The following is a 235,421-nucleotide window of genomic DNA, read 5'->3' as shown; positions in this document are numbered from 1 at the left end:
GTTGCTTTAATCACGTACATGCTGCTTCCCATGCATTTTGCAATGCTCACTTAATCACAGCAACCCACCCTATGTTGAATGGTGCTGGCATTCCTACTTTGCATGTGGGGAAACTGAGGCTAGAAAGGTCAGGTAACTGGCCCAAGGTCATGGAGAAAATAAGAGGGCTGGGACTTGAACCCACAGAGTCTGGGTGCAGAGCCCATTCTGTCTGCTACTGTGCTGTTTCCTCAAGTTCTTTTTTTTTTTTTAATTAATTTATTTATTTTGACAGAGAGAGATCACAAGCAGGCAGAGAGAGAAGGGGAAGCAGGCTCCCTGCTGAGCAGAGAGCCCGATGTGGGGCCCGATCCCAGGACCCTGAGACCATGACCTGAGCCAAAAGCAGAGGCTTTAACCCACTGAGCCACCCAGGCGCCCCTGTTTCCTCAAGTTCTTGTTCCGGGTCGGGTACCCTGCTAAGTGCTTGAAAAAACTCCATATCCTTGAGTTCTCCGAACCATTGCAGGAGCTGGGTGTCCTCTTCATCTCCTGTTCCCAGGAGTGGATGTTAAGATACAGAGTCAATAATAACTTGTCTCAGGTCACAGCCAAGTTCGCACACAGGATCTGGACCTAGGTCTGGGGGACCATCAGGCCGTTCTGGTTGCTGTCACTGTGTAACCAACCATCCCCGAGCATAATGCTGTGAAATGACCATTTTCTTATGCTCTTAGTCTGTAGGTGGGCAATTGAAGGGGGCTTGTCTCTGGTCCCCAATATGTCAAGCTTCCTCTGGGAAGACTTTGTAGCTGGAGGTGACCCTACAGTGGGAGCTGGAACCATCTGCAGGCTCCCTTCTCTCGCACACTTGGCTTTCAGCTGGAGCTTCCGCGGGGTGGAAGACCAGCACGATGTTGACCTTGCCACGCCGTCTCTCCACGTGTGTTGTTTTGGACTTTCTTGCAGTGGGATGACTGGACTCCAGTAGAAGTGCGTGGCGTGGGACACCTGGGTGGCTCAGTGGGTTAAAGCCTCTGCCTTCGGCTTGGGTCATGATCCCGGGGTTCTGGGATCGAGCCCCACGTCGGGCTCTCTGCTCAGCGGGGAGCCTGCTTCCTCCTCTCTCTGCTTGCCTCTCGGCCTACTTGCGATCTCTATCTGTCAAGTAAATAAATAAAATCTTTAAAAAAAATGAAAAAATAAAATGAAGTGCATGGCGTCATGATGTGTTAGGATACCACAACTTCGGGACACCTGGGTGGCTCAGTTGGTTAAGCCTCTGCTTTCAGCTCAGATCAGGATGCAAGGGTCCTGGGATGAGTCCCGCCATCAGGCTCCTTGCTCATCAGGGAGCCTGCTTCTCCCTCTGCCTGCCTCTCCCCCTGCTTGTGCTCTATCTGACAAATAAATAAATAAAATATTTAAAAAAAAAAAAAAGGGATAGCACGACTTCTGCCTGCCTCGATCAGGCCAGGGGCTCCTGAAGGTCCTCCATGTTCCAAAGGAACACAGTCCATGTCCCCCATTTGATGAGAAGGTGGCAAAGCCACGTGGTAAGGAGAGCACAGGGGTTGGGAGCACTTGCCGTACCCATGCTCGGTATATGCAACCCGAGGCAAATGTCCCTGCTCATTAGAATCACTCTCCAAACTCCCAATGCCCAGCCAATGCCCAGGCTCTATCTCAGACCTATGAAATCAGGATCTCTGGGAGGGGAAACCAGGCATCCCTGTCTCCTTTAACTCATCTGTAAGCAAGTGATGACAATGAGGCCTCCTCCCGTGTATGCAAAGCATCTGGCAGACTGGCTGGCTAGTAAACATCCATGTTTCTCCAAGTGTGACCACCCCCCCATCCCCCTCCTTGACTCAGCCCACAAGGTCATCGGCAGTGTGCACAGGTGGCCTGAGAAAAGTTATAGATAGGTGTTTCTTTTTATAATCTATTTATGACAAGTGATTATGGTTTTCCATTTTCAGTGGTTACATAATCTCTCTCTCTCTCTCTCTCTCTCTCTCTCTCTGTGTGTGTGTGTGTGTGTGTTTAAGTAGGCTTCCATGCCCAGCATGGAGCCCAATGCAGAGCTTGAACTCAGGACCCCGAGATCGACCCCTGAGCTGAGATCAAGAGTCAAAACACTTAACCAACTGAGCCACCCACGTGCCCCTAGACTCCCTTTAAAATATACTTGAGTGAAAAAGGAAAGGAGGTCATTTGAAAGGTTCTAAGTAAATGATGGTATAGCCTAAAAGCACATAGGGCAGAAATCACGAAGGTGCTGGGTGAGGTGAGGCCGGGAAAACCCTCCCGCAGAAGATCAATCATGGTAGCCGTCCCTGTTCCTATTATTAGCATTACCTCTAAGGAGTGCCAGTTAAAGATCAACCATGGGGTGATTCTGAAATTAAAAAAAGTACACATCTGAGAGCTGAGTGGGTGGAAGTGGACTAGAGGTCTGGGAAGCCAATGAAGAGCCCCACGGTGAGTGACCTGATTCTCGGCAAGGAGTCGGAATTCTCTGAACTGTGGGAACCCGATGGGGAAGCGTCCATAAGCTCCTGAGGGGAAGTAGAGGTCAGTCGTCCCTCCGTTCTCAGGAGGAACCCTAGAAACCAGGGAGATAGACATTACATGCAATGAGGGGATCAAAAAGAAAGGGGGTAGAAGAGTGGGAGGAACAGAAGAGACCAGCAGGTTCTTGTCCCACTTAGGTCCCCAGTCCTCCTGTGAATTTCAGCCACTCTATGCCACCCCCCCCCCCGCCTCCCCCCATTCCTGCCCCACCAGGCCCTTCTGCAAAGGGTAGAGAATGGGGCTGTCACTCCCATGAGCCTCTCAGATCTGAACGTTCAGTAATTCCAAGAATTACCTGGTTCCGGGAACAGCCTCTTAAAGGCCTTGGAGGCAGAGACTGTGCTGCAGAAGGGCGAGGCCAGGGAAGGCCAATCAGAGGCCAAGAATGAGAGCAGCACGTGGGGCCTTCTGGCAAAGTGTGGAAGGACAGGGAGTGGCCAAGTTCTGCTAGAGACACAGCCTTTGTTTTCTCCGTTAAAGTATCTTTTGACAGGCCTTTTGAGGCTCAAAAGGAGTCATTAACCAGAAATTAACATCTAGGATTCCACAACCATACATGGTTATCTCAGGTATAAAGTAAAAAGGGAGGGACCCAGGCTTCAGGCTTCAAAAATTAGACAGACCTAAATTCAAAATCCCACTGCAGGCTGTGGCTGTGTGACATTGGGCCAGTTACTTAACTTCTCTGAACCTCTGTTTTTCTGGTCTATAAAATAGGGTCAGTAAGAGTCTGCCTGTGTGTTATTGGAAGGATTAAATGGGACAATGCCTATAAAGCACTGGCCACAGAGTAGTAGCCCAATACTTGGGAGCTGTCGCCGTGACCTTCTGAAGCTAACACAAGGGATCTGTGCTGGGCTGAGAGCCCACTGCCCAGAGCTGCTCCTCCCATCTGTCTGCTGAGTTCAAGAGCAGACACTGGCCCTAAGGCCTGGTTCCAATCATACCAGGGTCCCATTTGTCCCTCTTTGCTGTCCATGCCTTCAACAAGGCCCTAGTAACATAACAGGCATCTGATAACCATTAACTAAATGAATAAATAATCTGCCGTGGAAAGAGGGGCTCAAGGGGACGTCTGAAGGAGCTTTAGGCCAAATGCTTATAAGAGCCTGGGCACGGGGTTTGCTGTGTGTGTGATTCCAGGGCAAGTGTCTGGCTGGGAGGAGGTGAGGGGACAGGTGGAGGCGGAGGGCTGGTGCTGGAAGACTTGGAAGAGCTGAGCCTTACAAGGTGGGTGGGATGGAGGGCGTGTCAGACAGAAAGGTCCAGAAGAGCAGAAGCTTGTTCAGGGTCAGGTGGGAGAGTCAGATTTCAGCTCACATGTTTTAAAAAGATTTTACTTATTTATGAGAGAGAGAGAGAGAGCAAGAGAGCACCCAAGCTGGGGAAGGGGAGGGGCAGAAGGAAAGGGAGAAACAGACTCCCTGCTGAGCAGGGACCCCCCCCACCCCCCCACCCCCCCACCCCCCCACCCCCAGGCTCGGAGTGGGGGTGCGGGGGCTCAATCCCAGGACCTTGGGATCCTGACCTGAGCCAAAGTCAGACACTTAACTGAATGAGCACCCGCCCCCCATTAACAAGGTGTTCTGAGAAGGAACCAGGCAACTCAAGGCAGCGAGTTCCCTGTCTGTAGAGGTATTCAAGCAAGCAGAGGCAACCCAGGAATGGAGTGCAGTGGGATTGGACGAGATGTCCTCTAATATTCTACCTAGCCAGAGATTCTGTGACTGTTGGTACGTCTGACTCAGGGGAGGATGATGGACTGAGATTGCCAGAGGTTCGGGCTGGTCTTGGCAGGCTGTGCACCTGCTCCCTCTCCAACAGCAGCCTCATTCCTTTGCTTGTATTCTTAGGTCCCTAAGAACAAGTGTCTCCAAGTTTTGCAGCTGGGGCTTACATGGAAGGGCGGGAGAAAAGGAAAAATGCTTTGCCGGGGGCCTAGGGGTTTTCTCCCTCCTCCCGTTGAGTCTGCCTATGGAAAATGTTTCTTGCTAGTTTTTTTCCAGTAGTCCCCAGTTTTGGCCAACACGTGACTAAGCACCTAAATACCTAAATACCATGTTTTCCAGCCTAGTTAGGCGTGGCCATGTAATTAAATTCTGACCGGATGTAATGGATTCCACTTTAGGTCATGGCCTTAACAATGAATTGGTGTGGCTTCCTCTAGTCCCTTCCCCACTCCCTTTCCACAGGTTGAGATACACATGACAGGTACTGAAGAAGCTAGTTTGGACCGAAAAGTGGAAGCCACGTTGTTGTTGTTTTTTTAAAAGACATATTTATTTATTTGAGAGAGGCAGGGGGAGAGGGAGAGACTCTCAAGCAGACTCCTTGCTGAACGAGAGCCTGACGCAGGGCTTGATCTCACGACCCTGAGATCACAACCTGAGCTGAAACCAAGAGTCCGATGATCAATGGACTGAGCCACCCAAGTGCCCGGAGAGCCATGTTTTGGGGGTGGCAGAACGATGAGCTAAATGTAGCTGGAATTCTGGACGGTGAAGTTGTCATTTTAGCCCAAGAGTACTGACCCTTGGAGTTGTTACACGACAAAGAGAGAACTTTCTATCCCATTTTGAGTCTCCATTACCCCAGCCCAAACCTGAGTCTCAGTCAATAGATCCTCTTACTTGCCCATGTTCTTCTCAAATGATTATGCACAGGAGGTAAGGTTCTTCCTCCCCCAGCTGACCTCCCAGAACCTTGTCCTGACAGCCCCCTTGGCAGAGGGACTCGCCCCATAGATGAGGACTGTGAGAATCCTTGAATTTGAGCCCTCAGTAATCTGGGGCAAATCCCGTAATGTTTTAAATCTTAGTTTTCTCCATTTTGCAGGTGTCACCGATGGATACCCCTCATTTCAAAAGGTGGTTTTTCTATCATTTTAATTGTATTTTATTTGTAAGTAGGCTCCACGCTGGGTGTGGCCCCAGTGCGGGACTTGAACTCACCACCCTGAGATGGAGACCTAAGCTGAGATCAAGAGCCGGAAGCTTAACTGACTGAGCCACCCAGGCGCACCCCCCTCCCCCGCAAAAGGTGATTTTTCATGAAAATGACATGTAGGATCAGTAAGACTGCTTATTCTAGAGATGGAGTGGAGCTGGGGAGGAGGCTTGTTTCCCAGGCAGCATCACAAACAGGAATTTTTCTTGCATATCATAAGAAATCATGGAGACACATTGGCAGAACATTGGGCACCAAAATAAAACAAAAGGAAACACACTGGCCTCTACCCATCCAGGCAAACCAGGGACACCCTCTCCCGGGTGCACAACCAAATACAGACACTGACAAAACTGGCTCTCGTTGGTTCACGCAAACGCAGCCCTGCGCAGGCAGAAACACGGGGACGCACGACACTGGGCTGAGGGGGGACAGATGCCACACGCAAGCTGCAGCTGTACTTTCTTTATTGTCCCTCCCACCCTAAGGGAGGTCCAGTTTCTTCGCTGTCTTTCTTTTTTAGGGACTTTTTTTTTTTTTTTTTTTTTTTTTTTTGCGACTGCTCCTCCATTCCCTGCCTCTTGCTCTCTATCTTGTCCTTTTGCTGGGGCTGGGGGCACTTCCTTGGTGGCCCCTCGGAGCCTCAGTCAGGTAGGGTAAGTCCAGGAATGGGGTGGTGGGGGGACAAGCAGGCCTGGGCCCCACCCCAGATGCCAATTCTCCGATGCTCCGATTCTCCGTGGTCCTGTCTCCATCGCTGTGTGCTCTGGCCTCACCTAGGGCAAGGGAAGAGAGGGACCGTTCTAATCCTGGGTTCTCACCCTGCCTCTCCTGGTCACTTGCTCTGTGTCTCCAGAGAAGGATCCTCCCCTCCCTGGGACTGTGTTTCCCTCCCCGTTAGCCAAATTTCCCTCTAATTGGAAAGATTCTGTGTTTCCCCCTTTGCTCTGGTCCCTAGGACACTCGGAGTTGAATGTGTGTCTTGTTTTATTCTGAGTTGAGACCAGAGTCCCTGGATCCCTTCTTCCCACCCAACCACACATATTCAGACATGTCCTTCCCAGGCAGAGTGCCCTCTGGGTCACCTGACTCCTTACCTCCAGCTCTGTCTCAGGACCGTGCCCCTCGTCTTTTCCTCTCCGTATTCTGGAGCTTGGTCACCAGCTTCCTCTCATGTCCTCCTGGGCTGGGGCGGTTGGTGTTGGCAGCAGCTTCTCTCTTGGTGCGACCTTTCCGGCCTCCTGCTCCTGGGAACCGGGCAAGAGGCTGGGGTGATGTGGACGGAGGCGTGGTACATCCAAGGGGAGGCAGAGGGATACCGGGAGTGCAGGGTGGAAGGAGGGAGACTGGGGAGCGGTGGCCACGTAGCTTTGGGACAGTCAGGATCCCCGTTGCCCTCAACGTGGAGTGAGGGGCCCCCGATGGTCTCTTGTTGCTCCCATATTCTAGGGGTGCGTGAGGTCCCAGGGCTGAACAGGACAGCCCTCAGGGGAAGAGAGGTTGGAAAGGGGTGACTTGAGGGGTCAAGGGAACAGGATAGAGCATGGGTTGGAGGGTGGGGAGAAGGCCAAGGAGGAATCCTAGTTGGGGGTGTGGAGGGAGCAGAAAGGTGATGGAGCCAGACCTTACCCAGGTAGGAATGAGCTAGGCCGTAGAGCTCGTACTCATCCAGGCTGGGGTCTCCGTCCTCTGGGCCTCCGGGCTGTTGGGCCGGGTTGGCTGCTCTCGGGAAATTGGCCTTCATACCGGACTCTCTCTCTCGTTGTCTCTCTCTCTGTCGTCTTCGAAAGCTCTGTTTGTGTCTGGTTTCTCCACACCTCCCTGGTCACCAGCCCGACTTATAAGGCCACGTGTCCTCTTCAGGCTCTGTCTGATGCAATCTGGCCCTTTCCCAGAACCTGACCCAGTAAACAGCAATCACGAGGGGGAAAGAGCCGGTCGTGTGAGTCCCAGCCCCTTTCCCTCATCTCCTCCCTCTGACTGGGGCTCGCCCAGCTGGGTATTTTTCCACAGAGGAGATCCCCGCCCCTGAGGGAGGAGGAGGAAAGAGGCTGAGTGTGAGCATAAACAGCCCTTGGGATCATGGCCAGTGGGGGGATCCGAGGGCCTCACCTGGCCGACCCCTTCCGGTCAGTCCCCTCCCCCTGCCACACAGCTGACCCCCACCCAGTTCTGGCTCAGACACCCAGGTGGCAGATGGTGGAGAGAAGAACACACCCCAAACTAGGTCAGTGGTTCTCACCCCTAATGCACCCAACACCCCTTTTCGGTAGGAAACTTCTGGAAAGCCCCCTTAATATCCCGAGCTGTCGGGGGGAGTGGGTCCCTAGGGAGTTTCCCTCACCCGCGAGGGAGCCCAGCAGAGTGGTTGAGAGTACGGATTCTGGAGCCAGCGGTCCTGGGCTCAATCCTTTCATCTGCTACTTCCTGGGTGACCCCAGACAAGTCACCTTCCCTCTCTGTGCCCCGGTTTTCTCTACTGTAAAAACGAGGACGATGATAGCTGCATTGACCTCCCGGAGTTGGCGAGAGAACTGAGTGAGAGTCCACAGGGAAGGACCCTTGCCAAGGTGCCTGGTACCATGTACACTGCCATGCGGGACTTATCCACAGAATTTCCAAACAGCTCAATCCTGCCGTCCCTAGAAGGTAAAGCAGACGTAAAAGGAAATCAATTTAAAAAAATTTTTCTTTTAAGGGCGCCTGGGTGGCTCAGTGGGTTAAAGCCTCTGCCTTCGGCTCAGGTCATGATCCCAGGGTCCTGGGATCGAGGCCCACATCGGGCTCTCTGCTCGGCAGGGAGTCTGCTTCCCTCCCTCCCTCCCTCTCTCCCTGCCTCTGCCTACTTATAATCTCTGTATGTCAAATAAATAAATAAAATCTTTAAAAATTTTTCTTTTAAGATTTATTTATTCATTTGAGAGAGCATGAGCAAGGGGGAGGGGAGGGGGAGAAGCAGACTCCCCGCCGAGCAGGGAGCCCTATGTGGTAGTGGTGGAGGGGACTCAATCCCAGGACCCCAAGAACGTGAGCTGAGCCGAAGGTAGACACAACCTTCCACCTTTTTTATTTTTTTTAACCTCAGTGGTCTCCAGTACACTAGGACAGGCTGGGGCAAGGCCAAGTGGGTGGTCATTCTTTGCTCTCGTTCTCATTTCGCTGTGAGTCCATTCGAACACTGTTTCCTCTCTGTGTTACCTAATTTCACCTCCCCACCCCAAACCCTGTAATAACCCAGTCCCGTCCTTTGCTTCACAAGAAGAGATACTTCTGCTTGCGTTTCTCCCTGACCTGAGCCAGAATTAAATTTAGTTTTTGTTTTTCAGGTTTGGTTGATTTGTGAATTCTTGAAATATCCAGGAAATGAAAGTGAGGTCACTCGAATAAAACACAGTTTGGGATAATTACATAAGGGCCCTGGGGAAGGCCGCCCCCAAATGTGCCACTTTTGCCTGTTGGTTATTTTAAATAAAAGTTACCTAAGAGACAACCAGTGTGAGGAGGGCTCTCAGACCCTCCTCTGAACCCCGGAAAGCAGGACGTAAATCTCCCAGGTAAAAGGTCCACTCCCTGGACCAGGAGGTAAAGAGATTCTTATCACTAGAAATAAGACATTCAGAGCCGAGAAGTTCTTTTTTTTTTTTTTTAACTAATTTACAAAGTTTTCTCTGTCCTTTCAATTCCTCCCATTTTATAGTCTCTTTGTCTAAAAAAATAAAAACTGGGGCGCCTGGGTGGCTCAGTGGGTTAAAGCCTCTGCCTTCGGCTCAGATCATGATCCCAGGGTCCTGGGATCGAGTGCCACATCGGGCTCTCTGCTCAGTGGGCAGCCTACTTCCTCCTCTCTCTCTGCCTGCCTCTCAGCCTACTTGTGATCTCTATCTGTCAAATAAATAAATAAAATCTTAAAAAAAAATAAAATAAAAACTACCTGCCTCAGTCATTTCCTGAGGTCTCAATTTCATGACACACATAATAAAACTTTGCTTTTCTCTGTTGTTAATCTGTCTCATGTCAATTTAATTCTTTTTTTTTTTTTTTAAGATTTCACCCATTTACCCAACAGACAGAGAGCACAAGTAGGTGGTGGGGTGGGGGTAGCAGGTTCCCTGACGAGCAGAGAGCCTGATGTGGGGCCCCATCCCAGGACCCTGGGATCATGACCTGAGCCGAATGCAGAGGCTTTAACCCACTGAGCCACCCAGGTGCCCCTCAATTTAATTCTTAGTCCAGCTGGAAGATACTGAAGGCTAGGAGGAGAAGTTTTCCTCCCCACTAATAATAAAACACTCCACGGTAAGAGAAAGAGCAAAGTAATCTTAAGCAAAGATAACACACCCAGACAAATTAAGGTGGAAACCACAAGGAGATATGGGTTCTTTTTTTTTTTTTTAAGATTTTATTTATTTATTTGAGAGAGAGAAGGAGCACCGGGGAGGAGCAGAAGGAGAGGGAGAAGCAGACTCCTCACTGAGCAGGGAGCCTGACATGGGGCTTGATCCCAGGACCCCAGGATCATGACCTGAGCCAAAGGCAGACGCTTCACTGACTGAGCCCCCCAGGCACCCAAGATGTGGGGTTCTTACAAGGTGGTTTGCTGGGACACTTGGGTGGCTCAGTGGGTTAAGTCTCTGCCTTTGGCTCGGGTCATGATCTCAGGGCCCTGGGATCGAGCCCCACATCGGGCTTTCTGCTCAGCAGGGAGCCTGTCCCCCCTCCTCCCCATGCCTGCCTCTCTGCCTACTTGTGATCTCTGTCTGTCAAATAAATAAATAAAATCTTAAAAAAAAAAAAAGGTGGTGGGCTTCACCACTACCTGGGATGGGGTAGGTTCTAGGCTCAGGTCAGTGGAGATAAGTGTTTTCGCTTCTTGAGTGTGTAGCCGGACACTCAAATGCCTGCAGGATGTGGGACAATTCTGCATGTGACTGTCCTGCTCGGCCTGCCTGTCTGTCACTGTGGCTACTAAGAACACCCCCACAAATTCCCCATTACTAGCCGCGAGATCTTGGGCTCACTTCTGACTTTCCATCTGCTCATCAGGAAAGGGGAGATGGAGAGAGCACCACTGGGTGGGGGGAAGGGCTTGGTCCTGAGCCAGCATGGTGTGGACTGCTTTTTCCAGCGATCTTCAAAGAAGGGAAACTGAAGCTCAGAGAGACTTGCTCAAGGTCACAAGGCTGGTGAGCGGTGAAGGATTCTCCCCACCACTGAGGTCTACCTGCCCCCAGTTCCAGCCTGGTTCTAAGTCAGCCAAACACTGGCAAAGGTTTGGCAACTGTGTGTGTGTCAAGCGCTTGTCAGGGATTCCTTCTTCCTGCCCTCTCTCCCCCTACTTTGGACCAGGCTGGGTACTAAGAATGCCCGATTTTTACCCCATTACCCTAATTTTTTAAAAAAGATTGTATTTATCTATTTGACAGAGAGAGAGTAAGCACAAGCAGGGGGAACAGCAGAGGCAGAGGGAGAAGCAGACTCTCTGCTGAGCAAGGAGCCCAATGTGGGGCTTGATCCCAGGACCCCGAGATCATGAGCTGAGCCGAAGGCAGACACTTAATGACTGAGCCCCCATATGCCCCCAAATTACCCTCATTTTATTACACTTTCTCCATATTGTATAGTCAGTCAGCATTAATTTTTTGTTTACTTCTCCATGAGTTGGCCCCCCAAGAACGCAGTCCTGGGGGCGCCTGGGTGGTTCAGTGGATTAAGACTCTGCCTTCAGCTCAGGTCATGATCCCAGGGTCCTGGGATCGAGCTCCACATTGGGCTCTCTGTTCAGCGAGGAGCCTGCTTCCCCCTCTCTCTCTCTCTGCCTGCCTCTCTGCCTACTTGTGATCTCTGTCTGTCAAATAAATAAATAAAATCTTAAAAAAAAAAAAAAAGAATGCAGTTCTGGTTTGGTTTAGTTAGTGGTTAAAGGACTAGGCTGTGCAGTCAGACAGCCTGGGTCCAAAGCTGGGTTCTTGCCCTCAGACAAGTTATCCAGCCTCTCTGTGCCTCAGTGTCCTCACTTGTATGATGAGATTGATAATAATACCTACCTGGCGGGATTGTTGTGAGGATTAAAAGGGTCAGTTCTTGTGAAGGCTCAGCCCAGTGCCTGGAACAGAGTGAGTGGTCAACAAATGACCATTATCACCATTCACAAGGGCAGGAATCTTGTCTATCTTACTGTAACCCTCCAGGCCTGGCCCACAGTCAGGGCTCAATAAATGATCAGTTGAGTTCACGAAGCTATTTTAAGATCAGTGAGATCCAGGTCCTCTGCTCTGGGGGAACTGAGAGGCCCAACTCTAGTCCCACCGAAGACCGTGAAGACACTAGGGCCGTCCTCCACGGAGCCAGCAGAGAACATCTCCCTGTCTTTGATCTTGCACTTGATGGAAGAAGAAAGTCTTGATCCTGGGCAGGGCAGGGCAGGCAGAGGGAGGGTGGCCAAGAGAGAAGAGACTTTGGGGAACACATGGCATGGACCTGTAGGGCCCAGAAGGTGACTCAGTGGGAAAAGGTGTGTATGTGTAATCAGCCACAAGGAAGTTTGTTTTCTTTCTGCATGGGATTGTACCTTCACGAGGCTCCAAGAAATCTCTTGCCTAACAGGCATGCCTATTATAAGCCAGCGTGATCAGCCCGAGCTAAACCCAGGGGGCTGGGGAGCTCTCAGAAGGGTGCCCAACCCAATGGGGAGTGGGGAGGGTGGGGAAAGAATCAGGGCAGGCTTCCTAGAGGCAGTGAAGCCTAAACAACAGTGACTGGGAAAGATAGCAAGATACACCCAACTGCCCAAGTTAAACCACCCAAGTCAGGAAAGCCCGGACAGCCTGGTGGATGTGCAGAAATCTTTGGCTCAAAGGATCTGGAGATTCCCAGGTTCGAACGCAGAGTATGTCATCGTGCTTGGGGGCATCACTGTGTACCAAGGAGACCCAAGAAGCCTAAATGCAGTGAAATAAGACGGGTCTGTATTGACTTTAGAGCGGCAGTCCAGAGAAGCCCCGAGCCCAGCAGCTGACGTGCAGTTATCCCTGGCTATGTGATAGACTCACCTTGAATATAAGCGGATGCAATCTTTTTTAAAAAGATTTTTGTTTATTCATTGGAGAGAGAGCCCACGAGAGAGGAGAGAAAGAGCACACAAGTGAAAGGAGAGGCAAAGAAAGAAAGAGAAGAGGCTCCCCACTGAGCAGGGTGCCTGATGTGGGGCTCCATCCCAGGACCCTGAGATCAGGACCTGAACAGAGGGCAGACGCTTAATCGACTGAGCCCCCCCAGGAGACCCTGGATGCAGCCTTTCGATGGGCAGTTTTGCGATACTAGTAATGTTTTGGTTTTTTTTTAATGAAAGGCTTTTTAAATTTTATTTTATTTATTTATTTGTCAGAGAAAGAGTGAGCACAAGCAGGCAGAGAGGCAGGCAGAGGCAGAGGGAGAAGCAGGCTCCCCGCCGAGCAAGGAGCCCAATGTGGGACTGGATCCCAGGACCCTGGGATCATGACCTGAGCCGAAGGCAGCGGCTTAACCAACTGAGCCACCCAGGCGTCCCTACACTGGTAATGTTAAACACTCATCCCCACCCCCCATACCACCCTGCTTGTAATAGTGAAAAACTGGAAACAACCTAAGCGTCCACCAAGAAGTAATCAGGTGATCAAGATCCTTCCGTGAAATACTCCGTAGCCATTAACCAGAATAAGCTGTGTCTCCAGCTGTGAGGAGAAAGTCGTCTGTAATACATTGGTGAATGAAAAAATCACGTTGCAAAACATCATGTACAATCCTCATCAGTCTTTCTCCATTTACTTTTTTTTTTTAAGATGTCATCTATTTATTTGCGAGAGATGGACAGAGATAGCAACAGAGAGCATGAACAGGGAGGACAGGGAGAAACAGCCTCCCAGGCGCCCCAATTATTCTTTTTTAAAAAGTTTTATTGATTTAAGTAATCTCTATTCCCACTGGGGGCTCAAACTCACGACGCCAAGATCAAGACGCATGCTCTTCTGACTGAGCCAGCCAGACACCCCCAGTTTGGTGTTATTTTTAAAATACTATCTGTCTCTCTAGTTCTATTGCCAAGTACGTGATGTTTCAGCACACAGATCATCTGGCATAGAAAAAAAGAAGTGTACATGGCTCCCGCTTACCCAAGTGTAGACGTTAAGATTTTTCCAAACCCTGTAACTTACATTGTCTCTTTAGAGGCGTAATATAGACTTCTTCTTCTTCTTTTTTTAAGATTTGAGAGACAGAGAGCATGAGCAGGATGGGGGTGGGCAGAAGGAGAGGGAGCGGCAGACTCCCTGCGGAGCAGGGAGCCCAATGCAGGACTCCATCCCAGGACCCTGAGATTGTGGCCTGAGCCGAAGGCAGACACTTAACCAACTGAGCCACGCAGTCACCCAGGCACAGTATAGACTTTTAGTTAAGCCAAAATTTTTATATCAACTGAGTCACGTCACAGAGCTCAGGAGGGGGGGACGTCAGGACACCGGGGCACCCAGCATACAGCTACGCTTGTGAAGAACAGAACCAAATGGATTTCAGAAAATCTCAAGCAGCCACATAAGCCGTCTATTCAGCTCATGTTACCATACATTCTCCAATCAATTTCACTTTGTAAACAGCTTGAGTCGTCAAAAATGCAGACATACAAAAAAAGGACATACATAACAACAATGTTCACTTTTGTAAAATGATGATATTTACCTCCAGTGAGGAGTCCTGTCTCTTCAAGTCCCAAATCCATTTCTCGCTGGGGTCATGGTGTCTGATGTCTGATGCTGTCATTTCTGTGTTCACAGGCTCACTTTCTCTGCTGGGCAGTTTGGCATGTTCCTGGTAGAATAAATAGACAGAGGTCCTTAATGTCCTGCTGTCTGTTCAAATAACCAGGTGGACGGGGTACCTGGGTGGCTCAGTGGGTGAAGTGTCTGCCTTCGGCTCAGGTCATGATCTCAGGGTCCTGGGATAGAGCCCCAGGAGGGAGAAACCCACACTCAGGGGGGAGTCTGGTCCTCCCTCTCCCTCTGCCCCTCCCCCGGCCTGTGTTATCTCTCTCTCTCTCAAATAAATAAAAATCTTTTTTTTTAAGATTTATTTATTTATTTGACAGACAGAGATCACAAGTAGGCAGAGAGGCAGGCAGAGAGAGAGGAGGAAGCAGGCTCCCCGCTGAGCAGAAAGCCCGATGTGGGGCTCGATCCCAGGACCCCGGGATCATGACCTGAGCCGAGGGCAGAGGCTTTAACCCACTGAGCTACCCAGGCGCCCCAATAAAAATCTTTAAAAAAAAAAAAACCAAAGTGGACAATATCACCTTAAAATTTCTGGTGAGGGCTTCTTGGATAGGTTCACAATCCTTGACCGTATAAATTCCAATCCAGGTTTTATGCGATCTAGCTGACTTTCTATCCAACCACTCCTGGATGGTGAGGTGCTTCTGGAACCCCTTATAGAAGAAGTACTGGTCTTTGAAGGGGGCATCCTGCCTGAGGAATGTCCAGAGAATCCTGGGGGTCTGTCAAAGCGATCTCTGAGCCTGTTCCATCTGATACAACATTCCATACTAACAGTGGAAAGTCTATTCAAATAATAAAGACCATCATCTTGGAGCTGCTGTCACCCACGGAGCCTCAGGCTAATCTTATTTTTTTTTAGGATTTTATTTGTTTATTTGACAGACAGAGATCACAAGTAGGCAGAGAGGCAGCCAGAGAGAGAGAGGAGGAAGCAGGCTCCCCGCTGAGCAGAAAGCCCGATGTGGGGCTCGATCCCAGGACCCTGGGATCATGACCTGAGCCGAAGGCAGAGGCTTTAACCCACGGAGCCACCCAGGTGCCCCTAATCTTATTTTTGTAAGCAAAATTATTGTAGTTATTGTAAAAAAAACAAAAACAAAAACGAGAGGAGGGGAGATCAGGGGATGGAACACATACACAGTGGTCATACCCTAGACTAGGGTTATGGAAAGTTTATACTTTCTCCATTACAGATTCTAGATTGCTGCCATGTGTAGCTTCCTACAGCGTATACCTATTTTAGAAGTGACGGGGGATTAAAGCAATTTTTAAGAGCTAATGTATTGTAGCCCCTTCCTCCCTCGGGTTCCATGCACACAACGCCACCTTGTGGTCGTGCTGTGCCTTCTTTTGTATGTGTTGGGGACACAAGCAGTGTGAACAGCTTGCCCCACCTGCCTCCCGTGGGAGGTCAGATCCAACTGAACAGCACGTAACCAAACCAAATGAGAGTTCAGTCAGTCTAGGCACTGCAAGCCAATGAACGCTGCTACCAAGCTTTTGCCGTGAAGGAAGATAGGCTATTTATCGGTGTGGTGTCACTGAGGGAGTTAATGCTCCAAAGTGCCAAACTCCCTGATGACTTACAAGTGAGGGTTTTTAGGGGCAAAATTTGGGGGCTAGGCTTGGGGGGGGGAGCTTCTGAGAAGGTGGATGCTTTTGATTGGAGACCCATGAAGTCGCGTTAACGGATGTGACTTAGCTGCTTCTCGTATTGCTCTTTCTGGGCCCCAGGAAGGTCTACACGTGGGTAAGCTCATTTGGTTGAATTCTTTCATGTTTCTTTGAATGGTAAGCAAGCGTTCCTATCTCTTGGGCCTGGAGCTCTATGTTCCCTGGCGAGAACAGCCGTCCCTCGGGGTGACATGACCTCTAGGTAGGTCTGTCATCAGAACTAACAAGATGGATGTGGGCTTCAAGCCTTTTTATGTTTTGTTCAAGTGGGTAATGGGTAGACATGAACAGGGACAAGGTGAGAGAGGGGCAGCTGACTTTCCACAGAAGGAGCCTGAAGCCCCTTGGCAAAAAGCCAGCTCTGAATGGGGAGAAAGCAAAGAGAGGGGAGAGATGTGAGTATTGCCCTCAACAGGGGAACTCTGTGAAGGGAGTGTTAGGAAGTTGTTAAGGGAGAGTTAGGAAGCCATGGTATGTAACTCGTCCGCAGGTCCTCAAGAGACAGACCTTCAGTCAAGATCCCTGTGACTTCAAGGCTTTTTAGAAAGGATTTCAGATGTGATGCTCCAATCCAGTGAGGCTAAAGGGCAGACCAGAAAGGCCCAGCCTTTTTTTGCCATTGTGGCTTTCTTACAGAAAGGGACTCTGCTGTCCAAGCAAAGGGAGTGTTCTGGTCAGCACCACAGTTTTAAATCTCCCCATATAACTCAGTGGGTTCTGGTTTACACATCAGTCTCTTGTGAGTCACATCAGTGTGAGTCTACCCTGAAAGGCTGCTAGCAAAATGGGATTTCTGGGGAAAAAAAGAAGAACGCTCTGGACAAATGGATGAGGGCAGAGGATTTAAGGGGCTGTTAGTCTCACCTGGTAGTTATATTGCCCAGAAAAATCCTCACATTGGCCACAAGTGGGCAGGCTTGAGACTGTTCTTGGTGACGCGGTGGTAGCCAGTAGTTGGGAGGCAATTTAGACATCCATCACGCAATTTAGACACACATCACACGACAATATGAGTGTCCATTATGAAACATTGCACAGTTATTCTAAGTAACAGGCACACGCAGCATCAAGGACAAGTCTTTTTTTTTTAAGATTTTATTTATTTATTCGACAGAGAGAGAGATCACAAGCAGACAGAGAGGTAGGCAGAGAGAGAAAGAGAGAGAGGGGGGAGCAGGCTTCCCACTGAGCAGAGAGCCCGATGCGGGGCTCGATCCCAGGACCCTGAGAACATGACCTGAGCCGAAGGCAGAGGCTTTAACCCACTGAGCCACCCAGGTGCCCCCCAAGGACAAGTCTTGAAAGCATCGTGCTGAGTGGGAAAAATGAGAAACTCAATGAGGTTTCTAGCACAATACCATTTAGGTAAGTTAAAAATCTATGCATACAAGACAACACGCGTGTTTGACAAAGACACTCTCACACACACTGGGGAAGGGAGGAGAAGTAAAACAATAAGGGCCATAAATAGAATAAACAAGCGAGAGGGTATCCAGAGCCCAATGATTACAGTCTGTCAGGAAGCAAGCAAAGAGTAGCCCAACCTCTATATCTGGGAATAAACAATTAAAAGGTCTTACAGTTGTTTAGGCAAGTGTGGCTTAGACCAGGGCACATGTGGTGGAGATGAAAAGTGGATGGAGCGTGTGATACGAATGAAACACATAAACCATATTTACATACACAGTATGTGGCCAACAAATGAGAACTGTTCCTATTTATTATTGAACCAATCAACGTGGAATTTGTTGGTCAGCACTAGGAGATTTAGTGATCCATTCGCCTTAGGAGGGTGACCTTGCCTGAAACAATATTTTCTTGGCTAATAATACCCTTCCCCACCCGCTCCCTCTCTGTCTTCAAAACCTTTCCTTTTCTTCAGCTCGGTGGAACTCCTTTCTATTTGTGAGGTGGGATGCTGCCTGATTCATGAATCATTCCACGAAACCAATTTCACCTCTTAAGTGACTCAGTCGAATTTTTGTTGCTTAACAGTGGAAACACCAGAGATTACAGACAAATTCTGTGACTAAGGTCAATAGTTGACATTCAGGAGAGACAGCTTCTGAGACCTCTACAAACGCGAAATTTGTGAAATCTCGCCAGCATAAGCTTCTTAAAAACTCAGGATATATATATTTTATTTATTTATTTATTTATTTGACAGAGAGAGATCACAAGTAGACAGAGAGGCAGGCAGAGAGAGAGAGAGAGGGAGAGGGAAGCAGGCTCCCTGCCGAGCAGAGAGCCCGATGCGGGACTCGATCCCAGGACCCTGAGATCACGACCTGAGCCGAAGGCAGCGGCTTAACCCACTGAGCCACCCAGGTGCCCCAAAAACGCAGGATATAGAGCTGAGACTGGGTAGGTGGTCGGGCCTTTCACTGAGATAGAGACTTCAAAAAGAAACAAGCTTGATGGCAAAAAATGTTGTGTTAATTTAGGGCTGAAATAGTTTGTGTTGAAGTCTGAGGTTCTTCTAAGTGCGTAGACAATTATTGAGGGGCTGTGATGTGCCCTCATAGGTACTAGGAATGTACTAAATACTGGGAATACAAAGGTGAACAAAACAGATGATTCTAATCTCATTGAGCCGGCAAGTGTAAAAATAAACGAAATAAATGTTAATTTCAAACTTTGGTAGGGGTTATGTAAGAAACTATAAGATACTAGAATGTAAAGTAATGTAGTTTAATATTTATTCATGTCCTTAACACGTTCCTGGGAAATCTCCCCTAAAAGTGCAATTTCTGGGTCTACGGATCTGCTTGTTTTAATTTGTTTAAAATTTTTTTCAAATACACTTCATATTTTGGAGCAGCTTGAGGTTTAAAAAAATTTTTTTTAATTATCTTACAGAGGTTTGGGGGAATGAGAGAGGATGCTGAAAACACTAGTGCCCTAGCGTGTTAAAACGTTCAGCGGGCCAGTCGGGCTTAATGTGATACAAAGTAAAAACTACATATCCCAAGGAGCAGCGCGGCACGTCACAGAGAAAGTACGGCGCGTGCGTGGAAGGGTTCGCGCTGCGACTGGCTCATAAAAGGAAAAAAGCGTGTGCGGTGCTGGACGTGCCGCGAATCTTCGAACGCAAGCGCGTTATGATCTTCAGAATTTGAAAAAGGGTTCGAGGGGCGCGCCCGCGCCGGCCGTAATTGCGAGCGCGACGTGCCCATTCCGCCGGTGGCCTGTCAGGTGGGGATGGGTCGCGGTCTGGGTCCCCGGGGGAATGGGGGGAGCGGAGGGCCGGGGGCCCCCGCCCCCTCCCCCACCCCCCTCCCGGTACGTTCCCATTCCCGAGCCTCCCTGAGGCGGCTCTCGAGGGGCGGTGCGCACGCGCCCTGGGCGGGGAGAGGCGGGGCTGGGGAAGGGAGGGCCCGCGCCGGAGGTGTTTGGGATCTGCGCGTGCGCGGGCCGGCTCGGCGAGGCGGGGAAGCGGGCGTGCGCGGAGCGGGGCGCGCAGGCGGCGGAGGCGGGGTTCTGAGCCCAGGCGCGAGAAGGCGGTGGCTGAGGATGAGCTCCTGTTAATGAGATAACTATTCGCCCTCCAGAGACTTCCAGTGGCCTCCTCGTCTCTCTGCGCCCGTTTGCAGCGTGAGGTCCAGGTCTCTGAACCGCCCCAGTCTAGGCCCCCGCCACTCCACTTGAGATAGCACTTATGTTGAAACTACCAGTGGTCCCTCGGTCGCCAAATCCAGTGTTCTGTTCGTTCTCACTCCTGTAGCAATGGTTGGTGCGGGTCATCACTGCCCTTTCTTGGGGTACGTTTTTCATTTGATTTGTGGAACGTTCTGTTCTTTAGCCTCAGCTCTCTGGTTTCTCCTTTGCTCTCCGGAGCTATCCATTTCAAGACTTTAAGTATAAATACCGTCTCGGGCGCTCTCAGATTTCCGTCTTCAACCCAATGCTCTACCTTGCACCCCAGATTGACATCTCTTAAAATATCAAATCGGCATCTCAAAGATGTCCAGAACTGAAATTTTGAGTCTTACCCCTCACATACCTTTACCTTCTCCAATCTTCCCATTCTTCCACTTGCTCAGGCCAAGCACTGAGTTATTCCTGGTGGGTTTTGCACCTCGCCCCCTTTCCTTTTAGTGCCTATTTGCCCAATCCGGGGCTCGATCCCAGGACCCTGAGATCATGACCTGAGCCGAAGGCAGAGGCATTAACCCACTGAGCCACCCAGGCGCCCCTCAAAGAGATAGATACTCTCTTTGGCACTTGGTCCTTTTTGCCTGAGAATTTGTGTTTTCAGTTCTTCAGTATTCCCTGTCATTGTTTATTCAAATTTATCCATGTACCTGTTGTGTTCTCTGTGTTCCTTTAGGAGTGTTTACTTCACCAACTAATAAGTATATGGAAGTATTTGTTTAAAGTCTGTGTTCCTTTCTGGACTGAATTTCGTAAGCAAGGCAGGGACACTTTTTGTCATTCACTGTTGTCTATTCCTTATGCCTGTCACAGGGTAGGTATTTGACAAATACTACTGAGGGAATGAATTTATAGAGAAGTACCTCTTCTCCATAAGTGGGGAGTAGACTGTCCCCCTTAGAGTCTAATAGCTAATTGGGGCGCCTGGGTGGCTCAGTTGGTTAAGCGTCCAACTCTTGATCTCAGCTCAGGTCTTAATCTTGGGGTCATAAGTTCGGGCCTCACATTTTGGGGTCATGACTTCAGGCCCCACATCTGGCCCACGTTGGACTCCATGCTGCATTGGGCTCCATGCCAGGCATGGAGCTTACTTTAAAAAAAAAAAAAAAAGGCAACTAATTTTTTTTTCTGGGGTTCGAGTGAAGGTATTGAATAGCCCAGCTCCAGAATTGTTGAAAGACTATTTTAAGAGATATTCAGAATTCAGTTTGGTTCCGTGATCTATTCTGAAGACTTAGTAGGTGCCAGGCCCTGTGCTAGTTGCTGGGAATATTAAAGACAAATACAACTGCATGGAGGTCATCTAAGAGCTCATGGTCTCCAGGAGAGACAGGTAAGTGAAACAGTCTCTCGGCGTATGTGTGACAAGTGCAAGAACAGAAGTTTGAGCACTGTGCTTTGGAAGATTTGACTGCCATTGGCATCAGGGCAGATGAGTGGGGCCTGGGGCAGCCAGATCCCCCTGCCATACTTTTCTGGCTGTGAGCAGCTTTGTTCTTTTACGCGAGTCTGCCATTCACATGTGACTGTAAGTATTCTGTTCTGCGCGTGCTGTGGCGTGAAAAAGGCTGGCAAGCGCCACTGTAGAAGTGTTAGCTTTGCTGCTAGTTGATTTGGACCCTGAAAGATGAGCAAATTTGAGACCCAGGGGAGACAGGGGGAAGGATCAGGGAGCATTTCAGGCAGGTGTGACAAGCACAAAAGTGTGTGCTTGTTTGGAATGCAGGCACTGGAATTGCTCACTGTGGTTATCGTGTGCTGTTGCTGTTTGAGAGGGCCGGGCTGTCTGGGATCTGAAGAAGGACCTTGGCAGTGTTTTGTAGAGGCGCCCGGCTGGCTCCGTCACAGGAGCATGCGGCTGGTGATCTTGGGGTCATGAGTTCAAGCCCCATGTTGAATGTAAAGATTGCTTAAATTTAACTTCCAAAAAAAAAAAAAAAAAAAACTTAAAAAAAAAAAAGGTGCTCTGTAAACCACAGTGTTTGTTTCATAATCGCCTGGCCCAACTGTGGGCACCCCATTCTCAGGGGGTAGGTCCATCAGCATCCATCAGCAACAGCTTTAGTGATCCAACCTTCTGGAGCTGGAAATGGGGACATGTAGTAAGTCATAGGTCTTTTGAACCCCAGTTCTAAAATTGTGTACAAAGAGCCTTACAAAGATTTTATTTTATTTTATTTTATTGGCCAACCAGTATACAGCCTTCATTTTTAATGTAATTTCTGTACATCTGGAGTATGAGAGTAATCCTTTTACAAATAGAACTGATTGCTCGGATGAACGACGACAAAACCAAACTGGTATTTCGTGGGAATCCACAGGAGTTTAAGCTTCAGGTCCAGCCAAGAAGTTTGTCATAGTCTCTTTCAGCTCAGCATCTGACTGTTCTGAGATCTTTCCATCTGTCCTTCTATGCCCAACAGGGCTTGGTCCTGGCTGATGACATGAGCCAGGAAAGTGTGCTCAAATTTTGTGATCTTGCCAGGCTCCAATTTATCAAGATACCCTCTTCCACCAGCATAAATAACAGCCACTTGTTCTTTGGTAGCTGTGGAAGAATACTGTCCTTGCTTCAGCAACTCAGTCGGTTGCACGCCATGACTCAAGAGTTGTTAAGTGGCAACATCAAGGTCAGAACTGAACTGGGCAAAGGCAGCAACCTCATGATACTGAGCCAGTTCCAGCTTCGTGGTGCCTGCCACCTGCTTCATGGCCCTGGTTTGGGCAGCAGATCCCACACGGGACACAGACAAGGCAACGATGATGGCAGGGAGGATTCCTCTGTAGAACAACTAACTCTGTTTCCAAGAAGATCTGTCCGTCAGTGGTGGAAATAACGTCTGTTGGAATATAAGCAGACACATCGCCAGCTCGTGTTTCTCTGACTGGGAAAGCAGTCAAGGAGCCACCACCAAAGGAATCATTCATTTTGGCTGCTTTCTCTAGCAGACGGTGGTGTAGGTAGAACACACGGGATCAGCCTCACGAACAGGGGGCCAGTGGAGCAGCAGAGACATCTGATGGTAAGTGACAGCCTGTTTGGTAGATGATCAAAGCATGTTTGCCATTATATCTAAAATATTCTCCCATAGAACCACCAGGATAAGGAGCCAGGTGCTGAAGTGGAGCAGTGTCAGGAGAGTAGCTGAAGCCACAATGGTGTACCTCACGGCCTTTGCATCTGGAGGTCTCGTCGCCAGCTGAGCACCAGTGGGTCCCCTCTGACCAACAGCAGTGTAGATACTGTGTAGCTTCTGCTTTTCATCAGTTCCATTGTTGGAACATTTCTCGTTAATGATTGCATCCAAAGCAGTTGGTGTTTTGCCAGTCTGTCGGTCCCCAGTAACCAGCTCACGCTCACCCCGACCAGTCGGCAACAAGCTCTCCGCAGCCTTCATGCCCGTCTACATTGGTTTGCGCACAGAGATTCAAGGAATGATCCCAGGGCCTTTCAGGCCAACTCCCCTATGGGTCTGGGAAACTGGACCCTTTCCATCAGTGGCATTACCAAGGGCATCTGCAGCACGGCCCAGTAACTCCTCACCAACTGGAACGTCCCCAGTGGCGCCTGTTCTTTTCATGATACCGCCTTTCTCAATTAGTTTATCATTTCCAAACACGACAATACCACCATCGTCAGCTTCCAAGTTCAGAGACATACCCTGTACACCTGAAGAAAACTCTACCATTCCCTGTGCCTGAACATTTCTCAGTGCACGTACATGGGCGCTGCCATCATCAGTGCTCAGGACACGGCCAGCCTCTTCAAGGTCAACAGAGGTATCAGCTCCAAGAATACGCTCTTCAAGGACAGAGGACACTTCAGCAGTGCCAGTCTTTCAAAGACAGGTGTTAGAGGCATGGAGGTTCCTTGCAGCAGTGAAAGGTGATCCCAGAGCATTTTTGGGGAACAGCCCGGCCCACCGAGGGAGGGCCCAGGCCATGGCCGTGGCAATGTGCACAGACAGCATCTTCTCAGCTTCTCCTCCGGGCGGGTGGCGAGGTGGGGGAGGGGGTCACTCTGCAGCCACAGCTTCCAGACTGACTGCCTTACAGAGACTTTCAGTGCATCTCCTATAGAATTTTGCTGTATCGTCTGCACTGAAACAAAATACCCAATTTACATCGCTCCAGGATTTGTGGTCTCTGTATCCATGTAGTAGAAGCCAGTGTGTTGAACGTTGAACCAACGGGGTTTGGATGTTGATCGTACTAAGGGCTGTTTGAGCCTTAAGACTTATTAGGTGGTAGAGTCAGATCTGGATTTGAGTCCCACCTCTACCACTTATGACTTGTGTGACCTGGGTAAAGTCCCTGATTTCTCCAAGACTCTGGTTTCCACAGTGCTAAACGAAGAGTACAGCACTCACTCTGCGGGACCATTAGGAGAGTTAGATGGGGTCATCTACGTAGAAGTGCTTAGTGCATAGTAGGTATTCAGTAAGGAATAACTGTCCTGATCGCCTTTGTTTTTCTACCTCTTTTTATCAGGCACCACCATGAATCACCATTGACAGTTAAATGACAGTTTCCGGTAGACGAAATGGTCCTACTTCTGTCATCTCTTTTGCTATTGAATAAGCTGAGCTTGTTACAAGGCCTGAAATTGGGAGGGAGAGCACAGATTTTAGTTTGCAGTTTTGCGGTTATCTGTATTTCCCAAGTTACCCTGTATAACTTAACCAATCTGAACTTGTTTCCCCAGCTCTAAAGAGGGTGTGCTTATGGGATTACTCTAAGGTTTCAGTGAGAATCCCTTGTGTAGGCTCTGGTCTGGAAGCATGGTAGGTATTAGGGGAAAGAAAAGAGCATCTCCTTAACTTTTTTCAAACCCGTTGATGAATGGAGATTGTTGTGATGGTGGCCAGATTGAGAGTATGGGATCTTAGCGTAGGGTCTTAGAAGCCTGCCTTCCCTTTGATTCAGAACAAAGCGCTTACCGTCTTAAGCTCTGTAGGATTAATGTTAGAGAGGTTTAAGTATAGCCTGTTTGGGTTTGTTTGAATGAGGCCTTGGCTTCTAGAGAAGGGCTAGAGAGCAGGTCTGGACTGGATAGGTAGCAGTTAATACATCCTTTGTCCCTAGGATTACCTATCAGACTTCACAGTTGCAGTTAACAGAAAGTGAGCCCAAACCAGTCCAAGCAGAAGAGGAGTGTCTGTTAGACTCTAACTGAAAAGTCCTGGGCCTAGCAGCTTCAGGCACGGTTATATCCAGAAACCAAACTGACATCCCCAGGATTTTTTATGTCTTTCAGCGCTATTTCTCTCCACATTGGTTTCTCTCTTAGGCAGGCAAAAGCCTCCATCATTTCCAGGCTTCCCTGCTACTCTCTTAGCAACCAACTGAAAGAGGGTATCTCTCTGCAGGTAGATGGCTCCTAGCCAAAGATCTTAAGTTGATTTGGACCAGACTTGGGTCGCATACGTCTTCCTGAGCCAGTCATGTTGGTCAGAAGAATGGAATACTCCCACCTTTGGAGCCAAGGGGAGGGACAGTTTCTCAAAGAGAAATTGGAGTCCTATTACCAAAACAGAGGAAAGGTGATGGGAGAGTGCTCAGAGGTCGCTTCCTTTAGTGGTGGAGTAGCTCGTATTACGCCAAGCCTTCTGCAAATAATGATTATAAACTGCGCACCCACATGCACAAAAACAAATGACAGCCCCCTAACTGGTTAAGTGCAGCAGGAGGGGGTACCCAGAAGACAGGGTGGCCCTGGTGTGTCTCTTGTTTGTTGTTTTTCATGCCTTATCACTAATAAAGACTCACCTTGGAAACGAGATAGCCATGCAGAAGGAATTCCAGATTTTTTTTTAAAGATTTTATTTATTTATTTGACAGAGAGAGACACAACGAAAGAGGGAACAGAAGCAGGGTTAGTGCGAGAGGGAGAAGCAGGCTTCCCACTGAGCAGGGAGCCCAATGTGGGGCTCTATCCCAGGAGCCTGGGATCATGACCTGAGCCTAAGGCAGACGCTTAACGACTGAGCCACCCAGGCGCACCCCAGATTCTTGATATGAAAGTCATTTTACCTAAATGTCCCATCAGCTGATGAATGCAAAAACAAAATGAGGTGTGTCCGTACACGGGATATCAGCCGTAAAAGGAGCGAAATACACACGGACAGTACAGATGAACCTTGAAGATACTGTGCTCAGTGAAGGAAGCCAAGTCTCTGCAGGTCACGTGCTGTGTGATTCTGTTTCCAGGAAGTGTCCAGAAAAGACAGATCTGTGAACAGTTGCCCATGGCTGAGGGGAGGAGGAGCTGGGGGTGGGGGGCAGTGATTGCCGTTGGGTACAGATTTGGGGAGGTCTTGAAGATATCCTAAAATCGGGTGGCGGTGATGGTTGCACAACCTTGTGACTCTACTACAAAGCCACGGACTTGAACATGAAGGAAGCCAAGTAAGGGCGTGGGAAGGCAGCACCTTCAACCTCATTGGTCTCCAGAGATGTCTAGATTGAAACCACAGTGAGAATCTGCTTCCTGCTAGCCAGAATGGCTGAAAATGGTTTTAAATGAAATGAAGATGGCCACACGGCAAGGATGGCGAGCTACTGGAACTTCATACTTGTTGCGGGAATGGGATCTGCTACACCTTCTCAGGGGAAGAGTCTGGTTGGGTACTTTCTTGGAAAATCACACATCCAGCTCAGGCCCAAGGGCTTAAGAAAAACGAATGTATGACTGCTCCTGGTAGTTTTATTCATGGTGGCCCCAAGCTGGGAAGAGCCCAGGTGCCCTCAGAACACGGCTGGCCAAACAAACAGGTTTGTTCAGATGCATGCGCGAGAGAACACCGCTCAGTGATAGAAAAGGACAAACTCCTGATACACACGCCGCACATTCAGAGAGTCCATACGCTAAAGAATGTGGATGGCACGATTACGTTTCCTCATTTTTTAGAAGATTTTAATTAATTTATGTAGAGAGAAGGCATGTGCGAGCAGGGGGAGGGGCAGAGGGAGAGAGGGAATCCCCAGCCGACCCTGTGCGACCCTTTGCGCTGGCAGAGCCCAACTCAGGGCTCAGTCTCACGACCTTGAGATCATGACTTGAGCTGAAATCAGGAGTCAGTTGTTCCACCAACCGAGCACTCAGGGGCCCCATGATTACATTTCTATGAAGTTCCAGAATGGGGGGAAATCATCTGTAGTGAGAAGTGTCAGAATGGTGGTTCCCTCTGTGGGCAGAAATAGATGGCGTGGCTCCTAAATCAGTGCTGAGAAGAGAGGGCCAGGAGCCAAAAAGTTCACAGGTAGGGCCTTGCCTCAAAATTTTTAAGAAAGCCTGAAACCTTTCAGCGTTTGCCCAGCCTCTCGAGGTTGGGAATCCTGATGGGATCAGCTGGGGCCGGAAGCCACTTCCTCCCAGCTCGGAGCTCTGGCCCTTCCATCCTGTATGGTTCCATGCCCGCTGCTTTGTTCCCATAGGCTTGGCATTGGCCGTGTTTTCTGGGGGAAGTCCAAGCTCAGGACGGATCTGGAGATAGTTTGTTGTAAAACTATAAAGTGAGGTGGTTCTCCCAGGCAAGGCTCTGCCCCGTAGGCAGGAGAGCACTCCTCAACGGTGCGAACTCTGTGTGGCCCTTCAGCGTTGCTGCCCTCGGGCTTGGGAGTGCTGCATCTGTGTTTTCCTCTCCCTGGGCGTTTGGCTGCTCCACTTAGCACTTAGCACAGTCGCTGTTTTTTCCTGGCAGTTCCCTGACCCCCACTCCCCGACTAGGAGGGGGTATAGCTCACTCAGCGGGCACGTGGTGGCAGGCCCTGCCTGGGCCTGCCTTATGTTGTTGCTCCTCAGGTGGGCGCTCTGGTTCTTCCTGAGACCCGGAAAGGCTCAGGAGCTCCCCAAGAGTGAGTCTGTGGCCTTGTGAGAACTTAGCAGCTGTTCTGCCCCTGGTCCCCTTCTTGGAGCGCTCCTCAAGTACACACATCAGTTTGTTTGTCTGATGGCTGTTTTGCCAGTGGTGTATTTCATATTTTTATATGACTTCATAATTCTCTGAGTGCTGGACATGCCGTTCGCCCCTTCCTGTGTTTGCCAGAGTGGTTTCTGACAAGCAGCTGCCGAGCCCTCCCTACATTCCAGGCTTCGTTTTGGGTGTCAAGACACGAAGATGAATAAAGCTCTGTTCTTGTACTTCAGGGGCTGGGAGTGTGAGAAGTGGGCTCCCACACAAGCAGAAATCAGCTTGATAAGAGCATATGCACGCTGATGGCCGTTCTGTCGCATGTGCAGAGAGGGTCACGCAGAATGAAAATCATTTCAGGTTGCTGGGACTTGCGTTAATGATTCTTTAATATTGTTATACCATTTTTTTTTTCTGCCAGATTAGGAAAAAGAGGGAAGAGATGTGTGGCCAGAGTGCTCTGGGGAGCCAGGGGAGTTCCTGACTCCTGAGTGGTTTTAAGAGGGCCCCCAGGAAGAGGGGGCCGTTGAGCAGGAAGAACCTGCTGGCATTTATCTGTTCGGTTGTCAGGGAGGGGACATCCAGGTAGTGGAAGAGCTGCACTGTCCACTTGCTGAGTTGGTGACCAGGTCATTCCAGAGAAATCAGTGGTTTTTTGTCAAATCATGAGGTGAGGTTTTCTTAGGCAGGGTGCCACCCAGCAGGCAGGGTGACCCTCCAGATTGCTGTCACCCATGTTCACACTTCTCAGTATTTCACGCTGCATAGAAATGAGGGGAGATGAAAACCTTTTAAAAACCATCGGTAACCATTCATACGTGAGGAGATCCCAATAATTGGTGTAGGGGCCGAGTGTCAGAGGCTGAAGGTCTCCAGAAACGGGGCCCACCTCCCCACTGCTGCCTGCTTTGGTATCTGATCTACTCCCTCCCCTCCAGACCATGTGGGTCCGCTTTTCCAGCCAATGCGCTGCAAGTGTCCACCTCCATCTCTCGCGTCTATGTGTCTGTCTGTGCATCTTCCATTTGCAAAAGGTTTGAGGAGATAACACGCTTTTTTTCCCCCCTGTGTATCCATGGGATACCTCTAGAGAAATACCCAAGAAACATTGCTGGTGGTTTCTAGAGCTGGGAGATTTCATTGTACTTCTGGTATCACTTGAATTTTTTTACTATGTGCATATGTTTTGTATATATGTATATATTAAAAAAAATTTTTAAAGAGAAACAGGCTTTGTGGCCGACCATGATGAGGTGCAGAAATGGGGTGATACTGTGATAATGTGAGGTGAGCCCCAGATGAGAGAGTGACAGGTGTGGTGGAAGGGAAGGGCTGGCTTTGAGAGAAATTTTTGAGGCAAAATCCCTAGAATTTGAAGAGAGTAGATCAGGGAGGTGGGGTTGTGTAGATGGTCAAGGAGGAGGAATGGATAACTCTGGGATTTGCAGCCTGGGAAGCTAGCTGGACAGCAGTAGATGCCATCAGCCCCCATCTGGAAGGCAGGGCAGAGCAGGAAGTAGGAGGTGTCTTGAGGGGCATCTGGGTTGAGCCTCAGGTGGCAGCTGGAAATGTGAGGTGGGAACCTTGGAGAGAGGTCAGGGGTGATGATCTCCATTTGGAAGTTTCGGAAAATAGGGCCTTACAGCCAATGAGATATTCAGGGAGTGGTTAGAGACAGAGAAGGGCTTCCTGGGGTGATGGTCCTTTGGGGTGGAGGAGGGAGCCGCAGAAAGACCATGCAGGGTGTTTGGGAAAACTGGGGGACCGGAGGCCTGGAAATCCAGAGGGCCGTGCTTTGAGAAGCAGCGTGTGGTCAGGTACGTAGTGCAGTGGAAAGGTCCAAGGGGGGCAAGAGATCACTGAGGACTGAGGTAGAGCCACGCTGTGGTGGGTTGAGGTGTGAACAGCAGTAGAAGTGCACATGGTAGAAGGTAGAAGGGGGAGTGAGCCCCACCCTCAGAGACAGACCAGCTGGGGAGGAGACAAAAACACACAAAGAGAATTTTAATAGGATTCGATAGGCACTGTGAGAGGTGCACAGGATGTTACACAGAGAGAGGGGACTTAACTCAGCCTAGGAGCCTGGGGGTGGGGCTGGGGGCATTGGGGTTCTGACCGTGGCTGGTGGAAGGAGATGACTTGGTAAGTAAGCCACGTTTTAGAGACTAAGTAGTTAAATCACGCAGAGATTTAGGAGTGTCCTGCTTGCAGGAAGGGCATCCCAGATAGAGGGAACAGCGTGGGGCTAAGAAATTACATGGTGTGTGGTCAAAAACAGAAGAGTTGGGAATGGCTGGAATATGAAGTATGCGGCAGGCAGTGGTGAGATAAGAAGGGCAGGGTCAGGTGGCCCGTGGGGTGGGGACAGAGGGGGGATGGGACGGAAGCCTCTTCATCCAGTCAGTGTGGTGTGTGAAGGTCTTGACTTCTCTCCAGGCAGGGGTTGAAAGCTTCGAGAGGGGAACGGGAACATGACCAGGCTTGTCTTTTAGATGGGAGGTTCTAAGACCTCGCAGAGGGTGGATTTGATGGAGAGGAGAATGCAGAAGGGGACTGCTTTGTCGGGTGGGGAGGCCAGTGGTGTGATGGGAAACAGGGTGTGAAGGCCAAGAAGGAGGGGAGGGGTTTATGGGGCAGTAAGTCAGCTGGAGTGGTGACTGATGAGACATAGGGAGACAGGCTTTGAAACTCGATGTTTCCAGCACAGGCGGCTGAATGGGTTAAGGACACATGAACAGGGAAGGAGTGTGGGCTGGGCGGGGGTGGGGGGGTGGGGGGAGAGTCTGGTTTTGGACATCCTGTTTTTTTGTTTTTTTTTTTTAAGTTCTATCGAGCTAAAAGTTCATGTACCGTATAATTCACCCATTCAAAGCACACAATTCATTGTTAGGTTTTTGAAAGTACATTGACAGACTTGTACAACCACCCATTATTTAATTTAAGAGTATTTTCTGGACACATTGATTTAAAGTCTTTTTTAAACTATAGACTATTTCCAGCATACAGAAGTAGAGAGGTTCATGTAAGGAGTGTCTCTGTCAAACGGGGATTTGAGGTCTTCTCCAGTAGAGCTGTATAGCTGGCATGAAAATAAGATTCTGAATCTTGGGGGAGTCCTAGGGGGGCTGGTGGTGGATCTGGGAGTTGGTACCTCCTCACAGGAGCCAGGGAAGAGCCTGTATTTAACAACAAAGTTTGGAGTCATTGATGCGGGAAATTCAAAATGGACCTCATGGCAGGAGAGAGATCTTGTGTGAAGAATAAACAATGATAAAGTTCCGGCCAGGTCCTTGACGACCTGTCCGTGGTGCTTATTGATGTCAGGGGATTGTTGATAAAAGCGGAGGCGTGTGCTTGTGCCCAAGGAGCTTCCAGTCTGGCTGGGAAAGAAAAGGCCAGTTTTTAAAGGAAGAGTCCAATAAGAGACAAGTTTGGTTTTGGGGGGACAGTTCAGCAGATTAGAAACCTGGGACTTCAACTAGCTGGACACAGACCCAGGTCTGAGGGCAGTAGCAAATACATTGAGAAGGTTCGAAATGTCCGACAGAATCACTGGGAAGGATAATCAGTTTACGTGACTGCGCTGTGGGCGCGCCTGCTGCCGGTGTTAGTGACGCTGCAAAGTACAGTACCCCACCCCCACCCCGGGGTCCCGCTGGGGACTTGCCTTGGTTTTACTCTGCAGGGGTGTGGGCAGGTAGAAGGCAAGTGGTTCCATCTAGGATTCCTGCTTCAGTTAGCTGGAGAGAGAACAGCCCTCTTCCGTGCTAACCCATCCCTTCTGGGATCTTTCTACTGAGCTCCGGGGTGGTCTTTCCTCCTCCCTGTTTTCTCACTCAACAGATCAGTTCCTAGACTTTAGCAATGACCTTCATGCTGATTATTTCTCAAGTATGTACACTTCTCATCTCTAAACTCAAGATCCATTATTTCATGCAGTTCTAGCTAATGCAACTAGACTCTTTTTTTAAGGGACATGTTCTTCTGTAGACTGAAATGTCTTGCTGTGGTGGTGCAAATAGTGTCGCGTGTATGAGAAAACGGGTCTGCATCCCAAGCAGAGAAAATCAGATAGGTTGGACAGTATAAAAATTTAAAAGTGTGTTTCAGAGGACAAAATTTAATTATAAAAAGATGAATAACTCAATAAAAATTGGCAAAGGACAGTTCTCCAAAGAAGACACACACAAGGAAAACATGTGAAAACATGTTCAGCATCATTAGCCATTGGGGAAATGCAAATCAAAGCCGAGGGTTAACATCTCACAGCCCTAACTAGGGCCGCTGGCGTCAGAAAGACAGTCACACGCATTGGTGCGGACACAGAGCTGCTGGACCCTCGTGTGTTGCTGATGGGAACGTAAGATGGTGCAGCTGCTTCGGAAACAGTCTGCCAGCTCCTTGTAGGGTGAAAGAGTGACCACGTGACCCAGCAATTCCACTTCTAGGTACGGACCCAGAAAACGAAAACATGTCCATGGAAAAACTTGTCCACCAGTGTCCATAATAGCATCCTTCTTCTTCTTTTTAAAATATTTTATTTTAAAGTACTCTTTGGATCCAGTGTGGGACTCGAACCTACAACCCTGAGATCAAGAGTCAGCCAGGCACTCCCTCATAACAGCATTATTCTCAGTAGCCAAAAGGTGAACACACCCAAAGAGCTATTGGTTGACGAATTAATATACAAAATGTGGCATATGCAAACAAAAGAATATTATTCCAGAATGGGCCAATCTATAGAAACAGAAAGTGAATTAGTGTTTGCCTAGGTGGGGGGGGGCATCTGTCTAAAATTAACACGACTTTAGACTTGGGTTCTGGGTATTTCATCTACTATGTAGTCTGTTGTGTGTGGCTTTTACTTAGCATAAGGTCAAGGTTTATCTGTGTCCTAGCACAGATCAGTACTTTACTCCTTTCATTGCTGAGTAATACATTCCTTTGTGTGAATAAAACCAGTCCTTATCCATCTGTGTTTCTGCACACCTTCCTGGACACTTGTTATTATGTCTCTTTTTGGTTTTAGCCATTCTGGTGAGAGTGAAATGATACCTCTTGGTGGTTTTGATTTGTATTTCCTTGAAGGCTAATGATACTAAGTATCTCTTCATGGGCTTCTTGTCCATTTGTATATACCTTCTTTGGAGACCTGTCTGCTCACATAATTTTTGTATATGACCTGAGGTTGGGGCCCAAATTCATTCTTTTACATATGGATATCTAGTTGTCCCAGCACCATTTGTCAAAAAGACGATTCTTTTCCCACTAAGTTTACGTTAGCGCCCTGGTTGGAAGTTAATTGGCTATGAGTGTGAGGGTTTATTTCCGGTCTCTTGATTTGTTTCATGGATCTTTAGGTCTGTCCTTCTGCTGTTACCTTACTGGCTTAATTACTATAGCTTTGTGTAGTGCATTTTGTGGTTGGGAAAACTTCTTTATTTTCCAGATTGTTTTGTCTCTTCTGGATCCCTTGAATTACTATATGAATTTTAGGATGAGCTTGTTAACTTCTGCAAAGAAGCCAGCTGGGATTCCATTGAAAATGATAAGAGATAGGGGTGCCTGGGTGTCTCATTTGGGCATCTGCCTTTTGCTCCATTGTCTGGTTGTGGTGTCAGGATCGTGGGATCGAGCCCACAGCCCCACGTCAGGCTCCCTTGGCCTCTGTCCCTCCCCCTGCTCCTGCATATGCTCTCTCTTTCTCTCCCTCAAACAAATAAAGAAAGAAAGAAAATGATGGGGGATTAAAGCAGGAAAATGGTTACCCTTAGCCGGGAAGGCTGACCTAAAGCCTGCATAGTTTTGATAAGGATCAAATGCCAGCTGGTTGCTGCATTCTTTAACGGCCTCATGACTGCCCGTGTATCTCACCAATAATTAATATCGAACTGAATGATAAATACCAGAGGAATCTTGCAAAAGTAGTTTGAGAAATTCAGAGAAATTCGAAGAAACTTTTGTAATCTGACACTCCCTCCATGCCTCCTTCCCTTTGACTGCTGAGTCCATAACCACCAGCCTCACACAGCCCAAGTGCCGTCCTTGCTGCCCAGGGGTCCTGTCCCTGTGCTACTTAAATAAACTTACTAAGTTGCGCTGCCAACGGTTCTTTCTTGACTGTTGCATTCAACAGCCCCTGCGTAAGTTTTGGTGGCCCATACAGGGACAACGCCAAAAGGAATTTGGGAGATTCAGTACGGCTGGGTAAGTCTTCTTCATCCCCAGTCTTTGTTACCTGTTCTTTTTCGGAGATGTCCTGAATAGTATGACCCTTTGGAATGTGCCTTGTCCGAGTGCTCAGGAGAGAACCTCCCTCCTGTGGCTACACTCCAGGAAGGGACAAATGCCTGCCACCGGGCTGGACACTAGTACCTTGGCTGTAACAGCGCTGGGCTCAGGCTCTCCCTGTTTTACCCATTCTTTCAATACTTGTATTCTTCTCGGGCACAGGATGGCCATACATATCAGGACGGCCGCTGATCTTGACTCTCATGTAAGGTTTCCTCCTAAATAATCCAGTGTGACCCCTCCATGAGCATAAAACCCAACATACCTCTGACCCCATGCTTCCTGGAAGGGACCAGTGGGAGCTGTTACCCAGTTGGGGCATTTGCCCAACAGGGCGCTGCTCAGTCTGAGTGCAGGACCGGGAATGCCAGACAGCCCACGGGTAAGGACAAGTGAGAGACCTGAAGAAACAAAAGTATGGAACTCCTGTCTAAAACGGGCGATTTTCGCAGGAGCCTTATCCGTGATCTCGTCCCATGGGAGTGGGCGCCACCCCAGAGGGCCTGTTCTATATGTGCCCCGCCGCCTTTCCTGTCAACAGGTTGCTGCCAAGATCCTGCCCACACCTCCCTCTTTTTCCCATGTTACTGGCTGCCTCTTTGTTTGCTTCTTATTTTGTGCATTGGATCTGAATTGTGTCTTGAGGGGCCTGGATGAACGTTGTCCAATGCCTTGTATGTGGGGACTTCTCCCTCGTTCCTTCTGGGTTGACAGCTCTCAGCGGCCAGTTTTCTGTGGTCAGTCTGCCTCCAGACATGGACTTTCAGGAGCCTTCCCAAGCAGCTGATGACATGCCTTTTGTTTTGAGGAGGTTCCTTGTATTCTCTGACCACACACAGACTGCCTGTTTTCACTTTCTGTGGGTGGAAAGAAAATGTGCATCTGTTCTTCTATCCGAGCTGATGAGCCTTAAGACCCAGAGTCCTCTTCTGTTTGGGCTTTTATCCACCTCGGTCCTTTTGGCAGCACCTCGGTTCTTCTGCCTCCCCTTCCCTCTCCTATTTCTGCACCACCCTAGGAGGGGCTTACATAACCAGCCCCTCTTAGACCTCCGTGCCTCTGGCGCCATTGGCTCCTGCTGCTTGGGTCCTCACTGTGGAGGAGCAAAGAGCACCCCAAGCCGTTGTGCCAGTCCTCACGGGGCTCCAGTCATAGTGTCTCCCCGATCATCATGAAGGGGCCCAGGGTTCCCTTGGACTTAAGCCACCCCCTTCAGTTCTCCCTACCTCTGCCCCAGGCAAAACTGACAGTGGGGAACACAATGACTGATTTTCAGTGGGCACAGGGGCAATGCACTCTGTATTAAAGCTGATTTAGGTTTGTTGGTTTAATTAAAACGGTCCTGTCTTTGGAGTTATCAGCGTGAAATGTAAAACTTTCACTTTACCCAGGTTTACTAAAGGTCAGATAAGCTCGTGTTATCTTTGCTGCAATTTGTCCACAAAAGATGGGTTAAAATGATGGTAAATTTCACCTATCTCCTAAAGCTTTCATGGGTAATTGTTAAGAACGAGGAGGGTGAGTAAATATAAGATTTTCTAGGTAGGGGCTTCTGGGTGGCTCAGTCAGTTAAGTGTCTGACTGTTGATCTCAGCCCAGATCTTGATCTCATGGTCATGAGTTCTAACCTCATATTGGGCTCCATGCTGGATGTAGAGCCTACTCTAAAAAAAAAAAAAAAAAAGGTTTATAGTTAAACTTTTAAATGGCTTTCAAAATCTTTGGAAACCTGAACCTTTAAAGTTTGCTGAGTTAAACAATCAATTGGATTGAATTCGTTGGTAATCCAGGTCTCCTCTCTAACAAAACAAAATACTAAAGCATTGTTTAGTGAACACAGGTTTGTGCTTCTGGCTTCTTGCGGAGAAACTGACAAGAGTTGTTTTCCTTATCATTTCCATCAGCCTGAAATACATTTAAGAGAATTTTAACTTAGAAGCCTTAGTCTCCAGTGAAAATTAAGTAGTAACCAATTGTGAACTGTCTGCTAAACCAAAAAATTTTTTTAAAGATTTTATTTATTTATTTATTTGTCAGAGAGAGAGCAGGGGGAGCGGCAGGCAGAGGGAGAAGCAGGCTCCCCACTGAGCAAGGAGCCTGATGCGGGACTCGATTCCAGGATCCTAGGATCATGACTTGTGCCGAAGGCAGACGCTTAACTGACTGAGCCACATACACATCCCTACCCCAGAATTCTTTTTTTTTTTTTTTAAAGATTTTATTTATTTATTTGACAGAGATCACAAGTAGGCAGAGAGGCAGGCAGAGAGAGAGAGAGGGAAGCAGGCTCCCCGCTGAGCAGAGAGCCCGATGCGGGACTCAATCCCAGGACCCTGAGATCACGACCTGAGCCGAAGGCAGTTGCTTAACCCACTGAGCCACCCAGGCGCCCAACCCCAGAATTCTTTAGATTGGCAATTTATGAGTACAGTTCATAATTTCTAGAAACATATGTTTTCCCCCTAGCACAGTCTTTCAGTAAAGCAATAAAGCATGTTTACCAACAGACTCAGTTCTGTATTTAGGAAAGTAGGAAATGTGTAAGGAAGGTTTAAGAAATGAGAATATATTTTGTTGAGGGAAAAAGAAAGTAATTTTGTCCCCAAACGGGATTGGTTATTTAGAGAGGAAAGGCTTATGATTAAATCTGAATGGAAAGGAGAGCCTGGGTGGCTCAGTGGGTTAAAGCCTCTGCCTTCGGCTCGGGTCATGATCCCAGGGTCCTGGGATCAAGCCCCATATCGGGCTCTCTGCTCAGCAGGGAGCCTGCTTCCTCCTCTCTCTCTCTGCCTGTCTCTCTGCCTACTTGTGATCTCTATCTGTCAAATAAATAAATAAAATCTTTTTAAAAAAAATCTGAATGAAAAGAAAGTTGTGGAAGGTGTGTGAAGGCAAATCTTTGAAAAGGGCTTTGTGTGGTGTCAGAACTCAGATTGAAGTAATTTTTTTTTTTAAGATTTTATTTATTTGAGGGAGAAGGAGAAACACTCCCCACGGGGCTCAATCCCAGGACCCTGAAATCATGGCCTGAGCCAAAGTCAGACACTTAACTGACTGAGCCATCCAGGCACTCCAAAATAAATGGATTTTAAAAGCACACTAGTATTGGGGCACCTGGGTGGCTCAGTTGTTAAGCGTCTGCCTTCCTCTCAGGTCATGATGCCAAGGTCCTGGGATTGAGCCCCAAATCGGGCTCCCTGCTCAGCGGGAAGCTTCCTTCTGCCTCTCCCACTCCCCCTGCTTGTGTTCCTTCTCTCGCTGTGTCTCTGTCAAACAAATAAAATCTTAAAAAAAAAAAAAGTACACCGGTGCAAGATTGATATTCTGCTTTTCTCTCCATTAAAAAGACCGTTTTCTTAGATTATTGGTCTGCTCATGATAAGAAATTGTAAATAAAGGCTTATTTTTCTTTATGTGCCTGGAAAACCAAAGCTGCTGTGTTTTTGTCTTTATCAGGTCTTTGATGACTTAAGAAAGTTAAAAATTCTCACGAAAAAAAAAAGAAAAGAAAACTCAATATTAAAAGAGCTAAGTTTTGCTAACAACTGTAGAACCATCTATAGACTCTTACTGCCAGCTGAGTTTAGTAAATCCTGAGTTTCACAGTGATCTGTGATCTTACTGAGGCATGTACGTCAAAGTTTCCCAAGATTCAGATTCTAAGTCCTTTTGACTCATTAGGCTGGTTTATGTGGTATGTTAAGTTATTTGGGAAGCACTGTCAAAAAAATGATGATAAACTTTTCTTTTGTTCTTTTGTTTGGGTAAATGCTGTTACAACTGTTGTAGAAATTATGTGAAATTCCTGGTTTTACTGTGTTCTGGTGTGAGGTCATCACTTGACCCTCTGAGCTTTAACACACAGCAGACACTAAAGCGTCCCTTCTGTTCAACACCCCCCCCGCCCTGCCAGGCACCCCAGACACAATGGCCCTGGTGTCTGCTGATTCCCGCATCGCAGAACTTCTCACGGAGCTCCATCAACTGATCAAACAAACCCAGGTAAGGAGCCGCTGGCCGGGGAGGGCGTTTACAGACTTTGGACTTGCAGGGACCCAGGTGACCGATGGACCCAGGAGCGGAGGAGAATGTGGGGTGTGACCGCTGCGTTTTCCTTCAGCGGCAGGACGTCCTGATCCTCTATGTTCCGTAACAGCTGTAATGAGATAGGAGTTACATACCGTACAGCTCACACACGATTCCAGTGGTTTCTAGTATATTCACAGAGTTGGGCCACCATCCCCATGATCGGTTTCCGAACATTTTCACCTTCTGACAAAAATGCCCTGTACCCACCACGGCCCCTCCCCTTCTCCGTCCACCCCTTTGTCCCAGCTGAACAAAGACACCCTTAGCAGGCGGGATATGCCAGGAGTGGAGAGGTCCCATCCCAGGAGCTAGTCAGGGGCCTTGTTTGGAACAAGGTCTGAAAAGATAGGCCTGCTGAGTTTATCTTTCACTGCACAGCTGCCTGGCCCCGGCCTTGGCCTTGGCGGCAGAGTGAGCACAAGTCTGCCTGATGGTGGAGGAGCCAGTGTGGGCCAGGGAGAGATTGCAAGAAACAAGCAGTCGGTCCCGTTGGGCCCGCATACATGTTTTCATAATTTATACTAATCCAATTACCCATTTCCCTGCTTCGTCCAGTACTGTTTGTGCCCTGTAATACATTTGTGTGAAATCATTCAGCATAGAAATTAGCTGATGGCGCGCTGAATCCAGGTCTTCCCGGGCCAGTCAGAGGAGGCTACGGCTCCGGCTCCCAGCACGTTTGCTTGTCAATACCAGTATCAGCAGGTGACTTCTTGACAGGAGGCCGCTGAAGCTTACCCGTGTTGCCGGCATGTTACCGTGCTCAGCTACGGTCATGGCAGAGCTCAGTTTCATTACAGAGCAAGTCGGGAAGAGTTACAGAGCTATTTGTTATGCTCTCCCAACAGAATTGGCCTTGCCCTTTTACCAGATATTGTAATGAACAATATTTTTTCTTCACAGTATTTGCTTTATTCCAGTTGGCCATGATTCAGTTATTTCTGGGTTCTGAGTCAGCGGGGGATAAAGCCGGTCGCCCCTCACAGGCTTATACTGAGACAGCTTTTTGTTGTGTGTTCTCCAGGGCCCTGTTCCTACCTAGGGGGGCCCCCAGTGGTGCTCCAAGTAACAGTCCCGTCTCTGCCAGCTGTAGCTCAGGATGTCCCGTATTGATCTGTTCTTGGGTCAGGGCAGCCACAGCGCATTGATCTAAATTACAAGTGGAGCCCAACACAGGGCTTGAACTCACGATTCTGAGATGAAGACCTGAGCTGAGATCAAGAGTCGGATGATTAACTGACTGAGCCACCCAGGCGCCCCAGCCAGGTTTATAGTTACCCAGTGACCCTCTCGTGGGAGCCGTCCACTGCACAGTCCTGTGGCCCAGAGTGGAGCAGTCCTGGAAATGCCTTCCCAAACGATGTCTTTTGTAGTGGAATGTAACCTGAAAAGCAAGGGCCGGAAGATACTGGCATACATATTTCTGGGGCCTGAGGCCCGAGGTGCCGGGTGACACAGCAAGCAGGACAAGGGGCTTGTCCGCCTGACCTGTTGCGCTTACCCCTGTAGGAGGAGCGTTCGCGGAGTGAGCACAACTTAGTGAACATCCAGAAGACCCATGAGCGGATGCAGACAGAGAACAAGAGTAAGTCACTGGACTCAGAAGAGAAGGGGAGGACAGAGGAGGGTGGGCTGAGACCGGGAATGTGGCTGTCACTAGTTTCAGACAGGCCTTTTCCATGGAGCTACATAATCCAAAACGAACTGCTCCTTAGCCACAGGGACAGTCTCCCTTCGGTTGAGTGACCGAAGGTGTCTCCAGAAACAGGTGACAGACTACCTAGCACTCAGGAACCTTAAAGTCCCCTAGTCTAGGGGCTGGGAAGTCAGTGTTAAGGCTGTATTCAGGGGAACCTCTTTGACTGCACAAGTGCCCCAGTTGGCTGGTGGTCTCTAGAGGGAGAACTTCCCCCTGGCATTCCCCGAGCAATCCCCAGAAGCCCTCCTGCAGGGCTCCTGGGTTGGTGCTCTCCCATTCTGAGCAGCTTTGAGAGCTGTTGTCTGTTTTCCTGTGTGCTGAGAAATACTTTCTGCATGTCACACTATGGCAGAAGTCCTCTGCCAGATGCAGTGATGGTATTTGTGCCGTATGAAACTGTGAACTCGTTAAACATGGGGGAGCGGCCGCGGGGCACTTCCAAGCCACCACAGCTCACGTCCCGGTCCGTGGCCTCTGCACGCCTCTGGAAGTCCGACCCGCGTGCACGGAAGCAGCCCCACAGGACCTCCAGCTGCCCCCCTGCCCACCTCTTCCTCTGCTCGCTTGCAGTCTCTCCCTATTACCGGACAAAGCTACGTGGGCTGTACACGACCGCCAAGGCTGACGCGGAGGCTGAGTGCAAGTGAGTTCCGTCCCCTCCCCTCTTGCCCACCGTGTGCTGGGCTACAGGGGCCTGCAGACCCCAGCGCCTGCCGCTGTTCCTACCACGAAGAAGTAGATTCCTGCTCCCCAAGCTGTCCCTTGGGGCCCCCGCCTTCCCTAGATCTCCTTTTGGGCCTCCCCTTCCCACTAGCCCTGCCATCCCTAGACGGCATTTTACGTGTCCTGTGACCTGGAGCAGGGGCTCCCCCTGAGACCCAGTTGCTCCGTCGTGACAACGGGGATCATAACCGTCTACAGAATGGTCAACATAATGTGAGATAACGTATATAAAGTCCCTAAGACCAGTGATTTTTCAAACCCTTTTGACCATAACCCATGGTAGGACATACATTCTCTGTCGTGGCTTCATCATAATATTAGGACCTGGTCATCATTGCTATAATAACACTAATAAGGACTCCTCCGTGGCCGTGCTGAGTCAGATGCTGTGCCAGGTACGCTCTGTGTGTGTCTCATGCAATGTTCGGAGCGGCCGCAAGGCGGGCGTTACCCCCGTTTTCCAGGTGAGGACACGGGGACACAGGGTTCCATGATGTGCTGAAAGTGACACAACTAGTAAGTTGGGGAGCCTAGTTGTAAACCCAGGGTCCATATTCTTACTACCATGCTAGAATGGTGTCACGATCACCTTTCTGCAGCACACACGTGTGCGTTATATGGACATATGTTACAGAATTGGAACAAGAAGTACATTTGTGCTATTACCATATATATAGTCTGGGGGTTTTTTGTTTTTTGTTTTTAAGTAATCTATACACCCGACACGGGCTTGAACTCCTGACCTGAGATCAAGAGTCACATGCTCTTAGAACTGAGCCGGCCAGGCACCCCTGTTTTTTTGTTTTTTTTTAAGGATTTTATTTATTTATCTGACAGAGAGCGGGAACACAAGTAGGAGGAGTGAGAGAGGGAGAAGCAGACTCCCCACCAAGCAGGAAGCCTGACATGGGGCTCAATCCCAGGACCCTGGGATCATGAGCTGAGCTGAAGGCAGACGCTTAATGACTGAGCCACCCAAGCACCCCTGTTCTGTTTTTTTAAATGCTGGTTATTAGCCCAGAAATTAATCTCACAAGTCCCTAATGAGCCGTGGCCTGCTGTTTAAATACTGCCTTGTGCATGTGATGATCAGCACCCTAAGTGTTGTTGGTGACTCCGGGATCTTCCTCTCCTCCCATCTGGCCCTTCACAGGCCCTGTCTTGTGCTCTGAGACCCTGCCTCGGACTCACGGTCCCAGATTTCTTTGCCTGCCATCATCTTTGCTTTGCAAATCTCTGCTGGTGCTCCCCCTGGGCTTGGTGCAGGGCAGTCCTCACACACAGACCTAGGATAGCGAGGACCTGGCCAATAAGGGCACAGTCTGGAAAGGAGAGACACCCTAGGAAAACAGTGACCGGGACAGCGTAGTTGGTGGGCCACCAGTTGGTGGGCTACCAGTTGGTGGGCTCACTGTGCCTGGGGGCCTGGGACAGCCGCAGGGACGGGGAGAGACTTGAAATAGGGGTCAGTAGGCGGACACGGCAGAGGCAGTGGAGGAGTGCATGCCCGACATGCGCACTGAAGGACTGAGAATCAGTCGTTTGTGGCTGGGGAAGGGCAAGGCAGGACGGGGAGGGCTTCCAGTAACTGGACTTTATCCTGGAGGCCATAGGGAGCCAGCGAAGATGTAAAGCAGGAGAGAAGCCCCTGGCTGCTGCGTGGGTCAGTGAATCTCACAGACCAGGTGAGATTCAAAGCCAGTTAGGAGACCAGGCAAGAGATGGTGATGGAATTGAGCCAAGGCAGTGGCAGTGGGGATGGAGAAGCAAGGGTGGGTTCGAGGGCAGGTTCTGGAATAAAGTTGGGGGAACAGTTGGGAGAGGGGAGGCTGAGGATTCCGGGCTTTGCCGTTTAGACGGAGGGACCTGACGGGCTCCATATGCTGGGCTGGGGCCGGCCTGGGCGGGAGGAGACACCATGCCTTCTGATTGCTGGTGTTGTCCCGCAGTTTCCAGGCCCACCCTTCCTGCCCCCTCTTCCTCTGATGTGCAGATTTGTCATCTGGCTGTCATCCGGCCCTGTCCCGCCCATCTGTGCTGGAGTATGGCTTACATAAGCTTGAGTGACACACTTTGAGAGTAAAAGGCAAAATGGCCCTTCCCAGCTTAAGTGCTGGCAGAGTCACTGCTTCTGAAACCAGTTTGGTACAGGCTCTTCTCCGGCATTGAGCTACCCTGAGTTAAACACTTACAAGCTCCTTTCAGAACTGCAGGGTCCAGCCTTTTTTAGTTCTGCTGCTGTTTCAGTTTTTGACTCTGACAAGTTCATACATTCACCACTCCTGAGTCCCTGTGGGCGCCCGGTGCCATGCTGGGCACACCAGCCCTGCCCAGGGGGGCTCCCGGTCAGGGTGGGGAACGCCCGTCTCTGTTCCTGCAGCACCCTCCTCCACCCATACTGAGTAGATGAACTAAGACCCTTGCAAGCTGAAGAGACACCAAGAGCCAGCCTCAGGAACCAGCCCGAGGCCCCGGACACGTCGCCGTTCTCTCTTCCGCGAGCACCAGGGCTGCCCCCAGACTGGTTTTCATCCTCCTGCTTTGCAGAAAATGGAAAAGAATCCTTGTTCTTTAATTTAACAATTGGTCCCTTTTTTTAAAAAAGGCCTTGAATTGGCACACTGGCAGGAGGGGGTCAAAGGGAAACAAGGTCAAAGTTCCCACATCCATGAACAGGTAGCCGTTAGGGTGGGAACGAATCCTTGTCTAACCTCAGTGCAGAATGCGTTTCTGGACAGCAGAAGGGAGGGTGTGCTCAGTGGTGCTCTGGCCTCAGACAGTGGGTAACTGCATCCCCCAGACCCCTGCTGGGAAAGATAGTTTCGTGACTGGGCCAGCTGGTGGGGGCAGAGGGGCAGTGTAGCTTTCCCAGGGCCCGAGCGACTTGGGCTAGAACGCCAGGTGTCCGGAGGAGAGAGCGAAGGCCACGGTCCAGGCCCCGGACAGCAGATGGCTAGCTAGGGGCACTTGCGGCCGGGTAGTGTCCCAGCTTGCTGAGTGGGGGTGTTGCTCTAGTCTTGACCTGCCCCGTCGGAGGGTGGGCTCTTGCAGTTCCTGCAGGGTTGTTCCCATTTTCCCTTAGGAGATACTGAGATTATATAAATACTCCACGTCCGGTCAGACTCTCAGCTTTAGCATCTCTTTATGATTCTTAGCTAAAACAATTAGGATTTTTCTTAAGCTCTCCAGGGGAGGGGCACTGGGTGATTCCGTCTGTTGAGCGTCCAACTCTTGATCTCAGGGTTGTGAGTTTAAGCCCCACATTGGGCTCCATGTTGGGTGTGGAACCTACTTAAAAAATAAATAAATAGGGGCGCCTGGGTGGCTCAGTTGTTAAGCTGCTGCCTTCAGCTCAGGTCATGATCCCCAGGTCCTGGGATCGAGCCCCACATTGGGCTCCCTGCTCAGCGGGAAGCCTGCTTCCCCCTCTACCTCTCCCCCCTGCTTGTGTTCCCTCTCTCGATGCCTCTCTCTGTCAAATAAATAAAATCTTAAAATTAATTAATTAAATTAATTAGTTAAATGCCAGCTCCCCCGGAGGTTCTGATGTGCGGTGAGGGTTAAGAGCCGCTCCGTCACTGTCTCACAGGGTATGGCTTAGTACCTGCAGCATAAAACTGCTTATTGCAGGCAGGTGCAGCAGCAAAGGTCAGACTCAAAGTTCCCTTTGGTCTCCTGGCTTTTACTCTGCTGCTGTCCTGGTGCCTGACTGCCCCACGTCCCCGGGCTTGCGAGCCTGCGGCAGCTCTAAGCAGCCCCTGCATCCCGTGCCCTCCACGCTGAGCTGTGCTGCAAGGCATCCTGCTCCGGGCTGCCTGGTTCCCTCTGCCAGGGCTGCCCCGCCCCCAGCCCCTGCCCAGGGAGCTCCACAGGAGCCTGGGACACCCCCTGGCCCACCTGCGAGGCGGGGCCTCCCTCCTGCCCAGTGAAGGCCTTCAGAACCTCGGGGGAACTACTAAAGGTGGACCAGAGGAAGAGCCATGGGAGAGGAGAATACATGACCCCAGATGGAGTCTGGGCTGCTTATTCCTATTGAAATATTCCCTGGGAGAAAGTCCTCAACATCTAGGGTAAAAGAAAAAACCTTCCTCCAGTGGGGACCGTGCTCACTTCCGCAGGATTGCCTGGCCCAGCCACCCCAGAAGCCCGGAAAGGAGCTGCAGAGGTTTCCTGGGCTGCAGCCTTTCAGAGACTGGTCCCTTCCACCTCCAGCCTCACTCCGAGCCCAGAGGGCTCCCCCGAGTCGTCTGGAGTCTGGAGCCTAGAGCGTGTTTTTTTCCTTGTCCCAGCCTGGGCGGAGCCCCGGCTTCAGCTTCTACCGTCCAACTCTGCAGGCTGCTGGGGGCCGCCAGCACCGCTCCTTCCCGCTGTCGGGTGCCGCGCTCTGCTGTGCTCTCTGCTCTGGGGTCCTCTGGGGGTCTGGTGGGGCCTCCTCTCACTACCTTGTTAGTTCGTTTATGCTCTTAAAATGTAAACACGGGAGCGCCTGGCGGGCTCAGTCGGTAGAGCATGCAACTCTTGATCTTGGGGTTGTGGGTTCAAGTCCCCCATTGAGTGTAGAGATTACTTAAAAATAAAGTCATAAATATAGTATCCTAAATAAATAAATATCATAAATAAGTAAAATAAAAATAAATAGAAAAACACGTAGGATTTATGGCTTTTGGCAGTTGGGCTGGTCTGAGTTACCCAGCCTGCCGTGGGCGGGGAGGAAGTCTGTGCTTGTGCCCCATCGTCTTCTCTCCGTTCTTCCCTGCCAGCATCCTCCGGAAAGCTCTAGATAAGATAGCGGAAATCAAGTCTCTGTTGGAAGAAAGGCGGATTGGTGAGTTGGAGGGCAGCGTGGTGCTTCTTGGTCAGGCAGAGTGAGGCTTCCTGAGAGCAGGGGTCGTGGCTCCCCGCAGGAGTGGGGGGCGTGTCGTTCCACGGACTTCTGACGGGGGCGCACATCTGGGCAGCCTGGGTCTGGGAAGCAGTGGAGGTAGGAGCCTGCGCTCAGAGGCAGGGGCTCCCAGTGTCCCTGTGCAGACCTGGAAGGTCTCGCTGCGCCCCCTCATGCTTCTCTGCCCCTTGTGCCTGGGTCAGTTGCTTCCTGCTATGCCCCGTTGCTGCGGCGAGCGCCAGCTGCTGTGGGAGAGCCGTCCTTCACTCGGAGCTTACATAGGGTGTTGGCTTCCAAATCCCTTCAAACCCCCATGGCTCTCCCATCTCTTACCCTTTCAGTGACCTCTCTGTGGGCAACAGCTTGCCCGTAGACAGGTCGCACCGCCAGCCGGGTTTGTGCGAGGTTGACTGGGTGTGTTAAACCATACCTGAGGTCAGGAGTCTGTCTGCGTTTGACAGTTCTTTTTAGTTTTTTGTCGGATGACAACACATACTCATAGTAGAAAAGTACACATAAGCATACAGACGGCTCTATGAAATGTTCGCTAACCGAACAAATGGCCGTGCCCAGCACCCCAAAACCCTTCTTCTGCCCTGTAGTTCCGTCACCCCGAGGGGATCCGCTGACCTGACCTCTCACGGGTCTGTGAGAGCAGCCCCGGGCTCTTTCACCCCCGGCATCTGGTGGGAGGGCAGGGAGCACACTGGGCCCTGGGCGGTCACTCGGGAGGGGGGCTCCAGGCCAAGCTCCGCTGACCGCTCCGTGCAGCCGTGCGACGGGGGGTCTGGGGTAGGAGCCCTGTCCCTTGTGCCTCAGGGGCGCGCTTCCTTCCCACAGCGGCCAAGATCGCGGGCCTATACAACGACTCGGAGCCCCCTCGGAAGACCATGCGTCGGGGGGTGCTGATGACCCTGCTGCAGCAGTCGGCCATGACCCTGCCCCTGTGGATCGGGAAGCCTGGTGACAAGTGAGGGCAGGTCTGAGCCGCGGCAGGTGGGAGCTGACCAGAACGGAAGGGCTGGGACTAACGCCTTACTCCAACCCTTAGGCCCCCACCCCTCTGTGGGGCCATTCCAGCCTCTGGGGACTACGTGGCCAAGCCCGGAGACAAGGTGGCTGCCCGGGTAAAGGCTGTGGATGGGGATGAGCAGTGGATCCTGGCCGAGGTGGTCAGTTACAGCCATGCCACCAACAAGTGAGTGGACACCCGGCCCTCAGTCTGCTATCCCGTTACACCTGCACTGGGTTGCCCTCTGCCCCATCTACAGGCTGGGCCCAGAGTGCCTGTGGGGACAGGAGCGGGGCTGTGTATGACTCGGGCTCCCTGGGCTGCTTCCCCTCCCCACGCCCCACGCTCCCCTCCTCGTCGCTCCCCAGTTTGGACCATGTGTCTCCCTGCATCCACCGTTCTGTCTTTGTTCTCCAGATACGAGGTGGATGACATTGACGAAGAAGGCAAAGAGTGAGTTGCTGGTCAGGGAGGGATGTGGAGGCAGCTGGGAAGCAGCCTCCTGCCTGGCCGTGGCTTGACCTGAGCGCCCCCTTCCAGGAGACACACCCTGAGCCGACGGCGTATCATCCCGCTGCCCCAGTGGAAAGCCAACCCGGAGACGGACCCGGAGGCCTTGTTTCAGAAGGAGCAGCTTGTGCTGGCCCTGTACCCCCAGACCACCTGCTTCTACCGTGCCCTGATCCACACGCCCCCACAGCGGGTAAGGTAGCCCCCAAGGGAGGGACAGCCCATGACGCCGGGACTGGCCAGAACAGATGGGTCATGGGGTCACCTGCCACCTCCTTCCTCTCCTGTCCTCATCTTCCAGCCTCTCTGAGCTGGGAGAGTCCTACGTGTTGCCCTGTCTCTCCTGCTTACACTCTGCCTGCAGGCACCCTCCAGTCCTGTCCTCTAGGGCAGTACCAGCCAGCCCCCTTCCAACCTTCAGAGTCCTAGCCGGCCCTGCATGGAATGGGACCGAGGTAGGCAGCACCACACCCAGGGCATGCCCTCCAACCTTGACTGTCGCACCCCAGCCCTTTCTTCGTGTGAGGTTGTGCTTGCTCGTGCTGGTGACCCATTGCCTGATGGCAGGTTCAAGGCTGTTCTCCCCTCCTCCTCCATGTGCCCTGCCTGCTGCCCTCTGGGTTTTCCTTGATCCCTTTAACACAGGGTCCCCCAAAAGCACCAGATTATCCATGTAGAATCCCCCCACATATACAGCAAGTCTCCCCTCTCCGTGCTCTTTGTTCCCTGGCTCTTTGTTGCTGAGAAAAGGGCTGTGTTGTAGCAGGACTAGGTTTGGAGTGAAGATGGGGACAGGAGAGGCAGGGACCCCGTGGATCAGTGGTTCCTGTCAGTCTGGGTCCTGGGGGCCTTGCCTGGGGGTCTCTGACCAGCCCCTCCTGTCTGCCCCCTGCCACAGCCCCAGGATGACTATTCAGTCCTGTTTGAAGACACCTCCTATGCAGACGGTTACTCCCCTCCCCTCAATGTGGCCCAGAGGTACGTGGTGGCTTGTAAGGAGCCCAAGAAGAAGTAAAGCGGGCTGGCAGACTCCCAGTCTCCCGCCACCCTCACAGGGGAATGCAGCAGCAGATTTCATGGCAAATAAATATTGTTCCCCTTTGCCCACGGCTCCTTGGTTTTGTTTTTCCAGGCCCTTCTTCCCTTCCCCATAACAGGGCAGGTTGGGGAATTGGAGGCTGTCGGGGAGATGGATTTGTTTGGTCCCAGTGGGCATTTCTTTTTTGCTCTTGGCTTGCATTAAAGGCTCTCGGTGTAATACACAGGGAATTTTATTTTTGAGGCTGGGGTGGGTCACAGCTGCGGGGCCTTGGGTGTGCCTCCCAGGGACACCACTCATAGCTCTGTGCGGAAGCTGAGGCCACAGCCCTCCATCTTCCTGGCATAGTCAGCGTCAAAGCGCTCGTTCTGGGCCACAGTGAAGGTGGTCTTCCAGTCCCCCGTGATGCCTGCGGACAGAGGGAAGGACGGCTACAGGCCCCACCGCAGAGCAGGCCCTGGGTGGCTCAGGCCAGCCCCAGCCTCCACTTCCACACTGGCCTGCCCAGATGCCCGTCCTGCACGGGCACTCACCTTTCCTCATGAAGGCCGAAATGCTGTGGTCCATGATGTCAGCAGGTATGGTGCTGTAGTTAGCCATCGAGTTGTTCTTCATCTCCTTGAAAGACGTTTGCTGGACAATGAGATCCACGGTCTCCTCTGGCAGGGAACGCCCCAAGAACTTAAGGATCTTCTGAATCTCCCTCTTGGGGTTCTGGAGAGCAGAAGGGCTCTTCAGTGGCGGTTGGGATGGCTCACTGAGCAAATAAAAGGGAGGGTCCCCCCCAACTCCTCCAGGACCTGGCCACCTCCGCCTAGAGACCTCTCAGCCCCGGCTCCTTGACTTGGATCCTCTTTCCCTGGGGCACATTAGCTGCCCCTGCCCTATGACCCTGAACTAAGCTCCCATTTGGGTCCTGATAGGTGAGGGGAGGGACGGTCCTCTTTCATAACTGGCCACAGGGAATGCCGGCAGATGGCTGGCTCTGTGTCGCTTGGGTCTGAGATCAGAGCTATACAGCCTTGCTGCCTGAGTGACACTGCAGCTCCAAGTCCCTGGCAGGAAGGTGGGCTGGAGGACCCGAGGGACTGGTGTGGGGGGTTGCCGCTGGGGGACAGGCAGCTGAAAGGGCCTTGGCAGGTCCTGGGGAGGTCCCTGCCTCTGCACGTGTGACCTGGAGGGAAGCAGCAGCAGGTGGCCTCACCTCTTTCATGTCCTCGTAGAAGAGGTAGAGAACAGGATGAGTGTGACTTAGCTCCCACCACTCCCGCACGTGCTGGTACCAGGACCCGTAGGACACTGGGGGGAGGGGCGAGGACATGGGACACACAGGCTGGTATTAGCTTTGGCTGGCGGCTGCTCAGCTCCACCCCGCTCCTTCCCCCAGACTCAGGCCCACCTTCCCCAGCCATGAACTTCTCCAGGAAGCAGTCCCAGGTGCCAGGGTCTGGGTGCACCTTGGCCATGCGGTAGAAGTGGTAAAACGAGACAGCCACATCCTTTGCGTTGCGGGCCACGTAGACCACCTGGAGGGACAAATGACCCCCCCACATCCAAGCATCATCACCACACAGCGAGCCCGGCTGTTCCACCCTTCACAGCAGCCCAGTAAGGGGAGTTCACTCTCATTGACCTGGAGGCTGACTTGCTTGTGGTCCCTGACACCGTACTTGATGCTAATCTCATCCTCTCAGTGCTGCCACACCCAGACTGGGACCAAGGTATGCTGGGTTCTCACTAGCCCCCTCCTCCACGGGCCCGGGGAGGCCTGCAGAGAAGACTGCCTTTCTCAGCTCTGCACAGGAGTCTCCCTTGCACAGACCCCCACCACAGGAATAAGACCACCACCTGCCCCCTTCAGATGAGACCTTCCCAGCAGAAAAGGCTAAAGCTGGGAAGGCCAGTGACCTCCTTCCCTGGCTTCCTCTGTCACTCACCTTGACCTTCTGATCCAGCAAGGTCTGAGGGAGCAGAGCCAAGGGCAGGTGTGTCTTAATGAGTCGTGGAGCTGGTGTATCATTCAGAACCTCCAAACCTATACCACGAGGAGGGAAAGGTCTGCTGAGCTGGAGCCCAGTCCTGCCCCCTCCCTCTGCTCCCCTGGTCCCCAGAGCCCCCACTGCGAACCTGTGGGAACATCTGGAGCCTTGAACTCAAGGAAGGGTACCCGGATTAAGATGGAGGCCCTGCGACACTTCTGTAGATCACCGCCCTGGTAGATCATGTCGAGGATCTCACTCACCCAGGTGGTGCCTGGAGAGCAGGGGAAGGGGAGGTGAGCCAGGCGAAGGGCAGGTCCTTGCTGGTCCAATGTGGGGGACTGTGGCCCTCACCACCTACCAGATTTGGGGTAGGTGCTGATAAGCAGGTCGTCAGGCCGGGCTTGGAAGTCCTGCAGGGAGCCCAGGGCCTCTGCAAAGTACTTGATGAGAGGGATTCCCTTCACATATGCCAGCGGCGGGCGTGAGGTGTCCTCGATGAGCTCCATTCCACAGCGTCGGGGGCAGAGGGCTGCCGACTTGCCTTAACAACATCATGACACGCCATGTGTTGAAATCCTGCTTCACGAGGAGGGCCTGGGGCTGACTCGGCCCTGCTCACAAAGCTGGTGAGTGGCAGGCGCTGGGGCTCAAACCCACACGGAACACTCACACGGAAGGGCCGGCGCTGGCTTGCACCTTTGCTATCCTGCAGGGCTCGTAAAGATCCCCGTGCCTGAGGCCACCCCCCACACCAACGACATAGCTCTCTGGGGCCCCGTCCCAGTCTTCTGGAAGCTCCAGGGGATTCCAGTGTGCCCTTGAGAGCTACTACTCTAGTGCCTGCCTGTCCTAATTCCTTGCCTGCCAGCTCTCCTCCCACTACTTCTGCAGCGGCCCCTGGCCTGAGGCACTGGCCCCGGTCCCCCTGCCGGTCCCTGGGCCCCTCATGCATCGTCAAAAACATTCCAGAAGCCAAACCACGCCATCTTGGCTCGGGGATAAACACAGCCAGTGAGCAACTGGAGCCTGTTCTGGGGGCCAGAGTCCGGCACGCGGCTGAGCTAAGTGATGGGGCAGCAGAAGTGGGAAGGGGGTTTCGGCCTGGGGTCCTGTCGGCTGACTGAGATGGCCCATCCAGAGGGAAAGGGCCAGGAGCTAGCCCTGCCCAGCCGCCCCACTGGAAGAACTCACCAGACCTCTCTGGATGTCAGTCCTGTGACCACTCTGTGCTGTGGCGTACCAGGTGCCGTGGGGTGGGTGCAGAACGGCTCTCCGAGCTGAAGGGTTTATAAATTCCAAGTGGGAGGGATCTGGAGCCAGCCTCCAGGAAGGAAAGGGTGGAGCTTAGAGTGGGAGGGCCCCCTGTGCTGCCCCCGCCTTTGCACCCCAGCAGGAGCCAAGCTTAGATGGGCCTGAAAACCCAAGATGTGGGTTTAGTGTGTAGAAAATAAAGGGAAGACTGAAACTAGACAAAAGTTTTCACTTGTATTCTGCGGGGTGTTTTGGAGCTAGAATCTTGGCTCTGACCTGCCCTCTGTACTCCACCCCGGTGGGGCGGGCCAACCAACAGCTTGTCCTGATGGCCCCAGCCAGTTTAGAGGGGGCAGACCTGAGAGGAAAGGTGATACCCTTGTGAACAGGGCCACTCACCTTCCTGTTGGCTCCAGGCCAGTCTTGCTGATGCCAGAGGTTCAGGCTAGGAGTGGCCCCCAGGCACCCCCCAGCAGCACAGGCTTTCCAGAACTGCTGGTCTAACCTCTGACCACAAGGCCAGTACAGAGCGGGGGGGCGGGGGGGGGGGGCGGGGATGGGGGCAGGGTGATAGGGGTTGGGGTGGAGCGGAGGCAGGACGGGCTTTCTGAGGCAGCAGGGAGAGACAAGAGCAAGAACAAGAGTCTCATAATCCTGGGACTGAGGCCAGCCGCACACACAGCTCCCAAGGATTTCACAGAGACTCACTCATGGTGGGTGACAGCCATGGGCCCCACAAGGTGCTTTTCTTTCACTGGTTTTAAAGGGGCTCCGCAGGCAGAGACAAGAAGAAACTGGGGCTTGGAGAGCCACAGGGCCCCATGGGGTAGTGTATCCCCCCCCCACCCCACTCTTGGCCTTTGTCCATACTATCTGGATTAAAGTCCAAAGTCAACCTGGACACTGGATTTGGATGGGCTCTGAATCAAGGGTGTGAGTCTCCCAAGCATTCAAAGAATTGTGTGAGGGGGACCTGGGTGGCTTAGTCATTGGGCATCTGCCTTCGACTCAAGTCATGATCCCAGGGTCCTGGGACTGAGCCCCACATCGGGCTCCCTGCTCAGTGGGAGGCCTGCTTCTCCCTCTCCCACTCCCCCTGCTTGTGTTCCTTCTCTCACTGTCTCTGTCAAATAAATGAATAAAATCTTAAAAAAAAAAAAAAAGAATTGTGTGACCTCAGAAGCATGCGAAGGAAAAGCCAAGGCATGTGGGCCTCCAGGAAGGGGAGAAGCTGGTCCTCACAAGCGAGCAGGCCCTCCCCACTCTGCTCTTCTCCTCAGGTCCCAGGGACTGGCAGGGCCTCTGTCTCCTAGCTCCAGCAGCCCCCTTCCCTGGCAAACACCAGAAAGTTCCCTTAACTCAAACTCTTTATTGTACTCAAGTAAAAAGTGCCCAGACAGAGACAAGGAGTGGGCAGAGGGTTAGGGGGTGCCGCGGATCAGATCTCCAGCATGTCTGTCCAGTGTTCCTGTGGAGACAGGAGGACTGGTCAAAGGCAGCCTCGGGTATGGGGTGGGGTAGGGAGGCTGGGGCCAAAGCCACCTCTCACCTCTTCTAATTCCAAGTCCTCCTCTTCCTCCTCGGTGCCCACCTGGCACAGCCAGATCAGGTCTCCCCACAGCAGTGAGTTCTTACAGCTACCAAGGAGTGCAGTTGGCAGGATACAGAGTCAGACTCACAAGCCTCGTCCAAGCTAGGCCCTTGGGGGCCGAGATAAGGACTCAGCTGCCCCGGGGCCTGGACTTGGACAACTGGCGCCATCTTCCCAGAGCTCAACCAGGCTGGGGCAGGGGTGCTGGGACTCACCCAGGGCACTGGCCCTCCAGAGGCAGAAGCTCCTCTGGCTCCTCTCGCAAGAACTCCTCTGCTAGGCAGATCATGTGGGCTCTGAGGCAGCAGCCAGGGTGGGGGCAGCACAGGGGGCCCTCCTCTTCCTGTTGGGGCGGGGGGGGCAGGAAAGTTGAGAGAGAAAACCAGAAGGAATGATGTAGCTAACGCTCAGAATTTCTATGGAAATAAATATGGAAAGACACCGTTCCAGAAGCTTCACGTTAAAAAATGCTACAAGTCACACACTACTATTATTTGCATTTTATAGATGAAACTGAGGCACGGAGAGGTTACAATACTTACCCACAGGGACTAAGCTAGCCAGTTTCCCTGAGCATTAGCAGTGATTACAGAAATGGCATAGGCCACTGTAGCTAGACTTCTAGTTCTTACAGGCTAAGTGATCTCAGGGAGGTCCCTTCAGCTCTGAATGGCAAGTACTCAATCTACATTTCCTGAGAGCTCCGAAGTCAGACCCATCATCTCAGTTCATTTGTTAAATATTTATTGGCCACCTGCTATTTGCCAGACCCTTTTCTTTTCTTTTTTTCTTTCAAAAATTTTATGTATTTATTTGACAGAGACAATGAGAGAACACAAGCAGGGGGAGTGGGAGAGGGAGGAAGCAGGCTTCGGGCTGAGCAGGGAGCCCACCGGATGTGTGCCTCGATCCCAGGACCCCGGGATCATGACCTGAGGTGAAGGCAGACCCTTAACGACTGAGCCACCTAGGCACCCCTGCCAGACCCTTTTCTACAGCAGTGAACAAGAACTGCCTTGTATTGGGGCAGGGGAGAAACTGACAGTAAGATAAATAAAACGCTTACTATGTTAGTAAGTGTTTAGGCTCTAAGAAAAAAAAAGGCAGGGGAGTGTACAGAAAGAACTGCAGTTTTAGATGGCAGCGCCAAGGAAGACCTCCTGGGGAAGGAGAAGGTGGCACTTCAGAAAGACTGAAGTGAAGGTCTAGGGAAGAACCTTCCAGTCAAAGGGTAAAGGGCAAAAGGCCTTGAGCAGAAAGGTACAGGTTTTGAGGAACGGTAGGAAGTACTATCGTCCCCGTTTTAGTGATGAGGGCAAAAGGTGTCTGAGGGGCTGCCCGGTCCTTCAATAAACAGCTGGATCCCGAGTTGCTCGAACCCTGGCCTCCCAGCGTGAAGACCAGGTGGGGCGGCTCACCTGGAAGGAGCGCGCGCACAGGGCGCAGCAGGCCGCGGCGTCCTGGTGGGGCTCTGACTCCAGGTCAGCTAAGGTACCGGAGCGGCTCCTCGGGGCGGAGGCCCGGGGCGGCGGAGGCCCGAAGGCCAGCGGCATGTGCGGCGGCGGCGGCGGGCACAGCTCACGTCGGAAGTCGGCGCGCAGCCAGCGCACGGTGAGCGGCAGGCGCGCCCAGGGCGGCGCGCGCAGCATGTGCGCCAGCACGCGCAGGTGGAAAGCGAAGGCCGCCTCGCTGCGCAGGCGCGGACCCACGTGCGTCAGGCGGCGCGAGGCGTGCGGGTGCTGCCAGGCCCACTCGAACTGCGGGCGGGGAGTTGGGGCTTCAGGGCCTCCCGGGTTAGAACCCAAGCCCCGGCCCGTCTTCCCACCGCCCCCATCTCACTTCTTACCCGAAGGGCGGCCACGGCGGAAGGGAAGCCGTGCACGAGAAGCACCATCTCCCTGGGGACGCGAACGAGGACGCGGCCCGTGACAGTCCGCCCCAACCGGTGTCAGGCCGAATCCCCTCACCATGGTTCATCCCCAGTCCCACCCACCCGAGAGTGGAATTCTCACGCCTGGCTTCAAACCTAGTCCGCGAGGCTCCGCCCCCTTCGTGGAGGTACGTCCCTTCGCACCTGCCAACCTCAGGCCCCGCCTCCAGCACAGGTACTTAACTGGCCTCCTCAGTTCCTCTCCCTTGCAGGCTCTTTTCCAACCCCCGCCTTGCTCTTCAGCCCGCAGTCACCCGACCAAGCCTAGAACAGTGCGCTTCCTACCTAATCCCTTCCTTAGTCCCACGGCTGAGTTTCATAGGGCCCCGCCTTCCCCTATGGGAGGCCCACGCTCCTCCCCTATGATAGGTCCGCCCTCATCGACAGGACCCCGCCCCCCCGGCCCTGTTATCAGCCACCATAGGGCTCTGCCCACTATCCTGGCCCCGCCCCTCTCGGCAGGCCTCTCCTCCCTAAAGCCCTTCTCCAGACAGAAATCCGCTCCCTCTTACCAGGGCCCGCGACCGCTGGTCCGCCAGGCCCCGCCTTTTTTGCGGCCCCCGTTGTGCTGCTGGACCCGACGAGCAGGGTTGACGGTGAAGCCCACGTAGACGCGGCCCCGGTGCCGAGGGTTCAGGCAGTAGAGCAGGTAGACGCCGAAGAAGCGGCCAGGCCTCGCCGTGTCCCCCGCAGGGCCCATCGGGACTTGTGGGTTGATTGCTGTGGCCTGTGACCTCAGGGAGGGCTGAGTTGCCAGGGCCGCAAGATGCTAGTCTCGGAAAAAGCGTCTGGGGGCGATCCCGAGGTACCCTAGAGACCGCAGCAATGCAGGTTCGCTCACCCTCCTGGCTGGAGTAGGGTGTCCAAACCGGCCCACAGAACCCAGGCTGCGGTGCTGGCGGCGGACACCTATTAGCGTCCGAATCCGGCCTTGTGCAGACCCTGGCCCGCTGATGGTAAGCGCGGAAGCCCAGGACTGTTGGAAAGTGGGGCTTGCGTGAGGGCGGAAGTGCTAGGTTTACGGACTCCTTAGTAAGGGCGGAAGTATTGGCCTCAGCGGAAGTGGCGTCTGTAAGGGCGGAAGCAGTGTGGCTGGGGTCGGAGCTGGGGTTCCTTCCCGGCTGGGCTGTCGCCCCTTCTGGGCTGCCGCGATGGAACTCAGCGCCGAATACCTCCGGGAGAAGCTGCAGCGGGACCTGGAGGCGGAGCATGTGGTGAGTTGAGCGGCCTGGATTCGCCCAGCGAGGGGAAAAGCGCCCCTGAGGGGTGGGTTTCACACTCTCCACACCGTTCTGCCTCATAGGAAGTCGAGGACACGACTCCCAACCGTTGCGCGTCCAGCTTCCGAGTCCTGGTGGTGTCGGCCAAGTTCGAGGGGAAGCCACTGCTTCAGAGACACCGGTGAGACCTCGGGAATACCTCACTCAGTGCGATCTCAGCGCCGGGACCCCAACCCTGGCCTCTCCCCTAAATCTAACTCCCTCGCCCCCGCCAGTGCGGCCCTGCACCGTGAACCACAGCCCCAAGGATCCCGCCTTCGTGGCCCCAGTATGGAGACTTATGCCTCTGCTTCTTTGGTTCCCAAGTCCTGGGAACACAATTTGGGGGACACCTCCAGTCTCCTGGATCACCCTGCCTTCGGAGGCCGTGACTCAGGCCCTGTCATTTCCTAACCCCATCTCTCCCCCAGGCTGGTGAACACGTGCCTAGCTGAAGAGCTTCTGCACATTCATGCCTTTGAGCAGAAAACCCTGACCCCAGAGCAGTGGGCCCGCGAGCAGCAGAAATAAGAGACCAAGGCCTGCACAGCCATTAAATTATGAATCAGGGCCAGCTTCTGTGTCAGTGTGTTGTGTGTGGGAGGGTGGAGGGATGCTGAGCTCGAGTCTAGAGCCTGGTTTCTCCCTGCCCTACCACTCTCCATTGTCTATACCTTGAACAAATCCTTCACACACAGGTCTCTGTGTCCCCACTTATAAAAGGAAAGTTCTGTCCTTAAAGTCTCTCCCAGGGCAGGCAGCACTGGCCTTCTCTGTAATCCTTGGTAGAGCCCTAGGGACAGTGCTGCTGTTCCTTGGCCATTACCAGAGGGTCCCGCCCTCTGTCAGTTTTCAAGATGCAGAGATGGAAAAGTACTCGTGGTTTCAGGGCACTGGCCAATTTATCAAACTTCCCCCACTCCCCAGTGTCACCCTAATGTCAGAGGCATAATGGAGGATCCCGTGCTTCCCCGCAGGTTTCCCAGCCCCTCATGGTCTCAGGGGATGTAGTACCCCAGTGGGGACACCACAACTTCTGGAATGCTGCTGTTTCCTGGTCTGCTACAGAAAATACAATGACCCTTTAGCCCAGGGCTTTGGGTGGCCACAGTTGCCCTTGGGGAGACCATGAGAGTTTCAGGAATGGAGCTGTGGGCAGGAGATAGGGATAGGGTTAAAGTAGGAAAATGAGGCCACCTAGGCCATAAAATCGGGGCACATGATACCCTTGTAGCAGTCTTAAACACAGGTGCCAGGATTGGTAAGGCCTGGCACAGATGGGTTCTGTCGGACGCAGGAGGGGCCAGAGCTCTTTGGGGATGAGGGATTACAGTCTTCAACCATCCCACCACTCTGTTCCCCTTCTCAGGGCTAGTTTCTTGGCCCCAAATAACCATCCCACTTCCTATCTCCCTCTTGTTCCTAACAGAGGGAGAAGGGGCTAGTAAAGCTTGAAGTCATGGTGATGACGGGTTAACCCTTCTCCATTCCTAGGAGGCTTTCCTGAACTTTCCTTGGTCCCTTGGACCAGGGGGAGAGCTACTGAGTGTACTCACGTATGACTTCCCTAGGAGGCCGCGTTACCACCACTGTGCGGGAGAGGCTCAGGGAAGGAATGTCGCTTTAAGAAGCCTACGTTCCAGATTTTCTGCTCTATCACACCCCTGATTGGACCCGCCCACTGCGATCACAGAGCTTCGATGCTGTGCTTCCTGATTTTATAGAGCACCTGAGGCCTGGAGAGAAGTGACTGGCCCAGGGTCACATGGCTCGCATAGAGATTGAGACTCAGATGGGCCAACGGGGACGTCCATGCAGCTGCCTCTCTACACAAGTGGTTCTCCCCCATGTCCTGAAGGGGAGTCGGGGGGTGAATGAGGCACTTAGTCCTTGCTGTGGTCCCTCTGTGGTATGAGGGGAGCTGTGCCGCTGTGGCCGGGACCCCCATCCCACTAACCCTGTCTTAGCCCCACTGAGCTGGGCATCAAACACCCCCACCTAACTCCCCACTTGACAGGGCCAAACTGCAGGGAAGACTGGGAACTGGAAGAGGGGGATGGCTCATGACTCAAGGTCTGCCTCCTGGGGGTCCCCCTCCTGCTCTGTGCCTCCCAAGTCCTCACCTGTAAACCAGGGTTTGGTTCTAAGCTTTGGCCTCCCAAAAGATCCCCTGATTTTGCTCCCTTGGGCTTGCAGTTTGAGACGCATCCCGTAAGTGCCGTCTTAAGTGTCATGTGAGTTCTGTTTCCCCACCACCGACAGTGACCCGTATAGTCGGCATACAGCCTGTCGTGGTTGACCAGGAAAGGCAAATTCTGAGTTATTATGTGAATTCTTGAGGCCCCAGGCAAGGGCCTTGTGTAGCCCAGACCCTGCCAGCTCTCAACCCACCCAAGCAAGGAGCGGCTGCCACCCACTGTGGCCTGTTCCCTTGCAGCCTCCGGTGCTCGGAGGCATCCCCCCCGCTCCCGCCATGGGCCAGTCTCATCAAGGCAACCGAGGGGCAGCTCGAGGGCAGGTCAGTTCAGCAGACCCAGCATCCAGGTGACCAGCGGAGTCAGAGATACCAGAAAATAAAGCCATTTTATTATTATTTTTTTATCTGCCATCGTGGCCTGAGGAGAAGGGTGCAAATGGAGGGAGGGCGGGGATGCCGTGGCCCCGGCTGAGGCCGTCGGGTCCTCTACTTGGCCTGGACCGTCTCCTCCAGCCTATCCAAGCGCTGCTGTAGCTCCTGCACTGTGGCCTGGAGCTTCTTCATCTCCTCCTCCAGCCGGGCTACGGTGTCCTGGGGTGTGTCGTGCTGCATCAGTCCCAGCTCTGTCCCAGGCTCCCCTCACCCGGCCATTCCCCCTCCACCCTCCCAAGAGCTCCGGGGCCAGCCTGTCTCTCAGCAGCTGCCTGGACAGCTGCAGGCCAAGAAACCTGAAATCTGTTCTCTGAGGCCTGAGAACTACCCGCTCTTGGCCCCCAGAGGGTCAGCCTCCACCTACTGGGACAATGACCCCATCAGTAGCAGCCCCTGCCTGACGTGTCATCCCATCCCGACTCCCAGATTCGCATCTGCTTCTCACCGAGCTGGGGGTCCCACTGGCCTCTGGAGCTGTCTTCCTGCGCCCAGTGTCCAGGCCCCGGTTGACCCTCAGCTCCCGGCTCTTTGGAGGCACATAGCCGTCCTTGAGGGAAATGAGGAGGGGTCCGGCATCCCGGCCACCCAGCCACTCCTCGGCCGTGAGGGCAGCATCGGGCCCTGCGGTGGGTGGGTAAAGGTCCTCCTGGAACAGGTCCGACTGTGGGCAAGGCCAAGGCTGGTTAAGAGAGTGCGTGGGCCACACCACCACCCTGCAGCTGTGTGAGGTCAGTGCCCGGCCCAGCCCAGGAAGGGACATGGGAGCGTCACCTTTCTAGGCACTGTCATGGCGATGGGCTCACACCTCCGCTCGTGCAGCTTGTAGAATCTGTGGAAATAAGGAGGTGAGCAGCGACCACCGCAGGGCTGGGCTGGAACCGAAGGTCCGCATGGGGTCCGAACAGCCCAGGGTGCGTGCTCAGGTCAGGGTCGGGGTCAGTCACCTGGCAATCTCACACTTGTTCACCTCCAGGCCACGTTTGGGCATGTAGCCCATGCCCCGCTGGGACTCCTTGGAACTGAACATGGAGAGATAGTGCAGGAACGGGGCCTCGGAAGTGATTTCGAAGTACCGGATAGAGCTGTCCCCCTGCAGGAGGTGGGTGCGAAGGCAGGGATCAACACCGTGGAGTCCTCTCGCCTGGCCTTTCCAAGTCCCGCCCCATCCCCCCACCTCCTGCCCATGAGCCCCTGCCTGACGGGGACACCTTGCCACAGAGGTAGACTATGTTGGTGTCGGGGTCGAAGAAGGGCAGCAGGACGCCGCTGCTGGTGTCTAGTTCCTGCAGGGACAGTGGCTCCTCCAGGTGCTTCTGCAGAGATGGGGGGCGGGGTGGAGAAGGGGAGACAGGGAACAATGAGCTGGGCCAAGTCGGGCCTGGAAGGAGCCCTGGGCAGTGACTTGGGGTGGGCCCTCGCAGAACAACTAGTGGAGACCCCATCCCACAGAGGGTAAACCGAGGCCCATGGCTCTGTATGATCAGGCAATGGCAGAGCAGGGACTAAGCCTCCCGCAGAGCCTGATCGCTGCTCCCCCACCCAGCGCTCACCGTGTCCCACAGCGCCACCTGCCGCTCACTCATGCGGCTGAAGCCCGTGGTCAGGATCTTTCCATCGGATACGAAGACTGCGCGCACAGGCCGGGTCCCCTCATGGGGACGGTCCTTCTCCTGCAGGGAAAGGCAGGTGGTGAGTCAGGTGCCCACACACACATCCTAAGCACCAGACTCCAGCTGAGGGCGAGAGAGGGCAGCATCCGGGGACCTGGCTGATGGTGTAGGAGGGTGAAGGTCCTGGGGTCAAGGGTCCCAACTCAGGGCAACTCACAGCAACAACAGTGCCTTTGCGAGGCTCGATGATGCGCACGCGCTTGTCCCGGCAGGAGGTGCAAATGAGGGCGCCGTCTCGGCTCCAGTCCACGCTGTAGATCGTGTCCGGGTGCACGTCGGAGCCAAGCGTCAGCACGGCGGCCCCAGTTCCCACGTCCCACACCAGGATCACGTTGTCACAACCTGGGTGATCACATCCCCAGTGTTGGAAAGCCATGAGCCTCCCTCCCTTGCTGTCAGGCAACCGGCCTGCCCCTCTCCTCCCCGCCAGGCACCTGCACTGAGCAGCACGTTCTGGGCCGTGGGGTGCCAGGCCACGATGCCCACGCGCTTGGTGTGGCCCTCCAGGGTGACGACGGGCTCCCGCAGGGGCAGCGTCAGGCCCCCGTCAGGGATCTCCCACACCTGCAGAGAAGAGGCCAGTGAGACGGCGGCTCCAAACATCAGATCCAGGGCTCGAGCCCCACCCCCCCAGCCCTTGTGTGTCCCCCCCCCCCCCCCACCGCTCACCATGACTGTGCAATCCTCGGAGCCGCTGGCAATGACATTATCATTGTGTGGGCACCAGGCAATGTCCAGCACTGGGGCTGTGTGGCCGCAGACCATGGGTACGTTCTTGTCCACACGTCCAGTCTAGGGAGTACAGCAGGGCCTCTGAGGGAGGGACTTCTGCTCTCCAAACCTGATCCAGCCTCCCCACGCCCCTTCAGAGAGGCCCAGAGATGAAGGCAGTGGGGTCCCTGGGAGGTGGGAACAGGGCCTAGGGCAGGGGGTTTGTCCTCTGCCTCAGTCCCAGAGGTGTCTCAGAAGGGCTGGCCACAAGTAATACAGGATGGGGGTGTGGGGCTGGGTACCAGCGGCCACACTGGGCCCTGGTCCTGCCTTACACCCTGGCCAAGGTCCTGACATCTCTGCCTGCTCCTTTCTCACCAGTGCCCTGAGGGCTGGTCCTCCCGCCCCAGCTTCCCCGAGGGAGGCTTTCCAGGGGGTGATAGGCCAAGGCCCTGGGCCAGGGAGGTTGTATTAAGGTTAGGGTTCCCCAGGGAAATGTGGGGATAGGGAGGGGTGCTTCCAACAGGATAGGGACCGGGGAAGTCTGTCCTAACTGGCCCCAGGCAGGAGCAGAGGTTTGGAAATGGCCGCTTCCGGGGACAGCCGCTGCTGCACGGTTTCCTGTGTGAAGAGCGGGCCCAGCTCTAGCCCCACAACCACTTCCTCTTCTCTTGGCTTCCATCGGCCCTTTTAAGGTAACAACTTGGGGCCCATCTCCCCTTCCTGTCTCACCCCCCAAGAGCACAGGAGTATGCTGTGGGTGGGGGTCAGCAGAGGGGAAGGCAGGGCTGAGCAGGAGCAGAGGGAAGGCGGGTCTGGGGGAGGGGAGAGGGCCTCTCACATCCTCCCTGGCCCCAGCTCAGGGGCCAGAGCTGGCCTGGGCTGGGGTGGGGTGGGGGTGGGGGCTCAGAGAGGCCCAGGCCCAGAGCCCCTCCCACCCTGGGAGCACTACTGGGTCTGCCCTGACCCCATGGAGCCCTCTCTGTGCTCCGGATGGGAGAAGGCCGCGGGTCTGCAGGCCTTGCCGTGTGACCTTTCTGGTGTCACCTGAGCTTCAGTTTCCACGCGACCACTGCACGTAGGAGCTGGAGGAGGCTGAAGGCTCATGTGGCCCAGCTCAGTTTTACAGCCGACAACGCTGCAGCCCAAGAAGGCTTGGTGACAGTCACCCAGTCAGGACCCCCGCGGGGCCACTGGAGGACCAGAGGCCCCCTCAAAGGGAAGACCACTGCCCCAAGGGCTCCAAGGGCTCACCTTGCCCAGGGGCAGCACGAGGAAGGCCCCTCCCCCACTGGCCTCACAGATCAGGGCCACAAACTTGGGGTTGACAGCACAGAAGCCACTGTCCCAGGTGGTCTGTGAGACGCGCACGTCCTCATAGCACTGGTCGGCCTTGGCGGGCTGTCCAAACACGTGGCGGAACTTGCTGGAGCGGACCACCTGCCGGCTCATCCTGGGGGGACGCATGAGTTTGAGGGCTTTTCAGGTTGACTCTGACCTTAGAGGGCCCCCCGTGTCTCCCAGGACACCCCTCAGCTGGTGTTTAAGGTCTCAGTTAACTTCCCCAGCATCAGCTCCCTGGGCTCCCTGCCCCCTTCTCCGCAAACTGCCATCCTGTCTCCCTCTTGCTTGTAGTCCTCACTCCTTCCCGCTCCTGGCTAGCCTGCAAGGCCTGCCTTCTCCGCCCACGCCGGGGCCTCGTGTCTGTACCCTCAGCCGCTCTGGCAGAGCCCGGTGTGGGGGAGCACCAATGGCTGATCTGTGGTCTTCTGCCAGACTTCGCCCCTCCTCTCCAATGGCTCCCACTGCCACACTCTGGGGGCTTGGGTGGGGACAGCCTGGAGGGTGGGTTCTTTCAGTCACAGCAGCCACACTCCATGCCCCCCACACCCACACGGGGAGCTTCCCGAGGGCCTGGGCAGGGCTGGCCTCCCTCCCCTCCTGGCTCAGTGCTGGGCATCCAGAGGAAAGCAGCATGTGGGCCTGTCCAGGAGGCAGGTCTCTGGGCCCCAGAAACAGGCAGATGGCTTGGGTCCCACTTTCTCCTCCTCACACCTCTGCCTCTCGAGTCTGCCGAAGCAGGTGCCCTTGAGTGCCATCTCCCCCTGCTAGGGAACCATGCATGGGAGGGGAGAGGCGGCACTGACTTCTCAGAGGCCCAGCGAAGATGGTTTCCCCAGCCTGGCTGGGGAAGAGCCAGTGAGGTGGGGGGGGGGGGGATTGCCTCTGGCCCCCCAGGCTCCTGGCCCCCATCCTAACACCCAAGAGCATCCCCTTCTTGTGCCATGTAGGGGCCATGCCACCTGCTCAGAGGGCACCCTCCCAGACCCCACCTTCCCAGCTTCAGCCTTTCTCACAGGGCGCCCCGCTGCCCCCGCCTGCCCTGTGAGGCTCCAGGAGGCTCCGCGTCCACCTGCCCAGAAAGCAGGCGAGAAGCATGTGTGAGGAGAAGCGGTCCAGGGGCAAGGGGATCGGTCCCAAGTGAGAAACCTGGGCCTGCAGAGAGGGGAGTCCCAAAGCCGAGGTTGGGGGACAGGAAGCCATCGCCCCACCCTGCCTCCTCCCCCCACCGCAGGTACCAGGCTCAGAAACCACGGAAAGGGGAACTTGGTCTTTTCTTGTTTTGCTCTCAACCCCTTCCTGTCTCCAAGCTCAGGGCAGCTGCGCGGCTCACCCCACCCTGCCCCCTCCCCCACCCCCACCCCCACCCCCGACGCCGTTCTGGCGCAAGCCAGCCCCCCCACCCCGGGGCTCCCCCACCTCCATCTTGGCTGCGGTGGTCCCTCACCCCGGCCTGTGCACGGAGCCCTGGGACACGATAATGGACCCTCCCACGCACACACCCCCGCCCCCCCAGGCGAGTCCCCTGCACGCGCGGCGAGGACGGCTCTGTCCCCTCTCCAGCGGCGCGCTGACAGCCCGTCCGCCCCCACGGCCGGCTTCCGCCGAGCTCACGCCTGCCCCACAGGTGGCCCAGGGCAGCGATGCCCGGTCCCTTGCCCGGGGACCCAGGCTTACCTGCTGCTGAGAGATGGGTGACCCCCCAAATGGTGGAGGGAGCGGAGGAGGAGGAGGAGGAAGGAGGAGGAAGGAGCTGGCGGAGCCAGAGACGGCCCGCTGAGGATGCTCTTGTCAAGACAATGAATGAGAAGCGGCGTCTGCCCGCCTCCTTAGGGGTGGCAGCGCCCCTTTGGGCGGAGCTCTTAAAGGGGCTAGCCCTTCTCCGGGCGGAGGCACCGCCCCCCCCCCCGCCCGCCCAGCCCGCGGCCGCCCCTCCCTCCGCCCAGCTCGGCCGCGCCTGCCAACTCCGAACCCAAGCAGATGCTGCCGGCCAGTCGCTGACAATCTAATCGGCACTTTTGTAATGTCAAAATGCAAAAATACCCTGTTCCTTCTTCCCTCCTTCAGTCCGCCCCCAGCCCACTCACCATCCTGTCCCTGGCATTCACAGAAGCGCCCACCGGGCTCCCACGCCCACCCCCAGCTTAAAGCTGCTCTGCCTCCCGCCCCCACCCCCAGACCAGGGCTGGAGAGTGGAGCCCCCGGGTCTCGCACGGCTCCTCCATTTAGAAGCGGTGGCCTTGGGAGAGTCACTTTTCCTCTCCCATCTCCTGTCTTCATCCAGGAGCACCTCCCACCCCACCTGCCTCACAGGGAAGGAATGAATGACTCCGGCATTATGGAGCCTTCTTCCTGCAGGGGCGGTAGAGGTAGGTCAGGGTCAGGTTCCTGACCCTGAAGAGCTCTCAGCCTCCTGAAAGGAGAGGAGGGAAGGAGGGCCCCAAGGATGCTGAGCAGAGGAGGAAGCCAGACTCCATACTCAACAGGGAGGAGGACTCCATTGTCATCCTTGGATTCGGAGATGGCGTCAGGGGGCGGCAATGCAAAAGCAAGAGAGGCGGACCCCAGAATCAGATTCCTTTCCAGGTTGGGCTCCCGGCGGTCACACCACTGACTGACCCTGGGTGGGCTACTTAACCTCCCTCAGCCTCAGTTTCTCTCTCTGTAAGAGTCATATTTAGCTCAAGAGGTTATGAGGAAAGCAAAGCTTGATGTACCTCGTCTGGAGTGTAGCAAGTGCTTATTGAATATTACTACTGTTACCATTTACCGGGTATTTGGGCTGGACCCGAGAAGGGGAAGGGGGCCAGTGTACACCACCAAAGGAGGCCTTGTGGGCTGAGAGGCAGCTGAGCAAAGGCCCAGTAACCTGATTCTTTGAGGGACTGGTTCACATCCCACTGCCACCACTGATTGGCTGCATGCTCTTGGCCATGACGTCTAAACTCTCTGAACCTCAGGTTCGTCATCTGTAAATGGGGGATAAATATGACCTGTCCTGCCCTCTTCACCAAGTGATGAGGCTCAAATGAGACCACGAGTGTAAAAGCGTCCCGCACGGTTCGATCGCAGCCACCTGCGTGCGGCGGGGTTCCTCACAGCCCACCGCAGGACCGGGCTGGACCGGATGGGGATGGATAGTGCCCACCGGAAGTGGTAAGAATAACAAGTGGCGTTTACTGCGCGCCAGCCGGGTGCAGGGCGCTGTGTCCGCTGTGAATATGCCCTGCTCCTTTAGTCCACGCAACACCTCTAGGGGGCAGATACCCCCTCCATTGTGCAAAGGAAATAGGCACACACTGCCTTCCATCCCCGAGCGCCTCCTTGCCCAGCAGAGGATGAGTACATTGGCAAGAGACCTGAAAACCATGGCCCAGAAACAAGAGCTGGACAGCCGTGCAGAGGGCCAAGCAGGGAAGCACAGAGGCTGCTTTCACATTCCAGTGTGGGGTGGGGCGGATGGGTATGGGGCCGCCACAGAGGCCAGTGGGAGGCCAGTGGTGAAAGTTATGTTTTGGCTTCTCTGCAAGCTGATGTCTGGAGAACACAAGGCTGAGCATCCGTTGGGTGGTGAGGGCCCTGCCCCGAGGCTCCTCTTGTGTCTGAGAAGGGGCTGACTGCTCCCGATGAGGGGTGTTGGGACAGGGTACCTGTTGGGTACTACTGGCCCAGCGTCTTACCAGACCCTCTTTACTGGTGACCGGATCTGGATTTTCCTTGGGGGGACCAATCTTCCCTCACTGGCAGTCCCTGAAGTTCAAGAGGGGATCCAAGGTGGGCACAGGGCCCCAGTTCCCCAGTCAAAGCAATCTTCTTTGCTCGGTTCAGGGACAGGCACTTGACTCAAGGCTATGTAACCGGAAGCTGATTCGTTGGAGCTGCTAGGAAAAAGAGCCCTCTTTCCACTGGGGGTTAGTAAGCTGATAGGCTATAAGGTCGGCACTAGCAGTGACTATTTTGTCACCACATAGGAAAAGTTGGCTGGAATCAGCGCACACAGACAACTGCAGAATCAAGATAGGAAGACTGACGTATTCTTGACATCCTTTGAGTATCTGGATCAAGCCGTGCCTGAACCCTTTAACCTTTCTGTCACACAAGACATAGGTTCCTTTCTCCACATACGCCAATAAGGTTGAGTTGGATTTCTGGTGCTTACAACTGAAAAAGTTGTAATGGATGGGTACATCCGCTATGGGTACATCCGTTATGGGGAGAGACAGGACCACCCTCAAGAGGCTATAGGGCATGATGGAGTCAGAAAAGCCCGGAGAACTACCATGTCCTGTTTCCCCAGCAAAGTGACATTTCCTCACCTGTAAACCATGCACAGCATCGGTCACTCTCTAGAATGTGTACCCATCCCCCAGCTTCATAATTTAAAGATTACGTTCTTTAATATAATCTTATAATTTTCTCTGTAAAGGTCTTATATACCATTAGATCCCCCCCATTGGCATATTATAGTTTTGTGGCTATTTTGAATGGATTTTTCTTATTCTAGTTGTGACCTTGTTTTCTTTCCTTCTAAAATCACCTTTATTTCCAATAAAATACATCTTTCTTTCCATACAATAAAACACACTCACTTTAAGTGCATGGTTCCATTAGTTTGACAACTGTAATAAGCACCATAATCAAGATATGAAATATTTCCAACTTCCCTCAAAGTTACCTCATACCCATCTACAACCTAATCCTTATCCTTAGCCCCAGGCAACCGCTGATCTGCTTTTTGTCAGTATAGAATTTTCCGTACAAATGAAATCATAGAGTATGTGTCTGGCTTTTTTCATGAAGTGTGTTTTGAGATTCATCCATGCTATTGTATGTCAGATAAAGACTTTTATTTTACACAATACCCTTATGTAATACATAATTACACCAAAAAAGTTAGTAATAATTTCTTATGTTTGACTTTACATGATTACCCCCCCAAAAGGAATCAGCAGTCAATCTTAACATCACTAAAATCACTAGGACGACCATTCTGTACCTCCTATAAAATGATGCAATAACCTTGTACTAGCACCTTTCCAGTATCCTTGTCAAAATCATCATTATAATCATCACCAGCATCCTAAATCTAATCAAGCCTCCAGCTAGATTAGTTTGGGTGAGATAAGGGGGATGGAAGAACAGGTTAAACAACACCATGAAGTAGTTATGTAAATCTAGAATGCGAAAATGTGTGAATCTAGAAATGTGGGAAAATTTTATCGGACAAATTACCCAGTTTCAATAAATAAATTGCACTAAAAGAAAAAAAGAGGAAAAATAGTAAGAGTTTGAAAAAATATCAATCAGGGCACCAGGGTGGCTCAGTCAGTTGAGCATCTGCCTTCAGCTCACGTCATGATTCCAGGGTCCCAGGATCAAGCCCCACATGGGGCTCCCTGCTCTGTGGGTAGCCTGCTTTCTCCTCTCCCTCTGCTGCTCCCCTTGCTTATTCTCTCTCCCCCTCCCTCCCTCTCTCCCTCTGTCAAATAAATAAAATAAAAATTTTTTATCAATCAATCAACTGTCATATTTGGGCTTTCCTTGGATCCTGATCCAAACAAATCAACTGTAAAAGTAGATTTCTAAAATTAGTTTCTGTCGCTTACAACCAAGAATTTTTTTTTTAAGATTTTATTTATTTGTCAGAGAGAGAGAGAGAGCACACAAGCGGGGGAGTGGCAGAGAGAGAGAGGAGCAGACTTTCTGCTGAGCAAGGAGCCCAATGCGGGACTCGATCCCAGGACCCCAGGATCATGACCTGAGCGGAAGGCAGAGGCTTAACCTAACTGAGCCCCCCAGGCGTCCCTACAACCAAGAGTCCTGACTGCTCCAGGCAGCACCAGGTCCCCAGTGCAGCATTAATATTCCATCCCTGGGGTCTCAGGAGCCCTGCGAGCTATTTTACTGTCCCTCTTTTCCAGATGATGAAATCGAGGCTTGGAGGACATAAATGACCTACCCAAGGTCACAAAAACTGGGATTCAGATACAAATCTACCTGACTCTGGAACCCAGGAGTCCATTCAACCTGTCCAGGCCACTGCTCAGAGCAGATGGGTTTACAAACTAGAGTGCGGTCGGGGCGGCAGTCTAGGAATGAAACATGGTGGACACGCCACGGGTGGCATAATGGATGAATGACGTCACATTAAAACTGGGTCGTGAATAAAAGTTTGCCAAGCAGAGAATGGGTGGCGGGGGGAACCAATTCCAGTAAAGGCAAGACAGAGATGAGGACATTTTAGGAAACGGTGAACTCTTTGCCATGGCCAGAGCCTCAGGCGCCTGGGGTGAAGGGGAAGGTGGTTAAGTTGGCAGGATCAGCAAGAAGGATCTCTTCTCAAGGAGTTTGCTCCTAAGACAAGGAGAAGGGCACACAAGTCTCCAAGCAAAGAAGTGAGGGGTCTCAGGTGTGAGAAGTGAGGTCCCCCAAGCCTCCTCTCAGCTGGCCCTCTAGCTGCCTGCAGGCTTAGCCCTGACCCACATTCGAGAAGCGGTCCTGGCAGGAAGCGTATAAAGATGCCGTTTCCCATAGGCTCGGGCCTAAGCCAACCTTGCCAGACGCTTCTGGCTGGCCGTCTGCTCAGGCTGCCTTCCTCACATTGGTAAGATGATCATCGCTCCTATTTTATGGAGAAAAGAGGTGAGAACTCTTTCAATCCCTCTGCTCCCACCAGCAACAGCACCTCCAGTCCCTATAAAAAGCCACAGACTGTAATCACAGAGATGTCCTCCTTGGGCCCTGGGCTGACTCCTCCTTCTTGGGACACATCCCATTTCACTCTGTCCCTCACCCCCTTTCCCCTGCACTGCCAAGTTCTACTCGCCACAGACCCCCTCTCTTGGGTGTGTACAAACACGCTTAAATGCCCTGTGTCTTTGGGGGAACCTCTCCCCACTTGGCAGCCTCAAACCACTTCCCTATCTCACTCTTGCCCTTCGCCATCAAGTTTCTTGAAAGAGCTGTTTACGCTCATGGCCCTCACTTCCACATCTCTTACCGACTCCTTCACCTACGTGAGTCTGGCTTCGGCTCCCACCATCAGACACAGACTTGCCCTCACCAAGGCCACCAATAACCTCCTGATCATGAAATCAAACGTGTTGGTGGCCATCTGATGCTCCTGACTTCCCCTTCCTCTGGAATCTTCCCTTGGCATGCCTCTCCTGCTTCTCTGCAGCTTTCTCTCCCCACCCTCTGCAGAGCACCTCTCTTTGGTTAGCTTGCGAGGTGCTCCCAGGACTACCCTTTTTCTCCTGGCTCCCAAACTCCCCCCACACTATCTCATCCATGGCTATAGCTTCAACTACAAACTTGGACAACCCCCCCCTCCACCTGCCTCTGTGGCCCAAGCCTGCCTCCTGGGCTCCCTAGTGCTGACTGCCAGCCGGAGGGCTCAACCTGTGTATCGGGGAGGGACTCCCAGAAGACGTAGTCTTGACCTTAATTCTCTCCCTTTCCCTCTGTGCCCAGACCCCCACCTGAGTTGTGTTGGTCGGACCATCGCACTAGTTCTCTGACGAGAGACCAGCCTCTCATTCCTCTTTAAGGACATTTATGCCGTTCCAGGTCATAATAAGCCTACCTACAAAACCCTACCAACTCCTCAAGCAAAAAAGTTGAAACTCCCCAGGCATGGTGTCCAAAGCCCTTCCTGATCTTCCCCTTCTGGCCTTGTTATTCACCGTTACCCAACTCCACATGCTCCCGCACTCCTCTGGTCCAGAGGCCAGACCCTCAGAGGCCTACATGGGGAGGAGAGGAGGGGGCTGGTCCATTCGCCTGGTGCAGAGTGAACCACTCCAAAACTGGTGTTATGTGTGTGTGTATTAGTGTTAGACTCTAGGGTTTTGAGAGGGAGCGTGCCGAAAGAGAGCACTCCAAGATGGTAAGCCAGGTGATGGACAAGGGTCCTTCTACCACATTCTACTGATTAAGCTGTCATATGCCCAGCCCAGATTCCAGGGGAGGAGAAATTGGCTCTTCCTTTTCATGTGGAAAGTTACAAAGAGTATGCAGCCATCCTAATCAGATGCCGAGGACTGGGCAGGGAATATGAACAGTTGGTGTGGGCCAGGTGAGTTACAAAAGGGAGCAGACGGGCTGTGGCTGCACTAGCCGTTTGTCACCACTCAGAAATGGGGGCTCTGTGAAGTGAAGCCTGATTTTTCAAGACACGTTAGAAATAGGCATTTTTATATGAAAGCTCCAGATCTTTCAATGTTGGCAGCTAATTCAAAACTGTCTAAAAATGTTATATGAGCAAAAACTAAATATGTCTTTGGTTTGGATGTGATTTTTCTGGCCAACAATTTTTGGACTCTATTCTTTGCCCTTGGCATAGGCCTGAAATCTCTTACTCTGTGTTCGTTTCCAAAGCTCTCATGTACCCTATGTATTCATTAAGACTCGGGTCAAGACTCCCTTCTCTGTGACCCCTTCCCTTACACCCCTTCCCCCACACAGCCGCTCCCAGAGTGGTTCCTTTTCTCCCCAGTGCTAGTGACCCCTGGTGCATTCCTCTAATGTGGGAATTCATACATTGGATAACAATTGTTTGCAGGCCCAACTCTTCGACCAGACTGCGTTTTATTTCCCCGGTGCTGGGCCCAACATTCAATAAACAAAAATCCTTCTTTCTTTCCTAACACTGCTAATCAACCACCAACACACATACACTCTTCCTTCACCATGTTCTTTCTTGGCCGGTCCATCCTCCATCCCACTGCCATCACCCCAGTTCACCCCCTCCTCACTTCTGCCCAGAATGATTCCAAGAGTCTGCTAGCAAGTCTCCCCAGTTCTAGTGTCCTCCGTTACCCCCAACCCCTATCCCTTAGCCAGACTCCTTCTCCCTAACCGCATTTCAAGATTCCTCCTTTATTCTTCAGAATAGAATCCACTCCAGGGACTGGTTAGTAGATCTGGGTTTTGTGCCTGTCCATTATGACTGGGCCGGGTGTGGAAGTCGCACCAATCAATGTCAGCCTTGGGTCTTTTTCTGGAATCATTTCTGTCATTAGGTGAGAATGAGGCCACCAAAAGAAAACCAAGTAGGAGTGAGGAGTGGGGAAAGAAAAAGATACAGATTGATGTGATAACCTTGCTGAGCCCCTTGATCACACTGTGCCTGAAGACAAATATATTCCAGGCTTAAGCGGAAGTGATATGCACACCAAACAAAGGATACTCTACAAAGAAGGCTCCATTTTTATTTATTTTCAACGTGCTGCATTTTCAAAGAACCGGACCCACCATGGATCAACTTCCATTTCGAAATTGACAAGTCAAATTCACCACGCGTGAGTTCTAGGGAGAACGTTATCTCAAAGCCTTGTCAGCCCCAGGCAGGGTCTCTCCCAAGTGACACAAATCCCTCCTGCTGCCTTTCTTGGGAGCTCTTCAATAAAATCTTGGGACATTAACACCAGAAGAGACCTTTGTCCAGCTCCCTCTTCTTATGGGTGGTGAAACCAAGACCCAAAGACCAGTGAGGCAGAGTCTGAACAAAATTTTCCACCAAGTAAAATCAGGATGGAAGAAAGAGTAGTGCTTGGCAGGCAAAAACACGCCCTAAACTCCATGATTTAGGTAGATATAGTCACTGAATCACCTACATTTCTGACAATATAGGAGTCTCATAGTACATAAATAATAGGGGAATGCGATTTTGTTTTGTTTTGTTTTTTTAATATTTTATTTATTTATTTATTTGACAGAGAAAGAGAGACAGAGAGGGAGGGAACATAAGCAGGGGGAGTGAGAGAGGGAGAAGCAGGCTCTCCATTGAGCAGGGAGCCCAATGTGGGGCTCAATCCCAGGACCCTGGGATCATGACCTGAGCCGAAGGCAGACGGTTAATGACTGAGCCACCCAGGTGCCCAGGGGTAATGAGATTTTGAATGGTAGTTATAAAAGTTGTTCTTACGTTGTTATCAGAGTTGCAGAAAAGTATGTGTGTATTTTTCATTGCTTTTATATTGCCATACACACACACACACACACACACACACACGCACACACACACATTTGGTACAATGCAAGCTGGTGCAGCCACTCTGGAAAACAGTATGGAGGTTCGTCAAAAAGTTGAAAATAGAGCTACCCTACGACCCAGCAATCACACTACTGGGTATGTACCCTAAAGATACAAATGTAGTGATCCGAAGGGGTACCTGCACCCCAATGTTTATAGCAGCAATGTCCACAATAGCCAAACTATGGAAAGAGCCCAAATGTCCATCAACAGATGAATGGACAAAGAAGATGTGGTCCATATATACAATGGAGTATTATGCAGCCATCAAAAAAACCAAAATCTTGCCATTTGCAATGACATGGATAGAACTAGAGGGTATTGGGGCACCTGGGTGGCTCAGTGGGTTAAAGTCTCTGCCTTCAGCTCGGGTCACGATCCCAGGGTCCTGGGATCGAGCCCTGCATCGGGCTCTCTGCTCAGCGGAGATCCTGCTTCTTCCTCTCTCTGCCTGCCTCTCTGCCTACTTGTGATCTCTGTCTGTCAAATAAATAAAATCTTAAAAAAAAAAAAAGAACTAGAGGGTATCATGCTGAGCGAAACAAGTCAATCAGAAAAAGACAACTGTCATATGATCTATCTGATATGAGGAATTTGAGAAACAAGACAGAGGATCATAGGGGAAGGGATGGGAAAAATGAAACAAGATGAAACCAGAGAGGGAGACAAACCATAAGAGACTCTTACCCTCAGGAAACAGACTGCTGGTTGCTGGAGGGAGAGAGGTGGGAGGGATGGGGTGGCGGGGGAGGAACATTTGGTGGGGTATGTGCTATGGTGAGTGCTGTGAATTATGTAAGACCGATGATTCACAGACCTGTACCCCTGAAACAAATAATACATTATGTGTTAATTTAAAAAATATATATACATACACATAAATACACACACACACACACACACACACACACACACACATACACACACACACACAATCGCAGTACTATTTAAAAGCCAGAAAGAAGCATCTCACTTGAAAATACTGAGGACTAAAGAGTGAAGTAACCTCTTAAATCACCAATAAGTTGTAGCAGAGTCCAGTATCCAAGTTAATGATTTTCTTACCACATCCCAGCTGTTTCTGGTGGGGCAGGAGACAAGTGTTGGTTTTCCCTGACCATCATCTATTCTCAACTCTTGTAATAGGAACCACAATTTCCTTTGGAAGTCTGTAGTGACACAATGATAGTTGCCTACCCAAACCTCCATTTCGCTCCAAATGATTAGTTTAATTCCATCATGGAAATCGTATTCCTTGTGCTAAAGATTGGTTCAGAAATGATCATTTTTTTCTCAAACTGGCCAATGAGACCAGCAGAAGTCATGAGCAGTGGCTTCATGTAAAGGTTTCCTTGCTCACAAGAAGGATACACTGGTGATCCCTTCCTTCCAAAACTTGTTATTATCCTACTCCTTAATTATAGTCACTTTAGTAGGTATGAGATGGGATCTCACTAGGCTTTTCATGTGCATTTCCCTAATGACTAACGGTGTTGAGCACCTTCTCGTGTGTTTATTGGTCATCTGTAGATCTTCTTCGGGGCAATGTCTATTCAGATCCTTTGTCCACTTTCAACTGGGTTGTTTCTTAATACTGAATTGTAAGATTTTTTAAAACATAGTTTGGGGGGCACCTGGGTGGCTCGGTGGGTTGAGCCTCTGCCTTTGGCTCGGGTCATGATCTCAGGGTCCTGGGATCAAGCCCTGCGTCGGGCTCTCTGCTCAGTGGGGAGCCTGCTTCCTCCTCTCTCTCTGCCTGCTTCTTTGTCTACTTTGTGATCTCTCTCTGTCAAATAAATAAAATCTTTAAAAAAAAAAACGTATTTTGGATAGAAGTCCTCATAAGATGCAAGATTTGCAGATATTTTCTATTCCTTGGGTTTTTTTTTTTTCACTTTCTTATTGGTGTCCTTTGAAGAACAGAAGTTTTCAATTTTGCTGAATTCCAATTTATCTATTTTTTTTTCTTTTGTTTCTTGGGCTTTTGGTGACATATCTAAGGAACCACTGCCACATGGAAGCCATGGAGACTTATCCCTATGTGTTTCTCCAAGAGTTTTATAGTTTCAGCTTTTACATGTAGGCTTTTGATCGATTTTGACTTAATTTTTGTATATGGTGTGAGGTAGAAAGTCCAAATTCACTCTTGCATGAGTGTATACAGTTATGCTAGAACCACTACTTTTCCTCCATTGAATTGTCTTGACATCCTTGTGAAAAGCCAACTGACCATAGATAGATGGGTTTATTTCAAGACTCTATACTCTAGGGGTGCCTGGCTGGCTCAGTGGGTTAAAGCCTCTGCTTTTGGCTCAGGTCATGATCCCAGAGTTCTGGGATCAAGCCCCACATCGAGCCCCACATCAGGCTCTCTGCTCGGCACGGAGCCTGCTTCCCCCTCTCTCTCTGCCTGCCTCTCTGCTTACTTGTGATCTCTCTCTGTCAAATAAATAAATAAAATCTTAAAAAAAAAAGAAGAAGAAGCTATATTCTATTCCATTGGCCCATGTGCCTATCCTTATACCAGTACTACACTTGTCTTGATTACTGTAACTTGGTAGTAAGCCTTAAAATTGTGAGTCCTCAAAATTTGTTCTTCTTCAAGATTATTTTGGCTATTCTGGGACCCCTGAGTTCCTATATGAATTTTAGAATACACTTGCCAATCTCTATTTTTAAAAGCCACTGCGGGGGTGAGGGTGGGGTGCACCTGAGTGTCTCAGTCGGTTAAGTGACTGCTTTTGGCTCAGGTCATGATCCCGGAGTCCCAGGTTGGAGTCCCACATTGGAGGGGCAAAGGGTTGTCCCTGCTCAGCAGGGAGTCTGCTTCTCCCCTGACCCTCACCATCGTGTTCTCTCTCTCTCTCTCAAATAAATAAATAAAAATCTTTTTTTAAAAAGCCACTAGGGCTTTTTTAAGTAGGTTAAGGCCTCTGCTTTCGGCTCAGGTCATGATCCCAGCGTCCTGGGATCGAGCCCCGCATCGGGCTCTCTGCTCAGCAGGGAGCCTGCTTCCCCCTCTCTCTCTGCCTACTTGTGATCTCTCTCTGTCAAATAAATAAATAAAATCTTTAAAAATAAAAAAATAAAAAGCCACTAGGGTTCTGGTAGGGTTTTTGTTTAATCTGTATGTCAATTTAACAACATATGTCTTCTGATCCATGAGCACAGAATGTCTTTCCATTTATTTGGATCTTCCTTAATATCTTTTAACAATTATTTGAAGTTTTCAGAGCATATGTTTTATATTTCTTTTGTTAAATTTATTCTCAATTATTATATTCTTTTTGGTGCTATTATAAGTTGATTGTTTCCTTAATTTCCTTTTTGTATTATTCATTGCAAGTGACCATACCACAACTGATTTTTGTCTATTGACCTTCTATCCTACAACTTTGCTGAACTCATTAATGAGTTCCAGTTTTTTTTCTTATTATGGTGAAAAATACATAATGGATCTACTGTCAACAATTTTAAGTATATAGTACAATCTTGTCAACTGTAAGCACAGTGTTGTACAACAATCTCTTTCCATCTTGCACGACTGAAATTCTACACCCATTCAACAGCAACTCCCCATTTTCTTCTCTCCTCAGCCTTTGGCAACCACCATTTTAATTTTCATTTCTATGAATTTGACTACTTTAGATACTGCATTTGGTGGAATCACGTGGTATTTGTCTTTTCGTGACTGGCTTGCTTCACTGGCTGTAATGCCCTCAAGGGCATGTTGTAGCATATGACAGGACTGTCTTTTTATGGCTGCATAATATTCCACTGTATGTACATATCACGTTTTCTTTTTCCTTTCATCCATCAGGGGACACTCAGGTTGCTTCCATATCTTGGCTCTTGCAAATAATACTGCAAATGGACTTGGGTGTGCAAATTTCTCTTCGAGTTCCTGATTTAAATTCTTTTGGGTAAGTATCCAGAAGTTGGAGTGCTAGATCATTTGGCTTTTTTTTTTTTTTAAGTAACTTCCATGCTGTTTTTATAGTGGCTACTCCATTTTACATTCCCCCCAACAGTGCACAAGGGTTCAGTTTCATTTTGTTTTTCATAATGACCATCCTAATAGGTATGAGATGATGCCTCACTATGGTTTTGATTTGCATTTTCCTGATGATTAGCGATGTGGTTCTCATTTTTAATAGATACCTTAGGATTTTTTATATACAAGATAATGTCATCTGCAAACAGAGGTGGTTTTACTTCCTCCTTTCCTATCTGGATGCCTTTAATTCATTTTCTTGCCTAATTTTCCTGGCTAGAATACGCAGTACAATATCAAATAGAAGTGGCAAGAGTTCCTGAACTTTCACCATTAAGTATGATGTTGGCTGTAGGATTTTCATAGACGTTGTTTATCAGCTAGAGGCGGTTCTCTTCTCTTTCTAGTTTGTTACATGTTTTTATTATGAGAAAGTGTTGGATTTTGTCAAAGGCTCTCTCTGCATATACTAAGATGATTATGTGGAGTTTTCTTCTTTATTCTTTTTTTAAATTTTTTTTCTTTATTCTAATAATATAATACGTGACATGAATTTAATTTCAGATGTTAAGCCAACCTTGTGTTCCTGAGCTAAACCTCACTTGGTCATAGTCTGTTATCTTTTTTATAGTTACTGGATTTTGTTTGCTAATATCTGTTGGTATTTTCACCTCTAAATTCATAAACAACATTAATGTATAGTTTCGTTTTTATTGTGATGCCTTTGTCTAGTTTTGGTATCAGGCTGATATTGGCTTTTTAGAGTTGGCAAGTGTTCCCTCTTCTATTTCTTTTTTTTTTTTTAATATTTTATTTATTTATTTTTGACAGAGAGAGATCACAAGTAGGCAGAGAGGCAGGCAGAGAGAGTGAGAGGGAAGCAGGCTCCCCACTGAGCAGAGAGCCCAATGCGGGACTCGATCCCAGGACCCTGAGATCATGACCCGAGCCGAAGGCAGTGGCCTAACCCACTGAGCCACCCAGGCGCCCCTCCCTCTTCTATTTCTTCAAAGAGTTTATAAAGAAATGGTTTTAATTCTTCTTTAAATGTTTGGTCAAATTCACCAGTGAAGCCATTTGGGCCTGGGCTTCTTTTTCTGGAAAGCTCTTTTTTGTTACTAATTCAATTTCTTTACTTGCTATAGATCTATTCAGATTCTCTATTTCTTCTTGAAATTTGGCAGTCTTTATCTTTCTAGGGTTTCGTCCATTCCATCTAAGTTATCTAAATTACAGGCATACAGTCATTCATAGTGTTTACTATGGTTGGTAGAAATGTCCCCAAGGTATCTAATAACGAATTGGCTTTAGTTAAATAGAAGCTGCAGGGGTGCCTGGGTGGCTCAGTGGGTTAAAGCCTCTGCTTTCGGCTCGGGTCACGATCCCAGGGTGCTGGGATCGAGTCCCACATAGGGCTCTCTGCTCAGCAGGGAGCCTGCTTCCTCCTCTCTCTGCCTGCCTCTCTGCCTACTTGTGATCTCTGCCTGCCAAATAAATATATAAAAATCTTAATAAATAAATAAATAAAAGCTGCAATAAATCGGTTGAACCTCAAATAACAAATAACTTTTTGGGGGTCAGGTACTATGTTTTAAATCTCTTTCACTGGGGCACCTGGGTGTCTCAGTGGGCTGGGCGTCTGCCTTCAGCTCAGGTCATGATCCCAGGGACAAGGGATCGAGCCCCGAATCGGGTTCCCTGCTCAGTGGGGGATGGGCTTCTCCCTCTCCCTCTGCCCCTCCTCCCTGCTGTGTTCTCTCTCTCTCAGATAAATAATTTTTTTAAAAAACCTCTTTCATTTTGCTGATAAGAAAAGCCATCTGTAAAAATAGACTCCAGAAATTACTCATCAGGTTTAGCAAAAACTTCACATGTGGCTTGTCCAGAATAGGCAAATCTATGGAGACAAAAATTAGGTTCGTGGTTGCCAGGGATGAGGGGTGTAGGAAGGAGATAGGGAGTTGCTGCTAATGAGTGCAGGGTTTTGTTCTTGGGGTGATAAAAATCTTCTGGAACTAGATAGTGGTGATTGATACACAACTTTGTGAATACAGTGAAGAATGAAACCACTGAACTGTACATTTTAAAAAGGCAAACTTTAGGGTTTGCCTGGGTGATGCCTTTGGCTCAGATCATGATCTCATGGTCTTGGGATCGAGCCCCTTGTCAGGCCCCTTGCTCACCGGGGAGCCTGCTTCTCTCTCTCCCTCTGCCCCCCTACTCATGCTTGCTCTCTTTCTCTCTAGGGCTCTCTTTCTCAAATAAATAAATAAAATCTTTAAGAAGATAAACCTTATATGATATGTATTATATTTTGATAAAACTATTTTTTAAAGATTACATTGTTCTTAAATTTACTGTTCTTAATTTTAAGGAAGTAAATGTTTTGTTTTCCTACCATTCAATGAAAAGACATAAGAGCTCTCTTGCTGCCGATTTATTTTATCATTTTAAAATATAAACCCTTGGGATGCCTGGGTGGCTCAGTGGGTTAAAACCTCTGCCTTCAGCTCAGGTCATGATCCCAGGGTCCTGGGATCAAGCCCCGCATTGGGCTCTCTGCTCGGCAGTGAGCCAGCTTCCCTTCCTCTCGCTCTGCCTGCCTCTCTGCCTACTTGTGATCTCTGTCTGTCAAATAAATAATAAATAAAATCTTTAAAATATATATATATATATAAACCCTTTTTATAAGAATTATGAAATATATTTTGATAACTATGAGAAATGATTAATTATGCCTGGTGTGGGAGTTTAATGATATTTCGTCTATCTTACTCAGCATTTTAAATTAACCTGATTTACAATGAAATTTATGAGATTTCTCATTCAAAATTTATTTTATTCCTTCAAACTGTAAAACGCTGGTACAGCTTTTAGTTTCTAAGACAGCCAACACAACTTTCTATCTTCCTTCCGCAGAAGTTAAAAAAACAAGCTTAAATTCAAACAACAAAAACAGTACTTACAGCAGTTTCTAGACCTAAACATATCTTGGAACTTTGTTAATATTTCACAATTACTCCATTGCAAAATTTTGTATTGGCCTTGCCAACATTCCTAAAACTGGTTTTTCTCTTGAAGCTTCTATTTCAAAGACTCAGCTGAAGAAAGGGAGTATGTCCCCGAAGTCCGGCCTTGACCTTCTGGCGCCATGACGGAGTATGGTGCTAACCTTAGGTACCTCCCCCCTCAGGGTCAGGATGACAGCCCGAGAAGTGTAAGAATGGGGGGTCTTGGCATCTCTCTGAGTTGAGGGACCTTCCACATAACACCCGGTATTCCTGTTTCTTTGCATTTGAAGCATCCCTTTTATTGTCCAGTCACAGAATAGGAAAGAATTAATTTTTCAATGTTTTCACAATGAAGACTTTTTAATCTCAAAAGCAATACCGGGGCGCTTGGGTGGCTCAATTGGTTAAGCATCTGCTTTCAGCTCAGGTCATGATCTTAGGGTCCTGGGATCGAGCCCCACACCCGGCTCCCTGCTTGGCGCGGAGTCTACTTCTCCCTCTCATCCTCCCTCTGTGCTCTCTCTCTCTCTCAAATAAATACATTTTAAAAAATATTTTCAATAAAAGCAACATCTGCTCCTTGTATATTAAATCCTGAAAGATCCATAGAGGAAAAGTCAGTCATTTCACCACCAGTCCTGCCCTCTCATTGCCCTGGGGTAACAAGTGTGAACAATTTTTTTTCTACAACAAAAACAACAACTTTTGTTTGGGGTTTTTTTTGTTTTGTTTTGTTTTTAAATATTTTATTTATTTATTTGACAGAGATCACAAGTAGGCAGAGAGGCAGTCAGAGAGAGGCGGAAGCAGGCCCCAAGCTGAGCAGACAGCCCGATGTGGGGCTCGATCCCAGGACCCTGGGATCATGACCTGAGCTAAAGGCAAAGGCTTTAACCCACTGAGCCACCCAGGCGTCCCTGTTTGTTTGTTTTTAATACAGTGGACACACAATGTTAGTTTCAAGTGAGATGACAGCAGGTTCCCGTGTATTCCTACACACCTGGTAAAAAAATATCCCAAATGTGGGTATTTCCCAGACAGCCAAACAAGCTCCTGGCCAACGTAAGCATTCCCAGGAAGAAAGAGCCTAAACAAGGGAATAAAAAGAGAATGCCAATGGACTGGTAAGGGTGTGGAAAATCTTTCCGAGGAGATGGAAATACTCTAAAAGCAGATGGAGGTAATGGTTGTAGGACTTCATGAAGTGCCCAAAGTCATTATTCAAGCACACAAATGGGTGAATGTAAATTATGCCTCAATGAAGCTGTTTTGGGTTTTGGTTTTTAAAGCAGCCAGGGAGATAGAAGGAAAACCAGTGTGGATGTGAGAGAAGGACTCTGCCCTTTGGAAGCTACAGAATCGTGCCCCTTCAGGGACGTCCACACCCACCCCCTGGAACCAGTGAATATTCGATCTCACAGAGGTAAAAGGGCAGGCAGATGTAACTAAGCCTGCAGACCTTAAAAGACAGAGAGAATCCTGGATTATCCAGGTGAGGCCAATCTAACCACATAAGCCTGGAAGAGCACTTTCCCAGCTGGAAGCCAGAGGAAGTCAGAGATTCAACAGGTTGCTGTTGGCTCTGGGATGGGGAGCTGTGGGCAAGCATAGGAGTGACGCCTCCCGGAGCTGGGGGCGGGAGAGGGGGTGCTGGGCAGCAGACAGCAGCCAGGAAATGGGGCCTCGGTCCTACCTACAAGCACGATGACCTAGATGCCATTGACAACCTGAATAAGTGGGTTCTCCACAGAGCCTCCAGAGTCCAGCCAGCCGCCATCTTGCTTTGAGCCTGGTGAATCCCAGAGCAGGGAGACCGGTTAAGCCAACCTTGACTTCTGAACTACAGAACTTTCGAGACAGTAGATATGTGTGGTTTTAAGTCTCTACGTTTGGAGTGGCCTGTTAGGACAGCAGTAGAAAGCTAGTAGGATACCTAAACTATAAATCTGATGGTATACCCTATTTCAAACCTTTGTTGCCTAAAACTAAACGGAGTCTAATCCCCTTAAGGCAGCACGGTTGGCCCTCTTGACCTGACCCGAGTCACTCATTAGCCAAAAGTTACAGCACCTGCTCTGCTGCTTCTCCTCTCCGTTCTGTTCCCTCCTGCACGCTGTCCTTCTTTTGGACTAGGCTCAAGCCTCACCTCTTCCAGGAAGACTCTCCTGTGTCCCATAGCACCTTCTGGATAGTTCCATCATTATAATACAGTATGATAATAATATAGTGTATAATTACACTTACAAAGTATTCAACGAACTTTTTATGTGCATGTCCTCCCCACTAGGCTGTAATTTCCTTCAGGGCAGGATCAAGTCCTACTCATCTTTGCTTCCCCCAAGGCCCTGTACACGATGCTCGATAAACATTATGTACATGTCCCATTTGTAAGAAGTTTTGGTAACTAATAAAGAAGCTCATTATTCTACAAACAGGTTAGATCCTGAAGTGCTATTCACATGTCCGTTCATTGTAAGGAAGCGAGGGGGTGTTGCGCTTGCATCCCCGAGAAAACATGAAACCCGACTATGAGCTTTTTTAGAACAAGCTCCTCTTATCCTCCCTACAGATGTTTTACAGAACACTGTTGCCGACATCTGTTGCAGAAGCCATCTTGCTTCCTTTCTATCCCGAAGTCAGACGGACCTCCTCGAAGCCACGCCCATCCACGGTTGCCACCTGGTTGTGCATTAGGACGAAGCCACGCCCATCCACAGTCTCCTCCTAGTTATTCAACAGGACGAAGCCACGCCCATCCACAGTCTCCTGGTTGTCCATCTGGGTGCTGTCTGTGTCAGAAAGGCCTTGGCGTATGAACCTACCAGTCGGGGGACTTAAATTTCCACACACAACCTTCACCAAGCCGAACCTGTTAAGTTTTCCTAACTCGTACCAAGCGGATCGTCCTTGGAGGCATCTGGCGATCGTTTTTCCTCTTCTCTCGATGATGAACGTCAATGACTCATTTCTGCAGGTTGCGTCATTGGATCTTTTGTTTTTCAGGATGGACTTCTATTGGGGAGAAATGAATCCTGCACACCCACGACTCTTTACCATTTTCTTATGACTTATGATGACTTATTGCTAGCGGCACACTTTCTCCTTGGTACTTCTAACCCTGATGAGGGATGGCAGGGTTCACAACGTTTGTAAAACACCTCCACACCGAGCACAAACCCAGCAAATACACCAGAGATAACACTGATGCTGAGTAATGCGAAAATGCTCGCACACAACCACTAATTCCATCTGTTGGTTGGAGCAGAGCTGACACGTACCTTTTTCCGGGTACAGCTTGGTTTTTCCCATAAAGGCTTAGAAGCTGAACGAGTGGAGAAAAGTTTGTGCCTCGACTTGAAATTAAAATTGTGTTATCATGTCACAGCACGCACATTTAGAGGCAAACGTTCAAAATGTTCACCACGAGTTTCCACAGATTGTTGAGAAGGATAAATCCCAACCTGACAAGCATTTTGTTTTCTGTGCTTTCTCTCTGAATCTCCCCTCTGCCGTATACGAACACCGGATAACCTCTGTCTCGAATCTGTCCTGTAACCTAGAGGTGGCTGTGTGTTGGTAAATGGGTTTCAGATTTGTGTCACCAGCATTGCTGAGCCCTTGGCAACACCATCCTTCTCCTTCACATCCACTCACAGTGCCCCAACATCGGGTACAATCCTGACATCCCGACGTCTACTTTTTCACCCACACTATACCTGGGGGAAATCATTTGACATCACTAACACCAACCAGGGATGTTATTGGGAAACAGTACAAACAGTCACATTTTATCTATTTTTGTAAATGTCCTCATCAACATCCCGATGTGTAAAGGTTTTCCTGCAACACTCCAAAGCTGAGGAACAGGAGAGAATATTTTTTTCTGGCAGAAAAGTCAATCTTCTTACCCTAGGCCTCCCGATTTCTTAAAAAATCTGCCCCTTGGGCTCCTTTCCACACAACTCTTTTCTTGACCCCTTCACTTCAGGCAAACGCACTGTCTCTGGCTTTTGGGTTTCTCATCACTCCCTTCTACATATTCAAACCCAGCCCATATCCCAGAGGTCCCAATTTTCCCCTAAAGCTATTCCTCTTCTGAACTTCAAAATACCCAGAATCAGACAATTTAGTCACAAACTAGAGGTCTCTCCCTTATACTTCAAGAGATGATTTGCTGTTTGGGGCGCCTGGGTGGCTCAGTCGTTAAGGCTTTCGGCTCAGGTCATGATCCCAGGGTCCTGGGAATCAAGCCCCCCCATCGGGCTCCCTTCTCCATGGGAAGCCTGCTTCTCCCTCTCCCACTCCCCCTGCTTGTGTTCCCTCTCTCATTCTCTCTCTCTGTCAAATAAATAAATAAAATCTTTTAAAAATGAATCAAAATTAAAATGGTATGTTAAATACAGGTATTTACCTCTCTTCCTGCCAGATAATAACATAGCAGTCAGTGAGATTTTTCAAATGCCACAAACTCCAAGCTCGGTAAGAATGGGAGAGAAGATGGTAGAACACCATTTTTAAAGCCTGTTAATACATGGATATGTGTGGGGCACCTGGGTGGCTCAGTGGGTTAAAGCCTCTGCCTTCGGCTCAGGTCATGGTCCTGGGGTCCTGGGATTGAGCCCTGCGTCAGGCTCTCTGCTCCGCGGGGAACCTGCTTCCTCCTCTCTCTCTGCCTGCCTCTCTGTCTACTTGTGATCTCTGTCAAATAAGTAAATAAAATATTTTTTAAAAATGCATGGATATGTGGTAACTGGTTTACCAGGACTGAGAAAAAAGAATCTGGAGCTGGCAGTGGAAAAAATAAGTCAATAGATATCCTTTGCAGAAGCCACAAAGGACACAGAGATCGGCACCTTCGGGCAGGAATTTGGAAGAGCCTTCTGCAGGGAATCCGGCCAAACCAAGAAGAAAGACCTGAAGACAGTGACATCAGGAGCTCCCTCATGGCCAGCTGGGTCCCTGTGGTGAAGGCCCCAGAAGGAGGCTGGCTGCCCACGCATGCAGAGCTTTCATTTGGTTTGTAACTATCCCATACTTATGTATGAACAGACACCCAGGATTCACCAGACATTTGAGGAAAGCACCCAATTGATAAAAAGACAGAGGCCAAATGCTTGAGTGGATAAACAAAATATGAGATGCACACACAAATAATGAAATATTATTCTTCCTCAAGAAAGAAGGAAACTCGGGCACATCCTACAATATGGATGGACCTTGAGGACCTCATACTAAGGAAAACAAACCAGTCACAAAAAGGCAGATGCTACGTGATTCACCTGGAGCGGTCAAATTCAGAGACAGGAAGTAGAAAGGTGGTTTCCAGGAGCTGGGGCGGGGGTGCGGGTGGACAAGGGAATGGAGAGTTGCTGTTTAATGGGTACAGAGTTTGAGTCTGGGAAGATGAAAGGAGTCCTGGAAATGGGCTGCCCGACAACCACAACAGACTTAACAGCACTGAGCTATACACTGGGAGATGTCTGAGATGGGAAATTTTATGTTATGTGTAGTCACTCTATAAAATCCCAAATAGGCAGAACTGAACTGATTGCTTAGACATCTATCTGCGTAAGGAAGAACTACCAAGAGAAGCAAGAAAGTGGTCATCACAACAGTCATGATTTTCACTGAGCCTCCAAGGGAGGGACCCACCTGGAATTTGAACTGCGCTTCTGGGGATGTTGGCAATCTTTTATTTCTTGATCTAGGTGAGAGTACACATTTCTATTGTAAAAGAAGAAAAACTAGGGGTGCCTGGATGGCTCAGTTGGTTGAGTGTCTACCTTTGGCAGGGGTCATGATCCCAGGGTCCAGGAATCAAGTCCCGAATCAGGGTCCCTGCTCAGCGGGGAGTCTGCTTCTCCCTCTGCCCCCTGCTCATGCTCTCACTCTCTCTCTCTCTCTCTGAGATGAATGGATGATGTCTTTAAAAAAAAGAAAAAGAAAAAGAAGAACTAATACATACAGAATGAATTTCCAGACTGATGGGGCGAATGGAAAGAGATCCTTTTTTTTTTTTTTTAATTATAATCTCTAGGCTCTGGGTTTCAAGGCTCTGAGACCAAGAGTCACATGTTCTACCAACTGAGCCAGCCAGGTGCTCTGGACCAAGAAGCTTGGAACCCTGGCACACTGGGGAAGACCCCCACATGCTTCCCGAGAGACAAAACGGTTTTCTAATTGTCACAAACCAGAATGGGACTGGATTTCTCAACACTGACGACAGGAGCCAGAACAGCTGTGCGTTCAAAACACTGAGGACAACTGATTTCCAGTCTTGAATTCTCTACCCAAGCTATTAAATGTGAAAGTAAAATAAAGTCTCCTAAAATGCACCCCGACTTATCAAAGTACTAGAGAATGTACCCACCAAAACAAGGGATAAAGCAAGAAAGAGGAAAATACGGAATCCAATAAAGGAGGGATCCAACTCAAGAAAACCATGACCTTCCAGTAGGTGGTGAAGAGAATTCTCCAGGAGACCACTACACAGCGGGCCTGAAGAATAACCAGCTGGAAGCAGGCCAGAAGGCTACAGACAGGCGTCCTTAAGAAAATAAAACCAATAGCAAATCTAATGTGTTTGAATGTAATGAGATATTTACACCTCAAAGTGGAGTTCAAGATGGAACTAGTGCTGTACACACAAAGCGAACAAACGAAACAAGAACAGAACATAAGTGTTAACTCAGTGGCCGGGAAAGGGGGAACAAAAAGTGCAGGAAAAGAAAAGTAATGGCATGGGGGCGCCTGGGTGGCTCAGTGGGTTAAGCCTCTGCCTTCGGCTCAGGTCATGATCTCAGGTCCTGGGATCGAGCCCCACATCGGGCTCTCTGATCAGCAGGGAGCCTGCTTCCTCCTCTCTCTCTCTCTGCCTGCCTCTCTGCCTACTTGTGATCTCTGTCAAAAAAAATAAATAAAATCTTAAAAAAAAAAAAAAGAAAAAGAAAAGTAACGGCATGGTTCGGAGGTGAAGAGCATTTGCATGTTAACAGTGATGGGAACTGGGAATATCTATGTAACCAATACAGTATGTGATACACTAACATGGTGGGCGGGGGAGGGGGGCAGTGAAGATAGGAAGCGTAGGAAAGATGAAATCGTTAAAGCCTCAGCTTCCAAGATAATCAGAGATAAAGTCTAGAACCAAAAAAATAAAGCAGCAACAATATGAGCATGCTAATTTTTTAAAAAGATTTTATTTATTTATTTGACAGACAGAGATTACAAGTAGGCAGAGAGGCAGGCCGGTGTGGGGCGGGGGAACAGGCTCCCCGCTGAGCAGAGAGCCCGATACGGGGCTTGATCCCAGGACCCCGGGATCATGACCTGAGCCGAAGGCAGAGGCTCAACCCACTGAGCCACCCAGGGGCCCTGAGCATGCTATTTTTAAAAAGATTTTATTTATTTATTTGTTTGTTTGTTTGTTTATGTGTGGGGGAGCGGAGCAGAGGGAAAGAGAGAAGCAGGCTCCCCACTGAGCAGAGAGCCGGACCTGGGACTGGATCCCAGGAGCCTGGGATCATGACCTGAGCCACAGGCAGATATATAACTGACCGAGCCCCCCAGGCGCCCTGAACTTGCTATTTAGATATACCGAGACTACAAAGGATTCGGCTATCGAGGTTGAATGTGGGGGAACTGGAAACAAATGATGGAGGACGCTGGTTTTTCATAATAAGCCACACAGAATTCCTAAACACAATCATATGTAACTTGGAAAAATAAAGAAGTAAAAAACTCCCTTGAGATGGAGGAGAATTTTCCTCCCTTGCCATATGTCTGCATTTTTATAAGAAGCATAGATTTATTTTTTTAAGATTTTTTTAAAGATTTTATTTAAAATCTTGAAAAAAGATAAATCTAGGGGAGCCACTCAGGCGCCCCTAGATTTATTTTTTATACAAAATATACAAAGGTGTTTTAATTGATCAAAAGAAGAAATTTGTTGAAAATAAATATTTACAAGGATGCCCAGGTGGCTCAGTTGGTTAAGTGTCTGCCTTCGGCTCAGGTCATGATCCCAGAGTCCTGGGATGGAGCCCTGCATCGGGCTCCCTGCTCAGCGGGGAGCCTGCTTCCCTTCCTCTCTCTCTGCCTGCCACTGTGCCTACTTGTGATCTCTGTCTGTCAAATAAATAAATAAAATATTTTTTAAAAAAGAACAAAGAAGCAGCAATTTCGGAACATATCAAGGAACAAGAGTGACTGCATAGAGGACTCTATGACAGAGGCTAGAAGAAGAGCCACCTACTCAGGGATAAACACAGACGGGTATTAACCTGTAGGATCTGGTGTCAGTATGTCTATAACTCGGAATGGGCTGAGGTTGAGAAACATACGATAGACAACAAAAAGAGTTTTTATAGCTATATTTGGAGCAAGAAAAAGGAAGAAATGGGTCTATTGCTTAGAGCAGATGGTGTAATATTAACAGATGACCAAGAGAAAGCAGAACCTCTCAACTTTCATTTGGTTTGTCTTCTATAAGAAGAATGATGCTCAAGACTAAAATTGTCAAAGGTTGGGGCGCCTGGATGGCTCACTGGGTTAAAGCCTTTGCCTTTGGCTCAGGTCATGATCCCAGGGTCCTGGGATTGAGCCTCACATCGGGCTCTCTGCTCTGCAGGGAGCCTGCTTCCTCTTCTCTCTCTGCCTACCTCTCTGTCTACTTGTGATCTCTGTCTGTGAAATAAATGAATAAAATCTTTAAAAAATAAAAAAATAAAATAAAATTGCCAAAGTTTGTATTTAGGAAGAAAATGACATCCCAAAGAAGTGAAGAATGAAACAAAAACATTAACTCAATTGAAATGTTCAAGACCTCAGATTTGGAAGTAACCCATCCCCCCAAGATGCTGAAAGATACGGTTTTGGAAACATTGTAGACAAACTCTGAGAAATTTTAGAAAATACGAAAAGGACCAGGGAGAGGCAAATATTCTGACTTCTAAGAAATTTGAAAAAGTAATTCATAAAACCATTGACCAATGACTTTGGTATTAGTCGCACTGGCATGTTTCTAGATACTACGTTCTTCAGATCATTTGTGAACACCAAGTGCTAGAAGCAGTGAGATCTAGCTGGACTAAATAAACCTCATTTCCCTTTTCTATGGTGTTACAATAGGGTTACAACACTGTTAGACAGGGGAACCTGCATGACTTCACTTGCTTTCTGCCTTGATTTCAAGGAAGAAACACAGTCTTTAGGACATCATTACAGATCCTATAAAGAAACCTGAGCACAGGTACAGGAATTTAGTGGATGTATAGTAGTTTAGACATTAATATTAATGAAATGTTGATTTTGGTGATGTCCTCAAAAACAGTAAAGAAAGGACTTATGCAAATCGCTCCTACACGAAAGCAATGAAAACCCCCACAAAAATGGCCAGGATCGGGGTGCCTGGGTGGCTCAGTGGGTTAAAGCCTCGGCCTTCAGCTCAGGTCATGATCTCAGGGTCCTGGGATCGAGCCCCGCATCAGGCTCCCTGCTCACTGGGGACCCTGCTTCCCTTCCTCTCTCTCTGCCTGCCTCTCTGCCTACTTGTGATCTCTGTCAAATAAATAAATAAAATCTTTTTTTAAAAAATGGCCAGGATCGGGGCACCTGGGTGGCTCAGTGGGTTAAGCCTCTTCCTTCAGCTCAGGTCATGATCTCAGGGTGCTGGGATTGAGCCCGACATAGGGTTCTCTGCTCAGCAGGGAGGCTTCTTCCACCTCTCTCTCTCTGTCTGCCTCTCTGCCTCTTTGGTGATCTCTGTCTGTCAAATAAATAAATAAATAAAATCTTTTAAAAAATGGCCAGGATCAACTTTTTTCAAAACTTGGGAAAGTAACCAAAGGCCTGTGGCAACTTGAAGAATGCTCATTCAAGAAAAATGGCTGAATTTTGGTAGAAACAGGCATTTTTATTTTAACTTGCCCTAGTCCTGTCCCCACTTTCCAGCTCTGTTGCAACCGTGAAGAATAGCCCACATCCCAGTGCAACCTGGCAGCCAATGAAGAAAACAGCACAGAGCTGGAGCTCTTTCCAGTTCTTACTCCCAAAGAACTGTCATTACTGGCACTGTCTTGTGGTTCTGTAGAAGACCACACTTATAAGGCTGTCTGTATTTGACTTCAGTTGGAGCTTGCCCAGAGTGAAAAAACTTCTCCCCAGGAATAATTTGCTGAAACCATTTACAGGCAAGTGTCTTAACTTTGCAGGTGCTGGAGGTGGTGGACAACTGGTCGGAAAAAACAATAAACTGACCAAAAAGTTATTGCGGGGGGGGAGACCAAATACTTTGAGATGACAATGTGAGGAGCTCTATATACCCAATCCCTCCAAAAACAAAGCTGGTGAAAATTATTTTTTAAAAAATTGTTTTTTAATATTTTATTTATTTGACAGACAGAGATCACAAGTAGGCAGAGAGGTAGGCAGACAGAGAGGGAGAAACAGGCTCCTTGCTGAGCAGAGAGCCTGATGTGGGGCTCGATCCCAGGACCCTGAGACCATGACCTGAGCCGAAGGCAGAGGCTTAACCCACTGAGCCACCCAGACGCCCCTGGTGATCTAAATTTTTTTGCTGTTCTGCACATACTCACAAATGACCACGAAAGCACCGTGAGTACTCAGTCTGTGATTACAAATAAAATTTAGCAAGTAAGCCAATGTGCAAATATAGAATCTGTGAAAAATCAAGATCAGCTGCCCTGAAAGAAAAAAAAAATCAACCAATAAATCTGATACCCAGCAAAACTACCTTTCACAAATGAAGACAAAATAAAAATGTTCTCAGATAAACAAAACTGAAAAATGTGTTGTCAGCAGACTTGCCTTACAAGAACTACTAAGAAATGTGTCAAGCTGAATGTGAGTAAACCCAGATGGAAATTCAAAATCACACACAGAAAAAGAAAAGTACCAATTAAAGTAACTGTGTTCTTTGGGGCGCCTGGGTGGCTCAGTGGGTTAAGCCTCTGCCTTTGGCTCAGGTCATGATCTCAGGGTCCTGGGATGGAGCCCCGCATCGGGCTCTCTGCTCAGCGGGGAGCCCGCTTCCCTTCCTCTCTCTCTGCCTGCCTCTCTGCCTACTTGTGATCTCTGTCAAATAAATAAATAAAATCTTTAAAAAATAAAAATAAAAAATAAAAAATAAAGTAACTGTTATTAGGTCAGTATGAATGCATATTTTTTTCTTCTCTTAAGTGATTTTAGAAGCAATTGTATAAAACAACACACACACAATTGTATCATTGGGTCTATACCTTATAAGAATCTAATATATTTGACAACAGCTCAGAGGTAGGTGGGACCAAAGTTGTACTGGTGTAAGTAAATTACAGCAGATGGTAACCCATCTGAATCCACGGAAACAAACTAAGAAAACCATGAATGGTGGAATAAGTAAAAGAAACTCTAAGTATACACTTGCCTTCCCTTCTTTTCTCAACTTCCTTAGTGACATAAGATTATATAGACTTATAACAATGTATTGTCGGGTTTGAAACATGTAATAACATGTATAACAATAACAGCACAAAAAAAGGGGCAGGGGGAATAGAGTGACATCGGTGTAACCCTGTATACCTCAATGGAATTAAGGTAGCATAAATTTGATGTAGATTCTGATTAGTTAATACATATATGGTAAGTGCTAGAGCAACCTCTAAGAAAATAAGTGAAAAATACAGTAAAAACATTAATAGAAAAAATGGCACATGAAAATATGTACTCAATGCAAAAGAAAGCAATAAAGGAAATTTAGTTTGAAAGATACAAATAAATTGAAAGTAACTGATGGAAAAAGATGTATCATACAAAAAGCAACCCTAAAGGGATGCCTGGGTGGCTCAGTGGGTTAAGCATCTACCTTCAGCTCAGGTCATGATCTCAGGATCCTGGGATCGAGCCCCGCATCAGGCTCTCTGCTCAGCGGGGAGCCTGCTTCCCCCTCTCTCTCTGGCTGCCTCTCTGACTACTTGTAATCTCTGTCTGTCAAATAAATAAATAAACATCTTAAAAAAAAAGAAAGAAAGAAAGAAATTTGGGGGGCGCCTGGGTGGCTCAGTGGGTTAAAGCCTCTGCCTTCAGCTCCAGTCATGATCCTAGGGTCCTGGGATCGAGCCCCGCATCAGGCTCTCTGCTCGGCAGGGAGCCTGCTTCCCCCTCTCTGTCTCTGCCTGCCTCTCTGCCTACTTGTGATCTCTGTCTGTCAAATAAATAAATAAAATCTTTAAAAAATATATTAAAAAAAAGAAATTTGGGAAATTCACAAATCTGTGGGACTCAAACAATACTCTATTTAAATTATCAATGAGTCAAAAAAGAAATCAAGAGGGAAATCAGAAAACACTTTGAACAAAAAAGAAAAAAAATACTTTGAGATGAATGAAAATGAAGATACAACATATAAAAAATTTACGGTGTGGGGCACCTAGGTGGCTCAGTCGTTAAGCGTCTGCCTTTGGCTCAGGTCATGATGCCAGAGTCCTGGGATCAAGCCCTGCATTCATTTGGCTCCTTGTTCGGTGGGGAGCCTGCTTCCCCCTCTCCCACTCCCCTTGCTTGTGTTCCCTATCTCACTGCCTCTCTCTCTGTGTCAAATAAGCAAATAAAATCTTTTTAAATTTTTTTAAAAATTTACGGTGTGTATCTGAGAGTGCTTAGAGAGGAATAGCTATAAATTTGAGCCTATAAAAGAAATGCCCATACTAGAAAAGAGGAAAGATCTCTAAACAACAACGTAATTATCCACCCTAAGACACTGGAAAAAGAAGCACAAGCTAAGCCCAAAGCAAGCAGAAAGAAACAATGATTAGACTGAGGGAACGGCATATCTCTATGGTGAGCTGGTTTTCAACAAGGGCGCCAAGACAGTTCAATGGGGAAAGAATAGTCTTTTTTTTTTTAAGATTTTATTTATTTATATGACAGACAGAGATCACAAGTAGGCAGAGAGGCAGGCAGAGAGAGAGGAGGAAGCAGGCTCCCAGCTGAGCAGAGAGCCCAATGCAGGGCTCGATCCCAGGACCCTGGGATCATGACCCTGGGATCACTGAGCCACACAGGCGCCCCAGGAAAAAATAGTCTTTTTTTTTTTTTAATATTTTATTTATTTATTTGACAGAGAGAGATCACAGTAGACAGAGAGGCAGAGAGAGAGGGAGAGAGAGAAGCAGGCTCTCTGCTGAGCAGAGAGCCTGATGCGGGACTCGATCCCAGGACTCTGAGATCATGACCTGAGCCGAAGGCAGCGGCTTAACCCACTGAGCCACGCAGGCGCCCGGAAAGAATAGTTTTAATCAACAAATGATGATGGGATAACTGGATATCCACAGGCAAAGGAATAAGCTTGGACCCCTACTTCACACATACACAAAATACCTAAAAATGGATCCAAGATCCAAATGTAAGAACTAAACCCATAAAACTCTTAGAAGAAAACACAGACATAGGGGCGCCTGGGTGGTTCAGTCGGTTAAGTGTCTGCCTTCAGCTCAGGTCCTGATCCCAGAGTCCTGGGATCGAGCCTCACATGGGCTCCTTCCTCAGTGGGGAGCCTGCTTCTCCCTCTCCCTCTGCCTGCTGCTCCATCTGCTTGTGCTCTCTCTCCCCATCTCTGTCAAATAAATAAAAAAGAAAACAGAGGGGCGCCTGGGTGGCTCAGTAGGTTAAGCGTCTGCCTTCGGCTCAGGTCATAATCTCAGGATCCTAGGATTGAGCCCCACATTGGGCTTCTGCTCAACAGAGAACCTGCTTCCCCCCCCCCACTCTTTCTCTGCCTGCCTCTCTGCCTACTTGTGATTTCTGTCAAATAAAAAAATAAAATCTTTTAAAAAAAAGAAAACACAGACATAAATCTTCATGACCTTGGAGTAAGCAACAGTTTCTTAGATATGAAACCTAAGCACAAGCCATAAAAGAAAAAAAGTAAATTTGATTTCATCAAAATCAAAACATTTTGTACTTTTTTTTTTTAAAGATTTTACTTAAATCTTACTTAAACAAGAGAGGGAACACAAGCAGGGGGAGTGGGAGAGGAAGAAGCAGGCTTCCCACAGACCAGGGAGCCTGAAGCGAGCCTCAATCCCAGGACCCTGGCATCATGACCTGAGCTGAAAGCAGCCAGTTAACCAACTGAGCCACCCAGGCGTCCCAAAACACTTTGTACTTTAAGTAAATGAAAAAGGCAATCTACTAAATGGGAGAAAATATTTGAAAATCATATTCTCTCCCCATTGAACTGTCTTGGCGCCCTTGTTGAAAGCCAACTCACCTGATAAAAATCTACCACCAGGGGACACCTGGGTGGCTCAGTTGGTTGAGCTGCTGCCTTCGGTTCAGGTCATGATCCCAGGGTCCTGGGATTGAGTCCCACATCAGGTTCCTGGCTCAGTGGGGAGCCTGCTTTTCTCTCTGCCTCTGCCTGCCGCTCTGCCTGCTTGTGTTCTCTGTCTCTCTCTCTCTCTCTGACAAATAAATAAATAAAATCTTAAGAAAAAAAAAACAAAACGGGATGTAGTCTTCTTGTTGTTGAGTTGTTAAAGTTCTTTATATATTCTTTTTTTTATGTTTTTTTTAATATTTTATTTATTTGTCAGAGAGGGAGAGAGGGAGAGAGAACGAGCGAGCACAGGCAGACAGAGTGGCAGGCAGAGGCAGAGGGAGAAGCAGGCTCCCTGCCGAGCAAGAAGCCCGACGTGGGACTCGATCCCAAGACGCTGGGATCATGACCTGAGCCGAAGGCAGCCGCCTAACCAACTGAGCCACCCAGGCGTCCCTAAAGTTCTTTATATATTCTGGTGGCAGATTTTTTTTTTAAGATTTTACTTATTTATTTGACAGAGAGAGAGCACACACGGGGAGGGGGCGGGCGGCGGGCCAGAGGGAGAAGGAGAAGCAGCCTTCCCGCTGAGCAGGACCCTAACACGGGCTCAATCCCAGGACCCAGAGATCAACCAGAGCCAAAGGCATACCCTTAAACTGACTGAGCCACCCAGGTCGCCTAACCTCCCAATTTTAAAATGGGCAAAGGACTTGAAGAAACATTTCTCCAAAGAAGATGTACAAATGGCCCGTGAGCACACAGCCATTAGGAAAATGCAAATAGAAACCACAAGCCACCACTTCACACCCACCAAGATGGGTATAATAAAAAAGACAAATAATAAGAGGTGAGAAGAGAAACTGAAGTTCCCAGTGTTGATGATAATATAAAAGGGTACAATCCCCACGGAAAACACTGTGGCAGTTCCTCCAAAAATTAAACACATAAAAAAAAAAAAGTTAAACATAAAGTTACCATGTGATCTACCAATTCTCCTGAATATATACTCCAGAGAACTTCTATGTTCACACAAAAACTTGTACAGAAATGTTATAGCAACATTATTCGTAACAGTCAAAAAGTGGAAGGGCGGGGCTCCTGGTTTCTGCTGGGGTGGGGATCTCGTGGGCCGTGGCATGGAGACCCCATCTGGATGAATCTCGATAACATGCTAAGTAAAGCCAAGTCAGGTGGAAAAAGCCACATACTACATTATTCCATGTGTAGGCAATGCCCAAAATAGGCAAGTCCATAGAGACAAAAAGCAGATTAGTGGTTGGCAGGAGCTGGAGGGAGTGGGGGGAACAGGTAGTGACTGCTAATGGGTACGGGGTTTCTTTTTGGGGTGCTGAGAAGGTTCTGGAATTAGATAACATGATGGTGGCACAACCTTGCAAATATACTAAAAATTAGTGAATTGTACATTTTAAAATGTTGAATTTTATGATATATAAATTATAACTGGATAAAAAGCAGGTTTCAAGGAATGAAGTATATTAATATACAGAACACAGATGAATCTCAAAGAAGTCAGACATTCCACAGTGTATGATTCCATTTATAGGAAATCCTAGATAAAGCAAAACGAGAGTGTCAGAGGAGCGCCTGGGTGGCTCAGTCAGTTAAACATCTGCCTTCAGCTCAGGTTATGATCTCAGGGTCCTGGGATCGAGCCCCGTCGGGCTCCCTGCTCAGTGGGGAGCCTGCTTCTCCTCCTCCCTCTGCCTCCTTCCCCCTGCTTGTGCTCTGTCTCTGTCTCTGTCTCTCTCTCAAATAAATAAAATCTTTTAAAAAAAGAACAAAAAACTCAGCACCCCTATGAAGCTAGGACTGTATCCTCTTTTCCAAATGACAAAACCAAGGAAGCACTTAAACCGATAACTGGTGACAGTGTTCAAACTTGGGTAGGCTGATTCCAGAACATATGTTTTTCTTTTTTGTTTTGTTTTGTTTGTTTATTTGACACAGAGAGAGAGAGCGCGTGCACAAGCGGGGAGGGAAAAACTAGCCCTTGGGAGGCACTCCGTTCCCTATCCAATTTGGCCATTGCCTCCCCACCCAGGACAAAGGAACTCAATAAATTCGTGTTGAAATCATATAATCCAAGCGTCTGCAGGTAATAGGAGTACACCTCATCTCCCCACAGTTCTGGGACATGAATTCACAGAAGCAGAAAGAGAAGGGACCCTGACAGCTCCCACCCGGCTCTTCACCACTCTCCATCCCCTCACAATGAAATCTGCAATGAGGAATTGTGGCAAGTTCCCCTCGAGAAAAGAACACCGCTAGGGAGGCCGATGGAGAGCAGATATTTCAGCCTGGTTCGGGGAAAGGCTCTGCATGGAAGAAAATAAAATATTGGCCCAATACAAGGGAAGCAATACTCCCACCACACTCCCACGGGTTAGGCTACATATAGAAAATGGCATATTCTATTTTGGATGCTTCATTTTAACAGGAACACAGTCAACCCTGAGCTCATCTAGAAACGCGCTATCCCAGCTGCTGAAGGCTATGGGCAGCTTGCCATAAATACTCATGCCCCTCGTTCAAAAATTGTCCACCGAGACCAAAACACTACTGGATGCTGGAGAGAGTTGGAAAGTAAAGACGCCCGCACCGTGATGGTCAGGACATTATATGACTTAGTAGGGAGGGAGGAATGGGTACATCAATCAATATAATGCAAATCTGACATTTGGTCGAAGACAGAAGCAGAGATAAGGCACACGCAGCAGCAGCAGCGAGAGGATCCCAGGAAACGCCTCAGGAAAGGGTGGTCTTTGAGCTAATTCTGGAACTGGAAAGGATTCCTTTTACTGAAAAAGCCATGCTGCAGAAGGAGCATCCCTAAGAGTGGAAAACAGCGTGAGCCGCGGTGCCGAAGCGGGAACGAGTATGGTTTTCAGGCCAGGGAGAAATCCAGTTTGGCTAGAGCAAGAGGTTCATCTAGAAAATGAGTCCAGAAAGATAGATTCGGATCAAGCTGAGTAGGGCCTTGGAAGTTGGTCAAGGAATTTGGACTTTATTTGGTACCTAATGGGAGGAATTAAGAAGTTCTAATCAGGGGCGCCTGGGTGGCTCCATCGTGAAGCGTCTGTCTTCGGCTCAGGTCATGATCCTGGGGTCTTGGGATCGAGCCCCGTATGGGGCTCTTGGCTCAGTGGGGAGCCTGCTTCTCCCTCTCTCTCTGCGTGCTTGTGATCTCTCTCTCTGTGAAATAAATAAATAAAAACTTAAAAAAAAAAAAGAATTTCTAATCAATTAGCCAAGGTAGAATACACTGAATCTAAATTTAAAATAAATAAATAAATAATAAGTTTCTAATCAGAAACATTGTAATAGATACCGCTGTTTTGCCCCATCAATGCTTTCTGGGGCTAGCACCCCGATTTTCCATGAAAAACCAGCCCTCTCCCCACCTAGTTCATGTTACACAGGTAGGACTGAACCCCCTACTCAGCACTGATTGGTTTAGGGATTCGTAATAACTAATGGGAGTCAAATCTGGAGTTTTAATGACAAGGAGACAGAGACAGACAGAGGTAAGCTTTTTCCCCTCCTGGAGCCAGCTGGACCTTGATGTATACCCCAAAATTTTTCAGTAAGCCCATGAATTTCCTCTCTGATTTACGTCTGTTTGAGCTGGGTGTTTGACCTCTTGCTTCTGAAAGATTCCTGCTTAATACAAACCCCATAAGGGCGGAAGAAAGGAGAGTAGGCCATACCATGGTATATGGGAGAATACAATAGTGAAGGCAAAATGAAATGAGGAATCCCAAAGAAACATAAGACAAACCCCAAACCCAAACCAAGGGACATTCTACAAAATAACTGGCTTGTAATCCTCCAAAGTGTCAAGGCCATGAAAGACCAAAAAACAAAACAAAACTATAGGTTAACCTTACTGAGGTTATGTCTTGATTTTAATAATTGCACTGTTAGGGCGCCTGGGTGGCTCAGTGGGTTAAGCCTCTGCCTTCAGCTCAGGTCATGATCTCAGGGTCCTGGGATCAAGGCCCGCATCGGGCTCTCTGCTCAGCAGGGAGCTTGCTTCCCCCTCTCTCTCTGCCTGCCTCTCTGCCTACTTGTGATCTCTCTCTCTCTGTCAAATAAATAAATAAAATATTAAAAAAATAAATAATTGCACTATTAATTTAAAACGTTAACATTGGGGCGCCTGGGTGACTCAGTGAGCTAAAGCCTCTGCCTTCGGCTCAGGCCATGATCCCAGGGTGCTGGGATTGAGCCCTGCACCTGGCTCTCTGCTCAGCGGGGAGCCTGCCTCTCCTTCTCTCTGTCTCTGCCTGCCTCTCTGCCTACTTGTGATCTCTCTCTCTGTCAAATAAATAAATAAAATAAAATAAAAAATAAAAAATAAAAAAATAAAACGTTAACATTTAGGGAGCGTTGATGAAGGGATATACAGAAATTCTTTGAAACATCTTTGCAACTTTTTGGTAAATTCTGAAATTATCTAAAAAGTTAAAAAGGAAAAAAATTAAAATACGCAGTTAGGGTTTGCGCCACAGTAGCGATGATGGCCGCAGGAACTATGATGGTAATAAAATGGCAAGGAGTTGGCTGGACAAACGAGACACGACAGGGTCCGATGCTGGGACCAGTGGTGTAAGTGCAGCAAGCAGTCTGGAAGACAAACAGGTTCAAAATAACAAGGACAAATTTCACTGGATGTGAAAGCCTCCGTGAGCCTCCAGGTGAAGCTGTCTGGCAAACGCTGAAACTTTGCAAAGGGAGCTAAAGAGAAAGGCAATAGCTCGGGGCAGAGATTTCCATAAAGGAAACAGCAAGGGGCGCCTGGGTGGCTCAGTGGGTTAAGCCTCTGCCTTCAGCTCAGGTCATGATTTCAGGGTCCTGGGATCGAGCCCCGCATCAGGCTCTCTGCTCAGCGGGGAGCCTGCTTCCCCTCTCTCTCTGCTTGCCTCTCTGCCTACTTGGGATCTCTCTCTCTCTCTCTCTCTCTCTGTCAAATAAATAAATAAATATCTTAAAAAAAAAAAAAGGAAACAGCTGATACCACCAGAGTATGACGTAACCAAGGGTGACGCCCTAGAGAAAGTACTCCAGTGGGGTGGGCCATGCTGACCTCAAAGATTTCCGAGAAGGAGTTGCAGAGCCTGGGTTGGCTCAATCGGTTGAGAGTCTGACTCTTGGTATTGGCTCAGGCCATGATCTCAGGGTGGAGATCTCAGGGTCGTGAGATCGAGCCCCGTGTAGGTTCTTTCCCTTTCCTGCTCCCCCATGCCCTCGCACGTGGGCTCTCTCTCTCTCTAATTAATTAATTAATTAATTAAACAAATTGAATAAAGATTTCAGAGAAGGGGTCATCTGCAGAATGGTTATGCCAGAGGAGAGATGTCTGAGTAGAGCTCATCTCTAAGACAGGAAGAAGTGATGAAAACAATGACGACAAAAAACTACATCAGAGGGTTTTTTGGGGTTTAAAAAATAACAGTCAGTTCTTAAATCTTCATAAATTATTGTTTTTTTTAAAGATTTTATTTATTTATTTGACAGACAGAGATCACAAGTAGGCAGAGAGGCAGGCAGAGAGAGAGGAGGAAGCAGGCTCCCCGCCTAGCAGAGAGCCCGATGTGGGGCTCGATCCTAGGACCCTGGGATCATGACCTGAGCCGAAGGCAGAGGTTTTAACCTACTGAGCCACCCAGGCACCCCCATAAATTATTTTTTAAAAGATTTTATTTATGGGGCGCCTGGGTGGCTCAGTGGTTTAAAGCCTCTGCCTTCAGCTCAGGTCATGATCCCAGGGTCCTGGGATCGAGCCCTGCATCGGGCTCTCTGCTCAGCAGGGAGCCTGCTTCCTCTCTCTCTCTGCTTGCCTCTCCGCCTACTTATAATCTCTGTCTGTCAAATAAATAAATAAAATTTTAAAAAAGATTTTATTTATTTATTTTTGAGAGAGAGAGAAAGAACAGGGGCAGGGGGCTGGTGCCAGAGGGAGAAGCAGACTCCCTGCTGAGTAGGGAACCTGACGAGGGACTCGATCCCAGGATCCCGGGACCACAACGCAAGCCAAAGCAGGCTCCCCATAAATGATTAAAAGCGTTCCGACCCGTATTCCTGCACATTTGCTGCCTTCTCAGGTTGTGTTGACCGGCTGAAGCTGCTGAAACGGGAATGCTCCCTTGTGCTCTTCAGATGTTACGCACTTGTTACCCTGGGCAAACTACCCATTGGCCTCTCTTGTGACCTTGACGTCACAGATAAGAACTGGGTTAAGCCTTAGTCTGGGTAGATCCAGAGGCCAGAACTAAGCCAATGGCAGCCAATTAGAAAAACTCTAGCAGTGCAGTGAGCTGTGAGGAGAAAAGTATTCTGAAAGCTCCTTCCAACTCAGTAGTTCACTAAGCTTCTGGGTGGGTTTTTTTTTTTCTGTTAAATGTTCATAGCATTTACTTCATATGGCTGCTGTGAGGATGACGGGCGACAAAGTACATAAAAGTGCCTGACGCAGAAGAGCTGTTCTGCCTTTTATCTGTCGAATATCAGACCGTGAAATAGACCAAGAAATCCCAAGGAAGTACCACCCTCAGCCACTAGAGGGGGATCCGCATCACACTCCCTTTGAAACAGACAGACGCAGCTTGACTGGGGAGGCACCACTCCTCCCGACGCGCCACCCGCCTTTCCTCTGCCGGGAAACTCGGTCCGCTCAGAAAACCTGGCTCCATGCTGAACTCCACGGTGCTTTCTCTGAGTCAGTATATTCTCCCACAGTTGCAAAATGATCTGGCAAAAGTCCCTCAAAGGCTTTCACTGCTTACTGAGTAATAACATCCAAACTCCCTGGGCCTCCCTCAATCTGGCCCCAAGCTGCCCCTCCTGCCTGAACTCCCTTTAATCCTTTATCCTGGAGCCGCGCGGGGCAAGCATGCTCTGTCTCTATGCCGGGATTCACGCTGCTCTTCCTTCTTGATGCCTTCCCTCTGTGTCGACCTTCCCAAACCCTACTGCTTTCTCCATCATGCAAATGCTATCTCCTCCTTAACTCCCTTCTCACTTCTCTAAGAAAGAGTGATCTCGGGGCACCTGGGTGGCTCAGTGGGTTAAAGCCTCTGCCTTTGGCTCAGGTCATGATCCCAGGGAACTGGAATCAAGCCCCGCATTGCGCTCTCTGTTCAGTGGGGAGCCTGCTTCTCTTCCTCTCCCTCTCTCTGCCTGCCTCTCTGCCTACATGTGATTTCTGTCAAATAAATAAATAAAATCTTAAAAGAAAGAAAGAAAGAAAGAAAGAAAGAGTGATCTCACCAACCCTGAGCTCACCTACCACACAGGGCATTCATTTATCTTGTATTACATTGATTTATTCAATGTACACGTGCATCTTTTCAAATAGATTAGAAACTCCATGGGTAGAGACCAGAGGGTTATCTGTCCAGGGTAAGGGAGCGAGTAAGTGGTAAAGACAGGATTCTAACCCAGGAAATCCAGAGAGCTCTCACTCTTACCCACTAATTCACAACCACATAGTAATCTTTCATCAGCCACAGTGCCTAGCTCAGAGCTTTGCACACAGTTCTACTCGACAGCTTATCAAATTAATAACTAAAAACAAAACAAAAAAACGAAACCAAAAACCTCAAGCATTGATCTAATTAGCATCCTTTAAACCTTCACTGACTTGTAGGCTATTGGGAACCAGCAGCAACTCGGTCTCATTAATCTGCATTAGAGTGCCTGGCTGTAGATCTAATTATGAGTAATTTCAGAATCATAATTACTGTTCCATTTGGTCTCTTGATCTGTAATGCATATAAGGATCCACTCCTAGCTTCTAATGGATTAAAAAAAACAAAAACAAACAAACAAAAAACCCCCAAAAAACAAAACCATAATTACTTACTGAAGCCTGGTAGGTGTGTTTTGTGAAGCTTCCAGTTCACATCTTCTCTGTGAAGTGAGGGGGGTGGACTGGATGGTCTCAGAGGGCCCTTCCTTCAGTGGCTAACAGTCTGTGAATCTGGGAGAGTGAATGGAATTACAAAGAGCCTCTGCCTCTGTGTCAGAAGATATCGTTTTGAGTCTCAACTCCCCAACACAGGTTCCCCATCTGTAAAATTTGATTCCTCTAGTCAAAAGTCTGAATGTCTGAGTGCCAGGTACAGGGGGGATACAGTAATGAGCAAGATAGATGCGGCCCCTGCTTATTCTGCTAAGAAAATCCAATGACACCTATAACGGGTTGTCCTATGTAAAAAAACTCCGTGGGTCCAAGCATGGTGTGAACTACCAGGTCTGGTACCCAACCAAAAGATGATCTTGCCAGGATTCCAGTTTTGCCAAGTCCACGACAACAAAAACGTTACCTACTTTGCTGTTTTTGAGAAAAGCCTGATAGTGAACTTTAGCCAAACCTAGTCAACCCTGCAGGCAGCTTTCCCACCTTTCTGCTGCCGTTCCACGGAAAGGGGGGTGGAGGTTATCTGTCCTCACTTCGGGCACTGTCCAGGTGCTGGGTTGCTGGCGGAGGCCAAGTCCCTAGCCCAGTCTTGCAGGCCTCTGTGAGAAAGCCATGTGGCTGGGGGTCTGGACCTGTGAGTTCTCCAGTTCTAAGTCACCAGCCCCGGGTCAGGCTTCATTCACTGTCCTCATCTGTGAAAGGCAGGCCACATGGATAAAGAAGCCATCTTCCACGCCACGGGGAAATACCGACAGGACCGCTTTATCATCGGGCCGGGCCCGGCTCAGGGCGGCCAAACTCCAGAGGGCTGCTGAGGGTTCCCTTGGGGTTCCACGTGGAGCCCCGGGGCCACAACTCGGGCTGCAGCAGAGCCGTGGGCCCAGCCAGGCGACTCTGTCCTGGTCCCCACTCTCGCACACACTTGCTGGGTGGCTCTGGGGAAGGTCACCGAGCGGCCCTGCCGGCTGTTCTGCATTCGACGGGAGGGCGTGGACCGTCTTCCAACCGCCCTGGAAGCCCCTAGGCTGCCCGGAGCAGACGGAGCGGGCGGGGTACCAGGGACCACGGCTGCAACAGCAGAGGGTGAACCGGGAGCGCGCGGGCGCAGGTCACGTGGCGGGCGCGGGGGCGCGCGGGGGCGGGGCCTGGTGCGCACCGCTCCGCTGGTGGCGGGGCGGGCGGGAAGGGGCGGGGCCTAGGGCGGGGCCGCCGAGGGGGGGTAGGCGGGCGGGCTGGAGGGGAGGAGTGGAGATGGCGGCGGCGGCGGCTCAGGGGGGCGGGGGCGGGGAGCCCCGGGGAGCTGATGGGGTCGGCCCGGGGGTCTCGGGGGAGGTGGAGGTAGTGAAGGGGCAGCCGTTCGACGTGGGCCCGCGCTACACGGAGCTGCATTACATCGGCGAGGGCGCGTACGGCATGGTCAGGTGAGGGGGCGTTCCGGAGGAGGGGGCTCGGGGTGGGGGGGGGTAGCCGGGAGGGATGATGAGTGCCTTCTGGGCCGGGGAGACTTCCAGTGTCCTGAGGAGGCGGGGGCTTCACGGGACTGGGGGGCGTTCCACGGAGGGGGCCTTGGGGTGCTTTCTGGAGGAGTGGCGCCTCGTACGTTCTAAGGGAGGGGGCTTGGAGGCCCGAGAAGCGACCATTCTGTAAAGCGGGGAGGGACATCTAAGTGTCTGCGGGGGAGCTGAGAGGCCCTTAGGGACCTTAGGAACACGGGATGAGGCGGAGACACTGAGTATTCTTACGGAGGTGATACCCTTAGTGAGGACCGAGTGAAGGACCCTACTCTGGGGAGAGGATGCCTTGGATTCTCCCAGTGAGGCCTGCCAAGGAGTTTAGGAGAGAAGAGCAGAGCTCAGGGCTGGGCAGGGTAGGGCAGGGCTTTGGGCCTGGGGCCAGGGGCCCAGTGAGCCATGAGGGGTCCAGGAATGTATACTTGCAACTTTTAGGAGGGGTCTGTGAGCTCTCTCTCATGCCCACTGTGTACTCTGGGCCTTTGTTCATCTGGGAACAGCTCTCTTGCTGAGGTGCCTCGCCCTAACACCGGTGTCCACCTCATCCCTCCTATCCTGTCCCTCCTGACTCCCTCCTCAATGTGTCTGCCTCAGGGTACCTCCTCCACTCACCTCCCACTCCCTGGACCTATCCCACTCCCTGGACCTATCTTGGGTTGAGAGAGCCCATCCTGGAGAGGGGAGGCTGAGAGGTCAGGGAAACTAGAATGGACAGGGTTGAGGAGAGGGGAAGTCAGTGAGCGGTCAGTCTCTTCCTCTGTTTGTGAAGTCACTGAAGGGCCGCCTGGCCCAGCTTTCTCCCTGGAGATCCCAGGCCTTCACAGCAGGAAGGAACCAGCATTGTTTATGACTTGGCCAGAGTCCTCTATTGCTCCCTCCCCTCCCTGCTCAGGCCTGGGTGGGGCCACCAGGCCTGGACTCCCCCCCCCCCCCCGCCCCACGTAAGGCCACACCAAAATCTCCTCTCTGGCCCTCTCAGCTCAGCTTATGACCACGTGCGCAAGATTCGTGTGGCCATCAAGAAAATCAGCCCCTTTGAGCATCAGACCTACTGCCAGCGCACACTGCGAGAGATCCAGATCTTACTGCGCTTCCGCCACGAGAACGTCATTGGCATTCGGGATATTCTGCGGGCACCCACCCTGGAAGCCATGAGGGATGTGTATCCTTCACCTTGGCCAGATGACTGGCCGGGCATGGCCTCAGAGCTGGGCTGGGAGAGAGCGCTGGCTTGCTTTCTGTTTCCTTCTTCCCTGCCACACTCCAAAACAAACCCAGTAAATGAAACTTTCCAGCAGGAAAGAGACCACAGGGTGTAAGAGTGCTGGGAGGCCCGAGGTGAATCTTGGCTTGGTGAATCCTGGCCTATGGCAGCCAGGCCATGTGCCCTTGGGCGAGTCTGTTCTCTGTGCTGTGCCTCATTTGGGGGGAGGGTGGGGAGGGGTTCTATGGGACCTTTGTCTTTTGACATCTGCAGTTCTGTGACATGACCCGGCCTCTGCCCACAGTCCTTGTTTAACAGACGATGATTCTTTCCTCTCTGGGTCCCCAGACTGGAAGGAAGGCAGAGAGGAAGAAGACTGCCCGTTTCCGAGGGCCTACTATGAGTGAGGGCCAGCGAATGCCAAGTGCTTTGGCATTTCTTATTCTCTCTCCCAGCTGCTGTAGGAGAGCAGTCTCACCAGCTCCATTTCAAAGATGAGGACACTGAGGCTCAGAAAGCCTGAACTCATTGACTGCTGTGGCTGCCTCCTCTCACCCTCCCCCAGATGAGAACTGCCCTTTCTTTGACACTTCCTGCTCGGGGCCTCACCCCAGTCACCTGTGGACTTGCACTTTGCCCAGGGAGGGACAGCCTTGCCTTTGTCGCCCTCCCCCCACCTCACACCTGACACTGCTTCCCTAGCTGGGCTGGTCGTCCACTTCCTGCCAGGCCCTGTTGTCAGTGGCTTGCAGCACCCATCACCTCTCCCCACCCGACCCGCCCCCAGGCAGTCCCAGTTCTCCACCCAGACGTGGGGATTTGTGCAGCACGGTCTGCAAGCCCCCACCGCAGGCTGTGGGCAGGAAATCTCCACACTCACCCCCAGCTCGCCATGGGACCTTAAGCGAGTCACTGCATCTCGCTGGGCCTCCTCTCCTCTAAAACAAGCAGGATTGGTCCAGACTCTTCAGAAGGCCCTTTCCGGGGCTGATTCTAAAAGACGGTCCAGATGCACCGTTTCAGAGACCCAGCAAATGGCATTTATTTACTTACTTACTCACTTACTTAACGTATGTTTAATCTTTGTTTTCTCCTAAAATACAAAAGGACATTTACTCCTCCATCTTCTGATGTGTGGCCAAGCCCTCTTGAAGGAGGAGCGTGCTGTTGGGAGTTTTCTCCTCGTTTGTCTTGCCCAGAGCATCCCCATAAGGCAGGCGTTTATTTTTAAGCAAACATTTATTGCATGCCAGATGGCGTTCGCACTATCTCATTGAACCCTCTCCGCAGCCGTGTGGCTCAGGCATTTCTAACAGCAACACTAGTCCGTGTTTGCTGAGCACTTAAAAGGTGCCGAGCCCTGGGCCAGGCTGGCCGACACACACGGGTCATCTCACCAAATCTTTGGCCATGCTTTCCCCTGCTTTCCACATGGGGCAGTGGAGGTGTAGACAGGTTCAGGTCCTAAGGCCAGTGAGCAGTGATTGGCGGGGGAGGGGGGCGGCTCAGACAGCCGCAGAATAAACCCCAGAGCTGTTGCTCTTAACTGTGAAGCTCTCTTGCCTCCTACAGTTTTCCCAGTAGGGAAACTGAGGCCACAGAACTGAAGTACTTTAATTCAGTGCCACCAGCCGAGGTGTGGCAGAGGCCCTGAGCCCAGGGGCTGAGTCTGGGCCGTGTACAGTCATGGGACGGGCTGGCAGATCCATCGAGTCTCAGGGGCAGCAGCTGGAAGGGGGCGTGGAGGCTAGCCACCAGAGCCTGTTCTTCTTAACCAAGTGCCTCCCACACCCCCCCACCGGGGGTCTCCGGTGCCACCCTCAGCTACATTGTGCAGGACCTGATGGAGACCGACCTCTACAAACTGCTCAAAAGCCAGCAGCTGAGCAACGACCATATTTGCTACTTCCTCTACCAGATCCTGCGGGGCCTTAAGTATATCCACTCGGCCAACGTGCTCCACCGGGATTTAAAGCCCTCTAACCTGCTCATCAACACCACCTGCGACCTTAAGGTCAGAGCACTGGGTGCCTGTCCCCTCCTCCCAGGGCTCCGGGGCTTCCAGGTGACCGGGAGCCCCCTTGAGTAGAACCTCACAAGCAAAGGGAACAGCGCGGGCTGATACGTGGCGATAGGACTGCTTGGGCCTTGGGCCTTGGGCAGCAACCTTAGCAGCCTGGGTTGGCTTCCAGATCTGCGATTTTGGCCTGGCCCGGATTGCCGATCCCGAGCACGACCACACTGGCTTCCTGACAGAGTATGTGGCCACACGCTGGTACCGGGCTCCAGAAATCATGCTTAACTCTAAGGTAGGGGGGCCACCCACGCCTGAAGGGAAGGGGCCAGGTCTCAGGAAGCCCTGGAGCCACCTCTGAGCCAGGCATGACCCCCACGATCCAGGCCTTGTCACAAGACTCCAGCTGTTAGGCTCTGGAAGGAGGCTGAGCATTAGGTCCTCCAGGCCTCAGCCCTCTTCCTTCCTGCTGGTTTTGAGTCTAGATGGAGTAGTGGCTTCGCCCAGACAGCAGGGCCCTGTTGAGGCTGGCCCAGGAGCCCACTGCTTTCTCCTCCTCCCCAGGGCTACACCAAGTCCATCGACATCTGGTCTGTGGGCTGCATTCTGGCTGAGATGCTCTCCAACCGGCCCATCTTCCCTGGCAAGCACTACCTGGACCAGCTCAACCACATTCTGGGTGAGGGGAGGCCTGGCCAGCTATGTGAGGGGGAGACTAGTGGGAGGTGAGGTTTCTTTAGAGCCCTCCTGTGGAGCCCCTCCAGCATCTCACAGGATTTCAGTGAGACACAGACACAAACCCCCTTCGATAGACAGGAGACAGCAAGGCTACACCGCACACTTTGAAGGGCTCACATCAGGATTTGAACCCGGGGCTGCGCCCATCCAGACCCCTTGCCCTTCATCACAATAGTACGGGCTGGGCGATAATGGTCAGGGCTCGGAGCTCATCGGTCCGGACTTGGTTTGGGTCCCTCCCGTTCCTGGACCAAAGAGGAGGGCTCTCACCAAGCTCCCTGCCTTACCCACAGGTATCCTGGGCTCCCCATCCCAGGAGGACTTGAACTGTATCATCAACATGAAGGCCCGGAACTACCTGCAGTCTCTGCCCCCTAAGACCAAGGTGGCCTGGGCCAAGCTTTTCCCCAAGTCAGACTCCAAAGGTGAGCAAGACACGAGGGCTGGTACCGGATAAAAGCTTGGGGCAGAAGAGGGCCGATGGGCCAAGCCAATGCCACAATAGACAGGACCCCAGGCACAAGAAGTGAAGTGAGTTCCTCCGCTTGGAACTCCGTTGGGAGTTCCTCCGGCCTTCTCTCTGACCCCTGACTCCTGCCCTTCCCTAGCCCTTGACCTGCTAGACCGGATGTTGACCTTCAACCCCAACAAACGAATCACAGTGGAAGAAGCCCTGGCTCACCCCTACTTGGAGCAGTACTACGACCCAAGTGATGAGGTGGGCTGGCCGTCAGCAGGGGGCGCTGGCGGGGGAAGGGGGGGCGACCCTTGGTCCTGGCCTGAGTCTGACCTCTGCCACCCCAGCCAGTGGCCGAGGAGCCTTTCACCTTTGACATGGAGCTGGATGACCTACCCAAGGAGCGGCTGAAGGAGCTCATCTTCCAGGAGACAGCCCGCTTCCAGCCTGGGGCGCTGGAGGCCCCCTAATCTGGACAGACACCTCTGTTCCCGGGGGCCTGGTGAGTGCTCCCCACTGCCCATGCACGGGTTCACCCCAATACCAGTGTGCCCAGCACACCCCCGTACAGTCACCGGCTTGTTCACACCCACAAGGCAGGTGCATGGTAGCAGCAGACAGGCTAGAGCCTGCCCAGGCCACAGCTGTGGGCCCCTGGTTCTTCACATCCTCTTCCTCCCCACCCCGAAAGTCCCCTACCTGGCTGCACCTCTTCACCCTCCGGGCCCTGTGGCCAGAGGTCCCTGAGGGTCCCTCTCCCCGATCCAAAGACCAGAGCCAGGTTTTGGCTCCCCAGTGTGGGCAGAGAGGCAGGTGGGGCAGTAACTGCTCTGGGAGGAGCCAGCAGTCCCCAGCCTGACCCAGATGCCAAGTTCCCTCGCACCTGGTGCCCGGGTCAGTGGTTTGCACACCCGCCCACACAGCTTTCCTTCCTCGAGTCTCTGTTCTGTCCTCTGGCCAGCTACAGCCCAATGAAAGGAAGGCAGAGACATTCCTGCGTTCCAGCTCCAGCCCTGACACTTAGTAAGACCCGTGCAACATTGTGCAAGACCGCTCAGCTCTCTGTGCCTCAGTTTCCTGGGGAGAGCCCTGAGGACGAGAGCAGACACAGAGCCCTAAGCACTGTTGTCAGGGGTTTATATGCATTAACTCTCTGCATCATTCTCCAGCTGTCCCCTGAGATATGCACTGAGACACCCCCCCCCCCATGTACACTTAACGGAAGACAAGGCTTGTCCTGGGCAGTCATGAGGAGGAGATGATGGAGGCAGAGGTCAGGGCTCTGGCAAGCACTCTGGTGGGTGCTGACAGTTCTTTCCCACCTGCCTTTTTGTTTAGGCCTTGCCTGCCCCTCTCCTGCTGGACTGTTAGGAAACGGACCCCGTGCCCCGCCCCGACCCCCCGGCGCCCCAGGCAGGGCAGAGGGTACGCCCGGCCACCTTCCCCGGCTTCGCTCTGGCCTCCTGCTTCAGGCCGGCCGAGGCTCCCTGTGCCCCGCCTCCCCTCCCAGGACCTGAGGGGCTTGGGTGGCTCCAAAGCAGATTGCCCTCTGCTGCTTGCCTTCGTCTACCCCCGCTATCCCAGTCTCTGGTAGTTCTGGAATGGAAGGGATTTGGCCACCCCGGGACCTACTGAAGTTCCCCGGGTAGAGGGGAGGATGGGGGATACTGAGTAGGGACTCGAGGCAGCCCTGACCCATGAACACCCCCACTCCATTTTCCCTGAAGGAATATTCCTAAGGCTCAAGGGCTAGTGCCCCTGAGGAGCAGGGCCCAGGCCTAAACCCCCTCCCCCAAAGCCCCCTGTCTAACACCCCTGCTGCCTCTGTGTGTGGGTGACCAGAAGTGGAGCGGGGACACGAGGAGAGCCCGGCGCCCTCACCCACCCCTGCGCCTGTATCTAATATATAAATATAGAGATGTGATTATGATGGCCATGGCTCCGTCTGTGTCCGCCGACGCCCCCACCTTGACCGTTGCTTTGAGGACTGCCGCACCTGTCTGGCCACTTCCCAGCTGTGTGGCTTTACACACTTCTGGTGACCATTGGCTCCCCAGCTAGCCAGGGTTGAAGATGGGATTGTCAGGAGCACCACACTCCTGGACAGCGTGGGGTCCATTTTGCCCTTAGTCACTGTCCTCTCCCCTCCCTAATGACTTCCCGTCGAACTGGCTGGGGGTGATTCGGGGGTGACTCAGGGACATCCTCCACACCCCCGGATTCTCTGGAAATGGCTTGGGGCAGCCTGTCATATACCCCAGCCACAAGCCCCTGTGGCGGGGAAGGGGAAGCTTATAGCAGCCCCAGGGGCAGTGGGGGCCTTGTTTCCCCGCAGTGTGGCCCAGGGGAAGCAGAGGTGCTGGGAGCTGAGAAGGGTCTCAAAGTGGGAGAGCCAGAGCTGCCGGAAGCTTCTCCTCCTGCCTCTCCCCCATCCCCAGCCGAGCCCTGCAGCCTGGCCCCAGGCCAGGAGCAGGCTCAGCAGGTCCCAGGGGTGTGGTGGCGACCGGTGGCGGAGCCAGCCTACCCGGGCCAGACAGTCCGTGGAGGTAGTACAGTCCATCAGGAACAGCGGCATTCACGCGGCAGGAGCCCCGAGAGGCGGCGTGGCCATGAGCTCTGTGCTGTATTATGCCCTGCCCGCCCTGGGCAGCTATGTCATGCTCTCCATCTTCTTCCTGCGCCGGCCTCGCCTTCTGCACACACCCTGGGCGCCAGCCTTCCTGCCGCGCCTGGGGGCCCACCGAGCAGGTGAGCTGGGCACAGGGAGAAAGAGAGGATGGTGATGGCGGCCATGGCAGGTGGAGTCAGGAAGCAAGATGCCAGGGTGGACGGCAGCGGGAGAGGTCTGGGACGGCAGGCTGTTCTAGAGGCAGAGCCTGAGGGAGGAGGAGAGCAGGGTGGCAGGGCGGGATGTGGAAGGGGGAAGAAGAGGCAGGGGGTGCAGGGAGAGGAGGGAGTCCCCTGGGACCCACCCAGTTGCCCCACACAGGATCCGGAGAGCGGCTGGAGCACACCTTGGAGGCCATGGAGAAGTGAGTGTGTGCACCTGCCACCCAGGCTGCCCAGTGAGGTGGGCCCAGTGGTGCACTGTGTGACGCCAGGGGCACCACTCCCTTCCTGGTCCAAGTGACTGGGGCCCCCTGGAGGTGTGCAGCGCAGAGCCTGCACGTCCCGCAGTGAATTCTGCCCCACGCTCCCCTCCACCTCCCCACTGCCCTGTGGGCTGGCCTGCCCCTTTCCCTGGGCCTCCCTCCCCCGCACTGACCTTCACTCCCATAGCTCCATGGCCCAGAGATCCGACTTCCTGGAGCTCGACTGCCAGCTGACCCGGGATGGTGTGGTCGTGGTGTCACACGACGAGAACCTGTCTCGCCAATCAGGCGTGAATAGGGACGTGAGCAGCCTGAACTTTGAGGTGGGCCTCGCCCTAGCCCCACTACTGTACCCAGAGAGCCACCATGCCTCCACACATGCCTTCTGGTGACGTCCCCCCTGTTCTCCCCAGGAACTGCCCCTCTACAAGGAGGAGCTGGAGGTTTACTTCTCACCAGGTGAGAGCGTGACCTTGCCAAGGGGGGTCATGGCCTCAGCCTCCTGCTCTCTCTTCTCGGGGACTCTGACTCTCCTGCCGGGTTCCCACCCCACCCCACCCCACCCCACCCATCCCCTTCTGACCCCTCTTGCACAACCCACCTAGGCCACTTTGCACATGGGACAGACCGGCACATGATGAGTCTGGAGGATGTGTTCCAGAGGTTCCCTCGGTTGCCCATGAGTGTCGAGATCAAATCGGTAAACCAAGAGCTCATTAACAAGGTGAGGCTGCGGACAGGGGTGGCCGGGGGCTTGGGGCTGGAGAGAGGCCTGACTCCCTTTCATCTCTTCCTCCTCCTCTTCCTCATCCCCCCAGGTAGCGGGCCTGGTGAGGCACTTTGACCGCAATGAAATCACCATCTGGGCCTCAGAGAAGTCCTCGGTCATGAGGAAGTGCAGGGCTGCTGTGAGTCCCTGCGCCTTCGCTGCTCCAGCGGCCCCTCCTCCTAAGAGCTGGAGGCTCCAGGGGCCTAGGCTGGACAGGTCTGGGGGTTTGTGGAGGAACTGGCCCTGAGCAGGGTCTCAAAGGGAAGGATTTGGAGAGGAGAGGTGCCGGGGAAAGTGTGAGCAAAGGCGTGCTGGTGGGAAATGGTGGGGGGTGGGGCGCGCGTAGGGTGAGGTGCAGTTAGGCCTAAACACTGGGCCAAGCTCACACTTTTGATCCTGCGGGCACTAGAGCTTCCTGAATACCCAGCACTGTTCCCCCCTGCAGCCTGAGGCTCCTGTCTGCTTTCCCAGGAACAGACTGACCCCCCCGCCACTTCTCCTTGCCTCCTAGAACCCCGAGATGCCGTTTGCCTTCACGATAAGCCGAGGATTGTGGTTGGTGCTGGTGTATTATCTGGGGTTGCTGCCCTTCGTCCACATCCCGGAGAGGTTTTTCATCTGCTTCCTGCCCACCATCATCAATAGGTACTCAGAGTGTCTCGGTTTCCCTTCTGCATCTCCCCTCCACCCCGGTCCGCCAGATGCTTCTGTCCTCAGATAAAGACCCCCCTCCCACCTCAGGCCTCACGACGCAGGGTCCCCAGCTCCCTGGACATCCTCAGGGATGACCCCCCAGGGTCCTCTGAAGACTGGTTCTCAGCGAGCATTTGGGAATACCAAGGTGGGGGGGGTGGGGCACAAACCCCTGGAAACTCTATGTGAATGTGTGTTGAGGTGGAAGGAGTCTTAGGACAAAGTATTCACTTATTCATCCATTCATCCAACAAATTTTTATTGAATGTCTACTCTGTTCTAGGTGCAGTTACACTAGTAAATAAGATGTGGGTGGGGTAAGGCCCCCCTGAGCTTACAGTCTGGCTGGGAGACAAATATTAACCAATTATAGTATCATTCTCTGATTCTCCAAAGGAAAAGCAAGCTTTCTCCTGCTAGGGGACCAGGGTTAACAAAGTAACAGCTGGGTAAAGTCCTGCCATTTGGAGACTTTGCCAGCTCTTAAGCCTGCCCCCCACCCCACCCCCCCACCGGCTTTCTGAGAACTCTGTGGCAGCTCTGAGTGCGTCCTTCTCCCCTCTGCTGGCCTGAGGGAGGCTCCCAGCCAGCCCCCACAATCCTTTGCTACAAAGACATCATTAGACCACAGATCTTGGTCTACATAACTTTTATACCGGGTTTGCAAAAGTGTCTTCACATCCTTTAGTTGATTAGAGCTTTACCTTGCGGCAACCCAGAAGTTAGAGGAATCGTGACCCCCACAGTACCCACGGAGAATCTGAGGCTCAAAGAGGCTCTGTAATTTGCTCCCAGCCACACAGCTGGAAGTGCGGGGCCCGAGGTTGCCCGGGTCCGACTCCAGAGCCTGCGCTGGCTCGTTATATAAAGGGCCTCCAAAGTCATCCCTGAAGTGGGCCGATCAGGGCAGGTAGCAGACCCCTTGAGCATTGTCTGGCCACGGGAACCCAGCGGGCCCAGCCAGGGCACCTTCAGACTGTGCAGCCAGCTTGAGACTCAAGCTGCGGCGTTCTGGCCTTGGCCCTGGGGCCACTACCGGTGGGCTGTGACATCTTGGGCAGGTCCCTTCAGCTCCCCCAGACTCAGTTTCCACTTCTGTAAAACGGCCAGGAGGGGGCGCTCGCAAAGTATGGAGGAACGGATGTGGGAGTAGACTCTCACGGATCAATGAGGGACCTGTTCTTTGGGGGCATCTGCAAAGGTTCTTCTAGAGGGGCCAGGGTAACCCTGGTTAGGGGTCACTACCCACCCCACCCCTGAGACAGAGTGAGATGCAGGGGACTGACCATGACACCACTTCTCTGCAGGACCTACTTCCCATTTTCCCGCCCTGGGCTGAACAAGCTGGCAGCTGTGGTTTCCAAATGGTGAGGGGGCGAGAATGCTGGGTGGCGTGTCCCTTTGGAGACCTCCCACGGCCCTGCCTGGTCCCCTCTCGTCATGGCCTCCACCTTCCTCTCCCTACCAGGTTAATCATGAGGAAGAGTCTGATCCAGCACCTGGAACAGCGAGGAGTGCAGGTGAGTCTGGAAGGCCACCCCCTTAGCAAGTGGGTGGTTCGCATCCCGGTCACAGTTCTGCTGCCAACTAACCGGTCACCTGGAAGTCTTAGTCTCTTGATCTGTGAAGTGGGGGTAATGGTGTATTTAACTAGTACCTCCTAATGGTTTGGTAAGTGCTAGCCATTATCATCATGATGATGGTGGTGGTGTATTGAACCTACTGTCCTGATTCCTGATGAGAGGGGGAGTGGGGCTGGGGAAGGACCTGAGAAGGGAAAAACCAGCCTGGCCTGCTCCCCGCCCCTCCCCTGGGCATCCACTTTGACCAGGTCACTGAATTAGAACTTTGTTGAGAATGCACTATGTTGCAGGCCCTCCCCTCCCAGGGAGCTTACCATCAAATCAGGGGCAGAGGAAGGAAGTGAGGCAGACAATCGCAGGGCACCGAGTGGACGGAAAGGAAATAGCGCTGTGGTCGGTAGGGTCAAAGGAGGCCTTCCGGAAGAAGTGAGGAGCTGGCTCACAGGGAGAGGAGAGGGAGAGCATCTCCAGCAAGAAGCTAGACATGTGGGAGGGCTGGGAGAAGCCGGAGGCCAGGGCCATCGGAGGCACCGAGAGGGGTTCCAGCAGGCCGCAATGTGAAGGCTGGAGAAGGCAGCGAAGGGTGTGGCAGGCGGCCTGGGAGCATCAACAAGGAGCCCGGATTCAGCCTCAAGGAAGGGAAGCTTCTGAGGGCCTGAAACGGGGGAGAGGCCTGATACAGTTGGGTGACCCCATTAAGGACCACTCTGGCCACCATGTGGCAAAGCAGAGCCCCAGGAGGCAGGTGCTGTCATTGCCAGGTGTCAGGTGTAGGTGGCAAGCAGGGGGACAGGTGGGGGAGTTGGCAGACAGGCCAGGACTCCACTGCCCACGTGAGGGTGATTAGCACCCCCTCCCCCCCCAACTCCGAAGGTTGCACCATCATTCCCATTTGTCACATCAAGAAACCGAGCAGTCCGGTGACTTGCCCAGGGTACAAATACCATCTGTTCCCACCTCCGTGCCCACAAGAGCAGACTCGGGCGACAGGGAAGACGCCGAGCAGCAACCGATTCGGGCAGGCTGGGAGATGCTGGCATGCTGGTGGTAGATGTGCTGCAGCCAGCTTTGTAGCGGAGAGGAAGAGGGGGCTTGGGTTTGAGCAATAGACGATTTCCCTAGAGCAAAGTGCACGTGCTCTCACATTGCCCAGTTTCCGGCAGCCAGCGTGAAATCACTGAGCAGAGTTTGGGTGGTATTTCCACCTGATACGCTCAACAGACACGAGTAACCTCCAGAGGTTATTACCATTACCAGTACGTAATGGTAACGTGCAGTAAAATAATTAGGAAGGGAAGAGTTTGGAGTATTTATTACCTTCGTTTTTAAGATCATTATTGAATTACAAGTTTATAGAATTTAGTATTTCATAATGACTGTGTTTAATAACCAGCTTGCAAAATTCCTGGCGATCTCACAATCCACCCCAGCGTCCCAATGCCGGGAGCTCCCCACAGAGGAGGAGAGCTCCCCCACCATCAGATGCAAGGGGAAGTTCCAGGTAAACTGTGTCAAACTGTGAGCCCCTCCGTCCCACCCAGGTGATCTTTTGGTGCCTTAATGAAGAGTCGGATTTTGAAGCAGCCTATGGCCTGGGGGCCACCGGCGTCATCACCGATTACCCCACAGCCCTGAGGCGCTACCTGGACAACCACAGAGGAGCTGCCCAGGCCTCGGAGGCCCTCACCCTCTCCTCTGTGTCTCTTCCCCAATAAAGGTCGTCTTCAGAGTCACGTCTTGGTGTTTGGCGGGGCACAGGTGGGAGATCCTAGCCCACTGCAAGATGGCAACTGAGGGCCGAAGAGGCCAGCCGGGGGCCAGAGTTTGGGGCCCTCACCAGCCTGACCCACTGGTTCCACCGCATTCCAGACCCAGAGTAATGCCACACCCTGTGCCAATCTGGCCTCCACTCTTCCTCAGGAATGTCCCTTGCAGGAAGGAGCAAGGCCTCCTGTCCCTTCAGAGCCATGGGTTCCATTCTCCTGTGGCCATGAAGAACCCCAGGCACACAGCAAGGGACTTCATCTGGGCCTGTGGACCTCCTCACCAGGCTGTGGAAGGTAGACATGGCCTCAGAGGCTGAGTCCTCCGTGCCTGGCTCCTGCCTCCTGCCTCAGCCGGTCCAGCCTTCCACCCCCGGGTCTAAGCCAAAAGCGGCCCCAACCTCCTCAGCCCTCTCCAGCCCTAGTACCTTATTCACTGACCAAATCGCATCTCACAACCATTTGTTGACTGCTCTAGGCCAGGCAGCATCCTGGGGCCATGGCAGGGAGTAAGACGAGTCTAGTAGGGTAGACGCCTGCGTAAACTAACCCTGCAGAGGCAAGGGCATCAAAGAAGGCTTCCTCAAAGGAAGAATGCTCAGCAGTAGGAACTGGCTTGCTCGGAGGCTCTGGCTCCCAGAGGCCTAGCCCAGATGGGCACCGTTAGCTCTTCTGTTCTGAGAGCTTTTCCCCAGTGCCTTTTGCTAGGGCGAAGACCGTGGAATCCGACCAAAGTGAATCCCAACTTTGCCCGTTCCCAGCTGGATACCTCGGGAGAGCTGCTGGACCTCTTTGACCTCCGCTCCCCCGGAAAATGGGAACAATAGCGAAAGCTGCCTCATAGGATCGCTGCGGGGATTAAGAGAGTGGGGCACGGGCGGTGGTTAAACGCGGATAATTACGGCTATTATTTCCCCGGGGGCGCGCGTCCGGACACCATTCCCCTCCTAACCCCGCGCCGGGCCTGGCACCGCAGAGCCGGGCCCCTTCGAAGACCGCGGGAAGCCGGACGCACCACCGGACCCAGGCCGTGGGGCCGACCGGCTGGGTTGCGGGGCCGCAGCCGCATTTCCGGGCGGGCCGGAGCGGGGAGCAGGGGGAAGGGCAGGCCCGGCCTGCGCTGGCCGCTGTGTGACGCGCCCCCTCATTTGCATGCGGCGCGCCGATTGGCCACGGCGACCGCCGGGACCAGAGGCCGGCCCCCTCCCCCTCCCGCCGCAGCGGCGGCAGCAGCTGGTCTCGGTGTAAACAAGTCGCGGCGGCTGCGAACCCGGGCCGGGGGGGACGGCGCCCACCAGGAGCGCCCCCCACTCCCAGGCCAGGCCACCCCGGCGGACCGGGCCCCCGCGCGCCCAGGCGAGGTGAGGCCCGCATCATCAGGGCTGCGCGTCGCCCCGCGCCCCCGCCCCGCCAGTGAGGACTGCCCCCTTCCCCGGCGCCCGTCCCCCACCCCAGCGCCCCAGGTGAGCCCCGGGGTCTCAGGTAAGGCTCCGCGATGCAGGTAAGAGCCCCTCGGCACAGACAAGGCCTCAGCGCCCCCCCCAGGTAAGAGCCCCTCCCCTCCTAGGTGACACCCTCCACCTTCAGTGAGGGCCTCTGCCTTCTCCAGGTGAGGGACCCTCTTCCCAGGTGAACTCCCGGTACCTGGTACCTGGAGTGGAGCCGCGTCACCCCCACCCTACCCCAGCCCTTGGCAGTTCGGGTGAGGTCCTAAGGACCATCCAGTTTCTAACCCCTCCATACTTTACCCCTAAACCAGAACCGACAACTCATCCACTCTGAAGCCCCTTTCTCCAGCTTCAGCTGTCAGGTCAGCAGGGGTGAGGCCGGAAGTAGATGGGTGACTCACCTCAGGCTCCTCCAAGCCTCAGTTTCCCCATGATGCAACTTGCGGCCGCCTCAGTGATTCAAGACTGAGCCCGCTCTGGCCCCCGGAGAAGCTGCTGGCTCTGGGGAGAGGAGACAGCAGCCAAGTGTGACAGAGCATCCCCATGGCCCTGGGTGTGCCTGCAAGTGCGTGGCCCAGGTCCTGACAGCCCACTCACTCCCTCCCTGGCAGGCACTGGGCTCCCTCTGCTCCCCGTGGGCTGCTCCCCGCGTGGGGCCACTGCCCCCGGCCCCCGCCATGGTGCGGATTTCAAAGCCCAAGACGTTTCAGGCCTACTTGGATGATTGTCACCGGAGGTATAGCTGTGCCCACTGCCGCGCTCACCTGGCCAACCACGACGACCTCATCTCCAAGGTAACCAGGTCACTGTTGGGGCTAGAATGAGAGACAAGAAGGGCTACCTGGTAGTTCTCCACCAATGGCCCTGACTCCCTTCCTTTCTCCCTCCCACCCTTTAGTCTTTCCAGGGCAGTCAGGGGCGTGCCTACCTCTTCAACTCTGTGTGAGTATTCGGTTCCCCTTCTTTCTTTCCGTGACCTCTGTTGGGACCTGTGACCCTCGGCATCACGCTGAGACTCCCAGAGTCCCCTGATTCCAGTTGGAAGATGCAGTCACCCTTCTCTTGGATGCTAAGGACAGACACAGTTGGATACAAGCTAGAGGGGGGCTTTGTGATGGCGGGACCCTCCCTGGGACTCCCCCCATGTCCCCACAGGGTGAACGTGGGCTGCGGGCCAGCCGAGGAGCGGGTGCTGCTGACAGGCCTCCATGCCGTCGCTGACATCCACTGTGAGAACTGCAAGACGACTTTGGGCTGGAAATATGTGAGTCCATGACCTCTGACCCCAGGCTCCCCTTGACCCAACCTCCCATCACCACCTCTTCACAAGCAGTCACGCAGTAATCTTTCAGAGCCCACAGGCCCAGCTCCCACAAGTCAGGCTGTCTTTTCATCCCCTGACCGTGCTCTCTTCTGTCACATCCTGCAAGGTCTTTTAGAATTTTTCTCTCCACCCATCCCTCTCCTCACAGACACACGCATACCCATTTTACAGATGAGGCCATCATCGGAGTGACCATTTATTGAGGGCTTATGGGCCATGCACTGTGTGTGTGCTTGGCACACTTTCTCTCATTCCATCATTACAACAATCCTATAGGTAGGGTCTATTGTTAACTCCACTTTACGGAAGCAAAGAAGGCCCAGAGATGTTAAGTAACTTTCTCAAGGTCACACAGCCGTAAGGAACAGCATAGGGACCAGAATCCTAGTGGTGTGTTTGTTTTTAACTCCACATCCTTGATGGCCAGCTTCCACTGCCATTCAGAGGTTCAGGGAAGTTGCCCAGGACCCCACAGCAACATGGAGCTTGGGTCCATGAGCCTCCTTTTCACTGCCCTCATTGCCACAGCTGCTGTCCAGGGTCTAATTTCACTACACTGCGTCTCATATCCTTATCTGGCAGTGGAGGAAAAGGCCACAACCTGGCACCCAAAATTGTTATGGGGATCATATTAGATGCAGCAGAAGAAGACGCTCTTGGAAATGGCAAGGGCCAGGACTCCTCGGAGCTTCGGGCCCTCTGTGGGGTGGATATCCCAGGTGGAGGCAGTTCATCTAACCCGAGTTCACCCTTGGCCTAGCCACAATTTGCTCTGTGCCCCCAGACGGATGGCTCGACCTCTCTGGACCACTGACAGATAAAGAGATCCCCAATCCAGGGGTCAAAAACTCAAGGGCTCACAGGTCTAAGCAAGTATGCAGGCGTGCATACTTTGGGTCTGCAAAAGGGGCAACATAGCTCTGGGGAGGGACAGGGCAGTCCGTGGCAAAATGGAGTGAACCCGGCCCACCTGTATTTTAGTATTTCAGAGTCATTTTTTCTAAACTCCGCTGGCCAAACAAAACACATGCATAGGTCAAAACTGGCCTTTAGCTACCAGTCTGTAATCCCTGGACCTTTTAGAAACTTCCATAGTCTCTCTGTTGGAACCGACATTAGTACTTAAAAACTACCGGTAATTCAGAAAGTTCAGTCTGTCCCATTAGTGAGAGACTGGCTCTGTCAGTTACTAGCTCTGTGTCTTGTGGCCAGGTGGTTTGGCTTCTCTGCATGACAGCTTTGTCATATGTAAAATGGGGCCAGTCATACCTGCTCCTCAACCCTGATCCCTTTTGGTAAAGCCCTTGCTCCAGAGATGACATCCTCTCCCCTCTTTTCAGGAACAGGCCTTCGAGAGCAGCCAGAAGTACAAAGAGGGGAAGTACATCATTGAACTCAACCACATGATCAAAGACAACGGCTGGGACTGACCCCTGCTCCTGCCGCATGTGGCTCGAGCCCGGCCTGGCCGCCAGGGGGCGCCACTGGCTTCCCTCCACGAGAAGGGAGCTCTGGACCCTCAGGGCCCCTGCAGAGGAAGGATCCAGCTCCTGTACATATATTTTATTGCATGCACTGTGACCTTGGGGGGCGATCAGAAGGTGGAAGACACCCCCGCACCTCCCTGCGATCTGGCTGGCTTGGATCTCGTTTTTAACCCCTTCGTGCCCCGCCTGCCCTATAGATATGGCCTATGTGCTGCTCCCCCGGCCCCAGTGCACCGTCTGCCCTGTGAACTCCTCCCACCGGGCCCCTCTTACCCCACGCCTGTCTGCTCCCCTCGTTCTGTAGTGTTTGTACATAATAAAACAATGGAGTGGAGACAGCCCCAGGCTCACGTCGAATCCTGGAACAGGGGACTCAAATGCAGATTCCTGCCTCTATAGACCTGTTCTTTTCTGGGCCCCACATGGCATGGGGTAGGCACCGCGGTCAAAGCCGGGAGTCTGCGCTCCAGGGGCTCAGCCACCTGGGACCCAGGACCCATCCCACAGCCCAGGAGCTTCCCGACCCCAGTAGGCCTACTAAGGCCTTGACCTCGGCTGATCTGCGCCTTCTCAGCTTTAGCGTTTTGCCGCCGCCTAGAGGCAAGCTCTCCTGGGAGGCGAGCGCGCCACCAGTTTCACCGCCCCTCTCGTCGCGACTACACACTCCAGCGGCCCCAGCGGCATCTGTCTGTCTCCTCTCTTCCGAATCTCGGCGCTGGGCCTGCTGGGAAGTGTAGTTCCGAGGGTTCCCCAGCGCGGGACCTTCTGGGAAATCCTGGCGCCCCCAGTCAGAGACTGTCGAGCTGTGCGTGCGTCTGCACTTCGGAGTTTCTGCGGAGGGTGGAGGTTTTGCAGAACGGGAAACAGGAAGGAAGGACTCCAGGGGTTCGGGCCTCGGCTGCGGACTCCTCGAGGTCCCCAGTGCCCCGCGTAACAACAAGCTCATGCCGAGTTCCTCCAGCCCTGCTCTTTTTCTCCAGTCATGCTTCATCCCTTCGAGCCCTGGCTTCCAAGTGAAGGGGGCAGAGGGTACCTGCTAGAAAAGTCTGGGGCGCCAAGGCCTGCCCCAGGACTCTAGGCTCCAGCCCAGGGTCGAGGCCCCGCCCCTCAGTAGCTTATCCCTAGCCGGGGCTCCCCCCGTGGGAACGGGGACCAGCTGGCCGGAAGCGCCAAACTGCGTCCCTGTCGAGCCCCGGGGATCAATCAGGCCGAGGAGTTAATTATGTAATGAGGGGGCAGGGGGTCGGAGCTAATGAAGCCTGGAGTGGGGGGAGAGAAGGGGAGGGTACCCAGGTATCCGGCCCTGGACCCCTTCCAGGCCCCAGGGGTCTCCACCCCAGCCCAACTCCAGGGCCCCAAATAGGGGAGGGGCTGTGATCCTGGGTCTGGAAGGGGCTGAGCTGTGAGCTATAAAGGGGGCATCTCTCAGCACCGGGGGACTGACTCTAGGCAGCGTGACCTGAGGCCAGACGGGAGTACTCCATGTACCATCCACGAGAGTTATACCCCTCTCTGGGGACAGGCTACCGCCTTGGGCCCCCCCAGCCGGGGACAGATTCCAGCTTCCCGCCTGCCCTGGCAGAGGGCTACCGCTACCCTGGTGAGCATGGGGACCAGCTCCTGTGTCGGGACCCCTGGGGGCTGTGGCCCTCTGCTGGCTCCTCATTCTGCCCCCCACCCCTTCTCCAGATCTGGACACTCCCAAGTTGGATTGCTTCCTCTCCGGGATTGAGGCTGCTCCCTGCACCCTGGGTGCTGCCCCACCCCTGCCCCCGCTGCCCCCAGCCCTGGGCACTGAGCCAGCCCCCCCAGCCCCCGAGGCCCTTCATTCACTCCCCGGAGTCAGCCTGAGCCTGGAGAACCGGGAGCTGTGGAAAGAGTTCAATTCTGTGGGAACAGAGATGATCATCACCAAAGCTGGGAGGTGAGGGGCTGGGCCAGGGTCAAAGGGCCCAGTGTGTGCCTGGTGGGGGGTCTTCTGGGAAAGGCAGAGTTCCTGGTGATGGGGCTAGGTTTAGGGGTTGCTAGAGGGTCTAGAGCTCTGCGTAAGTTCAGGGTGCGAGTGTGGCCTGGGTCAAGGGTTACTCTAGGGCTGGATCGGGGTCATTTGATGGCAAGGGCCAAGGGTCAGTCTGCAGAATCTGTAACTGGTTTAGGGACCAACCTATATAGTAAGGGTCCTAGGTCGGTCTGGGCCTGGGTCAGAAAGTCTGGCTGATAGGTTCATTTGTGGCCCAAATCAGGGGTCAGCCTGCGGCCAGAGCCAGCATTGACACTACCACTAGGGTCAAGGGCCAGCCAGTGACCGGCATTCAGGGAAGTCTGGCCGGAATCAGGGTCAGTATGTGACAAGGTCTGGGGTCACCCTGGAGGCAGGGATGTGGCCAGTGTGTGGCCCGTGTCTTTCCAGGCCAGGAACTCAGGCCCGAGCATGCTAAGTCCTCTGTCCCAACGCGGGCAGGACATTTTTTTTTTCCCGAACCAGGTTTGGCCAGCAGTATAGACTCTGGTGCTGGAGATTAGGTGAGGAGACCAGAGTGGGGAGCAGCAGACTCCTGGCAAGATTATAGGGACAGAAGTGTGTCACCACTGCTTCTGTGGATGGAGTTGGAAGGGGCCAGGAGTCAGGGGTCCTGGCTCTGGTCCTAATCTGCCCTGTGACCCTGGTCAGATTTCCTGTCTGTTCTGTTTCCCGAGTGTAAAATGGGATGAGACAAGCCTCCAGCTCCAAGACCCTGCCCTCTGAATTCTAATTCCACCTCCGTGGACGTTTCTCTGCCAAAGCTGGGTGAGCCCACAGCGGCTATGCCCCCTGCCGGCGCTGTGCCCCCTCCCAGCCCCAGCCGGTAGCGCCAGGCCTCTCCCATCCCCTCCCCTGTCCAGGCGCATGTTCCCTGCTTGCCGAGTCTCAGTCACTGGCCTGGACCCCGAGGCCCGCTACCTGTTTCTTCTGGATGTGGTTCCAGTGGACGGGGCTCGCTACCGCTGGCAGGGCCGGCGCTGGGAGCCCAGCGGCAAGGCAGAGCCCCGCCTGCCTGACCGCGTCTATATTCACCCCGACTCTCCTGCCACGGGTGCCCACTGGATGCGGCAGCCTGTGTCTTTCCATCGTGTCAAGCTCACCAACAGCACCCTGGACCCCCACGGCCATGTGAGGCCCCAGCTGGCGGGGAGGACAAGTTGAGGGGCGGGTGTGGGGGCCCCCCTGGGCGGGCAGGGAGTCACCTCCGTCCTTCTCTCCCAGCTGATCTTGCACTCCATGCACAAGTACCAGCCCCGCATCCACCTGGTGCGGGCCGCCCAGCTCTGCAGCCAGCACTGGGGGGGCGTCGCCTCCTTCCGCTTCCCCGAGACGGCATTCATCTCTGTGACAGCCTACCAGAACCCGCGGGTGAGTGACCCCGCTTCGGGGAGTGTGTGTGGGGGTGGGGAGGGGATGGAAGGGCCGTGGGAGCTTTGACCCTGGATGTGTGTCCCCAGATCACACAACTGAAGATCGCCGCCAATCCCTTTGCCAAGGGCTTCCGGGAGAATGGCAGAAACTGTAAGAGGTGGGCACTGTTCATTCATTCCCTCGTTTGTTCAACAAATGCTTGCGAGCCGACCACTGTGTGCCAGGGACACAGCAGTAAGTAAAGACATTTATTCCCTCGAGGCTTCCCATTTAGCACCTGCTGTGTGCCAGGCACAGTTCTAGACGCTGGAGACCCATCCGTGAACAAAACCAAGGGCCCTGCCCTGATGGGACTGGTCCTCTAGGGGACGGAGTAGGCAGGTCAACAGAGAGAAATAAGTAAAATATAATATGTCAGGGATGGGTTCTAAAGAGAAAAGAAATAAAGGCAGGAAGGAAGATAGGAAGGACCAGAGTGAGGTCTGTATTAGCTTTAGAGGCGTGGTCAAGTCCTGGAGGACGTAGAGTGGGTATCCGAGGAAGAGCGGGCCAAGAAGCGGGAACAGCCTGTGCGAGGGCCCTGAGGGAGGAGCGTGCCTGCCGTGCGACTGAAGAGGAAGAGGCAAGAGAGGTGAAGGGGAGCCACGTTGGATAGTGGAGGTTTATTTAGGACTCGGCTTCTATTCTGAGTAGAGTTCAGCTCCCTCAGAGCCGTCCTTTGCCCTCAAGGCGGGTACAGACAGGGAGCCATCCATCAAAGGGTCACCTAACAAATGTAAACCGTGGACAGATGTTGTGAGGGAGGTTGTGCCATGCCATGGGAGGTCGGGAGGACTTCCCTGAGGAAGCGAAACAAGAACGGGAGCTGAGACAAGGATGAGCTAAGGAGGAGAGCAGGGGCAGACGGAAGAGGACTCCAGCTAAGGGTGGCTCGGCAAGCCGGGCGGGGTGAGCTGGGTTCAGACCATGCCCTCGCCTTCTAGCTTGGGAAGCCTTTTCTCAAATGCAATACACGCAGCAGGAAACCATTGGAAAGTTTTAAGGGGGAAATCGAGTCTGACTCTGCCACTTTCTAGTCACTTATTTCTCTGGCCTTTGGTTCCTTTATCTGTAAAATGGGTATAATAATGGCACCTGCCTGACGGGGTCCTGGAAGGGTGAAATCCTTGGCACCTGGCTGGTGCTATTATTACCATCATCATCATCATCATCATCATCGTCGTCACTGTTCTCCAGGGAGCGAGATGCCCGGGTGAAGAGGAAACTGCGGGGCTCAGAGCCTGGAGCCGCAGAGGCCTATGGGAGCGGAGGTGAGCGTGGTCTCAGTAGTGACGGGGGCCGGTCCTCAGGTGCCAGTCCTCCTTAGCCCGGTCTGTCCCCTCCATGTGCCCAGATGCACCAGGTGGTCCCTGCGACTCCACGCTGGGTGGGGACGTCCGCGAGTCAGATCCAGAGCAGGCCCCGGCCCCCCGCGAAGCTGCCCCGGCCCCAGCTCCTCCGTGCGGCGGCTCCAGCGCCGAAGCTTACCTGCTGCACCCCGCGGCTTTTCACGGGGCCCCCAGTCACCTTCCAACCAGGCGAGTGGGACAAGGGCACAGAGCTCAGCTCCTTCAGGTTGGGGGTCCCTTTCCCCCATTCTGACACATCTCTTTACTTCAGGAACCCCAGCTTTCCTGAGGCTCCAGACTCGGGGCGTCCGGCGCCCTACTCAGCTGCATTCCTGGAGCTGCAGCCTGGGCCAGGGGGCTCGGGGTACCCAGCCGCTGCTCCCCCAGCACCCTTTGCCTCACACTTCCTCCAGGGGGGCCACTTCCCCCTTGCCTACCCTGGCCCTGGGGCTTACCTGGATGTGGGCTCCAAACCGATGTACTGAGGTCTCCCTGGGCCCTCTGCCTCCCCCCACCTCACCCCATCTTCCATCACAGACCTCTGCTGCCCTTCCCCCAGGCCTGTGGCCCCATCCCTTCCACTGGCCCCATCCCCCATGCCAAATGGCTGCCTGGGGCCTCCCCCACCCCACTTCACACTTTGATTTCACTCCCACCCACCCCGGCTTCAAAGCTCTGGCTAAGCTGCTGGGAGTCCAGCTGGGGCCAGCTTCCCCTTCCAGGCTCTCACCTCGGTGTGAATGGAGGGAGGCTCTGCCCGGCCAAATGGGGCCACTGCCCAACACTCCCACCTCCTGGGCCTCACCCTTGGGCTCTGCAAGTTCTACCCCCTCACTCCAGTGCAAGCCACACCAGTCTGCTCTCAGGACCAGAGTATTTTTGTTAATAAAACTCCAAAGACCTCAGTGCTCTAAAAACATCAGCTAATGCTATTTAGCCCTGGGCGGGGCTGGGTGAGCGAAGGTTTTGTGCGGAGAGCTGGGCCCCGATTTTGACTTGCCAGTTTCCAGCTGCTTGACCTCATGCGTGTGAACCAACAGCTCTGGGGCTATTTCCTTTTCAGGGAAGTGGGGAAATCAGAATGTCCTGATGTTCACTTGTTTTGAGAATTAAATAAGGCTCCTTCTGAGAACGCAGCCCTCCACCTAGCATGTGGCAAGCCTTCTGGGAACAGTCATTGTCACTAGCTATAGACCAGGAGGCTCCAGGGCAGTCAAGGTCCTCTGTGCTCCCCAGGTCCCAAGCTGGCATTGCTGCTTGTGACCGATCAAGTCTGACACAAACCCAAAGACCATTTTTCTCCTTTTATTAGAATTTTTCTTTGTTTTCTCTCAAAATTTTTTATCTAAAAACAAACAAAAAAAAAAAGGAAAAAGGAAAAAAAGAAAACCAGAAAATTATTGGAAACTCCATGGTTCAAGTGGGGAAAAAGGAGAGGAGCATGGAGCTGAGGCTCCGAGCCTCTCCAGAGAAAAGTCCTCACCCTCGAAGTGCCCTCTCCGGGGGGAGAGCAGAGCCGAGACAGCCCCCCGATGCCCAGCCTCCGTCTGGAGAAGAGGGCAGAGTCACAGTGGTCCGAGGGCCAGGGGGCTGAAGGGATCACAGGAAGTAATCGGCCACGGGCTTCTTGGAGGGGATGCCCCGGGTCTCCTGGGGAGCAGCCTCGAAGATGATGAAATCTTTCTGGAGATGCTCATCCAGCTCCAGGATGGCTGCCACATTCCCACAGCTGGAAGCAGGAGGGTGGTGCCGTCAGCAGCGTGGCTCGGCCCAGCTCCCCACCCCCACCCCGACCGCCTGGCCCGGGGCGGCTCACCGGTAGCAATAGTTGGGTGCCGACCACACAGTGAGCACAGTCTCATTGAAGTGCCACTTGTAACCTTCCATCACCAGTTGGTGGGCACGGCAGATCATGTCAATGTCGTTGGCCGCATTGAACTGGGCTACCACGTCACTGCCGAACAGGTAGCCAGCCCCGCGGGGGCTCACGCCCCAGCCTGTTGTGTCTGAGGCAAAGGAAGGTAGGGATGGGGGGAGAGGGTGTCCTCAAGGCTTCGCCAGTACCCACCGCCCTTCAACAGAGAACATCCCATCCCCTTCTCCCAATCAGGCCTGTGGGGCAGAAGCCCAGGGCCTGAGTGTATTCTGGGGTATCCTGCGGACAGGGCAGCAAGTGCTAAAGCAGATAAGATCCAAAGGAGACAGAATGTTCGGATAGTTGGAGCTACCCCATAATCAGAGTGACCATGTGATTTACTGGCCATAACAGGTGCACCCGAAAGTAAAAGGAAGTGCTGATAGTGACCATGTGGGTCCAGCTGGTGTGAAGAGGGCTTTCCCGCGCCCCCCCCCGGGAGGGTTGGCCGGGCACGCGGGCAGGGCAGTGAGGGAGCGGAAGCTGGGTAACCACAGAAGGAGTTCTGGACTGGGATTTGGGAGACTCGGCTTTCAGTCTCGGCTCTGCTCCAGACGGGCTGGGGAACACCACAAAATAAGGGGTCCTCATGGGGCCAGCGTTCCGGGAGTCCACCCTCTGCAGAAGCCCCTCCACACTGAGGGTGCAGATGATTTTGTCCCAAACAAGCCTCTGAGCAATGAGACACACGCCCAACCCCTCTCCGAGCTCGAGCTCAGCCCACGCTCCCCGTCCACACCGAGGGTGCTGGTGAAGACCCGGCCCCGCTCCGCTCTTCCCCACCGCCTGGCCCGACCGTCTGTTCCACACTGTCACCTTTAACTGTCCCTTTAACCACAGGACCTCCTCAGTCTCCTGCCAAACTGAAGGGAGAGCCCGCCTGCTGGCCCGCCCGCCCTCACCTTCAGGGTCAGACCAGAGCAGGTCACACATGGGCCCATCATGGGGCACCTCTTGCTTCCGGTCAATCGTCCGGATCTGGTCCAGGGTCTGGATAGAGGGGGACAGGCCCCCGTGCACGCAGAAGATCTACAGGGAGACAAGAATGGAGCAGAGGCGAGCTGAGCCCCATGCCTCTCCCTGTGCCTCTCCTCGCCGTCCCATCCCCGCAGGGCCTGGTGGCCGGCCTACCTTGCCATCGATGATGGCCGACAGGCTGAGGTAGTCAAAGATCTCAGTGCAGTAGCGCCACACGGTCACTGAGCCGTATTTGCGTAGACACTCGTCGTAGAAGCCGTAGACCTGCGTGATCTGGCGGCTCTCGTGGTTGCCCCGGATCAGGGTAATGCGGTCAGGATAGCGAACCTGCAGGCAGCCACCCACACGGGGCTGGGGGCTGGGCTCGGTCCCTCCCTTGTCAGCTCACGCACCCCTCCCAGAGCGCCCCACATGTGTCAGCCACACACCGCCACCCCCCGCAAGTCCTCCTCACCCCCGCCACTGCCTGGAATCCCGCTGCACCCACCTTGCAGGCCCATGTCCCTCCTCCGGGGGATTTGAGGCTTACCCCACTCCATCAACCACGTACTCACTGGCTCCTCTAACACCAACAGGTCCCTACCCAGACCGCCCGTGCCCTGTCATCTCGCCCACCAATGGACACCGTACCTAGGCAAACTCCATGCCCTGGCACTGCCTGAACATGGGGGTCCTCTCTTCCCTCCCCACCAATGCGCAGCTCCTGCTCCTCCTCCAGGGGCCCCATCACACGCCCTCGAGGCAAGGAAAGTGGCTTTGCCCACCCCCTGGCAAGCCGGACCCCAGTAGCACAGCTCAGAGCTGGGGGCGGATGGGTCAGCAGACGAGGGCAGAAAGGAGACAGGTCAGGCCCGAAGGCCCAGCTGTGAGCACCCAAAGCCTGGGTTCCCACCTTAAGTGCCAGCAGCAGGAGGAACGTTTCAACGCTGTAGAAACCGCGATCCACAAAGTCTCCCATGAAGAGGTAGTTGGTCTCAGGGACGTCGCCACCCACCTTGCGGGGGGGGAGGCAGGAAGATTCTGGTTGGTCCCAAAATGTCCCACACCATGGTGGCCTGTTTGCCAATCAAGCGGCAGCCCCCTTCCGACGGCCCACCTAACTAGAGCCCCTCACCTGCCCGCCATGCGCCAAACTCAAAGCTTCCGCTCTCAATGAGGGGGGCCTCCCAGTCAGCCCCCAGGTCATCTGTCCCCAAGTCGCCCCACACTTACTCTAAACAGCTCCTTGAGGTCATAGAATTGCCCGTGGATGTCGCCGCACACCTGGGAGGTGAGGAGAGGCGGGTCGGAACTCAAGAGTCTGAAAGCTCTGCTCCCGGAGACCAGCCTTTAAAACACCCGCAGCTTTGGGAGCTCCTCACCACTCCTGGCCAAGTCTCGACTTCTCAGGGCCAAAAATCTACTGTCCTACCCTGACTTCGCCTGGTCTGGAATCACACCCCATCCCACATGGAGTGCCAACTACTCTGGGAGGGGAAGAGCTACAGCCAGGTCTTTCCAGCCAGACCCACAGCTTCTGGAGGACCTGGCCCCCTCCTCTCCCTCTTCCCCTCAAAGAACCCAGAAGAAAGCTACTAGTAACAGAGAACACACGTGAATGTGTGCAGCAGAATCACTCCCATGTTAAGAGGCCTTCTACTCAGGCCAAGCGCATCCCCCCAACAAATCAAAAGAGCCTTCCCGTAACATCCATTTCGAATAGCAAGTCTCCCTTGAAGACAGGAGAGGGAGCAGACACACAGCCTTCGGGGCTCTCAGGGATGAGGGGTAGACCTCGGCAGCCGCCAAGATTAAGGGGAATGTCCACGCACCTGAAAGCCCAAGCTGGGCTCTGAAAGGACAGACGGTACTCACTGTGACCGGCGAGTCCACTCTCTGCACGTTGCTCTCCTCTACCAAGATCTCTCTGGAGACAGGAGAAGACCAGGGTCACCACAGCCAGGCCAGCCCAGCCCGATTCCTCATCTCTTTGAGGGGAGGCTAGGAGGTAGTCCTTGAACCGGGATGGGCTGACCGCGCTTCCCCAAGGCCAGAGCCCAGACTCTTACTGCATCCAAAGCCCTTCCAAGGAGGCAGCGGCCTTCCGAGCCTCGACCCTCTTTGCTGCCCTCTTTCACACATCCAGGGCTCAATCCAGAAAACAGACCTCCTCGGCGCACAGAGCCCTCTGCTCATGCCGCTCTCTCGGCCTGGAGCACTCTGAGACCGTGTCCCCCGCTGAGCTGACAGTCCCTCTCTGCCCATCACGGAGGCCTCACCCAGGCCGTCCGAAGGCACCCAGTCATCAGACACACCGTCAAAGACCCGAGCTGTGCGTTTTCCTTATTTAGAGAGGGGTGACAACTTTGTTCTTTCATTTCTCCCTGCAGTCGAGTCTATTACTACTTGGCAGTTCGTGACAGACCACCACTCAGTCAGTAACAGCCAACGGAAGAGGCACCATGCTTCCGGGTTTCCACCTTGATGACAGCAGCAGTGACCACTCCAGATCATGCCCTGCCCTGGGACCGTAGTAAGAGCTGTGCGTCGATGACACGATCGAAGAGCCCACCCCAAAGGCAGACACTGTGGTGCCGCTCACTGCTCAGATGAGTAAACCGGCCGCAGTCCTACAGGGCGGACTTGAACCAGGAGGCCTGGCTCTGGGGCCTGGCACTGTTACCAAACTGCTCTGGTGTGGGAGGGCCTGGGGGGCACTTGCCTACCTTTCCCTGCCAGCCTCCTAGCAGACTAGGAGCCCCCCGAGCTCAGGTGGTTTTACCTATGTCCCTGAGCGTATGCTCTCCCTGACAAAGGCACTGGAGGGAAGTGTGCTTGCTTGGCTTTCTGGGAACGGGAAGAAGCCCTGGCCGGGGTCTGAGGGCCCATCTGGCAACCAGGCCCTCCCACCGGACTGGCTCTTGTGTCCAGCATCTTTCCACATCAACTGCTTGTGACGACCTTCCCAGCTGACCAGCTGAGGTTCTTTTTGTCCTCATCTGACAGGGAAACCAAAGCTTAGAGAAAAAAAGGGCAGGATCAAGGTCACAAAGCTGGAGAGTGAAAGAAGCCTAAGAAAGCCTAATCGACTAAGAATCTGTGCCAGTCTCATCCGCAGATTCCGGGTCGAACGCCCCCCCCCCCCCGCCCCATCCCGGTGCTGGCAGGGCCCAGCACACTCTGGAAACAGGGGCCAGCCTCCGACCCCAGCTCTGTCACTCACCTGCCCTCTCAGGGCTCACACCTGCCCACCTTTACTTCCGAAACAAATGCCACCTTTAGGAAGTGCCTGCCAAAGTCCCAGTCCCTGTCCCTGCATACGCAGAATCCCATTTGAGCTCCATAATGACATCAAAGTTTTGAAGAGGTAAAGTGACTTGACCAGGGTCACATTGTTTACAAGTGACAAAGCTGGAATTCATACTGGAGACCACTTGATTCAAACCCTCCGCTCTGGGGCGCTGGTGTGGCTCAGTCCATTAAGCATCTGCTTCAGCTCAGGTCATGACCTCAAGGTCCTAGGATCGAGCCCCACGTCAGGCTCCCTGCTCTGTAATCCATACGGAGAACGTGGCGACTAGCTCTCTAGATGCAAGCACTAGCTAGCTACCATCACCACCAAGTCAATTCAGGCCCTCGGGCAAGGTGAGTCTTACAGGAAAAAGAAGGGTGCCAAGCAACAATTGGTTCCTAAAAATGCCTCTCAAGACTGAGGGAGTAGAGATGACTAAAAACACCTCGGGGCCCATCCAGTCAGGGAAATTTTCTTGAGCTGGCAAAACAGAGTCACAGACATGCATTTAAAACGAGGCCTTGCCTGTTCGTCAAACAGGCCTGGTCTGGCCGCTGTGGGTCTGTCTGAGGTAAAGCCAAGCAAAGGGCTGAGAGCCACCAGTTCCGAAGTCAGGCGGCCACTTTCTCTCTGGGTGACCTCAGTCAAGTCACGAGGCCTCTAGGAGTCATGTAAAAGGGAGCAAATAGTTCCAACCTCAAAAGACTGCTGTGAGGAAGACAGAAGTTGCGTGTCAGTTTGAGGCCTGTTGTATAACAGTGGGCCTGCAGTTCAACAAATGTAGGGTCATTCTGCTGGCCCTTTCCCCATCATCCCCAGTGTGATACAAGCCACAAAGAGTACCTCAGGGGAGGCGGGTAAGTGGTCTTCTCACTGGTGCCCACACATCTCAGAGCCTCCACTCCACCTGCTCTTAGAGGCCTTCCCTGGTGACATCAGTCCTTATGGGCAGTACCCTCATCCTACGCGGTACTAACACCAACACCTGAAGACTGCTGAGCACTTACGTTGTACCAACGTGCGGTGCCGAGCTCGTCCCAAGCACCAGTTTACTGGTGCTTCACCACCATCTTCTTAAATACTATTATTCTCTCTTGACAAATGAAAAAACTGTGCAGAGACCTCACGATCACCGACAGAGCCAGTAAGCGGCGGCACTCACATTCCAACCTAGAACCACCGCACTCCGAAGCCTGAGCTCTTAACCACCATGTCATCCTTCTTCCCAGGGGTCTCCCGCCAGGTCAGGTTTAATTCTACTCTAGCTTATTTGCTACCATTTCACACAGAACACGAGCGGACCCAACTCCACGGTCTCGCATTAAGGCCTGAAAAGAGACAGGACGTGGAGTGCTGGCTTCAGACTCCATCCCTTACTTCCTGGTTAACTCTGAACATGAGTCCTCACCTGCAAAATGGGGACAGTACCACCCGCCTTTAGGAGTTGTTCTTAGAGTTAAAAGAATTTTATAAACCAGAGTCTTTAGCTTTTCTGCCTTGAACTTTTATCCTTGTGGACATTCCCTTTTATCATCTTACTCTTCAAGGCCTATCCCCAAAGTTCAGTTCTTCCAAGAAACCTCTGTTCCTCCGACAAGTAGGGCTGTCTCCCTGAGCTTCTTAAATACTTTTTATAAAAACTCTAACGCCACTGAAAACACATCACCTAATACTTTAAGTGTCTTTCTCCGGGTCTGTCTTCTCCCAACAGGCTGGTTGCTCCTCGAGGGAAGTGGCCCTATTTTGCTCCTCTCTGGGAAAGATTCCAGGATGAGCGAGGCCCCAAGTTCTCAGCTGGGTCTGCCCCAGGCCGGAACCCCTGAAGAGTGGGGCCACCGCGCTCACCTGGCCTTAGCGCACAGGGCCTTGACTTCGCTCTCTTTGATGAGCTCGCAGCGCCGCAGCTGCTCGATCTGCCGGTCCAGGTCGCTGATCTCCGCCATGGCCCACCCCCCCCGGCGCGGGTCAGAGCCGGGGCCGCCGCCCCCTCCGCACCGCACAGGGGTCTCCTGAGAAAGGCGAAGACGAGCCCGTTGATCAGACTGTCCGTAGGGGGCGCCGGGGGTGGAGGGAAGGAGGCAACTCGATCCTGGAGCTGGCCCGACCCCCCCACCCCCGCCTCCTCTCACATCGGCCCCCGATCCCCCGAAGTCCCACGGCCCTGGCCGCTCCCCGTTAACTCCCGTAGAACCCGGCGGTCCCGCGTTCGGGACGGTGGCCTACAGGGGTCTCAGACTATTACCGCCGCCGCAACTCCGGCTCCCGCTCCCGGGCTCCCTGCCTTCCTCCTTCCCTTCGCTTTGGGCCACCGCCACCGCTGCTTCTACTTCCGGCCCCGCCGCGGAAGCAAAGGAGGATCAGTTCCGCCGCGCGCCGGATGTGACGTCATACACACCCTCCCCCTCCCGCGCCGCACCCCTAACCCCACCTCCCGAGCCTAAGAATGGAAATGAGCGAGGAACCGGATGTCGGCTGCCTGCGGGCGGGGGTGACCACGGGCGGAGCGGGCAGGTGCTGCTCGGGCAGGTGGACACCTCAGTCCGCTCCCCTCCAGTCTCAGTGAGGGAAGCAAGCCGAGCTGCGGCTCCGCGTGTAACTTCATTGCACGTTTTAAATGAGTCGGCCTCCCCCGTTACAATCCCGGGGGTCACCCTTGCAGCCCCAGTGCTTAGAACACGGCCGAGCACAGCACGCTTAAGCTAAGTGTAAGTTCAATGGATAGAGGAATCCTGTCCAAATCTCCTTCCACGGCCGCGGAGAAATCCCTGCCATGGAGGACCTCTTAAGTGAGAGGCAGAAAGGCCACCTTGCTCACACCTAGCTTACGTCTTAGTCAACGTGACCCGATTCCAGAGTAGTCCCAGACATCCAACCCTCCGTTGCTTCCTCTTGTCTGCAAACTGTAGTCCGTTTTAAGGAATCCGTTCTAGTTTCTCCTCCATCTATCACTTACAGGTTCTGGAATTCACTGTTATTACAAAAGGTCCAAAACCCCCAAACTGATATTTGAAGGAAATGGCTTTTTAAGCATACTTCGTGGTGTCTGAGCCTTTGCACAGGCTGCTCCCTTTAGAGAAGTCCTTTTTGCTATCTTCTGTTGACCTTCAATTTCTATTTGCTTTTCTTGACTTTGTTTCACAGAGAGCTGAAGTGAATCCAGGCACAGAAGTGAGGCCGAAGTTTAGAGGAGCACCAAGAGTGGGTTTGGTTTTGTATGTAGGCAACATGCAAATGTGCACTGAAGGAAAGGACAGAGTCCCTGAACTTCTACAAGGTCCTAGTCAGTTCTACGAGCATCAGTACAGGGATTCTGCTAGGTCCAGAGAGACCACAAAAGTCAAGATTATTTTTTTCTCTAGAGGGAAGCTGACACAGTAAAGGGCCCGTTATCAAGAAATTCAGGAAATGGCAAGACTCACTCATGAGGTCTCTGGTTATGACCAGGACCTAACCTAACAGCTCAGACCCTATGTAGATAACTGCTCCACCCCAGCAGGAAGGGTTCAGGGTATGGCATCGGTCAAGTGCGGGGCCTTCACTCTGGCTTCATGTAATACAGCAGCTACATTGGGTCAGGGCTTAACCTGGAACTTGAGCCCCACAGTTCTGTGTTGCTGAGGTCACTGACGGAAAGGGATTCTGGGTTTCTCAAGTGCTTCCCCACCCCCAAGAAGATTAAGCAAGCCAGTTCTAATCTCATCTCCTGTTAAGACGGGAAAACAGACCAGCTCAACAGTGTAGATGAAGGACATCTGTATTAATAATCTTGTCTTCATCAAGAAAGTGCCATCTCAAGCAGTACGACCTTAAGCATGAACACCTACTCATAGAGATCACTTGTGTGGCCTGGCTCACAGCACTCAGGAAGGCTTTGGTCAGTGACTGTCTTTCTCACAGGAGCCTTCCTGCATCTGTAAATTCTGGGTCTGAAAGCACAGCTGAGCCTAACAGTTCACACGTAGTTCCCAACTGTGAGCCTTATTGGGTCCTGCTGGGAAAAAGGGGCAAAAGCCCTTGATGGCGGAGAAAATTCCACAAGGTCTCTTCTTGAAACCCTGGGCGAGAGTAAAACAAAGCAGGAAGGTCCTCTCCCAAACCCATTCGATTTTCTCCTGCCTCTCAAGGACAAACGGAGAACAAGGACTCTTCTAGGATCTGCCGCCCCCCCCCCCAGCCCTCCCCTGGCCCAAACACCAGACACAGACAGCAGACTCCCCCTTAAATAGTTGTTTATTGGCAGTGGGCTGGAAAGAGCAATGGAGTTAGCATATACAGACAACACCACACACCAATGTCACGTGGGAGGCAAAGTGATGGGAAAGAGCAGCCTGGAGCCCCGCTGAGGTGGAGGGGGCAGGGGCTGGAGTGTTGAGGGGGTAGCCTTAGGACACCGCCGCTTAGTAGGCATGGTTAGAGATGAAGAGGGACTCGCTGGCTGCAGCCCCGGCCTGACCACTTGGGGTGTACTTTCCTTGGCAGGCAAGGCTGTTGGCCTAAGAGGGGAGAAGGGCCGGAGTGAGAGGTCTCATCAGAATTCCACCTGCCCTCGTACCCTGCCCACCTCCATCCAGTCCCATCCTTACCAGGGCTCGCTTGATGTACTCCTCCTGGGCAGCCTTCAGGTTCTCCTTCTTCCCACCCCAGGCCTTCAGGGCAGAAGCCTGGAGCGCTCGGCCATAGGAGAAGGTCAGGGCCCACGGCTTCAGCAGGGGGCACTTGTTGATGGCGTTGAGGTTGATGGATGCCTCCTCCTCACTCTGGCCTCCAGACAGGAAGGTGATCCCTACCAAGCAAGGAGTGCAGTAAGTGGCTGTAGGCAAAAACCTGGGGTTTGGCAGAAGCTTCTAGAATCTGACCCAGAAATCTGACCCAATGGGTAAAAGGACTTGGGTGCAGTTCGTCTACCTCCCACAGGTCAAGAGGAGGATATGGGTCTCACCAGTGACAGCAGGGGGCACTGTGCGGCGCAGTGCTGTGACAGTTGCCATGGCAATCTCCTCATGAGAGTATTTCTGGGTGCAGGCATGGCCTGGGGTGACCATGTTGGGCTTCAGCAGAGTGCCTTCCAGGTAGATGTGGTGGTCACTCAGAGCCTTGTACACAGCAGCCAACACCTGGAGCAGAGCAGGGCCACAGTGGATTGGGGTGGAGTTGGGGGCAGGGTGGGGACAGAGATCAGCCCCAAGGCCCTCAGCCCAGCTGCCTAGCCACCACACTACCCACACAGGCAGGAACCTTACCTTCTCGGTTACATACTGACAGCGTTTCAAGTCGTGGTCCCCATCAGGGAGGATCTCAGGCTCCACGATGGGCACGATGCCATTCTGTGGGGAGGACAGGGGAGCCATGAGGCCGCCTAACCCAGAGCCCACCTACAGCTCTCTGCAGCCATCAGCCAAGACCATCTGTCCATGATGACAGAAACTCATGGCTTCACAGCCCGCAGCAGACCTCAGGAGACAGGGATCTCTGAGCCACCCCCACAATCATACCCCCGACCCCCACCCCCGGCTCACAGAGCCCTCAGGTATCCTCCATGGGCCCAAGCCTGACGCTTGCTGAGGCTCCAGACCAGCTGCCTTGGATGCGGGTGTGGTACGTATCCTGACAGATGAGCAGCAGGCTAGCTGACATGCTGGAACCAAAGGACGTGGGAGGTGGCCTGCTGGGGACCCACCGGCCCACCTGCTGGCAGATGCTGGCGTAACGGGCCAGAACATTGGCATTTTCCATGATGGCAAGGGCTGAGGGGGTGTGTTCCCCAATCTTCAGCACACAGCGCCACTTGGCGAAGTCAGCTCCATCCTTCTTGTACTGCGCACAGCGCTCAGACAGCCCATCCAGCCCTGGAGGGGGGACAGAGGAGTCAGAGCACAGCAGAGGAGGGGACAGGTGGCACCCAGAGGGGTGGGGCCTGGAGGGCAGGGAGCAGAGCAGTTCTCACCTTGGGTGGTAGTCTCGCCGTTTGTTCCTGCCAGGGGTACCACGCCCTTGTCCACCTGTTGCGGTTAGGGGGGAGTGGGCAACAATGTGAGACAAGGGAGGTGCCCTCTAGCACTCCAACTCTGCCCTCAACCTTCCTTAACCTCTCGAGTGGTAGGTACCTCGCTCTGCTCATGTTTTTCACGTAGTCACAGTACTTGATCCCGGAAGGAAAAATACATGGGATGTGATCAGATCGAGCCAGGGCTCCTAACCATTACTAACCCGGTGAGCCACACACATCACTGCCTTGAGTTTCTGGTTTTTGTCTGTACGACAAAAGAATACTGGGGCTCTGAGAATTTTAAGAATTAACAACGCCAAGCAGGGGCACGTGTCTGGCTCAGTCAGCGGAGCCTGTGTCTTCTGATCTCAGGGTTGGCTGGGAGTTTGAGCCCCACAAAAGATGTAGGACTTACTTTAAAAAAAAAAAAAAAAAAAAAAAAGCCAAGCAGGTCCTTTAAGTTGCTAGCTCTTCTCACATATGCTTTGGCAGTGACCTGGGGCAGACTCCCACCCCAGCCTACAACTCTAGCCTTCTCTCCCCCTGATCTACCTCACCTCTCACATCCCGAGACCCCGCCCCCTCACCTTGATGCCCACAACACCGCCCTTGGATTTGATAACTTGTGGGAAGGGACGTCCATCATCTGTCTTCTGATACAGTGTCTCATGGAAGAGGATGACGCCCCCAATACAAGGGTTCACGCGGTCATCAGCGGTCAGCAGCAACTGGCGGTAGAAGCGACGGTTCTCCTCTGTGTTCTCAGTGCCAATGGACTGCAGCCGCTTGGCGATGCTCCCTGCAAAGGGGCAGCACGCAGAAATAAGGGGATCAGCCGGTCATCCTCAACCCTAGGCGCTCCTCCTCCTGTGTCCTGCCCGTACCGGTGGACTCATCTGCAGCCAGGATGCCCTTGCCCGGAGCCACGATGCGGTGAGCGATATCAGAAAGCTCCTTCTTCTGCTCCGGGGTCAGCGCTGGGTATTGGTAAGGCATGGTGCCGGTCGGTTCCTGGGCAGAGGCGGCAGACGGGAAGGACTGGTTAGCTGGGTCTCACATGGTCTCCCGACCAGCAGGACCCCTCTCCTGAAGTCGAGACAAAGGTTCCCTACCTCCCCTGGAAGCCGAGACAAAGGTTCCCTACCGGCACACCGGCAGGTTTCTGGGCACTTCCTGTCCCCAGTCCTCCCCTGCACCCAACTTCCCTATACTAGGCCTGCCTCCGGTACCTTTCCTAACTCTGTTTGTTGCTGGGTGTTTCCCAGCTGTGGGTGGGGTTGCATACGGGCATCTGGGGCAATGCAATAGGCCAGAGCCATAGACAGACGGGTCATGTAGAAGCTGGACCCTTCTTGCATGCGCTCTGCCATGGGGTCACCTTGCCTAGAAGCAGAACCGAACCGGAGTATTTTAGAATTTAGAGGGGGCACAAAGGCAGAGGGCCCAACCCAAGGGCCCAGAAAAGGAAAAGTTTGGTGCTTCAAGTCCCACAAGCACAAGGGCCAGAGCTGAGATTTAGAACACCCAGATCCTGTGTCAGGGCCTTCCAATCCACCCAAGATCCCAGGGCTGGCCCAGGCTCCAAAGCCTCAAGGACATCCCAAGGTCAAGCTTCTCCCCCCCAGGGTTGGGGGAGAGTGTTAGAGAGTGTTAAAAGACAGGGCAAGAGAATAATCAGAAGCCCAGGAAAAGGCAGCAGAGGAAGCCCAGCCCAGGGTGGCGTTAGGAGTAAAGTTTGTCCATCTCACTGCTCATACAGGTTGAGAAACTTGTAGAGGCGCAAGCGGCCCACCCCTTCCCCAGAAAATGCTCCAGTCTGCTCGAACGGCCGCAGCTGCTCCAGGCTCACAATCAAGGTCACCCAATAAGGAAAGACACGGAAAGTGTTAACGGGGCATCAGGCGCCTCCATGGGGTTTCCCCCCTCGTCGGGGGCGCCCACCTCCCAGCGCAGGGCCCAACCACGCTCTCCGGAACCCTGAGACAGTAGAGGGGCTGGCCCCCTCCCCTCGCTGCCTCTTAGGACCCCCGCAGAGGCGAAGGAGCCATAATGCTTTGCACCTGCGGTCCGAGCAAGAGGAGGAGAGAGAGAATGGCCCTCCATCTCGTCCGGCTTCCTCCCCCCGCCATGACTCAGCGCGCGGGGCCACTGCATTGCGCAGCAAACCGAGAGCGCTCAAGCTGGAGAAGGTTGCGGAGTCCGGGCCGCCTACGTGTAGGTGGTGGTGGGAAGAGCGAGATGCTGGGCCCGAGCTATGGTGGGGCAGGCGGGGTCAGGCTGCCGACTGCCCCCAGAATCCTTCTCCACGGTCCCTGACCTTCGCACATGGCGAGGGGCGCTCACCTGGCACGGGAGGGGGCGGATCTGCGGGGTGCGGCGGTGGAGGGCGGCGCGCGGGCGAGCAGACTAACGGAGTGAACGCGACCGTCGTCACCAGGACTCTGGTTCTGCGGCGCGTTCCAGGAGGAACGCAGCCTATTCAGCTCCCGAGGGGGCGGCGCAGGGGGCGGGCAGGAGGGAGGTGGCGCCGGGCTTTATAAAGGCACAGCGCCAGCCTCCGCCGGTTATTTTCCCTTGAAGGGGGCCGGAGGCGCCCTGGCGTCCAATTACAGGCGAGGAATTGTGCAGAGGCCGCCCCCGAAAGGCGAAGCCCGGAGGCGGCGCTTGGGCGGGGACAGCACGGCGAGAACACGATCCCTCCCCCGGCCCCCCTAGGACGTGACTCGGGCCACATCCTGCGGGTTGCCTGGGCCTTCCCGTCCCTCTCCCTCCCCTCCCTCCCTCTTCCTTCCCCCTCCTCCCTCGCCCCCCCCCCAGTTGGCGCGTTCTGGGGCACCGTGACTCAGCCGATTTGGGGCACCGGAGGAGATGGGGAGTGGGGGAAGCGGGTGCAAGAGCCTGGAAAGACGGAGGCTCAGCCTCCCCGCCCAGGCCCAGCCGGGTGGCGCGGGGCAGTCCCCGCTTCCGGCCTGCGCTGACGGCCGCCTGTGTCACACCGGGGCGGGCCCAGAGATTGGGCGTCTGCCGGCCTCGCCCGCAGGCTGCCCTTGCGGGCTCAGCGGCGCGGGGCCGCCCCTCCCAGGGTCACCAGCCCGGGCGGAAGAGCGGCTGCTCTCATACTCCGGGAGGAGTACGAGGCGCGGCGAGGCCGTGGTTCCCGGTGGCCGGCCCGCCCGCGCTGATTTCGGCGCCGCGGCCGCGCCCGTCCGGCCAGCCTCGCCACGCGTGCGCAGGCGCTCTCCGCCCGCGGCCGGCACCGACCGGCCCGCAGCAGCCACCGCTCGCCCCAGCAAGTCTGGGGATGCGGCGTCAGAGTGCCTGCGAAGACGTCTCCCTGGAATCTGACTTCCCCGTCCAAATCAAATCTGTCCCTAGCTGGTTAGCCCCCGGTGAATTTTGAACCCTTCATCCTATCGGCCAGGTTTCCCCTCCTAAACCGGACCCATTAAGCCCGACCCCAACCCCATCCCTGCTGTGTCCCGCCGCCGGCGCCCACCTGCGAGGAGGCAGAAGGAGCGGGCAGAGCCTGGTCAGCAGCGAGTGAGCCAGGCCGCTCCTGGGCTGGGTTATAAGGCAGCTCCTGCCCTCCCCCCAGCCCATGTCCCCAACTTCCTCCGGTGACCTCTGCCCTTTCCTTGCCACGGATCCCCTGGCAGGGACCTATATTTAGGGAAACCTGAAGCCCCTGACATTCATGCCAGCATGGGGCCTACAGTGAGGAAAGGGAGGAAGCCCTGGGGCTGCCCTAGTTGGGGGGCAGGGGTGGGCCCTGCCCACTCACCAGTACCTTAGAGGAAATTTTCTTGGAAATCCAGCCTGAAGCCCTCAGAGGTGGTCAAGAGAAATGGATCTCTGCACAGGGATCTGTGGGGAGGGAGAAGAGGAAAAGAGACTGGGATCTGTGGCCCTCCCGGCCTCCTCCTCTATCCTCCCTCCCCTCTGGGCCCTGAAGGAGGCTCTTCTGATTCTGGGGAGACCATTCCTTTAGCGGGAGAGCAGATGCAGGCAGGACACTCACCTCAAGATAACCAAGAATCCATAGCCAAGGTGTGGCTGGGGCAGCCCTATATCCTCATACTCCAGGTTCAAGTTTGTCCCATAGGTGGTCTGTGGTGAGCAGTGTCTCCCACCCTTACCTTCAATGATAACGGTTTACATGGAGAGGAGGATAGGCAGGCAGGGTCCCCTGCCAGAGCGCTAGCCCCTCTCCCTCCTGGCCCTCCAAAGGACAGTCCAAATGGCCAAGGGCTCTCTGAGTCCTGCTCTGCTGGGAGCCAGGCTCTGCACAGCCCAATGAGCTTCGCAGGCCATATGTGGTTCCAGGGGCCTGGAGAAAGGTGCCTGGAGGCCCTGTCAGGGAACAGGGTGTGGGGGACCCGGGGGTTGGCCACTCTCCAAGGGGCAAGGACTCTGGGTCCTCATCGGAGCTTGATCTCGAAGCAGAGACAGTTGAGGCTCTGGCAGTCAGGCAGCTGGCACGCGCAGGCACAGTCACAGAGCGGACAGCATCGAGGACAGCGAGGGGCCCAACCCTGAGGGAGAGGAGAGAGGGGTGAGGGAGGTGGGCAGGGAGAAGGGCGACCAGTCCCCTAAGCTGTTTCCCTCTCCAGGGAGAAAGGAACAGAGAGGCCTGGGAAGCCGCATTTGCCCAGTGGAACAGAGGGTACCACCTACTATTCTTGGGAACAAATCAATTCCCTGTGCTGTTGAGAAACGAACAGGGAGGCAGCGTTCCAAACAACTGAGTCCAGGAGCTGGAAATTATTCAGCGGGGGGTTCTTTCCTTCTTCCCCTTTTATAGGCAAGGAGACTGAGAAATCAAGCAATCCTGTTCCATGAAGTACTGACATTCAGCTCAAAGTTGGTTCTACTATATCCTTGTGGCCCCACTCAGTTCCAAAGGAGATGAGGGAGAGCACACACACATTTTCCTTCCATGACAAAAAGAACCTGGTTCTGTTTTCTTCCCTGGTGTGAGACCGAACTGCAGGACCCCGTCCATCATTTCTGAGCATCTGCTCCCTGCAAGGCAGACTGTAATCATGAATGATTCTGAAAAATCTCAGTTGTCTTTGAAAATGGTAATTGGCAGATTTTTAAGAAAAGGTTTCCAAGAGCCACAACTCTTTTATTTATCAGAACCTTGCATGGAGGCCTCTTTACAAAAGAGGGAATGGAGGCTCGGAGACGGAGATCCCCCTTGACCCCACTGCCTCCCAGGCCCAGAACTATCAGCTTCTGCAGGGACAGGGGACAGTTCATCTCCTGTCCCCGTTGAGCAAGTGCGAGGACTCGTCCTCTGCCGGTATGTGAGACATAAGTGAATGCTCAATGAGTGGATCAATCAAAGCGTTTTCCCCTTTTTGGGAAAAGAGAGGACTCCTCAGTTCCCAGGGGAATAAGAAGGGTCTGTCTCTTGGGGAATAGGACTGCATGCCCTTCATGACAAGAAGAGAGAACTGGTCTATTTCAACCTACTCCTCTCCTGCCCAGCGACAGGGGTGATCCGCGACTGCTTCACGCATGGACTGGAGCCCGGCCAAGCGGCTCGAGTGGGACACACCCAGGATGTGCCAGGAGATTGGCTCCTTGAGGCCTGAGGCCCAGCTAGCTGACAGCCACAGTTGCACAGCTCAATCAGATGCCAGGCCAAGCCAGGAATAGGGGAATGACCTTTGCAACAGCTGAGGTTTGGGGGTGCGGTGTCAGATGCCTGGAGAGATCAGATATCACGAGGGGCTCCAGTGAGGGAGGGGGATCTGCTGGTGGCAGGGACAGGGGTCTGAACTGGGCTGGCACAGCCGTCAGCAGGACTGTCTCACAAGGGAGACTGGAAGCCCCATGGCAGAAGGGGGAGTGAAGCGGTTTCCTTGTATCTGATGAGGGGGTGGTTTGGGGCATCCCTGGGGAGTCCCAGTTTGGGAAGAAGTGGGCTCTGTGGGTTTGGGGGGGCCCACACCGTCTTTCTGTGTGCGGCACTGTGTGCTCTGCCGCCCTCACTTCGGAGAGAGGGTATTAAAAGCATTTCTGGGCTCTGTCCACTGGAAGGGTTTAGAGCGAGTCATTAATAACTGTCTAATGGATTTCTCGACTCTCACAAGCAGCCATGTGGCTTCTGGAAGGAATCTGCTACTTCAGTACATAAACAAGAATGCCACAAGCCTGTTAACCCTTGTGTGCCTCTTGAGACTCTACAGCTTCGGCTTCGATTCCCTTTCCCCGGATTTTTGCGACACTGTGGTGTCCAGAGCTCAGGCCTGGATTTGAACCAAATGCACGCCCACCTTGGGCCTACTCATGTTTTGAGCCTCCATTTGGTCATCTCTGAAACAAGAAAGAATACCCGCTTCAGAGGCTCACGGTGGGGCATCAGTGGAAGGAACTAAGCCCGCTGCCTAGTACATACTGAGCACTCGAGAAAAGGCAGGGATTCTTGCCACAGCTCTCCGTGGCCCCCTTGCCCCAGCCAGACCTCCTGGGTGTGGGGCCCGGAGGCCTGGCTTTGTGTCTGTCTCCTCCACGTCTCTGATCACACACAGGGCTGAGAACCAGCTATCGCACTATATATCACCTCATTTCTCCTGCTCCAGTGTAACTGCCCACTTCTTCCTCTCGATCCTTTGCTGCAATGGAAGCCCTATGTGGGTTGGGGCCCAGTCCAGCTTGTTTTGCAGAGCCCCTAGGGCCTGGCACAGGGCCGTGGCGATGACTGCGTAGATCCTTAAGTAGGTGAAGGAGTGGGTGAATGAGTACAGATCTCTGCTACCTGCTTGGCGAAAACAGCAGGGCAGGCAGGTGTCTCCCCCAGAGAGGAAGAGAAACTCGGGTTTGCATCCTAGCCTGGGCCTCAGGTAAGTCACTCCCGGCCCCTGGAAGCCCGTTTCTAACAGCTGTCCAGTAGGCAAGAGCCTTGTCGTATTTGTGGTTGTTACTGTTACTACAAGGAAACCGAAGAACAGACATTTTACTGTACTTTGTGCAAAGACAGCTCAAGGACAGACGATCCTGCCCTGCCCTGTGGCCATTCTAGAATCCTTCCTTCCTGGTGCTGGGAGAAGCCAGGTAGATCAGGTCCTGGAGTGTGCAGGTCTGGAATTCCCTGCACCTTATTCCATCGTCACCCTGCCCGGGAAGAGGCCCGGACTGACAAGAGGGGGCAAGGGACAGCATACCCTGGACAAGGGGCCATAAATCGTTTTGTAATTGAGCATTTCCTATCAAATAGGGAGTTTTTTAGGACCCAGGGTTGTCTTCTCTTCCCCCTCTGCCCCCTTATCCTCATCCTGGGCTCCCTTTCCAAGCCACCCCAGGAAAACAGAAGAAAAAAATTTTTTTTTAAAGAGAAGAGCCTCTGGCCCCATAATTTCCTTCAAAACTCAAAACATCTCCTAGGAATCTGACCAACTACAGTGAGCCCAAGTTATGAATTCGCTTGATCTTTTATGCTCCCTCTTTCCTCCTGGGCAAGGTCACCACTTCAAGGGCAAGAGCGTCGCTGCCTAAATCAGAGCCCAAAATAGGAAGGTGGTCAATTCCATTTACCGTCTTTCAACCCACAAAAACGAAACTGGCCTGTCCTCCGGGAGCCAGGCTTCTCCCTGAGGATTCTGTTTCAACACACAATGGAGCAATTTGCTGTGCCAGCCTCTACTATGTAACATTGTAGAAGTGACTGAACCTCCCGCAGCCAACTCCTCCCAGCCCTGCAAAAGGAGGACAGAAATACTTACCTGTCTACATACCCAGGCACAGGATGGTTGGTGGCGGGGGTGGGTGGGGGGGTGTCAAGGTGTGATGTCAAGTCAAAAAGGGCAAGTAGCAGAAGGGATGAGAAAGTATCTGTGGCAGGACCCCATCTTTGCCAAATACTGGCAGGTAACAGAGCAGTGACAACAGTCTCTTAGTATACGAGGGGCACACACAAAATGTAGCGGCCTTGGTTAGCGAGCTGTTTTCTACGCTGGTGCTTTCTATGTATTTTTACATGCACACTTTGTAATCAATGCTTTTCATATTCAGAACTATATATATCCAGGTTTTTAAAAATACCGAGCTCTGGGGCACCTGGGTGGCTCAGTGGGTTAAGCCTCTGCCTTCGACTCAGGTCATGATCTCAGGGTCCTGGGATGGAGTCCCGCTCCATCTGCTCAGCGGGGAGCCTGCTTCCCCCTCTCTTTCTCTGCCTGCCTCTCTGTCTACTTGTGATCTCTGTCTGTCAAATAAATAAATAAAATCTTAAAAAAAAAATACTGAGCTCTCAGGGTTGTTGAGTAAATGATAATGTCAATAAAGTAGCATGGAATCTGGGGCATCGTACTCACTCAGTGAACAGGAGCTCTGGGCTGGGCTGATTTTTCTTTTAACCATCATTTTCAGAACCCAGTATGCCCTTCAGGTTACACACCTGCCCCCAGCTGCCACCCTTGTTTTCTTTTCTCCAAGTAGCTTTTGGCACCAGAAAGTATGTAACATGCTGCCGTTTGAGGTGTCTTTGGGTGTCTCCCCCCTGACCCAGTCCCCAGAACTGAGCCCAGCCCAAAGTAGATGCTCAGCAATCCATGTTTGTTGAACACTACCAACAAAAGAATGCCCAGAGAGGGCCCAGGTCAGGGCTGGGATGAGAACTCACAGCTTCCGTGGGCTGGGGGCAGCAGGCATCCAGGCAGTGGGCTGGGCTGGGCAGAGGGAAGTCGCAGGCTTCTGCACAGGTCCAGCAATAGTCCTGGGGCCTAGAGGCCCCTTGCTTCCTGCAGGGGGAGCTGCAGTCGGCACAGCAGCCCTGGGCCTAGGTAGGAGATGGAAGGGGGTTAGGATCTGAGCCAGATGGTGGGGGGACGTGGGGAGTGGGGAGACACAACTGCTAGGGATAGATGCAGGGGCTAAATAGCAAAGGAGCCTCAGGGTAAAGGCCTGCAGATGAGGGCACTGACGGACCATTTCCTCTTCCCCGGAGCCCACCCCTCGGCCTCCACCAGGCCCCTCACCAGCAGGCAGTGTCTAGTCAGCAGCACGATGCCGAGCAGCAACAAATAGATGCCCACAGCGATGAACACGATGGCAGGGATGGGGAGTAGTAGGGAAGGACTGCTGACGGGAGCCGGGGTTGGATTCCATGGGCTAGAGGAGGCCTGGACAAGCACAGGAGGAAGAGGTGACAAGGAGGTGGGAGGGGCTGTGGGGAACACAAAAATACCAGGAGGGACAACCCGACAGGAGGTGGTTGGGATGAGGGGAGGAACAGCCACTGGATGGCGGGGATTGATTCATTAGGACTACACTCTCCTGTTTCCCAAATGCGACTTCTCCCTCCCATCCCCATCTCAGGACCATCAGTAGTACCCGTTGGTCATTCAAGAATTTTCCGAGACTTGTTGATCTTGCTCTCAAAATGCCTCTCCATATGTATCATAATCTCTGATTCCTCGGCTCTAGTATGCCACCCCAGGCCACGTTACTGTTCCCTAAGTGTCTTCTGACTTGCAATTTTGCCCCCTTCCACACCAGCTGTGTTGTGCATTCCTCCCTTCCTTACAATCCATCAATGGCTCCCACTGACTCAGTCCAAACTTATCTCAGTGACTAAGCCCCAATCCAGCCCTGCCTACCTTTCCCTCCCTCCCCCTCTATACTCCAGCCAGACTGAAGTTCTAGCAGCTCCCCAAACGTCTATGCTCCCTCCCACCCCCGAGTGTCTGCCCAGGCTGTTCCCTCAGCCCGTGATGCCTTTCCTCCTTGACTGCCAGGCAAGCTTCTCATCTTGCCAGGAAGAGCGGAAATCTGCTCTCCACGTGAGGTCTATCTATTCCGGGCATGCTCTCACAGCTCCGGTCCTGAGCTCGAGGGGTCTCTTGTTGGGTAAACAGTCCCCTCTCCAGTCTGGGCTGGGGCTCCAAGTCGAGCTTGAGGCCCTGAGGGGGCCGCTGCAAAAAAGGGTGAGGGGCCCGGGACTCACGTCCATGGGTCAGGACAGCGCCGTCAGTCCAGGACCTGCAAGGAGAGAAAGTCCGGGTCTCGGAGGCTGAGAGGGGCCATCGAACTGGGGATGCCCACTACCCAGCCCACCAACTCCCACTTGGAGAAACTGAGGCCGAACATCGTCCTGGTCCAGACAGTGGGGATCAGGGGCCCGGGGAGGCGTCCCCCTCGCAGGCCCCAGGCTGACCCTGGCCACACCCCCGGCTGTCCCCACACCCTGGCTCCCTCCAGGGACCTGTCCCCAGCACCTGCACCCTCGGGGCCGGGGGCAGTTCGCGGATTCCGCGCCACGCTCGTCCAATGGGCCGCGGCGGCTGCACCGCCCAGAAGCTCCCGCGGCTTCTGGCGGTTGCCATGGCGATCCGAGCGCCGCTCCTACGGCGGCCGCCGAGACTCAAATTCCTTCTCGCCGCCGCCCGTCGCTCTTCCCCAGCTAGATCCTGGGCGGCCACCGCCCCTCTTAGTTGCGGTCGGCCGGGTTTTCCCGCCGCTACTGCACGGAAAAGGCGATTTCCCGCTGCCAGCTGCCCGGGTCGAGCCCTCATCCCGTGCTGGGTCCTGCGGCGCCGCAAAGGGAAGACCGAGCCCTGGGCTACACACCAACGGGCTGCGTGACTTTGACGCAGCTACTGAACCTCGTGGAATCCATTTACGCCCCTGTAAAACTCGTGCCTTACGGGGATGTTGTAAAAAAGCTAACGTGCCAATCGTAGAGCATTCTACTTTTTTTTCCCTCGACTTTACCCCACTCAGTTTTTATTGGCCGTGCTCCAGTTTAAGACCTGCGCGGCTCTCCTCAACCTTCAGGTCCCAGGCAAAGGGATTTCCCCCCCACCCACTTCAGATCCCGCGTCTTTTCTATTTATACCTCCAAAGGACAGAGTCCAAATGCTTAGCAGACTGTCAACCTCAACCAGTCTGGGCCCCTCCTGTCTTCCCTTTGTTCATTAACTGCCTATCTCCTCTAGGCTCTGCGCCTCCAGCAGAGAATAAAGCAAATTTCCTGCCCACTTGTTGCGCACATTCCCCTGGGGGAGGAGGATCTGATGATCTGTAAACAAGTCAGACTGTTCTGCGTTCCACATTCTTCTAATCTTCCTTGATAGGATCTGGGCAAGGCTCCCGAGCCAGTGCAAAGGTTTCCATAGCTCCACGCATTTGCAGATACTGTTCCATCTGCTAGAACAACACCCTTCCCCTCATCCTTCAAGCCTATGTGGGATTTTGCCTCAGGGAGGTCTCCCCGCCTACTGCCAACCACAGCAGAAGTGGCTGCTTTGGGCACCTGATTAATATACAAGCTTATTCCAGCCCTGATGACAAGGTTTTTGAATTCTCCCCTTTGGTGCCTGGCTCCCCGTTAGACGGTTAGATGGCAGGTGCCTGGATCCGCTTCATTCCCGTATCCCAATCCCTGGCAGTTGGTAGGATCTTGGGGGCCTCCAGCAAGTACTCAGCTGATTCCATGAATGAATCAAATCCGGTGCCATCCACCAAGAAAGGGTTATTACCGAGATGCCCTAGTCCTCCCCTGGCTCACAAGCCACCTGGACGCCCCACTTGCATTCCTGCCCTTTTGGGATCTACACATACATGATTGCACTCTGTATGCTCACGTAAGCACACAGAGGACTCGGGCTTCATCCACAATTCCTGCATCTGAGCATGTCCCCTGAAAACAGTGATGTAGGAAAAAAATGTTAGAGTTCCAAGCCTATGGCCAAGAAAGAATTCTTGAGGCATCTTTAGTGCAAAAAGTGATTTTATTCAAGCACGGGGACAGGACCTGTGGGCAGAAAGAGCTGCACTGGGGTCATGAGGAGTGGCCCATTCTATACTTTCAAGTTGGGAGGGGGCCTGGGATAGCTTAAGTCTCTAAGGAATTTTGGAAGCAAGGTTTCCAGGACCTTGAGCCAGCTGTTGTTGGGAAAAGGTCATTTATGCCGTCTAATAAAACGTTAAGCATGAGACCCTTCAGCTGTATATCCATGGGCGATATGCTCGGAGGATGATTGCCAACATGCATCTTGGGGGACTCAGAGATAAAGGAAGCTTCCCAAAGAATTTTTGAATGTTAAAGTAGGCTTACAGGATCCCGGGAGGTGGGGGGTGGGCTAAGATTGCCTTTTGCCCTCGAGGCAGTTGAGTCCCTAGAGGAATGTCACTCTGCCTGTCTCAAGGACTTGTCGACAGGCTGTAGGAAATTTAATAATTTTTCTTCCGCCTTTGTTTCCCACATCAGCAGTAACACCATATACCCACCTTTGTCCATGGCCTCCGCCCAAACGTACCTCGGCTCTGCTGCTCTCCCTGGGGATTTCTGGCACCACGAGGCAACCCCAGAAATTGCCAGGGTTTGTGCCAAATCTCCCTTCTCACCTTCAGCCACACTAGCAGAGTCCCACCCACCATCGCACTGCCACCCCCAGGCCTCTCAGAGGGAGCTTCAGACCCAGGAGACTGGAGGCTAGCTCTCCCCAGTGTCACCACTGTTGCCTCTAGAGTCAGATTGCCTTCCTGGGGCCGTCTTCTTGTCTGCCCTGTATTCTTTGCAGAATCCTGAGGCCCAAGACGAGGCCAGTTCCCACCACAGCCCCAGGAAAGGCCTCAGGTGACACAGACTCCCTCCCTCTGGCTGTTCCTGCCAACAGAGAGACGTCAGCCTTGGCAAGGCCTCTGGACACGTCCATGGCCTGCAGTGGTCAGACTCACTGCTGATGGTACTCTGTTCCTACCACGGCTCATACATTATGTAGGATGGTGGACAGCACACCGGGCCTCCTCTGGGCGAGACAAACCAATAGGACGGGTGATGTACACACCCACTTTGCCAAGGCCACTTCTGCCCACATCACACCATTTGCTGGAGGCAGGGAGAAACTGACTTCATGATGGCCGCACAACCACAAGGTCTCCCTCTCCCTCCGAGGGTTAAAGCTAGAGATGTCAGATAGGACTATGTGGCGTTTTGCTCAGCCCCCAGGAAGGAGAGAAAAAGATGATGGGCTCTCAGTCCTTACGGAGCGGGCAGGAGATCTGAGACCCACCGAACACCCAGGAGGTGAGAGACACCCAGCCAGGCCTGCCTGCAGGCATGGGAACAGAACCCGGCTGCTCCGATTTTGATCTTAGACTTTCCACCCATCCTGTGGACATCAGACGATATTGCCTCCCAGAGACTAAGAGGAGGTTATCAGCATCCTTTTAGGAAAATGAAAGGCCTGTGCTCAGGTAGTCACTCCCAGAGAATAAGAAGTCAGGGTGAGCAGAGCTAGAGTAAGCACCAGTCAAGCCCTTCTCCCAGACTTTATCTTATTTAATCCTAACAGCAGACCTGAGTGGCATGAACCATTATTTCCATCTTACTTTAATTTTATTTTAATTTTTAAAAGGTTTTATTTATTTATTTGAGAGAGAGAGAGAGTAGGAGCAGGGGGTAGGGGAGAGGCAGAGGTAGAGGGAGAAGGAGACTCCCCACTGAGCAGGGAGCCTGATGCAGGGGCTCCACCCCAGAACGCTGAGATCATGACCAGAGCCGAAGGCAGACACTTAACAGGCAGAACCACCCAGGTGCCCCTCATTACTCCCATTTTATGGATGGAAAAGAATCCTGACCGGGTTGAAAAAGAATTTTAGGACAGGCAATGGATTCTAATTGTGCCACTGTGTATCTGTGTGACCCTGGGCAAGTCAGCTGACCTCACCGAGCCTGAGTCTCGCTCATCCTGAAAGTAGGGATCACCTAAGATCCAAAAGGGCTCGTGATGATTGGAGGAAAGGTATGTCCCCAGCATAAAACAAGGGCTCATGAAAAAAAAAGAACCAGAACAACTCGGAACGCATATCACAGATTTACAAGGGCCCACATAGGAACTGTGCTTTACACACATCTCATTCACTCATCCTAGCAGCCAGAGGGAGAGAGGAGACTGCTCCTGTCCCTATCCTTATGTTAAGCAGCAAGAAATCACTTGCAAGAGTTCTCCTCATGCAAAGCTAGGATTTGAGCCCAGGCCACGGAACTTGGTGTGTATACAACTGAGGCTCAGAGAGGTTCTGACACTTGACCAAGATCACACAGCCAGTCTATGGGAGACAAAAGGGCCTGGCCAGACTCTTCATTTTCTCATTCCACTCTCCTATGGGGCCCCTCCACTTTTTCTACTGCACAGGTAAAGGGTGGGACTGGACTCGCTTAGAATAGTGCCTAGCCTGCAACAGGTACAATAAAAGTACTAAATAATAAATGCTCTGGCACACTGGGTGCGACTCTCCCCAGAGCGCGGGTAGGGGGAATTGGACCCTTCCCTGGGTATCATGTGGGAAACAGGCCACTTCTGGCTGCTTATTGTTTACTTATTCACGGCCTTCGGTGATACCACACCTGCACGCCCGCCTCTCAGGGCCAACGCTCCGAGAACCCAGGCGGAGAGGATGCCCAAGACAGCATTTGGACATAGGAGCCTGGAGTAGCAGGAACCGGTAAACTCCAACCCCCCCGCCCCCCGCCGTGAATTGTGTGACAGGTGTATTAGGACCACGTAGGGGTGAGAGACTCCTTTGGGGAGCCAGGCTGGGGTGGAAAACAGCCAGAGTCCCTGGACGGGCACCTGGGGGAGGGCCACCCACACGGCCCCTCTCCTTGGGCGCGGTCCCAAGGGCTGCTCCCCGCCCCCCGCTCCGCCCCCCAGAACTGGCGCGGCCTCCCCTCCTCCTCCGGGGAGTTCAGGCACCCCTAGAACGCCCTGACAAGGGATCACGGTGCGTGGAACGCGTCCGATCTGGGGTTTATTTTACACTCTACACCCATTGTAGGACAGCGTTCGCGCGAGTGTGCGCGCGCAAGCTATCCTCTTTCCAGTTCCTCTTCAACACTTCTGATTATTCCAGGAGCATGTCTCATTTTGCTGCCAGAAGCCCTTTAACACCTCTCTATCCGGGCTTATCTTGCCCTGTCTTGTCTTTAACAGAGTGCAGGCCTCCAGCTCAGAATTCCTAGCAGGTGAAAGTATCTAGCTAGAAGGTTAGAACACTTTTTTTTTTCATTGTATTAATTTTTTTGTTACCTTCTATTTACGCAAGTGATACTGGTATTCTATTTTCAGTAGTGATAAAGAGTTTCCTTTTCAAGTGTGTGGTTAGGAGTGGGGTACTCTGCCAATCAGACTACTGGGTTCAAATCCTAGCTATGCCACTTAACTGCCTCTGTGACCTTGAGCAAATCACGCAACCTCTCTGTGCCTCGATTTTCTCTCTGTAAATGGAAAGTAATAATCTTTAGGTTATTAGGTTATTTAGGTTATAAATCTTTAGTATCTCCTCCTTAGGTTATTGCGACGACCCCATTAGCTACTTTATGTATAGGGCTAGTATGCACTGTACAGATATTTGCTATTATCTGGTCAAATAGGGCAAAAACAAACAGACAAACCAAACCCTGAGGTTTAGAGAAGACCTCTTTGGACCAATCCCACCATGTTCTGTGTGAGAAAGCACAGTTTTGAAGAAGATAATTAAGTGGCTGAGCTAGGATCTCCGTAGGTCTCTGGATTCCTAATGCATTTACCAGCCATTTCGGTCCTCGATAATTAATGCAACGTCTAGCCACGTGCGTCTGTGAAATGGGACCAACAGTGTTTCATTGGATGTTGAGATGGTGTGTTCGGGTGTTCCGGCTCAGAACCTGAGTGGGTATGGTGGCTCTAATGGATCTTCACAGGGCTAATATCGCCCCCATGGGGACACAAATAGGTTCTCCGTGGCAAAAAAAACCAAACCAAACCAAACCAAAAAAACCCCTCTTTTTAGTATACTAAGCACAGATATGCAGTATATCTGTGTTATCAAAATTTCATGATGAGTGGTGATTAGGAAACAAAATGTCTCAAAAAGGCTGCTTAGGGGAGAACAATGGTGGAAAAAAGGTGGGGAAACACTGCTCTAAACCAAATTTTTCCAACTTGAGTTGTTATCCACAATGGGTTATGCAGTCAGGGCAAGGGGTCCTCTTCAGATGGTGAGGAGAAGATGGTTGGAAGAATGTTTAATTAGGCCACTAAAGGCTTCATCTTTAACAATTTTATCTTGTGGCAGGGTCCTGGGGTCAGGCTCCCTGCTCAGTGGGGAGTCTGCTTCTCCTTCTCCCTCTGCTCCCTTCTGTCTGCCCCTCCCCCCTGTTTGTGCTCTCTTTCTCTCTCAAATAAATAAATAAAATCTTAAAAACAATAAACAAAAACAGGGGCGCCTAGGTGGCTCAGTGGGTTAAAGCCTCTGCCTTTGGCTCAGGTCATGACCCCGGGGTCCTGGGATCGAGCCCCTCATGGGGCTTTCTGCTCAGCAGGGAGCCTGCTTCCCCCTCTCTCTCTGCCTGCCTCTCTGCCTACTTGTGATCTCTGTCTGTCAAATAAATAAATAAAATCTTTTTTAAAAAGAGTTTAAAAAAATTATAGAGACCAATGCAGTCAGAAAATAGGATTTTAAAAATCCTCATTCTCTTCCTGTGTGACCTTGGACAAGGTACCAAACCTCTCTGTGCCTCTGTTTTCCCATCTCTTTAAAATAGGCACAATAATACACAACCCGCAAAGCTGTTCCTCTGCTAATGGGGAAATGAGTTATTTGTAAGCACTCAGATCAGTGTCTGGCCCATAGTAAATGTTCTGTAAGTATCATTTAATGACCTGGTTTCATTTTATACCAGCTTCACAGATGAAGAATTGAGGTCCACAGAGATTGGCCCACCATCATTCAGGGAATGGAAGAGCCTAAATTTGTTTAGCATTTTAAAAATTAATTCCAGCTTCATTTAAATAAAATGCACACATTCTAAGGGTACGCCTTGGGCACGCTTACCTATGTGTACACTCCTGATCAAAATAAGGGCATTCCCAACACTTCAGAAGGCTCGCTGGGGTCTCCCCTCAGTCAGTAGCTCCCCACCAAGTTAAGTGCTAGTCTGATTTTCCACCAAAGATTTTCTGCCCATTTTGAACTTCATCCAAATGGAGGCATACAGTCAGTTTCTTTTATTATCCGCAGTCTGATTTTGAAGCCCAGATGGTCCCACCCTAGAAATTGCCAACTTAACTATTATCCTATACTGTACTGCCTTTTAAAGCCACGAGTCCTAGGGTGTTCGTATTCTCCCCCTCGCACCTTTTCCTCACTCCTTTTTCAGCTCTGCCTGAAATGAAACTGTCCATCGAGCCAGCGACGAATTCTAATTGGTCAGTTCTGCGTTAGAAAGCCCCGCACAGCCCACCCCCGCCAGAGGAGGCTGCTCTGCCAGGAAACATATGATAGGGCGCATGTTTCAAGAGGTGGACCAATGGGGGGAGAGCCTGTTCTAAACCGTCCACCCGCCCACCAATGGGAGCGAGGTGTTCCCGCCCTCTTCAACTGCCTCCGCCCAGCTGCCTCAGCCTCGTGCCCTTGCAGTTTGACACCCTCCTTGTGTCCTGAAAGAAGGTCCCCTCAAAGCTACCTAAAAGATGCAGGATGGCGGGCCCCAACTCCCTGCATCACCCCTGGGCCTTTTGCACCCCTCCCCTCCCTGCAGTGGATGGGAGGGGAGGCTCTTCCAGACAAAAATAACATATATGTAAATATGTATGTTTTCAGGGGTTGCGTTGTTTCTTTCTTTCTTTCTTTTTTTTCTTTGTTAATGGAATAATGCCTTGGTTTTTCTTTTTTAAGAAGTATTATTTTTAAATTTCAAATATCTTTATAATTTGAACACCCTCTTTCCTTTTTCTGAGTTCTGGGTGCTGGGGAGAATCACCAGCCTCCCTCTGTAGCCTCCACCTTGCCCCTCGAGGTGAGAACGCAGGAGAAGGGAGAGGTGAAGGGAAGAGCTTGGGGGAGGGCAGAGGATGGGGTAGGGTGGAGTTCCTAAGAAGGAGCAGGCACACATCTTTAGGGTTGAAGGATGAAGAGAAGAAATTTTAAGGTGTGAGATGGATTGGGAAGTGTAGACCAGCACCAGGGATTACAGGGAGAAAATGAAATTGTCGTAATCGGTTGATTAGAAAAAAAAAAAAATCAGGATGTCCAACTGTCCTGGATGAGGGATATTTAAAGTGAAATAAAGGTCCCAAAGAGGAGCACATGGATGGCTCAGTCAGCTAACCGTCTGCCTTGAGTTGAGGTCATGATTTCCTAGTCCTGGGATTTTGGGATTGAGCCCCACCTTGGGCTTCCGGCTCAGGGGGGAGTCTGCTTCTCCCTCTCCTTCTGCTTTCCACCCTACCTGGTCATGCTTTCTCTCTCCCTCTCAAATAAATAAATAAAATCTTTAAAAGAAAAAAAAAAAGATCCCAAAGAGATTAGGGGAGAGCAACGCCTGATGGCTTACAGATGGATGGATCCCATGGGGTGTTGAGTAATCAGGGTGGAGGGAGTCTTCGGGTCTGAGGGACACTGTGTGTTCTCATGCCCATCTTTTCTCACCTTCTCTACCCCAGACAGACATGGCCCTGTTCTTTGTACTGGGCTGCGTTTTCTTCCCACTGAGCTTCACTGTCCTCTGCTGGGGCCTGCAGAGCCACTCCAACCTTCGAATGGAGAGAGCGGAGGCTGTTTCGGTGGCGTCCAAGTAAGAGGGCAGGGTGAGGGCATCCTTCCTATGCCAGGGCTGGTGGAACTGGGCTCCTGCTTTCAGGAAGAGTTAGTGGTGAGAGCAGAAGCGGGAACAAGGCTGTAGGCTCTGTGGGGATGCCTGGCGAGCTTGACGACTCCACACTTAGCCCATCCATGGGGCAGCAGCTGGTCGACTCCAACCAAACATTACGGAGGTAGAATGGGGGCTCCATGTTGTCTGACCTGATTCTTTCTTAAAAGAAGTTGAGATTTGATGTGAGATCTCCTAATTTTCAAACACGGACAAATAAGTTAGAATTTAAGAAAATACTATCCTGGCAACACCATATGGCTAAACAAAGTGTGTTTGTGGGCTGGATTGGGCCCTTCCGCTGCCAATTTTTGACCTGTTCACCATAGCTTAATATATACATGAGCTATCATGGAAACCGGAGGGAGAGGGAGCGGGCGGAAGGCAGAGTTTACGTGTGTGTCTAGGCGGATTCCTGGAAGACAGGAAAGTGTCTCTGTCTGCTGTAATTCATGTCATCCAAAGAGAAGCCATGACTTGACCAGGTTTGTAGTCCTGAATCAAGTAGATAAGAAGCCCTATGATCACCCACCCTCCCCCCAAACTCAACTTTGTTCTTTGGAGCTATCCAGTTTTGCCAGTTCCCATAGCTGTGTTGTCTTGGGCAAGTTTTTAAAAAATTTTTTCCCCTCCCTTAAATTTCTGAGCCCGTTTCTTGTCTATAAAACAGGTATTGCCACCTGGGAAGATTAAATTAAGAATGAACATAAACTACCTTGCCTCTTGCCCAGCACGTAGTAAACACTTAAGAAGTTGGGTCCTGGGGCGCCTGGGTGGCTCAGTGGGTTAAGGCCTCTGCCTTCAGCTCGGGTCATGATCCCAGGGTCCTGGGATCAAGCCCCACATTGGGCTCTCTGCTCAGCAGGGAGCCTGCTTCCTCCTCTCTCTCTGACTGCCTCTCTGACTACTTGTGATCTCTGTCTGTCAAATAAATAAATAAATAAATAAATAAATCTTTAAAAAAAAAGAAGAAGAAGTTGGGTCCTTTTCCCCCCTCTTAGGGGAAGCCTTGAGGTCAAGAAGCTAGGGCCACTATTATCTCTATGTTGTCCCTAACTTCTTCGGACAAAGGCTAGAGACCTCTCAGGGTCTGTTCCTTCTGCGTGCCACTAGAGGGCAGCACAAAATTGCAAATCCAGCCTTTTGCACCTCTTTTGGGGAGCAAAGGGAAAGGTCTTTGGACAGGCAAAGACAAATTGCGGGGTTGCTTTTTTTTTTTTTAATCTTTTAAGGATTTTATTTATTTGGCAGGGATCACAAGTAGGCAGAGAGGCAGGCAGAGAGAGAGAGAGGGAAGCAGGCTCCCTGCTGAGCAGAGAACCTGATGCGGGCTCAATCCCAGGACCCTGGGATCCTGACCTGAGCTGCAGGCAGAGGCTTTAACCTACTGAGCCACCCAGGCGCCCCCGCAGGGTTGCTTATTGAAGTGTACCATAGGATAGGCCTGGAAACCAAAGTACGTTTTGGGTACAGGCTCCACATCATGCAGAAGTCTGGAGGACAGTGGGGTTCACGACAGGAAGGCCAAATTCCAAGAAGCAGCTCAGAGCCCCAGTGGGGTTCCAGCAGGGCCTTGGATGGACATGCAGCATGACCCTGGCTAAGTCACTGTGCCTCAGTTTCCTCACAGTTGAATGAGAAGTTTGAACCAGCAAATCCCTGGGGTCCTTTCCCACAGGGGAAACTACTATTCTATGAAGCCCCCCGCCCCCGCCGAGGAAGGGGAGACTGGAAGATAATACCCCTGAAGGAAAAGAATGTGACCAGTGCTTAGGGGAGGCCAGGAAAGGCCAGGCAGCCTGAGGGACAGGGGCAGGAACATCCTCCCATTCCAGGTGGGTTTTCAGAGAGGCAAGTTTTCCTCACCCTCTTCAAACCCCGCATCGACTCAGATACCCAGCATGGGAGGGCTCCTGCCTCTCCTAACTATGTGACCTTGGGGAGGGCCACCGAGGGCTTCAGGACCACTCCTTGACCTGTTAAAGCAGGACAGGTGCTTTGCAAATGTTAGACAAGATCACAGGACAGGCTCGCAGCCAAGATGGGACCTAGAGGCACGTCACCCATACCTTCTAGTTTTCCTCCTTCCCATTGGAGTAAAGGATGTGGGGGGTCTCTGAGCCCGAAGGAGGCTGTGTTGAGGTGTTTTTATTCTCATCCAGTCCTTAAACTCATCCTTCAGAGACAGCAAGCTGCACCACTTTGTCTCTCTCTCTCCTCCAAGGAACCCTTTTTCTCTCTGCTGGAGTGGCCCCTGACCTGGGACCCCAGCAGACCACTGAGGAGCAAGCATTGGGAGGCACTGGCAGAGGAAGAAATGGCAGGCATTTGAAATGTGCTGGTGGGAAACAGGGTCCAGCCCCCATTGGGGGCTCCGAGCCCCCTCCAAGCTGGCCAGACCCCAGGGGCACCTTCCTCCCCAACAGGAGAACCAACCCTCCCTTGGCCCATGTCCCCAGCAGCCCCCTGTGCCGCAGCTGCTGTCTCTTTAAGGGCCTCCCCCTCCCTCTTTCTCTGCTCCCCCCCATCTCTGTCGCAGCCGCTGCTGTGGCTCAGAGCTGCATGGGGAGACGCTGCTGCAGGTCCGGTTTCTTGGTGTCTGGTCGGTGCCATCATTCCCCACCCCTCCCCCGCCCTCCCCAAGCTGGTGTCTCCCCCTCCCCCTCCCCCTCCCCACCGAGGGGGCAGGGGGCTGGGCAGGAACTCTCTATAATGCCCCGTGCAGCCTCCGGGCCGGGCGGCGGGGACCGTGGCGGCAGTGAGAGGCGGGAGAGCAGTGCTGACCGCTGACCACTTGCCCGGCCGCTCCTCTTGTCTCCCTCCCTCCTTCCTCCCTCCCTCCCTCTCTCCCTCCCTCCCAGGGCTGGCACCACAGTCCCACCCCGCCTTCTCGGGTCCTCCCAGCCTCTCCACGTAAGCCCCCCCTCCCCACCTGCCTCTTCTCTCCCTCCCCTCCCCCACCCGCATCTTCTTCCTCCTCCGGTACCCTCTCCCTGTCTGTCCTCTTATCAAGTCCTCTCCTCCTGCCTCGCTTCCAGCCCTCTGGCCAGCTTCCTCCCGCTCCCTTTCCCAGATCCTCCCTTTACCCAGTCTCTCCCCATTTCCCCAGTCTCATTTAACTCCCTTTCTCCCTTCCTCTGGTCTGACTCGCCTGCCCCATCCCGTCCCCGCCCTGTCCCCTTTGTGCCCCTTTTTCTTTTTCTCTCTCCCTCCCTGGCTTGGTGTCCCTTCTCCACCTCTAACTCCCTTCAGCTTGGCCTCCCTGTCCCCTCACGGCCGCCAGCCTCCCTGCCCGTGGCCTGAGCCACCATGCTGACCCCAATGGTGGCTGGGGGGGTGGTATTCCCCGGACTCTTCCTCCTCTCCAAGAACACGCTCCAGCGGCTGCCCCAGCTGCGCTGGGAGGAGGCTGACGCGGTCATTGTCTCAGCCAGGTAAACTGCATCCCTTCCCCTCGGCTCCTCTCCCCTTCTCAGGCATTATAGGGGTGGAAAGTACCCCAGTCCTTCCCTGGACCCTTGGCCCATTAGGGACTGGGGGTTCCTGAAGTGGTTGGTGGGATTTACCTCCAAGCTTCCTGCCCCCCTCGCTGCCTTACTCACTGTCCCAGGAGACCTCGTTCAAGCCCAGCCATCTGGTCTACTAGTATCCAGACTGCTTTTCTTTCCTCTCCCCCATTCACCCTCCCACCCTCCAAAACAGGACCAGCATGTGACTAAAACATTCCTATAAGATATTAGGGAATAAGGCAAGGGGCAGCGAGCTGTGTATTAGTCAGGGCACATGTTTGGGGGTACAAGGGACAGAGGAGTGAACAGTAGAACTCTGTACCAGCTGGAACGAGGGCCAGAGTCGGGGAGGGGAGCGTGGGGACAGTCAAAGAGTGAGCGGGAAAGTGGCTGGGGGAATTTGGGGTCACCAAGGAGTGTCATGGTGGCTGGATGGCCGAGCGCTGTGAGAACAGGCCTGGGGTACCTCCTTGCCATCCAGTGCTGTCCCTGTCCTGACCCTCCCAAGGAAAACACCTTGTTAACAGCATTGTCTCATCTCAAGATGACCTCCATGGTGTCTTCCTTAGAGGAGGACTACTCGGTGTCCACAAATGACCAAGGGAAGGAAGACAGCAGCGAGGAGCGGGGTGTGCTGAGCAGCAGCAGCAGGACAGGTCCCGGAGCTTGAGGTGGGGGGTGAGCCCCGGGCAAGCCGCCCTCAGGCAGAGATGGGCAGACAGTGGCCCGAGGCACAGGAACTGGAGAGTAAAGACAAGAGAAACCAAGGGCTGCGTCTCCTTCCTCTACCTCTGCTCCCTCTTTCTCCCCAGGCTAGTGTCCTCTGTCCAAGCGGTCATGGCCTCCACCGCTGGCTACATCGTCTCCACTTCCTGCAAGCATGTCATTGATGACCAGTAAGTGCCACGAGACCAACTTGGCCCAGGTTCCCGCAGCCCATGTGTGCGTGTAACTCCCGAGGACCCCAGGTCTTCTAGGGGACTCCTTCAGTGGTCCCCAAGCCCTTCACTTGGGACTGAGCAAGTTAACTGCATTAGCTGCAACTCAACACCCAGGGATAAATTTATCCATGTCCTGTCCTTAAAGGTCAGAGCCAGGGGGAAAAGGAGAGGGGATCAGAAAGGATTGTCAGAGCGGCTCCTAGGCTTCCTCAACTCTCATATAGTAGTCCTGTGTGCCCTTTCCTCCCCCCTTACATCCCTCAGACCCCTTTTCTAACCAGCACCCCAATGGGGGTGCCTCCCTCCCGTGCCAGGCTCACCCCTCTGCCCCTCCCAGAACCCAGGTGTCCAGTCCCAGCTCCGTGCACAAGAGGGAGACAGAGGAGCGAGATGACAGAGACAAGGCCACTAACAGTTGGGCCGTGGGGGGGTGGGGGGGGGGAAGGGTGAAGAGGCCAGAATTTGGCACTGGCTGCTGCTGCAGTGCCGGGTGCTTGCCAAAAAAACCCAGGCCTGAGAGCTGGGGTGGGAGGAGGAAGGAGAGGGGCCCTGTCCGTGGTGCTGACGGGCCAGCTCCAGGTGACCCATGGGCGGCTGCAGAATTGCCTGGCGGGGTGCTGCAGACAGACACCCCGTGCTTAACTTCCGGTCCTGACCCCCTTCTCTGGTGACTGTTGGGTGGTAGGAGCACACTCTGAAGGACCCTGACCTGGCGGCACCCCTCTTTCTCTACAGATGAGTTCCCTTCTCTGTGGAGTGAGGTACAATCCCTTCCTGGACGGGCTGCCCTGAGGAGGCATTGAGCTGCATGAGCCCAAAGCAGTTTGCCCCTTGCACAGTGGGCACTTAACTCTTTCTTCAGATTCCAATGGGACTCTTGGCTTCCTCTTCCCCTCTGCCCTTCTCCTCCACCCCTGGACCTAAGAGGAGCCTTCTCACACAGAGGTCACCTTTCCACTCATATTTCCTACCCCCCTCCCCGGGTCTGTTCTTGTCCCTTCCCCTGTAATCCTCAGGTGGGTGGGGAAGATCAGGGTTAATCCAGGGACAACAGCTGTTCCTACTCCTGAACACCTAGCTGCTGAGAGTGTGGGGACGGGTTTAACTCTTCAGGTTTAAGAACCTTCAGGTTCTGCTCCCTCCCTCCCCCCCCCCAAGCCACACTGGCCCCTGGGGCTAGCTCTCCCAGCCACTCCTGCTCCAACTCCCCCTGGGCCAGTTGAACTCCTTTCTACCAGGGCTCTCCCTGCTTTCCTGCCCTGCGTGTCTAACCTGGGCTGCTGCTCCCTTTCCCTTTTGACTTTCTCCATGCTCCAGCATGGGTCCCAGATTCTCTTTGCCCCAAACCATCTCTCCTGGAGTGGGCTACCTGTCCCTTTGCTGGCTGGTCTTTCCAGGGTTTGATTCTGTCTCCCTCTCACCCGATCCTTCGCTGGCCTCCCCCCAGACCCTCATTCCTCTTCTCCCTTGGGCAGTTCCTCCTATGTGGTCTCAGCTCCTTCTCTGCGTCACTCCGGCTGACTTTGCTTTCATCCCTCCACCTAGCTGGGCCAGTTCCCTGACCTCGCACTCCCACCTCAGACCTGCCATGTGGCTATAGCATTTAAGAGAAAGTGCTCATTGTGCTGAGTCAAGAAGAAAAATGCAATGTTGCATATTCGTGCACTTTTCATTTTTGTTTACTCTCAAAGTACACAGAACTTTCTCTCTTCTTGGCTCCTTTTGCTCAGCATTTTCTTCTTAATGCTTGGCTGTACCTGAAAAAAAACAAAACAAAACCACCACCAACAACAACAAGAGGTTGGGCCATATTCAGGCAGAACAGGCAGCACTGACAGTACCACCAAGTCCCCAGTGAGGCCTCTCTGTGATACCTGTCTCGAATCTTCTAGGGACAGCGGAGCCAGACTTCCCATGGTTGGTTATTCCTTGGCCAAGTCACCTAGTCTCTCAGTTTCCTCATCTGTAAAATGGGGGTGGTAACCAACCCCACTTTGTATAGGGTTTCTGTGGGGAGTGAATAAGTTTAGGCATGTAAAAGGTTTTGGATATTAGAACAGTGCCTGCGTGTCAATGGATGTCGCCAGTACAATCCGTCTCCATTGCTTTTGCCTCTTCTGCTGTCATTTGTCCTAACCTCAGCTATCTCTCCGATCTTGCCTGAGCTTGCTTTCTCATTCTGTCACTGCCCTGTGGTCTACGGCTGTCCTTTGGTGTCTTCTCCCTACCTCCCTTCTCCCCATATTGTAGAGAGAGAGAGAATAGGAATGAATGAATGAATGAATATGAAAAATGGGTGGGTTCTGAGGTCGGACAGTCTGGATTTGATTCCCAGCACTCCTACCTACCAGCGTTGTGACCATCTGACCTTGAGCCAGTTTCTTGCCCTCTACCCTTGGGTTCCACCACGGATCTCGAGAGTCCACTCACACTTCCACAAGTGTGAATATCACTTGTGATCTGACTCCGGTGGCACGTCCAGGGCTGACCCAGGCACCTGGTCACTGCTCTGTCCGTCTCCTTTCCTCTCTGATCTCCCCTCCCCTCTCTCTGCCCAACAGACACTGGCTTTCTTCTGCCTACACACAATTCGCCGTGCCCTACTTCATCTATGACATCTACGCCATGTTCCTCTGTCACTGGCACAAGCACCAGGTCAAGGGGCACGGAGGGGATGAAGGGGGGCCCAGAGCCCCGGGCAGCACCTGGGCCGTGGCGCGCGGCTACCTGCACAAGGAGTTCCTCATGGTTCTCCACCACGCCGTCATGGTGCTTGTGTGCTTCCCGCTGTCGGTGGTGAGTCGGGGTGCTGAGAGCCAAGGCTCCCTGTCCTGCTCACACCAGCGCTATAGGAGCCCAGGGAACCCTGTGGCCAGGTCCCCCAGCAGCAGGGCAGTCCCAGGACAGAGAGGGTTTCCTGAGCACCAGGCTAGCCCCAAGCACTGAGAGGGTCTGGAATCCCCTGGCCCGGGCTGGATATGCCCAACCATGGGGCCTGGGAACCGTTGTTGCAGGACTCTTGGTCTCAGTTCCCTCGTCTGTAACAGAAGGTACAGAGTCCCGCCCCCCCCCCCCCCCCCGCAGGATGGTTGGTGGGATATGGGACTTCCCGTGAATAGAGTGAACACAGGTGTTCAGACTTTCCGAGTTGAGCATCTCCAAAAGTGGCCCCAGAGAAGAGAAGGGAGGGAGTCCAGGGTGAGGCCAGGCTAGTTCCTCCCTCTCCTCCGCAGGTGTGGCGTCAGGGCAAGGGAGATTTCTTTCTAGGCTGCTTGCTGATGGCTGAGGTCAGCACCCCCTTCGTCTGCCTTGGCAAGATCCTCATCCAGGTGAGAGGGGCCTGCGGGGGTGTGAGCCTCAGGGGAGGGCACTTTCAGGGAGCTCCACGGATTCTTCAAGGGGCCAGGTCTGGGAGGGGCTGCAGGCTAGGGTCAGGGGAGGCGGGGTCCGGGGAGGGGGCAGAGAAGGGGAAGGGGGCGGAGTCGGGGCCCCGCCCGCTCTCTGACCGCCCCGCCCACCTGCCCGCCCGCCCGCAGTACAAGCAGCAGCACACTCTGCTGCACAAGGTGAACGGGGCCCTGATGCTCATCAGCTTCCTGTGCTGCCGGGTGCTGCTCTTCCCCTACCTGTACTGGGCCTACGGGCGGCACGCCGGCCTGCCGCTGCTCGCCGTGCCCCTCGCCATCCCGGCCCACATCAACCTGGGCGCCGCGCTGCTCCTGGCCCCCCAGCTCTACTGGTTCTTCCTCATCTGCCGCGGGGCCTGCCGCCTCTTCCGGCCCCGGGGCTCCCGACCGCCCTCTCCCTGTCAGACCCAGGACTGAGGGTGGGGCCCGGGGGTGGGGCGCTCCCCAGCCCCATCCCACCCCCTACCTTGGGGCCGGGGCTTTGGGGCTGCCGGGCAGAGTGTGGGAGCCAGGAGCCTCTTGCCTTGACAGCCCCGGGACTGACAGGTGGACAGCAAAGGGGTAGGGCATCTCCCCTCAGGGGCCGAGGGGCAGGGACCAGTGACAGGCAGGGAGGGGAGTCTCATCTCCCAGCAGTGCCTGAGCCGAAGGTAGCTAATCCTTCCCGCACACCCCTTCTCCCATCACCAAACCTGGGGCCCTGGGGAAGCGAAGGACAGAGGAAGGGGCCATCACTTCCAATCCACTGAGGGCTAGAGGGCCGCGGGGAAACTGACTCAAGAGGACCAGGACTCAGAGAATGTGGGGGAGGCCCTGCTGCCAAGGCCATCCCAGCCAGCCCCCCTGCTGCAGACTCCTCTCAGTTCCCCACCATCCGGGAGGGAGGGGACACCCTAACTAACCTCCCCCCACGCAGGCCTTGCTTGGGGCTAGCTGCCTCCACTGCTCCTCTCTCTGGGAGGCCAGCCTGAGGAATCTTACTTATTTTATTTATTTGCCCAAATCCATACTAGTCTCTGGGGGTGGGGGGAGGGAGGTGGCTGCTACTCCCCCACCTTCCCAGTGCTGAGCAATCCCGGGGGCAGGTGAGGGGGCACCCCGTCCCTTCCCCTTTAGGCTGCACATCTTGCCCTCGGGCCCTGGCATGTCCCTGGTGCTACAGACCTCTCAAGGCTTCCTCCAGTCTGGGGTCAGGGGACCCTGGGAGGTGCTTTCCAGACCGCTAATAAAGACGATCTGATCTGCGTGAACGCCAGCAAGGCCCTCTTCACCCAGTTGTTTGGTGCGGGGAAGGGTGGGGGGTCTGGGGGTAGAAAGCACGGATGACCCCAGGACGGGGCAGGAAGCCCTGCCTAGTCATGGAGCAGTCAGGGAAGAAAAAAGTAGACTTTTATTCATCAGCGGGAGAGGAGCGTGGGCTTGGGCACTCAGGGCAGAGTCCCGGGCCCTTGTGAGCTCCTCAGGCCCCTCTCTCACAGCTCCTATGGGAGGGAGACAGAGGTGGGAGGCCTCACCCCTGCCTCCCTAGGCTTTTTAGGTCCTTCAGCCTCGCCCAAGGCCGGCTGAGGTGGGAGGGGAGGGGCCAGCGGAGATAAGAGATAGGAGGGGCTGGCGGAGGTTGGGGGTGCCCGGCGGAGGTGGGAGGGGCCGGGGAAGGTAGGAGGCTGAGGTGGGAGGGGCCAGCGGACGGGGAGTGCGGGAGACCTTACATGTGTGTGCAGAACTGGTAAAGCAGGAAGAAGAAGGCCACTACCAGAGCGCCCACCAAGATGTGATGGAAGAACTCGGAGTTGGATCCTGTTAGACGAGGAGGAGGAGATGGGGACTCGGTCTCCTCTCCAATGAAAGGGCAAAGGGCAGCTCTTCTCCAGGCCCTGGGAAGGAAGGCAGCCCCTTCTCAAGTGGGTTCATACCTGAGTTAACAAAGATGACCGGTTTCTCTCCAATAAACTGGGCCACAGCCAGGAGTCTGGCTTGGTCTGAGTCTGGGTAATCAAAGAAGTCGGGTCTGTCTATGAAGTACAGAGACTCTGCTCCCCGAGCCAAGGTGTTGGTGCTCTCCTGGCTGGGTGCTAGGGAACAAAGTCTATGTCAAGAATCAAGCAGACCTCTGCCCTCCATCCCAGGAGCTGTGGCTGACCCAGGACCCTGCCAGGCCACACAGCCTTAGCGTGGCTGGGGAGGGTCTTGATTCTGTTCCAGGAACTTCTCAGGGATCAACTGAGCTCTTCATGCGAAGGATGAGGAGGGTGGGAGAGACATGTGGAGGGAGAGGAAGGCCCTTCCTCAGCCTGCCAGCTCCTAAGGCAGATTGACCCGTCACCCCAAGACTCCCTCCTCCCCACTGCTCCCAGGACAGCTTCCCACCTGTTTCTATGGCCCCCAGCCCAACCAGCCACACCCATGCCCACGCCCACTGCCACAGCCTCATGACACTTCCACTCCTGTGACAGGGTTGGGGGCTCTGTGATGTCACAGCCTAGGGTCATTCTGAGCATGAGCTCTGGGGTGAGGGGAGAGAGAAAGCACTGGGAGCTGGGACCCTCCCCCCAAGTCCCACATCAGAAGACACTCTAGGACCCCTTTCTCCCAGGGCCTTCATCGTTGGGGTGATGCCAATGATAAAACAGTAACGGGGCAGCCCCAACATTTAGAAATAGGAGGGACTTGGGACAAGCTTGCTGGAAGCTGGGACTAAGGAGAGGTGCCTTTATGTAGCAGGCACCGTCTTTCCTGGGGTGAGGGGCGGGGATAAACACTTCCAGTTACCTCCCACCCCCATCCACTCTCTACATGGACTCCGTTACCCATCACAGCTAGCCTGTCCTCAATATACAGAAAAGGGAACCAAGGCACAGAGGAGCAAAGTAATGTGGGCGACGCACACTTCCCAGGGCTGTGCATTTTCCTCTCTGAGGCAAACCCCTGCCTGTGTCCCCAGATTCAAGGGCATAGGGGGTGTCCCTTAGTGCTCCGCTGAGAACGACCCTGGGGTTGGGAGCCAGGAGAAAGAACAGGCTTGTCCCACTAGGTGGCAGCAGTGCTCACGGTTGCCCGTTTCCCTCCCACCCGCGAGGGCACCGCTCCAGCTCCTCCAAGCCCTCCTCCCGCCTCTTCCCGCAGGTGCTGCAGGAAAAGGTGCTGCTGCGGGAACGGCTGGCACGGGGGTTGTCGGAGGAAAGGCCCGCCCATCTCGAGGCAGGTCTTTTGGTCACCCACAGCGCCCTGGCAGGCTCCCCTCTCTGGGTGGGGTCCCCCAAGGACCATCCCATTTCCCATTTCCAATCCCTGCTGTTCTCTATTTGTCACTTCCCAACAGCCACTGTCAATCCTGCGGGCCCTCTCAGTCGCAAAGGGTTAGCTCTCCTCTGATTGGCAGGTGGGCCTGTCCGTCTCCGATGTGTCCCGCCCCATCCAAGCCCAAGGACATTTCAGGGTCTTCCTGGTTTGACTACACAGATGCCTGTTGGACAGTCTCTGCCAGTCCGGGTTCTGTGACTTCCCCCAAACCAGGCATGTGTCTGTGGCGTGTTTGGGTGTGTGTGTGGGGGGGTGTCCTAGGTCCTGTGGTGGAGGCGCCCTCCTACCCTGGATCCCCACTCCTCCTCTTTTTTGCCCTCAGGGGCTACCCTCTGTGTCCTCACAGTAGCCTGCAGTCAGGTGGGTCCTTGCTCTGCTCAGCTTCTATTTCCTAAACAATAAAGCTCAGGGAGGAGAAAATGGGGGGAAAGGAGACACAGACTAACATCTACGGGACCTCCTGTGGGCCTCTTTCCCCTACACTGCTCTCTTCTAAGAAAAGAGGAAGTGACTTACCCAAAGTCATGGCCCCGGTTTAGCAGGGAGAAGGGCTCCAGAGCCTTAAGTCATGGGAGTAGATCCTGGAGTCTCCTCACCCGCCCCAAAAGAATGCAGCTGCCCTCCACCAGAAAAGGCCTTTTTGACACTGACAGTGAAGTAAATGTATTGAGTTCCTGCTCTGTGCTGGGCTCCATTTGTGGCCTAGATAGAAATCACCAGGGCTTGGTCTCTGCCCTCAGGGATCACAGGGGAAAGAACTCTTGGGTGTACATCATTTGGGTATAGACAGATGACCCCTCAGGGGCTGTCTACACTTGCTGTCTCCGCTTCTGTTCTGCAACCCCTTCCGACCTGGCTCTGTCCTCACCACTCCACTGAAGCCATTTTTGCCAAGTCTAACAATGACCTCTTAACTTGCCAAAACTGATGGTTACTTTTTTTCATCCCGTCCGTCTCGTCTCGCAGCAGAACCATGCCCTTGCCTCTCGGCGTGAGAGCCATGCTCGCCCATTTTCAGGGCTCTTCCTTCTCCAGCCAGCTCAGCCTTGGACCTTCTCTTTTCTGTCATATTCTCTCCCCCTAGGTGATCTCATTCAGTCTCATGGCTTTAAATACCATCTATATGCTGGTGACTCACAAATGTATATTTCCAGCCTAGTCCTCCCCTCTGAGCTCCAGACTCCTCTACCCAACTTCCTGCTTCGTGTCTCTCTATGTCCAAAACCATCTCCAACTCAAGAGATCACACATGGGCCTCTCGGTTCTCCTATCCCAAACTGGGCTCCTGCTTTCCATTGCCGCAAATGGGTCTCCCCATTCCTTGAGCCAGAAGTCACCTTAAATGCACCCCCCCAACTCTCTCTCTGCTGACAGAGCAATCATCAAGCCCTGGTGGCTCAATTCCAACACAAACCTCAAATCCATCCACCTCTCTTGTCCTCCATTGCTGCCCACTCTTTCCAGTCAACCCCATGCCCCCCTGGTATTTTCGACAACCTGTGGACTGGTGGACTTCTCTCTGTTCACTCCTCCTTTGGGGAGAACAAACCAGGACACTCGGATCCCCTACTTAAAACCCTCCAACGGCTTCCCGCGGTGCCCGTGTGTTATGAACTTCTTACCCTGACCTGCAAGACTCTTGCCCAGCCCCATCTACCCACCCACTTCAGCTCTTGCACGACTCCCCTCACTCAGTGCACTCCAGGCTTTGCACACACCTGTGCCTAGGACACGCTTGCCACCACCCATGAACAGGCCAGCTTCTCCTATCTTCTGAGTCTCAGCTGAGCCCACACTTTGCGCAGGAAGGGAACTCCCATGGCCTTCGGATCATGCCCTGTCCATCTCACTGTTTTGGAGTTGTCTGTCTTTGTCTGTTTCCCCTACAAGGCTGTGAAGATCACTGCTCTTGGTCATAGACTTGCACCAAAGTATACAGTAGGTGTCCAATAAATGCTTATTGGCTGAATGGATGGATGAAAAACTTTCCACCTGTGGACAAGCCGGGGGTAAGCACTGTCTGCTATTTGCACGGTAATTGGCTTGAGGTCTCCCTTCATGCTCACCTTGCCACAACCAAGGCTTTCTGGAAGTGTGCTGCTGGACCTGAGCTAAGCCATGAGCAGGCAGCAGCCCATGAGGCAGGATGTCTTGGCCAGGTTTCTCCCCCAACTCCCACAGGCCCAAGTCCACCTCTTGGCAAACCCACCAGCTCTGGTCCTAGACTGGGGGGGTCTCCCTTAGTCCTGCCTCCCCTCTCATCTGGATAGCCCCAAAGGAAACCTGATGATTGCCTTTAAATAGATACATATATATATTTTAAGATTTTATTTATTTGACAGACAGATCACAAGTAGGCAGAGAGAGAAGGGAGGAAGCAGGCTCCCTGCTGAGCAGAGAACCTGATGCGGGGCTCGATCCCAGGACGCTGGGATCATGACCTGAGCCGAAGGCAGCGGCTTTAACCCACTGAGCCACCCAGGTGCCCCTAAATAGATATTATTTTAAAGTATTCTTTTGAATGGGGAACAGAGGCAAATGGTACAAAATTCAAAGTGTACAAAAGCATAGAATATAAGTCTTTCCTATTCCTGCCCTACCCTACCCCCCAGCAATCTCCTTGGAGCTTGGTTACCACTTTTTTGGGCAGCCTTCCAGGGATAAGTTAAGCCCACAAAAAACCCAAATACGTATGATCTCTTTTCTCCCCCTTCCATTCATACTGTTCTGTGCCTTACTTTTTTAGATTAAGCTGAGATCGGGAAGACGACTCTATATACGTGTGTGCCTACAAGTATGAGGGCCTCTCTCTCTTTCATCATATGAAACTGGGTCAGAACTGATTGAACCGATCCCACCCCCCCCCCAGCCCCCCCCACCCCCCCCCACCCCCGGCCCTGCTTGTGGACATTTAAGTTGTTTCCAGTCTTTTGTCATTGCAAACGTGCTGCCTTTAAGAATCCTGAACTTCGATTATTTTGCTCATGGGCCAGCATATCGGTAGGATAAAATCCTACAGGTAGAATTTCTGGGTCAAAGAGTCTGTGTATTTGCCATCTTGGTATCTACCATCAGAAGGGCCTCCGCAGAGGTGGTGCCCGTTTCCCCACAGCGTTGTGTGCATTGTGTGTTAACAGATGCTTTGAGTTTTGTCATCTGGTCGGTGATGAGTGCTATCTCAGCGTGGTTTGACTTTGCATTTCTCTCGCTTTAAAAAAAAATCGTTTATTTTTAAAAAATACACATATTTCTCTCTTAACCACTTGCAAGCATACAGTTCCGTGGTGTTAAGTACATTCACATTATTGTGCAACCACACTTCTCTTACTTTTAAGTCACAAAACTTCAGGATGCCAATTTAGGGCTAGGCCCAGCTTGGGGGAGCCTCCAAGGCACTCCCTCGTGGTGGGGGACACAGAAGTATAAACAGGCGGGAGAACTGAGCCTAAGGGAGCACATTGGAAACTAGGGGATGGTGTGGGGATGCTCCAGGAAGGCTTCTAGGAAGAGGTGACCCAGGATGACCCCCGGAAGGAAGGGAAGCTCTTCCAGGCCTGGGAGGTCCAGGGAGCCAAGGTCCAGGGGCCTCGGGGGATCCAGGTGTCTTCCAGGAACTGCAACTGAAATTCATGCCAGACAGCCCCAGATCAGATCGGAGAAGTCAGGGTCTTGGGCCGAAGGGCCTAGAAGGCCACTGTGAGGACTCTGTCTTGGGGGGACAGAGAGTTTGGGACAAAGAAGAGCAAGGATCCCAGGCTGGAGTTTGACAGGCACATGGCAGGGTTCAGGTGGGAAAGGGCAGACTGGTGAGGGACCTAACTGCAGGGCCCCGGGGCATTCAGAAAGAAGTCCCACAGCCCCTCCCCACCTGCTGAACAGAATTGGAGATGGCAGGGGGGGTGGGGGAGGGTGGATTCCCAAGGGTGATGCCATTCCTGAGGAGGGGACCTGGGCCCTTGGGGTCTGGGTTGGGCCACAGGAGAGACGCCTGAACAGCTACAGAGAAGAGGCGTGGGGGAAGCTGCAGCCTCGGACCTGTCCCCTCCCTCTGACTGTGAGGTTCCCCAGCAGGGCTCGGAGACCCCCAAATCCCAGGCCGGCGTGCCCGGGAGGATCCGATCCCCGCCGCCTGCCCACCCCGGGATCACTGCGGATCTCTAAGCCCCGCCCCTAAGGACAGGGGGAGGGGAAGGCCCGACAACCTACTCCCTCCCCCGCGCCCTCTCCGTGGGGGAGGGGCGTGGGGGAGGAGGGTGGTGAAGGAGAAGGGGGATGGAGGAGGAAGGGGGTAGAGGAGGAGGGGAGGAGGAGGAGGAGGAGGGGGAGGAGCGGCGTCGCCATGGCAACCAGGCGGGTGGTCCGGCCCAGCAGACCCGGGAGGGAAGCGAGAGGACCGCGGAGGAGGGAGGCGCCGCGGGCTCGGCGCTGGGGCAGGGGCGGGGGCCCGGGGTCTCCGGGGAGTTGGGGAACACCGGGCAATTCTGGCCGCTGGTTCCCGGTGGCGCAGGGAGCCCGGGTGTCTGCGAGTGTGTGCATGCGAAGTTCTCCGGGTTGGGTTAGTGCATGTGTGCGAGCGTGCGCACGTGGGCGCAGGCGTGTGCGCGGGAGTGCCTGTGGGTGGGTGGGTGGGTGGGTGTGCGTGCCCTCGCGTGCCGCCCGGACTGTGCCCGGCGGGCGCTGGCGGGAGAGTCCCGCCCCCTCCCCAGCCTCCGGCCGCCCCTCCCCGCCCCCCGCCGCCTGCGCCGGCTGCTTCCTCGCCTCCACCTCGCTCACCCCCTCCTCCCGCACTTTCTCCTGCTCTCCCTCCCTCCCTCCCTCTTCGGCTCTCCGTGCCGGACTCCGCGCTCTTCTCGCTGGCCGCCGCGGGAATCGCCGGCCGCCACCGCCCAGCCTGCACCTGCCGTCCCCCCAGTGCCTGGGCACCTGTTGGAGGCACAGACACAGGTGCAGGGGGCTGGGCCGCCGGGGGTGTGAGGGGGAGGGAGGGCGTGTGCGGTAGCCTGTGAGCCCACGGGGTGTTTAGGTCCCTGGAGGCTGCAATTTCTGGCGCCTCTTGGAGAGCCGGTCTCAAGAGGAGACATCCGAGGCAGGGGTCCGCCGGAGGGAGGGGGGCTCCAGGGTAGGGGGGGACCCGGCAGGCAGGCAGGTAGACAGAGAGATCCTGGGGCTGAATGAAGGGCCAGTGGGCCGTGGAAACCTGGAGGGGTGGGTGACACGCGGACCAGACAGGCTCCTGGTGCAGAGGGATGGACAGAGCCTAAGACAGGCAGAGGAGGGGGCCTGCCGGGCTGCTTCAGAGGTTGGCAGGGCCCAGGGGCAGACGGTGTCCCAGGGTGAGGGGCAGGGGCTGGGAAGATGGCATCGGGACTGTCCAAAGGTATGTGGGCATGGCCAGCAGTGGGGACCAGGAGCCATCTGGGGAGTGGGCTGGGGACCCAGTCCTGGTGCAGCACAGCTGGGGGGTCTGGGGCCCCCAGGCCTCCTGCGGGCCGTCCACTGGCCCAGACTGCTCTCTCCCTCCTCTCCCAACACACCTGGGAAGGGAAGCCAGGGAGGGCCCCGCCACCTGGGGAGGTCACCATCTGGCCCTCAGCCAGCTGCCAGCAGGTAGGGAGGAGGAGTCCCCCTGGGGCTCACGCTCTCTGGATCCTCCCGCCCGCAGCCAAGGGTGCTTGCTGCATGAGGGCCCGCAGAGGCGACCGCATGACCATCAACATCCAGGAGCACATGGCCATCAACGTGTGCCCCGGGCCCATCCGGCCCATCAGGCAGATCTCAGACTACTTCCCCCGCCTGGGACCAGGACCCGAAGGCGGGGGCAGGGATTTCAGGGAGGCCCCTGCCCGCCTTGCGCCTCTGGCTCTGGCCCCGCCTGCAGCCCTTCTTGGGGCCACCACGCCCGAGGACGGAGCCGAGGTGGACAGCTACGACTCGGATGATACCAGTGAGTCTGGGGGCTGGCAGGACCCCGGGGGGTTGGAGGGGCTGGGGCCCCACTGGGTGTGTTGGGGGAGGCAGGCTCTGCCTCCGCAGCTGCAGGCGGTGTGGAGATGACAGTTTCAGAAAGGCTCAATATTCAATATTTCTGCTGAGACACTCAACCACCCACACAGCCCCTTGCGGCCCAGCCAGGGACCCAGACGCTCGTGTGCGCGCGCACACACACACTCACAGGCCAACAGACACCTTCCCCAGCCTCACAGCAGCCGGCCTTGCCCACTGGTCTCACGCGCACACACCTGTCTTTACACACTGACTCACGCCAGTCTTCCCGCTTCTGCAGCCGCACTGGGCATGCTGGAGTTTGACCTTCTCTATGACCAGGCCTCCTGCACCCTCCACTGTAGCATCCTTAGAGCCAAGGTAGGTATCCTGGCCTCCCCAGCCCGTTTCCAGGTCCCCAGGTTGGGCCCCCTCCTCCTTCTCCTGGCCCCTGTCCCCCAGCACCCTTCTTCTTGACTCTCCGCACCCCGAGGATCCACTCTGCAGAGGGAGGGAGGGAAGGAAGCAGACAGGGCTGGGAGCTTGCAGCCCTCTTCCCTCCCCTCCCCTCCCCTGCAGGGCCTCAAGCCCATGGATTTCAATGGTCTGGCCGACCCCTATGTCAAGCTGCACCTGCTGCCTGGGGCCTGCAAGGTAACGGCCTCTTCTGTCCCTCAGCCTGACCTGGCTGGTGAATCTGTCCCCAACCTGCCCCTGCCTTCCGCCTCCGTGGGTCTGGGGGACATGTCCTGAGAAACTTCATCTCCACACCTCAGGCCAATAAGCTCAAAACGAAGACTCAGAGGAACACGCTGAATCCCGTGTGGAACGAGGATCTGACGTACAGTGGGATCACAGACCAGGACATCACCCACAAGGTGCTCAGGTGAGGGCTCCGTTGTCCCTGCTACCCAGGATCCCAGCTCAGCGCCTCCTCGGGGGGCTGTCATTGCCACCTCCTTTGGTTGATCTGCCTCCCGTTAAGGCCCTCTCACATGCCCTGGAGCAGTCACTGGCCCCCCATTCCCCTTCCTCGGCACCAGGCAAAATGTTTCCCTGGCATTCCTGCCTGCCCAAGAATCTCCTCCTACTGCTGCTCCAAGAGAACACTGCCCACTCACTGCAGCCTGGTCAGGTTCAAGACTCCTGACCTTGGCTTGTGTCTCTTCCCTGGAGAGTGCTCCCTGCTGTGCCTCCTCCTGGAAGCTTTCCCCGGTTGCCGAGAGCCCTCCTCATAGCCCCTGACAGGTCAGACCTATATAGCAGAGGTCTGCCCATTCTGTTTCCTGTGCCCCCCCAACAGCCAGTGCCAGGGAGTCAAGTCTTCAGGGACGGAAACTTGCTCCATCGTCCCAGGAGGTGGAGCTGTGGGGGCTGTGGTCCCTGACCGGATGGAGGGGTGCCACAGCGCAGGCTTGTGAGGCCTTTAGCTGTGTTCTTGGCAATGGGGACGCGGGGGGTGGGGGGGAAGGGTTAGCATTGGGGGCCTCCGGGGGTGTGGTCAGGCTGGGTTTTGGAGATCGCCCTGCTGCTGTGAGGCCAACTGGGGGTTCAGGGGGAGTGGGGGAAGACAGGCAAGACCCCAGGAAGGCTGGCCCATCTTTCAGATGTGAGTGCAGGAGTCCTGAGCAGCTGAGTGCTCCCCGGGGTCCAGCCCTGGGCTATGCACTATGACATTCATTTCCCTTGATTTTGATAGGTATAGGGTCTGGGTACTCATAGCTCTGTTTTATAGATGGGAATTGGGGCACAGGGAGGTTAAGTGACTTAGCCAAGGTCACACGGTAGCTAGTAGGTGGCAGAGGTGGGAAATGAACAGCTCTCGGTGACAGAGTTCCTCAAGACCTTCAGGACAGAAGGGAGCACGGGAAGCTGCAGAAGGGGACGAATGGAACTAAAGGCAATCATGTCTTAAAGATTTTATTTATGAGAGAAAGAGAGCAAGCGAGAGCGAGAGCAAGTGCAATCATGCACACAAGCAGGAGGAGAGGGAGAAGCAGGGAGCCCGATGCCGGGCTCGATCCCAGGACCCCAGGATCAGGACCTGAGCCGAAGGCAGAGGCTTAACTAAGCCACCCAGGCGCCCCCGAAAGCAATCATTTCTTGATCGCTGGGCTCACGTGCCTCTCCCAGGCTGGTTCCCTGCTGCACGCAGACAAGGACAGGAGTGCCAGAGTGTGGGATCCTCTTCCGACCGCCCAGGGCTCCTCCAGGAGCTTCTAGCCCTTGCATGCTGTGACCCACACCCCCAGTGTCTGCTCTGGGCACCATGTTCAGTTGGGTCCAGTCCCCAGGCTCCAAACAGAGGCAGTGGAGGGGTGGTGGCCCTCAGGATTTGTGAGGGCTTTCTGAAGGAGCTGCTTGGGTTCTGATGGACCAGGGCTGGCCTGGGAAGCCGGAGAGGGCTGGGCAGAGGAACGGGGCAAATGACAGCACCCTATCACGCTCCAGGCTGGGCGCTCAGCACACAGCCCGGGAAATGGCTGAGGTGTGGAGAATTTGGGGCAGAGCTAGGACTGGCTTCAGGTGTTCAGAGTTCAGTTGGAGGGCCTTTCTGCCCGACTCGGGCAGACCCTGAGCCTGCGGTTCCCTGCCAGGATCTCCGTCTGTGATGAGGACAAGCTGAGCCACAACGAATTCATCGGGGAGATCCGAGTGCCCCTCCGCCGCCTCAAGCCTTCGCAGAAGAAACATTTTAACATCTGCCTTGAGCGCCAGGTCCCGGTCTGTGTGGGGGCTGGTCTGGGGTGTTGGGGGGGGCGGTGGCCCTGGGGAGGCCAGGTTTCCAGAACCTTCTCTCGGTCCCCTCAGCTGGCTTCCCCATCCTCCATGTCGGCGGCTCTGAGGGGCATCTCCTGCTACCTGAAGGAGGTGAGGTGCCTCCCTCGGGCGGGCAGGTGTGGGTGGGTGGCAGCGTGGCTGCAGGTTGAGCCCCGAGTCTGTCCCGCAGCTGGAGCAGGCCGAGCAGGGGCCCGGGCTGCTGGAGGAGCGCGGCCGCATCCTGCTGAGTCTCAGCTACAGCTCTCGGCGCCGGGGCCTGCTGGTGGGCATCGTGCGCTGCGCCCACCTGGCCGCCATGGACGTCAACGGCTACTCGGACCCCTATGTCAAGACGTGAGCCCGCCCCGCCCTGGAGCCTCACCCCTGCGCCGGCCTCCCCAGAGGCCCGACCAGCCCCTGACCGGCCCGCTCCCCCGCCCCGCCTTCCTCCGCAGGTACCTGAGGCCTGATGTGGATAAGAAATCCAAGCACAAAACGTGTGTGAAGAAGAAGACTCTCAATCCAGAATTTAATGAGGTGAGCAGGGCAGGGCCCAGAAATTGGGGGTGGGGAGTGGGGCACAGGGGCCTGGGGCCTCGCCGAATATGTGGCTTGCTCTGCCCCAGGACTTCTTCTACGAGATGGAGCTCTCTGCTCTGGCCACTAAGACCCTGGAAGTCACAGTCTGGGACTATGACATCGGAAAGTCCAACGACTTCATTGGTAAGGGAGGAGCGTGCGGGTGGGGGCTGGTGGGGGGGGCGCGGGGGAGAGGGGGACAGCTGGCAGAGAGCAGGGCCCTGACGGTGCCTGCCTCTTGCCTCCTCCCAGGCGGTGTGTCCCTGGGGCCCGGGGCCCGGGGCGAGGCCCGTAAGCACTGGAGCGACTGTCTGCAGCAGCCCGACGCAGCCCTGGAGCGCTGGCACACCCTGACCAGCGAGCTGCCCCCTGCCGCCGGGGCCCTGCCCTCCGCCTCGGCCTGAGCACCCGGCCCCTGCCCGGCACGGGCCCCGTGGGGCCAGAACCCCACCTTCGCACGAGTGTGTTGCACGTTTACACGGGGTGGACGCCCCGCCCCCCACTACCTGTCTTATTTTCGTGAGAGTCTGCGTGACCGTGGATCTGTCTTTCTCGTGAGGGACCGTGGCGATCTGTGTTCACATATGCAAACTTCCTCCTGCCTGACTCGCTCCCACGCAAATATGCAAACACCCTTCCCGTGTGCGCCCAAAGGGGGCTGTTGCGTCTCCCTCCTGCCCCCCCAGGCTGCCCCGACCCCCTCGGCCCACAGGGAGGAGGTCGGATTCGGGGGGGTTCGGAGGAGGAGACAGTCTCCAAAAAAGAGAAGGACAAAAAAATCCACAAAAAACAAAAACACAAAAAAAGAGCCACTCCTTTAATACAGAATCCTCGTTAAAAACCAACCAACCTAGCCCTGTATAGCTGCCCTTTTAAATGGGGAGACCACTGCGGGCTCTCTGCCTGTCCCAGAGTGGGCAGATGCTCGTGGCCACTCATTTAAAGAACTGTCCCCTGGCTGGGGCCAGGATGGGAGGGCAGGGCCTCTGCCCTGCCCCACAGGGACCCACCTCTCTGGGGGGGGGACATTCGTGCATGTTTACGCCTCTTCTGATCGTGTCAGCAGCCGCGGCATGGCAACTGGGCGCCAATAAACGTCTCTGCGGAAGCGGGGGGCTCGTGTGTGCTGACTTCGGGCACAGGCTGAGGGCCCGGCCAGAGAGGGGATCACTCCGGGATGTCGATCACCAGGTCGTCGTCCCCATCCAGGGCGTCGTCCCCGCTGCCCGCATCGCTGAACATCTGCCGAGGGACGGCGCTCAGGATCGTGGGAGGGGGCATCTTGGGGGGGGGCAGGGGGGCCAGGGCCGCCCCCACCCCGGCCCCAGAACCCCGGCCCGGGAAGGTCAGCGGCCCTCCCACGGGGCAGTCGGGGGGTCCCACCGCCATCTGCAGCAGGGGGAAGAAACACAGGGAGGGCTGGTTAGGGAGGCACTGGACCTCCGGGAGGCTGGCGGGGCCTCTTCCCGCAGCCCTGGGGGACAGGGAAGGGGCGAAGGCTCATGCCAGGCCAGCCAATGCTGGGATCGGGGTTGGGGCCCTGCCTCACCTCAGCCCCTTGAGTCTCAACCCAGCGAGTGCCTGTAGGTGAGGGGTGGTGATGGAGGCGGTGATGAGCAGGGTGGTGGTGGTGGGGGGGGGTCACCAGGAGGGGACACCAGGAGGGGAAGGCCGGGCTGCCCTCTCCAGGGAGGCACCTTGGCTGCCTGGTGAGAGCACTGGGAGCCGGTCAGAGTTGGCCCGCAGTGCTGGCCTGCCCGCTTCCGACCCCACTTGGCAGCACTGGCCTCCTCTCCCTTCTACTTTAGGACTCACTGGTGAGGTGGAGGGTGTCCTAGGTCTTTGCCCCGCCCACCAGGTGAGGCCTCTACCTCTTATATCTTGGACGGGCCCCTCCTTGGGATCCCCGCAGCCACTGGCCTAGGCCAGGCCCTCTTCTCAGCTCACCTGGGCTACGGTACCAGTCTCCTAACTGGACTCCCTGCCTTCAGCCTCTCCCAGAGCCAGCTCTTCCTCCACACTGCAGCCCAAGCGCGCTCTCTAAAACACAAACCTGAGCGCGTCACTCCTCTACTCGAGGGACAGGTGGGAAGGCGCACCTGAGAACAGGCCAGTCCCTCCACCTGGAGTGTACTTTTCCAGTCACTGAAAGTCTTGCTTTGTCCCTTGAGGCTTGGAAGTGGCCTCTGTCCGGCCCAACCCTCCAGCCCCCACCTCCTGCCAGGTGTGAGTACCCCCCCGCAACCCCAAGAGAGCTCTGTGGACCCCAACTGGGAACCTGCTACGGGCCAGGTGGCTGCTGCTAAAGGTCCGAGACCACCCTGGAAGGGAGGGGAGGGCACGGCCAAAGGAGGAATCAGACTTGCAAATAAAGACCCAGAGCCACCGGCCTGCTGGGTCTCCACCAGGCAGGTCCCGTCTGGCCCCAGGTGGCGGTGCCAGGAAGCGCTTGCTTGTGTCTTTGCCACGGCCCTGGACCTGCTTTCACACCTTCCGCCCTCACAGCCTCAGGTCTGCCTCTCCAGGAGCCCCCAGCCCTGCTGCTGTCCTTGGGGTGGTGGGAGGCCAGTGCCTCCAGGTACAAGAGTCAGCCAGGACCAGTGACAGACAGGAGGCCCAGCTCCATGAGGACAGCCCGTCTTCTCTGGCTACGACCCACCCTGCCTGGCCTTCGTCAACACCTTCTGCGTGACCAGGAGCAGTGCCCTTTAGCCCCAAGCACTGGGCCGTGTGTTTTGTCTCCCTGAACTCACTTTATTCTACCCCCACCCCACCCAACAGAAGAAAGCTGAAGCTCAGAAGGGGAAATGACTTGCCCAAGGTCACACGGGGAGTGTGTGGAGGACTCAAGCCCACTCTGACTGAGGCCCAGGCCCTTAACAGACCCGTTCCTGTCTTCACGGCTGTCCCTTGTCTCCCCAGACCAAGCCACCCAGGAACTTCAGTGACCCCCACCCCTTTACAAGGACCTTCTGGCTCTGGGCCCCCAGGCCTCTGTGATCCCTCCCTCACCCTCTTTCTTCCCGCTATCCTTCTCCCTCCTCAGCCTGCCCGAACAATACTTCTGCCATGTCCCTGTCTTCCTTCCACTCCTGTTAAGCCTGAAATTCCCAAATCTCATCTCCCCTGGGCTCAAATGTTACCTCTTCTTTGAGGCCTTCCCTGATTTACCCCTTCCTCCACCACAGCAACTGATCTGGGCCCCTCTCTTAACCAACCAACCTTTTCCCTCCTCGATGGCCACAACTCCACTCCCTGTCCTCTCCACGCAGGACCCACACCTCAGGAAACCTCACACCGCCACACCACCGCCATGCCACTCCTCCACCCAGCACCCGCTCCAGGCTTCACAGGCCCTGGCCTGCCACACCATCCCGGCCCTAGAGGCCAGAAGCAAACCCCTACGGAGGAGAGTGCAGGGCCAAGGCGGGGCTGGGATTTGAACTCCAGGACCTGCACTCCTCACCACCACAAATGTGACCTCCCATTTTGCCTCCAGCTTCTGTCTACCCAACTTGAAAGCTGCCCTGTCTAGTCCCAATTCCACTTTGACTCGGAGCCGAAAGGGTGCTGTGCCGCCCGTGCCCTCATCTCTCGCGGGGCTCAGCGCGCGGGCCTCTTCCCTGCTCCGGCCGCGTTTCCCCCCAGTCACACGCGGCTCCGCGCTAAGGACTTTAAAACATGCACCCCACGGGCCCCAGGCTCCTGTTGTCTCACTGGCCTCTCCAGACCACATGTCCCAATTTGTCTTCCCTCCCAAAGCTGCTCGCCCCGCGTCTCAGAGAAAGGCCGTCCCACTCCTTCCGTTGCGCAGGCCCCCAAGTCCTGGAGCTGCCCCGGGCTTTGTGCCTTCCCGCGGCCCGCGCTGGCCTTCCCGTGGCTCCATCTTTGAAATCGATGCTCCCCACCTGCTTCCCTGTGGAGCCCTCCGCAGAGGTCCCCCCACTTCCATTCCGACCAGGCACCTCCCTGGTCCTATTCTCTGCACGGCAGTCAGTCCCGTAAGGCAGAGCGGACTCCTCTGTGCCCGACCTTCTGTGACGGTTCCCCCGTTTCATTCACAGAACAAGCAAAGTTTCTACAACACGGAGAGGGCACTCCACGACCTTACCCCTTGGTTCTCTCTCTGACCTGCTCACCACCGCCCCCCCAACCCCTCCCTTGCCTCCCACCACAATGGCCTCCTTCCTGGTGGCCCTCCTCGAGGCCTCTGCACCGCCTGCTCTCCCTGAAACACCTGTTCAGGGAGCCACGTGGTCATTTCTCGTTTCTTTGAAGCCTCTGACCCAGGAACGTCCCAGACTGCGCACCCCAAACTCCGGCACCTATCTACTCTGGAGCTCCCCCGCCCCGACTCTACCTGGCTCCATTTCTCGGCCCTGGCACCCACTTATCTTGTCTGTTTCCACCTCTCTTGCTAGCATGGGGGCTCCGTGACGGCGGGGCTGCTGCCTCTGCAGCACCTAGAACAGTGCCTGGCACGCAGCACGTGTTCCCGAAATACCGGTTCGTTAACACGCTGTTTGGTTACTCAGTTACAGACGCAGGAGAGGAGACCTGGAGGGTCACAGAGACCTGCTCAAGGTCACACGGCTTTTAACTGGTGCAGCCTTGACTCCAGCTCCCATGGCTCTGCCCGTGCTCTGGGGCTGCCCGGCATCACAGACCACATGGGTCTTCACTCTGAGTGCCCCAAGGCTGGTCCTGGCCTCGTTCTTCTCCACGTCAAGCCTGGGCCAGGACGTTTCTGACCCACCCCTCGGAGCCTAGCCCTGGCTTGGGCCCCTGGCAGCCCCAAATCGATCCTAGGAAGTTCCTCGACAGGCCCCAGCCCGTCTTGAGCCTCCCTTGGATGGCGGTCCTCCTGCCATTCCGGCCCCTCCCTGACATCCCCCGATCAGGGTACCTTGAGTTTCCGGGGCAGGCGGGGCCGTTTCTCCCGCTTGGGCCTCAGGGGGCTGGGCTCGGGCAGCTGCAGGGCCAGGTAGTCAGAAGGGAATGGGGGGTAGGAGGGGGAAGCCAGCTGCAGGCGGGAGTGGGGGGATGGAGATGGGAAATGGAGTGGATGGGGGGGAGGGAAGAAACGCAAACAGGAGGAGGAATGGAAAAACAAGAGGTGGTGATGAGTGTGGCTCCTGAGAACAGAAGGGGAGGGGACAGCAGCAGGACTGGGTCCTGAGCTCTGCTCTCCTCAGTCGCGCCTGTCCCCCATTCCTACACCGGAGAGAAGTGGGCAGCCCCGACGCACACCCCTCCAATGGACGCTTGCTGGCCACACCCAGACAGACGTCCCAGGAGTCGGGCCAGCCTCCTGCTGAGGCCTGTCTGCCCAACGATGCCCACCTCACTCCCAGGCGGCTCAGTTACTGCCTCCCACCCTTGACCGACCGCAACTCACCGAGCTCAGGTACGGGGAGGGGGCCGTGGAGGCCTGAAGGGGAAACCCCGCTGAAGGAGGCAGGGAGAGGCTGGAGGGGGAGGGGGCACCCCCCAGCGGAGGGCTTCTCTTCCTGGAGAAAGGACAGGGGACGGGGGCGGGGGGGTCAGAGGCAGCTATGAGGCCCAGGTGCCCCGGCCCAACCCCACCCCCCGCAGAAGGAGGATGGCTTCTTCTCACCTCTTAGGGGCTGGCGTGTCCGACAGCTTGGGTGTTCCCTCTGTCTCGCTGTTATCTGAAGATGCAGTGGCATCTGAGTCTGTGAGGGGGGAGGGCTGGTCAGAGAGAGGGTTGGGGGCTCTGGCCTACCCCTGAGAGGGGCTATCTCAACTCTGTGAAAGGGCCCGGGGCACCGATGTGCTCTTCTGGGGAGGCCCACAGCTTCCTGAAATGTCCTCGACAACGGACTTCCTGGCTGGACTCCTTCCTCACAAGACATCTGTCAAGCACTTAACTGCGCGCTAGGCTCTGGAAAGTTCACTGCTGCTCTCTGTGTTCCTAACCATCTGAGGAGGAAGGTGAGGGCATTACGCGTCCTCTTTCCAGATGAGGTCACCGAGGCTCAGAGAGTAAGGCGGGACTTGAAACCCCAACTCTGGCTCGTTGACCATGTTCTACCACTCTCCCTTATGAGCCTCTCAAGCTGCCTTCAGGTCCTGCCTCTGCTCCACTCCCCAGGTCCAGGGTCCGGCTAAGCTACCCCTCACATCTCTCCTATGTTTATCCACTGCTCCTCATCCCAACGACCACCAGCTCAGGCCGTCATCTCACAATCACTGGCTCAGCAATTTCACCTCTCCTGTCACCCACTGTCCATGCAAAGTCCAGAACCATCTATCTGGGAAGCTGATCCCAGCCTTCCTGGTGACGTCCCCTACTGCCTGCAAGCCTTCAGAGGGCTTCTTAATCTGGCCTCAACCTACCTTTCTGGTCTCTTGACTGAACTGTACTCTTTCTTCACATCATTACCTCTAAAAAGAAACTTATCTCCCAGTTCTTCATCTCTACCTAGAAAACCCATCGTTCATTTCATAAATAACTGATGCCTGGGATATAGGCTGTCCCCAGTTTCTCTGCTCAGATCCTCAAAATTAAACACCGCCTCTCTGAGAAGTCTTCCAGAATCCCTTCAGGCTCAGTTACTTGCTGGCTCTTCCCAAAACTCTCCGCTCTCACTTGTCGGGGCTCTCCTCACACTGTGCTAAGATGTGTCATGTGTGGGTGTCTCCCTGACCAGACGGTGGGCTTTTCCAGGCTACGAGTTGTGGTTTACGTCTCTGGCTCTCACTCAAGATTTATCCCACTCTGACCATGAACGTGCTGTTTTTCTCATGGCTCCTGTCCTGACGTCCCCCTCAAATAGGAAGTTACCTGGAAGACCCCTGGGAAGGAACAGGCAGGCAGTGAGAAGCAAGACTAAAACCCAAACAGTTTGCCTTGACCTACATGAGCCGGCTTCTTGCCTATTTCTCTGACCTCACCCATCACCTACCATCCCATTGTACATAAATTCATGACCATTGGATATTCCAATGTTATTTACAAAAACAAGCAGCCTGGCTGGCTGTTGTCCGCTGACCCTACTCCAGACCAGTGTTTAAAGGCACCGTGGGGAGAGATGATTGTATGTGTCATGGGTTATGAGGACCCCAGGCTGGAATCAGACCACAAATGCCCACCTTAGCACTTTTTCAAACTGTGGGTCTCAACCCCTCAGTGGGTCACGAAGTCAACTTGTTAGTTTGCAACCAGCATTAAGCGTTAAAAAAAAAAAAAATTAAAGGAAGAAACCAGTCTAAAAACCATCAGAACAAATGGCATACTATGACCTTAACGTTTCATTCTCTTGTCTCATAAGCAAGTATGCCAGCGGGGCCTTGGTGTGACACGATAAGAAGTGCTCCAAGCAAAGTCTGGAAACGCCGCCTTCCATGCTTCAGCCCTTCTGCTCTGCAGACAACCTGGTCCCTTCTCACCTCGGGGCGTCTACACTGGCCATTCCCTCTCCCTGGAAATCTCTCACTTGTATCTTAAGATGGGTTTCTGCTTCTTACCTAGGTCCCGGCTCAAACCTTCTTTCCTGAGAAAGGCTTTTCTGGAGCGCTCTACTGACACTGTCACCTGCTTTTGCCTCGCCTGCAAACTAAGAACGGCTTTTATGTTTTTAAAAGTGGGGTGGGGGCAGTGGACTCAAAGGAAAAATACTACTTAGGACATGTGAAAATCACATGAAATTCAAATTCCAGTGTCCATAAATAAAGTTTTATTGAAACACATCGGTGCTCATTTATTTACATGTCACCTATGGCTATTTTTGCACTACCTCATCAGAACTGGGTAGTTGTGAGAGTTCTGCAAAACCTGAAATATTTTTTATCTGGCCCTTTACAGAAAAAGTCTATCAACCCCTGCTCTACTCCTATGACTACCACACAACCCTGATTTTATTCCTTTCAAATCTAAGATCATAGTTTCTTTGCTTTCCTGTTACCCCCAGCCAGAATGCAAGTTCCATTGTACCCCCTGTGCAAAGCAATAAATACTCCAGGGAAAAAATGGTAGAGGTGAAGGGCAAGGGAGGTTTTATCAGCCTCCGAAGCCTATAAGGAGGGGCCCATGAAGCTTGCTGAAGTGCCAGGAGCCACATCCTCCACCAAGTTTTCATGACCTTGCTCACCAGAAGAATCTTCATCCACGTTCTCGTACTGCAGAAGGCGGTCTAGGAGGAAACTAAGGGAAGAGGCGGGGAGAACAAGAGTGTTTATTCCCAGCTCAGCAACGTTCTCCTGGACCCTGCCCCTTCTAGCTGGCCCGCGGGATCCTCTCACCAGCCCCAGGCCCGGTGCCATGCACTTGTGTCCCAATTCCAAGGATGGGGTCGGAATGTAGATCCACAGGAACCACAACACCCGCAGACATTTCCCCCTTCCCCCCACCGTGTCCCACCTCTTATCCCGGGACACCTTCAGCAACTTCCTCTGCGCCTTCCTCAGCTCCTCCTGGAAGCACTCGTGTTCCTGTATCACAGGCAAGGTGGACGCTGAGCCAACGGCCATCCGTAAAGGGGCCCGGAACCCGACGACACGTGGGTAAACTGAGGTCCTACCAGCTCCAGGCCCCAACCCCCACAACCTCTCATCCCAGCACTCACGTAGATGAGGAACTTGAGCTTCCGCTTCAGGTTCCGGTATTTCTTCTTGTAGTCCACTTCGCCGTCCGCCGGCCCGTTCATGACCTGCCCCGGTAGCAGCGCCCAGCACCAATCGGGCGTCCCGCTACCCAGAGCCTGCACAGCCCGGCCTCTCACGCCTCCGCTTCCGGAGACTCCGTAAGGCTGTGTCCGCCGGGACTACAACTCCCAGCGTACCCCGCGCCCAAAGGCTCTAAACCACAAGGGCTGCCCTCTTAGGAAGGCCAGGAAAAGAAAGTAACTTCCAGGGGCTACGCGGAAGATGGCGCCGCAGCGACGCGATGATGTCATAAAGATGGCGGACGCCGGAGGTACCTTTACGAAGTCTGGATGTACTTAGCAATCGCAAGCCACAGCTTCCCCCCAGGGATTCCTAGTCTTCAGGCGAGGATATCCTTTTCCATCTGTCTTTCGAAATCACGGAGGCCTACCTAGTGCCAGTGACCACGGACGGAGGCAGTGTCGCGGATTGATTACGTTACACCGGAGGGTTGCCGGCGCCGAGTCGGTTTCTAATGAGAACTTCAAAAAACGACTGACCCTAAGAAAAGGGAGGAGCCGCGAACCCCTCCAACTACTTGAGGCAAGCAAGTTTCGTCTGGTAAAGTTCTCGGTCCAAGCGACTCGCGACCGACCCCCAACGGTCCCTCCCCTCACGGCGCCACGACCCTGCGAGTGCGCAAGCTCCTGTCAAACGCGGTGACGGAGGCCGAAGAGAAAAAAAGGCGGGAGCCACCAATCCCAGGTGGAGCAAAATGGCGCGGGAGAACGAGATGCAGGAGTTCATCCGTAGCTTCTTCCGAGGCCGCCCGGACCTCAGGTGCGCTAGGGGCTGGAGCTGGGGTTGGACAGGGCAGGGGCGGGGCGGGGACTCCGTCGTGACACATGTCTCCGCAGCACGCTCACGCACTCCATCGTGCGGCGGAGGTTCTTGGCTCACGCGGGCCGCGACCACCTGGAGCCCGACGAGAAGCAGGCGCTGAAGCGGCTGGTGGAAAAGGAGCTGCTGAAAGTGCAGGTGTGGGCGCGAGCTTGAAAGTGCAGGTGTGGGCGCGAGCTTGGGCCACGGGAAGGCGGGGTTTGTTGCTGAGGAGGAGGGGCCTGGGAGGGGGTAGGGAACGCAAACTTGGTACATGTTTTGCCCTCGCGCACACACAGGTGGATGAAGTGGGTGCCAGGGAAGAGAGGCCAGATCTTGCCAAGAAGGCAAAGAGGCCGCCCACCCCCAGCAGTGGCCCCGGGAGTAAAAGGTTCCGTTTCAATTCGGAGTCAGGTTAGTGTCTTCTGCATAGCGGGTTCATTGAAAAAGTATTTCCTGTGTGTGTATTATATCCCAAGGCATTAGATGAGGGCACAAGGCCAGTGAGTCAGGAACCAGGAATGGGGTGAACTGATTGACAGCGGTGTTTCCTGTTGCCCTTCCCTCCATCTGTCAGAGGCAACCAAGCCATAGTGGAGGGAGAGGGACGGGAGGAACCCATCCCAATATTCTTTTCTCTCCATGTTCCAGAGCCCAGCTCTGCAGCCTCCAGTCCAGACTGTTTTGGCCCCTCAGCAAAGAATGGGATGGCGGCAGAAGTCAGTCCAGCTGAGGAGGAGAGTCCAAAGCGAGCCTCAAAGAAAGCCACTGAGGACAGCAGTGATGAGGAAGAACAGCAAAGGGAACTGGCTGCAAAGACTGGATTAGAGAAGGTGGTGGCCAAGGAAAGCAGTGAGGAGGAGGAGGAGGGCTCTGCCAGAACAAGTAAGGTCTCAAAGGAAGAGAGCAGTGAGGAAGAGGAAGAAGAGGAGGAGGCGTCTAAAGGCAGGATTAGGAAGGAAACTGTGACCAGGAATAAGCAGGCACCAGGCAAAACCTCAGCCGAAAGGAAGCAGGCCAGGGAGGAGAGTGAGGACAGTGAGGAGGAGCCGATCCAGATGACAAGAAAGAAGGCAGAGAGAAAGAAAGTTGCTCAAAGCCACCAGGAAAGTGAAAAGGACAGTGAGGAGGAGGACACCCTAGCCAAAAAGAAAGACAACAGAGAGGAAGAGGAGGAAAATCGGAAAGCTGGAGCCCGGGGCAATGGAGGGAAAAAGCCATCTTGGGAGGAGAGGAGCTCTAAGCAGAAAAGCAGAACAGCAAGACCGCTGGGAGACTCAGAGGACAGAGAGGGACAAAAGGAAAAAGCAGCAGCAGGTGGCGGGGATGACAGCGGGGGAGATGACGAGCCCCTGGTGCAGAGGAAGAGAAAGGACAGAACCTCACGGAAGCGTGGGAAAAGGCAGAGTGAAAGCAGCGAGGATGGGGGAGACAGCTGGAAGAAGCTGCAGCCAACTCCTGAAGGCACTGGAAAGACAGCCAAAGCGGGCAGTGTCAGTGGTGAGGCGAGCGACTCCGGGAGGGACGTGAGTGACAGTGAGGCAGAGGGAAGCCCTAAGCGGGAGAGGGAGAACCACTCTTTCAAGAAGAGCTCCAGGAAAGGCAGGACACGAAGCTCCTCCTCCTCTTCCACAGATGGCAGTCCGGAACCCAAAGGCAGGAAGGTGAGGGTGACGATGGGGTGGGAGGCCACCTTTAGGGAAGAGGGAGACCCTGACTCAAGTCCAGAAGGTTGGGCCTGCAGCCGCTGTTTCTTTGGCAGGCTGGCTCTGGTCGCCGCGGTGAGGACCACCCGGCTGTGATGAGGCTGAAGCGTTACATTCGGGCCTGCGGTGCCCATCGCAACTACAAGAAGCTGCTGGGCCCCTGCCGCTCACACAAGGAGCGCCTCAGTGTCCTCCGGGCAGAGCTGGAAGCCCTGGGCATGAAGGGTGAGGCCGGGTATGCCCTGGGGGCTGCAGGAGAGGGCCTGGGCAGCTGGGGAAGAGAGGGTCACCAGCCTCTTCTGCCCCAGGTAACCCTTCCTTAGAGAAGTGCCGGGCCCTGAAGGAGCAGCGGGAGGAGGCAGCCGAGATGGCCTCCTTGGACGTTACGAACATCATTAGTGGTTCAGGTGAGGGGTTTCCTCCTACTGTCCAAGAGATGGGGCTTGGATTTTCTCAGACAACTCATCTCCTGCTTTTCCTGCCCCGCAATCCAGGCCGACCCCGCAGACGCACGGCTTGGAACCCTTCAAGAGAAGCAGACACCCCAGGGGAGCTATACTGTCGGACTTTGGGCTCAGAGGATGAGCAGCCCCGGGCCCCGCCCCCAGACTGGTCACATATGCGCGGCATCATCAGCAGTGACGGAGAGAGTAACTGAGCCCCTCTGCTTCCCTGGGGGGCTCTCTACTGGTAGAAAGCAGACACAGCACCCACAACCCCCGTGCCAATGTGTGCCTGCAGAGCAGAAGCTGCTTTCTTCAAAGAAGACTTTGTACCCCCAGGGACACAAGTTTTTGGGGTCCTATTTCTCATGTCCTCAGTTTAAGGTGTTTACAGGGGTTTATTTTTTGACTCAATAAAGGAGTTGTTTGAATCACCTCATCAAAAGTGGTCCCCACTTGGGGTGCCTGGCTGGCTCAGATAGAGGAGCACGTGACTCTTGATCTTGGGGTCTCTGAGTCTAGGGTGTAGAGATTACTTAAAATTTCAAAACCAGTCCAAACCAAAACGGTCCCACCCTTACTCCCTTTACTTTGAGTCGGGAAGGTGAGAAGCCGATGTTCCCACCCGTTTGGTTCCCTCTTATTTCTCCCAAGTTCTCCAAATGAAGGCCCAGCCCCCAGACCGTGCCATCTAGTCTGCCACCAGGCTCTATCAGAAAGGAGTGTGGCTCCTACCTCCCTTTCTCCTACCAACCAGCAGGGCCCTCATCATCCTGCTTTCAAGCTGTGTTACATGCCCAGCTGGGAAGAGAGTGAAAAACTGGCCTTGAGAAGAATGTGAGAAACACAGTGAAATTACTTGGGGACAGCCGGTGTTTACATCTTCCTTCTCCTCTTCTGGAAACAGCCACTTAGTCTCTGGGCCAATTCTTTTCACCTTAAAGGAGTGGGTACAGGGCGTAGACCTGGCCAATCCAAGTACCTCAGGCTTCTGGCTACAGACTGACCCAATGCAGTCACTTAGGGCTTTGCTGGCATACTCACTGCTGAGACTGCTAAGATGTAGGCCTGGTGCTGCCAGGAGCCCATGTGTAAAAGTGAACCTTCTGAAGATCTTTCAATCCCAAAGCAAAGGGAAGTAGAAGCCAAAAGACTGATGAATTCCTTTAAAGGTCTGGATCCAGTCATGCCCAAAGTCATTAAAACCACTGAAATTTTTAGTTACACAGCCCAATAAATTCCCTTTTTAAATACAAGTAACAATATCACCTCCCGCCAAACAGCCCTTAATACACACCTTGGACAGAAACGGTGAGTCCTGGGGTCTGTTAGAATAACCAACAGTTTATTAAAAGCTTGCTGTGGGGCTCTGTGCCAACCCCATAGCTGGGAGGGGCTCCCATGTCTGCCCCCAAGTCTGGGAGCAGCCCTTTCGAAGGTCCTTCCCTTGTTCCCCTGCCCTAGCTCTGATCTCAATTTAAAAAAAAAAAAAAAAAAAAGACAAGACGGCACAGGACGTCAGACAGCAACGGGGGGAATGGAGAGACCAGGCAACCTGACCCCAAACCCCATCCTGATCCTTCTTTCCTAGGAAGGCCTTTTCCTTCTGTTCTCCCCACCCCAGACCTGCTCTGCCACACCCCAGGTCTGGGGGGCCTGGCATCCCCGGTCCACGGCCCCATTACACGGGGTAGTATAGTTCTCTGAATATAATATATCTAGACCCACCCTTCCCCTCCCCCAGGGGACCAGATGAATATTTGACACGCACATCTCCCTCCTTTCCCGAGGCTGTGGTGGAGAGAGACCCTGGCACCATGGTGGGGAGGCAGGGGCTCCTGGTCAGCCTTGAGGCACCTATGCCCAAGCCGGCCCCGGGCCACTGGCCAGCCCAAGAAGCTCATGAGATGAGGCGGTCTGAGGGGAGCTGGAGCCAACATTCTGCCCCCACCCTTGGGTGGGCCTCACACTTACAGCCCCAGGATCAGGCTCCACCCACCCCTGCCCCTGCCCCATTCATCTGCTCATCCATCCTGCACTTCAGGAATAGAAGTGGGAGGAACCATTGAGGATGTGGGAAGCGACACTGGTGCTACGGCTCAGAGGCCCAGGCACTGCAGCGGCAGGTGGGCCCACATTGTCACTGCCACTGCCCCCTGAAGCTGCCCGCCGCAGGGGCTGAGGGCTGTTTCTTAGCAGCAGCAGGGCTCCACCACGGGGTGTCCCACTCTGTGTGGGGGGCCCCAGCCAGTTTGGGGGACCTGGAGGAGCCAGCAGAGAGGGCTGACGCCAGGCTGGAGGGGGCATGCCCGGTGGAGGAGGACCATGGCTCCAATGCGCCCCTGATCGGGGAACAGGACGGGAGGGCCAGGCAGGGGCAGGGGGTGGAGCGGGATAGCCCTGGGCAGCAGCCTCGGCTGGGATGCCCCCCAGAGCCATACTGGAGAAGCCCAGCCTCATGCTCTCGGCATCGAAAGCCTCGATCTCACGGGCCTGCCGCTCGAGCAAACTCCGGATTCGCTCGGAGCGCCCTGTCTGCAAGGCCAGCAGCTCCTCTTCCACCTGGGACACCCAGAAGAGAGGTTAGCATGTCTGGGGGCGGGAAGTGGGGAGCCTGCCCTCCCCAGTGCATCCTGGCGTCAAAGCCCCCTTACCCGCTGCTCCAGCAGTGCCCGCCTCAGAGCCACCCTCTGCTCCAGCTCCCGCAGCTCCCGCTCATGCTGACTCTCTGTGCGGATCTTGATCTTGCTCTGGTAGGCATTGAGCAGCTCCAGCTCCTGTTGCAGCTGCTGCCGAAGGGCCTGGAATTCTGCCTCCTGGGTCTCATCAAGCCGCAGCTGGCAAAGAGGAGAACACATTTTAGGGGCCTTCTCCCCCAGCCCCACACTCCTCCCCTGCCCCAGGTAGGCTGGGCCCGCAGGTTTCAAGAAGCAGCCAGTCTCAACATCCACCAGAATGAAAGGTCGCCATACCCTGTGACACAGCAATTACACTTCCAGGAATCTATGCCCCTGGTATACTCGCACATGTGCTCAGAGGAGCTCCCCGAAGCGTTGTAATAGCAAAATACTGGAAGCAACCTAAATGTCCACCAATAAGGGATGGGTTAAAGAAATGATGGTACATCCATACCATGGAAAATTCTACACTGTTTCAAAAATGAGACAGGTATACTGACATGGAAAGATGTCCAAGAAATAGCAGGTGGAAAAAGAACAGTATGTACAACACGATTTTGGATTAAAATTGTACGTAGTTTTCCAAATATGCCGAGGGAAAAGTAATCTAAAATACAACTATTAACTGTTACCTCTGAGAGGTGGGATTGGGTGAGAGAATGGCAATGACTAGGGGCACTTTGATGTTTTACGCTACGTGTAGTTTTTAATTGGCCCATTCCAGTGTTGTTGTGTGATCACTCTTAGAACAGCAATCTTCAAAATCCTCCAGAAGTCTGAGTAAATCAGCCCAAGGGCCACAGTCATTTTGATTTGCTCTCTGTTAACACATTAAACTAACTCAGGCCCAGGAAAAAGTTATAGCCACTCTTTGCTTGGTGGTTCTTGGTAGTCAGGCTAGTTTTGACAAGACCTTAAGAAAATACTTAAGAGAGACAATAAAGCCATTGCAGAGAATACTGACCATGGGAGGATCCAAATTTCCCCCAAGAACAAAAGCCCCGTCTTTGTCCACACTCCCCATTCCCATTGCCCATAACTAAGCCAGGCGTACAGAAGCCAGCCTCCACCATGCTCCCTCCCTGGACCCCAGGCCTCACCGCCTGTGAGCTGAGCATCTCGGAGATGGACTGGTCGTACTGCTCGGCTAGGATGGCCAGCTTGCGGGTCTGTTCTTCCTTGAGCCGCTTAAGGAGGCTCTTGTGCTGAGCTTTGGGCGTGGTCTCCAGCAAGTGTGCCCGCAGGGCCTTGTACTGCCGAGTCTGGATCTTACACGTCTCCTGGAACTGCTTCTTGATCTGCAGCTCCTTAGACTATGCAGTGGACGGACCAAGGGGAGATGGGGGCAAGGGAGAGGAGGAGGAGGAACAACCGGGGAGAGGGGGAGAAGAGAGAGAGAGAGAAGAGGAGACAGAAGCAGAGACAGGGAGAGGGAGAGAAACAGAAAACATGTTAGACAGAGGGGGCGGGGGGAGCTGTATACAGACAGACATGGAGAGATGGGATCGTGTTGAGAGAGATCAGGAAGATTCTCAATGGGCAAGAGATACGAAGTAAACAAGACAGGTTCCAAGAGCAAGTTCAGAGTTGGGTAGAAAACTCACAAGAAACAGCAGGAGAGTTTATGGACAGGGAACTGAAAATCTTTAGGGTACTGAGCGTACACAAGAAGCTCTGACCATGCAAAGAGGGAGAAAATACAACCCAGAGACGGAAACCCAGGAGCAGATACAGAATGTGCACAAGAGTGAGAGAACCAAGTCACACAACACACCCATGGAAGAGAGCAACACAGCTAAGGAAAGACAGAGGAAGTCCCAGGTTCAGCACCTCAGGGTGGGAGGGAGGGAAGGAGGATAAGCTCCAAGCCGAGAAATGGATAAGGAGTGCCCCATCTTGGGCCACACCAGGGAAAGGGCCAAAAGAGGTGGCCAGAAAGGGCCTGACAAGTTCAATGGGCCAGCAGCTGCTACCTGACCAGATCTTCACATTCCAGCCCCACCCCTTATGTACTCAGCTCCCACTCCAAGCCCACAACCAATCCCATTTCCATGGGCCCCCCAATCTGCCTGGCCCCCCCAAACTCACCACCCCTTACTGTAAAGGGTTTGCAGTCCCATCCCCAAGCCCTCTAGGGTAAAGCCTAATGCCAGGAGAGAAATTCAGCTCCCAGACAGTAGGGAACCACATAGGGAATGGGTTGGGAGAAAAGGCAGGGGATGAGGACAAAAGGACCCGGAACCTAAGGACTCTCTGCAAAGAATCCACCAATGGGGGGAACTATGGGACCAAGAAGTTCTTGGAAGCTCAACAGGGGCTCAGACCTCTGAGCTGGTGGTGGTCATGGTGCAACGAAGCTATGAAGGCAGAGAGGATGAGACTGAGGAGTGAAAGGGGTTAAGATAACGTAGATGGGGGTGAAGAGGTCATGGAACTGGGGGCCAAGGGTCCAGATTGGGGGCATACCCGGGAGGCTAGGCGGCAGGACAAAGCAGACAGAGGCAGCCTGGGCCAAAGGTACAGTTCCGCTCAGATATTTTATTTGTGTTTGTCTTTTTCTTCTTTTTTTTTTTTTTTTTTTTTTTTTGGTGGGGGAAAGGGGACAGGTTGGAAGGGAGACAGAAAAACAAAATCAAAGAGAGAAAAAAAAACATGACTTCCCACCCACCGCCACCCCTGGCCCCAGGCCTGAGTTGATGAGGGTGAGGATGAGCACACACACAGCGGGAGAACAGCAATAATTTAGGGTGGGGGAGGAGTGTCGGGAGACCACAAAGTGTAACTTCCGGACTCCATGGTGGAGGCTGCCTGTCTAAAGGTCCAAAGGACTGGGGTGAGGTGGGGAAGCATACTAAGGAAGGAGGGGTGAAAGGGAGGAGAGGATTGGGACTGGAGAAACCTCACTGAGTAGTGGGAGATAAAGTGCTCGATGCTCCAGATTCGGGCTGAGGAGGAGCTAGAGTTGGTTACCTCCAGGGAGGCAGGGCCCGGGACTGACGGGTTCGGGATCGCCGCCCCGTTAGAGTCCCAGGTGCTGGCTGGCGAGAAGCAGGAGGCCCTAGCCGGCGCTGACTGCGTGGCAGCAGCCGGGGGATACGGCTGGGCCTCTCGCCCCGGAGCAGGCCCCAGCTGGCCAGGGTGTGGATGGCCCAAGGGGGCAAGTGGGAGGCTAACCCCTGGCTGGCCCGTGCCAGGCGCCAGTTCCAGCCCTTGCACAGGGTCCAAAACCTTGCCAACAGGGCTAGTGGGTGTCGGGCAGTGCGGGGATTACCCCGCCGGGGCCCAGGGACAGGCAAACGGCTGCGGAAGCCATCCTTATTGGTTTTGGGGTAGAGTGCAAACAGGCCCCGGTCCCCCACAGCCCCACAGCCCTGTAGGGCACGAAAGGCCATGGGCGATAGGCGCAGCAGAGCCCGTAACCAGAGTCGAGAGATACCCCGGCGCATCCGGGGGCCCTGTTGCCGCACCCATTTGCCCCCAGCTGCAAGAGCTGCCAGAGGTAGAGCCAGACCTGGCCAGGCTAGGAGCCAGGAGGCCCCAAGGCCCAGGGGGACACCCATAAGGCCACGGCGCCAACTCAGACCCAGGACAGCCCCCAGTGCGGTGCCCTGGGCCAGGAGTAGGAACAGACTGGGGGGCAGGTGCAGAGCTGTACAAAGAAGTAGGTAGGAGGCCCCCAGGCCCACCAGCCCCACCTCAAGGGCCAGCAGCGATGCCTGCAGGCCACCCCCGCCCTGCGCTGCCAGCAGTGGGAGTAGCAGCAGAAGTAGTAGGGGCAGGAGGCCAGAGGAGGACCCCACTGCAAAGGACAGGCCTGCCAAGAGACCATGGGACAGAAGTCCAGGGAGCTGGTTAGCAGGGCTGTGCCTCAGATGTGTTGGAGGGGGTTCAGGGGGGATGTCTGGTGAGGGACAGCCATCTCCAGGATCCCTCAGGGTCCTAACTGGAGCTCCCTCTTCCTCTTCTTCCTCCTCCTCGGGGACTGGGGTTAGTGCTGGGCCTGGGATCCAGCCAAGCTCAAATTCCTCATCCAGGAGGCTCCCGTCCTCCTTGCCCCATAACCTCCATTCCCCAGCCGCCTCCTGGCCTACAATGCTCCTCTCCTGGGGTGCCAGGGATGGGACTCTAAGTTCTTCTATCTCCTCCTCAGGCAGACCCCAAATTTCCTCATCAACCAAACTCCTATGTTTTTGTGGGCCGGGACTAGAGATTCCTGATTCTTCCCCCAACATCCTCTGTTCCTCTGGCTCCAAGGTGGCCCCTTCCTTTCCCAGAATCCTTCTCTCTGGAACTGCTTCCTCCTCCTCTCCCAGAATTCTTTGGTTCAGTACTGCCTCCTGGCCAGATGAGCAGGGCTGCTCTTCTCTAGGGGTGCCTGTGCTGGGTGGTCCCAGAGCCCCAGGAATGGGGAGCGGGAGGCCCGGGGGACGCTGGCCTGCACGTACTTTGAGGCTCTTGGGCTGCTGGCGAACCTGGGCCGCGTGCTTCTGCCGCAACTCTTGCTCACGCCGCTTGTTGTACTCCAGCTGGTTACCCAGCTCCGTCTGGTGCTGCAGGCGGGTGAGCTCCGCCCGTGTGCGCTGGACGGCCTGGAGCTGCCGTAGCTCCAGCTCCCGCGTGGCCTCATGCTGCCGCAGCAGCAGTGCACACTCCAAGTCCTTCTGGGTCTGCTTCTTGTTCAAATCCTGAGGCAGAAGGGAGGCAGGGCCCCGAGCCCAGTCAGGAAGCCTTGTTGGTGTCAAGAGAGCCCCAGGACTCCCTGGCAGAGGGAGCTGAGCACAGGGAGCTAAGAGGTGTAAGAGCCAAGCTCCCGGCTGGTGTGGGAGCAGAAGCCTAGGGAGCTCTAGCGGGGTCTGGCAGGCATGAGGAAAGAAGCCAAGCTGTAACATGGAAGAGGGCAGAGGAGACAGATGACCCCAAGGAAGGCAAACGAAAGGGCAGGTGCCTGTGCTGCAGGAGGGAATGGGGGATGGGGTGGCCCACCTCGCGCAGCAGGTCCTGGTCCAGGCTGTGACGCGCCAGCAGCATCTTGCGCTTATATTGGCGACACTGAAGCTCAAAGTACTGGCGCTGCCGCCGCAGCAGCCCTGCCTCCTCCTCCGCCTGGCACTGCTGGAGCTGCTCCTTCTGCCGCAGAAGCCACTCAGCCTTCTCCCGCTTGGGGGTGCTGGGGTTCTCCTGGAGCTCCTGGGCAAGGCGGTGGGGAGGGCAGGGGGTCAGGGCGCCTTGCCCACCACAGGCCCCACCCACGGCTGCGGCCCGGTCCCACCTCTTTCAGCTGCTCCTTCCGTAGTTTGTACGTTCGCTTCTGAGCCTCCAGCAGGGCGGCCAGCTCCTTCTTCTGCTGCCCGAGGATGTGCTGCTGGAACTTACGCTCCTCGGCCTGGGCCGCTCGGGCCTCCTTCTCACCGATGGCCTGGTGCCGCCGGGACAGTTTTTCTGCCTCAGCCCCAAAGCCAGCGCGCTGGGCCTCAAGCTCCCGCTGCAGCCTCGCACTGTGCTCCTCCCGTTCACCCCGCAGCCTCGACTCCAGGGCCAGCAGCTGTTTCTGGTGCTGTCGTCGCATCCGCTTATAGCCGCTCAGCTGCTCCCGCAGCGCTGAGTCCTGCTCGTGCTCCTGGATCTGGCGGCTGACCTGGGGCAGGAGAGAGGATGAGAAGCGGGGCTCAGCCCTGCCCCATCGCATTAACACACAGAGCGTAACGATCGTTGTGCTCTACTAGAGAACATGCGTTTCAGACTCATAGGTTTAATTCTTATCTGGTGCTTTCCTCACACTCAGCCCCCTGGAGCCTGCTGCCTCCACAAGATGATGGGCACACAGTCAAATTCACAGACTGGTGAGACCCGCCCTGGGCCCAGCACAAAAGTGGCAACAATTCAAATTAATTCAAAATCAGAAATACCTGGGCTACACTCCCACTTACTAACTTACTAACCATGTGACTTCAAGCAAATGAACGACACTAGACCTCAGTTCCCTCGCCAGCTAAATGGGGCAATGATATCCTTTTGCAGGAAGCGGTGGAGATCCAACTCTGATACAGATGAACTAGTGTCTAATAAAACGCTCTGATCTGGGGTGCCTGGGTGGCTCAGTGGGTTAAAGCCTCTGCCTTCGGCTCAGGTCATGATCTCAGGGTCCTGGGATCGAGCCCCGCATGGGGCTCTCTGCTCGGTGGGGAGCCTGCTTCCTCCTCTATCTCTGCCTGCCTCTCTGTCTACTCGTGATCTCTGTCTGTCAAATAAATAAATAAAATCTTAAAAAAAATATATTAAAACAACAACAACAAAAAACACTCTGTTCTAACAAGTGTTGGCTTCCTTCCATTTCACCAAACACTGAAATGTAAGGAAGGAGTCAGTAAGGACTCAGCCTAGGTACGCAGCTGGGAGCTGGGCCATGAGATGCTGGGAGTATCAAGAACACTGGGCCTGGATGTCCCCATCTGAGGTTTGGAGCTCAGGTCCCATTGTCAAGTAGGCATGACTCCAATCAGTCCAGGTGGCCAAGTCCCTGGAAGTTACAGACCTCTCCGCACAGCACCAAAAGCACTAAGCATCACAGGATCTGAAGGGCTGTCCCAGCACTACACTCAACCACAAGTGTTAGCCATAGAATATATTACACTGACCACTGGCCTCTAAGATAATTGATGCTGGTGCCTGCAGCTAAGCAAAAATGTAATCTAAAGGTGCACTGAAAGTGTGGACAAAAACTATGTTCTATGAAAAGTCTATCCATTTTTTCCTGTGAACAGAGAAAAACATCACCATGACTTGATTTTAGGAGGTCAAGGTTCTGCTTAATTTGAAAATTTGAGAACCACCAAAGGTGTTGGGGCAAGTGCCTTGGACAATGGCACGTCTGAGTCACGATTCTCTCGTTTCTCCGATGGGCTTGTACCCTCTCTCTCCAAAGGAGCTGGAAGGATGAGATGCAGGCATGGGTGTGGGCCTGAGAGCTGATCAATGGTATGAGGCAGACACTGGCCACCATTCCTTGCCCTCCAGGGATGTAAAATCCAGCACACCTGTCATAATGCCATTTGGGAGCAACACCGCACAGGGATGTGAAGCACCTGGCTGGCCAGGAGCCTGGGAAGGCTTACTACTTAAGCCTAGCCACAAGGATGGAGTAAGAGTTTACCAAGCTTGGAATACCCATATTAGGTGATGTGACCAAAACAGTCTGTTGAGAGAACGGAGTGCGGAAGGTTGAGGAGAGAAGGTGAGAAAAAACAACAGAAAGTGAGGGTGGAATCTGCACTTAATCCAGCGCCACAGCTGGGAAAAATCATCTCTTAAGAGTCCGGGGCATCCAGGCTGAGGGTGGATGGCCATGCTTACCAGGGAGGCAGTACGGATGGTGGCAAAGTGGTCCCGGTTGCGGCAGTAGGCCCGGCGGCGGGCAGAAGAGGTGGTAGAGGTGGAAGCCGGGGCTGCCGGCGGCTGGAGAGGGCCGGGGGTCATCTCTGGCTGGTAGGGGTCATCATAGAGATTGTCAGAACCCTAGAGGAAGGGAAGGTAAAAGGGTTGTCCAAGGTTCAGAGGTTACTGGGCCCAAAGGGAGTTCCCTGGAGACCCAGTGAGACTTAGAGAAGCAATCACATGGGAGGGAGAGCTGGGGACCGGCCTTGGCACCGTCAGGCTTACTGAGGGCGAGGTGCATACCGGCAGTCGGTGGATGATGGAACTGTGGGAGGTGACCGTGTGCTCTCCCTCCTGCATCATGGCCATCTCTCGGGCTTCGGGCCCTTCCTCTTCCTCCTCTTCCTCTTCCTCTTCCTCCTCCTCCTCCTCGTTGTCTGAAGCATCTGCTAGGCTGTTGACCGAACTGCTCTGGCTGGAGGCGCTGATGGACATGCTGGGCACTGAGTGGCTACTCTCTAGACTGGTCAGCGTCCCAGCCCGGTGCATGTAGGGCTCGGCCTCCTGCGGACAGGGCGCAGGCTGTTGGGCAGGGAAGGGGAAGGACAAGGGGAGAGTGTATAGAGGTAGCACAGGGAGACAGAGGGTAGGAAGAGGGAGAGGGAAAGTGAGCCAAGCAGCTGCCAGGAGGCGAGCACAACACAGTGGTATAGAAGGGTGGTATGGTAAGCTGGGTCACCTCCTCTTCCTCTGGGGCCTCAGCACCAGGGCCATTGGGTGCCTCTTGGAACAATATCTTCTTCATCTTACGGTACTGCAGGTTGTCTAGCTCCCGCACAGCATCCTTAGTTCTCTGGATTAGGTCCATGATGACCGTGGGTGGCCGCTCCCGGAGCACAAAGCGGTGCTGAGGGGAGAGAATGCTGAGGCCTGCTGCCGAGCACCCTGCCCCCCAATATCCCATGGGCTTTGGCGTTCCCTCTGCCCTGAGATACTTCCCTGGGACTCATGTCCACCATGAACTGATGCTAGCCTTGTCCTAACCCGTGCTCCCGCATACATTTTCACCACCCAATCACTACTCCCGGGGCAGGCTCCTGTTCTTCCGGGCACGGCTGACAGACAAAAACAGTCAGGAGATCTGGATTGTAGTCCAGGTCCTCTGTCAAAGTGCTGTGTGCCCCTGGACACATCATGAGGCCTCTCTGGACCTCATAAGGTATCCCACGATTATAAAGCAAACAGGTCAAACTAGACTGTCTACATCAGTTCCCAACTAGGGTTCCTTAGGCCTCCATGGATCTGTGAAGGGAACAGGGGCCCCTCTACTTTTGATAACTCAAAATACACCTAAGGGAAAACATACATTTACCCAAGACAAGGCTACACAGGCTTTTGGTTTGAATTACATCAGATCAGTGTGGTAACCCTGGTTATCGCACGCAGACCAGAAGCTCTGGCTGGCAATTACATACATCTTTGATTAATAAAAGATGGGAAAACAAATTATTACTTAATAAGTAAAGGCAGTCTTCTAGACAAAATCTTGCAAAACACAGAGTCCACTGGGCACTGGGAATGGGGGTGGGAATTCGTAGGTTAAGTGGCTGGTGGAGGAAGAACTGGGAATCACTAATGCCACTGAGGAGTTCCTCAAGTGATTCTAACAAGCCACAGTTCTAGGAGAATGTTAGGGCAGTGAGCCCTCACCTTCAGAAGAACCTCTGAGGTTGGTCTGTCTTGAGGGATCTTCTGAAGACAGGAGTCAACAAAATTCCGGAAGTACTCAGACCTAAATGTCATGGGAGGATAAGGGAGAGGTGGAAAGGGCATGAGCCACGCAGCCTTACCCTACGGAAGGTCTAACTCCAGGGCCCAGGAATCCCAGTCCTCACCAGTGTCCTGACTGGAGCACGGGGGACTCATTCTGTGCAATGTGGTATAAGGCACTCATCGCATTCATGTTGAACAGCGGTGGTTTCCGTTCCGCTACAGAAAAAGGTCAACAGGGAGAAGGTGAGAGGTGGAAGGTAGGCAGAAGAGGCTAGAATGGAAATCAAAAGATTTGGGTCCACACCTCAGCTCCCTGACTTCCTTGCTGACCAATTCTCATAATCTCAATTAATTCCCTCTGTAAAATGTAATACTGATCCTCTCCCGTGCACACAGTGGGGGAGGGATCAAAGAAAACAACATGTGCATAAGCACCGAAGGAGGCAGAAGGAAACAGTTATCAGTCCAACTAACATTTATTAGGTTCCAAATAAGGGTAAAAAACTTGCTAAGTGTTACGGTGAAGTTAAGGAAAATCAAGACATAGGCCCTATCCCCAAGGAACTTCCAGTCTAACAGGGAAGGAGACAGAAAAACGGCTGGGAAGTGGGGTGTGCATGGTGGGCCCTCAAACTGGTACACAGGCAGGGGATCAAGGGCAGGTCTTTTGGAAAAAGGGATACTGGGAACTAGGCCTCAGATGAGAAGTTACAAGCCAGGAGCTCCTCGTGGGCCAGACAAATGTTTTGTGTTGTTTATGTTTTTTGGCCTGAACACTGTTTTTTGTTTTTTTAAGATTTTATTTAATTTATTTGACAGAGAGAGAAAGAGACAGTGAGAGAGGGAACACAAGCAGGAGGAGTGGGAGAGAGAAAAGCAGGCCTCCCGCAGAGCAGGGAGCCCGATGCGGGGCTCAATCCCAGAACCCTGGGATCATGACCCGAGCTGAACGCAGACACTTAATGACTGATCCACCCAGGAGACCCTAAACAGTGATTTTTTAAAAAAGATTTTATTTATTTATTTGACAGAGAGAGAGATCACAAGTAGGCAGAGAGGCAGGCAGAGAGAGAGAGAGGAGGAAGCAGGCTCCCTGTCGAGCAGAGAGCGCGATGCGGGGCTCGATCCCAGCACCCTGAGATCATGACCTGAGCCGAAGGCAGAGGCTTAACCCACTGAGCCACCCAGGCACCCTAAACAGTGATTTTTGAATAAAATTCCAACCTAACAATTTAACAACCATCATCATCATCACCACCATCATCTAAATTTCAAGCTTCCCCTAAAGAATTAGATCTGATGAAAAGGAGCTCACATTCCTGCACAATGATGGGCTAGAGCTAGGCAACAGCAATCTCCAGTTTGCCAGAGCCTTCTCCACACTGCTTCTCTGATACAGACTATCAACTGTCATTTATAATTAGAACTAATTGTTTCTTTGGTAGTAGAGAAATAGTTCTCTGCATTCATGTCTCTACCAAAAACTAGAAATATAAAGGACAGCTCTCAATCTTTCTTATACCTGGCCTGTTTCACATATCTGCATCACTTTTACGGCTGTGGCCTTAAATGGCAAATGCAGACATGTGGAGATGGAGAACAAGAATATGTCCAAATCTTGGACTTCGGGGAGAAGACACAATATAAACCAAGGCCAAAAAGTAGAAAGGTTCACGGCACCCTCAGGAGGAGAGAGCCAACCTTCCGGCAGCGGAACCTTCAGCTTGGTGGAAGGAAGGGTGGGGATGGTGTCAGTCTTGAAGGCAATGGGGAGCATTAAGGGCTTACGGAGGGGAGTGAAGCAGCAGCACCCAGCTAGGGCGGATCTCTCTGATGTAAGGAGAGACTGGAGGGAAGAAGAGACTAAAGGTAGGAAACATCACCACAGGAAGTCACTGATAAGAGGACCTAAGGGCACTTCTTTCTGCGGGAACTAGCTGTGCCTGGCACCACGCTGGAGGCTTTACAAACACTACCTCGCAAATAGTTGTTTGAGCTGGACAGGGCTTCAAGGCCTCATGAACTCACTTGAGCCTAACTCTCTGGCCTTATCACTCACTGCTTTTTACATGGCATTACTTGCAATATTCCGAACTGAAGCTAGTCTCAGCTCCCCATGTCTGCTCTTACCTGTCTGGAATGCTCTTCCCTACAGTCTTCACACAGCTACTATTTGTCTTACGGTTCTGCCTAGACATCTCCAATACGAGAAGACCTTCCTCAGCTCCTGAACTAGGTCAAGTCCCTTGTTTTATGGTTGTACTGTTCCTGTAACTTCTCCTTTCAGCTTCTATCACACTGAGAGAAAACATGCCTGTTTCCCCAACTAGAAGGTAAGTCCATGAGGGCAAGAACCTCATTCACTGCTATACCCCCAGAACCTGCTACCACAGCATGGCACACAGTGGGCATTCAAAAAAGATATAGGGGTGCCTGGGTGGTTCAGTCGGTTAAGCGTCTGCCTTTGGCTTAGGTCATGATCCCAGGGTCCTGGGATAGAGCCCTGCATCAGGCTCTCTGCTCAGTGGGGAACCTGCTTCTCCCTCTTCCTCTGCCTGCCGCTCCCCCCTTGCTTGTGTTCTCTTTCTGTGGGATAAATTAAAACTTAAAAAGAAAGAAAGAAAGAAAGAAAAGAAGACAGAGAACTAGAGTAGTGGACAGGAAGGGAAGAATGCTTTGAAATCTTCAGGTCTAAGAGCTGTTAGGATTTGACAGCTGACTGACTTGGGGACCAAGGGTAGAGTCAAAATGGACAGGAGTCTGAAAGCCTGAGGATGAGATGGTATGCTGATGGTAAGAGAAAGAGAAAGGAGTGGAGAGAAAAAAGGATGAGGGAACAGAGGATGCGTCCTTACCCAGCTCGATGCAGGTTATCCCCAATGACCAGACATCCACCTTGCCGTCATACTGCCCCTCATCCATTGCCAGGATCACCTCCGGAGCCATCCTGGGAGAAAGGTCAGAAGAAAGAGGCTGTTCAGTCACCCAGACTCTGCCAACTCCTGCTCCCAACATCCTGGGGACTCTCTCCACTCACCACTACTCCCACTCACCAGTATGGGGTGCCCACAAAGGAGTTGGCGGGTGCCATGATAGATGCAGAGCCGAAGTCCCCCAGCTTCACCAAGCCTGGCTCTGATAGCAAGATGTTTCCAGCCTTCACATCCCTGTCAGAGACAAAGCACAGGCATAAAGGCATGCATCTCAGGAAGGCTGGGCAGGGCTTCAGCACCAAGTTTCCAGGAAGGCCACAGCCCAGCCGAATGAGGAGTGTAGACCGCACCCCCTCACAGCCACCGTCGCTGCAGCTCATACCTATGGATCATGTTGTGGGAGTGCAGGTAAGCCAGGCCCTGAAGGGCCCCGTGTGTCACAGCTGCAATCTCCACCTCCTGAAGGGGCTTCTTGTGCACTGGGGAGTGAGGGAGAAACATCAAACTGAAGGGAGCCCAAGGGTGGGTATGGAACAAGCTCCCCTGATCCCTTCCCCTACAGCTTCTTTGCTCTTCTCCCTTCTCCCACTTGTTGGCCAGAGCCACTTACCTTCTAGAAGGTCAGAAGCTGAGCCCAGGCAATACTCCATCACCAGCTAAGAAAGGATAAAGGGTCAGAGATAAGCATATCCGGCCACCCATGCCCCATCTCCCTTGGGCAGAGATCCAGAGAGTGTCTTTGCCTATCCTCCACTCAGTCACTGCACCCGGGGGTAAAAACAGAGAGGAAGGACAACTGAGAAAACGACATTGTTGTAGGAGAGTCCCTAGAGCCAGGGCCTCGTCTAGAAACAGCCCAAGATGCCACCACTCCCAACTGAATCTCTTCAAAGCCCCATTCTATCTCCATTTCCTTCAGCCCATGTGCCCTTTTCCAACTACTAACAGTTTATGTCAATCTTCAAACCAGCCTCTCCTTCTGGACAAACACTGCTATTCATGGGTTTGTCTGAGGACTAAAGAAGTTGGGGGAGACTATAACAGCACCTGGAATAGGGCCCATCTAAGAGACTGGACCAGGACAAGGATGGGGGCAAAGATCAGGGGGCTAGCTCACCCAAGCCGTGTGCTCCCTCAGGTAACAGCCCCGGTACTGAATGGTATTGGGGTGCCGGAGCTTCTGCAGGAACCGCACCTCCTTGATGATATCCTGCCACTTCTGAGAGGAGGTCAGGGAAGGAGAGGCTTACTCAGCCTAAACATTGAGACTGGGGTCCCCTGCCCTGCCCCCCACCAGTCTGGTCAAACCTAACCCACCTCATTTGACTGCTTCCCACTGTAGGACATCTTCTTGATGGCCACCACCTCACTATTCCGGACATCTCGGGCCTGTAAGACCAGATCAGAAGGTGGTGAAGGCCCCTGGTGAGAACTGGGCAGCGGGAAGTCTTGTTGGCCCAACAGGGGAGGGCAGGAGAGGCTGGTGTGGTACAGCAGTGTAGAGGACTGTGGACCCACAGCAGGAAGAATGCAGTGCCTGTCCCTACCCCATTTTCCTAAGCCCCAACTCACAAAGTACACAGCTCCAAAACTGCCATGGCCAATTTCCCGGAGATCAGAGAAGAGCTTTTCAGGGTCATCCTTGAAGAAGAGCTCAGCCACATCGGGGTCCTTCAGGCTCCCGGCCCGGCCCCCAGCTGGCATGATGGCCCCTGGGGGCCCTGAGAGTGGGGCCTGACCTGGAGAATGAAGAGCAGACCCTTAGAGCAAAGATGGGACACTCAGAGAGAGAAAGGAAGGGGCCTCTCAAGTTTCTGCCTTCTCCTCCACTAGTTCCCTGATGAGGGGGAGGCACCGCAGAGGAAGGGCAAGGGGGAGATTAGGAACAACATCAAAGCTCCAAAAAAATGAAGTTGCCCTGGCAACCAGAGCACGGGGGCCGGGTCCCTGGAGTCCCTAAAACTGCTAGGAAGACTGAGAGCAAAGCATCCTCACCACCCCCAGCCCTCAATAAGATCCATTTCGCTACAACCCTTACTTCTCCCCCTCAAGAATAAAAGATCCCACCTCCCAGCCAGAACCCCAGATTCCCAAGGGTCCTGTCCCACAACTCCCATACCCCAAATACTTCCAGGCACCTTCCTGTTCCCCTTGGCGTCGAGGCCCCCTCCTCCCTCAACCTCTCACACCCTGGAAGAGAGCAGGAAACAGCCAGGCCGGAGGCAGTGGAAATCCGGCCATTGTTAGAAGTGGGTACTGGCCCACAAGGGCCAGAGGACTTGCTCTCAAAAAGGGTTAGGGACACTGTGGTAGGAAGGAGATGTAGAACAAGAAGGACAGGGATAGCAATGGCAGCTGGCTTTTGGGGCCTGTGACCTGGGCCGCCTTACTTGTCCAGTCCAATCACATGTGCTTCAATGCAAAGGTACAGAACATTTGTAGTGTACAAATAACACTGACTAAGCATGTAACAGTAAGCACCTTACATGCATCTCTCTCATTCAATCCTTACCACAATTTTATGAGAATTTACTATTACCCCTACCTTGCAGATGAGGAAATAAGCTCAGAAAAGGTTAAGTCTTGCCCAGCTTCCACTGCTATGCAGGAAATAAGCAGGGCAAGATAGTGACCACCATTTTACAGACTATGTGACTGAGGCACAGAAAGGAAGCAGGATTTCTCCAAGGTCAGAGAACAGGATCTTCTCTCCAGTCAGGCCAGTGTGCTTATTACTGTTTTAGCAACTCACCTCAAGCTCATTCCCATCCTGCAGGAAGCCTCCACTGACCACTCTAGCCTTTGGGGAGAGCTCCTAGAGCACACAGCCCAATACCCACAGAAAGCTCCTGCAGTAGGAAGAAGCCAAGGACCCCGCCCCTTTCCCCCAGGGAATTCCAGGCCAGGCTCCTGGCTAAGCACTTGTTGGAATTTAGGCACAAAAAGAGCCTTTAGCAGAGTTGGACTCCCAGGGCAGAGTTCTAGCTCCTTTAAAGTACCTAACAATTTAGCGTGTAATTATATTCTGTCGTGCATTGTTTCCTGTTGTGTTGTTAATTTTGTCTCCTTAGCCCAACTGGAAGCTGGAGGGCAAGAAGTAAGCCTGACTCTTCAGTGGGCCCCCAGGGTGCAGAGGGCTCAGAATAGCCTAGGAGATTGATTGACTGCCCTCAGCCAAGCCCTCAGCAGCTCCCAAGCTGCTCCAAACAGGCCCCTTTCTCCATTCTCCTGCCAGCAACACTGCTAAGCACCTCTCACCCCCACCACACACCCACACACAAAGGCAGGTGCTCACAACTTGCCAAAGGAATCTTCTTGACCTCTTTACCAGCACCCAGCCCAGAATGCCAACCCAGGACCCCAAGCCACATATAAGGGATGCCAACAAAACATCACACTGGGCCTCTTCCTCAAATAATGAACATTTGTGTGATTACCAATGTCTGTGCTAAATCACAGCCACCTTCTAAAACAATGTTATCACCATTCTGCAGATGAGGAAACCCAAGTCTGTCTGTCCCTAAGCTACACTACCAGTACATCTCACCAGCAACATATAGCAACAGGGTTTTGAGGAGGTTCCTTATACTTGGTCTTCTCTTTGATAAAATGGATTACAGCACAGAGCTGTTGTGAGATTTTTAATGAGATCTCAAACCTAGAAACACTATGCAGACGCTTGGCATATGGATTTCTCCTTCCCTGCCTCCAGGGTCACCACAAGGATTTAATACTTTGTGGACTGTCCTACCCCAGCAGCTTGGCTTTAACTGTGAAGAGACACCACTATGGCTATCATTTGTCAAAAGAGAGAGCCCTCTCAGGAACCCAGGCCAACGAATGGAATCAGGGTAAAGATGAAGGTCACAGTAGAGAGAAAAATCCACGAGACAGAAGATAGGAGCCAGAGCCTACCATCAGAAAAAGCTTCTGACTATAACCCTCCCAAAAAGGAAGCTCTTCTCCCCCTCATTCTTAAATCTCACCCCAACTCATTCTCCTCTGGATCCCTGGCCAAGAAGAGATGCCAAGAGACAGGTATGGAGCGGGGGCAAAACTTGATCAAGAATCTGGGTTTAAATCCTAATTCTGCCACTGTGTGACCTTGGGCAACCTCTCTGGGCCTCAATATTCTCAACTGTAAAATGGGAAGACAGCAAGAAAAGAGGCCCTACAGGGTGAATGGAGGGGGAGGTGTCACATGAGAGAACAGATGTAAAGCACTTTCTAAATGACAGATCGCTTGACAAATGTATGAGATTACACCATCAGCAAGAGATTGGAAGGTAACGATATAGCTAGAAAAAATATTGCCAGGCACTCCTCAACACAAATGCACACACACACACTTCCTTGAAAGGACAATCCAAACAGACCATGCCTAAAAAAACAGATAAGTGGACCCACCATGGAGATCAAAGGCAAGGGAATCAACACCCCAAAGCAATCAGAGAAAGGGGTATAATCAGAGAACAGGTAGCTGTAAGGGGCAAAGTGAACATAGGAGAAGACCAGAAAAGTGCAAACCCATCTGATTAGCTCAAGCACCCTAGAGTGTGACCCCCCATGACATCAAAGACCCTGTCACCTTAGGTCCCCCATCAGACAGATAAAATGAAGAGGAACAAGGTGGCAGCAGAAGGCACCGCTAGCCAGAGGCTGACCACTGGCCCACTGGGCTTCATCCTGAGAAGAGGGCCTACCCAGGCCCAGTTCCTCAAAAAGGAGCACCCTTTCTTCTCAATGCTAGACACAGGGACCCGCGCCCCTGCACCCCGTGTCTCACCTGGTAGGGGTCACTATGGTGCCCCAGCGCTTCCGCCTGCTCCTGGGGTCCTCCAGCGGCTCTGCCAAGCAGGGAGAGGGGCAAGGAGACCTTTCCCCTTGCCACCTCTTCCTCGGCTTTCGCCCTTCCTGAGGGGCGGGCCCGGGAAGCCTCCCCTGGAGGGGAGGGGGTGACAACCTGATCTGACCTCGCGGTCCAGTCCTCCTCCTCCTCGAGGGCGACAGTTGCTGAATCCCGGATTTCTGGTTGTGGGGTCTGAACCCCAGATATTTGAACGAAGGGAAGCTGAATTTGGTATCTGAACGCGCGGGGAATGAACCCCGGATACTGGTGCACGCAGGGGCCTGAACCCCAGATTTCTGAAATCCTACGAAACAGAGCCCCAGGTTTAGAGAGGTTGGGACCCGAGTCCTGGATATGTGGGGTCAGAGGGGCTGATACCCGGATATTTGAGAAGCGAGGGGTCAAGCCCGGAAATTCGCGACCGAAGGGCCTGAGCCCCAGCTCTTCGGCCACCGACAGGGGGCCCACCCCGAGGACGTCCGGCCGCACGGCCCCTCTCACACCGGGGTCCGAGGGTGACAGCCCTCACTCCCGCCCCAGCCTCCTCCCTTTTCCCTTCTCTCTCCTGAGGGTAGCTGAAAGATTGTAGCTACGGACGGTCCCCGCGCCTTCTCTCCCTCTCCTCTTCTCAGTCTCAGCCTCTCTCCGCACCACAGCCCCGGTCTCGTCCCGGTCTCCCTCTCCCTCTTCCTCCCAATTCCAAGATGGAGACCGGGCGGGAGCGCGCAGGCGCGGTAGGGACGCCGGGCCAAAGGGGGCGGAACCCCAAATGAAATGGCCCCGCCCCCCTATCCTCACTGCCGGGGCCAGGGAGATGGGCAGCTACCCGGCCAGAGTGCGCGCGCGCTCCGCCACGCGGACCCTGGATGGGAGGAGGCGGGGAGAAGGGCTAGGCTTGGAGGGGGAGGAGCTCAGCAAGCAGTCCGACAAGTGGCCGTGGAGAGAGCTGCGGCGCATGCGCTCGCCCCGCCTTAGCGCTGAGCCCGAGCTTGTTGCTAGGGGAAGCTTTGAGGGGGCGCGAGTGGAAGGAGAGAAGCCGGGATCTGCGCCTGCGTATGGGGTAGCGGTTGGGAGGGGCAAGGGAAGGAGGCTTGCTGGGCGCGGAAAAGGCGGGAAAATGGACTGCTCTGGTTAGTAACTGTTCAGCCAGGACGTGGGCTCCCAAGTTTGAGGAATCTTTGCTGGGAAAACTCAGTCTGTCAAATCCCTTCAGGAAGCAGGCCTTTCACAACTGCATGACCTACCCAAGGTCACCTAGCATTTATGTCAAAGCATTCCCATGACCATACCCACCTGATTCTCTCAACTAGTTGGAACTACTGATTTTCTTTCATAGAAGAAAACAAGACAAGGTGGCAGAGCTGCGATTAAAACCAAGTGTTTTCCAAAGGCAAGTCATAATAGAGGACAGAGCTGCAGTAATCCACGCCCTATGCCAGCCTGTATCCCAAACTGAAGAGTCAACAAGGCAAAGTCCCCCAAACCTGTCTACCCTGAAATTCCCACCTCAACCCAATCCCCAGTAAACACCCTGGGCAACACTGAGCAAAAAAGCCTTTTATTTTCCCCCACATTCCAGCTCTCCATTTTTTGGTAACATCTCTTCCAACTTAGAACAAAGTCTGGAGAAGTTGATTCACACCTGAAGAAAAAGAAGATTAAAAACAAGGGTAGAGGGGTGCCTGGGAGGTTCAGTTGGTTAAGCGTCTGCCTTCAGCTCAGGTCATGATCCTGGAGTCCTGGGATCTAGCCCCCCTGTGGGGCTCCCAGCTCAGTGGGGAGTCTGCTTCTCCCTTTGCCTCTGCTTCTCCCCCTACTCATGTGTGCTCTCCCTCCCTCTCTCTCTCTCTCACACATAAATAAATAAAAATCTTAAATGAAAAAACAAACAGGACAGATTAGTGGGCTCTTGGGGGAAGCTCTGGGATGGCTGTAAAGAGTGAGGAAAGGGGTGCCTGGGTGGCTCAGGTCATGGTCCCAGGAGTCCTGGGATGGAGCCCCACATCGGGCTCTCTGCTCTGCAGGGAGCCTGCTTCCCACCACCCCCCCCCACCCCTCTGCCTGCCTCTCTGCCTACTTGTGATCTCTTTCTATCAAATAAATAAATAAAATCTTAAAAAAAAAAAAGAGTGAGGAAGGAGCAAAGGAAGTGGTGACTACAGATGGGTATAAGCACTCATCCCAACTGGGCGGGCCCCTTCAGATCCCCAGGATCCGCTAGGAGCCAGAAAGCCTTCATTTCCCAGTCCACTCAGATCTAAGAAAAGCTATGAGGATTCCACTATCTCCTATCCCAAGTAGATGGAGCCTAGTCCTGAGCAAAATTAGCAATGTGGATCTTTTTTTTTTTTTCTTAAAGATTTTATTTATTTATTTAACAGAGATCACAAGTAGGCAGAGAGGCAGGCAGAGAGAGAGAGAGAGAGGGAAGCAGGCTCCCCACTGAGCAGAGAGCCCAATGCGGGACTCGATCCCAGGACCCTGAGATCATGACCCGAGCCGAAGGCAGCGGAGAAACCCACTGAGCCACTGAGGCGCCTCAGCAATGTGGATCTTGAGCATCCAGTTCCTCTGGCCAGAGCCCTTCCCTGGGCTTGGGCTGTTTCTGCTTCTCCCGTGGCTATCTCCTAGGGTATAGCAGCTAGTTATTGAAGCTGAGAACAGTTTAAGAGCTGGGTGTACAACAGATAACTCTCAAATTATATGACCTCCACCTGACAGAGTGAGACCTTTTTATAGAAATATTCTTTCCTTAATGAGCTGATACATGGACTAGTTAGCCAAAATGTTCCCCACCCACTGCCACCTATGTTAGGTGTGTTCCTCCAAAGACTGTTGGTAAACTCAACTTTTTCTAAATGCAATGAAGGCTGATGGAAAAGAGAAAGTGTATGTAAAACGCTTGGGTACATACTTTGTGCCTAGTAGATGGGCATCATCAATCCTTTTATGATATTCAAGGTGAGTTTTACAAAGATTTGCATCATAAAACTGGGTATCAGGATTTCAGGACAAAAGCAAAATAAACTGGGGATATGGACATTAGGGAGTGTATGTGCTATGGTGAGTGCTGTGAAATGTATAAACCTGTTGATTCACAGACCTGTACCCCTGGGGATAAGAATACATTGTACGTTTATTAAAAAACTTAAAAATTAATTTAAAAAAAAGCAAAATAAACAGAATTCATATCCAGGATGCATCATCAGATCTGAATCCTGTTAACTCACCACTGTTGCCAGAAAGCTTGGATGTGAACTACAGCTATGGATGAATCTCAAAATCAGAATGTTAACCGAAAGAAGGTGGTCACAAAAGAATATAGGTCCATCTACATGAAGTTCAAAAATAAGTAAAACCATATTGTTTATGAATGACCCTATCTCAGATATATTTGCCACGTCCACCCCATCCCCTATCCCCACAGGACTGGGGCAAAGAACCTTACCTGAGAACAAGACGGGAACTAGGCCAGCGCCCTCAGAGCCGGGTTCTAGACCAGTGGGACTCCCGGCGCGGGTGGAAGCACACAGCAGTGAGACAGCAGAGAAGGCCACAGAAGAGAAGCAGGAAGGAGCCCAAAACAAGCAGTCTGGAGCCACACAGAGCCAGCTCCTCCTAAGGATGGGCAAAGGGACGGCAGGAGGAATGAATGCGAGGGAAGGAGGGGGGAGAATCTTCTCCTGGGAAGACATTTTATCCCCGGGGCCAAGAGCTATAGAGAAAAGCCCCCGTGGGGGGAGAGGGCTCTCTATATCCAAGGAGCAACCAAAGGGAAAACGGAATTTCCATAAAAGCTAATTGTCTCAATGGTCTATGAACTGCTTTCTCACCCAACCATGGAAGCGAGCCCCTCTAATGTCTCCATGAGATAGGAAAGTTCACTACTGCCATTTTAAATATGCTCGAGCAGGGCCAGGTCTGGAAACCAGTACTTTCTCTGGTTTAAGCTCCCGAGTGGTGTTCCTCGCCGGGGTCTTTGCACATGTGAGGGAAAAGCACGCAGCAGCCTAACTGGTCTGTCTCTTCTGCTCAGTTGGTCCCTCTCACCCAGCATCAGTGGCCCCCATGGCTTGCAGTATTATGTCATAGCGTTTTAGCCTCAAGTTAAGGAGCCTCACAATCAGGCCCCTGCCTCTCTCCTGTCTCTTCTCCTCAGTCTTTCCTAAGCCCCTCCTCATGGAGTGCCCTCGAAGGCCAGACACTTTTCAATCTCTAGGCCTGTGCTCATGCTGGTCCTTTGGCCTGGAGTTTATGTCCCTTCTCCAGAATCCCCTCTATTGCATTCTCTGCCCACATCTTCCTCCTCCTCCAGGGGTCACCCTGAAAGGGCAGACAAAGCCTGGGACTGCAGTCAGAAGGCACAGGTTGTAATCCTGGGTCTGCCACTTAACCAGCTATGTGGCCTTGGGCAATTCACTCCCTCTCTCTAAGCCTGATTCCTCATCTGTAAAATGGGATAATAACAGCTACCTCAAAAGGCTGTTTTAAGATCAAATGAGATAATGAACCTGAAAGCACTTTGTACATTATAAACTACTGTACACAATTCTCTTTCTTAAATGCCACCTTCTCTGTGAAGCACTCTCCATAAATGTTCAAGTTAGGGTTAATTGCTCCTTACTCTGTGTTTGAATAACATCTCTATGATAGCGATTAGCCCATTCAGCCTCTCATTACAGCTTCTGCATTCCTTTAAGGTGGAGATCATATTTTATTCTGTTTAAAGACAATCGTTAATAGTAATAGCTCTCACTCATCCAATCTCATCCAGGCGTTGTACTGGGCACCTGACATTCATTCTCATTCATCTTTATTTGTTGGCATCGGGAGATAGTATCATGTTTTCCATTTTACAGAGGAGGAAGCTGAGGCTCAGAGAGGCTCAGATGCTCGCTCAAGGTCACACAGCCTCTGGGGCAAAATTATAGAGCCTCTGCCTTTTCTATTAGGTAAAACTGCCCCCAGTGGCCTTCAAGGCAGAGCGTTCAGCTGGCAGTGTATGAAATCCCCAAAACCTGAGGCTCTTACCGAGGTGAGCAGCTTGGTGAGCACAAGGCCTTCGTGGCTCCAGACCCTGACACACTCCTCAGTCGTCATCCTAAAACTCAAGGTGGCATTTCCCGTTCCCTCCTCTGAGCAGGAGAGAGGTGGCTGGCTGGAGGGCAGGATTTCTGAAGCAGCACTAAAATACAGGCACGTTCCTGGGGTCCTTTCTGTGGTCACTCTGGCAGTAATGAGGACCTGCTCTTCCGCAGAAGATCCTGTGAGAGGCACAGGAGAGGCAGTTGGAAGAAGACAGAGGGTGGGGTGGAAGCCATTCATCTTCAGACTTCCATTCATTTCTAAGGCTTCCTTCAGGACCAGCTGTTTTGGCATTCAGTCTATTCAATAAAGTACTCTGTACACTATCACTGTGTCAATAAGAAATAACAATAACTATGTATCCATATAAACAAAAAATTAAGTTTGCTTACAACCAATAAAACAACCATGCCAGTACTCACAAAGTTGCAGTGAAACTGCGGCAGATACACATTGCCAATGTCAGTCTATATAATGGAGTCTGTCCCTTTTAAGAAAGCAGTTTCCTAGTAGGTACCAAAATCCATGAAAAGGTTCACATCCCATTTCAAATTAGCAGGGAAAGGATGGTCTATTTAGTCAATGCCCTTGGGACAATTTCCATTTGGGGGAAAAAAAAAGTCAGACTCATCTCACACTATAAAATAAAGTCCAGATGTGCTAGAGACCCATACAAACAAAGTAAACAAAATAAAACCCAAAGAAAATTCAGAAGAATATTTTCTAAGTTTACAGTGGGGAAGGCCTTCCTAAAAAAGACACAAGACCTACAAGCCTGAGTAAAGAATGAGAGCAATAAACTTAACATTGTAACAGTTGAAGGCTTCTCAAAGATGAAAGGTAATTAAGAAAAAAAAAAAAGTAACAGAATGGATAAAAATACCTATCCATTTTTTGTAAAGATTTATTTATTGGGGGGGCGCCTGGGTGGCTCAATGGGTTAAGCCTCTGCCTTCGGCTTGGGTCATGATCTTGGAGTCCTGGGATCGAGCCCCACATTGGGCTCTCTGCTCGGTGGGGAGCCTGCTTCCCCACCCCACCCCCCACCGCCTCTGCCTGCCTCTCTGCCTACTTGTGATCTCTGTCAAATAAATAAATAAAATCTAAAAAAAAAAAAAGATTTATTTATTGGGGGGTGGGCAGCAGGAAAAACTCTTCAAGCAGACTACCCTCTGAGCAAGGAGCCTATGGGACTTGATCTCATAACCCATGAGATCCTTACCTGAGCTAAAACCAAGAGCTGAATGCTTGACAGACTGAGCCACCCAGATGCCCCAAAATGCCTATATTTAATTGGCAAAAAGGTTTACAATCCAGAATATATAAGGATCTTCTAAAAATCAAAAACATAAAGACAAGCAACTCAAAAGACAAATGAGCAAAGGATATGAACAGAAAATTCATGGAGGCATGAAGATGGCCAATAAATGTTCAAGAAGATAGTCAACCTCACTAACAATCAGAAGAAAGTAAATGAAAACAATCAGGCAACTTCTTTGCTCATTAAATTGGTAAAAATTAAAAAGACTGAAAATAACAAGAATTGCTGGGGCGCCTGGGTGGCTCAGTCATGGTCCCAGGATCCTGGGATCGAGCCCCACATCGGACTCCCTTGCTTAGTGGGGAGCCTGCTTCTTCCTCTGCCTGCTTCTCCCTCTGCTTGTGCTCTCTCTCTGTCAAATAAATTAAAAAAAATTTTAAAAATAAATAAATAAAAAATAATGAGTTGCTGAAGATGTAGGGAAATGGGCACTCTCAGTGAGTGACACCTTTTAGAAGACGATGTGGCTGTATCTATCACAATTTTAAATGGGTACAGACTGTGCCTGAGAAGATGCCCATCAAATTGTGGACACTGGGGGCACCTGGGTGGTTCAGCCATTAGGCCGCTGCCTTCAGCTCAGGTCATGATCCCAGGGTTTTGGGACCGAGCCCCGCATGGGGCTCCTTGCTTGGCAGGAAGCCTGCTTCTCCCTCTCCCACTCCCCCTGCTTGTGTTCCCTCTCTCGCTGTTCACTGTGTCTCTCTATCAAATAAATAAAATCTTAAAAAAAAACAACAACAACTATGGACACTGCAGGAGAGGTGAGACGGATTTTTACGTGTGCTTTTTATACTTTGTGGTCCGAATCCACAACAAAACAAATCTGTCTATTAAAAAAAGGTCCATACCCTTTGACTCAGTAATACCATTTATAGAAACTCATTGTAAGGAAAGGATTCAAAAGAAAGATGCCAAGTATACCAAGATGTTTATTGTGTCACATACACTCACACACACACACACACACACAAAATAGGAAGCGATAAGATGTTTAACACTAGGAAAAGAGTTACAAATGATGGCCCAACCACTTAATGGATCTTTACAGGTCCATTACTGTACATCCATTAAAATAATAATGTTCAGACCAGGCAGAAATTTAAAAAATGATGTCATAAGTGAGAAAAGAGAAATACAAATCAGTGTGTATGTATGTGTGTGTATATATACATCATAATGACTATAAGAAATATACATGCAAACTTTCTAAGAGAACCATCCCCTGTTTCTCTACATTCCCCAGATTGAATTATCCCCCAAGTCTTGTCGACCCACTGTCAACGTCTCTCTCGGATCAGTCCCCTTCTTTCACGGCATTGTCTTAGCTCGGGTGTCCTCATCATCTTTCTATTGTTAACCACCTCCTACCCAGTCTTCCTGCCATTGGACACACTTCTACCAGGCAGTCAGCCAACAGAGTGTGATCTTTTTCAAAGAACAGCAACAAACTCACACTATTTTCCTGACAAAAATTTTGAGTTTGCCCAATGCACTAGATAAAGTTCAGCTACCTGGGCTTGGCACATGAGACCCTCCAGAGAATTCTGTCTGCTTCCTCAAATACATCTCTTGCCACTCATTCAACACTCCTTCCCCTGCAGCACTCGAACTGAACCCCTTGGAGTTCTCAAACGTGCTATTATGGTCCCCGTCGGCATGCCTTTGCAAATGCTTGGAAGAGCACACTCCTAACTCTCCCTCAAGCCTCGGCTCCAGCACTGAATCCTTGGAAAAGCCTCTTCACTAACCCTGTGTGACAGACTCCTGAGTATTCCCACTGTAACCTGTGTGCTCCTTCACACGTTTAAAGGTATTTGCTTCTGTTCATATCTGTATCCTTGCTAGACTTTGTAAGCAGTTCAAAGCGAAGGCCCATGTCTTACATGTCTCTATATTCCCTACGCTTGGTACATAGTAGGCGCTCAATAATTATTGCTTAGATGATGCAGTCATATTTTTTATTTTCTTCAGAATAATCTTTGATTGTATTATTCTGTTTCTAACCACCATAAAAAGAACAGGGCTTGTCTGCAGAACCACAACTTGAGAAGCTGATCCTAAAATCCATACGGTAATTAAAGGGATCTGGAATAAGCAAAAGAATTTTTAAAAAGGAGAACAAAGTTGGAGGACTCACATTTTCTGATTTGAAACTTAATACAAAGCTGCGGTAATTAAGAGTATGGAGCTACCATAAGGACAGACACATAAATCAGTGGAACAGAACTGAGAGTCCAGAAATAAACCTGTATATACATCCATGGTCAACTGATTTTCAGTAACGGTGCCAAGACTATTCAAAGGAAAGAACTGTCTTTTCAACAAAACATGCTGGGACAACTGGAGAGCCACTTGCGAAAGATCAAAGCTGAACCCTATCCTCACACCATTCACAAAAGTTAACTCAAAATGGATCCTACAGCTAAACGAAGAGTTAAAACTATAAAACTTTAATAGAAAAGATAGGGGTAAATCTTCGTGAGGTTGAGTTAGGCAAAGCTCTGCCTAACCAAGACACTAAAAGCACAAGCAACTAAAAAAAATAAATAAATACTTTGGGGCACCTGGGTGGCTAGTTGGTTAAGTGTCTGCCTTTGGCTCAGGTCATGATCCCCAAATCCTGGGATCCAGCCCCACATTGGGCATGCTGCTCAGCAGGGAGTCTGCTTCTCCTTCTTTTTCTGCCCCCTGGCTCCCCCTGCTTGTACTCTCTTTCTCTCTTGCTCTCAAAAAAAAATCTTAAAAGAAAAAAAAACAACACCATCAACAAAGTGATAAGATAACCCAGAGAATGGGAGAAAATGTGGAAATCATACATCAGATAAGAGACTTGTATCTAGGGGTGCCTGGGTGGCTCAGTAGGTTAAAGCCTCTGCCTTTGGCTCAGGTCATGGTCCCAGGGTCCTGGGATGGAGCCCCTCATCGGGCTCTCTGCTCAGGAGGGAGCCTGCTTCCCCCTCTCTCTTTGCCTGCCTCTCTGCCTACTTGTGATCTCTGTCTGTCAAATAAACACATAGTATCTTAAAAAAAAAAAAAAGAGAGATTTGTGTCTAGGAAAACAAACAACTCTAACAACTCAATAATTAAAAGGCAAATTATCCAATTTTTTTTAAAAGGCAAAAGTCTGAATATACATTTCTTCAAAGAGGATAGACAAATGACCAAGAAACCATAAAAAAAAATGCTCAGTATCATTAGCCATGCCAATCAGAACCACAGTGAGATACTACTTCCCAATGACTAGGATGGCTAGAATTAAAAAAAGATAATAACAAGTGTTGGTAAGGACATGGAGAAACTGGAATTCACACACTGCTGGGGAGAAACACAAAATGGTACAGCTACTTTGGAAAACAGTCTGGCAGCTGCTCAAAAGATTAAACACAGAGTTATAATATGACTCAGGAATTCCACTTCTTGGTATTTTATTTCCCCCAGGAGAAATAAAAATGTACGATCACACAGAATCTTGTATGCGAATGTTGACAGCAGCATTGTTTGTAATAGTCAAAAAGTAAAAACAATTCAAATGTCAAACAACTGATGAATGGATAAATAAGATGTAGAGTATCCATCCAATGGATGTTATTCAGCAACAGAAACACAAAATACGGATGTGTGCTATGACACGGATGGACCCTGGAAACATACTGATTGAAAGAAGCCAGTCACAAAACAGCACACATTGTATGAAATGTTCCGAATGAGCAAATCCACAGAAAAAGACAAGTTAGTAGTTGCCTGGGTCTGGGAAGCCAGGAGGAAAAGGGGAGCCATGGGTACAGGATCTCTTTTCAGGGAATGAAATGCTCTAAAATTGATCGTGGTGATAGTTGCACACTTCTGTGACGATACGAAAAGCCATTGAATTGTACCTTTTAAACGTGTGAATTTTATGTTATATGATCCTATCTCAATACAGCGGATGTATATATATTTACCAAATAAAAAGAACAGGAAAAATTATCTCAAGTCTGTATGTATCAGACACCTTCCTCTACTCTCTTTGACCACACAGATGTACACCTGGACATTAGAGACCTTCCCCTGCATGCCCCCCCACCCCACAAAATTCACAAGAGAATCTTAGAATGATAGCATCAGCAGACAGAGAGTTCCACCTTTCTCTCCTCCCTTTTCATCTCTCCAGATTTCAGACAAGGAGCCTGAGGCCAAATCTCACACAGGAATCCATGGCATCCACTGACACCCCACCCCCCATCATTTTCCCAGAAGACTCTAAGCTCTGTGGGAATGGATGACGTCTAATTTTTTCTGTATCCTCCATCCTCCATAGCACACACAGCTGTGCTAAGAACAGAGCAGGCACTCAATGCACTTGGTTAATTGAACAGGACATGCTTCTTGAACATCCCTGAGGAAAAAGAGGGTGCCTCTAAGAGGAGTAAGCAAGAGGGATAAAGAAGGATGAGAAAGAACATTAAGGTCAAATCTACCCCATCTCATCACACCTCCAAGGATAGACTCAAAGAGCCTCAGAGCTGGAAGGGAAAAGAGAAAACACCTACAGGGAACCCACAGAGTATCACTGTAGTTACTGAAAGAATGTAGTCCTTACTACAGCAGAAGTGACTAAGGCCTTGGGATATGCCCAAGGTCACCAGGCTGGGGAAGTCAGAGACAGAACCCACCCCTAAGTGTTCTGATGCCCAACCCACAGTCCTCTTTGATCTCACCTTTCAATCCCATGTGACTACCCTGGACCATAGCTTGGAATGTCTGTGTCTTGTTCCTGTCTGGACCATCTCCGAAGTTTAAGGTGGTCAGTAAGCCCACGACCTGAGGCCCATGCCAATTCCCCGTGACTGTCCCATTCACGGGGCACAGGGTCAGCTGGCCAAAAGATCTCAAGAAAGAGACCCAGTCCTGTGTGCAAAAGAAAGGTGGGAGAGAGGTGAGAGATTAGCAGCACGAGCAAGGATGTGTGAAAAGGATGAAGAAGGTACTCACCTGAGGGATGTCAGGGCTGCGCAAGCCAGTGCTGTGGGTGAGGAGGAAGCCGCCAAGGCCCAGGCCCGACAGGCCAAGAAGCAGCAGGATCAAATTGGCACAGACCAGAGGTGGGTGGTGGGCCAGACAGAGATGCAGGTTGTGCCCTGCCTGGCAGCTGCCCATGGGGAGGAGAAGGGTCCGGGCCTCCACGGAGAGCCTGCTGGAGGACAGGAGGGGAGAACTGGACAAGAGCCTGCCAGTCAGAAGGCACTTACCCATTTTATTCAAGGGGAAACTAAAGCACTGAAAAGACAAGGGGCTTGCCCAAGGCCACACGGCCAGCTAGTGGCAGAGCCAGGACAAGAATCTAGAGCTCTCAACTCCAAGTGTTCACCCCTCTGCACCACTTAACAAATGTTTGTTGTATCTGATTTCTGAAGTAATCAAGGCAGAAGCAAAGCAGAGCACACTGTGTTGGAAAGAGGAACCCAAAAGGAGAATTCTCAAGGGGAGAAATTCAGGAAGCCGCTGTTGTGGGGCTAAGGTTTGGCTGAGAAACAGTTCCATCCAATAGCCCAGACAAAGGAAGTGTCTGATGAAAAGAACTTCACTGGGGAGCAAAAACGGTTCTGTCTATATCCTCCTCCGCCACTCACTGGCTATGCGAGAAAAATCAGTTAACCTTTGTGAGTTTAGGGATCAGTGAAAGAACAGCAAATAATAAGGACTAAATGTGACAGATAAAGCAGTTTTGCGTAGTACTCGGCCTTGCAGGAACTCAATAATGTCCATTTCCTTTCTATTTCACTGTGTCATACTGAACTTTAAAACTAGGCCAAGCAAGGCAAAAAATACTGTCGTGGAAACTGAGGTTCGGGGACTTTCACAGAGGAGTGGCAGAGCCAAGCTCTGAAACCCGTCTTCTGCTTCCAGGTAGAGTGCCCCTTCCCAGGCGGGAAGCGACAGGCTGATGAAAAGGAACCCCTGGAAGACGGGATAAACATATGGGGTGGGTGGGGAGAAGGAGGGCTCCAGGGAAATGCAGGTGTCACAAATGCCCAGTCCCTGCCCTGCCTCCCGTCCCGGCACATCTGGAAAGGGGGAGAAAGCACGAAGGCGGAGGGCAAAGCCGGAGTTCAGCCGCAGGTGGTGCCCCTGGGCCTCCCCTCCCCCCCGCAAAGCCCCTCCTGCAGGAACTCAACACCCGCACCATCCCTTCCCGGTCCTGCGGCGTCGGATCCGCCTGCCGCTCCCTCTCACCGCTTGGAGCCGGGCGGAGGCCGGCGCCCCCCGCGACGTCACGCGTGGAGCAGCGAAGGGGCGGGGTCCGTGCTCCCCCCACCCACCGTGGGGATTCGCATGCGCGCTGTCCACGCGGGCAGCAGCCCGGCCCCTCCCAGGCTGGGTGGGGGCGTACCAAGAAGGAACACAGTGAAGGGGCAACGGAGAAGAACGTACTCCGCAGTAGGTGAGTAAAAGGGAGACAAGGCAAAGGAGCTGATTGTGGGGACGTTGTTAGAACTGTAAAGCCTCACTCCGGAGACACTGTGAGGCATTTGGACGAGAATCGCGTAGCAGGCATTGTTCTGTTGCCCGTCCCCCTCCCGCGCCAATCGCACAGCCCAGCCGCGCCCAGGTTCCGGGTATGAATTTGGGGTCCGCCCGGCTGGGGGAGCGGGGTGGGGCGAAATTCCAGCCCTGAGATTCTGGCCTTGCAGACTGTTCGGGCTGCGCTTTTCTCTGCAGGCCCAATGTCTGCACCTCACGCTTGGTCCCCTGGTTTTAGTGAGTCCTTAATGCTTAGGATCCTACAGCTGCCAGACTGCTCAATAAAGGCTATCTCATTTCGTTTCTGTCCAGATTTTAGAGATGAGAACACCAAAGTCCACCTTACCTGAAACAGCAGGACGCATGGAGCCAGGAACCCGGGGTTCAGATCCTAACTTTGTACCTGTCTCTGCACAAGCCATGACCGTGCTCTTTTGGGGAGCTGAGTTTGGTGAAGGGGTTCAACCCACCTACCTCACTGGTTGGATGGGAAGCTTAAGAGACCAAGTGTGGGAAAACATGGGCCCAGTGTGCACTGAGCACTGAACCGCGCTGGGCAAATGCTCTTTCAAACAAAATCTTAGTATTCAATTCTACCGAGTTGCTAAGACAGAGACCGGGTCACTCGTGTTCCACCCGCTTCCCAAACCCTTTCCCATACGGTAAAATAAGATTCAACAAGGGTGCCAGGACCATTCCATGAGGTAAATCTAGTCTCTTCAATAAACGGTATTGGGAACTGGATATTCACATGTGAAAGAATGAAGTTAAACTGTTACTTTACACCACATACAAAAGTTAATTCATAATGCACCAAAGATCTACATGTAAGAGCTGGAAGTATAAAACTCTTGGAAGAAAACAGGAAAGCTTCATGACATTGGATTTGGCAATGATTTCTTGGGTATGACACCCAAAGTACAGACAGAAAAAAAAAAAAAGGTAAGTGGACTACATCAAAATTTAAAATTTCTGTGCATCAAAGGACACAACGGAGTGAAAAGGCAACCCATGAAATGGGAGGAAATATTTGCAAACCACGTATCTGCTAAAGAGTAATAGAATATGTAAAGAATTCTTATGGTGCAACACAACGACAAAAATCCTGGTTGAAAAGTAGGCAAAGGACTTGAAGATATTTCTCCAAAGGCCGATAGGCACACGAAGAGAAACTCAACATTATCATTAGGAAAATGCAAATGAAAACCACAATTAGATACATCTCACAGCTCTTGGGTGGCTACTGTTAAAAAAAAATGAAAAAAGAAAAGAAGTGTTAACAAGGCTGTGGAGAAATTAGAACCCTTTTGCTCTGTGAGTGGGAATTTAACATGGTACAACTGGGGTGCCTGACAGTCCTTAAGCACCTGCCTTCAGCTCAGGTCATGATCCCAGGGACCTGGGATCCAACCCCAGATTGGGCTCCCTGCTCTGCAGGGAAGCCTGCTTCTCCCTCTCCCACTCCCCCTGCTTGTGTTCCCTCTCTTGCTGTGTCTCTCTCTGTCAAATAAGTAAAATCTTTACAAAATTATTTTATTTTAAAAAATGGTACAACCACTAGGGAAAACAGAATGGTGGCTCTTCAAAAAATTAAAAATAGAATTATGAGGGGCACCTGCCTGGCTCAGTCAGTGGAGTGTGTGACTCTTGGTCTTGGGGTTGTGAGTTTGAGTCCCACATTGGGTGTAGAGATTACTTAAAAAAAAAAAAATTTAAGGGGCGCCTAGGTGGCTCAGTGGGTTGGGCCTCTGCCTTCAGCTCGGGTCATGGTCCCAGGGTCCTGGGATCAAGTCCTGCATCCGGCTGTCTGCTCAGCAGGGAGCCTGCTTCCCTTCCTCTCTCTCTGCCTGCTTCTCTGCCTACTTGTGATCTCTGTCTGTCAAATAAATAAATAAAAAATCTTTAAAAAATAAATAAATCTTTAAAAATAAAAAAAAAATAGAATTACCATACTATGCAGCAATTCCACTTTGGGTATATACCCCAAAGAACTGAAAGCAAAATCTCTAAAAATATTTGTATACCCACGTGCATAGCAGCATTCTTCACAAGAGCTAAAAGGTAGAAGCAATCCAAGGGTCCATCAACAGACGAATGGATAGACAAAATATGGATTATACATACAATGAAATATTATTCAGCCTTTAAAAGGAAGGAAGGGGCGCTTGGGTGGCTCAGTGGCTTAAAGCCTCTGCCTTCAGCCCAGGTCACGATCCCAGGAACCTGGGATCGAGCCCCGCATCGGGCTCTCTGCTCAGAGGGGAGCCTGCTTCCACCTCTCTCTCTGCCTGCCTCTCTGCCTGCTTGTGATCTCTGTCTGCCATATAAATAAATAAAATCTTTAAAATAAATAAATAAATAAATAAAGGGAAGAAAATTCTGATACATGCTGTAATATGGATGAAACTTGAAGACATTTTGCTAAGGGAAATAAGCCAGTCACAAAAAGAGAAATACTGTAAGATTCCACTGATACGTGGAATTATAGTAGTCAAAATCATAGAGACTGGGGCACGTGGGTGACTCTGCCTTCGGCTTGGGTCATGATCCCAGGGTGCTGGGATCAAGCCATCGGGCTCCCTGCTCACCGGGGAGTCTGTTTCTCCCTCTGCTCCTCCCCCTTCCCCTGCTCCTGCTCTCTCTCTCTCTCTCATGCTCATGCACATGTGTGCATTCTCTCTCAAATAAAATAAAATCTTAAAAAAAATCATAGAGACAGACAGTAGAATGGTGGTTGCCAGGGGCTGGCGGGGGGTGGAGGGAGAACAGGAATGGGGAGTTGTTATTGTTTAATGGGTACAAAGTCTCAGTTTTGTTTTGTTTTGTTTTTAAACATTTTATTTATTTATTTGAGAGAGAGAGAGAGAGAAAGTGAGAGAGAGCATGAGAGGGGAGAAGGTCAGAGGGAGAAGCAGACTCCATGTGGAGCCGGGGAACCTAATTCGAGACTTGATCCTAGGCCTCCAGGATCATGACCCGAGCCGAAGGCAGTTGCCCAACCAACTGAGCCACCCAGGTGCCCCCAGAGTCTCAGTTTTGCAAGATGAAAAGAATTCTGGAGATGAATGATGGTAATGATTGTACAAAGTGAATGTAATTAACACTACTGAATTTCTACACTTAAAAATGTACATGTAGGGGCACCTGGGTGGCTCAGTGGGTTAAAGCCTCTGCTTTCCGCTCGGGTCATGATCTCAGGGTCCTGGGATCGAGCCCCGCATCGGGCTCTCTGCTCAGCAGGGAGCCTGCTTCCTCCTCTCTCTCTGCCTGCCTCTCTGCCTGCTTGTGATCTCTGTCTGTCAAATAAATAAATAAAATATTTAAAAAAAAATGTACATGTAAAAATGGTTAAGATGGTAAATCTTTATGTTATGTATATTTTGTCACCATTAAAAATAACAATCATTAAAAAAACCTTGGTGTGTATGTGGGGAGAATTTATGACACTGTCCCCTTGAGCATAGTGGCTCATGAATGCCATTGATTGACTTAATTGAAATTCCAAACATAGGAAGTCTTTTCTTCTCAAAGGAAAAATAAGTGTGGCTGACAGAAAATTTTAGAACCTAAGAACTGGAAGGCATTCAGTAACTGAACAAGTTCAACAATAACCACCCCCCACGCCCACTTTATTTTCCAGATGCTAAACTGATGTCTGGAGAGGTTAAGGGATTTGCCCCAAGTCTCCCAACCAGTTAAGCCTGAGCAAGAACAGAACCCAAGTGTCCTAACACTGAATCTAGTCTTTTCCCACCAGATTCTCCTTGCTCAGTCCTGTCAAGAGATCTCTTCTGAAAACCTGCAAAAGTCTCTGCCCAACCAACTCTCAGTCACACCTGGCCCAGTCTGAGCCAGTGAGGTCACCTTTCCCTAGTCTTAGTCTTGTCTCCCCAGCCAGCACCTCAGTTCCTGGAATAGTATGCTCCGCAAGCCCCAGGTCTTTTCATAGTTTTGTTTTGTTTTAAGATTTGATTTAATTATTTGCCAAAGAGAGCACAAGCAAGGGGAGCAGAAGGAACGCAGAGGAAGAAGTAGCCAAAGGGAGAAGCAGGCTCGCCACCGAGCCAGGAGCCCGATGTGGGACTTGATCCCGGGACCCTGGGATCAGGACCTGAGCAGGTACTTAACCTACTGAGCCACCCAGGTGTCCCTCTTTTCATAGTTTGAGCACAGTATTTACTCATTAAGTATTTGTTGTTTAATGTATTGATAACGGCTTCTTACAGGCCAGTTTCCCCTGGAACTTACCAATTTTCAGTTTCATTTTAAGGTTGGAAGCACATCTGCCCATGCTGAATATTTGTGAAATTTAGCTTAAAAGGTAAAAGAAAGTTTATTTGGTTGACAGTTATTTTTTAGTGCCTACTATGGTCCAGGCACAAAATTAATACCCATATAGCAAAAACTTCATCAATGTTTCTACTTAATGACAAGTCTAATTTGGAGGGTAAAAGATAAGGCATGAAAGTGCCCAGTGTAGTGCCGGTACACAATAGGAAGTCAACAAATGTGAGTTTCCCTTCATTATTCTTGTAATGCAGAGTAATTAGACATATTTGGACAGCAGTTCTTGTAAATGACCACAATTGACATTTACTTATGTAGCTCAATGAACAAATTCTACGGACCACTAGAGACTAACTGGTTAGAGCAAGGAATTGCCTGAAGGCTTGGGAATCAGGGTAAATAGATATAAACAAATGTCTTATACAGAAAAAAAAAAAAAGTTGGGGTGGGGAGGAGCACAAGAGGACGCAAAATTGTGCACCGTAATCTGCCCGCTTTATACCAATGTTCTGACTTGGTAATCCACTCATCAAATCCTGAAGGTGGATGTCATTGGAGAAAACATGTCCTAGACAGCTTAAATAATTCAGACAAGGTCACCCAGTAATTGGAGGCAGAAGCTGGCTTATGATTCAAGCTTGACTATAAACAAATGTGAGAATCTGCAAATGTGAGAATCAGAAAGCCAGTTGAGAAGGGAATCACCCACTCTTTTAGAAGGAATGGGGGAAGGGGTTCCTCCATCAATCCATAATGATAGGTTCTTCTAGGTGCTCTCTGGTCCAGATAAAAGCTCTCAGGGATCTGTTTGATTTTTTTTCCTTCTATGCTATTTTTTCTCTATTTTAAAATATTTATATATTTCTATATTATTTCCTTCTATATTATTTTTTCCTTCTATATTATCAAGCTCTAAAGCTCTCTGGAGTCACAGACCCCTGTGAAAATCTGATGAAAGCTATTCATTCAGTCAGATATTCATTCAATAAACATCTCTGAGCTACCAGGCAGTATTCTGGAAGCTGGGAATACAACAGTGGACAAAGTAGTCAAGATCCCTGGCCTCCTGGAAAGTAATCTGCCTATGGAACTTCTCCCTGGAAAAAGGCACTTTTGTCTGAATGTTTATATACAGTTTCAATCAGCCTTCTTGCAGCCTCTTGGAGCCCATCCTTGGAGCCCATCCTTGCACAAGAGCCCCTACATATTTCAGAAGGTTTCTTCAATTGGACTTCAATTTTGTCTTTAGTTTTATATCAAGGCTGCTTGATAAAATTAATCTTTCTCCTTTAAATTCTTGATTTTATCCTGTCTTGTTCATCTATTCAATCAACTCATTCATTCATTCAACAGACATTTGAACACTTGTTTAATGCCAGGTGCTAGGTTAGGCACTAAGGGAAGCCACATTTTCTAACAATGAAAAACCTTAGTGAAAGGGACAGATGCACAAAAAATTATGATAAAATGTCAAATACTATAATAAATGATACATAATATAAAAAATAGCTACTCTCTTCTGAATAACTTCTAAGTGAGTCAAACATTTAACGGCCCTCAAATGTCATCTTATCGATAAACAAAATGAAACCAGCATTAGCCCTACTTTACAGGTGAGAAAACCAAGGCTTAGCAATGTTAGGAAACTTGCCCATGGTTTTCAACTAATCAACAGCTACATGTAATACACACATACAAGTGTGCGCATACACACATTCATACACATACAGATGTTGAGGAAAAAATAGAATATGTTTGCAAACTTGGAATAAGATATCTTCTAACACAAGACATGAATACCGGAAACCGTAAATGAAAAAAATGGATCAACTTAACTATTGGAAATTAAAAGCCTCTACAGTAATCTCTTGGACATCAGCCTTAGTAACATATATATGGATATATCTCCTCAGATAAAGGAAACAAAAACAAAAATAAACGATTGGGACTATGCCAAAATAAAAAACTTTTGCACAGTGAAGGAAACAAACCATTAATGAAACAAACAGGGAGAATGTGAATGGGAGAAAATATTTGTAAACGATGTATCTGATAAGGGGTTAATATCCAAAATATATAAAGGACTTATACAACTCACTACCCCCCAAAATCCAACTTAAAAATGAAGAAAGGACCTGGATAGACATTTTTCTGAAGAAGACGTATTGATGTGTACAACAGATGCACGAAAAGATGCTCAAAATGACTCATTATCAGGGAAATGCAAGTCTAGAGCACGAGGAGATATCACCTCACAGCTGTCAGAAAGGCTAGTATCAAAAAGACAATAAATAGGGGCGTCTGGGTGGCTCAGTGGGTTAAGCCTCTGCCTTCGGCTCAGGTCATGATCCCAGGGTCCTGGGATCCAGCCCCGCATCAGGCTCCTGCTCAGTGGGGAGCCTGCTTCTCCCTGCTTCTCTGCCTGCTTGTGCTCTCTCACCCTGTCAAATAAATAAATAAAATCTTAAAAAAAAAATGTGGAGAAGAGGGAACCCTCATGCACTGTTGGTGGGAATGTAAATTGGTGCAGCCACTGTGGAAAACAGTATGACATTTCCTCAAAAAATTAAAAATAGAAATACTGTACAATCCAGTAATTCTACTAATGGGTATTTAGCCAAAGGAAATGAAAACGCTAGTTCAAAAAGATACATGTAACTCTATGTTTATCAAAGCATTATTCACGTAGCCAAGATATGGAAGCAAGTGTCCATCCATAGATAAATGGGTGGATAAAGGTATAGCATATATATAGAATGGAATATTACTCAGCCTTAAAAAAGAATGAGCTCTTACCATTTGCAACAACATGGATGGACTTAGAGGGTGTTATGCCAAGTAAAATAAGTCAGAGAAAGGGAAATGCCATATGATTTCACTTAAATGTGTAATTAAGAAATCAAAACAAACAAAAACCAGAGTCTTAAATACAGAGACCAAACTGGGAGTTGCCAGAGGGGAAGTGGGTGGGGAGATAGGCAAAGCAGATAAAGGGGATTAAGAGGTACCAAAAAAAAATTATTTTTTTAAGTTTCTATTTGATGAATGATTTCATACAAATGAGAAGTAGGAGAAATTGACTGCAATATGTATTATAGTCAAGGAATTGGTAGTAGCTAATAATGCCCCCCCAGGCGAAATTTACACAAAAATGCACAGATCTTAAGTATGAAATTTCATAAGTTTTGACAAATGTAATGCCCATGTAAACACCCCAATCAAAACATAAAACATTTCCATCACTCCAGGAACTTCCCTCATTCCCCTTTCCAGTCACTCCCCATCTCCTCTGTCCAAAGGAAACCTCTATTCCCATGCTATCATCAAATACTTAATGTTATTTCTTTAAATGTCCAAGTTCCCTTAACTAGATTGTAAGTTCCTTTAAAGGAAGACCTGCCTATCTTTTTTGTTTTTTAAAAAATATTTTATTTATTTATTTAACAGACAGAGATCACAAGTAGGCAGAGAGACAGGCAGAGGGAGAGGGAAGCAGGCTCCCTGCTGAGCAGAGAGCCCGATGTGGGGCTTGATCCCAGGACCCTGGGATCATGACCCAAGCCGAAGGCAGAGGCTTTAACCCACTGGACCACCCAGGCGCCCCAAAACCTGCCTATCTTTTCTGCCCAGTTTTTTGTGTTTTTTTTTTTTTTTTTTTACTGTGATAAAATACAGATTACAGGGCACCTGGGTGGCTCAGTGGGTTAAGCCTCTGCCTTCCGCTCAGGTCATGATCTCGGGGTCCTGGGATCGAGTCCCGCATAGGGCTCTCTGCTTGGCGGGGAGCCTGCTTCCTCCTCTCTCTCTCTGCCTGCTTCTCTGCCTACTTGTGAACTCACTCTGTCAAATAAATAAATAAAATCTTTTTAAAAAATACAGATAACATAAAGTTTGCCATTTTAATCATTTTAAAATGTACAATTTGATAGTATTACATTCATAATGTACAACCATGACCACTATATTTTTCCAAAACTTTTCATCACCCCAAACAGAAATTCTGTAACCATTAAGCAATTACCCATTATCCCCTTGACCCAGACCTCAGGAACCTCTTTTCTACTTTCTATTTCTATGAATTTGTCAGTTCTAGATATTTCATATAAATGGAATCAGACACTATTTATCCTTTTGTGTCTGGCTTATTTCTTTTAGCATAATGTCTTCAAGGTTCATCCATTTTATAGTATCTGTCAGAATTTCTTTTCTTTTTAAGGTTGAATAATATTCCATTGCATATGCACACCACATTTTGTTTATGCATTCATTTGTAGATGGACACAAAGATTGTTTTCAAATTTTGGCTATTGTGAATAATGCTACAATGAACACTGGTGTACAAGCAACCGTTTGAGTCCTTGTTTCCAAATCTTATATGCCTAGAAATGGAATTGCTTGGTCCTATGGGGATCCTATGTTTAACTCTGAGAAGCTGCCAGACTGTTTTCTACAGCGGCCACAGCACATTCCATCCCCACTAGCAACATGCAAGGGCTCCAATATCTCCACATTCTCACCAACACTGATTATTATCTTTTTGATAACAGCCATCCTAGTGCATTGGAAGTGGTGTCTCATTGTTGGTTTATTTGCATTTACTAATGACTAATGGCATTGAGCATTTTTCATGTGCATATTTGTCATTTGTATCTGTTCTTTGAAAAAAAATCGAGTGCTTTGTCCATTTTTGAGTTAGGTTTGTGGTTTTGTGATTTGAGTTGTAGGGGTTCTTTATTCTGTAATTAATCTCATATCAGATATGTGATTTGCAAATATTTCCTCCCATTCTGTCTGTTGTCTTTTCACTCTGCTGATGGTGCCCTTTGATATATGTTTTTCATTCTGATGAAGTCTAATTTTTCTATTTTTTTCCTTCTGTTGCTTATGCTTTGATGCAATATTTAAGAAATCATTGCCAAGGTCATGAAGCTTTGTCCCTATATTTTCTTCTAAGAGTTTTATAGTTTTAGTTTTTTAGATTTAGGTCTATTATCCATTTTCAATTAATTTTGTGTATATTGTGTAAGGGTCTAACCTCGTTCTTTTGCATGTGGATATCCAGTTTTTCTGGCACCATTTCTTGAAGAGACTGTTGTTTCCTCCATTGAGTGATCTTGGCACACTTGTCAAAAATCAGTTAACCATACATAGAAGCATGGCTACTGGCCAGTGTTTCAAGACTTGCAAAATATGGATCTAATAATTTTTTAAAAATTTTAATTCAATTAATAAACATATAGTGTATTATTAGTTTCAGAGGTAGAGTTTACTGATTCATGAGTCTTATATAACACCCAGTGCTCCTTACATCCCATGTCCTCCTTAATGTCTATCACCCAGTTAACCCTCCCCTCCCCAGCAACCTTCAGTTTTTTTCCTATGATTAATAGTCTCTTATGGTTTGTCTCCCTCTCTGGGATCTAATCATTTTTCACAAACTTTTTCACGCCTATTTTTTTTCACGCCTATTTTTGAATGATCAGTGTATAGATGGTAATTGAAGCCACTGATGAAAAAGAAGTTGTTTTCCAATTATGTTATTGTCCAAATCTTTTTGATCGTGCACTTCTATCAGGAAGAACTTTTGAGCCTATACTTTTGATAAATATAACTGTTTACTTGTAAAAGTTTTTTACAATATTTTACTAATGCCTTACTTATTATATAAAACATGAAAAATTGATAATTGAGAAGTATGAAAAAAATCAATTGACCTTAGATGTGAAGGTTTATCTCTGAGTTCTCGATTTTATCTTATTGGTCTATATGTCCATCTTTATGCCAATACCACACTGTCTCCATTACTGTAGTTTTGTAGGAAGTGGCAAAATCAGGGAGTATGAGTCTTCCAACTTTGTTCTTCTTTTTCAAGATTGTTTTGGCTATTTAGGTTTCCTTGTAATTCCATATAAATTTGAGGGTTGGCCTTTCCACTTCTGAAAAAAAAACAACCCACATTGGGGCACCTGGGTGGCTCAGTGGGTTAAGCCTCTGCCTTCGGCTCGGGTCATGATCCCAGGGTCCTGGGATCGAGTCCCGCTTCGGGCTCTCTGCTCAGCAGGGAGCCTGCTTCCTCACCCCCCTCTCTCTGCCTGCCTCTCTGCCTACATGTGATCTCTGTCAAATAAATAAATAAATAAAAATCTTAAAAAAAAAACCCACCATTGGGATTTGATAGAGGTTGCATTGAATCTAGAGATCTCTTTGATTAGTATTATTGTCTTAACTATTTTAGGTCTTCCAATCCAAGACACAGGATGCCTTTCTATATACTTAAGTCTTCTTTAATTTCTTTCACCAATGCTTTGTAGTGTACATGTCTTACACCTCATTGTTTGAACTTATTCCAAAGTATTTTATTCTTTCTGATGCTGTTGCAAATGGCATTGTTTTCTTGACTTGCTTTTCTGATTGTTCACTTCAAATAGTGAACTTTTATTGAAAGTTTGCATGTACCAAACATGGTACCATGGCCTTTATAGGGATTATTTCATTTAAATCTAAAACACTACACAAGAAACAGATCATTTATTATCACCACTCCACTTTATACATGAAGAAAGTTAAAGTGCTTTACAAAAATTATACTTCTAATAAATGGTGGAGCAAGTATTTAAACTGAGGCAGTTTATATCTAGATCTGTGTCTTTAACTTCTGAAGTATACTGCATCTAGGATAATGTCTTGAATATATTATATAAACTTTACTGTTATCTTTCCAAGATATCAAATACTTATGTATGTAGAAGATATAATTTTATATATAGTTATATATACGTATATTTTATGTAATTTCATATATATACATATGTGTGTGTGTATATATATATATACACAATATACATATACAGTAAAAATAGATAATAAAGGATCTGGAAGGGCACACAGGACCAGTCATTCACTTTACAGGGGGCAGGTGACAATAGTAATTTTGCTTTGTCCTAAAAAGGAACTTAGTTATTCCTTTTTTTTTTCTTTTTAAGATTTTATTTATTTGTTTGACAGAGAGAGAGAGAGTACAAGTAGGAGAAGCAATAGGGAGAGGTAGAGGGACAAGCAGTTTCCTCACTGAGCAGGGAGTCTGACACAGGGCTCGATTCCAGGATCCTGGGATCATGACCTGAGCTGAAGGCAGCTGCTTAATGACTGAGACACCCAGGCACCCTTAGGAATTTAGTTTTCCCTAATGTTATTTGAAAACAACTTCTTTTTCATCAATGGCTTCAATTATCATCTGTACACCGATTATTCAAAAATCCCTATCTCTAGGCCATACACTGAAGTCAAATTTAAGGTCCATATTTTCTTTTTCTTCCTTCCTTCTAAGATTTTATTTATTTATTTGAGAGAGAGAGAAAGCATGAGAAGAAGGAGGGTCAGAGGGAGAAGCAGACTCCCCGCTGAGCAGCGAGCCCAATGCGGGACTCGATTCCAGGACTTCAGGATCAGGACCTGAACCCAAGGCAGTCGCTTAGCCAACTGAGCCACCCAGGTGCCCAAGGTTCCTATTTTCAAATGTCTTTTTATTTATTTTTATTTTTTGTAAGATTTATTTATTTGTTTGTTTATTTGTTTATTTTTAAAGATTTTTATTTATTTATTTGACAGACAAAGATCACAAGTAGGCAGAGAGGCAGGCATAGAGAGAGAAGGGGGGAAACAGGCTCCCTGCTGAGCAGAGAACCCCATGCAGGGCTCGATCCCAGGACCCTGGGATCATGACCTGAGCCAAAGATGAAGCTTTAACCCACTGGGCCACCCAGGTGCCCCAAGACTTATATATTTAATTTTAGAGAGAGAGTGTGCATGGAGGGGAGGGGCAGAGGGAGAGGGAGAGGGAGAGAGAGTCCTAAGCTGACTCCCAGACAAGCATGAAGCCTGACATGGGGCTTGATCCCACAAACTCCAAATCATGACCTGAGCCAAAACCAAGAGTCCAATGCCCAACCAACTGTACCACCCTAGTACCCCTCAAATGTCTTGAGGGAGTTAAGCATCCAACTGGTGATTTTGGCTCATGTCATGATCTCATGGGTTTTGGGATTGAGCCCCATGTTGGGCTTTATGCTCAGGGTGAGTCTGCTTGAGATTCTCTCTCTTCCTTCCCATTTATCCCTCCCCTCACTTATGCATACTCTCTCTTTCTCTAAAATAAATCTTTAAAAAAAATTTTTTTTAAAAAGAGGTGCCTGGGTGGCTCAGTTGGTTAAACAACTGCCTTCAGCTCGGGTCGTGATCCCGAAGTCCTGGGATCAAGTCCCACATTGGGCTCCCTGCTCAGCAGGGAGTCTATTTCTCCCTCTGACCCTCTCCCCTCTCATGCTTTCTCTCTCTCTCTCAAGTAAATAAATAAAATCTTTTTTAAAATTAAAGAAAAAGGCTCCATTCATTCAACAAACATTTGCTGAGTGCCCCCTGTGTGCCACGAATGGTTCTAAGTTCTGGGGATCTAATGGTGTGGACATATCTCTGGCTTCAAGAGCTCATAGTTTTGTCTATTCCTGGTGTCTTACAGCCACCTCACTTAGTATATTCAAACTGAGCTCATGGAATGACATCAGTGAAAAGGGCAGGATAGAACCTCTAGCTGCCTATCCTCCCCAGAACTATTAAAAACCCAAGAAAAGAACTCAGAATGAACATATCAGAACTCTGGAAGGTTGTCAAAGGTTTACAGCAACTATCTGAATTCTTAACCAACAGAAAGGTCATAGAAACTAGGTAAGAGAGCTTTGTGGTGTTTTAATGTTAAACTTACTCCATCCCCTTCCCGGCATAGTGACAGTCTTGATGACTGTTTCTGGTGTGGTTACCTGGTCCCAAAGGGAACAGAATGGACCTTACTCCTAAGGAATTGTATTTGTCTGTTTTGACCTGCTATGGCTTCCCTTAAAGATTGATACAATTATTTTGTCTAATTAAGAACACCCTCAGGGCAGAGAAGCAGCTACATTGAGGACCTTCCCAGAAAACATTAAAAGCCAAATGAACAAGCCAGTGTCACCTGCGGCAAAAGAGAATAGATGAGGCAAACAACAGATATACCAAAAGCCAGTGAAGAAAAAAAAATGGGTAATGAGAATTTTTCGAAAACAGGGCTTTGAAAAACTCCCAGGGCAGGATACATGCTCAGAAAATACACGAAAAGACCATGGGTTTCATTTCTGGGTGGTCTTTAGGTTCAGCACAAGCACTACATGAGGCCAAGTTATATGTGGCCTGGCTAAGTGCTGAAGGAGCGCCTCAACACAGAAACAATCTGAAAGGACCCAGAAGGTATTTTATTTTTCCTTTTGTTTTCCTTTCTTCTCCTCTTCCCCTCTGCTCCCTTCCTCCTCGTTCTTTCTCTCCTCTCCACATCATACTTTCAAAATGTTTGGTTTTCAGAAAAAAAATTACAAAGCCTGCAAACAACACCACCACCAAACAGTAAGATATGGCTCACTCACAGGACAAAGAAAGTAATAGAACCTGTTCCCGAGGAAGCACAGACTTTGGATTTCTGAGACAAAGACTTTAAATTAACTGTCTATCATGTGAGCAATAAGCTAAAGAAAACCGTGGACAAAGAACGAAAGGAAACCAGAACAATATCTCAACAAACAGAGAGTATTAATACAGAGAAATTATAAAAAAGAACCAAATAGGAATTTAGTAACTGAAAAATACAATACTTTTTGAAGTACAATGATGTTTTAAAATGTGCACAAGATTTATTTTAATCAGGTATGATAAGGCATAGAAATTAATGTCCTGAAGGAAAAACTTTCTATATTCAGAGACACCTAGAAGCAGGAAGCACAGCACACCACACAGCGCAACATGGAGAAGCGCCAGGATTAGTCAGGAGGCAGAGGGAGTAGGAGGAAATTGTAGGCAAGAGCCTTTGTTGTGGGTCCCATGGGAAGGAATGGAAAACAGGGTAAGCTTGCTTAGGACTGGCTAGTTGAATAACTTCAGTAGGCTCTGGAGTGTTTAAGCTGTCCTTAGTCAGCTGATACCTGGCTCTGGGGTGGTTAGGGCAGGGGGATAGTGACCTGAAATGTAAGAGGTTGGTGAAGGAGGTGGTTGGAGGGTATGGGCTTAGGGTTGGTTGACTTGCATATGGAAAGCACACTTGCAGATGAGTTAGTTTACTATTTTTAGGAATTGGTAGCCCCGGGAGGAGTGGTCTCTCCCAGGTCAGCCAGGCTCCAAATATCAAAGCATCAGGAAAAACAACAACAAAAATTTTTTTTAGTGATTAATACAATGAAAAGGAAAAATTTACCATAGGGGTTTACCAGCAGATTTGAACAGACGGAAGAAAGAGTAAGTGAACTTGAAGATAGGTCAAATAAAATGATCCAATCTGAGAAGCAGAAAGAAAAAAAAATGAAGGAAAATGAGAAGAACCTGGGAAACTTTTGGGACACAATCCACATACTAACATAAAAATAATAGGAGTCCTAGAAGGAGGAGAGAGAGAGAGGGAGGAAGAAAGAATATTTGAAGAAATAATGGCTGAAAACTCCCCAAATTTGATTAAAAAGAAAAAAGATATGAATCTACATATCTAAAAAACTTGATGAACTGTAAGTAGGATGAACTCCAAGTAAAATAAATTCAAATCACACTGACACATTGTAATCAAACTGTCAAAAGCCAAAGCTAAAGAGAAAATAGTGAAAGCAGCAAAAGAGAAGCAGCTCGTAATGTACAAGGGATCTTCAATAAGATTAACAGCCAATTTCTCATCAGAAAACATTGTGGTCCGTGGGATAACATACTTAAAGTGCAAAAAGAAAAAAGCTGTCAAACAGGAATTCTGTATCCCACAAAACTGTTCTTCAAGAATGAAGGAGAAGTTAAGACTCCCACATAAACAAAAGCTAAGGGAATTTGTTACTAGTAGGCTTGCCCTACAAGCAATGCTAAGGCTGCCATGAAAGGACACAAAACAAAAATATGAAGCTATATAGAGAAATAAAGAATACTGGTAAAGGTAACTACATAGGTCAACATAAAAGTCAGTATTATTGTATTTTTGATTTTGTAACTCCTATTTTTTCCTGTATGATTTAAAAAACAAATGTAAAGGTGCCTGACTGGCTTAGTCGTTAGAGTGTGTGACCCTTAATCTCAGGGTCATGAATTCAAGCCATACATTAGGCATGGAGCTTACTTTAAAAACAGACAAATGTATAAAACAACAACTATGTATCTACATTAATCAACACAATGTATAAAGATATAATCTGTCACAATAACAATATAAAGGGGAGGGACAGAGCTGTACAGGAGCAGAGTTTTTGTACATTATTAAAGCTACATGGGTATTAATTCAAATGAGGTTGTTATAAATTTAAGATGCTAATTGTAATTCTGAAGGCAAACACTAAGAAAATGATTAT

General features: G+C 52.2%; 20 protein-coding genes and 1 pseudogene across 51 annotated transcripts; 9 read left to right on the top strand and 12 right to left on the bottom strand.

Moving 5' to 3' along the window:
• Positions 1-5,925: 5,925 nt before the first annotated feature.
• On the bottom strand, positions 5,926-8,292 carry NUPR1 (nuclear protein 1, transcriptional regulator). Of its 2 annotated transcripts, XM_080830233.1 has the most exons (4): positions 7,847-8,292; positions 7,132-7,400; positions 6,600-6,749; positions 5,926-6,278 (listed from the first exon to the last, which is right to left on the bottom strand). In XM_080830233.1, the coding sequence occupies exons 2-3, from the start codon at positions 7,244-7,246 to the stop codon at positions 6,613-6,615; spliced, it is 252 nt and encodes an 83-aa protein (XP_080686359.1). In that variant the 5' UTR covers positions 7,247-7,400; positions 7,847-8,292; the 3' UTR covers positions 5,926-6,278; positions 6,600-6,612. The 2 variants fall into 2 exon arrangements, with proteins under 2 accessions (XP_080686359.1, XP_080686358.1); XM_080830232.1 differs by lacking the exon at positions 7,847-8,292 and having other exon boundaries at positions 7,132-7,495.
• Positions 8,293-18,965: 10,673 nt separating this feature from the next.
• SGF29 (SAGA complex associated factor 29) lies at positions 18,966-47,860 on the top strand. Of its 9 annotated transcripts, none has more exons than XR_013968394.1 (11): positions 18,966-19,172; positions 37,749-37,837; positions 39,434-39,509; positions 40,194-40,266; positions 45,107-45,171; positions 46,069-46,198; positions 46,280-46,426; positions 46,658-46,693; positions 46,781-46,943; positions 47,115-47,205; positions 47,649-47,853. XR_013968394.1 is itself a non-coding variant. In XM_080830032.1 (10 exons), the coding sequence occupies exons 2-10, from the start codon at positions 37,763-37,765 to the stop codon at positions 47,763-47,765; spliced, it is 882 nt and encodes a 293-aa protein (XP_080686158.1). In that variant the 5' UTR covers positions 18,966-19,172; positions 37,749-37,762; the 3' UTR covers positions 47,766-47,860. The 9 variants fall into 9 exon arrangements, 5 of the variants coding, with proteins under 5 accessions (XP_080686158.1, XP_080686161.1, XP_080686162.1 ...); XR_013968393.1 differs by lacking the exon at positions 18,966-19,172 and adding an exon at positions 19,397-19,582 and having other exon boundaries at positions 47,649-47,856; XR_013968395.1 differs by lacking the exon at positions 18,966-19,172 and adding an exon at positions 19,397-19,738.
• LOC308359220 (ATP synthase subunit alpha, mitochondrial-like) lies at positions 21,957-23,602 on the bottom strand (annotated as a pseudogene). The gene has a single exon. The product of its transcript is annotated as an ATP synthase subunit alpha, mitochondrial-like (transcript).
• Positions 47,861-48,005: 145 nt separating the features above from the next.
• LOC308359358 (sulfotransferase 1A1) lies at positions 48,006-51,890 on the bottom strand. 3 transcript variants are annotated; one of them, XM_080830381.1, is made up of 9 exons: positions 51,422-51,890; positions 50,963-51,081; positions 50,130-50,312; positions 49,917-50,042; positions 49,727-49,824; positions 49,189-49,315; positions 48,994-49,088; positions 48,323-48,503; positions 48,006-48,198 (listed from the first exon to the last, which is right to left on the bottom strand). In XM_080830381.1, exons 3-9 carry the CDS (start codon positions 50,275-50,277, stop codon positions 48,086-48,088), a joined length of 888 nt encoding a protein of 295 aa, XP_080686507.1. In that variant the 5' UTR covers positions 50,278-50,312; positions 50,963-51,081; positions 51,422-51,890; the 3' UTR covers positions 48,006-48,085. The 3 variants fall into 3 exon arrangements, with proteins under 3 accessions (XP_080686507.1, XP_080686508.1, XP_080686506.1); XM_080830382.1 differs by having other exon boundaries at positions 50,963-51,048; positions 51,422-51,778; XM_080830380.1 differs by having other exon boundaries at positions 50,963-51,092; positions 51,422-51,757.
• A 486-nt stretch (positions 51,891-52,376) lies between these two features.
• SLX1A (SLX1 homolog A, structure-specific endonuclease subunit) lies at positions 52,377-55,583 on the bottom strand. The gene is made up of 6 exons (XM_080830608.1): positions 55,056-55,583; positions 54,460-54,511; positions 54,032-54,370; positions 52,829-52,956; positions 52,572-52,659; positions 52,377-52,490 (listed from the first exon to the last, which is right to left on the bottom strand). Exons 1-6 carry the CDS (start codon positions 55,241-55,243, stop codon positions 52,461-52,463), a joined length of 825 nt encoding a protein of 274 aa, XP_080686734.1. The 5' UTR covers positions 55,244-55,583; the 3' UTR covers positions 52,377-52,460.
• On the top strand, positions 55,136-56,376 carry BOLA2B (bolA family member 2B). The gene is made up of 3 exons (XM_080830609.1): positions 55,136-55,757; positions 55,847-55,944; positions 56,234-56,376. Exons 1-3 carry the CDS (start codon positions 55,695-55,697, stop codon positions 56,331-56,333), a joined length of 261 nt encoding a protein of 86 aa, XP_080686735.1. The 5' UTR covers positions 55,136-55,694; the 3' UTR covers positions 56,334-56,376.
• Positions 56,377-58,366: 1,990 nt separating this feature from the next.
• Positions 58,367-101,488, bottom strand: CORO1A (coronin 1A). Of its 2 annotated transcripts, none has more exons than XM_080830606.1 (11): positions 101,400-101,488; positions 62,067-62,265; positions 60,771-60,893; positions 60,536-60,665; positions 60,259-60,443; positions 59,982-60,101; positions 59,640-59,744; positions 59,376-59,521; positions 59,203-59,260; positions 58,877-59,092; positions 58,367-58,590 (listed from the first exon to the last, which is right to left on the bottom strand). In XM_080830606.1, the coding sequence occupies exons 2-11, from the start codon at positions 62,262-62,264 to the stop codon at positions 58,486-58,488; spliced, it is 1,386 nt and encodes a 461-aa protein (XP_080686732.1). In that variant the 5' UTR covers position 62,265; positions 101,400-101,488; the 3' UTR covers positions 58,367-58,485. The 2 variants fall into 2 exon arrangements, with proteins under 2 accessions (XP_080686732.1, XP_080686731.1); XM_080830605.1 differs by lacking the exon at positions 101,400-101,488 and adding an exon at positions 63,831-63,990.
• Positions 101,489-102,691: 1,203 nt separating this feature from the next.
• Positions 102,692-109,312, top strand: MAPK3 (mitogen-activated protein kinase 3). The gene is made up of 9 exons (XM_080829970.1): positions 102,692-102,877; positions 103,947-104,129; positions 105,996-106,185; positions 106,364-106,480; positions 106,750-106,864; positions 107,217-107,348; positions 107,532-107,641; positions 107,728-107,882; positions 108,719-109,312. The coding sequence occupies exons 1-8, from the start codon at positions 102,708-102,710 to the stop codon at positions 107,848-107,850; spliced, it is 1,140 nt and encodes a 379-aa protein (XP_080686096.1). The 5' UTR covers positions 102,692-102,707; the 3' UTR covers positions 107,851-107,882; positions 108,719-109,312.
• GDPD3 (glycerophosphodiester phosphodiesterase domain containing 3) lies at positions 109,120-115,249 on the top strand. Its single transcript, XM_080829971.1, has 10 exons — positions 109,120-110,128; positions 110,370-110,412; positions 110,660-110,795; positions 110,886-110,931; positions 111,078-111,196; positions 111,291-111,380; positions 111,753-111,886; positions 113,242-113,301; positions 113,403-113,454; positions 115,059-115,249. The coding sequence occupies exons 1-10, from the start codon at positions 109,990-109,992 to the stop codon at positions 115,230-115,232; spliced, it is 993 nt and encodes a 330-aa protein (XP_080686097.1). The 5' UTR covers positions 109,120-109,989; the 3' UTR covers positions 115,233-115,249.
• Positions 115,250-116,500: 1,251 nt separating this feature from the next.
• Positions 116,501-119,922, top strand: YPEL3 (yippee like 3). 2 transcript variants are annotated; one of them, XM_080830648.1, is made up of 6 exons: positions 116,501-116,641; positions 117,040-117,090; positions 117,340-117,522; positions 117,627-117,670; positions 117,884-117,992; positions 119,393-119,922. In XM_080830648.1, the coding sequence occupies exons 3-6, from the start codon at positions 117,406-117,408 to the stop codon at positions 119,480-119,482; spliced, it is 360 nt and encodes a 119-aa protein (XP_080686774.1). In that variant the 5' UTR covers positions 116,501-116,641; positions 117,040-117,090; positions 117,340-117,405; the 3' UTR covers positions 119,483-119,922. The 2 variants fall into 2 exon arrangements, with proteins under 2 accessions (XP_080686774.1, XP_080686773.1); XM_080830647.1 differs by lacking the exon at positions 117,040-117,090.
• Positions 119,923-121,006: 1,084 nt separating this feature from the next.
• TBX6 (T-box transcription factor 6) lies at positions 121,007-124,806 on the top strand (the record flags this gene model as incomplete). Its single annotated transcript, XM_080830590.1, has 8 exons — positions 121,007-121,139; positions 121,229-121,463; positions 122,423-122,690; positions 122,784-122,930; positions 123,020-123,090; positions 124,170-124,243; positions 124,327-124,510; positions 124,593-124,806. Exons 1-8 carry the CDS (start codon positions 121,022-121,024, stop codon positions 124,804-124,806), a joined length of 1,311 nt encoding a protein of 436 aa, XP_080686716.1. The 5' UTR covers positions 121,007-121,021.
• Positions 124,807-125,611: 805 nt separating this feature from the next.
• On the bottom strand, positions 125,612-132,822 carry PPP4C (protein phosphatase 4 catalytic subunit). 5 transcript variants are annotated; one of them, XR_013968371.1, is made up of 10 exons: positions 132,728-132,822; positions 132,331-132,494; positions 129,069-129,120; positions 128,427-128,477; positions 128,107-128,208; positions 127,368-127,541; positions 127,139-127,265; positions 126,138-126,327; positions 125,805-126,050; positions 125,612-125,666 (listed from the first exon to the last, which is right to left on the bottom strand). XR_013968371.1 is itself a non-coding variant. In XM_080829721.1 (9 exons), the coding sequence occupies exons 2-9, from the start codon at positions 132,426-132,428 to the stop codon at positions 125,921-125,923; spliced, it is 924 nt and encodes a 307-aa protein (XP_080685847.1). In that variant the 5' UTR covers positions 132,429-132,494; positions 132,728-132,822; the 3' UTR covers positions 125,612-125,920. The 5 variants fall into 5 exon arrangements, 4 of the variants coding, with proteins under 4 accessions (XP_080685847.1, XP_080685850.1, XP_080685848.1 ...); XM_080829721.1 differs by having other exon boundaries at positions 125,612-126,050; XM_080829724.1 differs by having other exon boundaries at positions 125,612-126,050; positions 132,615-132,820.
• A 1,875-nt stretch (positions 132,823-134,697) lies between these two features.
• On the bottom strand, positions 134,698-140,740 carry ALDOA (aldolase, fructose-bisphosphate A). 4 transcript variants are annotated; one of them, XM_080830810.1, is made up of 10 exons: positions 140,490-140,740; positions 140,259-140,335; positions 137,356-137,482; positions 137,059-137,270; positions 136,430-136,484; positions 136,171-136,331; positions 135,726-135,809; positions 135,425-135,599; positions 135,069-135,268; positions 134,698-134,978 (listed from the first exon to the last, which is right to left on the bottom strand). In XM_080830810.1, the coding sequence occupies exons 3-10, from the start codon at positions 137,465-137,467 to the stop codon at positions 134,883-134,885; spliced, it is 1,095 nt and encodes a 364-aa protein (XP_080686936.1). In that variant the 5' UTR covers positions 137,468-137,482; positions 140,259-140,335; positions 140,490-140,740; the 3' UTR covers positions 134,698-134,882. The 4 variants fall into 4 exon arrangements, with proteins under 4 accessions (XP_080686936.1, XP_080686933.1, XP_080686935.1 ...); XM_080830807.1 differs by lacking the exons at positions 140,259-140,335; positions 140,490-140,740 and adding exons at positions 137,701-137,854; positions 139,968-140,007; XM_080830809.1 differs by lacking the exons at positions 140,259-140,335; positions 140,490-140,740 and adding an exon at positions 139,968-140,105.
• On the bottom strand, positions 140,259-146,802 carry LOC308359405 (uncharacterized protein; the record flags this gene model as incomplete). The annotated part of the gene is made up of 6 exons (XM_080830438.1): positions 140,259-140,335; positions 140,490-141,003; positions 145,101-145,256; positions 145,456-145,599; positions 146,459-146,570; positions 146,663-146,802. The coding sequence occupies 5 exons, from the start codon at positions 146,800-146,802 to the stop codon at positions 140,890-140,892; spliced, it is 666 nt and encodes a 221-aa protein (XP_080686564.1). The 3' UTR covers positions 140,259-140,335; positions 140,490-140,889.
• Positions 146,803-154,914: 8,112 nt separating this feature from the next.
• On the top strand, positions 154,915-163,388 carry TLCD3B (TLC domain containing 3B; the record flags this gene model as incomplete). Of its 2 annotated transcripts, none has more annotated exons than XM_080829876.1 (5): positions 154,915-155,039; positions 159,436-159,519; positions 162,126-162,360; positions 162,798-162,893; positions 163,101-163,388. In XM_080829876.1, the coding sequence occupies 5 exons, from the start codon at positions 154,915-154,917 to the stop codon at positions 163,386-163,388; spliced, it is 828 nt and encodes a 275-aa protein (XP_080686002.1). The 2 variants fall into 2 exon arrangements, with proteins under 2 accessions (XP_080686002.1, XP_080686001.1); XM_080829875.1 differs by lacking the exon at positions 154,915-155,039 and adding an exon at positions 158,424-158,548.
• A 1,288-nt stretch (positions 163,389-164,676) lies between these two features.
• LOC308359404 (fertilization-influencing membrane protein) lies at positions 164,677-165,402 on the bottom strand (the record flags this gene model as incomplete). Its single annotated transcript, XM_080830437.1, has 3 exons — positions 164,677-164,768; positions 164,885-165,043; positions 165,339-165,402. The coding sequence occupies 3 exons, from the start codon at positions 165,400-165,402 to the stop codon at positions 164,677-164,679; spliced, it is 315 nt and encodes a 104-aa protein (XP_080686563.1).
• Positions 165,403-171,950: 6,548 nt separating this feature from the next.
• Positions 171,951-175,996, top strand: DOC2A (double C2 domain alpha; the record flags this gene model as incomplete). The annotated part of the gene is made up of 10 exons (XM_080830436.1): positions 171,951-172,215; positions 172,555-172,634; positions 172,833-172,907; positions 173,030-173,139; positions 174,851-174,977; positions 175,065-175,124; positions 175,204-175,367; positions 175,469-175,550; positions 175,640-175,736; positions 175,845-175,996. The coding sequence occupies 10 exons, from the start codon at positions 171,951-171,953 to the stop codon at positions 175,994-175,996; spliced, it is 1,212 nt and encodes a 403-aa protein (XP_080686562.1).
• Positions 175,997-176,384: 388 nt separating this feature from the next.
• INO80E (INO80 complex subunit E) lies at positions 176,385-184,896 on the bottom strand. Of its 2 annotated transcripts, XM_080830297.1 has the most exons (8): positions 184,181-184,896; positions 183,976-184,046; positions 183,707-183,759; positions 181,210-181,288; positions 180,991-181,102; positions 180,499-180,615; positions 177,540-177,632; positions 176,385-176,981 (listed from the first exon to the last, which is right to left on the bottom strand). In XM_080830297.1, the coding sequence occupies exons 1-7, from the start codon at positions 184,259-184,261 to the stop codon at positions 177,561-177,563; spliced, it is 585 nt and encodes a 194-aa protein (XP_080686423.1). In that variant the 5' UTR covers positions 184,262-184,896; the 3' UTR covers positions 176,385-176,981; positions 177,540-177,560. The 2 variants fall into 2 exon arrangements, with proteins under 2 accessions (XP_080686423.1, XP_080686422.1); XM_080830296.1 differs by lacking the exon at positions 177,540-177,632.
• On the top strand, positions 184,475-187,668 carry HIRIP3 (HIRA interacting protein 3). The gene is made up of 7 exons (XM_080830295.1): positions 184,475-185,039; positions 185,117-185,237; positions 185,378-185,492; positions 185,730-186,742; positions 186,841-187,009; positions 187,093-187,191; positions 187,279-187,668. Exons 1-7 carry the CDS (start codon positions 184,975-184,977, stop codon positions 187,440-187,442), a joined length of 1,746 nt encoding a protein of 581 aa, XP_080686421.1. The 5' UTR covers positions 184,475-184,974; the 3' UTR covers positions 187,443-187,668.
• An 883-nt stretch (positions 187,669-188,551) lies between these two features.
• On the bottom strand, positions 188,552-206,883 carry TAOK2 (TAO kinase 2). 4 transcript variants are annotated; one of them, XM_080830293.1, is made up of 19 exons: positions 206,769-206,883; positions 203,555-203,721; positions 203,300-203,371; positions 203,100-203,201; positions 202,593-202,638; positions 202,365-202,461; positions 202,103-202,216; positions 201,905-201,996; positions 199,172-199,265; positions 198,987-199,068; positions 198,016-198,183; positions 197,580-197,840; positions 197,256-197,417; positions 195,175-195,540; positions 194,889-195,092; positions 194,351-194,590; positions 191,006-191,218; positions 189,882-190,064; positions 188,552-189,789 (listed from the first exon to the last, which is right to left on the bottom strand). In XM_080830293.1, the coding sequence occupies exons 2-19, from the start codon at positions 203,684-203,686 to the stop codon at positions 189,268-189,270; spliced, it is 3,150 nt and encodes a 1,049-aa protein (XP_080686419.1). In that variant the 5' UTR covers positions 203,687-203,721; positions 206,769-206,883; the 3' UTR covers positions 188,552-189,267. The 4 variants fall into 4 exon arrangements, with proteins under 4 accessions (XP_080686419.1, XP_080686420.1, XP_080686417.1 ...); XM_080830294.1 differs by having other exon boundaries at positions 194,378-194,590; XM_080830291.1 differs by lacking the exons at positions 188,552-189,789; positions 189,882-190,064; positions 191,006-191,218 and having other exon boundaries at positions 192,493-194,590.
• A 1,485-nt stretch (positions 206,884-208,368) lies between these two features.
• On the bottom strand, positions 208,369-219,581 carry TMEM219 (transmembrane protein 219). Of its 6 annotated transcripts, XR_013968434.1 has the most exons (7): positions 219,454-219,567; positions 218,212-218,410; positions 217,938-218,127; positions 211,863-212,095; positions 210,280-210,449; positions 210,062-210,162; positions 209,187-209,458 (listed from the first exon to the last, which is right to left on the bottom strand). XR_013968434.1 is itself a non-coding variant. In XM_080830716.1 (6 exons), exons 2-5 carry the CDS (start codon positions 218,374-218,376, stop codon positions 210,312-210,314), a joined length of 726 nt encoding a protein of 241 aa, XP_080686842.1. In that variant the 5' UTR covers positions 218,377-218,413; positions 219,454-219,581; the 3' UTR covers positions 208,369-208,473; positions 210,280-210,311. The 6 variants fall into 6 exon arrangements, 5 of the variants coding, with proteins under 5 accessions (XP_080686842.1, XP_080686839.1, XP_080686841.1 ...); XM_080830716.1 differs by lacking the exons at positions 209,187-209,458; positions 210,062-210,162 and adding an exon at positions 208,369-208,473 and having other exon boundaries at positions 218,212-218,413; positions 219,454-219,581; XM_080830713.1 differs by lacking the exons at positions 209,187-209,458; positions 210,062-210,162 and adding an exon at positions 208,369-208,473.
• Between the last annotated feature and the right edge of the window lie 15,840 nt (positions 219,582-235,421).

Source organism: Martes martes, assembly GCF_963455335.1.
Source record: "Martes martes genome assembly, chromosome: 18".
Lineage (NCBI taxonomy): Eukaryota > Metazoa > Chordata > Mammalia > Carnivora > Mustelidae > Martes > Martes martes.
The sequence above is the reverse complement of the archived record's forward strand: the minus strand, read 5'-3'. Positions and strand labels throughout refer to the sequence as shown.

What these genes read in the sequence shown, in the direction of transcription:
- SLX1A (XM_080830608.1), bottom strand. Translation starts at nt 55,243, where the DNA reads ATGGGCCCTGCGGGGGACACGGCGAGGCCTGGCCGCTTCTTCGGCGTC. An exon ending in ACCAGCGGTCGCGGGCCCTG is followed by an intron (nt 54,512 to 55,055) that starts GTAAGAGGGAGC and finishes TCGCGTCCCCAG; the next exon opens with GGAGATGGTGCTTCTCGTGC. An exon ending in TGTGCGCGCGCTCCTTCCAG is followed by an intron (nt 52,957 to 54,031) that starts GTGAGCCGCCCC and finishes CCGCCCCAACAG; the next exon opens with GAAGAGGAGGGCCCCCTGTG.
- CORO1A (XM_080830606.1), bottom strand. Translation starts at nt 62,264, where the DNA reads ATGAGCCGGCAGGTGGTCCGCTCCAGCAAGTTCCGCCACGTGTTTGGA. An exon ending in GCAAAGGCACTGTTGTTGCT is followed by an intron (nt 60,102 to 60,258) that starts GTGAGTTGCCCT and finishes CTTTCCCTGCAG; the next exon opens with GAGAAGGACCGTCCCCATGA. An exon ending in TAGTCTACCTCTGTGGCAAG is followed by an intron (nt 59,522 to 59,639) that starts GTGTCCCCGTCA and finishes CACCTCCTGCAG; the next exon opens with GGGGACAGCTCTATCCGGTA.
- HIRIP3 (XM_080830295.1), top strand. Translation starts at nt 184,975, where the DNA reads ATGGCGCGGGAGAACGAGATGCAGGAGTTCATCCGTAGCTTCTTCCGA. An exon ending in CGGAACCCAAAGGCAGGAAG is followed by an intron (nt 186,743 to 186,840) that starts GTGAGGGTGACG and finishes TTTCTTTGGCAG; the next exon opens with GCTGGCTCTGGTCGCCGCGG. An exon ending in GGAAGCCCTGGGCATGAAGG is followed by an intron (nt 187,010 to 187,092) that starts GTGAGGCCGGGT and finishes CTTCTGCCCCAG; the next exon opens with GTAACCCTTCCTTAGAGAAG.
- TAOK2 (XM_080830291.1), bottom strand. Translation starts at nt 203,686, where the DNA reads ATGCCAGCTGGGGGCCGGGCCGGGAGCCTGAAGGACCCCGATGTGGCT. An exon ending in GTGCTCCAGTCAGGACACTG is followed by an intron (nt 199,069 to 199,171) that starts GTGAGGACTGGG and finishes CATGACATTTAG; the next exon opens with GTCTGAGTACTTCCGGAATT. An exon ending in ACCAGGACCTGCTGCGCGAG is followed by an intron (nt 194,591 to 194,888) that starts GTGGGCCACCCC and finishes CTTCTGCCTCAG; the next exon opens with GATTTGAACAAGAAGCAGAC.
- BOLA2B (XM_080830609.1), top strand. Translation starts at nt 55,695, where the DNA reads ATGGAACTCAGCGCCGAATACCTCCGGGAGAAGCTGCAGCGGGACCTG. An exon ending in ACCTGGAGGCGGAGCATGTG is followed by an intron (nt 55,758 to 55,846) that starts GTGAGTTGAGCG and finishes TCTGCCTCATAG; the next exon opens with GAAGTCGAGGACACGACTCC. An exon ending in CCACTGCTTCAGAGACACCG is followed by an intron (nt 55,945 to 56,233) that starts GTGAGACCTCGG and finishes TCTCTCCCCCAG; the next exon opens with GCTGGTGAACACGTGCCTAG.
- TMEM219 (XM_080830716.1), bottom strand. Translation starts at nt 218,376, where the DNA reads ATGGGCAGCTGCCAGGCAGGGCACAACCTGCATCTCTGTCTGGCCCAC. An exon ending in GCAGCCCTGACATCCCTCAG is followed by an intron (nt 218,128 to 218,211) that starts GTGAGTACCTTC and finishes TTTTGCACACAG; the next exon opens with GACTGGGTCTCTTTCTTGAG. An exon ending in TCACCAAGCTGCTCACCTCG is followed by an intron (nt 210,450 to 211,862) that starts GTAAGAGCCTCA and finishes GCCCATCCTTAG; the next exon opens with GAGGAGCTGGCTCTGTGTGG.
- INO80E (XM_080830296.1), bottom strand. Translation starts at nt 184,261, where the DNA reads ATGAACGGGCCGGCGGACGGCGAAGTGGACTACAAGAAGAAATACCGG. An exon ending in AGCTCAAGTTCCTCATCTAC is followed by an intron (nt 184,047 to 184,180) that starts GTGAGTGCTGGG and finishes CCTGTGATACAG; the next exon opens with GAACACGAGTGCTTCCAGGA. An exon ending in AAGGTGTCCCGGGATAAGAG is followed by an intron (nt 183,760 to 183,975) that starts GTGGGACACGGT and finishes CTCTTCCCTTAG; the next exon opens with TTTCCTCCTAGACCGCCTTC.
- NUPR1 (XM_080830233.1), bottom strand. Translation starts at nt 7,246, where the DNA reads ATGAAGGCCAATTTCCCGAGAGCAGCCAACCCGGCCCAACAGCCCGGA. An exon ending in CCTAGCTCATTCCTACCTGG is followed by an intron (nt 6,750 to 7,131) that starts GTAAGGTCTGGC and finishes CCCGGTTCCCAG; the next exon opens with GAGCAGGAGGCCGGAAAGGT.
- GDPD3 (XM_080829971.1), top strand. Translation starts at nt 109,990, where the DNA reads ATGAGCTCTGTGCTGTATTATGCCCTGCCCGCCCTGGGCAGCTATGTC. An exon ending in ACCTTGGAGGCCATGGAGAA is followed by an intron (nt 110,413 to 110,659) that starts GTGAGTGTGTGC and finishes TCACTCCCATAG; the next exon opens with CTCCATGGCCCAGAGATCCG. An exon ending in GCAGCTGTGGTTTCCAAATG is followed by an intron (nt 113,302 to 113,402) that starts GTGAGGGGGCGA and finishes TCTCCCTACCAG; the next exon opens with GTTAATCATGAGGAAGAGTC.
- ALDOA (XM_080830807.1), bottom strand. Translation starts at nt 137,841, where the DNA reads ATGGCAGAGCGCATGCAAGAAGGGTCCAGCTTCTACATGACCCGTCTG. An exon ending in CGGCGAGACTACCACCCAAG is followed by an intron (nt 136,332 to 136,429) that starts GTGAGAACTGCT and finishes TCCCCCCTCCAG; the next exon opens with GGCTGGATGGGCTGTCTGAG. An exon ending in AGTACATCAAGCGAGCCCTG is followed by an intron (nt 134,979 to 135,068) that starts GTAAGGATGGGA and finishes CTCCCCTCTTAG; the next exon opens with GCCAACAGCCTTGCCTGCCA.
- SGF29 (XM_080830032.1), top strand. Translation starts at nt 37,763, where the DNA reads ATGGCCCTGGTGTCTGCTGATTCCCGCATCGCAGAACTTCTCACGGAG. An exon ending in GATGCAGACAGAGAACAAGA is followed by an intron (nt 39,510 to 40,193) that starts GTAAGTCACTGG and finishes GCTCGCTTGCAG; the next exon opens with TCTCTCCCTATTACCGGACA. An exon ending in GACGCGGAGGCTGAGTGCAA is followed by an intron (nt 40,267 to 45,106) that starts GTGAGTTCCGTC and finishes CTTCCCTGCCAG; the next exon opens with CATCCTCCGGAAAGCTCTAG.
- MAPK3 (XM_080829970.1), top strand. Translation starts at nt 102,708, where the DNA reads ATGGCGGCGGCGGCGGCTCAGGGGGGCGGGGGCGGGGAGCCCCGGGGA. An exon ending in CCAGCTCAACCACATTCTGG is followed by an intron (nt 106,865 to 107,216) that starts GTGAGGGGAGGC and finishes CCTTACCCACAG; the next exon opens with GTATCCTGGGCTCCCCATCC. An exon ending in CCCCAAGTCAGACTCCAAAG is followed by an intron (nt 107,349 to 107,531) that starts GTGAGCAAGACA and finishes GCCCTTCCCTAG; the next exon opens with CCCTTGACCTGCTAGACCGG.
- YPEL3 (XM_080830647.1), top strand. Translation starts at nt 117,406, where the DNA reads ATGGTGCGGATTTCAAAGCCCAAGACGTTTCAGGCCTACTTGGATGAT. An exon ending in ACGACGACCTCATCTCCAAG is followed by an intron (nt 117,523 to 117,626) that starts GTAACCAGGTCA and finishes CCCACCCTTTAG; the next exon opens with TCTTTCCAGGGCAGTCAGGG. An exon ending in CGACTTTGGGCTGGAAATAT is followed by an intron (nt 117,993 to 119,392) that starts GTGAGTCCATGA and finishes CCCTCTTTTCAG; the next exon opens with GAACAGGCCTTCGAGAGCAG.
- LOC308359358 (XM_080830381.1), bottom strand. Translation starts at nt 50,277, where the DNA reads ATGGAGCTCATCGAGGACACCTCACGCCCGCCGCTGGCATATGTGAAG. An exon ending in GAAGTTCATGGCTGGGGAAG is followed by an intron (nt 49,089 to 49,188) that starts GTGGGCCTGAGT and finishes CCCTCCCCCCAG; the next exon opens with TGTCCTACGGGTCCTGGTAC. An exon ending in TCTACGAGGACATGAAAGAG is followed by an intron (nt 48,504 to 48,993) that starts GTGAGGCCACCT and finishes TCTGCTCTCCAG; the next exon opens with AACCCCAAGAGGGAGATTCA.
- PPP4C (XM_080829721.1), bottom strand. Translation starts at nt 132,428, where the DNA reads ATGGCGGAGATCAGCGACCTGGACCGGCAGATCGAGCAGCTGCGGCGC. An exon ending in GCCCTGTGCGCTAAGGCCAG is followed by an intron (nt 129,121 to 132,330) that starts GTGAGCGCGGTG and finishes TCCTGTCTCCAG; the next exon opens with AGAGATCTTGGTAGAGGAGA. An exon ending in CGGCCATCATCGATGGCAAG is followed by an intron (nt 127,266 to 127,367) that starts GTAGGCCGGCCA and finishes GTCTCCCTGTAG; the next exon opens with ATCTTCTGCGTGCACGGGGG.